The sequence below is a fragment of the Cryptomeria japonica genome, chromosome 6 (assembly GCF_030272615.1).
Source record: "Cryptomeria japonica chromosome 6, Sugi_1.0, whole genome shotgun sequence".
NCBI classification, from domain to species: Eukaryota; Viridiplantae; Streptophyta; class Pinopsida; order Cupressales; family Cupressaceae; genus Cryptomeria; species Cryptomeria japonica.
Genome location: NC_081410.1, coordinates 30312302 through 30600659, shown reverse-complemented (window position 1 = coordinate 30600659; position 288358 = coordinate 30312302). Strand labels below are relative to the sequence as shown.

Here is a 288358-nt window from a genome sequence, read left to right as displayed (position 1 = left end):
GAGTCGACCAATGCACGAATCAAGCGAAAAAGCAACAAAAAAATTTAAAAAATTATCAAAAAATCATTAGTAGGGTGAAAACATGGTAAACAAGCGCCTTGTGGCATAAAAAAATTTAAAAAAAACAAATCAAGAAAAATACGCAAAAAAAAAATCAAAAAAATCAAAAAGTGCAATAAAAACAGGTGGTGAAAATCTGGCAACGAGCGCTATTTGTGATAGAGCAGCTCCTCTATCTATTAATACCTATATCATATCTTTGGCTTCATTTGATCTAAGCCCATAGCCATCATAGAACACTAATACATGCAATTTTATCTCAGACATACGTACTGTACTCACTGTCCTTGATTATCTAAATAAGTTATCCAAATCATATCTCACCATGGCTTGGTGATCAGTGTACATATCCATATTGAAGTAGTATTGACAGCAAGGGGCACAATCCTCACCTCACTGGGGGCATTTCACCTTGTGGGTTTAGACACCAGACCAAACACAGTAAGACAACAAGGATCAAAACAACCAAAAATGAACATCGCAACATGAGAGCGCAACCACCAAGGATAGACATCAAGGACTTGAACTTATTTCAACTAAACAAAAGATCTATTTTCAAGATGTTTTATTTAACAAGAATGCACTTCAAATAGCATACATGCTTACTTATGGTTGTTGATTTTTTCTTATCATATCTCCTAAGAAACTCAAGGAAGTCTTAAAGACTAGAGCATCAAGGAAGGAATGTGATGTTTTATTTGTCTGTTGTTTGGGAGTGAAGCCTTCTACTATACAAATTTGTCTTACGACATGATCAAGAAACATATCACTGAGAACATTTTGGATTTGTATTGGACTACGGTTAACTCTTGTCTGTTTTACGCAAGCAACACTCAAGTCGTCTTGGTTCAATTATACCTCTACGTTGGTGCCTTCTTGCAATATCAACATCCATGTAAGCAACACTCAAGTCGTCTTGGTTCAATTATACCTCAACGCTTGTATCGTCTTGCAATATCAAAATCCATATAAGTTATACTTAGGTTGTTATGGTTCAATTATACCATGATGCTTGTATCAACTTTTAATAAATCAAGGCTCAATGATGAAATTAAAAAAAATGGGAAGCACTGGCAATTTGATCAAAATAGATGGCAACATTAGTAACGAGAGTGTATTTCATGTAGAGATCATATTAAGCTTTGCATTAGATTGCATTATCATTTTCATTTTCATATCATATTAAACTTTGCATTAGATTGCATTATCATTATCATTATCATTATCATTATTATTTCCATATCATATTAAGCTTTGCATTAGATTGCATTATCATTATCATATTCATATTAAGCATTGCATTAGTTTCATTTTCACATCATCTCATTTTCAAGATACGTCTCATATCATTATCATTCTCATTTTACATCTCATTTTCAAGATACACCTCACATATACTTATCATTATCATTATCATTTTTATTTTACATCTCATTTTCAAGATACATTTCACATCATTATCATATCCTAATCAAATTGCATTGGATTCATCATCATTATCATCTCATATCAAATTACATTCACATACATGAACATTACCATATCAAATTAAAAACATACAAAAAGAACAAAAATATGTTAAACACATTCACATATTTATCCATGTACATTCATGCATTGCATTTAACAACACAATAAAAAGGCATACATTCATCACATTTATAAATCATAAAACACATTAATTTGCATAATTATCAAAACATCTTAAGCATATCACCTTCAAAACATATAGATCATAGCATCACATCATCACACACATCACATAGGCAATCATCTGCATTATCAAAACAAAAGTCATATAGATCATAGCATCACATCATCACACACATCACATAGGTAATCATCTGCATTATCAAAGCAAAAGTCATATAGATCATATAGTTCATCAAAATAAAGGCATACATAACATGTAGAAGCATATCTAGTATCATATCATCATGCACATGTCTGACCCATGCTGATCTAAAGAAAAATTAAAGATATGTCAGAACAAATCATCAGTGAAAAAATAAATGTCTAAAGTCCCTGGATATTACATCAATAACAAAGTACATGAATCAAGAACATCAACATCAATGAATCAATGGGTATCATATCAAAGAGAACATCAAAATACAACAAATATACATATCAGAAACAAAACAATGATGTGTATATATATCATAGTACATTGTGGTACATCATCCAAATGCTCAAAAAATACAACAATGTATACATTATGCAATCAAAAATGGAAACCCTCATATGGAAGACTCTATGCATGGCTATCTCTGGAAGCAGTACCAAAACTAACTGCACCTACACCACCACTAGCAGGATCTCTCCTAGGACCCATGACACCCTCATTGGCTCCTCATCTCTGGGAGCCCCCGCACTGAGAACTAGTAGCATAGCTAGGGGCACATCGATCTAGGGGCATGGCCTGAAAGTATAAAGTCTTGTAGTATGTCACCCTGTCAGTCTGCTAAACCAGAGTCCTAATACTCTTAGCAGTGGTACCCTATGTCAAAGTCTGTTGTAGGGACTGGGCAAGCTCCTCTGCATGGCCCCGTCATTGTATATTTGTATCTCACTCAGTAGTCAACTAAGCAACCTGTGCCTGTAACTAAGCAATTTGTCCCTGATTCTGGATAAGCTAAGTCTACATTCCCTGTAGCTGAGATATCTAACCTTGTGCCTGTACCAAATGTGCCTGTAGACTCTCCACTAAGGACTGTAACTCTGCTATCTATGTCTGTTGCTGGTGTGAGAGCATTGTAATTTGAATCAAGGAAGGTCATGATGACTACGGGACATGTGTTGCTAATACCTGGGAGAAACTCACGTGTCCTCTACTTGGCGAGGGCATCTTTATCCTCCTCCATCATGCCAAAGGCTGGACATCCTCCTCCTCCTTCGCATCAAATCCCATGCCACCCAATCCTACCATTCCACCACCCAACTCCTCCAACTCCATCTCCTCATTAGATCCCTTGCCCTTACAGTTCTCCTCCTCATCCCCGCCTCCAACTGCTGCTAAATCCTCTAGCTATATAGGCCCTCCTCGACCTAGCATTTGTCGTCAACCACCACCCCTACCCCTCACCCCCTAGTTTTTGGATCCTCCTCCTCCTCCCCTCCTATCTCTGGCATCATCCCCACCACCATCCCCACCTTGGTCCAATTGTCTTATGCCTTAGCCTACTCCCCAATCTCCCCCTCGACCTCTCCTCCCTCTCTCTACACCTTGGCCTTGTTGGCCCCCACAACGTCCTCTATCACCACCACCATCATCATCATCTACCTCCTCTAGTGGTGGTATCGGTTCTCCTGGCCCTATGAATTGAGGGAAATGATGGCTTGTCAAAAATAGGGCATAATCCTGGTGCATGCCTGCATCGGTCACAGTTGGGCTTGTATCCCAAACAACAAAAGGAAGAGTGGAACTTTGAACGGGTTATGGAGTAATCTAATGGCAGACCCCACTCTTCTCTCTCCTTGTACACTCTCGCGTGCAAGGTTATCCCCCATGGCATCAACTGTGGCCAACCATATTGTTGATATACTCGCGACAAGAGGAATCTCTCCACTACATAGGGTGTCCGCCCAATCAGATATATGCTCTATAGAAAAATTAAAACCTCTATGGCATCCTTGGGCCAAGGATCACAATCCAAGTACGGGCGCCACACCACTGCATCCATGTCATCTAGAACACACCTCTGATACTCTAGCTTCCCGAGCATAGGATGAGAAGTTGTCTGTCTGTACATGTAGAGATATGGGTATCCAACTGGTCGAGATCTCTAAACAACGGGGTGCATAATAGCTATATGCTCCCATGCCTAAATCTAAAGCAATGAGCAACCTGCTGCTAGGCTAGACCCCTGATCCCTACCATATACTATTTGGTGTAACTCATGATACAGGTGGGCCAAAACACATATCCCCACGCATAGCGAGTCCCCTCTCGCACCATCCGTCAAAGCACACAGCTCCATCCAACTAATAACCCATGTGATCTCCTATCCGACAAAAGGATACCACCTACCAATCCAACTACAACTGAGGGGAGGAGGGCATATCTGTCCACCATATATTGCCAAGCCACTGAATATCCAACAATGTGGGGATCATCAAAATTCTCCCATAGTGCATCGGTCCCTCCAATCTCCTCAACATCATAGACTACTAGCTCTCAGATGACCGAAATTCGGAGAGTTCGATAAAAATCCTTAAGAGTGACTGTGATCTCTCCTGTCGATAAGTGAAAGGTGTTATGATAATTGTGCCATCACTCAGCTAAGGCCATCAGAAGTGCTATGTTCTTCTAGTAGGAAGGCATGTGTAGCAGGTGTATCAATCTGCAAGCCTCGAGCACCACTCGATCATCATCAGTTAATCATCCTCGCATGGAAAGTGTCTTTGGGTATCGCTCCCAAAAATGGATAACACCTACGTTCATCTATATCAACATATGAGTACCATATCATTTCCACCTATTCTAAGCAATCAAGCACCAAGATCTCAATAAAAAAGGGGCACCTATCAAAGTGACAACAGTCACAATATCACACAAAGAGTTCTGAATCAGACACTCTTGAAAACTAAGTGGGTTCAACTTAACCTATCTAGCGAAATCAAAGTCTCATATTGAAATCAAAGAATCATATCAAAATCAAAGTCTCATATCGAAATCAAAGTATCATATCAAAATCAAGTCCCATATCGAATCATTTTGACCCATATCGATAAGTTTGACCCATATCAAATCAGTTTGACCCATATCAAATCAATTTGACCCATATAGACAAAGTTTGACCCATATCAACAAGTTTGACCGATATCGACAAGTTTGACCCATACCGAATCAGTTTGACTTGATGAATAATGATGAACAATAGATAACCCAACCGGTACTGAGAGGGGGGTGAATCAGTACAGACAAAAACTTTCTCAACAACTTATCTAGTTAGAGCAATACCAATTGGTTATCACCATTACTAAACTTAACCATGGCAATACCGATTAAACACAGTAAGACATCAGATACCATAAACTGATAAGTTTGAACACTTCAAATATGATCAATACTTGATAACAACTTCACCCATAAACATATGCATTTGGTATACTATAAATACCATAACCTATTAACTTTGCATGCATAATCTTTCAACAAAATACTTCATAAACATCGCATGAAAAATGCATAACACATAACACACAGATTTTTCACATGGAAACCCAAATGAGAAAAACCACATTGGGGATGATTACCCACAAGCTTGTTTTTGAACTCTTTTGAAGCTCGCCCTGTTAGGAGCCTAGTCCGGTTAAAGATTTTACAATAAGGTTATGCTAAGAACCGATCCTATTAGAGATCACCCAGTTATATACCCTGTTAAAGGTTACCTCACTGGAGGATTTGAAGAACTCAATGATCTTGAGTTACTTGGTTACAAGTTTTACAATAAGCTTGTTAAAGCTACTCGGTAAAGGGTTCTCCATCTGTTGAAATGATTAGAAGACAACAGGAAAAACTACTAATCTGGTAACAACACTACATGCCAAGGCAGATCCTTTTCATTTCCTCTACTCTGCAATCACACTTCTGAAGTTTTCCTCTTACTGGTCTGGCAAGTATCTCATCACTCGGATACACACAACATTTGCCAACAACTTTACAATAACAAACATCATCAACCTTATAGACATCAGTCAGGTCGGTAGCATAAACCCTAAACCCTAAGCATCTTAGGTTTACAACACAGGCAGTCCATTCCTGACTGTCCAAACACATTACATAGAGTATTACAAATTCAAATAGATCACAAGACAATATGCATCATTTATTCATCACCCCATATGGGAATCAATAACCCATCACGCTTTCTTCTCATACCACTAAGAAGAATGATCATTCCCGAGTAGACTCCAAACGTAGATGATATTCTCATACCTCAATCCTTCACACGCAAAAGACTGATGCAGCACCTCGATCTCATTCACATCTCTTAGCTAACTCATCACAGAGTACCATTAGTTGCATCGCACAAGTTGGATCACCAAACCGATAACCATAGAGCTGAGACTACCAACCGGTAGTCACACTTAGTGAAACCCTAACACCGGTTCACTACATCTCTTCATGCCTCTTCATACCAGTTCACCAACTTCTTTCAATCTGCATACTGGTTCTCTTACACTTATTGACATCAATGACAAATACATTATCATAATATCAACATGTCGGTTCATCATATGCCAATGATATCAAACATGACCCATGTCAAAATCAAGTCCCATATCGAATCAATTTGACCCATATCAAAATTAAGTCCCATATCGGATCAATTTGACCCATATCAAAATCAAGTCCCATATTGAATCAATTTGACCCATATCGAATCAATTTGACCCATATCGACAAAGTTTGACCCATATCGACAGGTTTGACCCATATCGAATCAGTTTGACCCATATCGACAACTTTGACCCATATCAACAAAGTTTGACCTATATTGACAAGTTTGACCCATATCGAATCAGTTTGACCCATATCGAATCAGTTTGACCCATACCAAATCAGTTTGACCCATATCGAATCAATTTGACCCATATTGACAATCAGTTTGACTCATACCAACTATTGAACCATATTGATGCTTGACTCATATCAATAATCAACAATCAGGATCCATACCAACGTGACCCATATCGAATTCGAACCATATCGGCATTAGACTCATCTTGAACAATAACTCATACCAATCCTAGAATGACTTTTTGATATCTCGCATCTCAACAAACACAATCAATACATATCAACACACCGAAAAGGTGCAAAACATCACAACAAACCAAAAAATCTAATTTGCACATTTTAAAAAATTCAAAATTTTCAAAAAATTCAACATTGTTTCAAATGCACTAAAATAGTCAACAAATGCGGTAAAACGAATGCATTGTACAATATAATGAATGTGCTAAAAAATCAAACATATGCGATGTACAATCTAACGAATATGCTACTACATTAAACATATACATTACTATAGTTAATATATGTGCTAGGGGAAAATTTAAATGCACTACAAAAAAATGCAAATGCGTTAAAACATTCAAAAAAATAAAAAAACGGAAAAAACCCTATCGTATGAGCGCAAAACTTGAAAAATCTAACCTAAAAACATGAAAATCTAGCTAAAAATTCACAAAAGAGGGTTAGAAGAACGAACTCACTGGTGGGTCGTACTTCGTTGGTAGCTGGTAGCATTGAACTCGCTCAAATCGATGCTTGTGATAGGGGGGTCCATTTCTTCTCTCCTCTCCAAGCTCCACTCTCCAAATGCCAAGTGCACAAATGAGGTGGAAATGGGCCCTTGAGGGTTTATATAGCCCGTGCTTACGCAAGTGACTGTGGTGCCTCAGTGGACGTGTGTTGCATGTACACGCTATGCCCACCTAATCTCTTCATAATTTTAATCTATTCTTTTTAATAACATTTATCGACAGATAGCTATTGAAAAATTTAAAATTTCCAAAAATAAATTTCAAAAATTTACAATCGTCCAAAAATTTCAAAAATCATTGTACATCGCAATACTGCACCGAAAATCGTAATTTTTCTCAATTTATCTCCCAAGGGGGCATATCAACATCAATTCCATATCAATTCTATATCGACATCAGTTCTACCATCGAACCTCATATTGAATCAATTCTTCATATCGACAGTTTTGACGAGAACACCATATCAAGAATTTTGGCGACGTATCGAGCATTTTTCTTTGAATCAACATGTGGTCACATGTCGCTTCAAAGAGGGGCAAAATGTAGACACCTAAAACTTGCACAATTCATTTAATCATCATTTATTCATGTATTAATTAGACTAAGGTTTAATTAATATCCCTATTCTTGCAATCAACCTATTAATCAAATTAAAGATTTGATTAAAATCCTTTTCTTCTAGCCTAACCTATTAATTAAACTAAGGTTTGATTAAGTACCCTTTAGCCATTTAATTCAATAAATCTTATTTATTTAATTAAAACCCCCTTTTTTCCCTTTTAATTGAATTTACATTTGATTAAAATCCCTTTGCATTTAAATAAATCACTATTTATTTGTGAATAATCCCCCCACTTGCAAAATCCTACAAATGCAAGTTGCACCCCTTTTGGCTAAAATAAATCTTTTATTTTATCTAAAAATGCTTATTTCCCTCCACTTGCATTCTCCTACATTTTCCATTAGCATGCTAATATCTTTCTAGAACCCCTATAATCCCTCGTTAATTAGCCCAATTCTTTTAATCATGTCACATCCCTAATTTTGGGGGAGTCACTTCTCCAAATTTGGATGAAAGTCTTCTAAATGCATTTAAGACTTTACCTTTTTCAACAAGTTAACTTGTTGAGTCTTCCAAACTTTTAAGGCTCTTACAAAATCCTTGAAGGTTATCTAACTTTCAACAAGTTAACCTCCAAAATATTCAAAGAGCATTTAGTGCCTCTTACAAGACATCATCCTAGGCCATGATGGTTGTCCCTTTGACCATCCTTCAACTTTGCACAAGAGTTTACCTCTTGGACAGTAGCATGCTCCCTTGGATAATAACATTATCCAATGATGTCCCTTGAGGTTATCCCTAATGCTTACTTAGCATCTAATGCTTGCTTAGCATCCTCTCAAGCCATCTCAAGGTGGCATTTGTCAACTTGGTATTGGATTGAATCCCCTCATGGATTGATAACTTTCAATCCTAGCCCTTGTTAAGATTGCTCAATCTTGGCCATCCATTTCTCTATTTTTTCTATAAATAGAGCTTATTTCTTCAATCCATCATCTTGTGCATCAAACTTATAGTGATATTGCAGGTTATCAAGGAGCTCAATTTGTCATCTTCAAGCACTTAGATCATCTTAGTTACATGCTAGATTAGCTTTCATCATGTTGATAGTATCATGATAATCCCATTTTCATGCTACCTTAATTCATAGCCACTGTATATCAATTTCATAGAAATATCCAGTTGGTTTAATTAGCACACCTAAGATTTCAATTTGGAATAAATCTTAGTTTCATATCTTGCATTCCATTTGGCATTTCATATTTTCATATCATTTGATCATCTAGCTATGATTTTAGTTGCATTAATTTTGATCTTGGCATATCCTTCAATCTCATTCTTTAGGTTGACATCTAAAAGATCAAGTGCTCTTCCAAGTGAGAGTCACCTTGAATCTTGAAGATCCTTGGAGATAGAGGAACACGAGACGTGCTTGGGGTTCTTGATTTTGAAGCTAACTTAGTTTAGTTTCTATTTTGATTTCTAACTCTAACATAATGTTTCACGTGTGTGTTTGATGTTGTTTGATTCTCTTTTACAGATTCCACACTTTCTGAGTACACACATGCAATTAGAAAATGTGCGAGTCTAGGATAGTGTGGCTCTTCCTTATGGATACTAATCTAGTCTCACTCACATATCCATGTTTTATGGGATAAGGTATTGATTCAAGGTTAATCTACATGTTAGTCTAGGGTCACTTTTCCCATATCACGTTTTGGTGAACTTGACATATCTTACACTTGCAAATTATAACTTTCTTGTATTCTAGCATTTAATTAGTCTGTTATTAGTTTCATATTTTAGACTAGTTTGTAATTAGTTTCTTATGTCAATATTCTAATTGCACTTTTATTTTATTAAATAATGATATTCTCAAAGAAAAATTTAGCATGCTTTTATTTCTTGATTTAGCTTTAGTAGATGTTCCATGTTGTGCATTTGGTACCCCTTCTATAAATGATGATGAGGTGGATGTTTTTCCTTTTCCCAAATATTTCCCTCCTCATATGTATACTTTGACACAAGAGGATCATAACTTTGGCATTGATAACCCTCATCCTAAAATATTGATGAAGGGATATGCTCACTCCTCTCCTAAAAATTATCTTACCTATTAGGACATTTTGGTGTAAGAGGATGTCGTTCAATTTCCAAATAATATGTCGCCTTCCATTATTTTAACTATGAATGAAACATGGAAAGACATAGAAACTTTCTCATCTCCTAAAATTTGTCATACTCATAAGAATATTTTGATATGAGAGGACATAGTTGCCAACAAAACTTCTCATTTGGATATGAATTAGGCCAACAAATATTTGCATCCTCCAAAAATGATGTATCCTTCTTCATCCATTCATCATTTTTGTGCTTCACAATATGATTACACAACTTATTTTAGTGGGGTTTGTGATATTAGTCATCCTTCATTGAAGTTAGAAACACATTATCATGTTGGTTTTAATATACTTTATAAACAAGGATATAATGAACATGGTGTTGGGCATATAGAACAATAAATTAGGGTATCAATGGACCTTACACTATACTATTATATAGGTGTAGGGTTCCAACCTTCTTCTTTGCCTTTACATGTTTATCCATGACATCCTAGTATGTATAAAAATATTCTATCAAATGAGATACCTGAGTAATTCCTACTCCTTTTCCTTTATCCAAGGAAGACCAAACCTCACTAAGGCTCTTATAAGACCACTTGATTGCTCTTCCTCCAAAATTTTGTGAAGCTTGAAAATATATCCTCACAAATAAAAAAATTGTGCCTATCATTGCATGCTTTGTGACACTATTGCTAGTGTAAGGCCTTTAAGAGAGAAGTTTAAAAACTTCTTAGTGATAGTATCATTCACCTGAAAAGAGACATTGAGTTTATTTTTTGTCATTTCCCTATCATAATTGATTAACCCTTGTCTATTATATTTCTCCCCACTATGTAACACTAGTAACTCTTTTTGGGGGCTCATTCTTATTCATGGTGGTACCATTTTGAATGCAATCATACTTTATGCTTTGTATCAACATAATAGTCTATGGTGTACTTGTTATTGCCTATGTATTGTGGGGAAGGTTATTTATTGTTTAAGAGTTGTGTATCGTCATTCGGGGATCTCCTCTCCTTTCTTTGGGAGGAGTGTATCCTTAGTCAAGGATTCCCTTGCTTTAGTTTTTGGGAGGTATGTATCTCTGATGAGGATCCCTTTTGTTCATTTCGAGGCGTGTATCCCTAACAAAAATCCCCACCCCCTCATTGGAGATGTATCCTTGATAAGAATCTATTCTTTGTGTTAAAGGCATGTATCCCTAATGAGGATCTCATCCCTTTTTTGGAAGGTGTATTCTTAAGGAGAACCCCTAATCCTTGTTGGAAGGTGTATTCATGATGAGAATACCTTCCCCTTATTTGACGAAGTCACTAGTACATTTGAGCCTAATTTCCAACGGCTCATTGTCGGAAATCTAATGACAACACATCAGACTTCTGACAAATGTAACAGTCAAAAACTCATCGTCGGTCTTCCCGATGATGCCATTTGCATCAGAAGAATGAAAATGTTATGAACTCTTTCGACAGCTGCTATGTTTGCTCCTCCGGCCAAAAATGTCATCGGATTACGGTCAAAATTCCGACGCTCCCCCACTATCATGAATTGACGATTGTCCGACAAGGAAGTAACGTCGGACATACAACATCCTTGTCAGATTTTTCTTTAGTTGTCATCAAAATTCTGATGGTATCAGATGCTATGGGTCAAACGACTTGGCCATCGATGCATGAAAGCATTGAACGAGTTCTACTTTTAAAATTTGCATAAAACATTTTTAATTATTTGATTCAGTGTTATTTGCAAAAAAAGATTATCAATGATGTTTCCTATCTCCAATAATTGTCTAGGATCTTTCTGTCAAATAATATGTAACATCCTATGACTAAATATTTTCTTTACAAATGCTTATTTTATTTAATTATCATCTGAGCATGAATTATAATTTATAATTGTGCGGAAGTAGAAGATACAAGCTAAAGACTCATGCGCAAGTAAATTTCGTAAAATAAAGCAAGCAGGCATTATCTTGAATGACATGGAAAAAAGCTCATCAGCTGCCTAGAAGAGAGAAATTGGAGAAAAGCAGAGGAAAGTGTTAAAGGGTGATAGATACATAGAGAGTATGCAATACAAACAAACAATGTCTAGAGTGCGTGATGTAACATCTCTAATTTATGTTTGGAGGGACTAACTAGTTTTGGAGTTTCTGGGAAACCTATTGGGCCACGCTTGGAGGAAATCAATGTGTTCATGCAAGGACCACCTTTTTCCTATTATGAGAATGATGCTTTTGTACCGAAGGATATTTGGAAGGCAATATCCAAAAAATTCTATAGTGTGGACTTGAAGTACTTTTCAGCTTCCAGAAGACCAAGAGGTTATGTACACAATATCCCAATAGAAGGGTGATTTCAAGCATTACCTCTCCCCCCCATGACTATTCCGGAAGCACTTCCTCAGACAAAGGACTATTGGCCTCCATAGGATCAAAGAAAAAAATTGAAGCATAGATTCTAGACGATGTGGTGGTGTCCTTCGTGAAGAACTCTGCAATATAATTAAAAATTCACAAGGGAAACTGCAAGATAGTGAACAAAAATACATTCTTGAAAAGTGCAAAGAATGGAACTTCGTTTGGGTGGGGCTAGGTTAGGTGGATCTTCTAGAGGTTGACGAGATAAAAATTATATTAGGATTTGAAAAATATCACACTCGTGGAACTTCATGTGCGACTGATCGATTGCATTGTTTGGGTAATGCATTCCAAATATATACAGTTGCATACCATTTATATGTCTTGAAAACATTTTATCCTTATGGCATTCAATTAAAGTTCTTTCTCTATTTTCTGGTGATCTCTAGAGTAGAGGTTGCTTTGCATCGACCTGGGATACATTTAAGTTGTGTTGTATCTGCAGAATTACGTATCCTAGGTCGATGCAATGCAACCTCTGCTCCACCAATACCAAAAAATAGAGAAAGTACTTTAATTTAATGCCATCAAGATAAAATGATTTCAAGACAGATAAATGGTATGCAACAATATCTATTTGTAATGCATTACCCAAACAGCACAATCGATTAGTCGAACATGAAGTTCCACGAGTGTGATCTTTTTCAAATCCTAATATAATTTCTATCTCGTCAACCTCTAGAGGAGCCACCTGACCTGGCCCCACCCAAACCAAGTTCCATTCTTCACACTTTTTCAAGAATGTATTTATGTTCACTATCTTGCAGTTTCCCTCATGAATTTTCAATTATAGTGCAAAGTTCTTCATGAAGGACACCACCACATCGTCTAGAGTATGAAATTCAATTTTTTTCTTTGATCCCATGGAGGCCAATAGTCCTTTGTCTGAGGAAGTTCTTCCTAAATAGTTATGGGGGGGAGAGGTGATGCTTGAAATAGCCCTTCTATCAGGAGATTGTGTACATAACCTCTTGGTCTTCTGAAAGTCGAAAAGTACTTCAAGTCCACCAACTCTGGTTCCACACTAGAGAAATTTTTGGATATTGTCTTCCAAATATCCTTCAGTGCAAAAGCATCATTCTCATAAGAGAAAAAAGGTGGTCCTTGCATGAACACGTTGATTTCCTCCAAGCGTGGACCAATAGGTTTCCCAGGAATTCCAAAACCAGTTAGTCCCCGCGGACATAAATTAGAGACATCACATCACACACTCCAGACATTGTTTGTTTGTATTGCATACTCTCTATGTATTTATCACCCTTTAACACTTTCCTCTACCTTTCTCAAATTGCTCTCTTCTGGGTAGCTGATGAGCTTGTTTCCATGTCATTCAAGATAATGCCTGCTTGCTTTCTTTTACGAACTTTACTTGCACACACGTCTTCGGCTTGTATCTTCTGCTTCCACCTAGATATAAATTATAATTCATGCTTAGATGATAATTAAATAAAATAAGCATTTGTAAAGAAAAGATTTAGTCATTAGATGTTACACATTATCTGATGGAAAGATCCTAGATCCAATTCTTGGAGAAAGGAAACATCATTGATAATCTTTTTTTTCAAATAACACTGAATCAAATAAATTAAAAATGTTTCATGTAATTTTTAAAAGTAGAACTCATGCAATGCTTTCATGCACTGATGGCCAAGCCATCTGACCCACAACATTATCCATAACAGAACAAATCACCATAATAGGCTATTATAAAGTATCTATACAAAAATATGAAACAACATTAAATTACCATTACAAACCCATAAACCATAAAATAGTGAAAATAGATATAAATTTGTAAATGTCTCCCTACAAACACCACAACCATAACAAAAAAAATCATATATAGCAAGGGATAAATAAAAACTCAATAATTTCAAAACCTTGAATTCACTATACCACATTACAATCCACTAGGTATTCAACCTCTATGCCCGTCGTTTGAACACATTTTAAGCTATCCCGATTCCCGATGAGACTAGCGGGATAACTCGCATCGATCAACAAGAAGAGAAGTCATCGACTTATGTTATCTCAATGAGTACGAAAAAATCAATGACAACACAAAATCATATTTAAAACATCTCCCCCTTTGTCATTGATGGAAACACTCATGAAACCACCAAAACACCAATATATCTCTCTCCCTTTGACATCAAAGATAAGGACATCTCTTCATCATTGTACAAACTCCATCAATCTCTACAAAATTTCTTTCCCTATCTTCATCATCTCCCCCTTAGTGTATGAAGAAAATTGACAACCAAAATTGTGCTCCAAAAATCTTCTACTCATCTACATAAGTTTGTACAAAAACAAAAAAAATTCTTACCCACAAAAATAAGTAGCTTGCATGCCAGGGGGCATGATGCCCTTGCGAACGAACTTGAGTTGATACCAAGAGCTCTTCCTGATAGTTCTAATACTCAATGTAAGTATAGATCCAATAGCCAACAAGATGAGAGGGGGGGGGGGTGAATCATACAAAACTTAATCATCCATAAAAACATAAGATTCAACCTCGGTAACATATATATCAGTCATATAACCAAAACTGTAAAACATGCAAACTCAAAAGCATATGAACAATATAAACCTCATAACACCAGATTTAACATGGAAACCCAAATAGGGAAAAACCACTGTGGGATTTCGGACCCACTAAGAAATATACTCTTCTAGAGTATGCTCGGTTAAAAGCAAATCCTGTTAAAGATTACAAACACATTGCTAGATGTGACCTAGTTAAGCGATTTCCCTCAGATCTGTTAGGATCTTCACTTTGTTAGAAGTGACCTTGTTAAAGGATTTCAAACACTCAATAAGAATGTCACCTTGCTAGAGGATTTTACAAATAAGACTGTTAAGTCCACTCGGTTAAGAGATTTTCTGCTACTTCTCAAAATAATAGTAATAAAAATATGTCTGCAACTTCACATCTAAAAATGCTAAAGCAGATTCCTATTTGCTCAATACAATTTAGACATAGAACTAATCTTGTCTATCTATTGGGCATCTATACTCTGTTATTATAACAAGTCTTCAAGCTTCTGTGCTCGGTAATCACTATGTAGCATCCCTGTGCATACACTTGCCCGCATACATTGTTTATCAACAGTTTCCTATTTATAAACAATCTTCTAACCGCTTAATCTCCTTGATCACATTTCCCATGGTCAATCATAGCCATCAGATCTTCAATCTTGTCCAGGTTCAATGTATCCTTCGATCTGAAAACGTTTTACCCCACCTTGGAACTTGCATTTTCACCTTGGAACTTGTGTTAGGGTATTGCGGTTCAATCTGAGCTATAGATCTTCCTGCCGATCTTTCTTTACCATAGATTCTTTAACAATCTTCATACACGGCTTACCAATCATTTAATTCGCTCCAGCTCATCAGCTTCCTTCATTAAATATCGCATGTAAACATTTAATGTATTCTGTTATACCTCGGTTGTAACTCGGTAAATACTAAACTTCACTCGGTAGACATTTTGCCTTCATTAACCGATAGCGATAACCTTAGGGTTTACCGACTAGGTTCCTTAGGGTTTACCGACTAGGTTCTTTGCTCGGTAACATAGTATAGTATTAACCTTTCAAACAATAGCATATGTAGGATATCAAAACAATCTAAACATCATGATCTCATCATTGTCTAACTCGGTAATAGTTGCCCATTGAATAACTTATCCCCTTATTCATCATATTCTTTCTGTGTCTTTTACCGACATCTTTATACTCATCAAATCATACTTCTTAAGATATGGCAACATCATACTGAATTAGAAAATCAATTTCTTGACATCAATGACAAAATAATAATATTAAGATAGTAATCATCCTCAATCAGTTATATCCATAGTCATCATCAACCTTCTCAATATCCTTATTGAAATGCCAACAATCTCTCATTGTAATTGGAATGCCAACCTTCTTCTTGTCTGTTATAATGCAATATTGCCAACAATCTCCCCCTTTGGCATTGATGGCAAAACCAATTGGTTTGACTTTATTGATTCAGATTTAGATTGCTATGAAACTCTGAAATGCTGAAATGCTCTCCCCCATACATTAGACTTCTCCTATTTTCTCAGTCTTCTTTCCAATCTGTAGTCTGCTCTTCTTATGTATTCTCCCCCTTTGACAACAGTGCCAAAAAGAAAAGAACTAAAAACATAATTTGTTTTTGTAAGAAGTTATTTCCTGCTGTCGTGTATCAACTGAGTCTCGGTCAGAGCATTTGTCTTCAATTCCTATTCCCTATTTATTGTTTCCTGCACACCTTTAGGAAACCTCCTAAAGTGTGTAAATCAACATTAACTCCTAAAAGATATTCTGTAGAGTCATCGAATTGATGCTTTCACCGAACTCGGTCAGTGAATGGAAGATAGGGGTAAGACCCCTAACTGACTACTGAGATATTCAAAAGTGTCCTTTCGCAGTGGCTTGGTGAAGATATCTGCTATTTGCTCCTTTGTACTAACATATTCCAACACCACTTTCTTCTCTTGAACTTCTTCTCTAAGATAATGATATTTGATAGAGATGTGCTTTGTCTTAGAGTGCATAACAAAATTCTTTGAAATGTTAATGGCACTAGTGTTATCATAGAATATAGTTACTGGCTCGATAACTTACTCATTTATACCTTCCAACAGTTATTTGATCCATGCTATATTGGTGCAATTCAGTGCTACAACAACATATTCAGCTTCTACTGTTGACAGAGAAACACATCCTTGTTTCTTGCTAAGCCAACTCACTAGTCTTTCTCCTAAAAAGAAAGCTCCTCCACTTGTGCTTTTCTTGTCATCAATGTTGCTTGCCCAATCAGCATCAGCATAAACTTTTAAATCAAACTCATTTCCTTTCTGATATACTAAAAAATAATCTTCAGTGTCTTTAAGTATCTGAAAATTCTTTTGATTGTTGTCATGTGTGTTTCCTTAGGATCTGCAGAAAATCTTGCAACAATACCTACTGCATGTGCTATATCTGGGCTACTGTGAATAACATATTGCAACTTTCCAATCATAGATTGGTAAAGTGTCTCATCAACAGATACAAATTCATCATTCTTTGATAGTTTACGGTTGGTAGTCATAGGAGTACTTATTGGTTTTGAATCCTCCATTCCAAATTTCTTCAAGATTTCCTTTATGTACTTGGATTGGGTAATGAAAATCTCATCTTTCATTTGCAGTATCTGCAGACCTATAAAATATTTTATCTCATCGATTAATGACATCTCTGTAAGGAAGTTAAGTAGTGGAAACAACTTCCTACACTAACCTTGAGAGGAGGGTAATGCAAAACTTTTTCAGATCATTACAATAGTTACAGAAAATAGAAATAGATATAATAGCATTCATACCACAACACAGTGATTTACGTGGGGAAAACCCTTTCGGAAGAAAAACCCCACCCTCCAAAAGCAGCTCAATATTTTATTCAGCAATCAAAAACAGATTACAACATACTTGCAGAGCAAGCTCTTCGCAGGAGTACCACTAATCAGAGATTCAGAGGCAACTCAATAGCCATAAGACTCTTACACACAACCTCTATCTCACACACCTCATAAATAGGAGATACAATACAAAAAACCGTCAAACGGTATTACAAAACCATGGGCTAAAACCACCCAATAGGGTGTAGCCGACCTTATCTCCCTTCTATGACATGTTAAAGCACACATCAACACGTGTCGCTCCCTTTTACAGCTCATTTATGTATCCGATACAAATTATTTTTCCTATTTCAGGAGTACAAACTTCCGGAGGCCATAACTTGAGAACCGGGTGTCCGATTGACGAACCGTTTGAAGCGCTGGAAAGCTCGCGAAGTGCTCTATCACCTCGTAACCCGCTTTGCCGGTTATGGCCACTTTTCAGGGCGTTTCGGAGCCTCTAAAGTCCCCAAATTTAAGTTTAAACATTTTATTGCACCCCTCCAAGACGAAAACTTTAATATCTTCAAAACTAGCTGTGACCTTGCGACGCAACTTTACCGGAATGCTTATCTAGCCAACCAGAAGCTTCAGGGAGAGTTTCGCACCATTTCGTGCTCAAATGAAAACTTACTATAAATAGTAACCTCACATAAATGCAAGGTTGAGACACCATTTTTCCCAACAAATCTCCCACTTGTCGAACACCTTGCATGAGCGGAAGGGAATGTCAACACAATGAATCAATTGCTAGGGGCCATAAGGCCCATAGACTCTGAACACCATCTGAACTTCTCTGTGCTCACAGCCTTAGTTAAAGCATCTGCAACATTCATCAAAGTTTCCACCTTAACCAGCTTCACCCTACCATCTTCGACCATATCTCTAACAAAATGATACTGAACATCAATATGTTTGGTCCGGGCATGAAATGTCGGGTTCTTAGCTAGGCTAATTGCACTCTGACTGTCGCAGTAAATTGTCACTGTACCTTGTTTTATTCCAATATCCGAACACAGTCTCTTAAGCCAAATGGCCTCTTTACAAGCATGAGTAGCTGCCATATACTCTGCTTCAGTAGTGGATAAAGCAACCACAACCTGTCGCTTACTCATCCAACTAATTGCACCACCAAACAAAGTAAACACATAAGCACTGGTGGATCTTCTGCTATCAATATCACCTGCCCAATCTGAATCCACATAACCATGGATATCAAGGGAAGTCATGTCTCCAATTGAATTACCATGATAACACAAAGAATACTCTGAAGTACCCTTCAAATATCTGAAGACTCTTTTGACTGCATCCCAATGAACTCTACCAGGATTAGACATATATCTAGAAAGTACTCCCACTGCTTGGGCAATATCTGGTCTAGTACAGACCATAGCATACATCAAGCTTCCAACCGCACTCTGGTAAGGCACTCTGCTCATGTCTTCCATCTCTAATGGGGATGTAGGACAATCTGAAATAGATAGTTTCATTCCAACTGTAAAAGGAACACTCAATGGTCTACAATTCTGCATGTTGAACCTCTGTAACACTGAATTCACATACTTACTCTGGCCTAGCCATAACTTTCTGTTCACCCTATCTCTTCTAATTTCCATCCCAAGAATGTGCTTTGCTGCACCAAGATCTTTCATTTCAAATTTAGCAGCGAGCTGAGATTTCAGTTCTGAAATCATACCTTTCCCTTTGCCAATGAATAACATATCATCAACATACAATGCAATGAATAAGAAATGATCACCATAAGATTTATAATAAACACAGTGATCTGATTTAGAACGTTCAAATCCCAAACTCAACACATATGTATCAAATTTCTGGTACCACATCCTAGGACTTTGTTTGAGGCCATACAAAGATTTCTTCAATTTACAGACCAAATTACTTTTGCCTTTCACCACATAGTGCTCTGGCTGTGTCATATAAATATCTTCCTCCAAATCACCATGAAGGAAAGCAGTTTTCACATCCATTTGCTCAACCTCTAAATCATAAGCAGTAGCAATAGAAAGCAAAAATCTAATGGACGTCATTTTTGCAACAGGAGAAAATATCTCACCATAATCAACACCCTCAACCTGAGAGTAGCCTTTTGCAACCAACCTTGCTTTATACTTCTCAATGCTTCCATCTGAACCAATCTTTTTCTTGAACACCCATTTACAACCAACAGGTTTTCGTCCTTCAGGCAATGGTACAAGATCCCATGTATCATTCTTTTTCAAAGCTGCCATTTCTTCCTCCATAGCAATCTTCCAGGATTCTGCATCATTCATACCTAATGCTTCTACAGATTTCGGTTCATCCACACTAGTATTCAGAGCAAAAATACATCTCTAATCATCAGGTGAATACCTTTCAGGTGGTTGTCTATGTCTTGTAGACCTTCGAACAAGCTGAGTTGGAGGTTCTTCCTCTTCTTCTGAACATTCAGAGCTAGACAAGCTCTCCTCAAATTCTTGCCTATCTAGGGGTCTCGATTCAATTCTTTCAGGTGTAGAAGGAAGTTGAATCACATCTTCTTTTTTAGTCTGTTTTGGCTGCAATGTAACAGAAGGAGACTTAATTTCTCTAAAAATAACACTTCTACTGTAAATTACCTTTTGTGCAACAGGGTCCCAAAGCTTGTATCCTTTCACACCATAACTATACCTGATGAAGATACATTTCACAGCCTTGTTCTCTAACTTTGTTCGCTTCTCCTTTGGCACATGTGCATATGCCTCGCAACCAAAAACTCTAAGATGTCTCAATGAAGGCTTGTGACCTGACCATGCTTCCATAAGCGTTTTATCAACAAGAGCTGATGTAGGAGACCTGTTAATCAGGTAGCAAGCAGTGGCAACAGCTTCAGCCCAAAACTTTTGTTCGAGACCAGCACCACTCAACATACTCCTAGCCTTCTCCATCAGTGTCCTGTTCATTCTTTCTGCAACTCCATTCTGTTGTGGAGAATACGGAGTTGTCTTCTGCCTGTTAATTCCACAGTCTTTACAGAATCTATCAAAATCATTAGAGCAAAACTCACCACCATTATCAGTTCTCAAACATTTTATTTTCTTTCCAGTCTGCAACTCAACCATTGCTTTAAATTCTTTAAAACGACTAAAAACTTCAGATTTACTCTTTAGAAAATAAACCCATGTCCTTCTACTAAAATCATCAATAAATGAAACATAATATGTGGATTTTCCAATCGAAGAGACATCTACTGGACCAAACACATCAGAATGGATAAGATCCAAAACACCACAAGTTTTATGAGAACTCAAGTAAAACTGAACGCGGTTTTGTTTTCCATAAATGCAATGCTCACAGAAATCAAAGTCAAGGTTACAGTCATTCAAACCTTCAACAAGGTTTTTATTTTTCAAGGTCCTTAGACCCTTTTCTCCAATGTGGCCAAGTCTCTGGTGCCATAGCATAGTCTTCTCTGCAGGTAACTTTGCTTCAAACGAAAGAGCACCCTTAGGTACCCAAAAACCATTTCCATCTGCTGAAGGTGAAACCTTCAAATCTTCCAGTGAAGTATCCGCAGATTTACTTTTTACAGAAGTGCTATTACACTCAACAGTGTATGCTTCAAGCTTATACAAAGTGCCAAACCTGACACCTCTAGCAACTACCATAGCACCCTTAATCATCTTACATCCTGTTTCAAAAAAGACTACCTGCACACCTGCATCTATTAGTTTGCTCACAGATAACAGGTTTCGTTTTAATCCAAGGATATGCAGCACACCCTTAATCCCTTTTATTCTACCATCAGAAAACCTAATTCTAACTTTACCTCGACCAACAATGTCTAGAGGTGAATCATCACCCAAGTACACCTTACCTCCATTAAATCCTTCATATTCAGAAAACCAATTTCTATTGGAAGTCATATGAAAAGATGCACCTGAGTCAATTAGCCAGGCATCATTACCTGCATGAGTTGCCAAAGCCGCAATAAAGACATCGCCATCTTCCTTGTCGGACTCAGAATTAGAATCAAACTTTTTCTTTTTCTTCTTCTTTTCTTCTTTGCAGTCCTTACGGATGTGACCCGATTTACCACAATTCCAGCAAATGACTTTGGACTTTCCAGGAGATTTCGATCTCCCTTTGGATTTGGACTTGCCACGCTTCTCATTCTTCTTGCCTTTCTCTTTAGGTCTTCCACGAACGGTTAGGGCTTCCTTTGAACTGATGGATACCTTCCTTCGCATCTCTTCACCGAGTAGGGCACCCACCACATCTTCAGATTTCAAAACAACAGAAGTACTACCGATAGCCATAACAAGAGAATCCCATGAATCAGGCAAAGAGAAAAGCAAGATCTGACATTTTTCCTCCTCGTCCATCTTAACACCGACGGATACTAATTGAGCCACAATCATATTGAATGCTTCTAGGTGGTCTGCAATTCGTCCACCCTCTTCCATCTTCAAGGAATACAATTTCTTTCTTAAGAAAATTTGATTTAATAAAGATTTCACTTGATACATCTCACCAAGCTTAGTCCATAGCTTCTTTGCAGAGTTCTCTTCATGGACATTGATTAGAACAGAGTCTGCCAGGCACAGTCTGATTAGACCCTTGGCTTTTCGGTCCATAACATCATACTGAGCTGCCGCAGTAGGATCTGAGGGCCTTTGGACATTCGCATCAATAGCATCCCAAAGATCTCGATCTATTAGCAGATCTTCCATCTTCAGCTTCCACATCTCAAAATTACTTCCATTAAATTTCTCCACCTCTATTCTCCCTGACGAACTCGCCATCTGAATATTCCTGCAACAAGATCAAAAAGTGTCTTCTGCACAAGCTCCCACTCAAATCTGGATTAGTTCAAAAAACCCAACTGCCCACAATTGAAACCAAAGGTGATCAGGCTCTGATACCACTTGTAAGGAAGTTAAGTAGCGGAAACAACTTCCTACACTAACCTTGAGAGGAGGGTAATGCAAAACTTTTTCAGATCATTACAATAGTTATAGAAAATAGAAATAGATATAATAGCATTCATACCACAACACAGTGATTTACGTGGGGAAAACCCTTTCGGGAGAAAAACCCCACCCTCCAAAATCAGCTCAATATTTTATTCAGCAATCAAAACAGATTACAACATACTTGCAGAGCAAGCTCTTCGCAGGAGTACCACTAATCAGAGATTCAGAGGCAACTCAATAGCCATAAGACTCTTACACACAACCTCTATCTCACACACCTCATAAATAGGAGATACAATACAAGAAACCGTCAAACGGTATTACAAAACCATGGGCTAAAACCACCCAATAGGGTGTAGCCGACCTTATCTCCCTTCTATGACATGTTAAAGCACACATCAACACGTGTCGCTCCCTTTTACAGCTCATTTATGTATCCGATACAAATTATTTTTCCTATTTCAGGAGTACAAACTTCCGGAGGCCATAACTTGAGAACCGGGTGTCCGATTGACGAACCGTTTGAAGCGCTGGAAAGCTCGCGAAGTTCTCTATCACCTCATAACCCGCTTCGCCAGTTACGGCCACTTTTCAGGGCATTTCGGAGCCTCTAAAGTCCCCAAATTTAAGTTTAAACATTTTATTGCACCCCTCCAAGACGAAAACTTTAATATCTTCAAAACTAGCTGTGACCTTGCGACGCAACTTTACCGGAATGCTTATCTAGCCAACCAGAAGCTTCAGGGAGAGTTTCGCACCATTTCGTGCTCAAATGAAAACTTACTATAAATAGTAACCTCACATAAATGCAAGGTTGAGACACCATTTTTCCCAACAATCTCAAATTCTTTACTCATTTCATTTCCAAAGTTCTTTCATAGAGAGTCATTTCCACTAAAGATAATATCATCAACAAATATGCCTGAGATTAGTATTCCATTTTCATCATTCTTCATGTAAATATTTTTGTTCTCACTTGTTCTTATAAAACCAATTTTGATCAAATATGAGTGCAATCTCTCATACCATGCTCTAGGTGCTTGTTTCAAACCATATAAAGCTTTGTTCAATTTACATACCTGATCATTATTTTCTCCTTCAACAAATCCTTCAGGTTTTTCAATGAATACTTCTTCTTCTAATATACCATTCAGAAATGCAGATTTGACATCCATTTGATATACCTTGAAATTCTTGTAAGCAGCATATGCCAACAATGTTCTTACTCCTTCAAGTCTTGCCACAGGTGAAAAAGTCTCACCATAATCAATTCCTTCTTCTTGGGCATAACCTTTGCAAACTAGTCTTGCTTTATTTCGAATGACCTCACCCTTTTCATTTAGCTTGTTTCTAAAGATCCACTTTGTACCGATTACATTTTTGTCCTTTGGTCTTGGGACCAGTGTCCATGTGTCATTCTTCTTGATTTGATCAATCTCTTCTGTCATAGCATTTATCCAATCTTCACTATTAAATGCCTCTTTCACTATTCTCGGTTCAAATTCAGATATGAAACATGTGTTATGTGTCAATTTGTTCCTTGTCATCACTGGATCATCCTTATCTCCTATAATCTGACTTGGTGCATGATGTCTTCTGACATACTTGGCTAATACAGGCTCGGTAGGCTCTGTATGATCTTCTTCATCACTCAGTAACTGGATATTTTCTTCATTTTCTTCAACAGTTATCTCGGTAGGACTTCTCGGTTGCACATAGACAAATCCTTCATAATCTTCTGATTCTTTGGAGTTTCCTTAATCATTTCTTTCTGCAAATTCATCAATTTTCACATTTGCATTTTCTACTATTTTGTTAGATGATTTGATCAGACATTTAAATGCTTTGCTTCTAGAAGAATAACCTCAAAACATTCCTTCTTCACTTTTCTAATCAGATTTACCATTTCTATCATCTTTATGAACATAGCATCTACTCCCAAAGATATTAAAATAACTTACATTAGGTTTCTTGTCATACCAGATTTCATAAGGTGTCTTCAAAGTACCTTTCTTCAATTGAACTCGATTCAAGGTGTAAACAGTTGTGCTTATTGCTTCTCTCCAAAATGTTTGTGGAACTTTCTTTTCAATCATCAAGGTTCTGGCACAATCCACAATAGATCTATTCCTTCTCTCAGCTATCCCATTCTGCTGTGGAGTTCTCAGTACAGAGACTTGTCTTTTTATACCATGATCATTGCAAAATAAGTTGAACTCATTAGAAGTAAACTCTCCTCCTCTATCTGATCTGAGATATTTCAGTTGTCTTCTTGTTTCATTTTCAACTCTAGCCTTGTACCATTTAAACATTTGAAAAGCTTCTAATTTTTCTTTTAAAAACATTACTGACATCATCCTTGAGTAATCATCCACAAATAATATGAAATATTTATCACCATAATAACTCTGAACTTTCATAGGACCACAAAGATCAGTATGCACAAGATCTAAAATTCCCTTAGAAGTGTAGGACTTACTTGTATAGCTTGATATTGTCATCTTACCCATCTGGCATCCATGGCACATAGCATTCTCAGGTTTTTCAAGACTCGGTAGACCTCTTACTCAGTGCTTCTTACTTATTTTGATCAGATTATCAAAATTAACATGACAAAACCTTTTATGCCATAACCAGGTATCATCTATCCTTGCATATAGACATTTATTCCGAGTTGAGTCAAGATGAAATGTATTACCTCTTGTTTGTGTCCTGGTAGCAGCTAACTTTCCATGCTTGTCATGAACTTTGACAATTCCTTTTTCAAACTCTATTCAGTAACCTGTATTGTTTAGCTATGCTACACTCAACAAATTGTATTTAAAACCTTCAACCCAATAAACATCATTACATTTAGCATTGTCAAGAAGTGTTATGGATCCTTTACCTCTTACCGGACATGGTGCATCATTACCAAATCTTACATAGCCTCCATCATAATCATCTAAATTAATAAACTTGTGTTTATCACCTGTCATGTGATGTGAGCAACCACTATCTATGATCCAAGAATCATTAGTATTTATATGAGATATTAAAGCTTTTTCTTCATATCTTTCTTCATTTGATCGATCTTTAATAGCCACATAAACAACTTCCTCTGTATCAGTTTCATCTGATTTGTCATCATTAGATTCCTCGTCAGCTATTAGGCATGTCTTTTTATCTCTTCTCCTGAAGTCTTGGTGTCCTCTATAATGATTATCTTTCTGTCTATCATCTCGGTAATCTCTCTTTTCACTAGATTATTTGTTAGGACAGTTAGAAGCCATATGTCCTATCTTATCACAATTGAAACATTTTAAAGGTAGCTTTCCTTTATACTTACCTTTTCCTCTCGGTAGCCTTCTGGCTAATAGTGCTTCAAACTCTTCTTGCTTTCTGATTTCCTCGTACAGTTTGTGTACCTCCTCCATGTTTTTGCGAAATCTTTCACTTGCTCCACTATGATTCCCTTCATAGTACTTATACTTTCTATCATTGTAATCATCAGTTTCATCAATATGAAAAGAATTGAATGCATATTCAACTTTATTTACCGATGACCCACTGTTATCAAAGTTACTTAACTCAAATGCATGTAGCTTACCAATAGTAGCATCTAAAGAAACTGGCATATTGGGTACAAATCTCAATTCATTGATTGCAGAGACTCGGATTGCATAAGCAGGTAGAAGGGTTCTTAACAACTTACTTGTTACATCCTTTTCTTCAATAGTTCCTCTTGCTCCTTTGATTTGATTTACAATCTCCTTTAGTCTTGTACTATACTGGGTTATGTTCTCACCTTCATTCATCCTCATAGATTCAAGTTGTCCTCTTAAACTATCCACTTTTGCTCTTTGAACATGTTCATCTCCTCCATTTACTGATATGAGCTTAGTCCACATTGCCTTTGCATCATTGCAACCTTCTAGATCATTAAACTCTGAGTCAGTCAATGCAGATGTAATTTCAATCATTGCTTGAATATGTTCTTGCTTTGCCTTTATCTCTTCCATTGTTAATGGATAGGTGCTCGATGTAATAAAATCATTCTCCAAATAATAGACAACATATTCTCCAATTCCAGATAGATGTAGCTTCATCCTTTTCTGCCATGTAGAGAAACTTGACTTATTCAGCTTCGGTGCATCCCTCTTACACATCTTTGGATCTTTAGCTCAAATGCCTTTAAAATTTTCTTCCAGACTCCAAAGCTCTGATACCAATTGATAGTTCTGATACTTAATGTAAGTACAGATCCAATAGCCAACAAGATGAGAGGGGGGGGGGGGTGAATCATACAAACTTAATCATCCGTGGAAACCCAAATAGGGAAAAACCACTATGGGATTTCGGACCCACTAAGAAATATACTCTTCTAGAGTATGCTCGGTTAAAAGCAAATCTTGTTAAAGATTACAAACACATTGCTAGATGTGACCCGGTTAAGGGATTTCCCTCAGATCTGTTAGGATCTTCACTTTATTAGAAGTGACCTTGTTAAAGGATTTCAAACACTCAATAAGAATGTCACCTTGCTAGAGGATTTTACAAATAAGACTGTTAAGTCCACTCGGTTAAGAGATTTTCTACTCCTTCTCAAAATAACAGTAATAAAAATATGTCTGCAACTTCACATCTAAAAATGCTAAAGCAGATTCCTATTTGTTCAATACAATTTAGACATAGAACTAATCTTGTCTATCTTTTGGGCTTCCATACTCTGTTATTCTAACAAGTCTTCAAGCTTCTGTGCTCAGTAATCACTATGTAGCATCCCTGTGCATACACTTTCCCGCATACATTGTTTATCAACAGTTTCCTATTTATAAACAATCTTCCAACTGCTTAATCTCCATGATCACATTTCCCATGATCAATCATAGCCATCAGATCTTCAATCTTGTCCAGGTTCAATGTATCCTTCGATCTAAAAACATTTTACCCCGCCTTGGAACTTGCATTTTCACCTTGGAACTTGTGTTAGGGTATTGCGGTTCAATCTGAGCTGTAGATCTTCCTGTCGATCTTTCTTTACCATAGATTCTTTAACAATATTCATACACAGCTTACCAATCATTTAATTTGCTCGAGCTCATCAGCTTCCTTCATTAAATATCGCATGTAAACATTTAATGTATTCTGTTATACCTCAGTTGTAACTCAGTAAATACTAAACTTCACTCGGTAGACATTCTGCTTCATTAACCGATAGCGATAACCTTAGGGTTTACCGACTAGGTTCCTTAGGGTTTACCGACTAGGTTCTTTGCTCGGTAACATAGTATAGTATTAACCTTTCAAATAATAGCATATGTAGGATATCAAAACAATCTAAACATCATGATCTCATCATTGTCTAACTCGGTAATTGTTGCCCATTGAATAACTTATCCCCTTATTCATCATATTCTTTCTGTGTCTTTTACCGACATCTTTATACTCATCAAATCACACTTCTTAAGATATGGCAACATCATACTGAATTAGAAAATCAATTTCTTGACATCAATGACAAAATAATAATATTAAGACAGTAATCATCCTTAATCAGTTATATCCATAGTCATCAACAACCTTCTCAATATCCTTATTGAAATGCCAACAATCTCTCATTATAATTGGAATGCCAACCTTCTTCTTGTCTGTTATAATGCAATATTGCCAACACTTCCAATCTTCTTACGTAGAGGCCAAAATATTGTATTGACTTTAAATATTTAAAAGAATATCCTCTGCCTTCCTACAGTTATCTGAAACCTTCACCACCAAATCATGCTTCTAAGAGTCTTCAAACAGTCTCACCATGCACATCTAATCACCAAAACTTCTAGTCTTTTCTCTTTCACCTTCTTCTCTACATCCTTCAAAACTTTGGCTTCCAGTTTGAAAGCACGTTCCTTAAATCCATTAAGTATCAATTGTATTTTCTCTGCACTTGACAAAGACTCATCCAAAAATACTTCTAGAAGTCCTTCATGAAGGACTTTCACTGGATCATTAATAAGTTATGAGTCCTATATTTGAGACTTAATAAAATTCTTGTGAGTAGAATGGTGAAGTATATCACCCAAAAAATTCATATGCAAGGGAGACAATCACTTAAGGTCCATCTGATCTTGAGACATTGATGCCCACTTTAGCATGTCCCATCCGAAATATCCCCTAGGCATGTTTTGCTTCATGCCCACTTTGATTCTACTCACATTGTCTTGAAATCTACATTTCCAACTCCTTCCTCAACCTCTGTTCAATTTTAAGTCCTCATTAACAAGACTAGGACGCCTTAGGTGCCCTGGTACTTGTGATTGGGACCCAAAATAGGACCCCTCATTTCTTGCCTCATGTGTGTGAAAAAAATTAGCTTCATGTCAGTCGGCTCCAAAAATTCAAACACTTTATGTATGACTAGGTATAAAAGGAAGCCTACCCTGTCATTTGAAGGGGTTCAAGTGATCTCTTAATTATAAAATCAACTCAATTCCAAGTGAAGAAGCAATCAATAATTGAAGGAGAATTCAAGTTAAAGCACAACATTCATGATCAACATTCTGCATGGCATCCTAAGACCTTGTGTGAGGATCCAAGAAAGATTCATCAAGGTATCATGTTCAATTTCAATCATTTTTAGATTAGATCTATCCTTTCCCTCAAAAGGAAAACATTATACTTCAAAGTTAATTCACAACCCGAGGTTTGACCTAGGAAATCCCCCATCAACAAACCTATTTTCATCATTTTGTGTGTAGGAAATTGATTCAGAAGTTACGTGTGAAGAATTTGGCAAAGTAAATGATGACAATCAAACTCAAATTTTGATGGCATGAAAAGCAGAAGACTAGGCCAATTCACACCTCCTAGTCCCAATAATTTTTGACAAACTTTTGATAGTAGATTTTGTGTACCATCCTAATCCAAAAAGAATTCATTTTGTTTACATCCAACAGGTGGAGATCTGGTCGATCTGCATCTCCTAGTCCCAACAATTTTACTTGAACACTCTGTCACAAGAGAAGAGATATGACTTCTAGTTCTACTAAGGAGATGCTTACTATTAGTCATATGATAAGAGAAAAGAGAAGAAACATGAATACTGCTAGCTAAAAAGTTGTGTAATGTTGGGTGATTCATGCTACATCATGGATTTCATTGGCTAGCAAGTTGTGTTATGCTAGGTGATCCATGATAGAGAAGATTAACAAACAAAACCATTTGTTTGCAAGGCAATCCAAAAACTTTACTACAAAATGGTTGTTGTAGTGACACAAAACACAAACAACAATAACAACCAATACTTGAAAAGGTGTAAACAACAACAATGATCACACTAGTAATACATGCTATTCCAATTAACCTTTAACGAATCTAAAAAAACGATAACCATGCCCTAGGGGGCGCTATGTAACACAACACTTCTAGTTTGAGGATATAACATAAATGAATTAACACGAGAAAAAATGAGAGCTCATATGCCTCCCCTTAAGATGTCAACATACCTCTAGGTTGATATCTTAAGGTAGATACTGATCAAGGATAAGCACCTTCAACACCAAGAAGATACCCTTAATAAACATACATGCATTCCAAGCTAGGAAGAAAGATCCTTGTACGTGCTTCATTGCTATAAGAAAGGAAGAGATAGTTGTAAAAGAGATATTTTTCAACAAGTGTAAAGGGATCATTTTAAAGAGGGAGGAAGAGATCTTTTCCTAAAGATGTCTACCTCCAAAAATAGAGGAGATATTTAATAAAGATATCATCTTTTAAATTAAGAAATGGGTAGAAGATTAAGAATACAAACCTTCCATATTGCTAGGAAATGGTATCCTTGATGAAGGATTGCACACTTTCTATCACTAAGGAGAGATCGTTCATAAAATACATACTGTTTCAAGAAAGAAAGAGGTCCTAATCAAGGAACACACACATCCAAGTAAGGAGACAATTTGGATTGAGGACAATTCTATGCAAGAAAGGATATCAAGTTATAAAAGATAAAAATCAACAAAGTTAAAGTGGATCCTTAAAAAAGAGGAACAATTAACAACTATTATTCTTGCTCCACAATGTAGAGACAAGAAGAACTAGGCTATTACGTTGCCTCCCAAGTATGATTGCACATGAAATCGTAGTACCATGAATGTCAATGAGCCCCTAATAGGTAATTAAGCTACCAATGTCATATAGCAAGATAAAAACATAATAGGTTATAAATGTCATTTAGAAGGGATATGATGAGTGTATAACTCATTGTCACCTATTATTTAAATGTTACTAAAACTACAATAAGTTGATGAATTTTAATCTCCAAATCATGACATTCATTAGTGGAATAGTTGACAATGCTTGAAAAAAGGATTGTCCTAATTTTGTTTATGTTTTTTTCTTCAATTTTTCAAGGGGAGAGTAATAAAGTTGGCTTTAAGAAACTCATACAAAATTATCTCTTGTTGTGATTAAAATTTATTGGAAAAGTCATAGATATATTAGACAATGGGGGAGGGGATGTCAACAAAGGAGGAGGATAACAACCTAAATCTTCTTCAGAAAAATGTAATGTATATTTCTCATGAACCTCCACACTTCATTGCACACATCCTAAATCATGTCCATTGCATCCATGTTTATAATTAAATGTGGCATTTAAATCATGTCTAGAGGAGTGTGTTCATTCATATTTTCAAAGTTTAAAGATCCTCAACCATCATCAAGACATGTGTTGGAAGAAGAGGTTGGAATAGATTTAGAAGAAGCTTGAATAATTAACACATACAACTCTCTTGAGACTTCATATTTGGACAGAGGGACCTTATATCAAATTAAGGAAGGCACGAGAGTGATATATGTATTAGTGTAATTATTATACTTTTTGAATATTTATCCTTAGTATATATAATATTGGAAATAATATCTTATACTAATTAGGGAGTTGTAATTAGGATATTATCTTCCCATTTTTAGTTGTTGATCTCATTATTTAAGACAAATGATTTTCATCATTTTTAGATATGAAATAAGAGGAATTTGAGGTTGCATCATCATACACCCATTTTCTAAGGACTCTGCCAATTGTTTCACATAATGTCAGCAAGATAAACATTTTGATTTTGAGTCTAATTTGGTGTTAGATAATCATAATTTGATTGTATATGCATTCTTGGCTATCATTCTTTCACTTGCAACCAATTGTAGTTGTACATTTATGAGAAACATGTGATGGTTCACCTCTATACCAAACTGAAAACTTATGAGACAATAGACTGCATAACACGCAACAGTAACAAATAGCATAACACACATATTTGACATTGACTATTCCTTGTTTTTCAATCATCATTGGATAAGGGATATTACACGATCATACTAAATAGATTTCAAACCCCATAATTCGTATAGAGAACAACAAATTTGGACTCAAGAGCTTCTAGAGTAATTTTTGAGGTCAAATGAATCTATGAGCAATAGTTTAAACATGAATAGTGTTTATTTACACTATGAATATTATTTGATGTTGTGATTAATGTCCTAGGCATGGACAATGTTTTAGGTGTGAATAATGTTTTCAAGTATGAACAGGTTTTTTTGGTAATGAAGAGATTTTCTAGGGGCTATGAATATTGGTTTAAGCCTTGTGTAGTTTTTTCAGGCTTTTTTTGCTTGCCTAAAGGAATCATTTCATGCAAATAGACATCAGTTGGGAATACAATATCCAAATTTTAAAAAATAAATAGACATTGGAATGTTGATTCTATGATATAAAGCATCTTTAAAACATGTACCCTGGCAAATGCAGCTACAACATGTGACAAAATTCCTCTATTATTTATCCTATGATAGATGTTCATACCTTGTTCCAAAACTTCCAATTTCTCTGAGGTAGTCTGTCAAACAGTTGGCATGCCTTATCTCATCTCACACATTTTGCATACATGACTGCTAGGGAAATTACAACTACACCGACTAAATACAATTCCTGGATGTCCACGCCCTATTCTAAAGCTCCCATTTTCACACAGGCTGGGGGATGTTGACAAAGCTTTACACCTGCGCCCAGGCCAATAGAGAATCTTGTTGTGGTTCTGACCCCGCAGAGTCAAAACCTTATCGCTTTTGAACCAACTGACCTGCTTTGACTCATTCTAGTAGGAAGAATCAAGGGTCGGGAGTCGCATGGAAGTTTTCGGGGAGAGGGGCAGATACAAATATATAGATGGGTGACCGATACTAATGAATGAAAGAAGGGGAATGAAGCCTATTGGTCTTTAGCCCCCGGCAGCATGCCCTATTCCATGAGCCGACATTGCTCCCATTTTTGCACAGGTTGGGGGATGTTTACAGAGCTTTACACCTTCCCTATTCCATGAGCTGACATTGCTCCCATTTTTGCAAACCCTATTCAATGAGTCGACATTGCCTGGAGATGGCATTGATCAGTCAAAATGGTTCACGTGCCTCATCCAAAAGATGGAGTACACTTACTTTGGGTGAAAGTACATTGCTGGGGTGGCAATGTGAGAATGGGAAGAGGCCGCGAGAATAATGTTTGAAATGTCTTGGTCTTTTTTTTTTTAAGTAATGCCCACGGTCGTCAGAATTTCGACGAACGCGAGGACTTTTTGTAAAAAAGCACAAATTTCATTTTCAATTCCTTCTCTGTCGAAAATAGATATCGAATTATCGTCGAAATTCCAATGAATGCGGACAATTTTTTTAAAAAAAATCAAATTTGTTCACAATATACCTTCTCCGTCAGAATTTTAGGCCAAATGTATTAGTGAGTGTATCCATGATGACTACATCTCTCTTATCCTTAAAATTTATTAATATAGAAATATGATAACATTTTAAAGAGGGTGCATATGGACTCCCTTTTGTTGGATGTTTTCAATGGTATACCCCTTTGGTGATGGTGGTGTGCTACATAATGTCCCTTGATTCATGGTTATCAATCTATTTCTTTAAATTTTGATGGCCTGTGACTTACCTTGATCACCTAGAATAGAATGCCTTTCCAGTTTATGATCATTGTTTACCTTGAGGCATTCATGGTCTATGAATCATCCAAAATAACACACCTTTCTAGCCAATAACATTCATATGATTCATCTTTATCACCTAGTATAACATGGATTGCTAGATTGTGATCATTTTTATTGTTTATGTTGCTTGAGGCATTGGTGGTCTATATATTACTTTGCATAACACACCTTGTTGAGGTTCATAGGACTCTCCCTTATAACATAGCATAGTGTGGATTGTTAGTTGTGATACATGGATTGCCCAACTTGACATAACTTGTTGGCCAGTGGAATCCATGTTGTATACATGAATCACCCAACATAACACAACTTGTTGGTTAGTGGAATTTGTGTAGCTTGGAATGTCCTTAGATCCATGACATAACACAAATTACTAGTTTGTCGACCATGTAACCTCATATAATGGTGTTTTCTCTTGCCTCTTTATAAAATTTCACTTGGGTGATTGCAATAGAATTCTAGGGATGATACTTATTTATTGAGACAACCTTTCTATCAAGGCCTCTTCACCTAGTTGACTTGGAACCTTTGTTTGCCTCAATACTAACATTGTTGTATGCTTGCCTTTTCAATGTATGGTTCATGTTTAATCTATGTTTTCTTTGTGTCTTGTGCGTATGCTTCACGTCTAACATTTTTATTTGTGTTTTTTGCATGTTTACAATATGTTTTCTCTATTATATTTCATGATCATTTTATGTTTTGTGTGCTACGTTACTTTTATAAATGTGTATGTTGTACTTGCTTTGTGTTCTTTGTGTGTGACATTGTGGGTTGATAATATCCTAGTCTTGGAGGATTGCACATCCCTCAACTTATTATCATCTTATCTTGTAGGTGCCTTGCTCTTAGCTTATGTTTTCTTTATCGTGACTATGAGCATGAGGTCATATTTCCGCTAAAGTTGGGGCTAAATGTAGCATCATAAATTATTTAGACTAAAAATTTCATGCTTTATTAGTCACTTGATTTAGCGTGCTTTTCCCTAGTCCATTTTAAGACCATTTATGCTCTATAATCCTTAAAAATTTGCAATAATTCTACACTAAATTCTTCGTCAAACATAACATCCAAGACTAGGTCCTGTACTAAGAGCTTTGATACTTGGTTCTCCCTTTCAGAGGTCCCTTTTTGGGTGGACCTAGGTTCCTAGCACCATAGTCCCATAAAAAACGAATAAAAAATGGGGTGTTGTGAGTATTAGCCTTTGTCTTTGGTGATCTAGTATGAGCAATCTTTGCTTTTGATTGTTATTGTCAACCACCTAAAATAACCTTATGATCCCCACACAAAGAGTATCCTTTATCCTTCTTGAAATATAATCTAATCTAATGAAATTTAGAGCAATCATATAAGGAATAAGATATCAACCCATATATCTACATACCACAATAACTCAAGTATTGGTTCATATTTTCATTTATTTTTATCATTATATTATTGAACTAACACTTACACCCTACAGGGCTTTTGAAAGAGCGTTGCATGTCTGCCTTTATGTGGAGCTGATGGATTCGGTTTCATACTTAAGGTAATCTTTTTGTTTCAATATTTATCATTGATTTTGCCTCCATAATTATGAGGTCATGCACTATATCTCATCATTTCTATTGGGGAGATGGGAACACCAACATGGGGTTTGACTTAAACAAGCCTATATACAACACAACCCATTTTCCTTGGTTTTTGTATTTGTAGCTCCATAGCTGACAATGAGGAAGTTACAAACAAATAGAGAAGACACTAACAATAATTTTAGACTTCAAATCGTGAAAAACCCTAATACTATGGCTCTTATCACCCTTGTTCTACTAGTTTGACCCAAATTTTTAAGGAGGCAAGTGTGTAGAGATTTCCAATTTCATTTCAACCATCTCTCATGCCTTGTCACCTTTCAGACATGGGTGCCTAATGATTTTGTCTAGTATAGTCAACTCCAAATTTTAGTGATAGGTTCTTATTGTTTGTTTATTTCATGTTGTACTTGTTGTATATTGTCAAATTTAGCCATTTTGTCATTCTTAACGTAGCTAATTCACACACACACAACCAATCTCAATCACATGAAATCAACACAAGTGTGAGTTTAAGATAGTGTGATTGTTCCTTGTGGTTATAGTTTAATTAGGATTACAGTTAGCATTAGGGGTTAGTATTAGTTTTACTGTTTGTGTTGGTGTTAAATTAGCATTAGGATATAATTAAGGTTGTAGTACAATGCTTGCATTAGGGTATAATTAAGGTTGTAGTATAGTGCTTGCATTAGGGTTATATTTTAATTAGAGTTTAATTAGGGTGCAATCAGGGTTGGGGTTAATATCAGGGTAAATTTTAATTCAATTAGATTTAGCATTTAAGATTACTATTAGTGTCGAGGTTATCATTACTATTAAATAAGAGATAAGAAGAGAAAATTAGGGTTAGGGTTAAGTAGGGGTTCACTTAGAGTATAATTGGAAACAGGTTTACATATTGGGTTGAAATTAGAATGGGGGTAAGGGTAGGGTACAATTAAGTTTAATGTCAGGGTTAGGGCTTAATTATGATTCAAGTTAGGGTCTGTGTTTAATTAGGGTTTCAATTATGACATAATTAGGGTTATAGTTAGAGTTGAATTGGAGTTAGTTTTAGAAAAAGTATTAGTACTAAGGATAGGGTTTGTATTGTGATTAAGATTAGCGTTAGTAATAAATTTGGGTTTGAGTAAAATTAAGGTGAGGCTTAAAGTTCAATTACTATTAGTATTGGTATTAAGGTTAGTGCTAGGGTTAGGCTTAGGATTAGGGTTAGCGTTAGTGTTAAATTGGTGTTAGGGTACAATTAGGGTTATATTACAATCAGTGTTGGGGATAGATTTTTCAAGTCAATTAGGGTTGGAGCTATTATTAGGATAATGTTAGAGTTTAATTAGGGTTAGGGTTCAATTAACGTTGAGGTTAACATTAGGTTAATGTTTGAGTTTAATTAGGGTTAGGGTTATTGATAGTGTTAAATTAGGGTTAGACTAAATTAGAGCTAGTGTTAGAGTTTATGTAGTGTTCAATTAGGGTTATGATTAGTATTAGGATCAAGGTTAGGGTTAGGGCTCCATTAGAATAAAAATTACATATTGGGTTAAAATTAGAATTGGGGTTTAGGTTTTTACTTGACACCATCCCAAAGAGACACATTTACAAGTAGAGAATTCAAATCCTACAATAAATTCACAAGTATGGTTTAATTTAAATTCTACAGAGTTATCTATTTTTGGAATCGGTTGTAATCCTTTGTCTTACTCTCCCTAGAAAGGTCAGTCAAAATTGTATTGCCTCTCGTGTTTGCATTTTGACACATATCTTTTTAGACATGATTCATACATGGTTCTACTTTTAAATTTAATTTAGGATTGTTTGTAACACCATATTTTGTATTGGCATCGATATTGAATGCATTTACAAGAAACTAATAATAGTAATATAGTGTGTTTATGATCATGTGTTATTTAAGTTAATCATGCATATATGTATGTTTATTTAACTTTTTTCTTGATTATGATATTGCGCCCTATTGCAGGAGATTGTGTGTGATTCGGCTATGATATATGCACGAGTACATTTGATGTGGGTTGAGTGGGTATAGGTACTAGGAACTTTTCCACTTGGCTTTATAGGTCCAAGTTATTCCTTAACAATAGTTAAGAGGAGATGTCACATTGGCCATACCTATGTTACCTCACCCATCATACTTGAATACAAGTATGATTTCCCATTATTACATCCAACATTATACCCTAGGTACCATGATCAATAGTACATTAAAAACCATAATCCCCATGTGCAAGACTAGTAAAGAGTGTTTGAATATTTATTATTCAAGAAAATTGTTGTAAAAATAAATAAAAAATGAGTTTTATGACTTCATGACATAATTGTATAATTTAAATTAAAATGTGAAATATGAGTATTTGCCAATTGTGTGTTTTGGGAATTAAAGGTGAAATATATGCATCTATGAATTAAAAGAATACTTTTTGTTAATTTATTTAAAAAATATTAAAATGGGTTTTAGGTAAATAGGGAAAAAAGGGTTCATTTTTGCATTATGTCTTATTTTGGGAAGAAAATGGTGAGAGGAGAGAAACCCTACAACTACAAATCTGGTTTGATGATTGTGGGAGCTAGAGAGGAGGGAATTGTATGAGATTTGTTACATTAGGATAGGAATTTGAAGGAGTTTATATTACTATATGGAATTGTGCATTCATTGTGTGTGTGTGAAAAACTCTCCATTTAAATTTCTAACAAAACCCGAGGTAAAAATATCCATTTCTCTTTCAATTTGTTCATTTCTTGTTGCCATATGTTTGAAGAATGATAGATGGGTTGGGGAAGCCATTTCCATTGATTTAAATCTTGTATTGGGTAGAGTATTAATTTATTTGAATAATTTTTATAAAATTCGCCCATAAATACCCTCATGCTACCCAATTCACCATAGGGTGAGTGAAAATGCGTGTTTTATGTTAAAAGAGGGGTGTTGGGTGCAATGAAATAAGAATTCTATTCTTTTGTGATCTTCAAAATTTTGTGAATTTTAAGCTATTTTCGTGGAGTAGCTAGAAATTCCTCGTTTTTGTTAAAAATTAAAATTAGATCCATTTGGATTTAATCTGTCACAATATGGTTCAAGATTGAGAAAAGTGCAATGTCATGTGAAAAGTGAAATCATCAATGTGTATGCATTTTATTCCATGTTCATTTGGGAACTTGATGATCCTTGGACTTAGGTACTACACAGGGTTAAAAGAGTGGATTCCAACGTGACCCCGACCCAAAGTGGTTGAGCATGGTTATCGTGTGTGGAAGTTGATTAATAAAGTGAAAATAATGAAAACATGGGTAAATAAATTAACCAAGATAATGATTATCCCTTGCATGCCTGATTGCTTGCAAAGGCTTAGGATGTTTTGGGAAGAAAAAACCACTCTAGGAGTCATGGTACTTGTATGAGCAAATGTCCTCATTCAAACGAGGGTGTGTTCGATTCCATGTGATAGTTAATCATGTGCTTAGTGATGATACTCTCTAATTGTCTCTCTATCATATAATCCTAGTGTTGCATGAGTAGTACCTTAAAGATGTACTTTACCCTTCTATGTTGATGTTCCCTTAATTCATTTATAAAAAAATATGAATTATCCTTCAATTTTATTTTCTAAAAAATGAAAAAAAGCACTTTTATTTTTTATGCAATCATCCATAAGGGAAAAAGCAAAATGTTGTGTCACCCTTTGGGCTAATTGGTGTAGTCCATTCGAGCTTAGTTCAGCCGGACTGAGTTTGACCAAACTATTTCTTGTCACAGTGGCGCCCATTGACATGGCCGTGGCACCCATTGACATGGCTGTGAAGCCAAGATGACACCAAGAGTTCGACCAAACTTATTTAGAATAGTTCAAAATAGTTTGGCCGGCCTAAGTTTGACTGAATTGAGTTCGACCAAACTCGCCTATGTGTCAAGTGATGTGGCAACAAAATCACCATTTTGTCTACATTTCTAAAATTATTCACTTCTACTCTATTTTTCTTCAGGTAGAATATTTTTTTACAAAAATTAAAAAATATCCTTTTGTAGAGCTCAAAGTCAAGAATCTGGACATATAATTTTCTTAATGTTTTGATTAATTTAATTTTTTTTTTGTTGAAAAATTGCAAGTAGGTTTTTTAAGCTAAAAAAGAGGTTGATTTGAAATTTAAAAAATATATATTAAATGATGTTAAAAAAAAATTTAAAAGTATATTTTTCACTACATCAAATTTTTCATTTATTTTTTTTAGCATATATATATATATATATGTATATATATATATATACATATATATATATGTATATATATGTATATATATATATATATATATATATATATGTATATATGTATATATGTATATATATATATATGTATATATATATATATATATATATATATACATATGTACATATATATACATATATATATGTGTGTGTATATATATATATATATATATCCTCTATTTGAAAATTAAAATCATAAAAAAATAAGTTCATTTTCATTTTTTTGGTGACGCCAACTAGAACCCTTGATTTTCAACATTTTTCAGCAATGAAAATTTCGTCTTTGAATATATAAAAAAGTGTCAATTTTTTTTTTAAATAACAGACATAAATTTCATTAATATTTCTATATTTGATCAATTTACATCAGTTTGAAATTCAATTTAGAAATGTCACTTTTATGCAGTTGAATTAAATAGTTTTAGTTGTGTTGGCCACTTCCTTTATAAAAGGGTGACACAACATTGTGCTTTTACCCATTAAAAAAAATGGTCGACAAGGGGTTCTATCAAACGTTGACCATTCATTTAGGCCATGTTCTATTGAACATTATTGTTACAAAAAAAATTGTGCCCAACATGTTCGATAGAACATGGGTTCAATCGAACCCCCTTTGATCAAACATGCTTCTTATGCATCTTCCCCCCAATCTGTCCAAAATTCTATAGATTTTTGGCCTTGAAGCTCTGATTGAAGCCTCAAATGGAACTATCTTGACAAACACAAATGAGTGATAATAGTATTCAAAGTGAGCTTTCCAGTGACTATAATTTTAATATATATTGATTTTATTATTATTATTATTTTAGTTTAGGCTTTTTTTTTCCAAACGTCAACTTCTCTATTCAACGGTTATGTTAAAATAGTAAACTAATGGAAAACAATTCTGAAAAATATACACAATAGGTATTGAAGTCCTTTTTCCAACAAAAATAAATAAATTGAATTTTGATACATACACAACAAGTTACGAGTTACCAAATGAACCTATGTCTAAATTATAGTTAACTCAACTTCAAAACTTAATAAAATATGAAATACTGAACATAAATATATGAAACCAATTTCAAACATTAGATATTGATGTTAAAAAACTAAATTCTAAAGAATCACATTTTTATCTATTTTAGGAAAAAAAGTTATGTGTTACCGAGTGAGTATCACCCTTTAAAAATGTCGTTTACTCTTAAGAACTAGTTTTCAAGGGAAATAGAAATATGGATACAAATTGATTCCAAAAAAAATTTTAAAAAATATATTTAGAATCTACATACAAAATGTCACAAACCACTAGTTTACATCATCTACAAATTCCTTATGGTTTAGTGATAATAGGTGTTCGAATGTGATTTTTTTTAAAAATGTTTGTTTCATGTCAAAGTTGGCTAAAAGGTGTAACCCACTATTGTAGGATCAATTAAGCTTTTGGGGGTCATGGGTCAGGGATACACTATATCGCAAGTTCACACATAAGTGAACTTCATAAGGGTCAACCCCAATCCTTGAATTATGAAGCACTTCCACAAATTTTAACTATTAAAAGAAGTTTTTTGGGAGTGGGGGGTCAAGGTTGCACTATACATTGTTTGCACACTCTACAAACTCCACAAGGCATAAGCCTGAACCTCAAACCCAAGATACTTAGACATTTTCTTATCTTTTTTTACTGTGAAAATAATATTTGAGAGGTTTTGTTCTAACAACTAACTCATTCATTTTAAGCCAGAGTAAATATTCCTAAATATAGTTTAGGCAATTAGAACATCCAAATCTTGAGGATATATACACATGAACTTCAAATTCAAGATGCTAATATCAAAACACATAATTGGAACTAATCCATTGTCACTTGTTCAATTTACAAATGACTCTTCAAGAGAATTCTTAGAATTGCATGCTCCCATGATTGGAACTACTAGAATACATAAGAGAAATGATGATAGTCAGTGCCCAAAGAGCTGCTTATGGTTAATTGCCTCTGGTGGAGATCAAATATTTTAAGTGTATTGGTTTTTGAAGATTAGATGTCCACTCTTTAGAGTCCTTATAGTGTGTAAAATGTATAGTGAAACCATGACCCCCAAACCCCAAAACCACCTTCTCTATCAATAATATCCCTAAGTGTGTCAGGCATCATACATTGGATGTTCACTTTATAAATTCAATCTTTTGCTAAAAGTGGAAGGTGTATCCCCAATCCCTGACCATCGAAAGAATAATTTTTGGACTTGCACCCTGATAGGTTTTAAACATAGAGCAACAAGGCTTTTTTGTTCAAATTTGAACTTGGTAAGTCAAATCCCTAATCCTTGATGTAGACCTTTCAAACATCAAAGGTTCCATGTTTGTTCGACTTTGTATTTGGACCTTAGCATCACCATCTTCACTTATGTTCAATACTTAGTATGTTGAACCCTCAACTCTCAATCATTCTTCGAGCATTGGGCTTTCGACTTCCATTGTTCAAATTTCCTTCTTGTTTTGAACAAGGTAAGGTGTAGCCCCAACCCTTGGACCCCAATAGGAAATCTTATGTTTATCTTATTTGGAATTGAATTTTCCCTGACTTTGAAAGGTCACAACTCCTAGCTCGATGACAAAAATAGATCTTCCATACCTCATAAGAAAGAGATTGAATATATCTAAAAATTATTTTCTTTGAACCTTGCTTATAGGAATGGTTCTAAGAGATCGATGAAAGTTTTAACCCCAAATGCTGCTCTAGAGTGGACCCCAATAATGCAATTTTCTAAGACATATAAAATACCCAAAAAGTTATACCTTGAAAATAAATATCTCCTTAATGAAGGATCCTTCCTAGCCCATGACCCCAAGAGTTAAAGGGTGCCCCCATGCACTCTCTTAATGTTCCCTCATTGTTAAGATTTGTTTAAAAAGGATTAGTCTTCTGCAAACACCATCTTTACTTATACAACAATGAGGAATGTTCTCATAACTCAATCATCTTGGTATGGTAATCTTGTTTACTATTGTTATGCTTTATCTCCTTGTAAATGAGATTAATTACTCTTTTATCTTCTTTGATGTGATATGTTAATGTAAGTTTAAAAAAAAAATAAAGATATTGGTTCTGGACAATATAAAAAAAGAGTACAGAGGGAGTGAAAAACTATCTTGGAGTAGACTTGAGAGAAAATAGTTGTGTCCTTTTTAGCACACAAAATGAAAATATTATAGCACAAAATTTTAATATAAATTTTGAGTCATGCATGAATATCTTGGGCCTTAAAGAGGAAGAGGCGATAACCATCTTGTTAGAAAGAACCTCTATTGTAGAGTTAGAGTTGTAGGTAGAAAATAGGACCAGCCTTAAACCACACACACTAAGCAATAGATTAAGCTTAGAGAATGTTAGTCAATTCTGAGTGTTTAACACTTTTAAGTCTAGAAGTGTATTCTTATTGTGACCACATACATTAAGCAACATATTAAGCCTAGAAAATGTCAGTCAACTCCGATTGTTTAATACTTTTAAGCCTAGAAGTGTAAGCTTAATGTGTGTGGTTTAAGTTGTTCCTAGAGAATAGAGGTTTTTCTTTACAGTGTGCAAATAGACGTTCCTTCAAAAAGATGAGTCATGACATCATTGGGGTGGGTCACACATATTGTTTGTCAGACTTAAAAACTTTTGGTTGGCATCTCTTTAGTAAATATGACACAAATTTTTCACAATGAATTGCTGAGGTCGATGGCCTGGTATTCAGATTCAATAATGGTTTGAATGACATTTTCATTGTGGTGGAAAAATCTTTTGATTTTAAGGATCCAAAACACCGCACCACATTCATGCTTCTCTATATATACCTGGTGTCTATTATGTCTTGCCTCAAGGTTATTGAGTAGCTTGTAATTATAATAGCCATTTTTAGAGATCGCCTACATAGGGAAAGAAGTGAGTTGAATATTTACTTTTACATTGTTTCATTTTTGATTGGGTTTTAGAGGGAAGAGGATTTAGTAGTTGAGCATTTTGATTTCTCACTTCTCAAAATTGTACATGGAAATTTCAAATGACTTCCAAGCTTACCTATCAACTTCCTTGCTTATAACTAAGTTTTGAGGGCCACACCATCAAATATGATGCTACATCAACATGCTTTTTGTCAATGTGTCAAAAATAGCCCCCCCAAAAGGTGAGACCAATAGTCATGTATAAGGGCCCATCATACTCGTGTAACTAATGTGTCATCATGTGATTGGTTGCTTTTTACAACTAAGGGTATATTTCATTCAATTATGGGTATTAAAGTCACAACTATTGGTGCAATATTGTCAAAACATTGAACACTAAATCAACAATTATGGGTATTAAATCAACAACCACTACCACAACAATTGGGCTACACTAAACTACTGGGTCCTCTCCCCTAATTGGAGAACTTTGAACACTTGACTTGTTGTTTGTGGTATTAGGTTGAGGATCTACAATAGAAGGCTTTCATTGAAGAGATTGGAGATACAATTCGCATACATGATCTCTATGTGGATTTCTCTCAAAGAAAAGCAAGAAAAATGAAGAGATGGCTCTGGTGTAAGTGTAAGATGCACTTTATTATTGAAAAAGAAGTAATCAATCCACTTTACATATAACCCAGGGTAAAGTAACCAAACAATATAATTGGATTGTTTTAGCATCGAGTAATGATTTGAAATAAACGTAGAAGTTAAATTAAAAATAAAATTAAAATAATTAGAACTATAAAGTTTATATATGATTAAATGTCAATATGTAAAATAGAAATGATATAATAGTGCTTTAAGATTTTGAAACTTCTTGTCTATTTGTTTGGGTTACTTTGATGGGTGTGTAAGTGATTTGCATAAAAATCTAATCTAAGCTCATATATTTGAATTTTGATGTGTAGATCCAATCTATGCCAAACTATAATATCTACTTCTTGGTTGGAATAGGATTAGTTGTTAAATGGTCAAGGAATCTAACTCACATTCAAAGCTAATTAATAGTCTTGAGGAAATGCAAAAGAAATTAAGAATATATTTCTATTTCTATAATATATGAAAGATCCAAATTCATTATAATTTGTTGAAACCATAAACATTAAAGTATACCTATATTAACAAAAGAATAAAAACAATCTTATATTACACATAAACTATTTTTTCTGTTGTTTAACTTTATTAATTGATTAGGGTTGGTGTACAATTAGGTTTGAGGTTTAATTAGGATTAGGCTTCAACTAGGATTCATGTTAGGGCTATAGTTTAGTTAGGTTAGGGTTTAATTTAATTTATATGAAAATATTTGATTTAGGGTTAGGGCTATGATTTAGGTTAGTGCTAAGGGTTAGTTAGGGTTATGTCAAGGTTCAATTAGAGTAAGGGTTAAATTAAAGTTAGGGTTAGGATTAGGATTAGGATTTGAGTATGTATCTAGGGTTCAATCAGGGTTAGGTTAAATTACAATTAAGGTCATTATTCACTCGACCTGTTAGGGTTAGTGTTTAATTAAAGTTGAATTTAGGTTAGGGTTAGGGTTAGTGTTGTGATTATGTAAGACTTTAATTACAATTAGGGTTAGGGTTAAATTAGGGTTATGGTATAAATATAGTTAGGGTTAGTAGTCATTCAGGGTTACACTTTAAGTAAGGTTCAAATAGGCTTCAACTAGGTAAGGGTTAGATTTTAATTAAGGTTATGATTTAATTATTATAAGGGTCAGGGCTAGGGTTCTAGTATTAGTGTTAGGGTTAGGGATCATTTTTAAGGTTAAGGTTAGTCTTAGTATTACACCAAGGTTAGGGAATAATTAGGGTTGCACTTAGATTTCAATTAGTGTTTAATTAGGGCTCAATTAGGATAAGTGTTATTGTTATTGTTATATTAGATTTAGGGTATAATTAAGGTTATAGTATAATTAGGGTTACAATTAGATTTTATTGACATTATCCCCAACCATGACCATAATCTTAATCGTAACGCTAACCTTAACCATATCCTTATCACTAACCTTGATTCTATCTCTAATTCTAACCTTAACATTATCCCCAATCCTAACATTGATCCTAACCCTAATCCTAATACTAATTCATATCTAACCCTAATCCTAATTTTATCTCTAACCTTAACCCTAATGTTCCCTAATTAACTATAAGCCTACTACTAACCCCAATCATATCGCTTACCCTAATTTTATCTCTAATAAGGGTAAGGGTTAGGGTTATAGTTCAATTAAGACTAGGATTAACATTAGGGTTAGGGTTCAAACACGGTTGGGGTTAGTATTATGGTTAAGGTTAGTCTTAGAATTACATTAGTGTTAGGGAATAATTAGGGTTATGGTTAAATTATGATTAGGGTTTGAAAAGCGTTAGTTAATATTGGATTAGGGTTAAGGTTTAAGATCAATGTTAAATTAGGATTAGGCTTAGTGCTAGATTAAGGTTCAATCAGGGGAAAATATTTGAGTTAGGGCTTAATTAGGGTTATGGTTATGATTTAATTTGGGTTATAGTTAAAAGTAGGGTTGCCATTAAAATTATGGTTAGAATTAGGACTATGGTCCATCCTATTTCTAACAATAACCCTAACCCTAGTTGTATTATAACTATAATATTATATTATTATTTTATATTAACATAATATTATTATATTAAATAATGTAATACTGTATGCCGATTGGGGCACTCATTGGGGCGTAGTGCCCCAATAAAGTCAGTTCATTGGTGAGGTGACCACCAAGGATCAAACCCCTACTGGTCCACTAAGCTTGTAGGTGTCTCACCTTTACTAGACTGATGTATTCATATGATCTGTGCCTTTGTTGGGCTTTAATGTGCTTGTAGGATATGTGCCTTTGTTGGGTAGTTATGCTCGTAGGCTGTGGGCCTTCAATGGGCTATTGAGCTTGTGGGTTTGAATAAGTGAAGTTTGTTAATGGGGAAAGATGACCTCCCAGAAGTGGCCTAAGTGGGAAGAGATCCTCCATAAGTGGTCTCTCTAGGCCCGAACGAGGCTAAAAACTCAGGTCTCTCCAAAAAAAAAGAGAAATAATATAATATTATATGAATTTAGTTAATTAATTTATTTTTCACATAAAAGTACAATAGACACCTCGAGAAGGATATCTCTCAACGTATATTATATGTATTATTAAATATATATATGTTAGTTATATTATATTAGAATCCTAAATATATCCTATAAGTTAGGCAGGGGGACATATTGGTGCACGCTAGATATAGTCCATGATGCCCCTAGAGGTTGAGGGTCAATCAAACCAATATTGCATGACCATTGATTCGTACTACATAGGTACATTAGATGCCCTCCTTTATCCACATGGTATTAGGGCAAACAAATGAGAAGGATTCACATGATGTTAGATCATTTCCATACAACTTGAATGACTTACCTAGACCCATACGAATTCCTATCAAATGGATCAGGGAAGTTACAAATATGATTCTATTAAAGTTAAATTAGGGTTAATATACTTTTAGATAAGTTGTTGGATTGCCAAGAACAAGTTCTCCTAACCATTCCACCTTAATAAATCAACAAATGACCTCGGGTGAATATTTATAGACAACATTTTGAATCTTATGCATAATCTAGACGCATATTTGATTTTCATATAAATATATTCTTTTTTAATATATAATATTTCTTTTACATTATTTTTTCAAAATATAAATATGCTAGTTAATAGATTGTAACTAGATTAACTATAGAAAATTTTTATGTCTAACTAATTATCAGCCTGCCCATCGAAGCAATTGATACCTTGTTCCTAAAATTTATATGCGCGGCTTTTTCTTCAGGACAAGTATTCCGAACTTCAGAGAATTTCTGTAACGTAGTTGAACTGTTGTTTCGTGAGAAGTAGAGCACTCTATGTACAATAGTATTTAGTTTTTTCTTTCCCTTCAAGACGCATTTAAAACAGAGAATGAATTGAACATCAAGAAATGAATTGTTATTGTGCAACAATGTATAAACTCCTCCAATTTTTTGCGACCTGCAAAACCCACAAATTTTATCCTATCTCGTTAACGTGTAAGAGAGAAATTCGGACCTCAAATCCCTGTAAAACCCTACAATTTTTCCACACCGGGATAAAACCTGTGGGCAGAGGCATTTCCTACATCTTCCATGCCTTAAAAGTTCAAAGCTCTGATAACAACTGTAGCGATGAGAATATTACAGCCCCACTAAGATTTGGTAGAGCATGGATTAACACAACAAGCGCAGGCTTTTTGCCCGAGGGCGAACAAGATAAAGTTAACGGCGGGGAGCCCGTTGTGTTTGCGAGGCATAAAAAGGCCAGGAAGATAAAGTCTATTTGGGTGTGTGAAAACTGTGGGGAAGAGTATGGGCAGTGGTGGGGTATGTGCCCTCATTGTAGGAAGGCTGATGTGCTGAGAAAGTTCAATGAAGCTCAGGTTGATGGTATGAGTTATGGAGGAGGAGCAGGGAGTAGAGTGGCTGAGGCAAAAGTTGCGAGTTATAGGGTTGTTCAAGCTGACAAAGGATGGCTGTCTTCCGCTTCATCTTCTTCTGTATCTGATTCGCAGCCAGAGTCTTTGTCCAATGTCAATAAAGGGCTCAGAGGAAAACAATTTCGGCTTCCTCTGTAAGCTTTTTCTTTTCTTACTACTTTCAGTGGCTTGTTGCAGTGTATTGCTTCAAGTACTTAAGTTGCCTTTATTTCAACGTATCTTTTTCTGTTTTATTCTTTTATCATGGTAGCAAGAACATTCCAAATCTTACAAAAATGCCATGAATCTGTTGGCTTCCTCGTAAGCTTTTCTGAAGTTCTTTTTAACTGCTTTATTTTTGTATAGTAGCAAAAACCTCCAAATTGCATGAAAAACCACTTTAATATTCACCTCGGCCACCTCGGCTGCAAGCTTTTTCCTATTTCTTTTTTAGTCCATTATAGTAGCAAAAAAGTCTCTAAATTTAAAAAAACAACTTCCTCTGTTTCTCTAATTCCTTTTTACTGCTCTATTCTTCATCATAGTAGCCAAAAACATCTAAATGGATAAAGAAATATTTTTATTGGTTTACTCTGTAAACTTTTCTCTATTTTATTTTTACCGCGTTAACTTTTTTTGATTGTAGAAAAAAACTCCAAATTGGACAACAAAAAATTTCGACTTCCTCTGTATTCTCTGCTCTAGTTCCTTTTTACTGTTTTACTTTTATTCTTTGTCGTAATAACGAAAAAAACACAAATTGAAATACGTTAGGCGTTTCTCTACTTCTTTGGACTTCTATTGTCTCTGAACTACTAGTGAATAACTCCCAAATTGAATCATTTGCTATAAACTTAATTTACCCTAAATTAAGAATTCTAGGTGAAGTACATTCTACACGCTGAGTCATGCTCTGGCAAGTGTGAGTTCACCACTGCACTTGGTCAAGACGTCAAAACCTAGGACATAAACATTGAATAATATATAAGGTACAATCCACTTATAGGTTTGACAATAAAAATCTTATAAAATCAAATTGGAGTCGTGCTTGCAAGTGACCTAAAAAGCTATCTTTAGCACCTAGTCGATATTGATTCATTCTCTCTAATCTAACTATATCTCAATAGAAAATTCTAGCTGATGGTATTCTTCATTCTTTAGCAGGTTCGAATTCACAGTTATTATCTTAGTTATGGCGTCAAAAGCTAGGAGTAGTAAATTTGAAGAAGGTAAATGGAGTTGGTCAGGTTTGAAGGTTCTTCTACTCTTGTTCACTTCCAGTTTTATAAGTGAGATCTATAATGTTGTTTTCCCCTAAATCAATTCTGCTTAGCTTGCTAGGCTATTCGCAAAACTTCAGCAATTGTTGTTCCTTGTGATCCATTCATTTAAGAGCTCCCTAGCCCTTTCATTCTTTTAGTATTTGTAATGTTTGCAGTCCAGTTTTTCCATACTTTCAGGATCAAATTCGTGAAACATTTAATGTTTGAATCATTTCCTTCAATTATCCATCTTTTATGAGTAGTCATTCCTTCAATAATCCATCTCTCAGAATTGTATTATGTGCTTGCGTATATAGCACTGGTTAAACTGAATTGCTTAGTGATGTCATTGAAGAGCCTTTGAGATTTTACTAAGTGCTACTTTGAATATAGAAGAGCATCTTGTAAAAAAAATGATTTCTGGTGTAGACTATTGAAAGCATTCACAAGAAGATGGCCCATGTATGAATCTCCCTACTGCAATAAGGCGACTTGTAAATCCAGCAGACTTGTGGGGAGGTTCCAGTGTAAAGATTGTAGGGTACATTGAGTGTAACTTATTGATTCCACCATACAAAATTTTCTGCTTCACTTGTTTTCAGAATCTGTATAATAAATTGCAACTAAATATATCGAACAGAAATTAACTAAAAGTCTTTGACCTGCATGCAGTATCTACTGGACAATATGATTAAAAATTTCTTAAGAGTGGGCTGGAAAATCTAAGAACTCACTTCAGCTCCTTTGCAAAGTTCTTGCCCAAAGAATTGTTGCTCTTGGTTTTCAAGCAAAGATTGTATATTTTCTACAGCCCTCAATAAACTGCTGTCAGTGGTAAGCTTCCCCGTGAAAACAAGGGGTTAGTCTCCTCCATGGGACCTCACCCTTAAAAGTAGCTTAAGGTTGACTCTCAGGCTAGCATCCTTCTTCGTTAAGGGTCCGTGCTGGGACTATTTTCTGTGAATTGGTTAATTTTTAGACATGTAGAAAATTAGATTTTACATTAGCAAGTTTTCCAAAATTTACAAGAGATTGGCAGAGGTTTCCATATAATATATACATAAATTGATTATAGCTCCAGATTTTTACAAGTATAAAACTACGATTTCTCAAAGGGCATTGTGGAAACACAACTACTTAACTGCATTAAAATTTATTTGACGTTGATAATTACTGGAAGACTAAGGAGGCAAAGGCATGCCATGCACTAAAAGTACGGACATTTTAGAGGTTCTTAGTCCTTTGTGGGTCCCTTTTCCTCGTGATTGTTACAAATGTACATGAGTTAAAATTCATCAAATAAATGGCTGTCCATGGAAATCTGTTATTCAAGAGCTTGCTTGATACATGGTTGAAAATCTTAAGAGGTGCTTGGTGTTTTGTGGGTCCCTTTTCCTCATGATTATTACAAATGTACATGAGGTAAATCATCATAGAAATGTTTTTTCAAGGAAATTGGTTACTGAAGAGCTTGCTTGATACATGATTGAAAATCCTACAAAATATTATCTCATCAAAGAAATGGTTGTTCAAGGAAATTGGTTACCGAAGAGTTTGTTTGTTACATAATTGAAGGTCCCACCATAGTATATATATATATATATATATATATATATAGACACACACACGCACATGATGTAGGCTATTCAATGAATGGGCACACACGCACACACACACATGATGTAGGCTATTCAATGAATGGTTGAATTTTTTTTTTTGGTTCTTCTCCTAAAAATAGTAGTTGTTAAATGCCCTCTTTGAGAAGAATAGATGAACACAACTCTTGTAGAATGGAATATTATCAATGTCATTGGGACCCTTCACTTGACTGCATGGGTCTCGGTCCAGTTCGAACTGGGTCTGGGTTTGGGGCCGGTTCATTGTGGGTTTGGGTAAGTCCTGCCCACAGACTGTGGGTTTTGTCCTACTGAACCTCGAAATGTATTTCCCTCAACAATTTGCCATTGGCCAAACTTGGCCTGAATTTGGGTGTTTTTTTTTTAATTATTTTTTTGGCAAAATGTCAATTTCAACCCCCCAACCCTAATTCGACCATTGAAAACAACAAAAAGTTAAAATCTATTTCATTTATGTTTCAATAGAATGAAAAGCAAAAACATTTTGCTCCATTGCTGAACTTTCATTTTCGCTTGCCATTGCACAAAGAGAGTTGAAGATTGATAGTTGCATGCCTGAAGCTGGTTCTTATGCTATTCCTACGCATGTCTATGTGTTGATTTGTTCTCAAAGACATTCTAGAGGAAGATTTCAACAAAAGTAGTAGGTTTTTTTTTGTCTTTTTTCTAAGTTTTCCTTACATTTTTATATACAAATTGAAATGAACTCTCTAGTTTTGTTTTGTTTTCTTATTTTGGTTTGTGGCTTTGTGCCTGTAAAGGTTGGAAAATTAGGGTTAGGGTTAAATTAAGATAAAAAACCACTAAATGATCTAATTAACCATTACATTTGGAAGGAGAGAGAACCTAATAGATCTAGACTCAAAAGACTGAGATTCTAATCAAATTCCAGCCTTTTTGGTCAAGGCTTTCTCCTTCCTAAATTGAATTGATTTGCCTATTTGATAATTAGGGCAAAATAACAGAAATAGTAAGCTACAAATCTCGCACGGAGCCACTGACCTGATTTTGAGCAAAATTAGCTGTTTGGAATCTGCTCTCGGAAGTTTGGCTTGATTTTTTGGGACTAGGTAGTATCAATTCGCCATGGTCCTTTGAATTTTTTGCGTTGAAAGATGAACCTGTTTGTCTCTATGAACTCTATTGATCCTCCCAAGTGCAACTCTATACCTATTTCTTGCACACAGAAAGAAAGAGAAATATGTTGGGAATAGGGGTTTGCCTTAGGTCAAACCTTGGTTTTGGAATTAATTATGAAATTGACTTGACAAATGTAAATGAAAGACTGTAGTAAAATGCTTTCCTTTTGAGGGAAAGGCTGAAGATGCTTGAGACACTAATGATATACCTTAATGAAGTTTTGTTTGACCTTCACAAAGGAATTAGGGTTTCATGTATGTTGTCCTCATAAAACATAGATCATGGATGTCATCTTCAATGTTTGAAATTTGACTTCACTTCTGCTCCAATGTTTGATGAAAGACTAATTGCTTGCTCACTTGAATTTGCTAGAGTGTAATTGAGATCTTGAATGAGGTTACTTAGGTTAAAATGAGAGGGGTATACCTCCTTTTATACTTGCTTGTGGAAAAACAAATTGAATTTTTGACATAAGCCGACACAGAATCTAGGTCCCCACTAAAATTATGGGACCGTTATGAGGCCCCAAATTGGGCCCTTTTTGAGAGGACTATCGCATTGGGCGCCATGGTCTTGATTTAGGACTATGGCGTTGGACGCCATGGTCTTGATTTAGGACTAGGGCGCCCAACGCCATGGTCTTAGAAATCAAGGCTCCAGGTTTGGGGAGAGACTGTAGAGATAGTGAAAAAGCATTTTTGATAGGTTATGTGAGCAAAATCAGCACTTCAGTCAAGCCTTGGAAGTCGAAGTGCTAACGTGAAGTCCAAGTGAGGACAAAATTGTAGGTGAGTACAATTTAGGACACTACAGTGCCTATCCATGTTGTTTATATAATTACTTGTGTTAGACATTAAAATGACAAGTGCTTCTAGCTCTGGGAGCCAACCTCGCTTTAAAACAGACCCACACTCTTCCCTTTGGAAATATGTGGAAATGGTACAACAACTTCCAGGTGGAGGAGGTTTCACTTGGATTTGTCCTTATTGCAAAGCACAATATAACAGCTCATACAATTGAGTGAAAGCACATTACCCCACTATAAGGCATCAAATTTTGTCTTGGCAAGCCAAAAGGTAAAGGCCTTCTTACAAGGGAACAAGTATCGGCATATATTGAAGAGCAAGCGAAAGTAGACTAAGCGGTAGGGAAAGTAGCTATAGGTGCTATTACTCATCCTTTGCTAAAGACTAAGAATGGATGGAAGGCCTCTTCATCACTTTCCAATCTTGAAGCTACATAGGGCCATCCATTCTTGTCTATATGTGAAGAACAACTTATGACACTTAAAAGAGCAAAGGGATCGTTGGAAATGACATTTCACAACGAGTGTAGAGAGATTGCTGAGCAAGACATAGCTAGATGTAGCCATGCTAATGGATTGGCATTTAATGTTGTTCAGTCACCTCATTGGCCAAAAATGATGAGATGAGTTAATGAGGCTCCAAAGGGGTTCAAGGGCTCGGGTTATGAGAAGGTGCGTACTGTTGATGTGTTTTTTATGCACAATCAAACACAAAATAAAATACCAAGGTTTCTTATCCTCTCTTGAATAAAGTCTCTCAAATGCTATGTTTCGTGATCAAATGAGTCAACTCCAAGGTTTATGTTGTTAGGTCTTGACTCGTGGATAAGCTCAATGGTTGATGTGATTGTTGGTAATCTAAGGGGACTTACATTGAATACTTGAATGCTGAACGTTTGGATATTGTTGGAACTTAGATTCTAATTACTTGCTTAAAAAATAAAATAGCAAAAGAGATAAGGTTTATTAGAGATTCTAATCTAATCCTAAGAATTCAGGAACAATGAACAATTGGGTGAACTTCAACCAAGCTCTGCTTCGCCATCAACGAACAACTCCACAAAGCTAGTGCGATCTTCTAGGGAAAGCGGGTGATGTTCAAATCACTATCAACAACAAGGATACCATCAAGGCGATGCATATCAAGGTATGAATAGCAATTGAAGTTAAGCTCATTTAACGATTCCAGTTGACCACACAAGGAAAACTTACAATCGGCAAATTGCTAGTGGTATGGATAAGTGAATTTCACCATTGATCATTCACAATTCCTATCATTCATCTAATTGACATGAAAATGAATTGAGAAGTAGAGACCCAACTTGTTGAAATGACACATTAATTCACCATAGCTTCAATGAAATCATATGCTCTTTACAACAAGATTTTGGCAACAATCTTTGCCTTCTCCTAATCTAACTTCTATTCTAATTGCTAACTATTTTTTTATTTTTCTACTATTGCTGTCTTGCTATTATTCTATTAACTCTTTACAAATGAGATATTTGAGCCTTTTATAGTGCTCTCAATACAATTCAATGGCTCAGATTGATTCACAATCAATGCCCAAGATTACATGATAGAAATCCTAATTGGGATTTGTTACAACAACTCACTTTGGCCAATGAGAAAATTACAATGAATTGGACATATGCCCATTTTGATTTCTAACCAATGAGAGAATAGGTTAGGTACATAAAATAGCATTTGAGAGACTTTATTCAAGAGAGGATAAGATACCTTGGTATTTTATTCTGTGTTTAATTGTGCATAAAAAACACATCAACACGTACTACCTTATTGGATAGAAAGACTCCTTGAAGCCCATCAAGGATTTATGGGTCGAAATAGGGGTGTCCATCATATCTAATGGATGGAAAGATGCAAGAAATCGCCCATTGATCAGTGTTATTGTAGTGTCCTCTAAAAGGGCAATGTTTTTGATAGGAGTGGATTGTGAAGGGTAGGTGAAGGACGGTCCATTTATTGCTAACATTCTTTGCCAAGCTGTTGAAGAAGTTGGCTCTCAAAATGCTGTTCAAGTTGTGACTGACAATGCCAAAAATTGTAGGGTTGCTGGGTTATTGGTTGAGGAGCGCTATTCACACATTTTTTGGATACGTGCTGTCCACTCACTCATTCTATTGCTGCAAAAAATTGGCAACAAAGTTGACTGGATCATATAGGTGTATGTTGATGTTGATGAGATCCAAATCTTCATCACCGACCATCATATGTCACAAGGCTTTTTAGACAATTCTTGAGATTGGAGTTGTTGAAGATAAGTTAAATAATGAATATGTTTTACTTTAGTAAACTTTTTAATTTAATTTTAATTTTGAAATTGGCTGGTGAGATCCATTTTGCCTCCAATACCATTGTGTTGAGATGACTTGTGAAGTTTCGTGAGGCACTAACTAGCATGATAATCAGCCCTAATTGGAGCAAATGGAGGCATTCTAGCATTGCAAGGGCAGCTAACATTGGGACAATGATACTAGATGACATTTGGTGGATCGTGCTGAGTACCTCCTGAGATTCACTAAGCCTATATTGAGCATGATCCCTTATACTAACATGGATAGGCCTTGTTTGGGTGAGGTGTATGATGGCATCGACTCAATGATTGAGAAGATGAAAGTCATCATAAATGAAAAAGAGCAAGATCCCGAAGAAACATTCTTCAAAGAACTACAACAAATCATGGTGGAGAGATGGAACAAAATGACCACTCCATTGCATCTTCTTGCCTTTGAATTGAGTCCCAAGTATTGTAGTCAACATCTCCTTATCGGCACAAGAGTTGGCCCATATAGAGATCTTGAAGTTGCTTAAGGGTACAAGGCAGCACCTCACAGACCCTTTCACCGTGACATATGACCTGCAGTGAGGGTCGAATTTATGAGTTTTGTAAGCACAAATGATTGTGGTCTTGATGCTCTTTGGGACAAGTATAGGGTTGATGCTCATAGTTGGTGGTACTTCCATGGAGAATCATACCAGAACCTACAACCTCTTGCAATCAAAATTTTATTGCAAGTAAGTTCTTAGTTTTATAAAAAAAATCCTTCTATCTTGCTTTTAAGTTTATTGTTTTATTTATATTTTAATTTTATTTATAACTCTGAATTCTCTAATTTCAAAATCTTGATAGGTTGCTAGTTCATCTTCATCCGAGAGGAATTGTAGCACATTTTCCTTCAGCAATGGACTACACTCCAAAAAGGCGAAGGACTTACTGTTTGTGCATTCAAAGTTGCGGCTCCTCACACATAGAAAATTCTTACACATAAGGGGAGGCAAAGCAGCAAGATATTGATCCAGAGCATGCTGAGCTGGATGCTTCAGTTTCCCACCTTGCTGCACTTGGAGTTGATGATGACTATGAGCCATCTAGTGATAATGAGATCGAGAATGCTAGTGCCAGTGCCAGTGGCACTATTGTGGTTCTTCTAATTTACCAACATATGGACGATGATGATATTTTTGATGACCCATATGATATTGATCAGTGATGGCTGATTGTTGACACTTGACATTATTATTTTTGAACCAAAACATTACTAGGTAGTGTATTTTGCTCTGTTATTTGAACTAAAATTTTAATATATATCATGACAATTGAGTTTTGACTATTAATATGGTGGTGTATTTTGCCATGTTACTTGACTATTAGCATAGTGGTGTATTTTGAACTTAATTACTGCTGCATATATGTATATATTTTTTATTTTTATATGTTTTTGTATGGATGAGCCCAAAACGAACCCAACCCCCCAAAAACATTTTACCCGAACCTGTGAACTGAACCCTGGAACTTGAACCTGAGACTAAACCGGAATTGGCAGCCTTAAATATTATAAATGAGTTTCATGGGCTTAGGGGAAAAGAAGAGTTACCAGAAGCTTGTTTTATTTTGTTTTCTTTTGCCTCTTCTATTGTCTTAGTTCTTCTTCCAAATTGGTTTACCCTCTTTGTCACATCTTGTAATAACTTCACCAATACACCCATAGCCATAGCCACAGCTCTCCTCTGAGCAATCCAAAACTCTCCTCAACAACAGCTAATGTGTTCCATAAATTCTTTACCCTCAACATCTTTGAATGCTTTTGAAGAGTGCAGTAAGGTTTGATAGGGAAAAAAGTTCAGCATCGGTTTGCTTGTAAATGAATATACTTTCTTTAGGTCTGTTTCTATGGTTGGGAGGGATGTCTTCCACTGATCTGCATGTTTCACTGGCCTTGACAATTCATTTCAAGTCTCAGAATTTTATTTTGCTTTGGTGAGCTGGTTGTTTTTCTTGTTCTTATTTCTTTGTTACAAGGTGATAGCTCTATTTGTGATAATCTTTCTGATCGTGCTATCTGAATTTATCCTGAATGATGTTGGGAAGGTAGGTATTGCTATTTTTTAGTAATTACAAGTGTGTAAATGGGTTGTTGGCCAAGTGGTTAAATTCTGTTTTTTGTTCTTTTCTGTGGAGGACTGCATTCATTGGTTATATTGAATTGCGCTTTTCAATGATTGTGCATTTGAGAAAAAAATGTTCAATTTGCAGGGAAGGAAATTTTGGCATGGAAGTGGCACGGGTGTTGGGTGGTGGCTTAGTACTTGGTACGTTATTATAAATATTTTATTTGATGGATGTTATTTCCCAGGCTTCTGTTGTCATAGGAAATATTAGGAAGGTTAAAATGGAAAAATAAAAATTTATGGAGATGTTTTAGACTATGTTACCTAGGGTGAATCTGAATGAAACCTGAAAAAAAACTTCTCTTTTCAATAGAACAGATTTTTATGACCCCAAAACTTGTGTTTTTAATCACAGTTAAGCCTTTTCAATTTCTGTCTGATATTTTTTTTTTCCTAAATTGTATTTTAGCTCTGTAAATTTTCTTCTCATAAATGTTTATGAAAGGTTTTGTCTAGTCATAAACATGTTTTGAACATACGAATTCTGAGCAATATCTGTGATACATTGCCCCCCCATACACTCTGAACCTGTTTTTTATACATGCCGTGTGAATGGATAATTTAATCTGCAGTTGCACGTTAGGTTCCATTCTGCTATTCATTCAATGATGATGCAACTTGATATGCACTGTCAGAGGACATAAAGATCTGACAATATACTTGAAAGACAGCTATACTTAGGCCTCTATGCAGGAAATACAGCAGAAAACAGAACAGATACTGGTCTACATATGGTTGTTTAGCTTTTCCTTGATCCTATTTGTTCTGGGTGGTTTACATCTATTTGTGGTTTTTGATTTCTTTGTAATATTGGATACATGGTAGTCATTTTTCCTCAAATGTTCATTTTGAGCTACTCATGGCTAATTGTAATCTCTAAAGGCTGCGCTTTTATAATTGTATTCGCCTTCAACATATTGGTTTCTTATTTTACTAATATATTTATTCATTAAATTTATTGTAATGGCCTCAGGGTTCCCAATTTTGATCCTAAACAAAATCTGGCAGAAAGAAATATTTGTTTGGAACTGCACACTGCACTGTGAGCATTGTAACATTTAGTTCACTGTTATATTAGATTTCACCAGCATATAACGAATAATGTAATGTCCCCTACTAGGAGTAAGCCTGTTTCCCATAATTAAACCATATGTCACCACATTTATCATGCCTTTAATCTGATTATTGAAACTAGAGAACAATTAATTATTCATAATACAATCAATAATTATTATATTTAGGCCCCATCCTTATTTCTTTCCTAATCATCAACCCTAACGGAGGATGGGGAAGTACTTGTCATAGGGTGCTTGGAAACCAATCTTCAAGTAGGCTCCCTCAAGGTTTCAGGACTCCGTCCTTGGGCTTACCTACCTTGTAAGGTATTACTTTGCCTTTCCCTAACAAAACCAACCTATCCTTATGAGGGGCAATAGCGAATGGTTAAGGAATGGGCCGTTAATATAATAGTCCTTCATATACTATGAATGAATATAAAATAAGTATGACAGTCCTACATATTGAATAAAAGGGGTAAAAACTTTATTTGAAAATCAGAGACAAGAAGTACAAAGAGATCCAGAGCCCCAAAGCTCCAGGAAAGAACCACCAAACCATCCCTAGATCATCCAACTTCATACCCAACCATGTCCTCAGTAAAAATCTTCTACAAGTCCTGACAGTAATCTCCAGAGAGATGCTCCCAACCGTCAACTTTCCAATCACTACCATGTTCCAAGGCCCACTTGGCCAAACAATCAGCAGCTCTATTCCATTCACAGGGGATGTGGATGAAAGAGACCTGTTCCATTAAAGAACTAATTTGGAGAATTTGCTGAACAATCTTTGCCAACTGGCAATGAATCCCGCTCACCTTCTGCTCCGTCAACAAGTTAACAACAATTTGTGAGTCCGATTCACAAATCACCTTCCTTCAACCCAGTTCCCAAGCACGTTCAAGGGCATAGAGAATCGCCAATCCCTTCATAAAGTTATTAGATTGCCAACCTTTATGCACCGAAAAGAGGAAGACGACCTCCCCCATGCTATTCCTGCCAACACCACCAACTCCAGCAGGGCCTGGGTTACCCCTAGATGAGCCATCAGTGTTAATCTTGATAAACTCATCCTGAGGGGGTATCCACCTTCCCATCCTTTGCACCTTCTTCATGGCCCGTCTACCTCTGTTGACACAAGCTGAGGCCGGAGACAACTCCTGCAGACCAAGCCTACTCACAATATCAGTCTCATCCCTACCCAAAGGAAAATTGACCTCACATTTCGCTTCCACCGTCTCTCGGATCATTGCAATGATTCTATTCCAAACTTGCTGAACTCACAATCTGACCTCACGAAAGATTCTCCTGTTCCTCTCGAGCCATATCTACCACAGGATGAAGATGGGCCCAATATACCAGACAGTCTGAAGAAAGGAGGACAGGATAGGAGGTCTGCCTAAACTGCTCTAGAACTCCACCAGAGAATACGCGTGGATACAAAGATGCTTCCACACCCCCCACCAATAATGCCAAATAAGCCGAGAGAAGGGACATCTGAAGAACAGGTGTGAGGAATCTTCCTCCCCATTACCACACAAAACACAGATAGAGGGCCCCAGAAATCCCCGCTTGTGGATATTGTCCCAGGTTAGACATCTATTCAAAGCCAAAGTCCAAGCAAAGCAATTACACTTCGACCAAGACGCATTACTCCACACCTGTTTCCACCAGTTCACCTCTCTTCCCTCAAGTCTTCGGTACAACAATTCCTGGTATCCACTAGCCATCGTAAACACGCCCTTAGGATTGGGAGACCAAGCCAGCCCATCCCTACCCTTGAGGGAGCTACAATGTCTACTCGCCAAAATGCCCTGCAGCTCTGCACACTCTTCCTCCATCCCAGCAACCGGCCACTCATCAGGAGACTTCCACCTCTCCAACTCCAGACGTCCACACCTATAAACAGCCTTGAAGTCACTCACCCTTGACCATCCAGCCTCCAAAAACCTCTGGCACAGATTCCCAAGGTTAAGGAATTGATCAAGAATGGGAGGGTAGCCATCCCAAGAGTCGTTCCACAAAAGGACCTCTTCCCCCCTCTTGCAAATCCAAAAGAGTCTTGCCTTAATGAGAGAAGCCCCCCTCTTGAGAGTATTCCAGATCGAAGAGCCCTTTCCCTCAAGCTGATATCTAGGGATTTCCTCCATCAGGACAATTTGTTGGCCAAAATCTTGGCCCAACCCTGATCCTGCTCCACACACCACCTCCAATACAATTTAGTTGCCAAAGCCTCCCCAAAAGGAATAGACTACCTTAAACCAAGCCCCCCTGACTGCTTCGGGCTACAAACCAAGTCCCAATTGATAAGACTCCATTTTGAAGAGGAAAGATTGCCTGCCCATAAGAATTGCCTAGCCAGAGAGTCCAGACCCTTCAAGAACCACTTAGGAGCCACATGAAGCATACATCGATAGATCGGAAGATCCTGAATCACCGACTGAATCAATTGAACCCTCCCAACAAAGGATAGCCATCTATAAGTCCAATGTTCAACTTTCGAACGAAATTTATCTAAGATACCCTGCCAAGACTCTCTAGGAGGGTTACCAGGAGAGATAGGGATACCCAAATAAATCAACGACAAGGAGCCAACTTGGAATCTCAAGATAAGAGCAATCCTCCATTGAATAGCTTCAGGAGTGTTGAAAAAGAGGATAGAAGATTTATCCTCATTGATTAGCTGGCCTGATGCCGCAAGATAAACATCCAAGACCATACGCAGATTATTAGCTTCTTTGATCCGAGCAAACCCCATAAGAGCCGTGTCATCCACAAACTGCAGATGAGACTGCGGCTGCAAGTCATTACCCCATTTCCAACCTTGAATAATCCCCATACCCACATTATGCTTAATCAGCCTCCCCAAACCCTCAACTAGAAGAATGAAAAGATAAGGGGAGAGGGGGTCTTCTTGACGGAGACCCCTAGACGCACCAAACAGCTCAGTATGATCTCCATTGATGAGCACAAAGAAAGAAGTAGTCGTAACACAACTCATAACCCACTGAATCTACTCATCAGCAAAACCAAACTCCTTGAGGATCTTCTGAAGGAAGGACCATCGAACTTTGTCGTACGCCTTAGCCATGTCCAGCTTGATAAACTTAGCTTTTTCCTTGGAGGTTGCCATAGAATGAATGGTCTCCGTGGCAATGACCACCCCATCCAAAATTTGATGCCCTTCCACAAACCCACTCTACTCCTCAGAGATAACATTCCCCAGGCACTTCTTCAATCTATCTGCTATCAGCTTAGAGATGATCTTATAAATCACATTGCAGAGAGAGATGGGGCGGAACTGGCCTAACCGGTTAGCCCCCTCACACTTGGGGATAAGAGCAATGAAAGTCGCATTCAACGCCCTAAGCATCTGCTTATTCCTCTGGGACTCCTGCACCACCTCTAGTAAATCCAGCTTGACAACATCCCAGAATTCTTGAAAGAATTCTACTGGGAACCCATTTGGTCCAGGAGCTTTTCCTTTCCTCACGTGGAAGACAATCCTCTCAAGCTCTTCCAACAAAATAGGACACAAAAGCTGCTCGTTCATCTCCCCCGTGACAAGAGAAGGAATGCAAGCGAGAACCTTGTTCTCCTCCCCTATTTCCCCCTGCGAGTCCTCCCTGAAAAGGGACTGGAAATACTGAGACGCCTCCCTAGATATCTCCTGCAAGGATAAGCACTGTTCGCCTCTGTCATTAACTAGAACCGGGATGGAGTTTCCATGCCTTCTAGCTTTCACTGAATTGAAGAAGAAAGCAGTGTTCTTGTCCCCCTCCTTCAGCCAATCAATACGAGCTCTTTGCTTCCAGTAAATTTCTTCCCTAAGCTCCCATTCCTCAACCACCTTGACGGCCCTATCTTCCTCCTTGAGCAAGTCCTCAGACAAACCTTGCTCTTTGATTTCGCTGGTGATCCCATTCAGCACAATTAGAGCAGCTTTTTTGGCATGAAAAATGTTCCCGAAGCCCTATCGGTTCCACTGTTTGAGCTGAAACTTAACAAATTGTAGCTGCTTGGCAAAAGAGTACATGGCAGTGCCAAAGGTCGGCCTCCCTTTCCTCCACCACTCCTCTACCAGAGCCTGCAAAGAAGGATCCCGAAGCCACATCAGTTGGAATTTAAATGAAGGTGAGCGAGCAACCTGAGCCGAAGAAGAAACCAGCTTGATGGGCCAGTGATCTGACCCTCTCCAGTCAAGAATCTCCGAATTGGTGGACCACCCCCCGTCAATCCAAAAATTAGAAAGCAGGAAACGATCCAACCTCTCTGCAATCCAATACTCTCCCACCCTCCTATTGTTCCAGGTGAACAAGCCATTACCAGGTTTAATGTCAACAAGTTGCAGCAAGGAAATATTATCCTGAAAAAGGAAAGAAGAGGGTTCCAACGGCATCACCCCCCCCTTCTTCTCGCTTAGCTCTAGGATGGTATTGAAGTCTCCTGCCATAATCCAAGGATGAAAAGGGGCCAGCCTTCGCATACAGGAAATATGAGACTATAATATTTGCTTCCCCTAAAGATCAAGTAGGGGCATAGATGTTAGAAAACAAAATGAATTCTCCAGTCTCGAAACTAGAGATAACCCCGGATAACGAAGATTGAGAGGCCACCCACTAGACCGGGCAAAACTTTAAGGGGTTCCAAAGACAGGCCACCCCTCCAGAGGAACCAGCTGCCCCAACACACTGACACTCTCCTCGAGCCCACAGCGTCGGCACTAGACCCATCATACTCTCCACTATAAGTTTAGTTTCTTGCAGAAATAAGACATCAGGCGAATGATTCCTAATCAACTCCCGAACAACTTTTTGTCTGGGGCCGCTGTTCAAGCCCCTCACATTCCATGAAAGCACAATCATTTTGGAGGATTGGAAAAGTGAGAATCCAAAGTCTTTACCGACCTTGACTCAACCAAATTCTCCCCCATCAATTTGATCTTGTCCAAATCCTTCTTTCTGCCAACCTTTGAGCTCTTCTTTGACGCACTTTTCTTAATATCTTTTTGATGCAAACCCAGATGAGCGGGGGTCTTATTGCTTTTGGCCCCAGCCGGTTCCAGTTTCAAAGCTATCGAAGATCCCTCCCCCTCAACCAAATTCACCTCAATTCTAGAAGTGAGTCCCAACTGAACCCCTACTGGTCAATCCATCTCCATTTGCTGGCTTCCAACCACTAGCAGGGCCTGGATAGGGTCCTCTAGTGCTCTTTCCGGAGCCCCCCCTAACGCACCTTGATCTAGTGGGGTTAACCCTCGATTAACTTCTTGATGGCAAAGGTCATCTAAGGTCTCAAATTTGTTATAGGTATCCTCCTCCTTTCTCATCTGTAAAGGCCTCTTTTGTCCTCGGTTCCTGTTCTTTGTCTTAATTGGGACAAAACCATCAGTTCCCCCAACCTCAACTGACATAACAACTATCCCTTTTTCAGCCCTATCTTGGGCTCGGTTCCAACTACTGAGGTTGGCGCACCATCGGTTTATATCTAGGACACTTACGTTGTAAATGATCATACTCATGACATAGACGGCATCGAAAAGGTAAAGTCTCATAATCTAACTGCTGAACCCAAGAATAAGAGCCTGCACACATATCTATAGCATCTGACAAAGGTTTACTAAGATCAATTTCAACACAAATACGCGCAAAGGTCATTACCTTCTCCCCAGGGTTTGTGTAGAGGATCCCACTGGCTTCCCAAGCAGAGCGGCCAGCATCCGAAGCACATCTTCTCGGTAACATTCCACAGGAAAACGTGGTAAACGGACCCACACAGGAACCCTATTCGGGAGTTCCTCCGAGGGGTTAAACCCCGCATGCCAAGGTTTGATGAACAACCCCACCTGGTTGTAAAAATACGGACCACCTTCGAAGACCCTATTGTGATCCTCCATGCAGTTAAAGGTAACCATGAAGTAGTTATTTGCCAACAGCATAATCTCCATTTCCTCCTCCGAAGCCCAAGTCCTTAGCGCCTAGTTTTCCAAGAACTGCAAAGAAACCCTCATTCCCAAAAACTTGCAATATAGCGAGTGTTTGGAAAAATATTCGACGTCTTCCGCTATCATCTCAAGAGGAATAACCAGTTTTGGCCTCTCGCTGCATCTCTCCAAGCAACCATTAATCTTCGAAATATGAGAGCTATCGGCACTACTAGACCCTGAGTCTGAGGATAAAAGGTTATTATTGAAAGTCTTCATGCTCTGTGATGGGGGTTTTGAGCCCACTGCGGCACGAAAATCCATGATTGGCTGAGCCCTTCGAGGCCTTCCTCGCTAATACTTGCCATAAAGCTTGAGGCGGATGACACCCTAAACCCCAAAGGGGCCTGAAAGGTTTAAAAAAACCCCAAAATGCCACCCCTCCCAACACACCCGGGATGGAGGTCCACACGTGGCCCCCAACCCTGCTGGAACCTGCTGCCTGCGTGGAAAGGCGGCTGAGCCGCGCAGCCCGAAACCTCGCGCAGCCCACCGCTCCTCTCCCCTTCCCCATTTGCTGCTCCCCGCATTGCCCTGGCACCCCCGCTCTGCGCAAACCCTTCCGCGCACCCTGGACACTCTGCAACCACCCCCAATCACGAGCTAGGGCGATGCCCTAGCTCGGCCCTCTACACCTCATGCCCGTACGACATCATTCCTCATTAATTTCAAATGGTGATGAATTAATTATTGTCGACTGTCCTACATATTGCAGTCTATATTAATATTACTATTAAATTCTGCATAAGAACATTATCAGGCTTCATATTATCAAGCATACATATTAAGCACATTCCCATGCATACCACGAAGAACAAGGATGCCACTGCCTGTAACTTAATAACAGTTCTGATCTGATCTGATCGATGGTGATCTCCCTGGATGCTTTTAATATCTTTCCTTTTTTTCTCTCAATTTGAGGGAGAGGTCACACCTCTTCATCATGTATGCCCTTTGGCAAGAGACACACCCTTTCACCATTAGCACCCTTTGAAAGAGTGCAACTCGTCATTATTTCTGCCCTTTGAAAGGAACACAACCTTTCAGAATCAGATCTGCACTTTTGATTCCCAGATTGTCCCCGCTTCAAATGAGTTCTCTTCTCCGTTTTATACCTCATATTTGGGAGAGTCGCAACTTATCATTTCATGCGTTTTGACCATTCATTAACTTTAATCAATTTTTTTTATTATACTCTTTTATATTTTAATTTAGTTTTAATTTTTATACTATTGTATTTTAATTTTATCGCTATTAAATTATATTTCAAAGTGGGGACATTATAGTCCACCCCACCCAAGATTGCTTGTCCTTGAGCAATGATCATGGAGTTTTCAAAATGTTCTCCATCAGCTTATTCTTCTATTGAAATACCTTTTATAAAATCTTCAGTTTAGTTCAGATTTCCTTGTATCCTTTATCTTCTTTAATGTTTGCACATTGATTCTATTTCATTTACTCTTGCTGAATCTTCTTTTATATCTGCATTAGACTACTTCAATAAAGCTGCAGTCTTCTGCTTATTGAAGGGTTTCGGTATATAAGACTTCTATATTTTAACTCACATCATACTACTTATTTACTTCTTCACAAGTCTGCAATGATCTTCATAGAATCCTCCCTTTGAGACTGGTGTATGAGTTTTATCCGACTTATTCATTTTCTTCTTCATTTTCAATCCATATATATATATATATTCCAAGATATGCATTTTCCTTCTAAAAAAGATATGCCTCTTCACATCTAATAGATATATCCAAATGGGTCACAATCCTTCAAGAACAAATTATTTCTTTTTATAATTATCATAAATTGCACCTCTTAATAATAATTACGAAACAAACCACTGCATATTTGTGGCTATAATGAATTGGTGCCCCCTATTATTTTGAGTCGCACCTTTGGATGATGATGGGCCTTTAACTATAATTAACTTGTTTTATAAACTGTGGTAACTAACCGTGGTTTGTTGGCCAGCATCCGCTGCAAACTAAGTCTTTGCATACCACTTTGAATTGCATCTTGTTTGTTGTTGCTTCCGTTATTTGTGTGATCGCTGCTCTTTAACTCTTCTTGATCACTGTAATCTGGTCGAGCATATCAATTTGACTAATGAACTATTGTTTATATTCTAGTCGCTGCAGTCTGAGTAAAAATATGAACTCACTGTTTACATTATTCTTCCATGTGTAATCGTTGCAAGCTAATCATGTTTCCCATCTTTAACAATGGTAATCCAATATCCTTCTACCACTAATAAGGTCTTAATATGGGGTCGCTTATCTTCCATATTAAATCACTGTAGACCATCACAAAATGATTCCCAATATGAAATGGCTTTGCAAACACCAATGGAATAAATATGTTGGAAACACATCGGGTATGAACCAATCATGGAGCATACACACAAAAACACAAAGCATACTCATGGATTTATGCAAACACGGAGCATATGCATAAAAACATGAAGCATACATATTAATATATGGAACACAGAACATACATGTGAATACACGTATTGTTAGATTCCTTCTCGTTGACTAGAATGATTCATTGATTCATCTTTATTTTGCAGGATGGCAGGATCAAGGTTTGGATACCAATTGTAATGTCCCCTACTAGGAGTAAGCCTGTTTCCATAATTAAGCCATATATCACCACACTTATCATGCCTTTAATCCGATTATTGAAACTAGAAAACAATCAATTATTCATAATACAATCAATAATTATTATATTTAGGCCCCATCCTTACTTCTTTCCTAATCATCAACCCTAACGGAGGATGGTGAATTATTTGTCATAGGGTGCTTGGAACCCAATCTACAAGTAGGCTCCCTCAAGGTTTCAGGACTTCGCCCATATCCCATCTTGGGCTCACCTATCTTGTGAGGTATTACTCTGCCTCTCCCTAACAAAACTAACCTATCCTCATGAGGGGCAATATCGAATGATTAAGGAATGGGCCATTAATATAATAGTCTTTCATGTACTATGAATGTATATGAAATTAAGTATGACTGTCATACATATTGCAGTCTATATTAATATTACTATTAAATTCTGCATAAGAACATTATCAGGCTTCATATATTAAGCACATCCCCATGCGTACCGCCAAGAAGAAGGATGCTACTGCCTGTAACTTAATAACAGTTCTGATCTGATCTGATCGATGGTGATCTCTCTGGATGCTTTGATTCCTTTTCTTTATATCTGTCAATGTGAGGGAGAGGTCACACCTCTTCATCATGTATGCCCTTTGGCAAGAGACACAACCTTTCACAGTCAGATCTGCACTTCTTATTTAAATCAGATCCACACTTCTTATTTAAATCAGATCTGCACTTTTGATTCCCAAATTATCCCCCATTGAAATGAGTTAACTTCTCCCTTTTATACTTTATATTTGGGGGAGTCACAACTTATCATTTCATAATTATATTTTAGTTATAATCTTTTATATTTTAATTTAATTTAATTTTTATTCTTTTGTATTTTAATTTTTTATTATTTTCTATTTATTATCAAATAATATTTCAAAGTGGGGACATTACAAATAACAACCTGAGGTTTCCACAATTTATTTGCAAATATGCTAAGGGCAGTTACAATTAAATCAAAATCTGAACTTAAATGTAAAGCTTTCACTATTGGAGACAAGCTCACAATGGAGAGGATGAACCCCTTGATGCGATCAGATATAATATTCTGCAAAATCTGATCTATATTAATCCATGGGAGAGATCAGGGCACACAGGAGTGCAAAGGCCTGAAGAAGCAGGAATTTCGCCTTACCAAACCTTTCAAAAGGTATCATATTGCATGAGACATTTCCTCAAAATCAAATTGAACTAATTGCAAGGATTGCAGAAGCTGATATCAACAACATGCAGGTAATTATCAAATAGTTGTAAATGATGATTTTCAAAATTTTGCAAAACCCTTTTCCAAAATTTGTAATTTAGTTCTCTTCACTCAAAAACAAGGAAATGTTCAGAAATCTAGCACGCTGAGTCAGATTCTCCATCGTTGGTTCTAACTTAAACACATGAAGTAGAAATATCATAAAATGTGCAAGATTAACGACAGATCCTAAAATAACATGAAATATAAAAACACTAGAATCTAAACTCCAGTCTAACTGATCAAAAGTGGTAACCAATGTCTCTGGAAATAAAGCTTTGTGTTTTGATGCCATTTGTAGTCATGAAGTCCTCCATTGTGAATGCTCTGTCCTGTCTCAGCAATCTGCTTGGCTATTGAATGTAACTTGCTTGCATCAATTGCATAATTATTAGTACTTCTTAATGATATTAAATAATATTTTTATTTATTTAAATTATCCTTTCTTTAAATTTATTTAATTGGTCCCACTCCCTCTATTAATTAAATGAATTTTTATTTATTTAATTAATTCATTAGCTTTTTCCTTTCATGACACTTGTCATTTATCTCTTGATTTTATCTTAAGCACCTTTCTAATATTTTATCCTTCTCCCTACCTACCCTTTAATCCTAGTACCATTTATCCTTTCACCTCTTAATCCTATCCCTTCATTTTCTAAGGTGTTCTCTATATAAGATGATTCCTTCATCCTTTCATAACCCTAATCCAACAGCCTAATTAATCCAGCAATCTAACTAATTAGCGATCAATCAATCTTGATGCGATCAAGCGACTTCACAACCACAATCTGTTTTTTGTTGAGCTCTTGTAAACACATAAAATCTGAGAGCAATCATATCAAACAAGATCAATGGAGATAGGAAACAATGGAGATCAAACCCTACCAAACATCTGAATGGTATAATCTTTTTATTTTGTTGAGATTTACATGTTTTAGGTTCTTCATTGGTGTATGGTGGATTCTTGATTGTAGAACTAGGGTTTATGTGGTTGGATCTTTGTTGGTTTTACCATAGTTTTAATCATTCCAAATTTCACCGCACAGAGTAATATTTGCTAAGTACTTGTCATACTTGACAACTCTCATTACTTTGGTCCTAGTTGCAACCATTTATACAGTCCCAAGAAACTAGCTTTATACTAATTACCACATTCACAACTCTATTCCTAACTGGGTGCCATACAACTCAAGTTCCAATCTCTATAGGATGTTTTCTCCTTGTGTAAAGGATAAGCTTACCTTGTAGTATGGTTATGGGTTATGATGTTCAGTAAGTGGCTATAAGGTATTATTGAACTTGTGGCAGCTGTTGTGGATATGCATTATTAGAGGTTTGCTGTTGTTATGAGGTTTCTGACACTTGTCTGTATGTTTCTGAATCAAATGATTTGTTTATTTTTTCTCAGGATCTTTGGTTCTCGTTGGTGGTGATCCTGGTGTTGGAAAAAGCACACTTCTATTGCAGGTGATATACTTTTTGGCTTTTTCTGAACTTATGAAAGTAGAAACAATAGAAGATGAAATATTCTGCTGCTCCTTTTTTCATTTGTTTCTTTTTGAATTTGCTATTTGCGACTGGATATGAGATGTCTGCACTAGGCCTTATATAGTGTGAATTTGCTGATATTTTCAACTTGCTTTGTGTTACTTAGAATTGTTGGCCTTGTGATCTGCATTATGTTGCATGGTATGATATTCTCAATATGCCATGTGTTATGTACAATTTTTAGTGTTTTAATTGCAGTAGAATGACATAGATGCAAAATACGTATCATTTTTGTTAGAATAGGAAAGATGGGCAGTTAGTTCTAAATATGGCAGCCATAACAAGCATGGACTCTACAAGTTTTCATTTCCTTTGGATTTGTTGGTTTTCAACCTTCTAATTTATTTTTTCAATGTATCACAGATTGGTGCTTTGCTTGCTGAAGGTTGTGAGGTTTATACTCCAGCTCCAGTGCTATATGTATCAGGTGAAGAGGTTAGTATTGTTATGAAATTCCATTCTTGTCGCTGGCATGCCTTATTTCGAAATTGAATGACAATCGTTTTGTTGAAGGTTGATGTTTTTGGGAGTAGGCAATTATGAAACTATATCCTGTATATATTCTGACTGCAGATGGAGCAGAATGAGCAAAGATTTTATTAATGAAGCTGAAATATATAACAGAGTAGGTGGTGCAGGAGCACCTAAGGGTTGAAATGCCCTTCAGCAATTTTGGCTTGTGAGACCTTCCAGTGGTCATGTATATACATAAGGATTGGCTCTAGTCCATTGGTTTAGTGGTTTGTTTGCAGTTTTTGAAGTTTTCCTTATTGGCAAGACCTAACCCGATCGGTAAGTCTTACCCCAATGAGGTCGCCAGAGTTGGAGTAGTTGTATCGGGTATTGGTAGGAGTGGTTCACACTTACCCCGATGACCCGATAAGAAAGCATAGGGGTGGAGTGGAGCCATCAGGTATCGGGTAGAGATTGTTCTTGCTACAGCGATGATCCGATGAGCCATCGGGTATCGACAGGAGTTGTTGCACGCTACTCCGATGACCCGATGGGAGTTATCGAGTATCGGGTATCGGGGAGAGTGGTTTTATGCTATCCCGCGGACCCGACAGGAAAGTGCTAGTCGAGGAGAGAGTTATCGGGTATTGAGAGGAGTGTTTTCTTGTTACCCCGATGACTCGATAACAAGGCACAAGCGGAGGAGGTAGACATTGATGACATCGACCATCGGGCTAACATGTCTGAAGTCTTCCTGATGACCCGATGAAACCACCTTCTTGATCGGTTAACAAGTGAGCAAGTCCGGAAGGATCGGACGATTGTTGCTATACCGCTATGGCAAGTTGCACGAAGTTTATCTTCCGCGACTTGGCGACCATGGTGGGACCCAACGAAAAAGAAGAGCATTCCGGGCGGTTAGAGAGGCCATGCTAAGGTGGCAGGACAGAGACCCCGAAGCCAATCAGGGGGTGCCACGTGAGCAAGATCGGACGATTAGGCTAACATGTTTGGAGGAGTCTCGATGACCCGATGGAAACACCTAGGAAGCGGAGGAAAGCATCGGCTATCGGACGAAGGGATTTCTTGCTATCCCGACGCTCGATGGAAAAAGCACGAGTGGTGGAAACTGTCATCGGTCATTGGAAGTAAAGTTTTGAAGACTTCTCGATGACCCGATAGGAAGTGCGGAGCGCAAAAAGTCGACATCGGCTATCGGACGAAGGGATTTCTTGCTATCCTGATGCCCGAAGGGAAAAGTGCAAACTTCGCAACGGGCATCGGAAGCCAGGTTCTAAGGCTACGCCGATGACCATTATGAAATTGTTTTTCAGTTTGTAGCCGTCTGTTTTTCACGACGGATGGAATGTTTAAAAGACCCAATGGGCATTTGTAAAAGGTTGGATGTTGGATGGTAGAATACTATAGGAAATACATACAGTCTGTTTTTTGGTTTTCTATCACTGTGTTTTGTACTGTCTTGTTTTGTTAAGTTTTTCATTACAGTTTTGTAATTTAAGTTTCCTTTTTGTTGTTTGTTTCGTTGTTTTGAATTCACAGTGTAAATATGGCTCTGTCTCGAACCTCCACCGTGGCATCCATGCGGCCATTGGAGTTCTTCAAGAAGAGCCAAAAATGTACAGTAAGAGTAGAGTAGTAGTAGGGGGAAACCATGAAATGGTAATCGCCATTTCTACATACTGAGCCTAGGCGAGCTTGGTGATAGTCCGGCTAGGTTTCAGTAATTTGAAGGAGATAACTTGCAGGGGAAGGAATCTGCTGAGAACTGGAAGAAGATCCAGAAGGCTGTACGCTTGAAACTTAGACATTGTGTAACCGAAAGGAGTGTATTTGCCAAACCAAACAGGATGGGTGGTTTTGAGAGAACACATGCGTGTGTGTGCTGCACCCCTGCAAGGATATAGTGAGCAAGCTTACTTTGTGAGCTTGAGGAAGGTGAGATAAGCAAACAAATGGTAGGGAAGCCCTTAGAAGTCTAAAGGGATAGACTTGGAACCCGGGAAGGGATAGAAGCAACCATCAAAGAATTCTAATTGATGGTAAACTAGGTAGCCTCCCTATCAGTAGGTTGATTGATTGGCAACTGATTATTCAACCATTTGACTAACTGACTTCATTATTATTGCTTAATATTTTGCATGTGCCTATTTAGTGCAGTCCCGAATCAGGTACCCACAACAGGTAACCAACTCAGGCAGGTGTAAAAACAAAAAGAGTAGTACAATCTTATTTCTCAATTTTGAATCACAACTTTGCTCCCAGGAATACATTGTCTAATAGTCCAATGAGGACAAATCCTTGAATAAAAATTAAGGAGTGACAACTTATGGCTGAACAGCCACAAATCTGATTACCATCAGATAAGACTTGCAGGCCTCATTGGTTCCTCCAGGTTTTTTCCTTTACCAGAACGTTCACAAATTTTCCCCATCACTGGCAGTCCTACCTCTCACTCCAGTATTATCGTCCACTTTTAAAATCATCCCGTTTCCATTTAATTGCTAACTTTGCTGTCTTTGAAAACCACGATCTGGTATCATAACTTTTTGAGCCAAAATCAGACCCACATTAGAGACTGTTGTCAGAATCAAAGCTGGTAGGATCATATCAAGAATGTCAAATAAATGCAAAACATGATGCCGACTCACTTAGGAATGGGAATAGGTGCATAAAAACTAAACATTTTAAACTTAATTGCCCAGATAAGAAAAAGGTGTGAATATTACCGGCCCACAACTCAATATTAAATGGAATCAAACTGTTTAGCTGTTGCCAGCTAATAAAACAGTAAGCAAACGGAATAAATAGAAATAAGCTAAGCTGCTGGTTTGGGTTCGAAGAACAGGTATGCTGGTACAATAAAATTTTGAAAAGGGGTTTGGGTAAGCATGTATTAAGATTAGCATGTCACATAGCATCATATGAACAACAAAACCAAAATAAAATTGTAATCATAGCATCATGATCATACCATAATAGCATCATATACATCAAGTTTAATATCAAAGTGATAAAATATTCAAGTATCATTGTTTCAACTTTCAACAATTTAAAGTTTAATCATCAAATGGATTCTCTAATTCATTATCCTCGTTCTCCTCCTCTCCTCATCCTCCTCATCATTGACATTGACATTAGATGAACCAATGCCAATGCCACTTGCACTTGCACTTGCACTATAAATTTGCTTGCTATCCAAGTCATCAAATGCAACAAGCTGTGTAAAATTCCTTACAAGGACTTACTACCAATAGATAAGTTTGCCCAGATTATATAGAAATATAGCATTGAAGGGAGCAGATTGATTATTGAAACACATATGGATTCCGTTTAATCCTATATCCCTTGCCACCTCAAATTAACAGAATTCAATATATCCCTTGCCACCTTAAATTAACAGAATTCAATTCATTGACATAGTATTTATTGACATTAATTTGCAATAATACAGGATTATATGAAGCACTTGTTAGTTGGCAGAAGCATTCGAGTGGCTGTCATCTGTCTAGTGGTCTTTGGGTCCCATGGGTTTTGATCATAGGTGCGCATAACTTCTGAATTTCGCAGATGTCGCCACCATCATAATGCCCATCGCTACATAGGCCAGTACTGTTCACGAGATTTCTTGGAGATGATGAATCGGTTGTCGAAGTCTGCCCGGCTTCTTATGCGATGACCCTTAGCAGCTTGCGTGGCATCTGGACCTCCTTTTGCCCGTCTTCAACTGATAATCATACTACAAAACACCAGCTTGTGATGGATCCCTCACGCCTTCCAAACTTGCTGCGGTCAAATCCCGTCTGCAGTTAACGCTGTTCTTTTACCTGATATAGGGTTAATGTGTTCGGTGAATGTGGACTCCGTTTAAAAGTGCGGAAAATGTATTCACGCCGCTACATGGAATTCGCAGACCCGAAACTACTCCTCCCGACGCCGTTTAACTCTTTCACCTCTGCAATTATCATCTAATGCTCATGCCAGTAGATTCCCCTTTGGTTTTCCAACTGCTTCCAATAGGCCAGTAATGGCTAGTGAAAGGAATTGTACACAATCGTTGATACCCCATGGATATACAACCTTTATTTGCAGGTTTCTCTTTTTATAAAATAATTGCCCCTTCTCCTTATTTGCTAACATTATTTAAAGGATCAAAAACGGGTGTAAATCCCGTAGGAAACCAATTCCCGTAAGCTTAAATAGCAATTAAGCAAGGTACTAATATTCAACTTAAAACTTTCTTTAATCGTTATTGAAAATTAAAGAATCCTTATTATAATATAAAGAATTCTTATTATAATATATTAGTCAATATTAACACTAATATATAATAAAGAAAGTTTACTTTATTCATATTTGATATCAAATAATATTAATCTGCCGGGGACATCACAAGCTGAGAAGCGAAAGCATCCAAATCAGTATGCTCTGGCTCTATATCCCACATCTTCATTTCCCTTTGGCTGTAGCCACGTTGCTTGTGTGAAAGAAGACGTAGGTTGGAATGCACATTACTAAATTCTCTGCTCTTTTTGATTGCAATCTATTGCGCTTTATTGAGTGGATGAAAGAGTATGTGCTCCAATTTCTTTCTGAAGTAGATGAACTAGCAACCTATGAAGACAAAGTAAACAATTAAAGTTATAAATTTATAAAAATTAAAATTAAAAATTACTAGCAACCTATGAAGACAAAGTAAGTATAAATAAACTTGTGATAAATTTTAATTAATTAAACTTACTCGTGATAAAACTTTGACAGCAAGGGGTTGTAGGTTTTGGAAGCATGTGCCATGGAAGTACCACCAACTCTGAGCATCCTTCTTGGATCTATGACAAAGAGCATCAACACTTAGACCATTTCCATTTGCAAATTCTATGAACTCATTTGTAATAATATCTCATAAATCATCATCAAGATAGAGTCTAAGGAATGCTGCCTTGTACGCATTAGACACTTATAGATCTCTTCATGGTGCAATCCTTTTTGGTTTATCAAGAAATTGATTGCTATAGTACTTTGGTGTCAAAGCATGGGCAAGAAGATGCAAAGGAGTGGTCATCTTATTCCACCTTTCTACAACAATTGCTTCCACTTGTTTGAAGAATTTCTCCTCGGGGTCCTTCTCTCTTGCATTTATAATGCACTTCATTTTTTCAAGCATTGAGTCAATGCCATCATAAATCTCACCAATGCAAGGCCTATCCATGTCGGTATAGCGAATCTTGCTCATAATGGGCTCAGTGAAACTAAGGAGATATGTCACAAGATCCCACCATGATTCATTCAATATCCGTTCCCTAATTTTTGCTGCCCTCTCACTGCTAGTTTGTTTCCATATTTTCCAATTTGTGTTGATCACCATATTGCAAAGTGCCACTTTAATTTTCACAAGTCAGCTCAAGACGATTGTGTTTGATGCAAAATGGGTCTCAGCAACCTATAAAAAAAATTAATGCCAAAATGATTAAAAAATAAAGCCAAACTTTAAAGAAGAATACACAATATAGCTTACACAATGATATTATGAACATTGAAAATTTAAAAAATTAGAAAACGTAAAATTAAATCACTATTTTAGTTACCTTCAATAGCTCCAAATTCGAAAAGGATCTAAAAATCCCTTGAGACATGTGGTGGTTTGTGATGAACATTTGGATGTCCTCAGCCTCTGCATACACATCTTTGATCCATTTAATTTTTTTCCCAATCTTTTGTAGCATAAGATTGAGTGAATGGACCGCACAAGGTGTCCAAAAGATGTGATCATAGCGTTCCTCAACCAACAAACCAGTAGCTCTACAATTTTTTGCGTTGTTTATAATGACTTGGACAACATTGTGGGGTCCCACTGACTCAATGGCGGAGATGAGAATATGTGCAATAAATTGGCCATCTTTTACTTGGCCCTCACAATCCACAACTTTCAAAATCATTGCCCCTTTAGAGGACACCGCTATGACATTGATTGAGAGATGATTTTTAGAATCTTTCCACCCATCTGAAATAATTGATACACCTGTCTCAGCCCATCTCTTATGGGTTTCAATGCATCTTCAACCCCCTTCACCTCTCTTTCCAATAAGGTTCCACATACCTTTTCATAACCTGTGCCCTTATACACTCTTGGAGCTTCATTAATGCTTCTCAACATTTGCTTCCAATATGGGGAGCAAACAACATTGAAAGCCAACCCTGTTGCATAAATGCACCTTGCTACATCTTGGTCGACAATGTCTCAACTCTCATTTTGAAATGCGGTTTCTAAAGGCCCCTTTGTTTTTTTGCGTGTCAAGGGTGCTTCACTTTGAGGTTTAGTTGTGGAAAAGAAGGGGTAGTTTTCAACTACAACATTGGGATTAGATGGGGGTTGCATTCCCTTTGTTTTTTTGGTGCGGTTTGATTCAATCTGCCGACTTTTCTCTCTTCTGCTGCCGCATGCTCCTTAATATATTTCATCACTGTCTCATCTGGTTTATGTTTACCATCTTTTCCAAGGCATTTTTTGATGCCTCTTCTTGGTATTCCACACAAATGGCCTACCACCTGAAAATATGAACTATTACGTTCTACACCACATTCTTGGCATCTCCAACGGAATCCACCACCTCCTGGAAGCGGTCTTATAATGTCAACATACTTCCATAGGGGAGAATTTGGATCATTTCTTTGTTTTGATATTGATCGTTCATTTGTGCCACTGGAGGAAGAGGTAGATGCCATTCTAGTTCCTATGGCAAGAAATAATATGAACACACTCAAAACAAAAACAAAATAATGAAAAACAATTAATGTTTCATGTTTAACAATTTGTGAAACAAAAATAGTTGAAAAAAATGTTAAAAAACCTACCTCTTTCAAGCAATGGGAGCTTGCAAATGTGTGGAAATGATGCTGCAAGACTTGTTGAAGCTTCAAACTTCAGTGTTCAATTCCTATTTGATCGGTATCGAGGGGTCAAGGGGGCGAATTGCAACTTAGGAAATAAATTGCCACAAGAAAAAGCTAGTTGCCAGTCTGGGTACGAGAATTGGAACCTAGTATGGCGGTACAATGAATTTTTTTTCCCTTGGGTATGGGCATGGGAAATATGTGTGTATGTGTGTGTGAGAGAGAGAGAGAGAGAGAGAGAGAGAGAGAGAGAGAGAGAGAGAGAGAGAGGTCAAATTACAATCCACGTTCTTCATCGGAAGCATCAAGGTCAACATCAACATTCGTTTCGATTTCATTTGAACTACAATCAATTCGATTGCCACTCCCACTAGCTGTGTCATGTGTAGAAGCTGCCTCATCTATAGAGACCTTGGCAAGCTGTGCAATTGTAGTGTCTAAATCAGTACACTCAGGGGTTATTGTATTCAGGTTTCTTATGTGACAAGAGATGAAGGTTGAAGTGGATGAAGGAGAATGTACTCCAATTTTGCTCAGCTAAAGAAGAACTTGTAACTTGTTGAGTTTGCATACAACATTTAGTATTTAAGTTTATAATTCAATAATCAAAACTTAAAAGTTAAAACATATATTATAAAATTATATTATTGAAAAATATAATATATAACATAATAGCATTGAACGATAAACAAGAAAAAAATAAATAAAAGATACATATGTGGGAGAGAATTTTGATTGCAAGAGGTTGCAAGAAAATGCAGCTTTGACCATGTAGATACCATCGATCATCAACGCTTATCCTATATTTCTCTAGAAGAGCGGGAACATCATGTTTTTTGGAAGCTATGAATTGGCCAAGCCGTGCTCAAGACAATATTGGATTTCTTCATTTGTATATATCTTTCTAAATGCATATTTATAGCCAACAACAACCTCCCGATCTCTATACGGTGGTGTCCTCCTCAACAATGATACCTCTTTGCTATAATTCTTTGGTGATAGAACAAATGCTAAGAGATGTAAGGGGGTGGTTGTCTTGTTCCAACGATTAACGATAATCTTTTGTACAGTTTTGAAAAATGTTTCCATTGGGTTATGTTCCTTTGCTTCTATTATTGCTATTATTCTCCACCACGGAGTTCATGCCATCATAAATTTCATCAAAACATGGGTGATCGGTATCAACATACTTTATCATGCATATGATGGGCTCAATGAAATTCAAAACATATTGTACAAGAGTACAACACTCATCATCTAGGATCAATGCTTTTACTTTTTGGGCTCTTTCTGTGCTTGACTACCTCCAAACACTTCACAAGCTATTGATGACCATAGAGCTCAAGGCCTCTCACATCTTCACAAGTCATCGTAAGGCAATTGTGTGAGATCCAAATTGTGTTTCGGCAACATAACATGGTATAAGAACTTACATGTCACATATCAATTTAATTAAAAAAGAAAATAAAAAAATAAAAATAATAATAATAAATATATATATATATATATATATTAAAAAATAAAATTTAAACTACCTTCAACAATTATAACTTGTAGAAGGTCTTGAATATGGCAGCTTGTTACATATGATGATTAGACACAAACATTTGAGTCTCTATGGCCTTTGTGTAGACTTATTCTATACATTCAATTTGTGTGCTAATCTTTTGCAATGTCAAATTGAGTGAGTGGACTGCACACGGTGTCCAAAAAATTTGATCGTATGTGGCCTCCATTATAGTCCCAACTGGCCTACAATTTTCAGCGTTGTTCGTTATAACTTGGACACAATTTTCAAGCCCCACCATTTCAATGGATTGTATGAGGATATTGGCAATGAAATTTTCATCTTTTATGTACGTCTCACAAAACATAGCCTTCAAAAGCATCACCCCTTTATGGGATATTGCTATAACATATATCAATGGTCAATTTTTGTAATCTTTCCATCCATGAGAAATGATGAACACATTTCTTTTGGGCCATGTATCCTTGATCGCTCTCAATAATGCCTCTACTAAAGCTTCCTCCTTTGCCAATAAGGTGGTTTGCACCTTTATTTACCCATGACTAACATAACTAGGTGTATTGCAAAGGGTATTCACCATATCCTGCCAACAAGGTGATTTAACAATGTTGAAAGGAAGCCCATTGCCATAAATGCAACAAGCAATGCTCCGATTTGCAACCTCTCTCACTTCATTTTTTTAAGTCCTTATCCAATGCTCCTTGTTTTTGTGAATTAAAACATTCTCTTTTTTAGATGATGGTGGCATTGGCATGAAAGGATGTAGGCCAGTTGGTTGTTTGAAGCCCCTATGTAATGTCCTCACTTCTTTAGTTACCATCCGGATACATCGATTTTCCTAATATCCATAACCACAGGCAAGTCCATAGTGTAGGGGGATGATTGGCTAGCCAAAGGGGACTAGTACTTAGACAAATTTTGCTTTGGTGGGCCATTTATAATAAAACTTTATAATATTAACTTATAAAGTTACTTTTTCCAAATTTAGAAAAAGTAAATAAAAGTGACTTATAAGTTACTTTATATTTTACTTTATATTAAAAGTTCCTTGCACATTTTCCTAGGAGACTTTTAATAATAAAAAAGTGGTGAAATGTTCATGATGAAGATCCCTCAAGATGGCACCACTTTTTGGAGGAGAAAGATTCCAAAGAATTTTTAAAAGATGCCTACAAGAGGTTCAATTTGGTTAAGAAGGCATAGAACGTCCATTTTGGGCATTCTTGGTTTTGGAAAATTTGAAGAAATTCTATGTTGCAGGTCTGCAACGATTTTGCAGAGGGCTGGAGCAAGATTGAAGACGAAATCCTTCAATCTTTTGATGACAGGACGAAACCCCTTCATCATTCATCAATCGATTTTGGCACAAAAGGTTAATTTTGGGCTTCAAGGGTTCAAATCAGGCATTTGAAGGATAGCAGCAGCATCATAAGGGTTCGAAGATCAGATCTGAGCAATTAGAAGACTTATTTTGGAGAAATTATTGCAGATTAAGGTCAACCATACTTCTCCCAGCTTAACCGTACACTCCTAGCTCGCCTGAGAAATCATAGAAAATAAATTGGAGGGTTTACAGCTGGTTCTTTTGTGCAAAATTCATTGTCAGCATTAGGAATAAGGGAATAAATCATTCTTTCAGGCTTGTGACAACTTTGGAGGGAGATATGAGCAAATTAGTGGGGAAAATTGACCAATTTCAGTGAAGTATCTTGGGGGCCTGAGGGAAACAGCAGCAGTTTCATCTCTTTGTGCAATATTTGTTTTTGGTAATTATTATTTAGAAGAATAAAACTTCAAGGAGCAGTTAGAACACCTTGGAAGTTCTTTTAGCAGCATCTGGACTCAATTAAGTCAATAAAGAAGCTCTCCAGGCAAGGCGTTGGACTCCTGGTAGGCCAATTTTGGCATGTCCTTGTTGAATTTCATTATTTATTGACATTGGTTAATTGCTGTTAATAAATCAGACAATCTGAAAATTTATTTCTAGTCAATAGTTTATGTTTTCTCCTTGCTATTCATTTGCATTACCAAATTCCCAAGGCATATATTAGAAAAAATACAAAAAAGCATAAAACTTAAAAAAAACAAACATATAAAACCAAATCTCCTACTGCTGGCCAAAGAAATCAGAATCAGAAAATTAAATCAGATTGCTTCAATCAGTACTTAGCATCTTTCACACTAGGATGTTTTTATGAGATTTTCGTGGCAATAGGATATGCAAGAGGCTTTGATCTATTACTTCTCATCTTGACTTCCTCTTGTTCTTTTACATAACCCAATATTCGTTCCTTTGACAACCCTTTTCTATTTGGTCTTGGACGATCTTTTATTCCTTATAAAGGGATGACACATTTACGAGCACAAACTTATATTGAGAGGGGGGACTGAATTAGTATAAAACAAACTTTTTACTTATATAAAATTTAACAACCACAATAATAGCAAACACACAAGATCCACACAACTAAGAACAAAATATTTATGCAATGTCCCCCTCTTTAAATGGTATTTAATAATAAATATTAATAATAAATATTAATAATAAATTAAATTAAAAAATAATATATTAAAATTTAATTTAGTTTAATGATTCGTTAAAGGGTGAAATGAAGAGTTGTGACTCCCTCAAGCATGAGATATTAAAGGGAGATCGTTTCATTTGAGAAGGACATACAAGGATCATTCATCCAGTAATAGTTAAGGAGGAAAGAATGGAGCATATGAATCAAGGAAGGATTAATAGAAAGGAACGGGTAGAAAATAAGGAAGTGACTATTTCAAAGGGCATTAATTATGAAAGGTTGTACTCTTTCAAAGGGGTGTGTTGTGGTTTTTCCACAACATGCCCCATCTTAATCAAGCTAAATTTAGGACCCCTTTTATTCAATTGGTTCGTTGAATGCTTAAAACTCTGCAACCAATAGCGCATTTTCGTGCTTGCAAAAGCTTGCACACTCTCGTGAACACACACCATCTTGACAATTGGCATGTTTTTGTGCCAAGGCAGATTGCAAAATTTCGTGCCCTTGTTAAATTTAAGCCCTGCTTCTGTGCCTGTAACGTGGTGCGTTTGCACACTTTTTGGAGGGGTTAGTGGTTTTCACGACTTAAAACTTGCATCGTTTTGCCACGTGTCCTCCCTTTGGTCAACCTTGCCCCTAATACTCCGATTTGACTCCTCCTTGTGCTTTAACCGTTGCACCTTTTGTGTGCTGACCCTGCAAATGTCACGAAGTGTGGAACCAAGTTGTGATGAAGCCCGTGGAAGCTATATCGGTTTGATCCCAGCTAAAACTATTGCGGAAGCCCTTTGTTATGCACAAAGACCTTTTGCGAAGCACATTTGATGTTCAATATAAAGGGAATTCTGATTTGTGATGCTAATGATTGTTTAAATGTGTAGGAGAGCGGAATAGTACAAGTGATTTTATCCTGCAATGAATGATGATCATTATCCTAATGATTTGGAATATTTTATCTGCAGGAGTTGGGGAAGGTGATGAAATGAAGTGACCATATAGAGTTCAAGGCGGATTGATGTAAAGAAGAAAAAAACTGTCTTGCGAATTCTATAAGTGTGGAATTACCATTGGATCCCTTGTCAAAAAAAGTTTAAGTGGAGCATCAGATGGAAATTCAAAGGAAAAACGCTAGGTATCTTCGAGGCTGTAATCATGTGTAGAAGAAGGATTCCTCCTAGACCAAGGAATGGAACACAAATGAAGATTCCTCACTACTTCATTTTGTTACAGGTAGTCACGATGCCCGTACATAAGGCCTAATTAATCATGCAAATGGGGAAGGCGTCGCGGTATTCAAAATTCATTATTTTTTCTCTGCCAACCTAACCATTTCTTGGAGAAGTGGGGAGTGGTGGCCGTTCCTCTTGATCATTGTTTGAGTCATTGGTGTTGAGCTTGGCTTTGCCTTTGATTGTTTTGAGGTTTTTGTTGGCCTTACCTTTTAAAAGCAATCCCTTTTCTTGTTTAGTCTGAATTGAGTTATTATTGAAAAACTTGTAATGAACCAGCAAATAAAACTTTGATGATGTTTTGTGGTTTATCTTGTTCTTAGAGTGCTCATTCCAACAGTGAAAGCAATTTTAGATACTGACACATTAGATATTTGCATCCCGAGTCAATTCATGTGTGTTTCATGATTTGTGAAGTAGATGTGAATGTCGATTTAATTTTACAGTGCTAATATGAAGATCTTTTGAATTTTTCCTTTGAAGCTTGCATCCCTTTTCCTCAAGCTGTGAAATTATTCTGGCAAAAGGCTAAGTGGGTTTTAGGGAGTTTGTCTACACAAATGTTTGTTCTATCAAGAGTTAAATCTTTTCCTTTAGCTTCCTTTGTAGTCCTTTCTCTCTTCTCTATTCCTATTCCCTTGCCTTTTGATGTTTATTTGAAGTTAAGAAGTACTATAAGCACATAATTGAAAATCTGATTTAGAAGTTTCAAATTATTGAAGGCTTAGAATTCTTAAATTTGTAGAAAACCATTACACCCCATTTGTCCCTTGTGGGTTACCAACGAATGAACATCAATGTTTTTGAGTTATCTAACATGTTCATGACCCGACTTTTACGAACCTTGGAATAAATGCTTTTTGGCTAATAAAATACATTTATCTTTCAAGAGAGATAATGATAGTTGGTGTATTCTAAATCTGTGTTGATTGGTGTGTCAAAACCACTCGATCAATAGGGTGGTAATTGTGGAAGGTTGTGACTCTTGCAAAGGGCAAACATGATGAAGATGTGTGACTTATCACTCACAATGGATGATATAAAGGGAAGAAGGTTTCATTTGAGGAGGACATGCAAGGGAGAACAATTTGGAAAATAAGTTATTATTAGCAAAAGACAACAATGGAGGGTGGTGACTCAGTTCTTATGAAAGGTGGTGACCCTTTCACCAATAAAGTATTAGGGATAAATCATTCCAAGCATTCAAGGATCACTGTTCAATTATCACTCATGAATCCATGATAACAAATTCTTTATTCATTCATCAATAATCAATCCCTCAAGAAATAAAGCAAACAATCAATTAGCAAGATCAAGCAAACAATCATCAATTCATCTTGGGATCAAGAAAACAAACAACTCAGTAATCAAGTGTCACTCTATCAAATCAACATTCATTCAATCATCATCCACCAGTATGTCAAACTAGCATTCATTACATCGTCACTCATCAATCATCTTATCAACAATCACTCAATCATCACCCACCAATATGGCAATATCTCAAATTATCACTCACCAATACGACAATACCTCAAATAATCAAATCAATGGAATTTATTCAATCAATCAATCAATCATTGAACCATCAAGTTTGACTTGGAAAAAATAATTCAAAATAAAATACAATCTATAATCTGAAAGTAATTGATATGCAAATATTATTGTATTTATTTATTCATCTTCAAGTCTTATTTGATTAAATTGCCAATCCATCAAGAAATATAGGATTAGTAATTATTTGCCTAATCTTTATCAACAATTATGTCTGGAATCAATGTAAAATGTTTGATAGGAATACTGGTCTTTACTAATCAAGCATGCCAACTCCAAGATGGATGGATTGGAGGTCTTGCCATACTTGTGGGTCTAGGGTCTGAATGACTTGGAGGCTCATTTTGTGCCCTTGGTCTTGGTTGAGGGGGATAGTCTCCCGATGTTCTATCAAGCTTTTCCATTGGATCCTAATGTGATTGACTATGGGAATAAGCTATGAAATGGATATTAATGATTTTAGGATACTATGATTTTAATAGAGATTATTTGTAGACGACCATAGATTCTCGATATTAATGCTTTGATGTTAATTAATATTGTTTATAAGACCTAAATAAGGATCTTATCTAAATTGGCATTTTGATTATGTAATTTCTTATAGAATTCTATTTGTAAATAAATTGCATTTGTTGGAATTATTATTTTTTGGCAAAAATTAGGTATATCCCAAACGGGGACATTACAATTTATAAGGAAACCCTTTCAAGGAGAAACCATAGAGGATTGCTTGGACCTATTGTCCAAATCCAACGACAACAAAATTAAAATGATCTTACAATATTTGCAAGCCTCAACCATTGGAGACAACAATCCCACTTTTAGAATTTGCAAGCACCAACGGTCCAACCTATTGAAGACACCAATCCCCACAGCTGATCGCCAACTCAACAAGAGACACCAATCTCTTCTTTTAGGAGTGTTGTCCATGTTTTAACCTAACCAATTTTAAACTTCTTCTCTTGCTTTTCAAATATCATATGACACTGAGACCTAAAATCCTCATGCCAACTAAACGCTTGAAACAAGTTACCTATCTTTTTAGTCATGGTCTTGGACGCCCCTACATGGTTTTTCTCATTGAATCAAGAAAACAATTAAATTTGGAGATCTATTAGGTGTGATATAGAATCCTTCTATAAGGGTGTTCTTGGCATCATCAAAGATATTGTGGCAAATTTTTGTGTCAGGATGCATTATTATTTGGAGAATTTAAAAATTCCAATATCTTGCAAAGCAGTTTACGAAAATAGTTAAAACATGGACACTGGATACTTGAAGCAAAAATAAGTGATGGGTTTTACTTGAGAGTTGTTAATCATCTATTAGCTAAATTTTCATGGAAAAACGAGTCTTTGGTTAAGAGTTGTCAAATTTCCAAATTCTCGTTAAAGTTGTCGTCATTTAATTTCTAAGTCTTAATCAAAGCTCAAATACTTTAAAAATCCTCCAAATAACTTTTTTTGGTTTCAAAAATAAATTGTTTCTGAAATTTAAAAAGGTTAGAAAACTTGTCAAAACTTGATAAGGTCGTGACAACCTTGTCGGAACTTGATTAGGTTGTCACAACCACTAAATTTCTTGATAGCAAGTTTTTAAGCAAAGAGAAATTTGAAAAACAGGGGTTTTGTAAAGTTTTACAAATTTCATTGGAGCATGATGTAGTTGTGAAAACCACTTGATTAGCCGATACTCTATTTATATCCTGTGTAAAGGAGGGCGAAGATAGAGCTTTAAAAGTCATCGACACTTTTCATTGGTTTTATAATTGGCTTCAGAGCCCAAAAAGTGTTTAAAACTTTTGCTTTATGCCGACAACATGGATAGGGCATGTGAACTGTTTTGAAGCAAAGTTTTTTTATTTAGCAACGCTAAGATTATAGGAGCTAAATGAATCTACTCACTATGCACATGCAAATATTTACAGGGAAGAAAAGAACCTCATAGACTTGTACATCATATTGCTTAGGTTTTCAAGTTTAATTTCAAAGACCACACCCTAGCATTGAGACTTTAAATAATCTCATGCAAGGGAGAAAGTTGAGTACATGAAGAAATTACTTGATGTTGTGAGTGAATTGGAACGATTAAACCAGAGGTGCAACAACAATTTGTTGAATTGAACAAGAGATATTCAAGACCCACTAATGAAGAGGAAAGCAGTGATTCTTCTTTAGAGTGGCTCTAAATGAACTTCTAGAGATGGGCTACATAAGACCTCGTACAAGTCCCTTGCATTCTCACTAGTACTTGTAAAAAACAAGGATGGTGCTATGCAAATATATATTGATTATAGGGCACTGATTAAGAAGACCATCAAGAATAGCTATCTTTTGCAGCAAAAAATTGGAGGTCCCTTGCAGCAATCTTCTTGCACTCCCAAGCTGCCTTCACCAATTGGACTGCCTCCATGAGGTCCTTCTATGTGGTCTCCAACTACCGAGACAATGTAGCTAGATGGGTCTCTGCCTCTTTTAGCTGTGTATCTCGCTCCGCAGTGGCCATCAACAATTGCTCTAATTTAACTTCTAAGGCCACTCTCCATTCCTTCTCTACTTTGGTAAGGCACTCTTGCTGTATCAACTCTTCCATTGCGGTTAGTCTGCCTGCCTTTGCCTCAACTGTCGAGTGGGTTGTCTTTTGCAACTCTTAAAAAATAGCACGAAATGTGCTCTCCATTCTCCGTAGGCTACCTAGTACTCCACTTGGTCCTTCGCCAACATTCGGCTGATGCCAAAACTCCATTTCAGGCATCTCAGTATCTAGCCACCCCTGGGCTCTAAAATGCTGCCTAAACTCCACTTTGCATCTGCTCCACATAAATGTTAGGAGTCTCTTTGCCTCAGCTGGCATTAGGCCTATGTTGACCCACTTCGCTAGTTCAACCATCTCTTGAGTGACCGCAACAATATCATCCATCTTTAAGAGGTACCCCTGAATGGTACCAAGGGCATCTTGTGGGCTGAGTTTTGAAACTTGAAGGTGTCCTTCATGTGTCGCTTGTCTACTAGATGTCATAGCTATCACCTCCACCTCTTGCTTGGATACATTCCCCTCACCACGAGATGTGCACTCTCCTCAATCTCGATCACATCCCTACCTTGTTGGTCCTCCTACGTAGTATCTCTGTCTTGGGCTTTTAGGGATCCTTCTGCATGTTGCTCCACATGGATGCCCAAAGTAAGGCTTGGTGTCAGTGGCGGGATGTCTGTAGTACCCACATCAAATCTACTTAGAAAATTGTCAAGCCTGGCATCAACATCCCCTACTGCCTCTTCTGTTGCTCCTTGACCGCAAGTGTATCCCTTTGGGTGCGACAGTCTCACATACCATCCCTTCGGCTGCAATGGCATTCTTATGTACATTGGATCTTGTAATTGATGTGCCAATCCCTTTTGGAGGTCTGTGAGGTTATAGCAGAATACCCATAGGAGTTGCTTGGCCGTGTGGTTTGGAGATACACACTTGGTTCGCTGCCACCAAACGTGTTGTAGGGGACATCATGGCTGGTGCAAATAGCAGCCGAAACGTGTTGTAGGGGACATCAGGATGAAAGCTCACACAATGTGATCCAAAACGTTGATGCAAAAAAGCTCACACAATCAAATCCAGAAGCTCATATTTATCATACTTAGTTCATTGGAAGAACCTACTTGGGTGGGATTAGAAGTCTTGGAGCATCCTGATTTCCATTGCTTGAGAGTAAGAATTTTATTTTGGTGGTGGGGGGTGGGGGACTTGTAATGACCCCTTTTCAATGAATTCCTATCTAGGAACCATAGCCATTTCTCTTTTTTTTTTGTGAGCTATGTGTGATGTTACCTAGTTTCTTGGTGCCTAAATTTTCTTACTATGGAAGTTTCTATGTTCAATCTTCTGTGTGTGAGCTAGTTCTTGGGATTTCATTCTTTGCCATTTGGACATACCTTTTTGCAAAAAATTGCTCCTTTTCTTACCTCTATTAGAGTTTTGGACTTTGCCATCTTGACCTATCTTTTGCTCAGACCTCAACTTCTTGACCCTCGACCTATGGCATGAGTCATGTGGTTTTCTCGATCATTGAACTCCTACATTCCTACTTTTTCCTCTACTCTTGCCACCTGCCCCCTATACAACCTAAATTGTCATTAATGGCCATTTTTTAAGCTGCAATCTCTCTAGAAGCGATTTTCTTGCCTAGGGAACCGTTGTTTATATTTTTGCTGTGGATTCATATGTATGCGTGACATAGAAAGAGGGAGATGATGATGCTTCATTAATTGCGATGGTGGCATCCTTAGTGATCAATGATTCTTTCCTAGATTATTAGGTGTTATTTTGGCCAGGAGCTCATATTGATTGTTGTTTTCAATTTTATGAATAGGTAAACATGTTTAGCGATGAAACCATTGTATTCTACACAAAAACCCTAGCTAAATATTGCTTTGAGCATGTGTTCAAGTTGTCATATTTGAGGATGAAAACCTTTTGGTTTGTAGGGAACCAAAGGATGAAATTCCTTTGGTTTTAATGATTTAGAGGACAAAAACACTTTGACTTGGTCAAATGATCTCATTGGGAGGTCGTGAGAAAGCTTCATGTTTATGGATCTCATCTGAATCACATCTATATAACATACAATTAATTATAAGCTTTCATAGAGCAATTTCAATGTTGTTGGTTGTTGTTGCAGTCAATGTACTTGCTGCTATTGCAGTTGTCTGTTTCTATTATCACCGACTTGTACTTGGATGTAATCTTAGACACCATTACCAACCAAAAAATTCTATAATTGATTTCTCTTTGATATTGTAAGTTCTTTAATTGATATTTCTCTTTGATATTGTAATGCCCCCTTGTCGAATAGGATTGAAGTATAAATAATAACAATAAAATTAAAATACAAAAGAATAAAAACATGAAAATTAAATTAAAATATAAAGCAATATAATTAAAATTTAATAAGTTAATGAATGGTCAAAAGTGATGAATTGAAAAGTTGTGACTCCCTCAAACATGAGATATAAAAGGGAGAAGAGAAGTTCATTTGAGGGGGAATAAATTGGGAATCAGAAGTGCAGATTTGATTGTGAAAGGTTGCATACCTTTCAAAGGGCAGAAATAATGAAGAGTTGCACTCTTTCAAAGGGTGCTAATGGTGAAAGGGTGTGTCTCTTGCCAAAGGGCATACATGATGAAGAGGTGTGACCTCTCCTTCACATTGAGAGATATAAAGGAAAGGAATCAAAAGTAACTAGTGACATCACCATCGATCAGATCAGATCAGAACTGTTATTAAGTTACATGCAGTAACATCCTTGTTCTTGGTGGTATGCATGGGGATGTGCTTAATATGTATGCTTAATATATGAAGCCTGATAATGTTCTTATGCATAACTTAATAGTAATATTAATATAGAGTGCAATATGTATCACAGTCATACTTAATTTCATATACATTCATAGTACATGAAAGACCAATATATTAAACAGTCTAGTCCTTAATCTTTCACTAAACGTCTTTGGAAGGATAGGTCGGTTTGTGTAGGGATAGGTGGAGTAATTCCATCCTAAAATAGGTGAGCCCCAAGAGGTGGTATTGATGGGTATTTATGAAACCATTGGGCCTACTTGTGGAGGTGGTTTCCAAGCACCCTATGATAGTAATTCCCCGTCGTCCATTAGGGTTAGGTAAGTAGTAAGGATGGGCCTAACATATTAACTATTGATTGTATTATGAATAAATTGAATAATCAATTGCTCTGTAGTTTAATAATCTGATTTAAAGCATAAAAATGTATGCTAATTTATTTTAATCATTGAGAAACAGGCAGCCTCCTAGTAGGGGACATTACAATACTATTATTATTCTAATTAGAATTGAGAGTTTTTTATCATATTGGGTTAAAAATATTTAAAGCCGCAGTAATTTGCTATGTTACCCGGAAATGCATCCCCAGGTCAAAATCCCCTGCCCCCATACTGGGGATGTTTCAGAGATGACCCACGGATGTCCTCTCCTCCCTACCCGTCCCCAAAAATTGCAATTTCCCATGAAATGTCTTGGAAGCTTGTGGAAGACAGTGATTCTCAAAGGGGACGTCCCCCCGTCCCCCAGACAGTTGGGGACGTCTGTGGCAATCCCCTAAGCTTCCTCGTCCCAGCACATTTAAAAATTAAAAAAGACTCAAATGCTTTAAATTTTTTTTTAATTTCTTTTTGTGGACCCCCACAGCTTAGCAATACTGCATAAGTGTTTGATAAACTTCACACACATTTAACTACATATGTCAGTTCTAACTACAACAAGAAGTTTGACAAACACTGGAGATAGGTGCTGCAATTGATCTCTGCAGCAAGCACAACTCAATTTCACAAACACCTGAAACTTGGTAATGCATATGAAAGCAATTATAGCTCTGCAACTCTGGATTTTTAACTGATATGAAGGGCAAACATGTCTAAATCACTGCCAAAAGCACTTAGAAATAATGAATAGCAGCCTGTTAATATATTTCACAAACACTTAGAACTTGGTAGTGTGTAAAAAAGTGGTTGCAGGTCTGCAATATCAGACAGGTCTGATGTTTGCAGGTCAAAACAGCTACAGAATTCATCAAACTCCTTACAAAAACAGCAACATACATCACCAGCACCACCAAACAGCGACAAAGGGGCCAAGAAATGTAGGGAGTCATACACAGCATTAATTTCCCCTATATTTATATAGCTGTCCCCAAAATTGGCAAAAAAAAATTGCCGTCTCGAAAACCAGTCCTGACGTCCCCTGCTGTCCCCATTCCCAATAAATTGGGGTAACATAGGTATTTTATCCAAGTTACTCATTAGGGTTTTAAAAGTAATATTTTGGTTTTTTTTCAAATCTGTTTAAAAATAATTTAATCAACATTTTATTTCCTCAAAATAATGGTTAGGGTACTTGCAGGCTTGCCGTCTACCATTTTGAATTTCTTTGGCGAGGTGTTGGCATGCTTCATCAGAGTCACAAAATATATGATTTTTAAAATGCTACACTTCTTGTTGAAGACAATAATTTAGAAGCTCAAAATCTATCACGTCAATTAATTGTTTGAGATCATGGTTTGTTTCAGCTTTGAGTGATGACAAGATTATTGACATACACAATCAAAATTACAGTCTTCCTCATTACTCTTTAAGGTAGAGACTAGGATTACATGGATTTCTGCGAAAGATGCTTATTCATGTTGATGTACTGAGGTTTGGGAAGCTCCTTTAGTTTGTAGAGAAATTTTATGAGCTTGAAACAAATCAGTATGCACATTACAACCAAGTTAACTTGCTCACAAGTATTTGCCCTTGAAAGAGACATGTCAAAAACTACATTTGGCTTCGTATATTTCATGGTGTTGAAATAGCATGGTTATTTTTTGCACATGTGAGGGTGATGATGGAGGTTGTTTTGATTGAAACAAATCTGCATCATTTGCTTGTTTGTGCTCATGGTCTTCAAATTTGTCTTTTGCACCCTCAAATATTTTGGGTGTTTGACTTAGTGTAGTAGTCAATGAGGAAAGTGTGTGCAAGTGCTCTTCTCATCAAAGATAACATCATTGCTGATGCACATCTTTTTTGGGGCTCGATCCATGAGTCAATGCCATTTCAAATCTTAGTTGTGTCCAAGAAACATGCACTTAATGGACTTCTAGTCCAACTTATTTCTTTGCACCTCAGAGATGTGCACAAATGTTGTATGTCCAAATACCTAAAATGTGTAACAAAGGGTTTTTTACTAGTCCAATCTTTTTTAGGAGTTATTCTATGAAGCACATTTTGTATGCATTGTTTAATAAAGACATTGCTGTGTGAATCATTTATGTTTAAAAGTCAGGAACTAGATTGTGTCTTTCAACATGTTGTGTGCTATGCTGATGCTGGTACAATTATGCCTTTTGAAACATTATTTTTGAAGTGGTCTGGTTTCTTTGAATTTCATGCTCCTTTAGATATTCTAACTACTTGTTGCTAGTGAATTACCCTCCTTGATTTGAATGGATTCCTTTGAGAGGGTGACTAATTGGCCTTACAACAAGGGCTTGAAACTCTTTGAATTTTACAAATACTTGATCTATGCTAGTCAAGCAATATACGCACATTTTTTTAGTGTGATCATCAAAAAAGAGTTGAACTGTTGGGAATTATTATGACTAGATGTCATTGGCCTGCACAAATTGATATGAATTGGGTCCAAAGGAGCATGGGCTGTTCAACATCATGAAAGGGAGCCCTATGTTGTTTCCTAATAGCACACTCAAGCAAAGATTTTTAGTTTTCGTGACGGGGGATGTCCTTGCACCATCTCATATCTAGCCAAAGCAACAAAATAACCAATATTGAGACGACAAAGTTGTATATGGTAGAGTGTTGCGGATGAACATGCCTTTATTGTTAGTGTTTGATTTGCATATGCAACATCGACAAATTGAAACATTTTTTTAACTACTAAGGCATGGGCATCAACTTCGAGACTTTAGGACTTGTCTTGAATAGAACAGAACTTCTCACTGTCCCGAGGATCAAGGTCAATGTTGAATTAATAAACTTATTGACAAATAGCTCTTTGTGAGTCTTGAAGCATACAAAACTCTCACAAGTCTATATTTTTGGGTTCATAGTGGTAGAGAAATATTGCCAATGCCCTGTTAGCTGCTTCATTTCCTAATGAGACTTGTCCAGTTGAACTTGAAGCAATCAAGTTGACAAACCACTCTTTTGTAATGGTTGCATGTTTGGACGCACAGAAATCTACATACCACATGGATTGATGTGAAGAGGGTACTTATGTCTCTGCAGCATACAACAGCCCTCATCAAGTCACCTGTTGAAGCAACATTCCCTTGTTGCTTTTGGGATTTCTTTTTCTTGGCCTTATGATTATTCTACTATTGCTTCATTGGCTAGACTCTTCATTTGCCAAGGAATTATTTTTGAAGAGTACTCCCTTTTTTTCCATAAATGGGACACTTCATTGGTGCAGACCGAGTGTCCTTTTTTCGCTTGGGTGGAGTGCTTTGACATTCAGGTTTCTTTCCTTATTGTTATGCGAGAGATTGATTGTCTTTGGTGTTAGCCACCTCATCTTGAATTTCTTCTTTCTGCTGAAATATATTCAACAATTTTTTGAATGTAGGCTTTGTGCTAGCCACATTTAGCCAGTTTATTCACACTTGAAGGAAGGGGTAGTGCTCTCAAGGCAGTTGATACAAGAGAGTCACTTAAAATTGTTTCTCCTAATGCTTGGTGCGATGTTCTTACTTAGCTACTTTCTTCAAGAATTCTTCTAATTTTTCACCTCATTGCATCTTCAAGCCAAGTAATTGATTTTGGAGGGGAATAATTTGGTTTTAATTCTTTGCTTCAGATACAGTTTTCAATCTATCCCATGCTAATTTTGCAGATTTGGCTGTGCTAATATGAGGTTGTACACCTGTGACACAAAAAGTACAATGAGTGTCCTTATGAAACCTCTGCTGCTCATTGGCATCTGTTGCAAGCATTGTGATAGTGCCACTCACAATATTTCACAGTTCCTCAAACTCCAGTTGTGTTTGGAGCAAAGTTGCATGGACACGGATACGGTATCGGATATGGATACACCTATTTTTTAAGATCCCCAATATGGATACAGCTGGACACGTCATTCATAAAAAACACATACACATATATTTAACACAATTTTCTAAGTTATTCGAGGGGATTTTCATTACTTCAAAAGCAATATAGACACATAATTGCTACATAAATAATGATAAGTAGATTTAACATTTTACAATATGCAAAAATAGAAGAGTTGCATTGGAAGATAACCCCCAAAAATGGGTCACTAAAATAGAAAAACATTTCATTTGTCTTTCTCATTTGGTGTAGGTTTTGTTAATACCATTTTTTCTTTTTAAAATGCATTAACGAAGTTTTTTAAAATTAAATTTAGGAAGATTTACATCAATTTTGTTTAAAAATCAAATCACATTAGTATTTAGCATGGCTGGAAATCAAGTATTTTTGGGCATGCGTGTGTACAATATTCGACATCTATCTGGGCTGTATCGGATAAGTAGCCGTTTCAGAAACGGGAACGGATATGGGGAAACGTGTTCCCGGGGAGGGCAAAGGAGTTTCCGGCAACTCTGGTTTGGAGTTTGGTTTTTTAGATTGAATAATTATTATTCTCGCAACATTTGAGAACTCAAAAGCATTATCTTAAGAGCATTTGAAGCCATTTTTGTTGATTACGAGGGTTCCTTATCTCTGCAAATATGTTCCCCTTTCTTATACCTGCCTGAATGATATATTGAGCCTCTCGCTATACTGAACCGTTTTAAATATCCTCCTTTTATTTGAAAGAAGATGATCCTTTCTATATACCTAGTGGTATGTGAAAAGGGCTTTTAGGCATGTGAAAGTAGGATGGTACGTGGTACCTCAAGAGTATGTGAAAGGGATAGCTTCCGTGATACTTTGTGATGACATGCTAATGGTTTTATGGGCTAATGATAGTGCATAAATGAATGGGAAATGGAGTGGAAATTTGCAAAGAATTTAATCTTTATTTCTTTATGTCGATTTATAGGGTTGATGTCATATATGTTGTTGCAGATTTGTTAGGCATTTTATGCAGTTATTCATCACGATGGCTTTTTTTGTAAGTGTGAATTAGATGCATCGCATATGCTGAATGTTTGTTATCTGTTGTAACAAAAGATCATGGCTTACTTTATTATTTTTAAAATGCTCAAAATTTTTCTTCTTGTATATCTAACAAAATTAATATAGATATTTTCTATATTCGATATATATTCTATGCACTTATATTTGATTTTACATTTATATCAAGTTTAAAGCTTCCGATAGCTGAATATCTATATACATTGTTAATAAACAAAAATGAATTTGACTAATCTGCCACTTTATAGGCACAAAGGGTAAGATTAAAAATGTTTGAAAAGGCTTATGCAATTTTAATTTCTTTGCGGTCATGACACACGTAGGAGAGTGATCACACCACTTGACAGGCACCAAGGGTAAGATTAAAAACCTTTGAAAAGACTCATACTGTTCTAACTTCTTTGCGGTCATGCCACACTTTGGAGACTGATCACACCACTTGGCAGGCACCAACGGTAAGATTGAAAACCTTTGAAAAGACTCATACTGTTTCAATTTCTTTGCCACCATGTTACACCACACCTAGGATATAGAACACACCTTTCATCATCATATTCCTATTGATGAATGAGTAATGCTAGTTTCTACTAGCATGATGGATTTTTTGATGGGTTGCAACTTTTACTGCTTCGCATAGTGTTCATTAGGCCTTGAGGTAGATTTTAATCAGTGTTCCACGGGGACGCGTCCCCCCCCTTTTTGGGCGCATCCCCCCGTTAGAAACGTTTCAGGTCCACATCCTCTGCCGTCCTGCCACCGCCACCCAAGCGCCACGTCTCCGCATCCTCGCGTCTCCCAGGGAGATGTGGAGACGTGGAGACGTCTCCTCGGGAGACGTCTGGGCGTCTCCCAGAGAGACATGGAGACACCTCCACGTCTCCTTGGGAGACGTTTGGGCGCCTCCCCGTCCTTTGAGAGACGTGCAGACGTCTCTCCAGGGACGGGTAGACACCCATACGTCTCCTTTCGCCCCCACGTATATGCAATGTTTAAAATAAAATTTAAAAAAAAAGTGACTTTTTAAGTTTTTTGAGGGTTAAGGGGTAACTCTAATTGGACGTGGGCCAATAGAAAAATAACACCCGACGCCTTTAGAAAATAATAAAAGTATTTTTGGCCTTGTGGGGCGCTGCCCCTCGACCCCGCCTTGTATCGCGAAAGGGGCACTGCCCCTTGACCCCAACTTGGGGGCGTTGCCCCCAAAACCCCGTTGAAAAATATAGGGGGAAACCGCGCCGATAGAAGTAGGGAAATTCTAATCTCCGAGTTTGATTAGGCTCCATATAACAACACAACTTAGAAATCTTGGTATTTAGATTTAGTATTTCAAATTTCCTAGTCTCATTTGAAATGTAATTCTTATACTGTAATACTATCATACATCTTTTCAAAACTAGTTTTTCAAGTACTATATGTTTATGTATAACTATATCAGCACCACCACCCTGCCACCTCCCACCTTGGTCCCCCCGCCGTCCCCAAACTTAGGCCCTTGGTCCCCCCGTCTCGGAGACGCGTCCCCCCGTCCCCAATGCCCGTGGAACACTGACTTTAATTGGCTTTTGGCAACATGACAGACAAAAAACTACATGGATTCTAGGTGTTTGCTCTTGTCTATGAGAATTTGGCCATCTACTATGCAGTAGACTAGTAGTTGTCTCACTCTTAGTTTAGTAACTCTAAAGTACTGATCGACCATATGAGGAAAGTGGAAGGATTTTTTTTTCTTAGCCCACGACCACCATTTCATTCTTTGTACCATTATTGGAGCCTCTACTATCTTTCTCCATCTATGCTTCATGGAGTTATGGCGATGGGGACTAGGGGACAGCAATTCATGTTTCCGGTACGAGTGTACTTTTGGGCCAATTTTTAGTGGATGACTATTAAAAAAATAGGGAAATTTTAAAAAATATAGAGAAATTCCAAATATTCATATCATAACATTGATAAAGCATTCATCATAGACTTTATAGAACCTTTGTGAGCGTGGATAATTGAATAGGAATCATGGGTATTTTACTATTTTTGCTTAATGAAAATGGTATTTCTTGCCAACTATGACTTAACTTATACTCAATAGTATAATTAACATTGAATATAGCATGCTCGATGGAAGTCCTTGTATGCTAAACAAGTTGTCCACTGTATGAAACAAGATAATCCTTGATTGTGGCTTTGATTGTGAAGATGTAGAGATTTGCACGAGGGGATATGTATTTTGCAGATTTCCTGATCATGAATAATCATTGGTGTAATACTTGGTTAGACTTATAATTTGATGGGGGTTTGGAGGCAAAACCCCCAATGGGGTCAAGGGCCAGTGCTGCTTGTGACAGTATATTGGAAATGCAGATGAAGAGCAATGAGCAAATATTTTATTAATGGAGCAGAAATATGGAGAAGAGATGGTTGGTTAGTCGATAACTAACTATTCAACCATCTGACTAACTGACAACATAATTAAACAATAATGACCCATTCTTGTTTAATATTATGTGTATTCCTATTGTAAGGAATTAATATTAATTATATTTTCTAACAGTATGTGCCACTGATTTGACTAATAAATCACTTTTGGTATTTGTTTGTATTCATGATTTTCATTCCTTCATTTATTTTCTAATGGATGGGTATCTATCATAATGTTTAATATTTTGCTTCAGCAGCAAATCCTATGCATGTCTGTTGCTTGCATATTTTGAGTAGCGCTTGTAAACTCATTCTTCTCATTTCTGGCATACTCTTTCATACCCGGGCAGAGTGTGGAGCAAATAGGGAGCAGAGGTGCTCGGATGAACATAGAAAGCAATCAGCTTCACCTGTATTCAAGTACTGATATTGAGGTAAAGCATAACTTAAATTACATTTTCTGCTCAATTTTTTTTTTCGTACTACTTATAACATCTTTGTTTAGCAATTGTAGGTTATTCAATGTGAATATTTCACACATTTAGTAGAGTTATGAGTTTATTGAATATGGATAATTAGAGTTACTTTTAGATAAGAAATTGTTAATCATTGTGACACTATCAATTTTGTCACATAAACATGAAATTCCTGTATCTAAACTATTTTCCTTTTTTGTCCTATTCATGCCTAGTTAAGTCTACGTGGGTATATCTTCTAGATGTCTTTGGTCATGTGAATATGACACTTGTTAGGATAGTTGTTGCATGGACAGATGGGGTTCTCACCTACCCTAATTGCCTTCTTCTCATAGACAAGGGTCTCTATGTGCATTTTTATTATCATGGTTGTATTATTATTGGCAACATATTATTTCTTTTTTGCTTCTTTCTCTTGTGGAAGGTTCTTTGGTGTTGTAGATGATTCCTGTTCATGTGAAATATCTTTTGCCAACTAACATATTAGCATGAGATATTTTCTGTCATCTATATAATCAAGTATTGTCATTGATATGTCATGGTTTGACACTAAGTCCAACCCAGATCATGAAGATTTGAAATATTTTTCAGAGCAATAATCCTTTTTCAATGAACAGCATGAATGGGTAACAAAGCTGCTTGCATATGGTTGAGAAATCCTATGTAAGAAGGTCTAGTAAATGTGATGCGTTAAAGGAAAAAAATGATAAGGTTATCTTTTGCGCCATGCCTATACTTAAGGCAGATTGAGTTGAAGTGTAAGACTTGAATGATAAGAGGATTATTTTATTCATCAACTCTTTAAAGAACTAAAACCAACTCCAATCTTATCATTTAATGACAAGGACAAGTTCTTTTTAGTTGACCTCTTAATTGAAAAATCAGAGTTTATTAGAACTGTGTACATCACATATTGGAGGATATTCAAGTGTTACTGAAACATATCATTGAACCAAGAAGGATTTCTTTTGAAATGAATTGAAGTGCATTTTACAAAAATATTTTGCACAATGGTCAAGAGGTCAGCTGAGTAAAGGTAAGATAATCAAGGATCCACAAAGTATCACAGATTCACCTATGGATAATGTTGGGAAAAAATCTCTATGCATTTCATCATTAGACCATCAAAATGATAAATTGTGAATATGATAATTCTAGTTGTGGAATTACTCACTAAACGTTCTGTCTTTTGTGGATTATCTTAACTGATTTTTAGCTAGTATTGTAAGATAAATGTTCATTTGTGTGCAAACTAGCCCACAAATTGTCTGACCATCCCCACTTTGATGACAAAAAGGATATTATAGCAAATATTTTGAAGAATACTTTTGATGCATCACTTGTGATGAGCAATCACAATCACACAACCTGCTTCCATTGGAAAAATGGTGGTATAACATATTACATTTCACAACTCGACTAAGATAACTCCATTTGAAGCTCCTTATTACTGTTCTCCCCTACTACCAGTTGTTTGTGAGGATTTTCCAAATTACAGATGGTAAATGATTACTTGCAACATTAAAAGAATGCTCTTGGATTCCCAAGGATTTTCATTTTCTTTTATGACCCAAAATAGGGTGAAGCAAGCATGGTTTCCGTTGGCAACATAATTGTATTACACCACCTTTCATACCTGAGCAAAAATGATTTCATTTTAAACTTCCCATTCGTAGCCTTTATCATCGACCACTTCTTGTTTGCATTTGTATTCTAGTGTAGGTATTAAATAATTACCTTCAACATAAATGCAATGTTCTTAAATTTTCCATTAAAATTGGTATGACTCAAAATAGAATGAAACAAGAAGTGTGTCGGCAGCAAAGTGAGAGGCATTTGAGAATGATAATTGGGCATTCCTTCAACTTTAACATTGCAATCGGATGTCTCTCTGATGAAGTGAATGAAATAAAATGGATTTCAAATTTTATGGCCCTTGTGAAATTCTACCCAAGGCTGATAAAACCACTTACAAATGGAGGTAGCCACCTCTTCAAGGATCCACTGTGTTTTCCATGTATTGTGCTTAAGATGTTATTGGAGTTGCAATTTTATTCCCGACATTCTGTAACTTACTGAAGAATGAAATATAATTTTGGAACACAAATTTATTGGTCAAAGATAGTTAATTTACACAGTAGAGCTCTCTCTAAATATTGGATAAAATGGAAAAACCCACATACGGAAGACACTATTTGGGATATTCAATCTGTAGTTTTCCCTATATTTGTTTGCATTCAATTGGAGTTGGGCTGTTATTATGAATATTTGTTCTGTATTGGATTAGTTTTCTGCTGCTGTTTAGAATATTTTTGTATTTTGCTATGTAATAATATGATATCATTAGACATGGTAGATTTTTCTTTTTAGTGCAAAGAATGTTGATTGAACAATCCTACAAGTTGGTCTAGTTCTTTCTGGTGATGCTTAAAGATTCCTTTGTGTTGTGTTACAAGCTATGTTGCATCAAGTTTTTGGGATGCGATGGTAGGGGACAACAAGGGATAGCAAAGGGATCAACTATATCAAAAATAGAGAAAATTCAAAAATTATAGGGAAGTTTCAAATATCCACATTATAACATTGATAAGGTATTCATCACATACATTATAGATCCTTTAGTACACAACATCATAGTTGAATTGAGAGTTCACATGAGAACCACGTAAATCAACGAATGTAAAAAAATAATTGCTTTTATAATTCATTGTTGATTTAGATATGACATATTAATATTATATAAAATTTAAAAATGTAACAAAATGCCCAAAGGCTACAAGTTCCAACTACAAAATGACATAAAACATAGAAAGTATCTTGTTGTGTCTAATTGGCATAAGCTACCATTGCATCAAGATTGGAATCTAACTTGAAGTCATTGCCACCATAAGGGGCTACCTCATCCAATGTAATTTCAAGTAATCCTTGTTGTGCCACCTCAACAATTTGGGTGGTGTATTTGGGATCAATATCTCATCGTATACTCCAGTCCATTGATCTTGAAGTCACAAGCCACTATGCACAATCACCAACTTCTTTGCTTGTTTAGAGGTAAGACCATTCCTCTTGATAGATTGGATGAAGTTGATGTGGATGAATTCCTCCTCGCAATAGAAAAATTGGCAACTTGTGTGAGGAGGGAAATGTTAAGTATTTTCAACTTTGGTGTGGCATGTCCACCATCCAATAGGGTCAATTTGAGCCAATTTAGCTCTATCTGTCGTCACCTTTGATTTGCTAAATGTTGGACCATGAAGATTTGTAAAGGCAAGTCATTCTAATTGAATTATACATCTTTGGAAGGGCCTTAATTAACTTCTCTTTCACCTCTTTGTCATCACAAGGAGGCAATCTCGTTGTCTTTGGTGCATACCATTTGGGATTTACAGTCCCTATTACAAATTGTTTGCTTCATCCACCCAAACATGCTATCAAATGTCTCATAAACCATTTCAAGACTAGGAGAGTTCGTATCAACATATTTAATGATATCTACAATAAGTGAGATGAAAAATCAACCACATTTGCAAACAGAAATTTCAATAAGAACAATTCAATCAAATGACAAGTTTGAAAATTAGAAACAATAAAACCGACAATTTATTGAAAGTCAATATTTTCTTACGATCACGAGTCACCATCAAATATCTTTTGTTGGATAGTTTTTCCTTAAAAAGTGTTTGGAGTAGGCCATCTACTCCACTTTGAATTCACAATCATCAGCTATAGAGACTCCTTCACATCAAGCATCCTCTCTAACAAAATGAAATAATTAGAATACCCAGAGAAACGAGACTCGCCCAAAATCGCCCAAACTCGGAGAGTTCGGGTCCGAGTCAGGCCAAACAAGTCCCAGGGGCTCGGACTCGGACTCGGACTTGGCCGAGTCTGGAGAGTAAACTCGCCAGACTCGTCGAGTTGGCGATTTTGGCCCAAAATCGCCAAACTCGGCGAGTCCCGAGCCCTGGACTCGGCCGGCGTGGGCATACTTTAAAACACAAAAAAAAATTAGTTTGCAAAGTTTTTTTAAATCCGTTTTTTTATGTTAATTGTCTTCTAGCCCTAAAAGTGACTTTCATTTCATTCACTTGCAAAAAAAGGAAGAGTAAAGTGAGTTGGGAAGAAAAACAAGGGTGCATAGAAGAAAAACCAGCAAGGAGGAAGCTCAAGTTTTCTTCAATTTGTCACATTGGAGCTGCATTGTGTTTCAATTTGGTGCATCAAGCGTTGGATAGGAAGAGTTTGCAGCTCATTTCAAGCTTGTTGTAAGAGGTAAGATTGTTTTTTTTAACATTATTTTGTTTCTTATATGCAAAAATTCCATTTTCTATTCATTTATTTTGAAAGTTTTACATTTTCTTGTATGCAAGATCTTTTGTATGTTTGTAATTTGTATGTAGCATGTAGTATGTAGTTGTACTATGTAGGGTTGTATGTAGGGTTTGTAAATTTTTTTTAAAAAAATTGTAGGGTTTGACAAACCCTACAATTTTTTTAAAAAAAAATTTACAAACCCTACTTTAGTTTTTTTGAATGTATGTATTAATTTTATTTTGTATTTGTAATGTTTTATTGCGGCAAACTTCACTTTATTATTTGCCTCAACTTCAACTTTCACAAAACTATCCTAAAATGTCTACTTCAACTTCTAGACCCCCCATGAGAAAGGACCCTGCTTGGAAATATCATGAGGATTTTCCAGGGCAAGGAAAGGGGCAAACAAAATGTATGTTTTGCAAAACAATATTCCATGGAGGTATATATAGACTGAAATACCATATTGCTGGTGTGTGTGGACATGATGCCGAACCATGCCTAAAAGCAGTCTCTGAGGCCATACATTATTGTTATGTAATGGTTGAGGAGATTGAAAGAAAAAAGAAACAAAAGGAGGATCGAGCGGCCATTGGGAGAGAGACAGTTTTAGGAAGAGGGACACAGTTAGGTTGTGTTGGAGGCCCTTCTTCTTTACCTCCATATCGTCCCACTCAGTTTGCTACTGTTGGTGCTTCCGTTTTTGCTTCTGCTTCTATAAGTGGCAGTGCCACCGCCACTTCTCATGCTCCTACCACTAGTAGTTGTAGTGGGAATGTTACCATTGGACCTAGGATTCGTAAATCTAGGTTAGATTCCTTCTTTGTGCCTCGCACTACTCCTGGGTCCCAACCGTCGCTTGAGGGGATGGGTTGAAACAAGGAGGTCCATGATGCTGCTAAAATGGCAATTGGCAGGTTTTGGAGCTACAGCTGTATTCCATTCTTTGTAGCCAGGTGAATGTTTTACTAACTTTTATGTTTGATAACTTTGATTGTTTTAATTTTTATACTTAACTTATCTCATTGAGTTTCTTTGCGACAGGTCTCCTTATTGGCAACAAATGGTTGATGCCATTACCATATGCGGGGCGGGGTTCAAAGCCCCTAGTGAGAGTGATTTGAGGGGACCCATTTTGTCTCAAATGGTGGATGATGTGAAAAAGGATTTAGATGAACAACCCCACATATGGAGCACTAAAGGTTGCACCATCATGACTGATGGTTGGACGGATAGGAGAAATAGAACTCTTCTTAATTATCTTGTTTCTTCCGCAGGTGATTGATTAATTTTAGTTTCATATAGTCTTTAATTTTTTATTTTTTATCTAATGGTTTATTGAATGATCATTGACCTAGCTTTATTTTTTTATTTTAGGGGGCACCGTTTTCATCAAGTCCATTGATGCCTCCGCCCATTGCAAGAATGCCACCTACCTATGTGAGCAGATAGAGGAGGTGATTGAAGATGTGGGTGAGGAGAACGTGGTACAGGTGGTGACCGACAATGCAGCAAATTATGTTGCTGCGGGTAAACTTTTGATTACAAACTAATTTTGTTTGCAAATTAATTACTATCTTGTATTTTGTACCTCCATTAATTACAATTTACAATGCAACAAATTATGTTGCTGCAGGTAGACTATTGATGGAGAGGCACCCATCTATAGTTTGGACTCCATGTGCTGCTCATTGCATTGACCTCATGTTGGAGGATATTGGAAAAATCCCATGGGTCAAGAGATGTGTAGAAAGGGCAAGAAATGTCTGCAAATTTGTATATAATCATTCATGGGTGTTGGCTCTTATGAGACAATACACAGAGCAGAAGGAGTTGCATCGTCCAGGAATCACAAGATTTGCCACAAACTTCCTCACATTGTAGTCCATGCTTAGGTCTAAGCCTGCCTTGAGACGTATGATTGTTGGTGAGGAGTGGTCTTCCTCATCCTATGCTACCACCCCTGCAGGGATAGAGATGGCAGACTGCATTTTTGATGAGCAAGGCTTTTGGGTCCCTTGTGATGAGATAGTGAAGGTAATTTTTTTATAAATTCTACAATTTAGCTTCATGTTTTATAAGTTATTATATGTATTCTCTTATTTGCTCATTTTTCTAAATTACACAATATTTTCAATTTTGCAGTTTGTTAAGCCCTTGGTGGTTTTGTTGCGAGTTGCGGATGGAGATAAGCCCGCAATGGGCTCTATATATGAGGGCATGGATAGGGCGAAGGAGGCCATCAAATTCGTCTATGGAGCAGATGAGAGCAAGTATGGTCCCATTTGGGAGATCATTGATAGGAGATGGCATCATCAGCTACATAGGCCCATCCATGCGGCAGCCTATTATCTGAATCTGGCATTCCGTTTTATCCCTTCTTTCAAGGCTGATGCGGAGGTCCTTAATGGGCTATATGCAATCATGGAGAAGGTGGGACCTGCTGGTACTTCTCAGATAGACCTTTTTCGAGAGCTACAGATGTTCTCAGATGCACAAGGGGAGACCTTCTCTCGTCCTGTCGCCAAAGACGGTAGGACAACTATGATGCCAGGTAAAAATAAATTGTTAGGCTTAATTTTAGTTTTATTCAATACTATATTGTAACTTTTTAAATGAGTTCACGAGTGAGACTGATTTTATTTATTTTTCTCATTTCAAACTTAGATCATTGGTGGAACTTTTTTGGCCCAGAGACACCAAATGTTCAAAAGTTGGCCATTCGTATCTTGAGCCAACCATGTAGCGCATCAGGTTGTGAGCGCAATTGGAGTATGTTTGAGCACATACACTCCAAGAGGCACAATAGATTATCTGTGGAGAAGATGAATGATCTCATCTTTGTTCACTACAACCTCCGCCTGAGAATGAGAAAGAATGCAACAGTTGACATGTCTCCTATCATTCTAGATGAGGTTGATCTTGAAGCAGAGTGGGCCAATGAGAATCAAACAGCTCCTGGGACTCCTGTAGCTGTATTTAGTGATGATGACATTGATTGGATCGACCAGGTAGATATAGAGGCTGAGGCTGGAGCCATGGCAGAGGAGGAGCAGAGAACACGAGCAGAGACAGGAAATAATGAGACTTGGAGTGACACAGCTGTTCCTGATGTTGGTGAGCATGACACAGCTGTTCCTGATGTTGGTGAGCATGGCATGGTGTCACAGGGAGCAACTATGGCTGCTGAATCATCCAGGACCTACTTTAAACGCCTTCGTAGGGGGCCAGGGCGAGAGGGTGCACGGCCATCTCAGCCATAGGCTTGTACACTTGTAGTTGTATTTGGTTTTACTATTTACCTTTGGTATTTGTATGAAACATTTGATGATGATCATATGATGACATGGATTTTTTATTCCATGAGTTTTGTAATATTGTATACATTTGACAATATTATATATCTATGTTTCTTATTTTCTTCAGCTACAATTTGCGTTTATGCTTATGTGATTGATGTATACTTGTGTATGTAATCAAATGAGCCAAGTTTAATGATGTTTTTGTGTCTTTAAGGTGTATTCAATAAAGGGTGTCTGAAACAAGTTTTAAATCTTTAAAAATCTCTAAATTTCTTGAGTTTTTCACTTTCCCGAGTCCAGCCGAGTCTGACGCCGAGTCTTGAGTCCGAGTCCGAGTCGGCATTGCCGAGTCCGAGTCGAGTCCGAGTCCCGTTTCTTTGAGAATACCTAGTTTCTACAAGTTTTAGAAATTTGCTTTTTGAAATGTTTTTGAAGAGAGCAAGTGATGTGCGCTGGTTGCAAATAAACATTTGAATGTCTCTATCTTCTGCAACAACTTGCTGCATCCAATCTATCTTCCCTATATCTTGAAATGCATTCTTCAACATGTGAACACAACATGGAATCCAAAAGAAGTGCTTGAAAGCTTTCTCCACCATCATGCTAGCTAATTTGCACATACATTTTAAATCGGGGACCATCTGTACGACATTTGAGGCCTCAAACCTCCTCTATGACACATGTCAAAATGTTGAATTGGAAGTCTACATCCTTGTGTTCCCTGAACAATAAATAACTCTACAAAAGAAAATAAGAGTGAGCTCCACATGTGATTATGATGTTGATCAGTGGACGATGTCTAATATCAGTCCATCCATCCATGAAAATAGAGATGCCCGTCTTTATCCCAAGTTTGCCTTATGTCCTTTATTACCAAACTCACCTTAGAATATTCTTTATCAAGGAGAGTAGCACATAGTTTATGATCTGCAAGGGGATTGAATGAGGGACCAATGAAAACTACATCTTTTAATATTTGTTTAAGATGAAGGCTTGGGATTTGGATGATATGCATGTATGATGGGTTGAGTTACTTGAGTTTGACTCAAGGAATTTGGAACTGAGACTTTCCTATAGTGGCAAAGAAAGGTAATATTATTTGGGAGATTTACAAATAAAATTTTTCTGCTAAGAGTAAATGATTAGATTAAGTGATTAATTGGTTGCATGAGTAGCATGAAATTTTGGGAAGACATCATTCTGTATTTGTTGAGTAGTGGCAATTATTTGCAGGTAGGTGCATATGGCCTGAGCCAAAGATCAGTTGATGAATTGGATTCATTGGTAGGCATTGCAAGTGATGCTTTGCAACATTTTTTAGTTTTACTAAATGAAGAACAGAGAAATGACTATGCACATCAGTATCACTTGACAGAATGAGCAGCTTAAGCAACACAAGTGCTCTAAGTCGAAACACAAAGCAAGGCTCTTGAGTTGATTTGCAGTTGGAATAGCTGACTAACAAATTGAATGAGGCAGAAATGTGATCAGGATTGAATAATACACGAGTGGAAAATGTGAGGAAACACTCAAGAATTAAAGATACCATATGACGCTGCTTCAAGACATGGATGGCAGGATGCCCCCAACAGATGCATATGACACTCAAAGGCCCTTCAGATGATGTGATGTCCATGATGGTGGAAGGATTTAAAACATAAGGACTTGAAACAGAAAAGAATGCTGGAATATAATATTTTTATTTTCTTTTTTAACTGAGACTTGGACTGATCCATGTGGCAGTTTGGAATACCTCCCCTAAAAACAGGCACTTCCAGTCGTGATCCCTGTTGAAGTCTCAGTTTCTTTAATAATGCTCAGAATCCAAAACTGTAGGATGCATCAGAAAGCTTAAGGTTTCTCTTATTCAATCCTCTGCGCTTTGTCATGTAAGATTTTCAGAAACTGAAATTTATGTTAACACTTAAAACGTAAAAGAACCTCAACAATGCAAAATGCAAATGTCTTAAAATGGTTAAATTTTCAGAAACTGAAATTTTTTGTTTTGATGGTTTTCCTGTCATATAGGTTCCCCTATGTTCTTGTGGAAAGCTTATTGTATGGCTTATCAGATTCTAAGTTGAATAGCTTCAAATTTTATTTTAAGACAGTTCTTTTTCCTTCAAAATTTATTGATGAAGGGATTGCCATCCAAATTTCAAATCAGAGTAAATCACACTTCGATTTTAATAAATACTAACTTACATTGTTGAGAACTTCAATAAGACATTATGTTCTGTACGATTCAGTGTGTTATCTGCCAGGTTGATGGTAATATTGCAATCAAATATTTAAAATTTTTCAATGTATTTGTGTAATGAATTTATGTTTAATGTAATTGATGATATTTATTGGTGAATGCAATGGATGATATTTATGGTCAAATTTTCCCTGCAGCTATTTAGGTTTTTACTTTTTAATGATGTTTTAACCGTGCAGAAGAAAAACTATAAAATTTGTATTTTTTTTGATAAACCTTGTACTCTCTCTCTCTCTCTCTCTCTCTCTCTCTGCTAACACAAAAACAGAGTTTATGTGTGCACATGACCCCTTGCATGTGCATGCTTGTGTGTGAGAGAATCATAAAATCCTACCTTGTTTTCATTTCCGAGTTTATTTATTATCCTTGTGGTCCCTTGTTAGAATTTGTTTCTAGCATGTTTAAAAATCTCTAAACTGTGAGTTGTTTTTTGTATGTTCAGAAACTCTTGTTATGATTCTTCCAATCACGTGCATAACTGTGGGTGCATGAATATGGGAGGGCATGCCATGTGTGCGTGTTTGGAAGAATTATAACATCCCACTGGGTTTTCATTTCTGAGTTTTTGTATATCATTTGTGGTTGTTTCTTGTAGTTTTGTTCTTGGCATGTTTAAAAATTAATAAATAGTGAGTTATTTTTTTATGCTCGGTAATATTTATGAAACCAGCCTTTTTGTCTATAATATAAATTGTTGCTTTCCTTGTTATGCTTATTCTTCTTGTTTTTTTATTTTTATTCCTTAAGAATGTATGATAGAATATGTGCATTTTATTCACTAGGATATCCATAGATATTTAAATGTATAAATTTCACCTTTTCTATCTGTAGGATATTTTGGATAAGGTTCAGAAGCTCCGCCCAAGGGCTGTGATTGTGGATTCGATCCAGACTGTGTACCTTAGAGAAATAACAGGGAGTGCGGGTAGTGTTTCTCAGGTTTTCTTATCTCACCTTACTTCCTTTTAATTCAAAATCTAACATTGTAGGTAATGCATTTATGTTGAACTGCTTATGGTAGTTATGTGAAATTTTTATATGAGAACAAATACAACTCTGAAAAGTTAGTCCCTTTTGTTGAGATATTAACCTTCTTGAAGATCATTGCAGACAGAAGAAATAATTTTCATTATAAGTGAGATAGTTGTACAAAAGGTTGCACCTATTTTCCAGGATTCAAAGCATATCACTTACCTACTTATCCTCCCCTTTATTGTGTAGCTGTCCCATGGAGGGGGGCCTTTCCTAAAATATTTCAGCGGGTTCTGCTGAGAAATTTTAGGAGCATTTCACAAAACATTTGCCCGATGGATTTTATAGAAGAAATGGCACCCCCTTAGAAAAATTGCATGCCAATATCTTTTTAAATTTTTGTTGCTTGTTATGTGTTGCATGATGAGTTTAAAACTTTTTGAGGTTTTTGTTTATCATTTTTTAACTTTTGGATTTTCGTTTGGAGATGTTTTGATTTAAGGTTTTTTAAAACCGAGATGTCTAGAGATGTAATAAGGACATCTTTTGTGATTGGAGACATCTTTGTACTCATCTTTAATATGGGACACATGTACAAATATTCAAAATGCATCCCATGAAGTGATATGCATGTCTCCTTGCTACTATCGTTTACAAACTTATTGAGTAATTGTGTTGTTTACTTTATAAGTTTGTAACATTTATCTTAATTAACCTTGAGATCTCGTTTGTGCTCTTGGAAAATGCATCATAAAAAATGGTCTTTACAACATTCTCTTTTAGTTGAAAACTTGGAGACTTCGTCACTTGGTGCTGACTATTATTTTCTTAAGAGTTTGTAATGCTTTGCAATGTGATGAAGTTAGGGGTGAAATGGGTGACACACAATCACACATGATCCTTTACTTTGGTAATGTTTCCTTCCCCTTATTCCTTCTCGTTCAACTCTCTAGGAAATAGATTCTAGTTCGCTTGGTAATTTCCCCCCACCTTGAACTTAGGTTCCCACTTGGAGATCAATCATGTGTGTGGTTGGGTGGGCGGCGAACTACAATTCTCACTTGATGCCCCCTTGGAATAGGAGCCCTATGAATGCACATTTTATTATTCAATAGGATTGATAAATGTCGGAAGATATAGTTTCTATCCTCCTAATATCCCACTAGTATGATCCGCACCCTATTGTAGTTTTTAGTTGGTGTTTTCTCTTCATCCCCCATTTTTAGCCATCCTAGTTTTTCAAATCCTCAAGTAGAAGTTTGGTGCAATTGAGGGCACATCTCTAAAAACTAGTAGGTGCCTTTCCCCAAGAAGTGTTTCTATAGCTACACATGTTTCTACATTGTTGTACACAACTTGAACATAATTATTTTATTTGCGTTGTTCCACTTCCATCTATTATGCATTAAATATATTTTCACAGTCTCTTTTTTTACCATAGTAATGTTGAATAGACACCTTGACTTTAATACATTACCTCCAATAGATAGCCCATTGAGGTTTATTGCGCTTTCACCAAGCACATAGCCTTGACCAAAGGTTCTATTGCTTAAATTAAAGTAATACGAATTTGAAATTAAAATTAATATAAAATTGAACAATAAACAAATAAGAGTAAAAACTTTGAGAATTTAATATTTGTAAATTTTTTCAAACTTAGTAATGGATTTGGTTACTTTACAAAGTCATAAGCTTAGTTTAAAATTACTTTGAGGATCTTGTTTGTGGTCTTGGTAAACACAAAGATGATAATAAAAAAATGGTTTTTTGTTTCACTACTTTTTAATGTCATGAATTTGGTTGTGTATCACATGACTCTCAATCAAACGAGATTCTTAAAATTGTTGTGCTCTCTCATCAAGTTAAGCACAGAAGTGTTGTTGCAAATGTATTTGGTGATATTTGTTTCCTATTTTACTATATTTCAGACCCATCTATGTTTGCCTACGTCCTCAAGCAAAAGAACAATGCAATATGTGGCACATGAGGAGGAAAATGGTAGGTTGCCTTACTCAAGAAGTTTCCTTGCTACAATGAGTGGGAATTGTTTTTTTAAGATAATATTATCGTTGAGAAGTGATATAGAACACAATATTTTAATGTTCTAATAGATACCAAGATAAAATATTACAATAATGAACACCTCCTTATATAGAGTTCAGAGGATGAAACCAAAAATAGTAAACTCACTTAAGTCAGTAAGGTGACTTTATTACAAAAAGACGCTTTCTAATAATTATTTAATATTTTTGGAATGCCCCTCCAAAGGCTTGTTGGATTGAAAACAAAAACAAGCATAAGCATATAATAATAAAAATGCCATAAACCATGAATTCAACATTCTTGAAAAGCTTTACTTGGAAATTAGACCATACACTAGGTAGAACTCCATCAAGTTACCTCAATCCCCCGTAAAAGTGTAGCTCTTGAGATGAATTCTTGAGTTCCCGGATTACCACTTCCTCGAACTCTTGAATCATTTATCTTCAGAACCATGGGACAACAATTTATGCTGGGCCATAATTGCAAAGCTCCATCAAGTTGTCTCCTAACCCTCATAAGGTTATGATTCCCAAGATGCACAAACTCCCATGCTATTTGCGTAACCATTTATTCTAATCTTTATCTATATTGGATTCCTTCTGGTCTTTAAAGTGTGGGCTTCGTGCAATTCATCTTTCATCTTTGCATAGTAATATTTCAAGGCACACTTGGCAACGTCTTTGGAGAACCTTGAACATGGCAACAGCTTTAAGAAGTCCCTCAACACATTTTACTTCATGTTACCGATAAGCAAAGTGCATGGCTGTCTAACCTTTTGAGTCTACTCCATCTTTGTTTGTATTAAGTAAGAGGACATTGAATGCAATTATTAGAGTGAACATTACTATTACCCTCATTGTAAAAGTAATATTCCTTAGATGTGTGCATCTTCTTTCTTTCGATATGAGTTCATGAGCCCTATTATGTTGTTAGGTTAATTCTGCACCTTAAGCATATGCAACAAAGTGGTCCTCCCCACATTGTTTAGAGCCAAGGAAAATATCATGTCATCCTCCCATAGGCCCAATGTGGTCCACTCAAAGTATCAAACAAAAACATTGTAAACCTCTTCTCAAATCCTAACACATATTTCCAACAAGCTGCCTTGAAATTTGTGCCCTATTTGAACATTCACACAAACCCTAGCTGCTGGTTTGGAAATGCTAGACGTAGATTCAAAACTAAATTAGCTGCAAAAGCAGCTCAAGAAAACTTGGAAACCTTAGCTGTCATTTTGTTTAGAAATCCTCAATTAATTTTTTTTGTAGAAACCTTGATTAAAATCAGAAAACCCTAGTTGATTGCTCAAAAACATTTGTTTGTCGTGTTTTATGTGCCCTAGCCATTAGGAAGAGCAAACATATAGAAATTCTATACGCGAATGGCAGATGGTAAAAAGCTAGCTGCAGATTGTGGAAAATATATTCAAATAAACCCTAGTCGCTGGTTACATATGCCTGAGTGTCAAAACCCTAGTTGTGGGTTGTAAAAGACTAGAAAACAGATGAAAATCTGTGTTAAGAAATCTCATGAATTTGATAAAACTTGCTATTTAGTTTTCCTTGGCCATGAATGTTTTTAAAAATATTAGTGTTGGCATTTTTAGTAGATCAAGGGCCATTAGTTTGTTTAAAAAATCTGCTGTGTTTTTGATACAAAATACCATTGTGATTTTTCATCAAAATAATCATGCTTTAAACTTTCTTGGCCATGATCGATCAAGAATAGAGGAGTGGTTATCATTATAAAAACCTATACAAAAATGCAGAAAATTGGGTCACGATCTGTATAAAGAAATGGTCTGCAATGTTTCTTGCAAAAGCCCTAGCAATTAGTTTGCGAAGATGAAACCCCATTTCATGTAATTCCCTACTCTGATACCACTATGAGAAACAAATAGAACACGATATTTTAATATCCTAATATATAGTAGGATATATTATTACAATGATGAGCACCTCCTTATATGGAGTTCAGAGGATGAAACTAAAAATGGTAAACTCACTCAAGTCATTGAGGTGATTTTGTTACCAAAGTAAGCCTTATCTTCTAATATTTATATGATTCTATTAAGGGATTGTTGTGACCTTTTTCCACACATTGCCCCATTGCAAATGGGGACCCCGTTTTTCTTGCTTGGGTGTCTAGTTGTTCTAGGGTTTTGTTGGTTTGGCAGTAATTGTGATCTGCAGACTATTTTGCTTTCAAAAGTTTGTGTATTGAGCTAGCTAAGGTGTGAGGTTGTCAAGATTGCAAGGTAAAGTCAAGAGCATAATATTGACAATTTTGTCAAATGTTGTTCATATTTTTAATTGTTTTGCTAGAGTTGTCAAATTTTTGTCATGTTGCAAGGTTGCCAGGAAGGAGTTAAGGGGAGAAAGTTAGGAAATTTCTTTATAGGGTTTGATTTTTGGAGGATAATAATTTTGAGGGAAATAAAATCTTCCTTGTAAACATTGAATATCTCTTGTGCGTTTTAACCTTGAACGATTTTTCGAATGAAAATTAAGTCTTCATCATTTTGAGCGCTGTAAATCCTAGCAATTTTAAGGGACGATTTTCAGAAGTTAAGTTTGAAATCCTTGATTAAGCGGCTAAACAAGGAAGTGGGAGAAAATTAACCTCCATAAACATGGAAGAGGGTTTGCATTTACCTCCCTAAACGAGGAAGTTAGTCAACCGCAAAAGAGTGAAAGATAGCAAGTATAAGAGATCAATCAACCTTCAAGATCAAAGAAGAGGAAAATTAACGTTCTAGAATGTGGAGGGAGATGCGAATCAGAAGTTCACAAACTAGGAAGGAGTGTGTGAATTTATCCTTAAAAATGCGGAAGCTCTCCTCAAAATACAAGCAACATCAAGTGATTTGCCAACCTCAACAACATGAAATTCCTACTTAAAGTGCATCACATTGCATAACCACTTCATGCCTAATCACTCATAGAAGTAAGTTAATTTAACAAGGCAAAGGGAGGGTGCAGATCAAGCTCCCTAAACAAAGAAGTAAATTTCAAATTTTGAAAAAACATGTATCGCTTTATGTAAGTTTAACTTCCAAAATGTGGAAGGGGTGCAAAGCAACCTCTAAAAACAAGGAAACAAAATCATCCTCCCAAGGAAGAAGATCGCTCTTGTGCAAACTTAACCTCTACAAATATGGAAGGTGGGGTGCAAATCAACCTTCACAAATGTGGAAGGTAATCAAATTAACCCCTTCAATAAAGAATTGAAGTACAAACCACATGGAGATAGGGCTGACTTTGCAAGGCAAGATGAAAAGGTACGAATTTCAAGTGCAAAGCAAAAATAAGGAGATGTAGTTGGATCGAGGAAGAAGAAAATTAACCTCTACAAATGCGGGCAGGGTGCAAATTAACCCTCACAAACATGGAAGCAAAACACAAGGGGTAAGAGAAAATGGAAATTATTGAGCACTCCCTTTGAACATGGAATCAAACGAGTGGAAGTGGCCGATTTTGTAAGCAAAAGAAGGAAGGTGATTTTATTGAACGAATAAAAGAAAACAATTCCAAGTAATTCTTACTTGGGAAGGGTTAAGAGATGCAAATTTAATTGCAAATAAAAATGTTTGTTCTAAGGCAAAGTCAGACTTGTTGGGCTAGGTTTTATGCCTATAAGATGGAGAAAGATGCGCTAGTCATCCACAATCAAATTCAAACCTGCCTGATCAAAGTCGCATCAAGTAAGGGCATTCAAATTCGCACAAAGAAGGAAAATAAAATTTCTTAGCCAGCAACAACAATTGAAATTTATCGAAACTTTCAAGCATTCAAAGGTCAGGTTGATAAGGCAAAATTGGAAAGAAAATCACATATGGAGAAGAAGAAGGCTGATCGTAAGATTAAGCCTAATCATCTTTTACTGAATAAGAGAAGCAATCGAAGTTAGGAAGCATAATTCAGACATTCTGATTTAGGATCAGAATTATGTAATGCATGTTTTAGGATTGTCATTCAAAATGTTCATTCTGATTTTTTAAAGAGTTAAATTAAAAATGCATGAGCAAAAATCAGGACTTAAACATTTCTGGAATAAATAACTTAGAAATATTTCCATTCATATTCAAATCAATATTTTGACTTTGAGTTTTGTACAAGAACATGTTTGGAGGAGGTGCAAGGAAAGATCAAATGAAGACAGTGCTTAAAGGTTTCTTCCCGAAGTTTCTAATTTCATCAAGGTGGAGGAAAGTTGGAGATGCCAACTTGGAGCAATTGGATCTACTCAAGCTTAAAAAGAGGATGTTCGGTACCGGAGATCAAATGCCACCCACCTTGGCAAACGACATGGTCAAGAACAAAATTTATGAAGCCACCGGTTTTCCACCAGTAGTTCAATGCAATGTGTTAATGGTTGAATGCACAAGGCATTATAATCCCCAAGCAAGGACAATAGTGGCACCTAATGGAATGGTTCTCACATTCCTTTTCGAAGAAGCAATTAGAGAGACATTTGGTATTCGTTGTTATGATGGGATGGTGGACACGACTAAGCAAGAATTATCAATGTTCTTTGAGAAGGCATCTCAAAGATGTATGTATTACTTCGGATTGGATGAGTGAACTGTAAGGACCATCATCCAAGCTACCAAAGAAGCTCGTGTGCATTGATTTTAAGGAGGAATATAGTGATATGGTGTTCATGCTAAACAAAATCATGGGAAGTCCACAAGGAGCAATGTTTGAGACATGGATGTTTTGCTTTGTAGAAAAGATCTCTGTAGGTTTGAATATGATAAATTGTGCTAAGCTGATTAGTGACAACCTAGACATACAGTTGAGAAAATTTTAAATAACAAGAACATTCTACATGAGTTCCTATGTGGTATATGTTTTTGGCCAGGCATATAAAGTATAAAGGATTGATATGCAAGGGCGAAGTAGGAATTAAGAGAGGACAACTCAAGGTACATGATTGCTATCCCCAATTGCAACTACATGAGAAGGAACACTATAGAAAAGTCAACTATGCATTTTCAATGTATCTCATGCATCTATTACAAGGAGGAATGCACAAGAGTTTGTTGAAGGGAACTATGGCGTTGGTAGAGAAATATGGTTCGTGGTTCATCCAGTTTCCCACTTTCTCATACATTAGAATCTAGGGGTGTTCATACCATCCATACAAGCTTCCACGATACCCAACTGATAAGATGCCGCTACTTGAAGTGGTAAGGCAAGTATTTGAGTTTGATTTCATTCAAGAGGAGGAGCATAGGCCTGGGGTATCATTTCCTATTTCAATTGGCAAGATGGTAGAGATGTGTTATTCACCTCAAGTTGCTGAGAGTTAATTTAGAGTTGGAATTCTATCTACTTGGCATATACAAGGAAAGATCACACTTTGATCCTCATCATAAGATGCATACTATTGGAGGGAGGAGATAGAGACATAGAGTTGACATAAAGGATTATTGGGCAAACCTCACGAATGAATTCACAGTTAGGAGGAAGATGTGGTCTAGGATGTTAGTTGACTTCATCAAAAGGTATAATATCTTTTTAGTTCCCAATTAAGTAAAGGATAATGGAGAACGTGTGTTGCCCAAATATGAACAAGAAAAGGATAAACCTATCTTAGCGCCAACCTGGTCACAACCTGAGCTTACAGATATAAACACATTGATGAAGGATGTGCTAGATAATTCAAGGTGGTGGATTGATGAGCAAATCAACAAGTTAAGAAGTTAATCGATATAACTTATGGGAAGATGGATGAAGAAGACTCTTCCTGCAAAGAAGATGAGGCAATGAAAAGAAAGAAGAAACAAATAGCAAGGGAGAGGTCCAAGTCTCCAGGAAAAGAAAGAAGGTAGTCGAGAGTCCTCAAGATAGGAGTAATGCGGGAAAGGAAGTTGCTAGTATTGAGTCTCGACTTAAGGAATCAAGAACATGCAATACCCAATTAGCTACAAGTACTTCCTTAGTTAGAGATGTTTACCCTCTCGGGTGAATAGCTTAAAGCATACAGATACAACATGTAATGCAGAATAATAATGCCATAGATATCAGATCAAATATAAGAGATGTTATTCCATTCATAATCGTCATTCCCAAGTTACATTCGAAAGTATATAAAAATACCGAGGGGGTGCGAGCGCCAACCGTCGCACCACAACTGCCACCCCTCGGTTGCCAACTAACCAAGACAATTACAACTTAATTAACTAGTTTTATTTTCGTGTACAATATTTCCGCCAACATCATCCCCCCCAAAAGAAAAGTTGCCTCCAGGCAACTTACAACAAAATGGAGAATACATGGGGATTACATAACCCAAAATCAAAAAAACTAAGGGGGTGCAGAGGGCGTCCCTGATGAAGAAGGCATCGGTGATGGTGTAGCAGTGGATGCCAAGCGCCCATGGAGCTCATACACTTGCTCTGTCCTCCTCTTGAGATCCCGTTCCGCCACCATCTGCCACTCCATGGCAGTCTTTACCATATAGGCTGCCTCCAACACCTCCTTATCCTTCTTGTCCACACTCTCCAGTGCACTGACCAATCGAGTCTCCAACAGCTCTCTGGATGCCCTTTCCTCTTCCAACTGTATCAGCAAGGCAAACTTCTTTGCTACTAAAGTGTCCATCGTTGTCTGGGTCTGTGCCATGGTAGCCTCCAACATTTGAAACCTGGTAGTCAGCTCCTCCCGAGCTCTTACTGCTGCTACCTACAAGCCTCAACTGTCGTTGCTGTCTGTTGTGTCCTTCGAAGCTCAAGATAACCTTCGCGGAAGGTCTGCTCCACCTCTCGCAACAACGACTGCATCCGGGTCTTGCCAACCCCCTCAGTGAGGCTCCAAGCCTCCAGCATCGCTTGGTTCTCCATCTCAAGCCACCTGACACACTCAAAACACCTCTCAAACTCCTCTTTGCATCCGGTGCGGGCAAAGGTCAACAGCCCCTCAATCCGCTCAGCCATGGCAACATCCGCCTGGAGTGTGGTAGGTGACACATGCTACTGTGCTCTCAGAGTCATCTCGCCAATGAACTGTGCCAACTCTCCTGTACCCTGCTGTACTCCCACAGGCACCCCCTCCTCTTTGTACGAATTGGTTACTACAACTGCAGGGGGTGACGCAACCCTCTGAAGTGCCCTACTGCTCGGAGAACTCCCTTCCTCTAGATCAATGATATCCAAGGAATGCATGGTCCTGCCTGGAGATAGAGCGGCCTCTCCCACCGGTGCCACAGGTGTAAGCTGGTAACAGTTCAACCAGGCACTGAGGTCATCATGGAGAGCGCATGCTTCCGTCATTGCCTCTTGCATATAGCCTGGCAAACCTGGCACATCCGGCACATCATGCACCATGGAAGCCTCTGGCACATCGTGCACCATGGAAGCCTCTGCACTCCCCAAGGTCTCCACCCGCGGTGGTGTCATCGCGATCATCACTCGAGGCTGCCCAAAGCTAGGAACTGGCACTATGGTGACTACGCTCACTGTCCTAAATGACCGCGGTACCGCCAACTGACAAGTCTTCGGTAAGCAGGCTGGTGTAAAGTGGACTTGCACTCGTGATGCTAAAACTTACCCTTCTGTACCTGCCGGTTCCACTACCTCCTGTTCAGGCAACTGGTCGCTTCTTCTTCCTGCCAACTGGAAGCTCCCTCTGCTCACCTGGAATGTGTCTGCGGATTCCTCCTTGTCGCTATATGCATCCTCCTCTGCATTGGACTCTTCTGTGTCGGACTCCGTGTCGGACATGGCAGCCTTCTTTCTTTTTCTGCCAAGACGTGCCTCGGTGCCATGTGCCAAAACGTCCAAGTGCGACTAATAGAATATGGGCGGCTGGTCTGGTGCAGCACGCCCTTGCGGCTCCAATGGCTGTGAGCCCGGGGTGATCTGCGTGCAGACTGCATCGAGGAATAACCCAATGGCATGATGCGGCATGTAGAACTTCTTGTATTGCAGCATCATGAACTCGTCCATCCTATCCGCCAATAGTGATGCCCAATCATACACCACTCCATTGTGCAACCCATTCATCAATGCTATCTGTGCGATGGCTATGTCAGACGTGCGATTGACACTTGTCAGGCGACTCTTCACCACAGATAACAGGCATCACCATACTTCCTTGGCGAAAAATGTTTTCTTTACCCCTCAACTCTTGCCTGCACACTTGATTCGCCGAAGATGCTTGTCGTGCCAGACCTTCCGTCTTTGCTGAGTTGCCTTTGTGGCCCATTGTGCCATCATTCTTTTTTCGTCCAACTTGCTTAAGGCATACAGTCTCTCCCTCAGGCTCTCCATATCCCTGAGTCTGTTCTCTACTGCAATACGAAGGCTTGGCACCATGAATTCCGCTGGCACCACATCTTCCTGCCCATACATGAGTTGGAACGGAGTCTGGCCTGTGGTCACCTTGTAGGTTGTACGGTAGGCCCACAAGACCGAAGGTAACTTTTCTTCCCAATCTTCTCCCTCGACACCGCACGACTTGTATATCACACTCACAATAATCTTGTTGGTAGCCTCGGCCTGCCCATTGGCTCGCGGGTAATAGGGGCTAGACAATGAATGGAAAATCTTGAATTCCGTAGTAAGGAGTTTAATAACGTGATTCACAAAATGTCCACCCCTGTCGCTTGTCAACTGCATAGGGATCCCATATCGTGTAATAATTTGCTCGTAGATGAATCTTGTTGTACTTACAGCCGAGTTATCAGGTAGGGCCCGTGCTTCAACCCACTTCGTTAAATATTCAGTGGCTACCACAATGTAGCGACACCTCCTAGCGCGGCTCACCTTGAGCGGGCCGATAAAATCCAGCCCCCAGCATTCGAATAATTCTTGAGCATGTGAAGGGTTGAGGGGAATGAAATCCCTTTTCAGCGGCCTCCCCGCTCTCTGGCAGGTATCACAACCTACTACCCATTCCCTCGCATCATTATATAATGTGGGCCACCAGAGGATTGCTAGCAACACCTTCCTTGTCGTCGTGTCCGGTCCCATATGGCCTCCTGTGGGCCCCTCATGTGCTTCCCTCAAGATGCTTGGCACCTCTTCCTCCATCACACACCGACGTAACACCTCGTCGGGCCCCATCTTGTACAATAAACCATTAATCAGTTGGAATGTGCAGCTCCTCAACACAAGCTTTCTTCGCTCTCCCGGTGGCATGCCTTGGGGAATACAGAGGTGGAGAGATATTCCCCGATGGCAGTATACCATGTTGGTAGTAGTGTGATCTTGAATAGGTGGGCGTCTGGAAAGTCATCATTTACCCCTTCTGGTGGTTCTCCGGATTTGATTCGGGACAATTGGTCAGCAATGACATGGCTTTTGCCTGGCCGTACAATTATTGTGAACGTAAACTCCTGAAGCAGCAATAGCCATTTGCTTATCCTGCCTTGGATGATGGGTTTGTTTACCAGGTACTTCAAGGCCTGATGGTCGACATAGAAGGTGAAGGGTGTCACTAGGAGGTAGTGTCGAAATTTCTGTACGACATAGACCATCCCGAGGGCCTCCCTCTCGGTGGTACTGTAGTTCCTCTCGGCTTTCGACATCAACCTACTCGCAAAATAGATGGGGTGATCCAACCTGTGTGCCCCTTCCTGCGCTAGCGTAGCACCAATGGCATAGTTTGAGGCATCCACGTGTACGTGGAATTCTCGGTCCCAGTTTGGATAGGCCAAAATGGGTGCTGCCACCAATCTCGTCTTAAGTTCCTGGAATGCTTCCTTTTGTGCCAATTCCCATATGTATGGTTCACCCTTTCAAGTTAGTTTGTCGAGTGGAAATGAAAGTTGGGCAAAGTTCTTGATGAACTTCCGGTAGTAGCCAATGTGTCCCAAAAAGGACTTGACTCCTGTCACATCAATGGGCGACTCCATTTCCACAATTACTCGTACCTTATCTGGGTCAGTTTTCAATCCAGCTTTACAAACGATATGGCCCAGCAACTTCCCTTGTGGTACCATAAACCGACATTTCCGTGGATTTAAGGCGAGCCTGGCCCTTCGGCATTGCTCCATGCACTCTCTCAGTGCCACCAAGTGAGTGTCTTCGCTACTGAAAATCGACCAGTCATCCAAAAAGGCTTTAAAATTTCCTACCGACATCTTATCAAAGATGTGAAGAACTATCATTTGGAGGGTTGCAGGAGTGTTGCACAATCTGAAAGGCATCCGGTTGTACGCATAGACTCCATCTTCCACCACAAAGGTGGTCTTCAGCTTGTCCTCCTCGGCTATTGAAATTTGGTTGTACCCTGAGAAGCCGTCAAGAAATGAGTACATTTCATGGCCAGCTACCTCCTCCAGGATATTGTCTGTGAAGGGTATGGGAAATGGGTCCTTGATGGTGATTGCTTTGAGGCACCGAAAATCCACGCAGATGCGGATCTCGTTGGCCTCCTTTAGTGAAATCACAATCGGCGAGACCCACTCACTTGTCTCCACTCGAAATATGATGTCGGCCTCCAGCATCCATTCGATCTCCTCATTCACCTTGGCAGCATAGTTTTTGTTCATTCGGTACGGCCTCTTCCGTACCGGTTGAGCTCCTGGGACCAATGGTATTCGGTGGACACACATTTTTGGCCGAACCCCCTTCAGATCCTTGTAGGACCATGCAAATACGTTCTTGTATTCCAGGAAGTTTTTGAATGCTGCAGCCTTCAACATTGGGCTCCAATTGTCGCCTACCTAGATATTTCGGGGATTGGCAGTGTCTCCCAGTTTTGTTTTCTTCACAGTGGGGTCTTCGTACCGCATTGGCCTATCTTTCAAAAATTCGTATGCCGAGACATCATTTACTTTGGCGTCTCCCTCCTTGTACTCCGTGTATTTTGGCAGAAACTCCTCCTCGCCTGGCTCGTCCTCAATCTGTAGCATGTGACAAGTTGGATGAAACACTTCATAGTCTTCCATTTGCCAGTGGAAGAGTCCATTCAAAGAGGAAGTGTCATCTTTTGAACATCCGCCAAGTTCTAGTACTCCTTCCTTGTTCAGTTCCTTCTTGTCCTTACCTTCATAGGAGTCCCACTCCCATTTGGTTGAATCCTCCGAATCCGAGTCAGATGACGCCAGTTCCTTGCCGACAACCTGGGTCCTCAGATCAATGGTATACTTCTGCCACCCTTTCTCCATAGAAAGGGTGTTCTTTTTCCAATCATGGTTCACCTTTGCTGTGACCAACCACCCTCTGCCTAAGATGGCGTCGTATCCCTTCTTCTTGAGTGGGATTACCACAAAATCTAGTATGAAGGGTTGCGTGCCGATGGTGATCGGCTGGGCCATCAGGGTGCCGAGTGGCTTGATGCCGTGCTGGTCTGCACCTACCAAGTTGAACGTGGGTGGCCATAGTGTTGGCTTCCCGAGCTTCTTCCACGTATCCTCTGGTAGTACATTCACCCTCGAACCTCCGTCCACGATGGTGTCTTTGAGGATAGCCCCGAGAATTCCCATCTCTACTATAGCAGGATGCCGACCGCTATTTAAGGCCAACAACATTGGGTCAGCTGAGGGGTTGACCGGAACTTCCGCTCGTGTGGCACGCAAAGGTGTTTGCGCAGTGGTTTGTATGGAACTAAAAATGGCGGTTCTTAACTATGGCATTGTTTCCAGAAGGTCCTTTACCCTTATAGGTACTTCCATCCGTAGTATTTGCCCAATGATGTTATTTTCAGCTTTCATACGGGATGTTGTACTCACCCCCTCGTCGTTCCGTCGTTCAGCCGTCATCTCATGTTCGATATTGGCTTTTGCCTCTCATAGTCTCTCCTTCTCCATACGGGAGTCGGGATAAGTGGCCTTTTTCGTCTGAGCGTGGGTGATCGTGAGTACTTCTTTCTCACCGGTCTTCTCAGTCTTCTCAATGTTGGGGAGATTAACCCTTGACTTTGGGCAATTTGCATCCTCATGGTCGCCTGGCCCACACCATTGACAGAGGTGCTGAGGGGTGGCTTCCTTTGTGCAATCACGGGTGAAGTGCCCCCACTGATTGCAGGCCCTACACTGGATCATTGGCCGGCCCTTGGCGTCATACTGGATACAGTTTCTGTTATTGTTATTGTTGTTATTTCTTTCGCCGCCGCGTCTTTTATCCCGGTAACCTCCAGATGATGCCGTTGTGTTAGTTTGTTGGGCCGTACCTGCTGGTGCGGATGCTGTGGCCTACTCAGTGAACAACACCTGGTTCATTTGCGTACTTCGGGTCTTCATGTTGTATGGGCACTCCTTGGTGGAGTGTCCCATCACTTGGCAAATCTCGCAGAATGCCTTCTTCGGGCAAGTACCCTTCGTATGTCCCTCCTCTTTGCACTCAGTGCACCATATGTCCCCTTCGGTCCGACCAATGTTTCTCATTGTTTTGAATTCTCTCCTTATTTGCTCCATGTCTTTCTGGAGCGCTTGCACCTTTTTGCCAGCCTCGCCATCACTGCTGCTTTCCTCGGAAGAGTCATCATCCTCAGACGAGCTATCCTCCTTTTTTTTCTTCGATGTCTTGGTCTCGCTCTCGAGATCCATCGCTTTATTGTATGCGTCTTCGTACGATGTCGGTGGAACAATTTTCATCTTCTTGCGGAGGGAGTGTTTCAGTCCCTCCACGAACCATCTCTTTTTCAACCCATCCATTGGTTGACTCTCCATTTTCCCCAATAGTTCCTTCAGTCGCTGACTATAGGCTCGGACAGTCTCGTTCTTGTTCTGCTTTGTGCCATAGATTTCAGCGACTATTTCGTTGTCGTCTCTCAGGAGGCGGAACTCTATCCCGAACTCCTTCAGGTCGGGCCATGTGCCAACTTTGGCCTTATCCATATCTGAGTACCAGTCTATGGCCACTCCCCTTAAGGTTGCTGGGAATTGTGTTACCCATTCGTCTTGGTCGGCAACACTGTTCGCTGACCATATGGTTTCGCACGTGCAGCAACGGCGGACGGGATCTTCCTTCCTGTCGCCATTGAACTTCGGCAGTTTTTGTTTACTCGCCATTGATGGGGGTTGTCTCTACGGAGGTGGCTATGGTTGTGTCTGAGCCCCTGCGCCACTCCCTCCGGCTTCGGTGGTGTGTCCTGCGTGGGTGACTGGGGGTACGGTGTTTTGCCTGCCGTGTGTCGCACCTACAACGGTACGGTTGTCCTCCCCTTCGTTCTCACCCGCGCCCACTCCTGGCTCCCTTTGGTGATCCTCACTTTGTGGCGTAAGGGATAAGTTTCTAAACTGATCCTGAGTCTCTTCGACTAGATTCCTCCGTAACCTTGTTTCCTCCAGAAACACTTCGTGGCTTCTCACCCTATGGTGTTCTGGCGACGCGTAGAAATTTCCCTCAGCTTCTGCACCCTCCGTGACACCTCCTTGGTTCCCTTCGGGCCACCCTTCGGTAGGTCGTCCTCCGGCAAGTTGCCTCAGCCTCCGTCTATGTTTTACTTGCTATTCTAGAATCAAGGCCCTTTGTGCGGCCTCCCACTCGTCCGTTTCTGCTTTCTTATTTCTATCTTTGTTTAATAGGTTGGGCATTAATTGCCGTACATTTCCATAAATAACAACACATAAAACTAGAACACTTCTTTATTAATTCATTTCATCAGATACAACTTGTGTCAATATTATGACACCTTTATTTGAATATAGAATGTTCCTTTATCCCTATGGGATTCAGGGTTCAATTCCTTCTTGGCCTCGTGCCATCCCGCTCCGCTTCTCGACGATTGCTTTCTTCGTACTGTTGGAGGATTTGTTGGCATCGCTCTTCCTGAGCAATCTCCTCCAGGCGAGCTTGTTGTGCCAGCGATGCCTGTGCAAGCAACCGGGGGAGTGTTGTGACCATTTCACACATCGCCCCATCACAAATGGGGACCCCCTCTTTTTGCTTGTTTTTCGCTCGTTTTCGCTTTCGTTTTTAGGATTTTGTTAGTCAGTTGGTTGTCTGGATTTAGGGTCAAGCCTTAGGGTTTTAATTTCCGTCTTTTCAGGCCAGAATCCAGTCCTTTTTGTGAGCTTTTGGGCTTCCTTTTCTAGAATGCAAATTTTGAATGCAATAAATTTGCCAAAATGGTCTAAATTCTCAATTGGAATTTTGAATGTAGAGCTTAAATTTGTCTAAGTGTTGACCGTCAATGTGAATTTTTGTCCAATTGAATATTTTAACCAAATTTTGACTTTTTTGAATTTTGATCCTGGGCATTGGAATTGATTTGTTTTCACCTCGTGAAGTGTTAAAATGTGAAAAATCTTGTTATTTTGGCCTGTAGGAGCAAAATCGCTCCTGTCCCTCAGTGAAGGACGGGAGCTCATTTTCAAATACCTCATCATCCTTGCAGAGTCCAAACAAATTTTACGTTTGAAGTGATGGAGAAAGACGAGATCTTTCTATTGAATATAAATTGAAGATTTTCGTGAGCACAGAAAGGCCTCCAGGAGGAAAATCGCTCCTGTCCCTCAGTGAAGGACCGGAGCTACAATTCAAATTTCGCCTTGTCCTTGCAAGATTTCGAAAACTTAATGATTTGAGGACGTCCAAGGGAAGATGCTTTGCCAAATGAATATAATTTGAGATGCAAAAACGAAGGAGAATGACCTATATTGACCAAATCGCTCCTGTCCCTCTCCAAGGGACCAGGGCGAGGTACCTTGTAGCTCTCGTCCCTCTCCCAGGGACCAGAGCGATTTCCTTCATTTTGCAAAATCCAGACAAGGGTCAAGGCAAGTTTACGTTCAAAAACAAAGGAGAACATGAGATGAACGCATTGAATATAAATTGAAGATTTTTGGGACGTCCATAACAATGTCAAATGCCTAGTTCGCTCCTGTCCCTCAGGAAGGGACCAAAGCGATTTTTGGTATAATTGCTTTTCTTGCAAGGTTGCAGATGATGTCAGGGCATGGATGAATGGAGTAGAGCATGACAAATCCATTGAATATAAATTTGGAAGGTGACAAAGTGAAATGAAGGCCACAAGAGCAAGTTCGCTCCTGTCCCTCTTCAAGGGACCAGGGCGATACAATGGTTGTATTGCTTCTTGTTCATGTTTAAACCGATCCAAGTCAAGACGAAGGGTGGCAAAGACATTTTAGGGCATTTCCATCAAGCGCAAGGTTGTAAAGGTCATCACATGGAAGGAATGTGCACTCTAAGACCCATATCGCTCCTGTCCCTCTCCAAGGGACCAGAGCGATATTTCCATTAAGGCATCGATTTCAAAGGACAAGCAAATATTAAGTTACCAAGAGGACTTAAAGGACGTCATTTCACGCAATGAAGATAATTGCAAGTTGGTAAAAACAAGAACAAGCTCGCAATGATGAACTTCGCTCCTGTCCCTCTCCCAGAGACCAGAGCGATATTAGATATATTTGATCAATTCATGCAAGATTTACGTAAGGACAAGATTTCGTAAAGTCTTAGAGGGTCCACGGAAAGGTAGAAAGGTGATGCATGAAGATTTCAAACGTTAAATAATCACCAAAATGGACCTAGGGACCATATCGCTCCTGTCCCTCTTCAAGGGACCAGGGCGATTTGCTTTGGATCCCTTGTTTTGCTTCAAGATCAAGCTAAGTCAAGACGTCTTAAGATAGCATATGGTCCAAGGCATCATTTGAAGATAATTTGCAAGAGTGTTGAACGTCCAAACATCGCCAAATAATGTAAAAGCCTCACGTCGCTCCTGTCCTTTGGACAAGGACCAAGGCGATGCTATTAATAACACTCACGTTCCTTCAAGACCAAAGCTAGGCGAGGATAAGCAAGGTAAGGGACATCGTTGGAAAGACGTTGCAAAGGAGATCGAAGTTTAAAATCGCCAAGATCAAGAAAAAACATGGATCGCTCCTGTCCCTCTCCAAGGGACAAGGGCGATGATCTTTATAACATCAAAGGTGCCTTGTAAAAGCAATTGGGACGTACGTGGAATAGACAAGCAATGATATTATTCGCCTTACAATGGAAGTTCGAAGGTCAAAGATACAAGATGAACGTGAAGACATGGAGATCGCTCCTGTCCCTCTCCAAGGGACAAGGGCGATGTTAGGCAAAACACATGATATTCTTTGAAAATCACGTTAAGATAAGGACGCACAAGGTTTTAAATGACATTTGGAAGATGATACAAGGAAAGGATCGTACCAAAATGGAGAATTTCGAGCAAAAACCTTAGGATCGCTCCTGTCCCTCTCCAAGGGACCAGGGCGATAATGGTCATGAGATGCACTTGCTCGCACAAGAAAGAAATTCAAATTCGAAGGACCACCAGATGATCGATTTGGGACGTGGAAATGAAGGAGTTGAACGTTTAAAACGCAAGAATCAAGACCAAAATCATGGATCGCTCCTGTCCCTCTCCAAGGGACCAGAGCGATGAGGTACGTCCCTTTATTTTCATATTTTTGGCGCCAAATTAAACAATTCAAATTTCCTTAAATGCTAAATCGATTTAAAAATTGAAAATCCTATTTAAATTGGCATTTAATATGGCGTTGATCTTTATTAATTATTTTTTGCCTTTATTAAAATCGAAATTTGCAAATATAAAAAAACGCAAGGCATTAATAATTAATTATTTAATTAATGAAAAATCGATTTAAGCGCTCAATTAAGCAAGTCGGCCTTGTCATTTCATTGCAAATCATTTAAAAAATGGTTTTATTTTTATCAAGTCGGCCTAAGGGGTGAAGGATGAACGCGCTATATAAGGGGGGTAAAAACTATCATTTCTACATCATTTTTTTTACCTTTCTTCATGCGAATCAAGGAGAAGCGAATATAGTGCGAAGTGTGTTCGAAGGTGGTGCGAGTTTCATTCATCCAAGGGTGGCGCGCTTAGTTATCAAAGGGTGGTGCGAATCCAAACCAAAGGTGATGCGAAGTATATCATCAAGTATAGAGTGCGAATTACGTTGAAGACCAAGGCGAATTTGAAGATCCATTTGAAGACCACGCCAAAGTGCGAACTTGAAAGATCCATTTGAGACCACGTCCAAGGCAATAATTGAAGATCACGTTCTCTCCAGAGGTGGCGAAGTCAATTTTGAGGAGATCATATTGAAGATTACTTTATATCTCAAATTTTGCCTAGGCAAATTTTGTTTTTGCATTCTAGAGTTAGCTCTCTATCGAGTTATGGCGATTTAATTGTTATTGCTTTATTCATTTATCGTCATATTTCAAATTTTGAAATTTTGATTTTTGAATTTCTCTTGGCTCAATCGTTGTATTTTAGGAAATGATGACTCTAGAGACTTATCATGAGGTTTCCTAAAATTTATCTCTCTTATTTACGTTATTTATTGCAAAATCTATTTCTTATAATGGAATGTTGTATAGGTATGGCAACCCCAAAGGCGGGAGCATCCACCAGTCGCTCGGCTCTCATGAAAGAAGATCAGAAGACCGAAGAAGTGGAGACCAAGATCGTGTCGAAGTGGAGCAACATTGGAGATACCAACTTGGGGAACTTTAGCACGAAGAAGTTCCGAGAGGTCCCTTACATCGGCAAGCCATCACCTGTCGCCCGGAGAATAATAGAGAGTGGCATCATCAAGGCGGCCGGTTTTCCTCCAGCCATTCAGTGCCACGAGTTGATGATCGAGTGTGCCCGTCATTACAATCCACAGTCCAGGACAATTGTGTCCAACGAAGGAAACACTTTGGCGTACCTTTCAGAGGAAGCCATAAGTGAAGCCTTCCATCTTCCAGAGCACAGGGACATGATATACAAGAGCATTGAAGGAGCCAGATCAGTGTACGATGATGATCCAGATGCTTGCCTAAGCATAATCAACAAGAACTGGCTACTTAAGAGTCGTCCCCGTCTGAGCAAAGTACCGAACACACCACACAGGATTGATTTCCAGGAGAAGTACAGAGATTTGATTACCATGCTCAACAGAGTTACAGGAGCACCTCATGCCTTCTATTTTGAGAAATGGATGTTTTACTTCATCCAGGTGATTGTTCAAGGAAAGGGTACAATACATTGGGCTAGGATAATTAGCCATTGCTTAGACGTACAGTTGAGAAGACTCAGGGCTACTAAGTCCTTCCACATGAGTTCATACGTCATCTATGCCTTAATCAGGAGCATTGAGTACGCAGGACTACCTCACAGAGGAGTGATTGGTAGAGGACCCGGCGAGGTCAGAGTTTGTGAATCCTATACCTACTTGCATCATCCACCAGGGAAGAACTACAAGTTAATCAATGATACTTTCACGATGAACATCACAAGGACATTGCAAGGAGGGATTCACAACAGATTATCTCAGGATGCCCAGGAATTCATCAAGAGGTACGGTGCTTGGTTCATTCAGTTTCCCAAGTTCACTTACATTAGAGTGTATGGATGTTCTTTACCTCCATACATGTTGCCGAGGTACCCGACAGACAGAATTGTGTTACTTGAAGTAACAAGGCAGTTTGCAGCATATGTGAAGGCATTCAGACACAGACATCAGAATGGAGTTCAGGTACCTATTATTTTGGGTAATTCAGTTGAGGTATGTCCTAATGTCTTAGCCATGGATGATGCAGAGAAGGAGTTAGCCTTGTATCCTTTTTCATCTTTTGCTTGGAGGAATAGTTTTGATCCACTTGGACATTTAGAGAAGACGGTCGGTAGAAGATTTAGACATGAGCACCAGATTGAAGATTTTATGATGAATCTCCTAGATGATCTCGAAGTGAAACAAAAGATGCATTCTAGATTGCCTTTGGATTTCATCAGGAAATGTAAGATTTACAGAGTGGCCGACCAAGCTCAGGACAACGGCAGGCACATCCAATCTTCATATGATAGAGAAAGCAAAACAATAAGTTTGAATTGAAATGAGCCCGAGGCCGTGGATTTAGATGATTTGATGGCACCAGTCTTGTCTTGTACTCGCAGATGGGTAGACGTTCAGCATCAGAAGTTGAGAGAACAGGGCATAGCCATGTCTTTTACTTTGGAAGAGAAACCAGCCGAAGGTGGAGCCAGTGTTAGTGAAGGCAATCCTAATCCTAGGAATTCAGGTGAAGGTAACCTTCGATGTGCCAGTGAGGGCAATCTCCATTCGAGAGGTTCGAAGAGAATTGGAAAGGGAATAAGATTCTAGATGAAAGGTTGTTACAGATGACATGACATCTTATTTCTCATTGGTTGATACCTCCTAGATTTTTGTGCCAAATTTAATATTTGGCTATGTATTTAATGTTGTTCAGTAAAAAGGAGGTCATTTGTAACAAACCCTAATTAGGGTTTAGGTGTCATGATCTTGTCCATTGATTTATTTTCAATCTGGACCTTTCATTGTAACTGGGGATGCTATTTATACCCCCATTTTTCATTTCATTTGTAATAGAAAATAGTGAATAAGTGTGAGAGATAATAGTTGATGTAATAGAGAGATTAGAGTTAGAAGCAATTTTATTTTGTAGCAAGATTGAGTCTTGAAGAGAGAAATTCAAGCAATTGTTGTATATGATGACTTGGAAATCAATAAAATATTGAAGTTATGGTGTTTTGTTGCAAATTTCATAAGTTATCTTCATGGTTGTTGGATGTACTTGAATCACGCTCAATCGAAGTAGTTGTTAATTTGAAAGACTAAGTGTGAGATTTGATATTTGGTAGGATTCGCTATCCAAACCACTAGCTTCTTGCTGATTGTAGGAACGCCTTGCGTGGTCGATTGGAAAACATTTTGAATCCTTAACCTTCAAGCATTTTTCGCATCTAGGATATGTACCTTCATAGTAGTGTCCTTGGTCTTTGATGCATTGAACACCATTATTACCTTAGAAGATCGCACTAATTTCAATTGAGTTGTTATCTTATGGCAAAATTGAAGTTGGTTGAGTCTTGCCAAATCTCATTCATGCTAAGTCGTTCATAGGGTTAGGCTAGATTAGACTTACTTAAACCCTGTCCTTTTGCCATTTTTTGAAAGTTCCTTTTAGATTAGTAAAATCTTCGAGCCTTTGAATCCGTAAGACGCCTTGGAGGAAACAGCAAATCACATCATACCACTAAAAAAGCTTGTCCACACGTGGAGATCCCACTAAAAGAACCTTGGAGTCTACCTAACTGATCCTTTTTGCAGATCTTCAGCAGTTAGAGACTATTTTCTCAAGAGAGGATAAGATGCCTGTCGGTATTTTATTCTGTGTATGATTGTGTACAAAATACACGTCAACAGGGAGGTGGTTCATCAACCGATTTACTGCCGAGCTAACTTCTAGTGCTGTCCACACGACACTTGGTGGGATTTCAGCCTCCATGGCCTCTCGTCGAACATAGGTCTCGATGGCTACTTGGAGCAGTATTGAAAATTCCCTCGTCGCAATGTCTTCTCCGTTGTAGAGCTTTGTTTGCGCGTTGTCAGCCTTTGGGTTTATCTCACCAACAGGTAGGCCCATCGTGTCCGTGCGCCATCCGCTTCTTCCGTTCCCGAGTAGGTCTAGGCAACAACGCCAAATGTTTACCCTCTCGGGTGAATAGCTTAAAGCATACAGATACAACATGTAATGCAGAATAATAACGCCATAGATATCAGATCAAATATAAGAGAGATTATTCCATTCATAATCATCATTCCCAAGTTACATTCGAAAGTATATAAAGATACGGAGGGGGTGCGAGCGCCAACCGTCGTACCGCAACTGCCACCCCTTGGTTGCCAACTAACCAAGATAATTGCAACTTAATTAACTAGTTTTATTTTCGTGTACAATATTTCCGCCAACAAGGGAGTTGGAAACAAATCAAATATCCATAGAAGAGAACACCTTGCAAGAAGAATGAGTAGAGCAACAAATACTTTCAAAAGATCAGACATCACCAATTGAGAATCATCCTAAGGTAGAATAAACAATTATGATAGAAGATTTGGGAAGTCCTACTCTAAATACGAATAAAGAACAAGGTGAAGTCATCATTTCGGCCTTGAAAGGAATTAGTGGGGATAGTCGATTAGAAGATGGAATGGAGTTGTCTATTGTTCCTGATTGGTTAAAAGAGAGAATGAGTAAGAAGGTGGTTCAAGAAGTCCAACCCATTGAGAATATAGATGATTGCTTCCCAAGAATTGATAGAGCTAAAGAACAAAAGAAAGCAAAGAAGTTCTCTCACATCTCGAGAGGCAATTCAAGATCATGTACTTTACAAGTGGTAGTCCCCATGGTTGATAAACCACTAGAGGAAATCACTCCAATGGATTATGAGATTAAAACACTTAATTTTGGGCCAACAACGAAAGAGTAAGAATTTTAGGAGTTGGATGACACCATCACGACAATCCAACAAAGGCTTATCAAGATAAAAGAAAAGAAAGATAAATTGGAAGCAGAAAATATGAGATTGAAGGAATTCATACAATGGTTAACAAAACTGGTGAGACAAGAAGATGAAACATTCGTCCTGCCACCTTCTATTCCACAGGAGTTATTTGAAAGCCTTGAGGCCATCAGGAATTCAAATCAGGAAACGAGAAAGTGGATAGAGAACATTTCAAGGCAAGCATAGGAGTTTCTACAAGGGTTGGTATGAATGTGTGATGAGATAGCATTGTTCAAAGGGAGAATCCAAAGTATGGAAAACCAGTGGCAAGATTTTCCAATGGCACAAGAAATGATGATTTCTTGTCTTAGGGTATTGAGGGGGATTCGTCTGCAGACATTGATATAAGAAGGCGCAATTGAGGAAGGAAATATCTAGGATTTCCACCGTTGGTATAGTTTCTTAATGATGATAAAGACAAGACTTGATAGGGTGAAAGGAGAATGTGAAAAGATAGAGGAATCCATCAAGGGATATAATCAAAGATACTTGCGCCTTTGGAGGAGCTATTGCGTTAAGAAATGAGTGAATAAGATTTTGAATTTTGAAGAATTTGAAAGAGAAAGTGAAGGCCCTCTATTTTCAAGGGTTGGAGTATATCCAGGAAAGTCAGTTGAATAAGATCCTTTCGTTCATGATCGTCATGAATCACCTCTAGAAGAGGCAGGTGAAGTGGGAGAAGGCTTTCGAAGCAAGCACAGATCAGTTGGATGTGATAGACTTTATAATGTCCCCTAGCTGATTAACATAATTAATCTATCTCAATATACTAATATTGATCAATTGAGAGACTAAACATAAAGTCAGACAGTGATATTCTTCAATTTATTAGTTATTAACAAGTACTTATGTATTTTCCTCATTAGACGATTAATCTCGTTATTCCTCTTATTGACTATTTACTAAGAGTTCTTTCTAATTTTTATTGATCTAATATTATTATTTCTTTTGATCGAGCATCTTTATATATATATATTTATATTAGCAATTATTATGTATTTGCTTACTACCTTTTGTATAAATCCTTAATACTACCATTGCTTATTAATCATTAATATATATATATATATATATATATATATTGTGGCTGGTAAAGGCAGACAGATCTGACACATGTCAGATATGGTCTGCCACTGTTTGCAGTCCATATTAATATTGTTATTGAATTCTGCCTAAAGATATTGTCTGGCTCATATATTAAGCATTCATATGAAGCCCATCCCCATGCATACCACCAAGAGCAAGGATCAGACCGTTTATTATTTTAATTTCCAAGTATTACCAATGCAAAAGTACTTTAGTTAATCTGATTTCTTAATTATTACTGGCATAATTAATTGGCAGTATTTTCTGATATATATTTATTAACGCAGTGTCCCGGATTATGGTTTAATTGTTCTTCATAATATTATCATTATGTAATCTGCAGATAGTCATTAGCTGAGATACACCTTACTGATCATTACCACGGATTGTGATGTTTGATCCTCTCCTTGATGTGGTATGGTAATAATCTCTTCCTTCGGTTCGCTGATAAGTCCCAGATATTTTGTTCTGATGCTTCCTTTTCTCCCCGATCTTCCAATGTTATTTATACATTGGTGTCAATGTAGAAAGATGCATCATTTTATGATAGACGCACCTTTCCCAAGTGAAGTGATTACTACTAAGGAATCGGTCTTTGATTATATCAATTTATTGATGCTAAACAAGGTTCCCATCGGAATTCATGAGTTCACACTCTCTAGGCAATGTCATTATACCTCTTCAAAATATCTACAAATACATGTCTTGTTGTATATTCTATATACTGTTGTCTTGCTATGGTTATATGTATATTGATCCTTGTTAACGATAATGATTTGATGGTTGCTACTCTCTAAACCGTGACTCTATATGCTTGTCCAAAGTGAACTGTTACTACATAAATCTCAATGAATTAAATTACCAATATGGATGTTTTGTCTTTCAAGTGTAATCGGGTACTTAAGCAAGTGATACAAGCCAAAGGCAATTGCTTAGAATGAGCGGTCCAAGTTAGTAAAAGAGATTTATTCGATGGCATGAACGTATTTCATGAAACAAATGCACTATATGTTTTGTTATTGATAATTTTCTCAATTTCCGCTTACTTCCACTGATGAACTTTCAATATATTATGTGTCAAATATTAATCTAGATCTGCTAAGGTCCTCAGTGGAAAATGCTGGTCTTTACGTATTTGGTTATCAATGAAATTTAGACTCTTTTTCTTTATTTGTTTGCCACCTCTATTATCGCTACTATATTAATATTTTGATGAAGTGGACCATCAATAGTATAAGTCGACCATATAATATTAATTTAATGTTGCTTTATTCGGATTACTAATTTGTTAATCTTAATTAATATCATTAATGATTATTTCCTCCTTAACATATCTTTGATGACCGCTGCCTTATTGCATTATAATTGTTTGATAGTTATTATATAAACAATAATAAATAATAATCATATATAACAATAATCATAAATAATAATCATAACAAATAATAATAAACATTAATAATTATATATAATTATTTGATAATTATAATAATAATAATAATCATTTGTTGATAATTATTGTAGAAATAATAATAATAATTGCTTCATTTAAGATATATTATTATATGCATATATAATGATCAAGGAGGGGACATGACAGACTTGCAGCTTGATGCTTTGCCAAGTGTTGCCACAAGGGGAGCTTGAATTGAAAATGACCAAGTTCATTGCATATGGAACTAGGGAAAGAGATAAGGGAAACCGGATTCTAGAGGATAGTTTGTTAGATGATTAGGTGTCATCTAAATTTCCCATTGGTTCTTGCTCCTCGTGATTCGTGATGTGGAGAATATTTTATTTCATTGCATAATATTTAATTCTTTTTTTGTAAACCCTAATCAGGGCTTAGGTGGTTTGATCTTAGCCATTGATTTTGGATCAATCTTGGCCCTTCATTTGTAATAAGAGCTCTATATAAGCTAGTTCATTTCATTTGTACTTCATGAGAGATTTTGGAAAATTGTTACTTTGATGCTGCCAGAATTAATATAAGTCATTGAAGATTGGTGATTTTATATGATATTTTGGAGTATTTGAATGGTTCTTTACTTCTCAAGTTAAAATAAATTTGCTGAAAAGTTTCATAATTGCATGGAAGATATTGTTGATAACTGATGGTCAAACCTACAAGTTCATACCATTTATAATTTGTTGATTGCAAGTTATAGTGCATGGTTGGCATGAACTCATTATGTACTTAACTTTGATTGCTTATTTGTCATTAATTCGTAGTGCTTTTGGGATTAATATGTGTGTGGGTGATTCGAACATCATTCGTATTCCTTAGAAAATTTGCACCATCTTTGTGCAATTGTTTCTAATGGTGAAGCAAAGTGTGGGTTGGTTTCACTAAGTTGTCATCAATCTCTTGCATTGATTGTGTTAGAAGGAGATTCCTAAACCTTTACTTCTTTTGCATCTTATTTCAAAACCTTGTTAGAATTAGGATCAAGTGCCCATATTGCTAAATCATAAGTTAATCAAATTGTGGTGATTGCATTCCTAAAGTTAGTTTTCCTCAAGTTGATCAATCCTAGAGCAAAATGTAAGCCCCTTTGTGTAACCAGCAATATCACATCAAACTATTGAGTTATCCACATGTCAAGACCTGATAGTAGAAACCTTGGAGTCACCTCGTATGATCACATACTCTAGCATTCGAGAGGATTTTGTTCAAGAGAGGATAAAATACTTGGTATTTTATTCTGTGTATGAAGTGCATAAAAACACATCAACAGGTACTGCAACTTGAAATGCAAAATAAGAAACATAAAAAAGCATATGATAATGATGGCTTGCATAAACAACTGACATAAGGGGTGCAACATGCAAAAACCTTGAGAGCAAGACACCAAAACATAATACTAGACATGCAAGCAAACCGCATGATCAAGAGATGGTTGAAACATCCAACTTGCCACACAAGAATCTGATAGATCCTCCAAATGATGGTTGAAGGGCTTACCTGCCATCCATCACCAACCACAATAGCCAATTTCAATTTCACCTACGCACTGATAGTAGAATCCTCCATGCCAATGAACAACACCCCATTAATAATTTCAATCTCCTTAGCAACTCGCACCAACTTCCCTCTCTCAAGCTGTGAAAGGTTGTATACAATTGACTCTTTAAAAGTAACCTTCTAATGGGAGACCAACAAATGCTTGACCACTGCATTAATATCTTGGCAAAAAGTGTCGAGAGTTTCCATGTCAATTTTGACATCTTGCAACTTTGTATTAATTGTCTCTAGCTCAATAGCCTCAAGGCCTATATCCTAAGCCTTGTTCTCAACCTGGTCCGAACGTTCAGCTGCTTTTGCAGGATCATCATCAGTTATAGTGGTATTCTCAAGGATGGGAAGAAGCAACTCAATTTACCTGAAACCTCTTCTGTCAATACATCTTTAACCAGCTGCCTTGAGAAATTGACAATGATCATGGCATAGAACTGAAGGGAATCATTGTTTTCCAAATGTTCCTCGAGAATGCCGTTCACCTAATTGAGAAGGATGAAATTATAGCATCTAAATATCTTCTTTAAATGATGATCCAAAATGCGAAAGCAGTGTCTTCCAAGCCATAGATTACAAGCTACCAAGCACCTAAAAAACAGGACAACACACACTGCCTACAGCAATAGAGCTGCAAGCACAGAAGAATTCTAGCACAATCACAACACAGCCTTCATTGAAAGCATACAAGTCAATGAAAATATACAATCCATCAAAAGATATTAGCTCTTGTCAAACAGAATGAAACATTCAATAACAAATATTGCCCAACCTTCCACATCAAACAAAGACAAGACACATCATCATTAAAGGGCAGGAGTGAGGGATTAACCAATCATCTTGATTCAATACATCAAGCCTACCCCAATCCACAACATTAGAACTTTCTAAATGTTGAAAAGGGTGTCAGATCAAGACCTTTGATAGCCAACACGTCTGCCATCTTCTTTTGTGTATAAAAACAATGAAAAAATGAGATAGCCTCAAAATGCTGAGAAATACCAATTGTCTTCTCTAGGAGACTGTTGAGCCTCCAATTCAGTCAGTTCTCTTTCCTTCGACCATTAATAACATCCAAGGATTCCCCTTACACCACAAGGTTCTTGCAGCCCCTCCAAACAAGCAAACAAAACACGAGCAATGGCTTCTTCCCATTTCGTCTTCTTGTTGGTCTTATGAACCAACAAAAGGGAGCAGCCTTCAATAAAGACATAACACGAATTGCGTTTGAAAAAACCCACATCTGGTGGGCTCAGGTTACCATGAGATGCCCCATCAAAGTTCAATTTCCAAAAGTAGAGTAGAGGTGCTTTTCCAATTATCAAGTCCACCATTTGTCCTCTTCGCTATTAAGTTGTTAACCCATAAATGACATATGCTATGGCATTGTTGGTCACAACATGGATGATATTTTTGACACCCTTGCACGTTATTTCCTCCAACATAGAACAAAAAGAAATTAAAAAAAGATGTTTGCAGACACCATGAAAAGTGTTTTACAGCTTCCAGTTTGGAGGTCAATCAGGTTTCCTATTTGGTGGGAGTATAGAATAAAAATCTGTGCTGGCACATAGTTCTGTGCTCTGGTTGCAATAAGAAAGGTAGATTTAAATTTGGTGAGATATAAGAAGAGGAAAGCCAAATTGTATTTTACACATAAAAGCTTAGGGACATTTCTTTTTTAGTTGAGTAAATGGGGCAGAACACAGTTTTATGGACACGATGTGTGATAGAAACTCTTCTCTTTTCCATTACAAACTATCATTTACGATTAGATTCCAAGGATTGCAATTTGCAATGATGAGGGAAACTTCTTAAAGACACCGTAGGAACATGCATATAATTTACTGCAGAGAAAGAATCTCCCATTGTTTTTGAAAACGATTATCGGATCAGCATCAGGTGAACTTGATATACATGATGCAATCTTTGTTTTGTGATTGCCTTATCTGCATTCACGTTGGAAGCTACATTTCAAAATTATATTGAGGGATATAATACTTCCAAACAATTTAATACTTATATAATATTATCTATAAATGTTAGTTTTCTACTAATTCTTTTTCTACAATTATACAGTAGATGTTTATTTGAACAAGTGGAATTGTCTCATATTTTGATTTAAGTGTGCAATATTGTTTCTGATGATTTTTTGGGGATTTATTAGGTAAAAGAATGCGCAACAGCCCTGTTACGGTTTGCCAAGAGCACACATATCCCAATATTTTTGGTAAGTTTCATAGTTTAGTTTCTTTTTGGTGAGGTTGAGATTTATCAGAAAGTAGGAAGGATATTTTGCCTTTGAAGTTAAGTAGAATACTAGCTGATATTACAAAGAAGCTTTAGGGTTTAATACATACCTTGATGATATTATTCTGTGCAATGGTGGTTGGTTAAAATGGTGTGATATATTCCAGTAGATCTATATATCGGTTGCTATATCAATGAAGCCAAAAAATACAAACTAGAATACATAAATTATATCGAGTTGACAAAACTTTACCTATAAGATCACCCCAAGCATTTTTGCAGTAAATCTACTCAATGTTAACAATTTGTATCTGATGGCTACTTTTTTTATTGCGAATTTATTGCTTTCTTTGTATACAAATACTGATAATGTATTGCCAAGCAACTGTATTTGTATGTGAAAATACATATAGTACTTGAAAAATTAGTTATAAAAAGATGTGTAAGGAATAAGTATAAGAACTGTAAATGAAACCTTTCCTCACTATGTAAAGTTTACAATAATATACATTAAAAACATGAAAATGATTGCATTGAAAATTTGAAATTTGAAATTTGAACATCGAATATGGTGGGTTGTAATGTACTGTTTTAGGAACAATGCAATATAACCACAAAATGCAATGTTCTGATACCACTTGTAATATCCCCTTATGTTATTATTTACGAAATAGGGAACACTTTGTTAATCAATTGCAAGAGACTTCTTTCCTTTAAGTCTCAAAAAATACTTAGAATAATAATGATTGGAGTTACTTGATTGCAAGGATAATAGTTTATTATACCACTTTATAAATGATTGTCCTTATCAAATACAATTGATACCACTTATATTCAGATATTATATGATATATTGAAACAAATATCACTGCTATCTCCGATATAGCACTTAAATATATGCAAGGTGATCTTGAATTATATACATGCAACTAGAATCTGATTGGATGCTGCTTTCCGTGATCTAGCTTGAAGGAATATACAAATGAGATATCCAATCTGCAGAAATGAAGAGAGAATTCTGGTCTTTCTAATATGTCAGTGTGAATTATATTCTTTGAATCTCCTCCTTGGATTTATAGTGATAAGGCTATGAAGCTATGTCTGATATGGTAATGGTATTATGCTGATAATAATGTTCAATCACTAATAGTGATGAAGTTCGATTGCTGTCCCTGATTGGTGCTTGAAACACGTGCAATATATTGGTGCTGTTTCTGATATAAACTTTGAAGTATGCAACCTTTATGCCAATGGCAATGAATTCTCAAAAGAGCAGATCCGTTTAGGATATAAATAAGGAAACAAGACAAATTCAAAATATGTTGGATTAAATGAGTTTGATCTCCATCTTATACCTTGCACGATGGGAAAGGATGCATTTTGAGAGACATGTCTCTTCTCTCCATAATTAATTTGCATCTCATAACATAAATTGATCGATTTAATATGCAAATTGTGTCTCTTCAGGATTAAGGACTTTATATTAAGTCTTAACTAATAACTTTCATTAATGACTCCAATCACATATGTTCTCTGTCTTAGTTGATCTGCTTTGGTAGTTATTTCTTAATTGCTGTTGTCATTCAAGTTTCTGGTCAAGACTAATCACACATCGTATCATACTTGATGGTTTATTAGATATCTTCTTAGGCTAATCGTTACACATTAGTCTCTGACCATTCTAATTGTGCATCGATAATATGTCTTGATTTGATGTAGTGTCCTACTGATTACTTGTGTCTTCATGTATGATTGGTCTGTCATATGCAGTGATGATCGACCCTGAAGCAATCAGGTGCTTATCATGTTTCTCTTCATCAGATGTATGTGATTGATCAGCCTATTCAATAATGGTGGTCATCAATATGTTTTACTAACCGTGGGTGTATCGAATGAGTAGATCGCTGATTGTATTCTTTGGTTGATCCTCAATTGATCCTTTGTATGCACTGATACTATATTCTTCTCCAACTACTGCATAGTGACTATCGATATGATTGGTTATTGATCACTATGATGTTCTTCTCCCTGATATCGATATGTCTTCCATCTCTTTGGCATACTTCCATAATCAGATAGTAATGTCTTTATATACGATTGATCTACTCTATGCTTGCTATTTGGTCTATGTTGACTATCTGATTGGCTGAAGTGAAACATTGTAATGTCCCTACTAGTTAGAGATCACTATCCTGCAAAATAAATCGTTAGACTACCACAGGCATATAAATATATAACTAATCTGAATTGCAATCTAACTTTAAAATATTTAATTAATATAATCATAATTTTAATCTAATAAAAAGGATATGAATGCCATAAAAAAGTATGTCCTTAGGCGGCCGTGAAGCTCGTCTTCTTGGAACCCATCTTGGTTCCAAGCCCTCCAGGAAGTCGAAGGTGAATTCGACTCCTGTCTTGAATGTAATTCCTTACATCCAAGCCCTCCAGGAAATCAAAGGTTAATTCGATTCCTGTCTTGGGTGTAACCTCTTACACCCAAGCCATCCAAGGAAGACCATGTGTTCAATCCTTGCCTTGGGTGATGTATCCCAACACCCAAGTCCTCAGAGTGGACCGGCCAGATCCATCTCCTCTTGGTTGAACTTAGTCAACCGAGCCATACATATGCATATAGATGTTCAGTATATACTGCCCTAGGGATTATCATAATCCCTCCCTTAGACTAAGGGAGTTTCCTCCCTATAGCCTCCATCATGTGATAACATTTATAATATATTTTTGCCTTTTATTACTATTTTCCTATTCCATATTCCATATGTATATATTCCTGTTTTAACATGTATTTTCTACATATATTCCTTAAAAATGTTCATTAACTCATATTCACATATATTCCTACTAAGCATTGACATATATTCGTTAGCGTATGTTGGTACAAGTTCACTAACATACGCTTTATACTTATTCCTTAATACCTGAAATCCATTCATTGATGTGTTCATTAAAGCATTTATTATCATAAATATTATATATACATTAGTTATATTTATTACCTTCCTTCATTACCTATCTATTAGAATAATCATTCATTAACGTATTTATTATAATATTAATTATTTACAACCATTAATTATTTATATTATAATAGTAATTATTTACATCCATTAAAATATACAATAATTAACATTAACATATACCTTACCTATATTCAATGATATATATATATATATCATATTAACTAATTATATTCCTTAGTACCGGGTAATATTTTACCCCTTACCTGTTTGGTGCTCTCCGATTATTACCCTCCTCCCCTTCCCGTTTCCTCTTCATCATCTTTATATATGCCCTCACCTAACTCGTCATTAGTGGGATACATCTCTTCGCAAAGGGAGAATCGTACTTCTAATTTCTAACTGATTCGTATCTTTACTAATTATTATCGCTGGGTTACGATTGCTATTATATTTATGTTAAGCGTTGTCTTCCTTTGTTTCTGTTTATGTAACCGTTCTTTTCCTTAGTCACTGCATGCTTAATTTAATCAAAGTCTTGATTATTAATCCTTAAATGTCTTAATGCTCTGACCAGAATATGGATTGGTTTATTAATCATACAGCTGAAGGTTTTAACTAGTGATTTCCATCATAAACATGTGATCATCGATTACCATTTTGATCTTAGACTTTCTTAATATAGGTGTTGTCTTCATGTATGGTTTATTTAATGGATGGGAAGGCAGATAGATCTGACATGCATCAGATCTTGTCTGCCACTATATTGTTTTATATTGTTTATTAATGTTTTATTAGTCTTATTAGTTATTGTTGCCTTGTCAATATTCCATTATGATTACCATGTAAATAAGAATATTAATATTGTTTAATATTTAATGAATATGTATTGTTAATGTAAATGTGTGTAATAATCTATTTATTATGTTTATGTAATTTATTTTGATAGGACTATTATTAATAATAATGTTTAATAAATTCCAAATAATCATGCATTGGTAATTAATAATAATTAATAAATTTCAAATAATTATTTCAATTAGGCTTTATATATATAATGATCAGGGAGGGGACATGACACAAGGAGGGGGTCGTGACAAACATCCATTTGCTGATTGATATATTATATCTTGATGATACTCTTTACTCTTGGTAGGGTGGATTTATGTATGTGTAAGATGGTGATTAGCAAGGTCATCATATTTGACATTTGTGAGGTTGGTACAATGTATGCTCTTAAAGCCTTTATTCCTTGACGGGTGGATAACATATTAATTTTCTTGTTTTCCTTACATCCTATCTTCTATACTCCACTTGGTTCCTTGATAGTATGTGTAAGATTGTGATTAGCAAGGATATCATATTTGACATTTGCTCTTAGATGGTGATTAGCAAGGTCATCATAGTATGTGTACGACGTTTGCTCTTAAAGCCTTCATTCCTTGTTGAGTGGATAACATATTAACTTTCTTGTTTTCGTTACATCCTATCTTCTATACTCCACTTGGATCCTTTATAGGAAATCCTGAAGTCTTATGGAATAAGACTACTTTCCCATGTCTTCATGGTACTATTGCCATAAATATACAAGTAACTATTATTACTATGTACAATTGTTATTTTGTAACTTCTAACTAATGAAAAATGCTATCAAGGCTGCCACCCTTGATTGTATTATTGCTAATCATTATTAGGTCATTGATGGGGACATCACACGGGCAAAGTTTTGGATCTTTGCGAGCAAAGTGCAAACCAAGAATAAGTATTAAGAATTGCAAATGAAACTTTGGTATGCTAAGTGAAGTTTAAGGTTTTAAACTAATAATTAAATAAATTGATAGCGTGGAAATGATTGCATAAACAATGCGAATGGTGGGTGGAGGTTTGGGATCAAGAGGTAGTGCTCCTTGCAGGGGTCTTGATTATTTCTTTGACTACGAACATGCAAAGATTTGCAACCAAGGGATATGTATTATGCAGATTTTTATGATCATGATTCATCATTGGCCTATTACTTACTCAAATTTATAGTTTCATGGGGGTTTGGGGGCAACACTAAAATGAGGTTGTGGGTGGCACCCTTTTTGGGGTTCAAGGGTTGAGAGACAAAGATTTAGAGAGGCAGGTCTAGGTCCGGGGGAACAAAGAATATAGTGAGATAGAGAGAGGTAGAGAGAGGGGATAGAGGAAGAGTGATATGGAGAGATAGGTCTAGAGTTCAGGAGAGATAGAGTGAGTTAGACACAGAGAGAGAGAGAATGCTCATATTTGAAAATTTGTAAATCTTCTAAAATTTGAAATTTGCATTATAACTCCTAAAGACTTGAAACCACTCTCAAACATCCTGCCAATATATACATGAAATATAACTTAAAGTATAAGAAAGGAAAAAGACATTGAAATGCGACTTATACTAATGAAGAGAATGAGATTGAATTGAAGACAAGGATTCCATTTTCACAAAACTTTCATCATTTTTTGCTTAGGGACCGAGTTTTGAGTGCGGGCTATGTGAAACCTCTAGGTGTCCTCGAGACGGCCAAGGGGCTCTTGGGTGTCCCCGACAAGTCTCCGGTGTCCTAATGGCAATGGAGGGACAATGGGAGGGGGGAAGGGGGTGGGGGTGGGGGGGCATCGCTTCCCCGTCCTTGTGTCATGGAGACGTCCCCATCCCAAAAAATGCGGTTTTTTGGGGGGTGGGAAATATGTCCCCATGGTTCACTGGAAATCTTTGAAAGATAACTTGTAATAGGCATAGAACCAACATGAGTTGTACGCTGATCAGTATTGCATAGAGTATACTTTTGAGATTGGTGACATGGTATACTTGATTTTACAGCCCTACAGGTAGTCCACTATCAAGAAGAGTGGGTTAGAGAAGCTTAAGCCACAATTTTATGGTCCTTTTGGGATGTCCAAGCATGTTGGAGAAGTTGCTTATGAGCTGGAGTTACTGGAAAATAGTAGTGTACACAATGTTTTTCATGTATCATGCCTCAAAAAGGCATTGAGGCATGATGTGGTCCCTTCTTCGAAGTTGCTAGCATTGGATGAATAGGGGAAGCTGATTTTAATTCATGAGGCTATAATTGATTTTGATGAACCTACTCTAGGGAGGACTATGAAAGAGTATCTAATAAAGTGGAAGAACTTATTTGTCGAGGAGACAACATGAGACAGTGAGCAGATATCATAGCATCTTGATTTGCAATTGTTTGAGGACAAGCAATTTTGGAGAGGGAGGATTGTAGTATCCTCTTGCTAGGCTACTAACAACTTGATGATTGCTAGCCTATCCCATGGGTTCCCATAGGCTAATGTGGTTTGGCTAGGGAACTCCTCGAGTCTTGAGGTTTGCAATTCAACCTATATGGCCTTTCAAGGTGTTCCTATGAGTTTAGGCTATTAGAAGATTCACGATGACACTTTTTGGGGTGTTTTTAGACACTTTGTCAGTTATGGCTATTTTTAGCATGTCACAATTTCAATATTGATTTGCTCTTTTGGCAGTGGTTTCATCCTGGCATAGTTGGTTGTTGCATCAAATGCCGTTTGGTGATTATTTTAGTCTAGCTATTATTTAATGTTAAAATGCTAATGTCATAAAATTAAATAAAATATTTATCTTAGCATTTATTAAATATTAAAAGGGTGACATTATAAGTGGATGCCAAAGGGGACAATATGGAATTATTTAAAATTTAATTTAATGTTATAACTTAAAAGGGGTGTCCAAAGTGGAAAATATAAGGAATTTTTTTATAAAGTTTATATTTTCTTTTCCCGAGGAGGGCATGGGGTTTTGGAAGAACAAATAAAAGAAATTTAAGAGCTCATTTGGAATTTATGCTTCTAGTGTAATTTCAATAGTTCCAACCACTACTAGCTAAACTGCTGTTCTTACATGGGATGCAAGCAAACTATCTTCAATATTCATCAATGACACGCTAAACCATAAATTTTTTATATTCTCCACTGATTGAATAACTTGCATGCATGATTTCAATAGCCTGCGATACTCTACATAGAATGTCTTAACCATGAAGAATAAGATGACCTAAACAATTTATACAAAATGGATACATGGACATAACACAATGATAGACTACACTCATGCATCATCATAGACTTCACAATTTTAAAGATTAGTCAAGTGAATTTTTCGGAAACACTTCACAAATCTGCTGAATCCAAAGATCCCATTCCTTTTAATAGTGACAATACATGATTCGAGTTTGAGTTTGGCAACAATAAAATTCGGATGAAGTTCGGCAAGGGGAAAAAGTTAACTCTTTGAAAGCCTACACATTCCAAAAGGTTACAGCTTATTTGTTTGCTGAATCATATTTTGTCAACCACATTTTAGGTTGCGCGAAGGAGAAAACAACGCTTTAAACTTTTTAATATTGCATCACTTCTATTTATGATGACTAAGGAATATGTACGGCTCCCTTTTTAGGCCTCCAAAATGGTATGGTTGGGTAAAATCCAATTTGAATAATGTTATTATTTTTAATACATTTAGCCACTTCACACACAACACTATGATTTTTGTTTCTTCGTCACTTGCACACATATCACATACAAATTTGTAATTTGCTTGCAAATTGTTCGTTGCAAATCTTTGTAATTTTTTATAGATAAGTAGATTTATTCCAAACTCTTACTGTGCAAATATTCAGCCCAAATGTGAACTCCATTTGAATCCCACCTTTGAATCCTTTCTTGTAGACATTGTGACTTTGAATGGATCACATAATATTGGCTAGGGAGGAATCTTTCACCACAGAAATCGATGTTACCTTAGGGTTTCATCTAAGGCGGAAGAGATGAGCACCTTTCAACCTCATAGAGAAAATAGAGTAAAATGAAATATCCCGAGTGAGTTTCTTCTCTTCCAATTTCACTTTTATAAGCATATTTGGAACTTTCTGGAAATTATACTTTTCAAATCAGCTTTTTTTATAATATTTTTTTAGCTCGATAAAAGTGAGCTTATTGTATTATTCTTTTTCAAGCACTTAAGCCACTTAAAACTCACCTTTTGGGTAGATAATATAAGATTTCCTTGAATTCATCCTTTTGAGAACTTAAATATTAATGATTTAATATTTTAGTTATTTTTTTTGCAAATCCACCCAAAATTGCAAAAAATAGTAAAATAGCTCATGAATTTTGATTACGTCAACATACTTTGAAGCTCGTTGGAGGTTCAACTTAATTAAAATTGATATCCTCCAAAAATAGATTATCCTCCAAGAAATTTGGAATGCATTCAAAATGTTTAAGCTACCCTCGGAAAGAATTAATGGAGTCATCTTGATCCCTTGAACGCAACACATTATCTGAACTCCATTCTGAAAAGGTTGGCACTCAAGGATGTTGCAATGACCAAAAAAGGGGACATAGCATTTTGTTATTGTAATCCATTTGTAAATGATATAATTAGATTGTTCTCTTTCTTGATGGATTCTTTTTGAATGGGTTTTTCTAGGGTATATCCTGTGTTGTGGGTATTGTTTATCTGTTGAAATTGTTTGATTTTGTTTCCTATTTTGCAGATCTTTTATCTAAGATTTGGTTGCTTTTCCAATCATTCATATTATGCTATGTTTATGTCTGTATTGATTTGCATATCTGTTGTAAATAGTTATTGATATCTGTGACGAATGTTCTGTTTTCTTTTCTAGTTTGTTGTTTTATATTAAACGAAGAGCTATGTTTTATGTTAACAGGTTGGTCATGTGACAAAGACAGGAGATATAGCTGGGCCACGTATTTTAGAGCATATTGTGGATGTAGTTTTATACATGGAGGTCTATTTTTCTCTTAGATAGAATTGTTTTTCTCTACATGCACTCATGTTATACTTATATAATATAGTGAAGGAAATTAATTTAAAAAAAATGTATCAGGTAATTCCAAGTCTCTTTAGTATCCTTACATGCTCCCTGTTTAATGTTTAATGTTAATTACTGGATGTAGCCGGTCTTTGAAATTTTTTGTTATCTTTGATTTTGCAGGGAGATGGCTTATCATCAAATCGTCTTTTGAGAGCTGTCAAAAATCGTTTTGGGTCAATTGATGAGGTCTAATGTCTGTTCAATGTTTTCCTTAATTTGTATCATGGTGGTGATTGTTTTTGTATATTTCTATGTTGCATCATTAGTAGTTTATTTAGCTCTTGTTGATTTTGTAGAACCTATATTGCCTGCATATTCTAGTTACAAGTGTGAGGCATCTTGTAGTTTTAATACGTCAGAATTTTCTGTTTTCTTGAGAATTTTGAGTGAACTCTACTTTGTTGCAATGCAATCAAATATTTCTACTATAGATATTTAGAATATTACATATTTTATAGGTTCACTCAAAAAACTATCAAAGAGCATACTTATTCTACCATTAATTATAGCTTTCAAATAGTTACCAACTAATCACATATGAACACCATATAACTTCTACTAATATACATAGTTCTGAAATATTAATGTTGTTCATCATATCAAGGCACCATATCAGATTCAGCAATCTTGTGCCATTATGGGTGGTTCCATCTCCATGCTTGAGTAGGATTTCATTGGTCCTCTGAGGGAGGGAAGGAAATCTAGGCAAAAGTGATACCTGTTTTGATAAAGAATCTATCAGAACATTATTTCTTCTCAATTTCACAACAAAAAGTACTATTATGTGCTCAATCTTACAATATGGAGTTAATTTGTTTCAGCTTTTTAATTAAATGGCCAATATCTTGATACAATTCTACAAATTAATAAATTTTGAAAATAAACAATTCTGCTTGCCTTGAAGCAAAATGGTAAATGGCTTGAAACATTTCAACCACTCAATCGATCTGGAAAAACCGATCAGTTTGTTCCTGTTTTTGTAGTTAAATAGTCAAGGACTTAAGAGAGAAAGTTTGACATATTGTAATTTTTTTTTTTCACATATATGTAGTGGATACATGCATGCATATATTTGGTTATATTTAAAATGATGTTATTAAAGCCGATGGAAACTTGATATGTTTTTGCTGTTTACTATGGCATTGTGTGGCACAACTTACAAATGATATGTTAAGTTGAAGTTTGTCGAAATCTTATGCATAAATTTTACCCATTCTATTTTTCTTCAGTACCCATTTCACTCTAGTAAAAACATGCAACTACGACGAAAAGTGACAAGATTTGGAAAAGTATTTGTTTAAAATTTTAGTTGCTGGGATCTTAATCAGTTAAGGTGATTGTCACTTTCTTTTAGGAATCTTTTAGCTTTGTGTCAGTCAAGTCTGTAGGCCAAATGTGTCGATAATCTGCATATCACCAAAATCTGGTTTCTTCCATTTATGATCCATCTAATTATTTGAATTATTAAACAAGACATATGCCATGTATGCATTCAGCAGTGGTTTTCTGTGTGCAAAACAGGGGCTGTATTAAATACTTTTCCAGTGAACAAAATTATGAAAGAAGAATTATTTCAAAGTGGTGTTGATGTTAAATTTGAATTATGTCTTTTATGTATCTCAAATAAAAAATTACATTAATGTTGACAAGTGCCCAAAATAATTCACTGGGACTCAACAAGTACATATATTATGTATAGGTTCCCGATTTCTTTGTACAATGTGAATACTGTGAGGCTAGAATCTTTGATATGGACACTATTTTTTTTTAATGTACAGTAGCTAATATGTTATCTTGTGTTGGTTGGTTCTTTGATTTATATCAGATTGGAGTATTGGAAATGGCAAAGAATGGTTTGCAATCTGTCATGAATCCAAGTGAGCTTTACCTTACAGAATGGGACACCGATCAACATGTTTTAGCTGGATTAGCTATTTCTGTAATTATTGATGGCTCACGGCCATTTCTCATTGAAACTCAGGTAGTTTTGTTAAGTTCATATGCTGTGTATTACAGGAATTGAAATTGTAGCGAAATTGATATGGATTAGTTCTCTTTTAACACACTATACTCCTTTTTTTTTGTGTTATGGATATGTTTTCCTTTGTTTGCAGCAACGCAGTTCCATTTTCATGCACACATTTTGTTGCATTTTTTTCTCCAAGATGATGGAAGAAATGGTTCTAGTCTGATAATTTTTCAAATAGATTCCTCAACTCAGTGGAGTAAATGATACTAGAGAAATAAATATCAATGCCATATAGGATTTGCCCATCTATGTGGGTGAAGTTGCATATCATTCTCTTGGTTCAAAATGATTTTGCATATTGGACGTGAATAAGAAGAATACTGCATACATAGTAATTGATGGCCTTGTTGAACACACCAGATACTGAGAGGGGGGGTGAATCAGTATCTCCTTAAACTTTTCTGCAATAACTTTTAAAATTCAGATCTTTAACTAGTCAGCACCAATGAAGGATAAAGCAGTCAACACAAGTGCACAAGAGAACAACAAATATACGTGGAAAACCCCATAGGGGAAAACCCACAGTGAGAAAAGCTGCTTGAAGCTGCTGTTCAAATCCAGCCTCACAAATAATAACAAGATTTACGATCGATTTTATGGTCACACCAAAAGAAGCTCACTGCTCCTGGAAGCCCACTGGACTTACAAAGACTTGTTGAAGAGGTTCACTACTTCAAAGCAAGATACAATGAAGAAAACAACTTGAACAACACCTACCTTTGGCTCATTGCCTCCAGCACATAGTCACCATTTTAGCTACATTTGGCTCACTGCCTCTAGCATGCCATTTATTAGAATATTAAAATAATGTTAATTTTAGTATTAATGCTCAATAGTGTATATTCTATTTTAGTAAGATCTTCTACGATCTTCTCAGCAGTTTCTTATTAGAAACTTGCTATTCTTGTAAATACTCTTGTATTATTTATGAGCGTCTTGCTCATTCTGTAAATCAATCATTTCTTTGAAATCCATTGCGTGTCTCGCATTGTTTTATGGTATCAGAGCCTGAATAAAGAATTTGTGAATTTTTTTCCGAGATTTTTCGGGCCTTTTAGTTTTGTTGCAGATTTTCAAAAATTTTTTGTGTTCAAAAGTCCGTTTTGGACTGTGTTTATGCCGTGTAACGGGATTCTTCCTGTTTGCGTCTGTTTGGCGAGGGTTTTCGGCATTTTTCGGCGCGGTATAGACCTGCCATTTTTTCTGCAACCTGCAACTTGGTCAAACCCGTGTTTTTTGACTTTTGGCTAGGGTTTTGACCCTCCAGATTCAGTCGAAATTTTTTTCTGAGTACAGATTCGTGGTGGGTTTTTTGAGATCTCAATTGGGTCGTCATTAGAATTTTCTGGGTGCCTCGATTTTCAAGCCAGCGGATCCAAATTCTGACAGCAGATTCCTTTTGGGTTTTTCGCAAGGATTTCTGGGTTGTCTTCGGATTTTTTTGGGTCAGGCAAAATTTTTTTCTTGAAATTCGTGCCAACCGTACTTCATTTTTGAAGTTTGTACCTGCATCTGCCTCTGTTTCTGCAGTGGGATTCAAAATTTTTGAATTCTGTGCCAGCGTCTCTTAGTTTTTTTTGGTTTTCAGTGCATTGGGAAACATGCAAATGGCTTCTCTAACCAACCTGATGTTAGAAGGTAGTCAACGCTTTAATGGCAACAATTACAACATCTAGAAACAACGTATGTTGATCATTTTCGAATATAGGCATCTTGACTAGCTTGTTTTGGGAAAAGAGCTTAGTCCTGGTACACCTGGTGCAGATCAAGATAAGTTTGATGAACGCAATCGGGAGGCAGTTATGCTTCTCAAACTCTCCGTGACTGATGATCAGTTACCGCAGATTCCTTCCGGCAAGACGGCTTCCGACATCTTGAAGCATCTGAAGGAATTGCATGAGACATCTGACAAGAGCCAAGCATTCTTTCTGAAGAATTAGTTGTTCTCCATCATGATGGACCAACGCATGTCCTTACAGGAACACCTCATGAGGATCAAGGACATTCGAGATCAGCTCGAAGCTATTGGTCGGACTATGGAGGAAGAAGACATGGTAGTAATCACTCTGAAAAGTCTTCCGAAATCGTATGAACACTTCATTGAGACCCTCAATATTACTTCAACTAATGTTGACCTGAAGTTTTTAGAATTGTGCACCAAACTTCTGCAGGAGGATCGCTGGAAACAACAGTTTGGTAGTAGTACTACGTCAGCCTCTTCGGAAAATGCCTTTACAGCGAAATCCTTTCACAAGGATAAAGGCAAATTTCAGTCCTCTCAGCCTTTTCAGTAGAAAGGCTCTTCTCAGACACAGGATGATGCTAAGAAGAAGAATGTGCAGTGCAATTACTATCACAAGTACGAACACATGAAGAAAGATTGCTGTCAGAGGCTCACTTCTAAACAAAAGAAGCAGGGAGGTTCACACCAGAAGGCGCATGTTGCTGAACATTCCAAGCAGAAGGAGTCTGCCTTTTATGCCTTTATGGCTAAGAGGTCTTCAGATCATGCCAGATCTTCTGCTTGGTACATCGACTTTGGTGCATCACATCACTTTTCTCATCGACGTGACTGGTTTACAGACTTCTCATCTTTCAGTGATTCCATTGTATTCGGCGGAGGTGAGGAGTATACAGTTGTTGGCAGAGGCACTGTTTAGATACAGTCTTGTGGCAGGAATCTCATCTTCCTGAATGTGTACTATGTTCCTGGTATGGAACTTAATCTGCTCTCTGTCAGTCAGATTATGAGGAATTCTCCTCAGCTAGATGTGGTGTTCAGTGCTCACAAGTGTTCCATCATTGATTGGGAGACTCGTCTTACTGTTGCTGTTGGTCTAGAGGATCATGGCCTATACAGGCTTCTTGACACTGGTGATTCTCCTGAAGTGGCTCTGGCAGCTTGTGTTTCCCCTCTCAGCACTTTGTGGCATCAGAGATATGGACATCTCAACATTCAGTATCTTTCTCAGCAATCTCTGGAGGGACTTGTTTCAAGGTTACCTGATATTCAGACTTAGCATCTTGGAGTAGTATGTGGCACCTATCAAGCTGAGAAACAGCATCGGACTTCATTCACACATGGAGAGTCTTGGCACACATCTAAGGTACTTCAATTACTTCATGCTGATATTTGTGGTCCTATGAATACATCTTTTGTTACTAGTTGCAAATACTTTTTGCTTATTGTAGATGATTTTAGTAGAAAGATGTGGGTGTACTTTCTTAAACACAAATTAGATGTATTTAGTATCTTTCAGAAGTTTAAGTCCTTAGTTGAAAAAGAGTCTGGATGTAGCATTGTTACTCTTAGGACATATAACGGGGGGGAATTTTGTTCTTCTACATTCTCCAACTTCTGTGATACCCATGGCATCAAACGCCAGTTGACTACACCCTACACTCCTCAGCAAAACAGTGTTGTCGAGCATCGCAATCGTACGGTTGTTGAGATGGCTCGCTCAATGTTACAACACAGGAGTGTTCCGAATAAGTATAGGGCTGAAGCAGTGTTTACTGTTGTCTACCTCCTTAACCGTTAACCTACTCAAGTTGTTTAGGGGAAGACTCCAGAAGAGGTTTGGTCTGGTCGGAAGCCTAAGATCAGCCACCTGAAGGTTTTTGGCTCTGTTGGCTATGTTTGGATTCCAGATGGTAAGCGCTCCAAGTTGGATTCCAAAAGTCAGAAACTCATGATGACAGGATACAGTGATCATCATAAGGCCTACAGACTGATAGATATAGACACTGAATGTCTTATCTTCAGTCGTGATGTTGTATTTGATGAAGACATAGGATTCTTTCAGTCCCCTTCTTCTGAGCAATGTTCTGAGGATCAGCCTCACAGTGTTCTTCTTCCATTAGGTTTTGCCTGATGGGAGGGATGATGCAGAATCCATTTTCGATGATGCACTACCTGAGTTCCCTTCGGAGAATAATCCTCCTATTGCTGCTCCTATTCCTGATCCTGAGCCTCTTCTAACTCCTCCAGATGTTAGCACTTCTACTCTCTGGCCTAAATGGTGGGCCAAGACCATTGGTGATCTCAGGGATACTAAGCTGATTGAGGGTAGAACCTCCCGTAATAAGAGGAAACAGCAGCATACAGTCAATTTTGCTCTCATGGCTAACATACACAGTGTTTTTGAGCCTCAGACATATTCAGAGGCTAAAGGTATACTTGAGTGGGAACAGGCTATGGAAGCTGAGTTTCAGAGTCTTCAGAAGAGTCACACTTGGCCCTTTCTGATCTTCCTTCAGGGAAGAAGCCCATTAGCTGCAAACGGGTGTACAAAGTAAAATACAAAGCTGATGGAACCCTAGACAAGTATAAGGCTCGTCTTGTTGCTCGTGGGTTCTCACAAAAAGAAGGCATTGACTACGAGGAGACTTTTGCTCCTACAGCCAAAATGAGTACCATACGGCTCGTTCTTGCCTTGGCAGCCCAGTTCAGTTGGAAAGTCCATCAAATGGACGTCAAGAGTGCTTTTCTGAATGGTGACTTACAGGAAGAAGTCTACATGACGCAAGCCCCAGGATTCAAGTTTGCTGGTCAAGAACAGAAGGTCTGTAGACTAGTCAAAGCACTCTATGGTCTGAAACAAGCTCCTCAAGCTTGGTACATGAAAATTGATAAGTACCTGACAGATCATGGTTTTCAGCAAAGTCCATCTGATGCAAACCTGTATATCAAGCATACTAGTAATGATGTTCTGTTTGTGGTTGTCTATGTGGATGACTTAATCATTACTGGCAGTTCAACACATTTGATCACTGGGGTCAAACAGGATTTGTGCCGCACCTTTGATATGACAGATTTGGGACTTCTACATTACTGCTTAGGAGTTGAAGTCTGGTAGACAAAGAACAGTATCCTTTTCTCTCAGTCCAAGTATGCCAGAAGTCTTGTGCATAGGTTCAGAATGCAGGATTGCAAACCTGCCTCTACTCCTATGGAACCCAGGCTCAAACTTTCAGCTCAGCCATCTTCACCAGTTGTGGATGAATCTTTGTTCATGCAACTAGTGGGCAGCCTCATCTATCTTACTTCCACTAGACCTGACATCAGTTTTGCAGTGAGCTACATTTCACGCTTCATGACAGCTCCCAAGGCTGATCATTGGATAGCAGCGAAGCGTGTGCTGCGTTATGTGAGTGGCACTCCTGATTATGGACTTCTGTACACTCGGAGTTCTGATCCTACACTCAGTGGTTACATAGATTCTGACTGGGCAGGTTCGGTTGATGACTGTAAATCTACAACAGGGTATGTGTTTAGTTTGGGATTTGGTGCTGTCACATGGACTAGTAAGAAGCAGCAGGCAGTGGCTCACTCCTTGACAAAAGCAGAGTATTGGGGAGCAGTTAAGGCATCTTGTGAGGCGGTTTGGCTTCGACGAATGCTTGCGGATATGCATGTCTCCCAGGCAGGTCCAACTCCCTTGTTCTGTGATAATCAGGGAGTGCTCAAACTTGCCAAGAATCCAGTCTTCCATGAAAGAACCAAGCATGTGGAAACTCATTGTCACTATATTCGACAGCTGGTTGAAGACGGATCTATCTAGTTACTGTATGTTCCTACCTCGGAGCAGCTAGAAGACATCTTCACCAAGCCCCTTGGTCCTGATAAATTTGTAAAATTCAGGGGGTCTATAGGTGTAGTTAATAGATTGAGCATTAAGGGAGGGTATTAGAATATTAAAATAATGTTAATTTTAGCATTAATGCTCAATAGTGTATATTCTATTTTAGTAAGATCTTCTACGATCTTCTCAGCAGTTTCTTATTAGAAACTTGCTATTCTTGTAAATACTCTTGTATTATTTATGAGCGTCTTGCTCATTCTGTAAATCAATCAATTCTTTGAAATCCATTGTGTGTCTCGCACTGTTTTACATTGATAATCCTATTAGAATAGTTAATTCTTTTAGTCAGTTACCTTTTTAGTGGTTCTATTAATGGTCATTTAGTTATATTTTTAGAGAGTTCTTTAGTTGGCTGTTATATTTTTAGAGACTTCGTGTTAGAACTAGCAGTTTCTATTTTTAGAGTTTGTTTTAGAGTCTGTTTAACTTGTGTGAACGGTTGGTCCCAATTTGGACAACCGCCTTGTAATTGTCTATAAAAGGCTTGTTATTCTTTCAATAAAGTACGCAGATTTTTATTTCAAGCATACTTCTGGTTCTTTCCATAATAGTTCGGTTCTTCGATTTTGCAACACCATTTTATTGTGATGTATAAGGAGTTGTCTTTTGTCTTATGATACCTACACTCTTACAAAACTCATCAAATTCTTTAGAGCAATATTCCCCTCCAGTATTTGATCTAATACTTTTATTTTCAATTCTGATTGGTTGTGTACCAAGACTTTAAATTCCTTAACTTAGTGAAAACTTCAGATTTTCTCTTCATGAAGTAAATCCATGTAAATTTGGATACATAACAAGTTTCTGCAATAGAATCATTAGCCATAGGACCAAACACATCTGTATGTATAATTTCTAATTTCTCTTTTGCTTTATTGCTTCCCAATAGAAAAGATGCTTTATTCTGTTTTCCAAACACACAATGCTCACAGAAATCAAAGTGCCCATTAGAATAAGATAAGTCGTCTAACAACTTTTTATTTATAATAGTTTTCAAAGCATTTTTACTTATATGGCCAAATCTATGATGCCACAGTATAAATGTATTTTCAGAGTTTTCAGGCACATAGGTGGACTTCCAAACCATAGTGGCATCAAGTTTAACTAGACTTCCCATTTGACTTCCCCTTGCTACCAGCAAGCTTCCTCTCACCAATCTGCAACCAAGCTTATCAAATCTTACATGCATTCCCATCTCATTCAACTTGGAAACTGAAATCAGATTTCTAGCTAATTCAGAAATATGAAAAGCGCCAGGGAGGATTTTAATCCTGCCATCATTGAAACACAACAATACCTTTCCCCATCCAACAATTGGATATGCAGTGTTGTCCCCAAGGTAGACATTAACTCCATCATAATTTTCATGTGGAAAACCATTCCGTATGAGGATTCATGTGATATGAGCATCTTGAGTCAACCAACCAGTGTTCATTAGCAATGACATTACAGGCAGAAAGTAAAACTTCATCACTCGTGTCTGGGGATTTTTTGTCGAGGAATCATATTGTTTGTTTTTATTTCTGCACTCCTTCACTCTGTTCTTCTTTCCAAGAGTCTTAGAACGACCTTTTGACTTGTCTTTAGGCCCTTGATCTCCTTTTGACCCTCTTTCTTGATGTCATTCTCCGTTAAACTAAGGATAAAAAGGTCTTGTAACTTGTTAATAAGAATTGTATTTTTCCTGAAACGGCCATTGGGACTCACCATCTTGTATTTCCCTGTAGCAGACAATGCTTCAGCCTGTCAGAAATTGTTCACCAATTCTATATTTTATGAGAACAAATTTCATTTCTCCATAAGATAATGTGATTATAAACTCATGTCTTTAGTAGACAACCCATAGAGGATGTCAGAAATGTGTCAGGTTTTGCTCCCTTAAATTTGCATTGAACATAATAATGCTACGTCAGATTTAGGGACTTGGGGGCTGCATTGACTAATATACCCTCGTAGCATTAGTTAATGAGCAGACATTATATCAAAAAGAACAGTGAATGTATAAAAGACCACAATTCCATATTAACAAAGGCATACTAAAAAAGTTAGCGATTATCAAATAAAAGGTTGTGAGTATATTTTCACGAGTGTAATGTCCCCACTTTGAAATACAATTTAATGATAAATGATAATAATAAAATTAAAATAAAAATATAAAAGAATACAATTAAATATTATTAAATTTTAATTAAGTCAATGAATGGTCAAAGCCATGAAATGAAAAGTTGCGAGTCCCTCAAACATCAGATATAAAAGGGAGAAGAGAACATCATTTGAGGGGATAATTTGGGGGGAATCAGAAGTGCAGATCTGATATAAATAAGAAGTGTAGATCTGAATGTGAAGGTTGTGTTCCTTGCAAAAGGAAGAAATAATGAAGAGTTGCACTCTTTCAAGGGGAGCTAATGGTGGAAAGGGTGTGTGTCTTGCCGAAGGGGCATACATGATGAAGAGGTGTGACCTCTCCCTCATATTGGAGGATATAAAGTGGAGAAATTTTCATTTGAGAAGGAAGGATCCATGGAACAGAACAAAATATCTGAAGCATTGGAAGCAGATTTAGGAGCAGACCTAAATCAGAATTATAAGAAAATCTGGAAGAATGATATGAAAATTATCATAGAGATCAGAACAAAAATACAAATCTGTGAACAATAATAAAGCAGGCATTGAAGGAAAAAAATAGGAAATATTAAATCAATAACCAGAGAATCAGACCTGATGGAATAGAAAGGATTCTCATACACACACACACATATATATCTGAGTATAGGCAGTAGATCAGACTGATATAAACAGCAGACCTGTGCATTTAAATAGGGAAACAACATTGAATTAAATCTGTTCAAATTACCACAACACACTGAAAATAGATAACCTGCAATAATTCTACAAATATATTGGGCAAGATTTAGTGTCCTACCAAAAGGGGACATTACAATGAGGCAGTGATTACTTATTAATAAGTAAATGGTTACTATTAAAGAACAATAATTTATATTAAATAACCGATTACATTGTGAAAGGCTGCAATACAAATGAAGAGTCACGATTCTTTGGAAAGGTATGGGTGGTGTCTCTTTCAAGATACAACTAAATGAAAGGGCATGGCTATTCTTTCCACCTTGGAGAATATAAAGGGTGGACGATCGAAGAAAAGAGATAAGGATTTGATCAAGCAAGAACTGGCAGTCTCAGCATTATTTAATCAAACAACAGCCTATATATTGGTCAAAGGATTTTTGTATGCTGTATAATGCATGACATTCTGATTAGGTTGAACTGTTATTTGCCTTACATTTGATATGAAATAGGAATACTCTATAGATAACACATTGCTACTGTTATATATATTTTTATCTACATTGTTATTCTTGCTACTATGTAGTCTATATGCATAATAGAATAGATATAATGATTCCTTTAAAACTTTCATCCAATTAACTGTTCAGTCATGCAGGGGAGATAGGGCACATGAGGAATGCAAGTAGCATAAGGGTCCATTCGAGTTGGGTAACTCCGAGTGGGGCTGCCGAATGGCGGGTGTCATGCTACGCTCCTGGGCTTAATAGACAAGCTTGAGTCGCCTTATTATGATCTGCCATGGTGCTTCATAATGTGGATAGGGGAAAGATTTAAGGGAATCCCACATGTACATTATGAATATTATATTGATGATTAAAATTCTACTTTTAACATTGTTGGATTATATGTTTGTTAGCGGTGCCAAATGTTTGCCCTCTTGGGTGAATAACTTAAAGTACATAGATAACGCAGAATAATAATGCCATAGATATCAGATGCAATATATCAGATGTTTTCCATTCATAATTGTGTGTTGCAAGTTACATTCCAAAGTATATAAAGATACCGAGGGGGTGCAAGTGCCAACCGTCGCACCGCAACGACCACCCCTCGGTTGCCAACTAACCAAAACAATTACACATAATTAACTAGTCTTATGTTCGTGTACAGTAATGCCGCTAACAATGTTTATGTAATGTCTCCACTTCGAAGTAGAATATAATAATAATAAAATTTAAATATTTTAAATTAAATTAAAATATAAAAGAATATAATAAAATATAATTAATTAAAATTTAATTAAGTTAATGAATGGTCAAAAGACATGGAAGGAAAATTTGTGACTTCCTCAACAATGAGATATAAAAGGGAGAAATGGACCTCATTTGAGAGGGGGATAATTTGGAAATGATAAGTGCACATTTGATTTAAATAAGAAGTGCACATCTGATTTAAATAAGAAGTGCAGACCTGATTATTAAAGGTTATGCCCCTTTCAAAGGGCAGAAATAATGAAGAGTTACACTCTTTCAAAAGGTGCTAATGGTGAAAGGGTGTGTCTCTTGCCAAAGGGCATGCATGATGAAGAGGTGTGACCTCTCCCTCACATTGAGAGATATAAAGGAAAGGAATCAAAGCATCCAGCAACATCACCATGGATTGGATCAGATAAGAACTGTTATTAACTTACAGGTAGTAGCATCTTTGTTCTTGGTAGCTATGTCACCACATTCGCTGAATTTTCAGCTTGAGATTCGAAATACGGCAAAATTTTAAAAAGCACATGAAATTCGTCGAATTTCACCTTAAATTCGTAGGAGAATGGGCAAAAAAAATTCCATCGATGGATGACCTCTTGACAGGTGCCATTTGGAGGTATAAGGGCCACTGCTGAAGTTTATGGGATCTGCAGGCAAACATGATGCTGGAAAGGCTGCCACTGGTAGGGTTTGTGCATAGCTATGTCCGGAAAGGTTGTTGTCGTTGCTTTTCAAAAAATAAATTGTAGTTGCCTTTACTCGTGGAAAAGGACATTATTAAATATATTATGTTATATATATTTAATATAAACTCTTCATTGCCTCTATTCATTGCCCTCAAATAAACTCTTCAAACTTCACAAAAGGACATTATTAAATATATTAAATATTTAGTATAATATAATTTTATTTTAATATATATTCAAAATTTAATATTTTAGAATATTTAATTTAGGTTTTTTAATTATTAACATATAAAATTAATTAAATTTAAATTAAATATTTAATTTAAATTAAACAAATTTAATATTATTATTTATATTATCTAAAAAACAAAGTTATATAAAGTGAATTTAATAACGGATTATTTTTCGAATTTTTTTCTCCTCTGGCATTTCATCGAACTGGACCCTGGTGACTTGGTATTTAATGATTATTAATTTAATTTATTTTTAATCTATTTATAATGATTTCAAATCTATTTTGCAATCTTAAACTATTTCAATAATTTATGAGATATATTACTTATATTTAAATAAAAAATTGATATAAGGTGAATTTGATGTCAATTTTTTTTTCTCAAATTTTTACCCTTACCGAACTTCATCTGAATTTAATGGTTGCCAAAATTGAATTCGAATTCGAACGCGGTGACTTAGCTTGGTGGTATGCATGGGGATGTGCTGTAATGTCCCCTACCTTATCTATTTAAATATACTAAAATTGATGGATTTTCTTCAATAAGTTATTAACAAGTGCTTGTCTATTTTCCTCATTAGCTGATTAATTTCATTATTCATAGTTCTTAATATAGATATCAAACCCTGCTACTACTTTAGTTTTAAGGGAGAAGGGTTTACATATGTTACCAAAGCGCTTAGAGACCAACTACAATAAGTTCCCTCAAAGTTTACAGATCCAAGCCCTTACCTATCTTGGGTCTATACCCTCAAGGCTTATTGGTCGTTGATCCCCACCCTATCTTGGGACTTAACCTATTGCTTGGATTTAGACTGCCCCTCTTTGGAACATCTCAATCCCATCTTCTTAAATACGGAAAGTAATAATATGATTTAGACTATAAGTATATATATTTCTTATGTATTATGAATATTTATATGAAATTAAGTATGACTATCATACATATTGCAGTCCATATTAGTATTACTATTAATTCTGCATAAGAACATTATTGGGCTTCATATATTAAGGATACTTATTAAACACATTCCCATGCGTACCACCAAGAACAAGGATGTTACTGCCTGTAACTTAATAACAGTTCTGATCTGATCTGATCCATGGTGCTCTTACTAGATGCTTTTGATTCCTTTCCTTTATATCTCTCAATGTAAGGGAGAGGTCACACCTCTTCATCATGTATGCCCTTTGGCAAGAGACACACCCTTTCACCATTCCCTTTGATAGAGTGCAACTCTTCATTATTTCTGCCCTGTGAAAGGGACACCACCTCTCATAATCAGATCTGCACTTTTTATTTAAATTAGATCTGCACTTCTCATTTCCAAATTATCCCCCCTCTCATATGAGGTTCTCTTCTCCCTTTTATATCTCATTGTTGAGGGAGTCACAACTTTTCCTTTCATGTCTTTTGACTTTTCATTAACTTAATTAATTTTTAATTAATCATATTTAATTATACTATTTTATATTTTAATTTTATTATTATCATTTATTATTAAATTTTATTTCAAAGTGGGGACATTACATGTGCTGAATATGTATGCTTAATATATGAAGCCTGATGATGTTGTTATGTAAAATTTAGTAGTAATATTAATATAGAGTCTAGACTGTAATATGTATGACAATCATACTTGATTTTATATTCATTCATAGTATATGAAAGACTATTATATTAATGGCCCATTCCTTAACCATTCGCTATTGCCCCTCATGAGGATAGGTTGGTTTCGTTAGGGAAAGGCAAAGTAATACCTCACAAGATAGGTAAGCCCAAGATGGGATATGGATGGAGTCCCGAAACCTTGAGGGAGGCTACTTGTAGATTGGTTTCCAAGCACCCTATGACAAGTAATTCCCCATCCTCCGTTAGGGTTGATGATTAGGAAAGAACTAAGGATGGAGCCTGTTGGGACTTCAAAAGTTTTGCATAATTTTGAGGACCCGGGTTCAAAATTTTGATTGTTGACTTTTAGAATTCCGTTTTTAGACTAACATGCTGAGCTATATTGCAATTTCGGCAGGTAACTAATCTAAAAACAACATGTTAGTCAAACATGAAGATGAAGAGAGCAAGCATGGGATATGCTACAGAGACAAGTAACTGTACTTGTATGACATAGGCAAGAAACCCTATGGCAAGAGACCCTTGTGTTATCAACCCCTTTGTATTATCTGGCCATCACGCTTAAACGGAAGAGCAACTTTCTTTTGTTTGTTCTTAGTAGCCTCGTTCTGCCCGATCCCTCAATCTCCAATAGTAGTCTCCACTCTTGCTTTGTTAACTTGTTGTCTATCGGCCCCTTTGTCACCTGATGGAAGTGTTGCCGCTTGCTTTTGTTGTTCTTAAAAGCCTTGTTCTTGCCGATTCTTTGACCTTCGATAGTTAGGCCCAATTCATACATATGACTGCAAGTATCCACATGGCAGTAGCAATGTGGTGTGCTTAGGCGGTTGTTTTACCAATAAAGTGTAATTCAATGCATTGTAGAAATAATAGACATGACAGAATACAACATGACAAAATATAAAGAAACTCAGATCTTCATTGATTCATAATAATGTCAGTACAATGACAATGACCATACTAACCCTGTCTCCATGACCAAGGACTCGCTAATATATAAAGGTGACTGGTTAGTTACCCGATGTCAACTATCGACAACTGACGAGTTAACTACCGTCATTAACTCTAATTACATTAAATGTCTTATTGCTTAATTACCTGACAACATCATCCCCCCCAAAAAGAAATGTCGTCTCCGGACGATAGACAACAAAATGGGAATGATATGCCTACAACAGATAACAACTACGAACCCCACAAAATAACAACTACACACAGACTTCTGAGGGGGTAAGGGAGGCGTCCCTGATGGTGAAGGGGTTGGGGCTGCTACTGCCAACTGCTCCCGAAGCTGTACCACCTGGTCGGTTCGGTATCGGAGGTCCTGCTCAGCCTGCAACTGCCTCTCTTGGGAACTCCTCACTCGAAACACTGCCTCCATCAATTCCTGATGCTTCGCCTCCAACTCGGCTGCCAGGGTAGCAACTCTCGATTTTGCTGAGGCTCTCTCATTTGACTGCACTGCCAACTCTGCCCTCACGACACTCAATTCTCCTCTCACGGTGGCAAGGATCTCATCTATACTCCTAGCATGGGTGCGCTGGTGCTCTAACTCTGTCTCCAATGCAGGGATGCGAGTGGCCAACTCCTTTTGAGCCCTATCCGCCCTAAGCTGAGTCTCTCGAAGCTCGAGATACCTATCTTGTACAACTTGCTCAATCCATCTGACCACAGACTGTGTTTGACTCCCTCCGGCCACCTCCTGGCTCGGCCACTCTGCTTGCATCTTTGGAAGATCAAGCGTCGGCCATCCATGCTGCTCAAAACACTGCTGAAATGCCACTGCTACTCCAGATGTAGCAAACGCAAGGAGTCTCCGCAAAGTGAGCTGTCCGACAGACTCCTCTACTGTTGAGGCAACCAGTAACTGAACCTCCTCCTCCATCCTGGCTAAGAACTGCACCATGGCAATAGGTCTCCCCTCTCCAATCTGTCCAACCTGATGCTGTTGCTGCGGTGATACCGCCCCTTCCTCCACCAGTGGTGTCTTTTTATCGCCCTGCTTTCTAGTGCCACTGTCCAAGTCGATAACCCCTGGAGGTGAAGGAATACAAGGGTAGGAAGGTGTGGGTGGTGCCTGTCTGCGTGGGGATGAAGGTAGAGCCGCATATCTATCTAGCCATGAATTGACATCATCCCCCGCCAACCTCTCCTCGACCGTCCTCTGGGCCTCCTCTGTCCTAGGTTCCATCAGGATGACGGGCATGCGTACTGGTGCACTCGCTGGTGTCGTCATCTTGGCTGTGATTGGCAATGGTTGGACTGGTGGAGGCCGAGGATGCATCTGACCAAACCCAGGTATGGGGATGGTAGAGATGGTACCCACTGTGACTCCAGATGATGCCAATGGTCCTCCCTCTCCTCCAATGGTCAAGAATGCTGGAGTAAATACCACCTGGCCGGTCCTGCTAGCTCCCCCTCCAGGCATTCCACGATGCCTCCTCGGTACACTTGCCAACGATACTATTTGAGTGGTGGGTGTCTCCTGCGGTGGTACTGGCTGCTCGGTCTGTGAAAGCTTGAAGGTGCTATCTTCCTCTGAATCATCCGACCCCTCACTTTCCTCCTCACTAGTGCTATGTCGTCCTGAATCCGTTTCACTGGCCGACACCACTACGTGGACCGGTCTCCTCCTCTTCCTGCTAGTCTGTCCCTCGGCGGTAGTCAAAATATCCAGCTCTGACCAATAAAATATAGCTGGCTTAAGGGAGTCGATGCTATCCCGCAGCTGCCATCCTCTACGGTGTGGTGGCACCTGTACTCGCACGGAATCTAAAAATAATCCGATAGCGTGATGTGACATATAAAATACTTTATGTTTCAGCATCATACAGTCGTGGGCTCTGTCTGACAGTAGACTGGCCCAATCATACACCGTGCCCTTTTTGAGTCCTGCCATCAATGCGATCATAGGTACTGCCGCGTCCGACGCTTTGCTGGCGCCAGTCAGCCTGCTTTGTACTACATCAAGTAAACATTGCCAGATGCCAGATTTTAAAAATGTCTTCCTCAAACCTCTTCCCTTCGGATCCAGGATGCGACTCCATTCTTCTGTAGTCAAGTTGTCCCTACACATTTCTTTTAATAGCTGGGTTCTTTCCTTGAACAACTTTGTTACCTTTTTGTCAATCTTTTTGCCCTTGTCAGGAATGCCAAATACTCTCTCAAAATCATCAGAGTTAAATGAAACAATGATGTCAGTGTGCTGGAAATTGAATGACGATGTGCGAAGTTCAGGATCATATGTTTTAATCATTTGTCGTAGGCAGGGTTCGAATTCCTTAATATTAAAAATGGGCATCTGAATAGCATCATGGACCTTAGCTTTTGTTAATTCAATTTTTACCTCAATATCTGATGGGCTCGTGGCATTTTCCCACCATTGCCTGCACACCGTTCCAACCAAACCCTCGAATAGAATTGTATCTGCGGTGACCTGCGTAACTCTTCCCTTTCCTGCATCCTGTGCAATTGCTTTGCCCTTGTCTTGGTCACCCATTGCTACAACAGGTTTCTTTCTGGCTTCCTTCTTGGTTTGCTCTTCTCTTTCTTGCAATTTCTTCCTCCAGTCTAGCTTTTTCAATCCCCTAGGTTCAGTCGCCATTAATCAAAATAAAATAAAAATTCCTTTTCTGGGGTTCGATTTGTAACTGTTTCGAGCCTTAATTGTCATTCGTTTTGTATGGATTTGCCTTGCTAATGTGGTACGGCTGATTTGATTGTACGGCTGCCACCTGACAATTTTCTAACTGGCAAGTAGCTGATTTGTCCGTACAGACGTCTTTATAACCCGACAATTTTCTAATTCATGCCATATAAAACACTTAATGAGAAAAAAAAATAACTTTAGCTTTTTTCTGTACATCCCCCCCACTTTATAACTCAATTCCGTATATTCGTACGACCCTTTCCATACGACCGTACCGATTTTTTAAAATAAAAAATCAATTCCGTACGTCTGTACGGCCTTTTCCGTACGATTGTATGGATTTTTTTAATATTTTTTTAAAATTTTTTATTTTATTTTATATTTTTAAATTTTTAAAAAAATTCTGTACCGTACGGCCGTACGAACCCACTGTATTGTTATTTCCGTATGACAACTTTTTTTATATTTTTTTAATTTTTTAATTTTCCGTTTTGTTTTTCCTACGGCACCGTACGGGGTCATACGGACCTACCGTACGGTCATTTCCATACGACCGCACTTACTTGTCCGCTTGGGCGGACCTCATCTCTTGCCTCCGTTGGTGATAGATTTTCAACTTGGAGCCATTTACAGCATCAGACACCTCCATCTCGTCCATCGTCCACAGCTTGATGGCTTCGTTCTCTCCAACTTCGCAAATCTTAAAGGGACCTAGCCATTTTACCCTGAACTTGCCTGGCTTAATTTCATTTCGACCATTAAACTTTAATACCAATTGCCTCAGGGTGAACTGCATCCTTCTTAAATGTTTGTCATGCCAGGCTTTCCGTCGTTGCTGAGTTGTCTCCGTCGCCCACTGTGCCATTGTCCGTCTTTCATCCAACTTATTCAAGGCGTATAGTCTCTCTCGGAGGCTTTCCATGTCGCCTAACCTGTTGTCAATGGCAATTCTGAGACTTGGCACCATGAATTCCACTGGCACCACAGCCTCTTGGCCGTACATTAATTGGAATGGTGTCTGCCTAGTGGTTACCTTGTAAGTTGTTCGGTACGCCTAAAGTACCAACGGTAGACGCTCCTCCCAGTCTTCCTTCTCAACCCCGCAGGACTTATAAATTACTGACACCATGATTTTGTTGGTCGCCTCAGCTTGGCCGTTTGCCCGAGGATAGTACGGACTTGATAGAGAATGGAAAATTTTGAATTCGGTTGTCAACAACTGGATAATGTGGTTTATGAAGTGCCCTCCTCTATCACTTGTCAACTGTATAGGTATTCCGTACCGGATGATAATCTGTTCATAAATGAATCTCGCCGTACTAACGACGGAGTTGTCTGCCAAGGCCCTCGCTTCGACCCATTTGGTCAAGTATTCGGTCGCCATGACAATGTATCTACATCGTTGGGCCCGACTTGGTTTCAATGGACCAATGAAGTCTAACCCCCATCTTTCGAACAACTCTTGAGCATTCGACGGGTTGAGTGGCATAAAATCCCTCTTTAACGGTTGTCTAGCGCGTTGACATGTATCACAACTTGTCACCCATTCTCTGGCGTCATTATGCACTGTCGGCCACCATAAGCCTGCTAGTAAGACTTTCCTTGCCGTTGTGTTCCGTCCCATGTGTCCTCTCGCGACCCCTTCATGTGCTTCTCTCAAGACTCTTGGGATTTCCTCTTCCAAGATGCATCGTCGTAGGATTTGGTCAGATCCCATCTTGTAGAGAAGGCCATTTATAAGTTGGAACGTTCTGCTTCTTAGTACAAGTTTTCGTCTTTCACCTGACGACATTTCCTTAGGAAATTTTGAAGTTGATAGGTATTTGCCCACACTCGTGTACCAGGTAGGAAGGACGGCAATGCGGAAGAGATGGGCGTCTGGAAAATCCTCGTTAACACCTTCGGCCGACTCTATAGACTTGATCCGTGATAGCTGGTCGGCGATGACATGGCTCTTGCTAGGTCTGACAATGATGTTGAATGTAAATTCTTAACAGCAACAACCATCGGCTAATCCACCCCTAGATGATTGGCTTGTTCACCAAGTACATCAACGCCTGGTGATCCACATAAAATGTGAATGGTGTCACCAATAGGTAATGTCGGAATTTCTGGACGAAGTATACCATCCCGAGGGCTTCTCTCCCCGTCGTGCTGTAATTCTTCTCTGCTTTTGACAAGAGTTGGCTTGCAAAATACATTGGGTGATCCAGCCCGTGGCTGCCAACCTGCGCCAGTGTGGCCCCTATGGCAAAGTTGGATGCATCGACATGTACATGGAACTCTTTGTCCCAGTCTTGATATGTCAGGATTGGCACACCTACCAACGGTGACTTTAACTCCTGGAAAGCCTCTTCTTGGGCCGTCCCCCAGATGTACGGCTCCCCCCTTCGTGTCAGCATATCAAGTGGGTATGATACTTGGGCAAAGTTATTAATAAACTGCCTATAATACCCAATGTGTCCAAGAAATGACTTGACGCCAGTGACATCGTCGGGGACCTCCATCTCCACAATGACCTGTACCTTGTCAGGGTCAGTGTTCAGTCCGACCTTGCAGACGATATGCCCTAGCAACTTGCCTTGAGGCACCATAAATCTGCATTTCTTGGGATTTAGGGCAAGGCGGGCTCGTCAACATCTTTCCATGCATTCGCCAAGTGCGGCGAGATGTGCCTCTTCCATGCTGTAAATGGACCAGTCGTCCAAGAATGCTTTGAAGTTGACTACGGACATTTTGTCGAAAATATGGAGGATTATCCGTTGGAAGGTAGCTGGTGCATTGCACAACCCAAATGGCATCCGGTTGTATGCATAGACACCATCTTCTACGACAAAGGTGGTCTTCAATTTGTCCTCCTTTGCAATGGAAATTTGATTATATCTAGAGAATCCATCCATAAATGAATAAATTTCATGGCCCGCTACTTCCTCGAGGATGGTCTCTGTGAATGGTATGGGAAATGGATCTTTAATTGTGACAGCAGTCAAACACCTGAAGTCTACACAGATTCTTATCTGATCGGCCTCCTTTTTCAAGGATATCACAATGGGTGATACCCATTCGCTGGTCTGGACCTTGAAGATGATTTTTGCTTCGAGCATGCGGTCAATTTCGTCATTTACCCTAGCGGCATAATTTTTGTTCATCTTGTATGGCCGCTTCCGTACAGGCACGGCTCCGGGAACCAGAGGGATCCCGTGTACACAAAGTTCTTGTGGTACCCCTTTGAGGTCTTTATACGTCCAGGCGAACACATTCTTGTACTCTGTGAAAATTTTGAACGCCGCCATCTTCAAGACCGGATTCTAGTCGTCGCTGACCAGAATTTTTTTCTGTTTTGAAGTTTCTCCAAGGTTTGTAATTTTAAGTGCGGATTCCTCGTACCTTATGGGCTTACTCTTGTTGAACTGGTGCGCTGGTGTGTCATCCACAGGGGCATCCCCTTCCTTGTATTGTCCGTACTCTGGCGGGAACTCGTTCTCGTCAGGTTCTTCTTCGATCTCCAGCACATTGCACTCGTACAATAATTCATAGTAAATGGAAGAGCCCTCTCAAAGAATCCATCTCGTCCTCAGAATAGGCTTGAATTCCTAAGATGCCTTCGTCATCTGGTTCCTTGCCATCCTTCCCTTCGTCCGTACCGTCGTCCCCGTCGAACTTTGACTTTGATGCCAACTCTTCACTAACCAGTTGGGTTTTGAGGTCAATGATATATCTTTTGCCGGCCTTTTCCATGGACAAGGTGTTCTTTTTCCAATTGTGGTTTGCTTTTGCCGCCACCAGCCAGCCTCTGCCAAGGATGGCATCATATCCCTTCTTCTTCAATGGGATGACCACAAAGTTCAAGACGAACGGCTGTGTTCCGATCGTTACTGGCTGCGCCATGAGTGTGCCAAGCGGCTTGATGCCATGTTGGTCTGCTCCCAATAAATTAAAGGTGGACGGCTAGAGAGTAGGTTTGCCCAATTTTTCCCATGTTTCCTCTGGCAAGACATTTACTCCTGACCCGCCATCGACAATGGTGTCGGTCAAGATGGTGCCCAGTATACCCATTTCCACCACTGCTGGGTGTCTACCATTGTTGATTGTTAGGGCTAATGGGTCTGCCGCCGTCTCGCCAAGGTTGTCCCTTCCATGTGTTGGTCGGCCGACTGGGGTTATCAGTATGGATTGTAGAAGTGCCGTCCGCAAGTGTGGCATACTTTCCAGGAGATCCTTCATTTTGATAGGTATCTTGACTTGTAGCAGTTGGTTTATAATATTTGTTTTTGCTTCAGAGCAAGAAGTACCTGCAAGCCCGTGTGCGTCTTTGTTCGTCGACATCTCCTTCTCCAGTTCCGCTCCTGCCTCCAGTGCCTTTTGTTTTTCTGTACGAGGATCTGGGTAAGTGGCCCGCTTTCGTCTTGGATCTTGTTATGGCGAGCACATCCTCCGTTTCTACATTCAACAAATTCACTCCAGATTTCGGACAGTTGCCATCGTCATGGTCCCCCGGACTGCACCACTTGCAAAGTTTTTGTGGCACTTCCTCCGCTATATAGTCCATGGCAAAATGCCCCCATTGGTTGAAAGCCCGACATTGTATCATCGGCCGCCCTTTAGCATTGTATTGGATTTGGCTTCTATTACTAGTATTATTATTATTGCCTCTTCCTCGCCTGTTGTTTCGATAGCCACCAGATGACGCGTTGTTGATCGTAGGCTGGGACGTGCCGGCTGGTGCAGAGGGTTCCGTAAAGAGAACCTGTTGGTTACGGGTCCTCATATTGTACGGACACTCCTTGGTAGGGTGTCCGACAATTTGACAAATATCACAAAATGCTTTCTTCGGACAAGACCCCTTGGTGTGTCCGTCGCTGCGGCAGTCCGTGCACCATAAATCCCCTTCGTCGGCTTTGCTTGTGCTTCCTTTGGTGGCCTTCATCTCTCTCATCATTCGCTCCATATCTTTCTGGAGAGCCCGTACCTTCCTATTAGACTCGTCATCACTGCTACTGCTTTTGTCAGAAGAGGAATCGTCGTCTGACGAGGATTTATTTTTCTTTTTCTTGGACGTCTTCTGCTCGCTTTCTAAATCCATTGCCCTATTATAGGCGTCGATATATGAAGAGGGAGGCACGATCTTCATTTTCTGTCTAAGAGATGTCTTCAAACCTTCCACGAACCATTGTTTTTTCAGTCCGTCTGCGGGCTGGTTCTCCATTTTTCGTAGCAGCTCTTTGAGCCGTCGGCTGTAGGTTCGAACTGTCTTGTTCTTCCTCTGTTTCGTGCCATAAATTTCGGCTACGATCTCATTATCGTCTCTTAGGAGACGAAACTCCGCTTGAAATTCCTTCTTCAAGTCAGGCCATGTGCTAATTTTAGCCTTCTCCGTATCGGAGAACCAGTCGATGGCCACGCCCCTTAGGGTTGCGGGAAACTGTGTTACCCACTCGTCCTGATCAGTAACACCATTCGCTCCCCAAATTGTTTCACAAGTGCGACAGTGGCGGACATGGTCTTCTTTCCCATCCCCATGGAACTTTGGAAGTTTTTGTTTTTGCGCCATGACTTGTCTTTTTACTACTGGTGGTTGCTGTCCTACTCCGGATGGGTTAGATCCTGTAAGAGGTGCTTGACCGTCGTGCCCCGGTGTCCCTCCGACACTCCTAGCAGCCTCGGTGTCTTCTCCCTCCCTTGCCTCCTCCCCACTCTGTGGAGTTTTCCTAGCCTCTGGTGTGCGTGGCAAGTCCCTCAAGTCCCTCAATTGAGTTTTAGTACACTCTATCCTGCGGCGGGTTTCCGCAAGTAACTCCTCCCGACTCCGTGGGTGGCTGTTGGCCTCACCGTCCCCTTTGGAGCGTTCCTCCTCCCTTCGCTTATACCTCCGTCGCCTTTCCGCTTGCTGTTCAAGGATCAAGGCACGTTGGGCTACTGCACATTCATCTATATAGTCTTGCTTATTTTTGTCTTTATTCAATGTATTGGGCATTAATTCCCGTACGACTTTATAAATAACGACATATAAAAAGTAGAACACTTTTATTCGTTCATCCTGTGGGATACAAGTCTATGTCAACAATATGACATAATTATTACAATGAGTGTTCTTTATTCTGCCCCGTATGGCTTAAGGTTCAAGTGTCCTGTCGCATGCCATCCTGTTGCGCTTCCCAACGACGGTTGTTTTCTTCATACAATAGGAGGATTTGTTGGCGTCGTTCTTCGCAAGCAATTTCCTCCAGGCGAGCCTACTGTGCGAGCAATCGGGGGAGGTGGTTCATCAACTGATTCACCGCAGGGCTAACTTCCAGTGCGATCCACACGGCACTTGTTGGAACTTCCGCCTCCGTGGCCTCTCTTCGGACGTAGGTTTCAATGGCCACTTGAAGTAGGATTGAAAATTCCCTTGTTGTAGTATCTTCTCCGTCGTAGAGCTCTGTTCGTGCGTCGTCCGCCTCAGGGTTAATCTCGCTTGCGGGTAGGCCCATCGCGTTCGTATGCCATCCGCTCCTTTTCCTGAGTTTGTCTAGGCAACGATGCCAAATGTTTTGCCAATAAAGTGTAATTCAATGCATTGCAAAAATAATAGACATGACAGAATATAAAGAAACTTAGATCTTCATTGATTCATAATAATGTCAGTACAATGACAATGACCATACTAACCCTGTCTCCATGACCAAGGACTTGCTAATATATAAAGGTGACCGGTGAGTTACCTGGTGTCAACTATCGACAACCAACGGGTTAACTGCTGTCATTAACTCTAATTACATTAAATGTCTTATAGCTTAATTACCTGACAATAGCGGTGACGTGTCAGGTGGGCCCCCACTCATGCTTCATAGTGCTTACGTGGCGTGGATTGGTTCTCCCGTTGTGTGGACCCCACAGTGGTGGGCCGACAGAAATTCCTTTCGGCATGACTTGCCCTTTCGGCAAGATGGATTTCTTCTTTCATCGCATCATGTGCTATGTCAAAATCCTCTCTTTCGATGTGACATCTTTGTGTCTTGCTGAAATGTGTTTGCTTTCTGGTGGTGTTACCTCTTGGTCTCAAGCCCACTTCATCTATGTGTTTGCATGTGTCTAGATGGCATGTGCTCATTGGTCCACTCAGGTGATGTCATGTGCTCATTGGTTCACTCAGGTGATGTCATGCTCATGTGGGACCTCCTTTATGTATTATCGAACCGTCGCGCGTAATTGGAAGACAGGAAGTTTTTTTTTTGTGTATTGTTTTCATTCCAAAGTTCCAAGTTCTTGCGACATCCCGATGCTCCGATAGTGGGCATTGTCGGTCCTCCTAGCTAGTCCTTTGGTTTCGGGCTCACTTCGCCTCGGTGTCCACTTGTATCTTGTTGGCGGTTGTTGATTGGTCTACTGTGGCAGTAATCTGTTTGTGTGGGGCCCTTGGTGATGTGGCTCTCTTTTTCAGTGAGACCATCCGTTTCGATATAACCTTGTTTGTCTTGTGAAGACCCTTTGTGCTACAATGATGTGTTCTTCAGCATAACAATGATGGAGTCTTAGTGACATGGGTAATCTTTTCGGTGTGACTTGGGGTTTCAGTATAGCTTAAGGTGCCTTGTCGATTTGTAGAGCTACACTGAAATGCAGGAGGCCAAAGGAGAGGCTTCCCTGCCATCTGACATAGATGGAAGCAGTTTTGATGCCATGGATGCTTGCGGATATGAGATTGATCCACATGGATGTTGGCTGAGTTTGACCAGATGATTTGGATGACGAATATGAAGACAAGTGGCTTCAAGGTGGTTAAATATGAGATCTGATATGTAGAGTTCGGTGCCTGAAGATGGCGGATCTTAAATGTGGGTATTTCTCCTATCCAATCTGAGTAGGTCGACAGAGGATGGAGAGTGCATTAATGGAAATCTTGTTGCAGATTGTTCTGTGGCTCGAGGTGATCTACAAAGGGGATCGGATCTTATGGGTAGGTGAAGGTTACTTAATTAAGGAATCTACTCTCGTGGATTGATCCAAGATGGTAGATTATGGAGTTAATAATGGTAGCTAATCTTGAAGTGGGACAGATTTTCTTCACGGCTCAAGAAGATTGTTGAGATGGCCCTGCCATCAGATTCACAGTGCTGGTGGTTGTCCTTGCAACCATTTGCATTAAATGCCTCCAGAAGGATTGTGCGCAGTAGAGTTTTTGTAATCTTAAGCTGTCAGATTTTGCCAAGTGTTCTTTTTGGCCTTGTAGCTTGTTTTGCTCTCTTGTCGATATAAAAGGGATTTCAAGGCCAAAAAGACGGATTCTGAAGATTTTCCAAATAGCATATAATAGGAGCCAAGGAACATAGAGAGAAAGCTTTTCCTCTCTGTAGGTGTCCATTGTTATGATATATGTATGCTTTTGAATATTAATGAGAGAAGATCATCTTCAGATTGTCTCATGCTTTGTGTTCACATGTTGTATTAATTTCTATGTTAATGACATATGAATTCGTCCTCTTCAAGTAGGAGTGTGTGATTTTGAATATGGGTCACTTTTAATGAAAGAGTTCAATTCTATTTTCAAGATCATTACAGTGTGTGTTGGATTGAAGTGTTAGTTAGTCTGTATGACTTTTTGAACAGGTTGTGCAAGTCATAACATGTTCAAAGATGTTCATTGAATATGTTGCATAGCAAGTGTTGATTGTTTGCAAATTGGACTCTATTCACCCGAAGTAGGCACTGGTCAGATTGACATTTCAGAATCATTCTAATTTCACCTTTTCTTTTTCTGCAGTAGGAGTAGTTGTTAGAATAGAGAACCAATCTCAATGCATGCATAAAAGATATAAACTGAGGTTGAAGCTAGAACCAAGAGTTTATCTATCTTTCCTTGGTATATTTTCATTGAGGTAATCTACTTTAGTAGGCAATGTCCGAGCATAAAGTTGTCATAGGCCATTAGGACATTGTGAGGTACACCCGCCTTGGTCTAGCAGAGCCAAAAGTGCAGGAGACTTCAGTTTTGCAACTGAATTTCGTTCGCTGGCCAAATCCAGTGTTGAACTTGTTGATGAGAAAGTGGCTAAATCTCTAGGGTTTGGGGACCTGTTGATTTGAGAACTAGCAGGGCCTAAATATAATAATTATTGATTGTATTATGAATAATTAATTGTTCTCCAGTTTCAATAATCAGATTAAAGGCATGATAAATGTGGCGATATATGGTTTAATTATGGGAAACAGGCTTACTCCTAGTAGGGGACATTACATTATTCATTAGATGCTGGTGAAATCTAATATAACAGTGAACTAAATGTTACAATGCTCACAGTGCAGTGTGCAGTTCCAAACAAATATTATTAAGTTACCATGGACTGGATCAGATCAGATCAGATCAGAACTAGATGTTACCATGGATTGGATCAGATCAGAACTGTTATTAAGTTACAGGCAGTAGCATCTTTGTTCTTGGTGGTATGCATGGGGATGTGCTGAATATGTATGCTTAATATGTGAAGCTTGATAATGTTGTTATGCAGAATTTAGTAGTAATATTAATATAGACTACAATATGTATGACAGCAATACTTAATTTCATGTATATTCATAATACATGAGAAGTTAGTCAACTAAATGTTACCATGGATTGGGTCAGATCAGAACTGTTATTAAGTTACAGGCAATGCCATCTTTGTTCTTGGTGGTATGCATGGGGATGTGCTGAATATGTATGCTTAATATATGAAGCCTGATAATTTTGTTATGCAGAATTTAGTAGTAATATTAATATAGACTACAATATGTATGACAACAATACTTACTTTCATATATATTCATAATACATGAGAAGTTAGTATACTTATAGTCTGAATCATGTTATTGTTGTCAGTATTTAAGAAGATGGAATTGAGTTGTTTCCAAGAGGGGCAGTCTAAATCCAGCCAATAGGATGATTCCCAAGATAGGGTAGGGATTAGGGTCCCGTAAACCTTGAGGGCATAGTCCCAAGATAGGGTAAGGGCTTGGATCTGTAAACTTTGAGGGAGCCTATTAAGTTTGGTATCTAAGCGCTTGGCAACATAGTCATCTCCTTCCTTAAAATTGGAGTAGTAACAAGGATTTAACTTTGCATTAAGAATTATGGATGATACAATCAATTATCTAATAAGAGAATTAGTTGCCTAGTATGGTGGATTGATAATTTATTCATGAATAATTGATAAATTATTTAAAAGTATGGAATATCACAGATTTGATTTATGTTAAGGAAAGACCTAAAAATAGAGTTGTCTCCTAATCAATTTAGTTTAAGTCACAAGTATATTGAAATAAATCAATTACTGTTATAACAGGCCTAAACTTAGTAGGGGACATTACAGTTTATTCATCTTTCATAATGATAACTAACCTAGTTGTAGGCTCTAAATCAATATATTAAGTTGACAATTTACATTTCCCAAAATAATCCATACCTCATTTGGGAATTCTAGGGCAAATTGGGTAAAGTCCCAATAGGGGACATTAGGTCTACCCTTGACATGGAGAGCATCGCTCGAGCTATCCATAGCTTTTCTCCTTATTTTGTGTGCCAACAAAGTTGCAACAAGGGCATCCATCTTTGAATCTTCGAGGTTAGCAGTGATAGCAAGAATGGAATTTTCTCAAGTGTCAGGTAAAGAATAAAGGAGCACAATGAATTTGTCTTCTTGCTCAACCTTAACATCTATTGATGCTAGTTGACTCAATCAAATCAAACAAATTTAAATGCTCAAAAATACATTCACCTTCTTTCATCTTAAGAGAAAACAATTTTCTTTGGGTATAGTTTATTAACAAGGGTTTTGGCTTGTGAATCTCACTGAAACGTTTTCACAAAGTAAATGCAGTCTTTTCTTCAGACACATTCTGGAGGACAGAATCTGCAAGACATAAATGGATAGTACCTCGTGCCTTTCTGTCCATCTTTTCCATATCGACTTGACTAGTTGCATCAGGTTTCTTTTCTTCTTTTGCAGCCACCCACTGATCTCTTTCTTCATGTATATCCTCCATTTTCAACTTCCGCATTTCATAGTTAGATCCATGAAACTTCTCAATGTCCAATCGAGATGCAGATTTAGCCATGACTCCAAATATAAATTTGCAAAACAAAACTCCCAGTGCAGCACCGAAAACCTTCACACTTGCACCCAATAAACAAAGCTGGCTAGGCTCTAATACTAGATGTTAGAAATGAAGGCAACTGCTGCAATATGGAAATTTGATATAACGTGCAAATCTACAATATTAACTTGTAGAAATGAATGGAAAACGATCCTAACTGCAAATTAAACGCACTACTCATAAGCCATAGACATAACATAGATTTGTTAGCAGTTTGTCATTGATGTCATTGGCAGTATCGTATTTGCAGAGGGTTTGACTTGTACTTCCGTCTGCAGGATGCACATACACAGAACTTTATGATGAATATTATGATACATATTAATTGGACAGTATAATGTTGATAAGAATATAAGAATATAATTGTTACTATCATTCTGTTTCTTTTTTCATGTTGATTATACCATGTCTGGAGTAGTTGAACAAAGGACCGTCTTGCCTTGGAACCAGAAATATGTGCTAATGATATTGCTGCTAAGTCCTTGGTTGTAAGTGTTTATAATACTTTTGTAAGAAGTCAGTTCGTGGAGGAGTTAAGAAGTCAGTTCATGTTGGTGATAACTTATAACTGTTCTTCAATCTAATCATCATCTCTTTAGAAACTGCATAAGGTGTTCGATTCATTTGTTTGTTTTGAACACTAGACAATAAAAGTTTGTTTTTATGCTTGTTTAGAAGAATCCGGTGATAACTGCATAATGTAGTTTGACACTTGACAACTACTTTCAACAAACTTTTCAACTGACATTGTTATTTAAAAAAGGAACAAAGCATCAATAAAAAGATGATATGTATTGTTGCTAAAAGTGTGAGAGAATATGTGAATTGTGAGGATGCAATTAATGACAGTATATTTCTGAGAATGAAAAAGTTCAGACATAGACAAATATATTAAGTCTGATGTTACAGAACAAAAATGTGTGAAAACCATTGCAGAGAAAGATAGAAGTCTGTGTTGTTCTATTAAAGAAATGCTGTCAGTTTGCTGCATGCAGTGTTGATGAATCAAAGAAGTACAGTTTCAAAACGTCTTCATAAACTTGGTGTTGTAGAAGCAGCATTGACATCATTTGCAGAGGAATAATACTGCAAGTGTGTATTTGATAATAGCAGATCATCACGTGCTGTAAGTATGCAGTAATAAAGACAGGTTACATAATATTGAGCATTCATAACATACATTGTATTTGATTAATTCGAAGCTTGAATAACAAAATGTATTTGATGAAGTTTTTCAAGTTTTTATAAACAGATTTACTGAAAGTTCCCGAGGAATACAGAGGTTATGAGGGTTCATATGCAGATTGGATTTGGATCAGCTCAAGTTATTTATTTTATTCAGTTTGTAATATTTCTGAAGGTTCACATTGTCTGGTTTTGAAAAGTTTTTATTTCAATATCTTCAGAATATGTAAAGCACAATGTTGCAGATTTGATTCATTTATATCTTACTTGCAATATCTTTTTGGTTGGTGCCATAAGGATTCTGAGTTGGTGATCAGATTGACAAGATTGTGGTTGTAAGAGTTGGTGGTCTTAGGGAGAAGGAATTTGGTGATTCCTTGGGTTGGTGCCCTAAAAAGGTTGTAAATCATTTTAATTGGGAGGCTGGATTAGGATGGTAGATCCTAACAGCATTTCTCACTGTCGTTTTCCCATCTTGGATTTGTACGTATCTTCTTGTTGTATTGGTTCTTTTGTGGGATGCATATTTTCTAATTTTAGTTTGATGCTTTCATTTGAAGATTCAGTTTAAGAGCTTTCAATAAGTTGGAAAAGAAGATCACGTTTTTTTTTACTACTGATTCACCCCCCTCTCTGTCAGTAGTAAACCTGTGTTCTACAAGATTTATGTGGATAAAACCCTTTCGAGTAAAAAACTCCACCACGAAAAGAGGGCAAATTTGTATCATACTTCAAAGAGACTATAATACATAAATATTTCCTTAATGTTGCATCGAATCTAGCAATATCTGTGTATGTGTAAAACATCTCATGCTGTCTCCACCTCAGGCCCTTAAGATATAGTCATGGGGGCTCAAAATACCACCATAAAACACTACCACAAGTCAAAACAAGGTTCCAAAATACTATAGTAAAATTCCATATGATCTCCTTACAAGCTTTTATAAGAATCCCTGAATAATAGGAGATACTCATACATGCGTTATAGACTATAAATAGGTTATGTAAGGATTCTTTGATGTGTATCATCATAATTGATTCTCACATCCAAAATGATACCCCCGATTTTAATCCTTACAGTTGTCATAGAATTCGTCATATCATCCTTAAAAATAGGCCAACTAATAATGGGCATCATTTGACAATTAATAACTTGTTTTTAAAGGTGCCGACATGTGGCAAAAGTGCCAACTCAAAAAACTCACACGCCTTATGATGGAGCACAAATATTTAATTTCATAAATGCCAAATAACCATGTAAAAATTTAAAATAATAATAATAAATAAATAACTCTAGAATTGCTAAGGTTGAGACCAAAGAAATGGGACTCGGACTCAGCTCGGACTCGGACTTGGGACTCGGCGTCAAACTCGGCTGGACTCGGGAAAGTGAAAAACTCAAGAAATTTAGAGATTTTTAAAGATTTAAAACTTGTTTCAGACACCCTTTATTGAATACACCTTAAAGACACAATAACATCATCAAACTCGGTTCATTTGATTACATACACAAGTATGCATCAATCACATAAGCATAAACTCAGATTGTAGTTGAAGAAAATAACAAACATAGATATATAAATATTGTCAAGTGTATACAATATTACAAAACTCATGGAATAAAAAATACATGTCATCATATGATCATCATCAAATGTTTCATACAAATATCAAAGGTAAATATAGCTACAAGCCTATGGCTCAGAGAAGCCTGCATGGCAACACCCTTCGGCCCCGGCCCCCTGTGAAGGCGTCTAAGGTAGGTCTTGGATGATTGGACAACCATGGCCGCTCCCCGTGACACCATGCCATGCTCACCAACATCAGGAACATCCGTGTCACTATCTGCCTCTGAATCTCCTGTCTGTGCTCGTGCTCTCTGCTCCTCCTTTGCCATGGCTACAGTCTTAGCCTCTATATCTACCTGGTCGATCCAATCGGTGTCAAAATCGGAGGTTAAATTTTCCCTACTTCTATCGACGCAGTTTCCCCCCATATTTTTTGACAGGGGTTTGGGGGCAGCACCCCCAAGGTGGGGTCAAGGGGTAGCGCCCCTTGCATGCTCCCTGTCGTGATACAGGGCGGGGTCGAGGGGCAGCGCCCCGCGAGGCCAAAAAAACTTATTATTTAATAAAGGCGTCGGGTGTTATTTTTCTATTGGTTGACATGTTGTAACCCTAATTTTTCTCATTCTCAGGCGGAGGTTGTAGTGAACAAAGACGAGACCATTCATTTTAAAAAAACTTTTTAAAATATTTTTTTTTGTCATTTTACTTAAGCTAGGCAGTAGCCGAGTTTGGGGCTCAGGACTTGCCGAGTTTGAGCCAAACTCACCAACTCGGCGAGTCCGGCGATTTTACTTGCCAGACTCGGACGAATCCGAGTCCGAGCCCCTAGGACTTGCCGAGCATGACTCGTCCTCGGACTCGCCAAGTCTGGGCGAGTTTGTGCAAGTCCTGTTTCTATGGTTGAGACACCTCAATTCCCAATAGTTGAGGAGGGATGATTGATGCCCCTTACAGGTGTATTCTTTTTCCTCGTCAAGTTTGATTGATCATGGAAGAAGTCGTGGAGTTTGGGAGGGATTTTTTTGTTTGTTGTAATATTAACTTTAGAAGCATCCATTTTCAACGTCACAATGGGAGATCCATGTTACAGCCCTTATACAACTCTATCTTGCAAGATAATGAATACTTCTTTTAACACAATATTAGAAAACAGTATTAAATTTATAAATTACCACGTAGATTATGAATTGAGCCAAGCTTATATTTAGTTTGTAGAGCTTGAGGATATTCATGTTACTAAATATGGCATATATGCTTTGGTCTAGAGCAGCAAGACGAAAATTTATTACAATGCTTCAAGTGTTGGTCATAATTACAAACTCATTAGTCAAGTTAATGGCATTGGCAGAGGCTGTTTGAAACTATGGGTGGATTCTGTTATGCAATAATAAACATGGGAAAAACTAAGCTAGCGTCTAGGTTGTTTAACTGTTAATGAGATCAAGTTGGGCAAAAAAAAAAACATCATGTTAGCATTGTTGAAATTTTTAAGCAATTCATGCAATTAGTCTAACCTTTAGTAAAATGATAAGACTAGAAGCTCTACATGTATTACTGGAAGACTAATATTTGGCATTAGTGTTAGAAACTTCACACGACTGACCACAAAGTATTTAAAATTTTATATATCTGCATTTCCATAATTTTTAATATAAAGGCTCGTGAGCTAAAGATATCTTATTTGCTTATTTTTGAGCATACTAGTTTTAGATTCATATTAACAAATGTAGAGCTTGATCTTTTACTACCATTCGTTTTTTAATGACAAGTAATACCATGTAATGTTGTAACAGGCATTATGTGCCACTGGTGTGTCACTTACAAGGCGCTATAATGGCCTCCATGAAAATCGAGCTGACATGATTATTGCGGCAAGTGCATTTTGGCTATTGATATCAAGTCCCTTAGCATGTTTATTTTCTTGCATTATTTGAATCATGCTTAGTTTTTAGTATTTTTCTTGATTCTTTTTTGATATGTTGACTGTGTTTAAATTTTATTGGTAAGATTAGAAGAAAACATCTGAAAGTTCTGGGCTATAATAAGTTTCTATCTATTGCATAGATTTGAGAGTTTTCATTTACATATTTTTCTTGTGCAGGTGCTTATAAAGCAAGTTGGCCTTAAGCTTCAAAATCAAGTAAAGTTTTGCAACCGATATCACTGGTTTATGTTCCTTGAAAGTTTTATGTTGACATTCAATCTTTTATTCTCTACATCCTATGCATTGAAGCAAATATCTTTCTTGGGAATTTCTTGGCATACCATAAGATAAAGACATTTGTAGTTTCTTGAGATATCATTAAGAAAATACATTGAAAACAAAAAAATGCAAATGAATGAGTGTGTGTGTGTGTGTGTGTGAGTGAGAGAGAGAGAGAGAGAGAGAGAGAGAGAGAGAGAGAGATTCTTTTTTAATTTAAGGCCTTCCCAATTGCACAGAGTAAGAGTTGATGGAAATATTGTCATTGATGTCAAATGCAATTGCTACCTGAAGCACAGTTGTATATTCAGACATACATACTAATAACCATGGAGTTTGATGAACATATTGATGTCAAAGTGATTTTATGGAGATTGATGAACATATTGATGTATAAGTGATTTCATGAAGATTGATAAACATATTGATGTATATTACGATATACCCACAGCAGATAAACACCATATACCTACAGCAGATAAAACACAGTAGATGAACACAGCAAGCAATCATACTGATGGAGTTTAAATTATATCTGACAGAATCTGCATATGTTAATATCACAGAGAACGTGTTAAGGAGAGAAGTATTTAGAAGATACATCGCTTGGAATAAATGTTTGTTAATTATAAACAAACAACGGTGTATTAAAGACAACGATTTTAAAGGAAGAACTATGCACAAAGGAAATGGATATTGATAAGTTTGCTTTTAGTGGAAGACAAATATTCATGGACCGTCGCTTCAAAGGTCTTAGCCGTGTTGATGTTTGTGAATAAAGCGCTAAGTAAAAAGGAGACGGGGATGTGTATTGAATCTAGTGATAGACAGAACAAATATTGAATAGTGATAATACTCAAATGATTAATATGTTTGGCATTTTTTTTTAGAAGACTAATATTGGCAATATGCAGTAGTACACAGCCATGTATGCAGTGATACACAGTAATATGCAATATGCAAGGAGCCTGTGAATATATATATATATATATATATATATATATATATATAATGGAAATCAAAACATGGATCGAATTTAGCAAACACCAGATCAGCGGTAATATCATTAGAAGTCGTATTTTTCTAATATCGGATGACAGAGAACTAAGACTCTTACAAATGACTCTTTAAGAGTCATAGACGGGAATATGGAACAAGGAGCAACATTGACCTTGAGAATACCTGATAATATAATAAAGATTAAATAAAGTAGTCTTTAATCGATAGTTATCAAAGGATATCATCACAACCTTTGGTTTCAAAAAGATGTAACCTTATGATTGGTTACGTGAAAGGTATATATATGATGTGTGTAAAACGATAGGAGGATGTGAGTGCATAGTGCTGGGTGTAAATATTGAAAAGATTTGAATAGAGGAGTTTGAGCAGATTATGCAGATTTAAAGATAATTTGGAAGAATTCCTTGGCCAGTCATAGAGAGGAATAAATGAAGTTTCAGCAGCTATCCAGAGGAAATTATTAGCAGATGTTGATACAGAGACAATAAAAGAATACGATCAGAAGAATCTGGTCTGTATAAATCTGATTGAAGATCATAAGAAATACGACTGTAACTGAATATACAGAAAGCAGATTTAGAGTGATCTTTAGATAGATTCTATGTAAATTGGGAAGCAAAAGAAATACAGAGAATATGTTTTTTTAAGAATAAAACAGTAGACTGAGTGTCTCATTTGTGAAAAACTACTATTGAGAATTTTTGAATGTATAAGAATAGTCTTTGTGAAAAGATAAGTTTAGGTAACTTATATATTGCAGTTTGTTGAGGAAATTATGATTAAGATTTAATCAGTTTATTTTGGTGAGTGAAGAGGGTAAAGGGTGAGCTTTATCCTTGTGAGTGGCAGCTCACTAAATTAGTGAAGGGGTTGGAGCCTCTTGTAGGTTGAAGCCTACGAATTGGAGTTAGGGAGTTAGAGCTTCCTATAGGTTGGAGCCTACAAAAAACAGTGAGAGGAGTTGGAGCTCCTTGTGGGAGGCTGCCCACAAAAAGAGGTTGTGTACCTCTAAACATTTTGTAAAAAGAAATTATTAAGTTATAATATATTGGTTCATCCCCCCCTCTCAGTATATTTGAGTACTCTTCAAGAGTGAGTGTAAACAAGAGTGTACATGAATTTTGAAATATGGATTTTTCTCATAAATTTTGAGATCAGTCAAGTATCAATACTGCTATCAAACTCCCATCCCCGTTTCCAATGGTGTTTTGGGTATGGAGGGATGGTAGGGGATATCCTTTGGCCATCCCCAAAAATGTACAAATCTTCAAACTATTTCCGAAACATGTTGCAGTACTAGGAAACCTGAGATGTCGCTCGACTGTTCTGATGGCAAGGCAAGTTCTTTATATTATTTTAAAAACTAAATCATTCATGGCATTAATAAAGACTGTTAAATATTTGATGACAGCATTTTAACAGCAGCCACAGTGGTATAACAGCAATAAAATTCATCATGACAGCAGCCACAGTGGTATAACAGCAATAAAATTAATCATGACAGCAGCCACAGTAGTATAACAGCAATATAATTAATAATTACAGCAGCTACAGTAGCATACCAGCAATAAATATATCATGATTTAGATTTATAGCTAATGATACAAGTTACTTTTACCCATTTTTATTTTCCAGCTCAAACAAGTGGAGCTGGATAAGTTTTATAGTTTTAAGGGTGCATGTCTATTATTTGAGTGTTTTGCCGAGAGATGCCATAAAATTAATCATGACAGCAGCCACAGTGGTATAACAGCAATAAAATTAATCATGACAGCAGCCACAGTGGTATAACAGCAATAAAATTAATCATGACAGCAGCCACAGTAGTATAACAGCAATATAATTAATAATTACAGCAGCTACAGTAGCATACCAGCAATAAATATATCATGATTTAGATTTATAGCTAATGATACAAGTTACTTTTACCCATTTTTATTTTCCAGCTCAAACAAGTGGAGCTGGTTAAGTTTTATAGTTTTAAGGGTGCATGTCTATTATTTGAGTGTTTTGCCGAGAGATGCCATAGAATGCCATAAAAGAACTTCAGATAAATGCAATTGTTCACAATCAAGAAGAACCATACAACATTGCATATTTTAAAAGGCATTTTTATTATTCATGAATGTCAAGTGAAATGCTCCCACACAAGCCGTGGGAATGACTACCATGATGCATTATTAAAGGAAATGATGCATATAGAAATGAAAGTATAAACAAAGACAAGGGATCCGTCATTGCCTTGTAATTGCAAACCCCCGCAGTTGAGCAGCTTCATCTCCAACTCCTCATAGAGGTCACCGTGTTACTCCAAATGTCTGCAAAGAGATGGGAGAAAATTGTGTTAAAGCTCGGGCTACCATATCCTTGCATATACATCATCATTACATGCACAATTTACTCCTATAATGCATTATATCAGTCTAACCATTATATGTATCAAATGGAAAACAAAGAACAAATCTGAAACTCATGGTTTTGTCTAACAAGTTTGTCCAATGTGCAGATACAGGCAAAGTTTTATTGCTGATTACTTCATTTAATACTACAACATGTGGAGTAAATGGGCTCCCACAAGGGTTGAGCTCAGCATGCTGCAAATGTGTTTGAAGGTGACTGGATTTTTATTGCTTCAGTATAACTCAATTAAGGAAAGGGTTCGTTATTCACAGTGGTGAATTAATGAGTCCACTGGTATAAATAACTAATCATTAACCAATGGAGTCACCCTGAAGCGAGAAGAACGCAATCACAGTCAAGACCCTTTAAACACATTTCCAAAGACAAAAGTGCAGTCTCAAGATAGCAGCCCCAACAAAAATACAGAGAGTGTTCAGTTACAGTTCTTAATGGCATATTCAGGCATCAAATAGTAGTGAGCTTTAGAACAAGGGTTTTAGCAGCCCTAGACATAGCAGTCAAGATGTGCTATATGCACCAGTTTTAGAGACATCAATGAAATAATGATAGTATCTTTATCAATGAGGGCCAAGGAAACCAGTGTTATTTAGTAGCAGTAGGTGTAAAGTCATTGATAACAAAAATGTATATAATCACAGCCAACATAAAGGAAGACAGTCATAGTGGAGTTGTGAGTCATTGAAATGGCAATTAAATCAAGCAGAGGATCGGTCCTAAAGCAATCAAGACAGTGAAAATGATAGTCTTAACGGCCATAAGAAATAGTCTCAATCTTTGTCAAGGATACCAGAGAACAAGTACAGATCTAACAAGCATCATAATATACAATGATAGCCATTTATAGTAGTGAGCCTTTGAAGACAATACTATAGTGCTTAAGGGAGTGAATACAAAGCTCATCAAATGACATTAAAAAGTAGCTACAACCCAGCTAGTATAAACCAAGGAAATGAAGTCAACAAAGTTGTCAAAAGCAGCCCGGTAGGTGTTGACAAAATATACAGTGAAAATACAGTCAAAATAGTGACAAAGGGTTTGAATGTGCCAAAAGAATATAGTGAAGTATAGAACTGAAACAAATACAACATCTGGAGATCAAAACATGATAGTCAAACACAACCTTGTTGATAGTGACTCTTTATCACAGTCAAAATCATAACTAGGCTTGTCTCAGTCAACAAAATCAAAGAAACTATTAAAACACTATGAACAGCAAATGATCCCAATACAAATACAGAGAAAAGCATGTGTGATTGCAGCCCATAGTGTCTAAGACAGCATAAATAGATCTTGCAGTCAAGAGAACAGTCCATGAGGTATTAGACAGTAAGAATGCATCAAGGTCACCACAATAAAGTTGGCGTTACAATCAGAATATACAGTCATAGCAACTTCAGAGATGGTAAAATCAGTCATATGGAGACATGAATCATAGTAGCTAAGGTTTCACACATTCGTATATGCCAATAGAGTCATATGGAGACATTAAAAGACACCATGAATTCAAGGTTTAACAAAACAGTTCCAATGAAGAATATATATCATTGTTTTAAGGGTTCAAAGCAATATATCAAAGCAAATTCAGTGTCAAGGTCTCAGCCCTTCGAGTGTTTATTCTCAGTAAATGAAAAAAAATGGAGGGCAGAAAGATTTCACATTTTTTTTTTGTCAAGAAGCGTTCAAGCCAAGTTTTTTGTATGGAAGTAAGGCTCACCTGAAGCCGCCAATAGTGAAGCTATCGCCTGCAAATAATTTCCAGAAAACTCATTTTTAACCCTCAAGATTCGAAACCCCATAGCGGCCTGATTTTCGGTTTCATCTTTTCCAGAATGCCTTCGAAATCTTTTAGAAACCGAAGCATGGTGGCCAAAGAGACAGATATTAGAACAAAATCAACAAAAATATGAAAAAACCAGTCATGGCCGTGGCCTATACAAAAGGAAACATGCAGAAATTCGTCTATTCCTTAGTTGAAAAAATGGAGGTCAAAATCTCAATTTTGATAGCAAAAGTAACTTACCAATGCAGAGGATTCTGCGTTTTCTTCCAGAAAAGCCTCCAAACCCTAGCTCGTGGCGACACTCAGCAACAGAGAAGACTGAAAGGTATCAAATGCCAAATGAAGAGGGAAATGAAGACTTTAGGGTTCTTTACCCTATATCATCAATGTTGGCTTTGGCGTTATTTTTTTGCCTCGATTTTATTAATTTCTTCCCCTCACAAATACCCCCTTGAGCTAGGGAGGTCGATGTTTTTAATTTTTGCATCCCTTTTGAATGCATAAGTTAATATTTATTGAGTGGTTTATGAATTATCACTTGATAATTGATCAATGTAAACGAAAATGTTTTTGATAATATATAAATCAGTTAATATTAAATAAATATTATCTTATGGAAATTAAAAGCATGGGTTCAGTAAATAAAATAAGAAAAAATATCTATTAAAGTGATCAATCAAATTATCACTCTATTAAATAACTTTCTTATTTTCATTTACAATTAATAAATGAAAGAATAAAATTGTTTATTAAAGTTATATTGATAAAGCACTTTATTAAATATATTTCTTATTACATTTATTAATATCTTGACTTAAAATGTGCAAATGAAATAAAAAAGATATTTATTAAAGTGATAATTTGTAAACCATTTTATTAGATATTTTTTCTTTTTTGCATTTATAAGGAAGTTAGAGATATTTTTTGCATTTATGAGGAATTGCAGGCCTGTTTAGAGATATTTAGGGGCAATTTAATGTGCAATTAAGAGCTTTTATGGTAGGAGATGGGGTGGCTTGACTTTTTTCTCAAGCCCATTCCCTTTTAGACTTGTTTTAGGCCTTGAATTGGAGGTTTTTCGAGTTTGCTCGACCAAGAGGAGGTGGGATTTGATTTTCATTGACTGCTTTTGGAAAGCATATATATCTTCAAGTCTTCATTATTTCAGGAGTTCTTACTTGTTCACTTGGTGCATATTGTAATTTTCTGAGTTCTTTTGCAGAAGTGGACCGTTGTGTAACCCATTTTTCAGAGTAACACAATGTAACACCTTTTAGTAGTAATAAGCAATTCATACCTTCCCATTTCTTCTAATATTGTGGGTTCTTAGTGTTAGTACAGATTCTTGTGATGTTTTTCTATGCTTGGAACTTCATTCCATGTTGGTACCTTTATGCAGAGTATAATTATTTGTCGGTTATAAGTTGTGTGTATGAAATAATCAGTCTTAGGTTGTGAGAAAGGGTATTTTCTCCTCTCAGGACAGTGATTTTTCAGCCTTCTTATGAACTACTAATGCAAAGATTATCATTTATTTGGTTGTGTAAAAGAGCCTTTTATTATTGGCTTTATTGTGTGTTATTTGTTTGTGTAATTTTAGATTATCATTTTGGTGCATCACCTTAGATTGGAGGTTTCATTTTTTATGTAATCCTTCTTACCCTTTTCTCTGCAAAAGCGTTAGTATAAGCAGTTATAGGTGATAACCAGCTAGGAGTCAGCCTTATTTGGAGATTCCCTCCAAATTTTAGGTTACCCACAACCATGGAGTGTTTCCATGTTCCTTTAAAGTACCAAGTTCTGCAACTTGGTGAGGGTGCATGTTTAGTCCTTACGGTGAGGTTGGTAAACTCACGAATATTCCACACGTACCAACAATCCATATAACAAGAACATTAACATATATTAAAGTATAAATAACAATTACAGAACAACTATGGCAGAATAATGATATCTTTATTGGATTCTCAAATATCCCAGTACAATACTCATTTGCTGAGGTTCCATCCATACATTATATAGACTCAATAGTTGGCCAAGTTGCCAATTGCCACTAACTACCAACTACCCCACGGGAACCTCTTGACAATTCATACATAACAAAACATAAACACCCAAACTAACTATAAACTAACATGTGTTATTGACCCCTAACATTAGCCCCCTCCAAAAGTAGTCGTACAACAAGAGTTGGAATAACAAAACAAAAGACTAAGATTGAGGAGGGCGATGAGGCGTCTCTATCGTGGTTGAAGAAGAAGGTTGTCACCTTGCGTGGAGTCTGAGGTTCTTCTTTGCAATTAGCTGCCGCTCCCGTGCCTTCTTGACCATGTGTGCAGCCTCCAATAGTTTTTTGTCCTTCTGCTCCATCTGTAGAGTGAGGTCGGCCACCTGTGTTGCCAGCGCCTGTGCCTCCTTTTCCCGCGTGCTGCAACGGGCCTCATAAGTGGTCACCTTTGTCTCCAGCTCAACCCTCAGGTTCTTATCTACTGCGGCTAACTTCGCACGCTTCTCCCCTTCCTTCTCCAATTTTGCTACGTACAAACACTGGGTTTGTTTCTTTATCTGACTCCGTCGCATTTGTAGGTAGACATTCTAGAACAATCCCTCCATACTGCGCAAGGTGGCTCCCAAGGTGTCCACTCCCTTCACCAGTTGCATGTGCGTCCACTCCTGTACCATCTTCGATGTACTACTGTCTGGCCACCCCTGCTGCTCAAAGTGGCGTGCAAACTCCTCTACACATCCGGAAGCTATGAAGTGGAACAACTTCTCAGTGTCAGCTGAGTTGGTGGCATCCATCTGTCCACTCAACTGTGCCATACCTCGTGCTATATCTGAGATCCCTTGTAGCTCCCCAAGGAATCGCTGGAGTGAGCTTGTTGGATCGCTAGGGTCTGGCGGGGTGAGGTGAAGACCTGCTGGTGGTCCTGGGTCTGGCGGGGTGAGGTGAAGACCTGCTGGTGGTCTTTCGGACCCGCTCTCCTCGACACCAATGATCTTTGTGTCATGTCTACCACCTCCAGTCGCTCTGTTCTGCCCCTCTGCAGACATCATCTCCTCCTGATCTGTGATAAGAGTGGTCCTCTATTGTGAGTGGGAAGGTGAGGTGTGAGTGCAAACTGTCCTAGCCACCCATCCAAAGATGCATCTATATCCTCGTCAGCCAGTGTGTCTAGTATTGCCAACTCCTCCAGACCATTGGTACATCCCCAAATTCATTTACCCCTACTGATACCGTACTTCTCTCAACTGCCATGGTCCCCTCCGTACTAGTACATGCCGTACTAGGACCTATCTCTTGTACGACTGTCGTTGGTGCAGCTTCCTCTGGTACAACTGCCTCCTGTACTGCTACGTCTGGACTATGCTGCACGTCCTTCTCTGCCACCGTACGGTCCATCATTCCTACGCCGCCTAGGTCACTACCCATATGGTTTGCTGGCCTATTGGTATGCTCTGCTGTTGGTACGGCTAGGCTAATCTGCGGTAGTGACACTCGTTGTTGTGTTGGAGGTTCCCCTTCATCAACTCTCTTGAACAACACTCCTATTGGTTTTACGTCGCCTATCGGGTTGGCCACTTTGAGTGCTTCCTGCGGTACCAAGTGCGTTGAAGGAGGTAATTTGGGGGGTGTGAATTTCACCCGCGTGCTTTTCCACTGTGCTCGTAGTCCTCCATGCTGCTCTTCCTCCCCTTTCTGTTGTTGTGATTCCGCTTCCTCTTCTTCTCCGATTGTGTGTGGTGCCATTCACAATGCTTCATCTCCACTCTCCTACTCCTCAGTTTCTTCAACCTCCTCATCGAAATCTTCCATGCTGCTATCCTCTTCAACCTCGACTGGTACGTCCAACTTCCTCCTCTTTGTTGGTTGTATGGTATCACCGAGAGTGTTCAGGTGGGCATAATAGTACATGGATGGTTTGTTGGGTTCCACCCTACCGCGTTGTTCAAAAGTACCCCACATCTGTGGAGGTACCTGTAAATGTACTGCATCCAGGAATAGACTGATGGTGTGGTGGCACATATAAAATGTTTTGTGCTCCAGTTTGAGGAAATCATGAATACTCTCAGTTAAAAGCTATCCCTAGTTGTAATCTTTGCCATACTTGATGCCATTCATCAACCCTATCATCCAAATGGCTATATCGGATGTGTGACTGGCCCTGTGAGTCTACTTTTCACCAAATCCATCAGCATCCTCCACTCTCGGTGCAATAAAAGAATGCTTCAATCCCCTACTCAGGTATACCAAATACCCTCTTGAAGTCCTCAACCTTGAAGGAAACCTGTACTATGCAGCCCTGGAATTGAATGGAGGCTCTTTCTTGGCTGTTTTTATCCAGACACCATGGTCCGCAACACCAGTTCAAAATCCTTGATATTGAATGTTGGCATCTGAATGGCATGGTCCACCTGCGCTTTTTTGAGAGAATCTTTTATGACATGGTCGGGAGGGGTTTCCTCCCACCAAGCACGACATTCATTGCCAGTCACACTCTCAAGGCCACATTTGCTGCAATAATTCCTTCCGAGTCCTTCTGTACTTTTGGTTTGATTTTCACCTTGTTGTTGCTGTTGGCTGGGTCTTTAGCAGTCATGATTGTGCTGTAATTTCTTTGCCTCACACTCTTGTCCGTTTTCCTGTGAAGTCCTTGATCGTTATTATAACTGTTTGAAATTTTGTCACACCAATTCGTATGGACCATCGTACTAGCTGCTGCCTCTCCACCTTATGGATTGATCCGTACACTTCCCTCTCTTGATCGTACAACCTCTTCAACTTTCGCAAACTCTATAGATAACTCTGTACGGATGGCACAAATTTTCCAACAAATGCTTTCAAATTTTATATGTACTTGTTCCCTGCATGTACAGACTTCTCTGCATCGACCTTCGTACGCTACCGTAAGGCCTTCTTTGTATTGCCGTACGACCTTTTGCCTCCTGTTCGTACAATCTACTACATGTGGCCTGGCCATACCGCCTCTCCCGATTTACTGTATGTGGGCTTTGGATGCTTTTTCCATATGAACTCTCTTGATGTCTTCTACCCATGCACTGTACGACTTCACCATACGACCTCGCTTGAGAGTTTGCGCGTGTGCATTGTATGATTTCACTGTTCGGCCTTGCCTGAGAGTCTGCGTGTGTGGACTGTACAGCTTTACTGTATGACCTCTCTTGAGTTTTTGCGTCTGTGCATTGTACTAACTTGCCGTATGCCATGCAATGGTCGCAGTACGGTTTACCTGCAACGTCGTGCAGATTGATTTGTCCGGTCTCCTCTACATCTGTACGTGCAATCCGTACGTTGTACGGATTCCACTCCCTTGCTGTCCCTGTTGGCCGTACAGTCCCTTCTGGACTCACTTCCTCTCTCTTGGTCCTTCCGTTGTCACAAGCAGGTTTTTGCCCGTGTGGTGTAAAAATGGGCTTCTCTAGGGTTTTTATAGTCATTTGCTCTTTTCAGGGTTAGGGTTAGGCTTAAATACTCCATTAACTTTTTATGAAATAATTGCCTTCTTATTAATTTTATCTTTCCCTTACTTATTTCCTTCACTTTTGCGTTACCTTTTAATTTTTTAATACTTAGTAACCCTGACCTTTTTATTTCTTCCCTATACTTTGCTTTTCCAACTTTTAATACCCCTTTTCTTAACAATTGTTTTAAACTTTCCACTTGACAATATTTCTTAAATGCAACTTTTCGTACCTTTAGTTTACTAAAGTGTCTCAAGGTTAGGTTACGTCGTTCAGCTCCCCCTTTTTGATCTATAAGGTATCTTATTGCCTTTGCAAACACTTTTGAATGATCTTTTCGCCCCCTTAGTTACCCGTTTGCTGTTTGGGTACTTGATTTTCTTCTTGCTCTTCCCTTGCCACTTGTTCTGATTTCTTTCCACGTTTCATTTGGTCCTTTGTCAGTGTCCTCGCCTTCTATGTTCCTCTTCACACCTGAGGGGGCATCCTGAGACCTTTACTTTATCTCCGAATCATGCAACCACATACATACGTGCAACATCCTCCTGTAGCATTTTTGTGCACAATACGTTCCCACGTACTCTAGGTCCCATATCTTGTCGACTAACGAAGTGGATCCCACCCCCTTATACTGCTCCGCAATGTAGCGACCTCCGTACTGTTGGTACCATGTTATTTTTTCTCTGTCAACCTCCGAAGGTCTTGCGGGGTTAGGGATCACTTGGTATAATGAGTTTGGTCCGACTTCCAATTTGCCTGGTTGGGAGGCGATGATGAACAAGTCTTCCATTTTCAACACCATCTTTAAACAAGGACCTAGAGTTGCCCCGTACTCCTCTAGGTCCAGTTCTTCCTCCAGGTCTACAGGTTCCTCCTCTTTATTTGCATTCTTGGCTTTCCTTCTGGTTTCAACTTCTTCATCGATATCATATGCTATGTACCCTTCTCAAAGACCCTCATATGGGGCCCACTTCTTCCAGTGACCTAAGATCTGCACCCACACAACAGGGTCCCCAAAATACGCATTTGTCTGGTGTTTGTGGATCTTGGGAACCACAACACCTTCCACCCGCTTCGACACAAGCCGTTCTTTCGTGCATGTAAGCGGATTAGCCCAATCTTCATCCCTTTAATAGGGGCTCTGCTTTCACCACCAGGTCTTCTTCCACTTCCCTATTCTGGCCGATGTTCCAATTTCCTTTTGTGGCGTATCCCAACATGTTGATCCCTATCACAGGTTTGTTTCGTTCTATGTAGACTTTCAGTTTCGAACCATTCACTAGGTCCCTGATTGGATTGTTATCCAAGGTGGATAGCTTCACCGCCTCGTTCTTGTCGACCTCTCTGATCTTATAGGGTTCGAGTCAACAAACTTTAAACTTCTCCAGCCGGAGTTCGTTTCAGTCGTTATACTTCAAAACCAATTGCGTCAGCCGGAAGTTGAGCTTCCGTAGGTGCTTGTCATGCCAGCACTTCCGCTGTTGTTGCGCTACCTCCATTGCCCATTGTGCCATTACCCTCTGTTCGTCCAGTTTGACTAGGCTATCGAGCCTTGCACTCAAGCTCTCTTCATCACCGTGTCTATTATCCACCACCATCCGTAGGCTTTGTACGGTGTACTCGGTAGGTACCACTGCCTCCTGTCCGTACATGAGCTGAAATGGGGTATGCCCTGTAGTGACCTTGTAGGTCGTGCGGTAAGCCCACAACACCACTGGCAGCCTTTCCTCCCAATCCTCCTCCTCCACCCCTCACGGCTTATAAATTATTGACACCAATAACTTGGTGGTTGCTTCTGCTTGTTCGTTAGCTCGGGGGTAGTACGGACTAGAGAGATTGTGAAAGATTTTGAACTCCATGGTCATGGTATGGATTACTTGGTTGACAAAATGCACTCCCCAATCACTTGTGATTTGAAGGGGTATCTCGTACCTAGTGACAATCTGTTCATACAAGAACCATGCCGTACTTAGAGGAGTGTTATCTGGTAGGGCTTTCGCTTCTGCCCACTTAGTGAGGTATTCTATAGCCACTACAATATATTTGCACCTATGCATACTGCTTGGCTTCAAGGGTCCCGCAAAGTCCAGACCCCATAGTTCAAATAGCTCTTGCGGCTGAGAGGGAAAGAGGGGCATGAAGTCCCGCTTGAGTGGTTTTCCTGCACGTTGGCAATCGTCACACCCGACCACCCACTCCCGAGCGTCAGTGTGTAGAGTTGGCCACCACAGACCGGCCAGAAGTATTTTCCTCGCAGTTGCATCTGGTCCCATGTGTCCCCTTGCTAACCTGTCATGTGCTTCCTTCAAGACACAGGGGATTTCCTCCTCCATGACACATCTTCTCAAGATTTGATCAGGTCCCATTTTATATGACATGCCATTGATCAGTTGGAAAGTCTTACTCTTCAGTGCTAGCTTCCGCCGTTCCCCCCGAGGCATCTCCTTTGGGAATGTGGAAGTAGAGAGGCATTGGCCGATCTTCTCGTACCACAATGGTAGTACTGCAATCTGGAACAAGTGTGCATCCAAAAAGTCCTCGTTCACCCCTTCGACCGACTCTCCTGACCTGATGCTTGACAGTTGATCGACTATCACATGGGACTTCCCTGGCCGGACAATAATGGTGAAGGTGAATTCTTGCAAGAGCAACAACCATCTACTTACCCGACCTTGGATGATTGGTTTATTTACCAAGTACATTAGTGCCTGATGGTCACGTAAAACGTGAACGGAGTAGCCAGCAGGTAGTGGCAAAAATTTTGAACTGCATACACCATCCCAAGTGCCTCCCTCTCCGTTGTGCTGTAGTTTTGTTTGACCCTTGACAAAAGTCAGCTGGCGAAAAAAATGGGGTGATCCAGTCCTTGCGTCCCCACTTGCACGAGGGTAGCACCAATGGCAAAGTTGGAGGCATCGACGTGTACGTGAAACTCTTTATTCCAATCCGGGTACACTAGTATCCGTGCACTCAATAGTCGATCCTTCACTTCCTTGAAGGCTCCTTCCTGCTCCGTATGCCATACGAACGACTCTCCCTTCCTTGTCATCTTGTCTAGGGGCCAGGAGACTTGTGCAAAGCCATTGATGAATCTTCGGTAGTAGTCAATGTGGCCTAAGAATGACTTCACCCCTGTTACATTCATCAGATCTCCATATTGATGATCACCCCTATCTTATCTGGGCCTGTCTTTAGTCCTTTGCAAACAATGTGGCCAAGGAGCTTTCCTTGCGGTACCATAAACCTACACTTCTTCGGGTTAAGGGCTAGCCTAGCTTTCCGACACCTCTCCATACATTCTCCGAGTCCCTTCAGATGAGTGTCCTGATCATTGAAAATAGACCAGTCATCCAAGAACGCCCTGAAGTTCCCTATAGACATTTTGTCAAAGATGTGCAAAATTATTCTTTGGAAGGTTGCCGGTGCATTACATAGCCCGAAGGGCATGCGATTGTAGGCGTACACCCCCTCTTCCACCACGAACGTAGTCTTTAGCTTATCTTCTTCCGCAATACTTATCTGATTGTATCCCGAGAACCCATCCAAAAATGTGTATATCTCGTGCCCAACTACTTCTTCTAAGATGCTGTCCGTGAGTGTGATTGGAAATGGGTCTTTGATTGTTACTGCGTTTAGGTACCTAAAGCCTACACATTTCCTTATTTGGTTAGCCTCCTTCTTGAGAGAAATGACTATTGGGGAGACCTAGTCACTTGTCTGCACCTTAAATATGATCCCAACCTCCAACATTTTGTTGATTTCCTCATTCACCTTGGCCGTGTAGTTCCTGTTCATTCTGTATGGTATCCTCTATACGGGTTGGGCTCCTCGTATGAGAGATATGCGATGTATGCACAGTTCCGAAGGTACCCCCTTCAAGTCCTTGTAGGTCCAGGCAAAGATGTCCTTGTACTCCAGGAATATCCTGAAGGCCGCCGCCTTCAGTACGGGGTTCCAATCATCCCCTACAAGTATCACCTGCGGGTCTTCGTCCTTTCCTAGATTGATTTTTTTCACATCCCTTTCCTCATGCTTGATAGGTTTATCTCGTTCAAACTGGTGGGCTGGTGTGTCATCCACCCATGCCATCCCTTCTTGGTACCTACCGTACTCCTGGGGAAATGACTGCTCTTTCGTACTGCCACTTGATTACCCAATCTCGCATATTTGCAGCTTGTGGCACTCCGGGTGGAAGACCTTGTAATCCTCCATCTGCCAATGGAAGAGTCCGTGCAATGAACTAGTTCCATCTTCAGAGCATCCGTCCAATTCCAGCACTCCTTCCTTGTTGAGTTCCCTCCCTCCTTTGTCTCTTTCAGAACCCCACTCCCATCTGTTTGAGTCCTCCGAGTCGGAGTCAGACGACACAAGCTCTTCACTGACGGCCCGGTTCGTCAGGTCAATCACATACTTATGGCCTTCACTCTAAAATGAGAGTGTATTCTTCTTCCAGTTATGATTGGCTCTAGCCATGATCAACCATCCCCTTTCGAGGAGGGCATCGTACGCTTTTCTCTCCATTGGAATGACTACAAAGTCCAGAAGGAATTGCTGTGTCCCGATCACCACCTTTTGTGCCATGAGAGTCCCGAGGGGTTTGATGCCATGCTGATCCGCATTGACGAGGTGGAATGTTGGTGGCTAGAGGGTAGGCTTGCCAAGACCCCTCCAAGTTTCTTCCGGTAGAACTTTGACTCCAGACCCGCTATCCACAATGGTGTTTGTGAGCTTCTGCCCCATTATCTCCATCTCTACCATGACAAGTTTTCGTCCAATGCTTATCGTGAGCAGGATAGGATCTATGGCATCCGTATCAGGTACCGTCACCAAAGCCGTACTAGATGATTTTGTTGTCGTTCGGTGTTCCTGGTCGGCGATGGTGTCACCTGCTGCATTTGTCAAGGCCATCGTCAATTGCGGCATGGTTTGTAGGAGGTCGGATACCCATACGGGTATAGTGGTCTATAACATCTGCTTAATGATAGTTTTTTCTGGTCCCGACCAAAGTGGGGTATTGGTAGCCGGGTGCAAGGCCATCTGTTCTTCTGCCATCGCACGTTCAATGTTTGGCTTGACTTCCTCGAGTCTTTCCTTCTCCGTGCAAGGGTCAAGATACTTGGCTTTCTTATTTTGCAATCTTGTGACTGCCAGTACACCTTCCTCCGGTTCCTTTACCTCCAACATATTCACCCCTTTTTGCTTTGGACACTGTGTGTCCTCGTGATTTCTCGGACCGCACCATTTGCAGAGCAAACTCCCCGCGTCATCTCCATTTTGACATTCCCGTGCAAAGTGATTGCATTTGTTGCATTTTCGGCATTGGATCATGGGTCGTCCTTTTGCGTCGTAGTGAATTCTACTCCTCGGTGTGTTATTGTTGGACTTGTTATCTCGCTGGTTGTTTCGGTACCCTCCAGAAGAGGCGTTCGAGTTTGATGCCGGCTTCGAAGGTGTTGCTGGCAGTGTGACTTGGTCGGGTTAGGCGTAGAGCACTTGAGTGCTTCGTGCTTTCAAGTTGTACGGACATTCCTTGATGGAATGGCCCATTACTTGGCAGATGTCACATAAGGCTTTTCGAGTGCAACTCCCCTTAGTGTGCCCTTCTGTCTTACAGTCGGTTCACCATAGTTCCTTTCCTTTCTTGCCATTTTCTTTGTCAGCCTTTAGTTCTTTCATCATCCTCATCATATCCCTTCGGAGTGCTCGTACGGTCTTGGATTTCCGTCGCTGTCTTCATCCATACTGTCACCATCACTCACCCGACGCTTCTTTCAGGATGTCTTAGTTTCACTCTCAATATCCATTGCGCGGTTGTATGCTTCGTCATACGAGGGCGGAGGGACCACCTCCATCTTCCGTTTGAGGGACGGTACCAATCCTTCAACAAACCATCTCTTCTTTAGGCCACCAGCCGACTGGTTCTCCATTTTGTTGAGCAGTTCCCTTAGCCTTCTGTTATAGGCCTGCACACTTTCACATTTTCCTTGCTTGGCATTTTAAATCTCTGCCACGATTTCATTGTCATTCGATAGGAGTTTAAACTCCTCTTGGAAAGCCTTCTTCAGGTTGTTCCATGATGTTTTGTACCGAGCATCCAGGTCCATATACCAAGCAATTGCTATTCCTCCTAGGGTGGCCGAAAATGCCTTCAACCAGTTGCTGTCACCGTGTGCCCACTGTGCGGTGGCACCCCGGGGTCATCGTGCGGTGGCACCCCGCACGCCATATATACCCCGCACCACCAAAGACAAACAGAAAGGAAAAATTTGCAAACCCCGCCAACAGTACGGAATAAGACAAATAGCGGAGGAAGGAGGAAAAAAATCGCAAGTCGTACACCGTATGCCAAGTACACCACACGCCACAGCCGTACATCGTATGTTGACATTTGGAAGGAAGGGCGCAACACGTGCAAGAAGGTAAAAAAACTATAAAAGAAGATTAAGGGAATTAATTGGGAATCAATGGACACAAACAGGAACAAGGTGGATTGGAGAAAACAGTTACAACTGTTCGAAGACAAGTTACAGGGAGGGCAAAGAACTTCAGAATCAAGTGCAGACATAGGCAAGCGAGTTTTGCCATCTGGTGTGCGTATTGCAAGCAACCTCGGGATGAGCAGCAATCAGAAAAGCAGGATGCATCGTCCAAAAACCCAGTCGACAAAGGACAAGGAAGAGGTAACAATGGACAATATTGTGTTCGAGGGTCTTAATGGAATAGACTGTAGGAATTGGTGGGTGAAGACACCTCATGATGACCCGATAAAGAAAAATCTTTGCTAGGCATAGGTACATTGGGCTGTCCAAATGCCAGTTTTCTGCATAAAAGATTTTGAGGTGGTTTTGCATGCCATGATTGGCAGCTATGATAGACACCGCCACCAGTCTGTATTTGACTATCAGCACCAGCGGTTAACTATTTCTTTCATGACAAGCGAGTTCAATAGGGTGTTTTGCATATCGGGGTTGAAAGGGTAAAAAATCGATACTTCACAAAAAATCACTCCAGAAAACCGTGCCACCTTGCTACGGTTGATGTTGTGGGATAACCTCACGCAGGGAGAAAAAGATAGCCTCAAAAGTGCAGGTAAGAGTAGGGGGGTCAAGAAAACATTTTTGGCTAAGGGAGTATGGTGATGCTTGTTGTCCGTAGTAAAGAATCGCCTTACAGGTGCCAGCCGCACCTTTGACATAGCTATTGCACAAATAGTGTTGATGAATAGGCTGCACAATGGGGTGGTGTATGATTGGGCATCACTGCTGGCGGATAAGATGGACGAGTTCATGACTCTATAGTACAAGAAATTTTACATGCCACATCACACCATTGGGTTATTTCTCGATGCAGTCCGCATGTAGATCACTCGAGGCTTAGCCATTGGAGCCACATGGTCGTGTTGCACCAGACTAGCCGCCTATATTCTACTCGTCGCACTTGGATGTCTTGGCACATGGCGCGGAGGCACGTCTGGGCACTAAAAGGAAGAAGCCCGCCATGTTAGAAACGAAGTCTGACACAGAAGAGTTGACGCAGAGGAGGATGTTGATAGTGGCAGGGAGGAATCCGTAGACACCTCCCAGGTGAACGGAGCGAGTTTTCGGTTGGCAGGACGAGGGAGTGACCAGTTGCCTGAAGAGGTAGTGGAATCGATAGGCACGGAAGGGTCTATTCTAGCATCGCACCAGGCTCGGGTCCACTTTACACCAACACACTTACCGAAGACTTGTTAGTTGGCGGTGCCACGGTCATTCGGGACAGTCAGCGTAGTCACCACGATGCCGGTACCTACCTTTGGGCAGCCTCGGGTGACGATAGCTATGACATCGCCGAGGGTCGAGACCACAACAGGGATTGACTCTGGAGTGGCCTTCGTTTAGCAGGATGGGTCGAGTATCTTGGTGAGTGCAGGGGCTTCCATGGAGCAGGATGTGTCGGGTGTGCCAGGTTATATGTAGGAGGTAATGATGGAGGCAAGCGCTCTCCATGATAACCTCAACGCCTGGTTGAGCCATTACCAGCTCACACCCGTGGCACCTGTAGGGGAGGCCACTCTATCTCCAGGTAGGGAGATGCATTCCTTAGATATCATTGATCTCGAGGAAGGGAGTTCTTCGAGCAATAGGGCGCTTTAGAGGGTTGCGTCACCCTCGACGGATGTAGTAACCAGTCCTTATAGAGAGGAGGGGGTGCCTGTGGGAGTACAACAAGGTACGGGAGAGTTTGAGTAGTTCATTGCCGAGATGACTCTAGGAGCACAACGGCTTGTGTCATCTGCTAGACTCCAGGAGGATGCCGCCATGGTCGAGCAGATGGAGAGGTTGTTGACCTTTGCTCACACTGGATGTAGAGAGGAGTTTGGGAGGTGTTTTGAGTCTGTCCGGTGGCCTGAGACGGAGCACCTGGGGATTCTGGAGGCTTGGCGCCTCACTGAGGGGGTTGGCAAGACCCAGATGCAGTCCTTGTTGAGAGAGGTGGAGCAGGCCTTTCGCGAAGGCTATCTTGAGCTCCGTAGGACACAACACATGGCATCCACAACTGAGGCCTTGCATGTAGCAGCAGTGACGGCTCGGGAGGAGCTGACTGCCAAGTTTCGGGAGGTTGAGGCTACCATGGCACAAACTCAAACATCGATGAACATTCTGGTAGCAAATAAGTCTGCCTTGGTTATGCAGCTGGAAGAGGAAAGGGCATCCAGAGAGCAGTTGGAGACTTGATTGGTTAGTGCATTGGAGAGCGTGGACAAGAAGAATAAGGAGGTGTTGGTGGCAGCCTATATGGTAAAGACTGCAATGGAGCAGCAGTTGGTGGCGAAACGGGATCTGAAGAGGACGGAGAAAGTGTATGAGCTGCGTGGGTGATTGGCGTCCGTTGCTACACCACCCCCGACGCCTTCTTCATTAGGGACGCCCTCTGCACCCCCTTAGTTTCTGATTTTGGGTTCTGTACTAAGCAGTATATTCCCCATTTTGTTGTAAGTAGTCTGGAGACGACCTTCCCCAGTGATTTGTTGTTTTGGGTTTCAGTTTTGCTTGTACATCATTCCCATTTTGGTTGTCTCTCGTCCAGAGACGACATTTCTTTTTGGGGGGGATGATGTTGTCGGGTAATTAAGCATTAAGGTAAATTGTGTTAGCATCGACAGTTAACCCATCGGTTGTCGGCAGTTGGCACCGTGTAACTTATCGACTCCTTTATATTGTATTTGTTTCCAGTCTTTGGACATGCTATTGTGGTCGAACATATTGCTATCATTGTATGTGCTGACTTATTATGAATCAATAAAACACTTGTGAGTTCCATATATTCTGTGTATTGTACTTCTGTCATTTATACAATGTCTTAACTTGACACCCATCGAGGAAAACACCAGTAATCTTGGTTGTCTTGGCCATTTGCCTCCCAAATGGTCACGTTACAATGTCGTACGGGATCCTTCGACCCGTTGCCCATGAATTTCAGAAGCTTTTGTTTCTCTGGAGTGTGTGCCATTGTTTTCATCTGGAGGGTTTTATGTAGCACTTGGAATTTATTATATGCCCAAAAGGTATTATGTGTTTGGAAGGTATCATACGCGTTTGACTTGGTGGGACCCTTGTCCTCAGGGCTTTGGTCACCCTCGTGCCTAAAGTCCCTCCTCAGGATTTTTGGGTTTGACCCTCCTATTTTGGTTTCCTCTGTCAAGGACAAATTCCTCATGCGGGATACTGTCGTTTTAAAAATATTGGCAATCTCTTCGTGCATATCCTGTACCGCCTCCTCCCCTTGTTCAGATACTTTGACAGGCTGCTCTGCGACTCGGCTTTGGAGCCTTCTTCACTCGATGTCGAGGGTGAGGTCTGGTCGGCGAGATCCTCCTCCGCTACGTCTGGAAGTGGCAGGTTTCTGGCGACCTCCTCCAACTCCTTCCACGTACACGGTGTTTGTCTCTCCCGACTACGACTCCAACTTCCGCTACGTTCCTCAGGGATGCTTGAGTTAGGAACTTCCCTTAGCCGTCGTCTCCGCTTGGCCTGTTCTTTTATGCAGAGGGATCTCTGTACGGTTCCCTCATCTACTCTCTCGGTGGTAGTGGTACGTCTGTCTTTGTTTGGTCGTTGGGGCATTAAGTGCTGAGGGTAAGGCGTCAGCTTGTATCCCTTTCCTCTTCCTCCCTATGGTTCTGCTCTTCGTACCTTTCGAGTACTTGTTGCCGGCGGAGTTCCCGTGTAGTTTCCTCTCTTCGGTCTTGGAGTGCAATCAGATTTCTGGCGAGCAACCTTGGAATACTTTCGAGCAGATCAAAGACGAGAGTGTTGACGGTGAGTTCACCATGTACCGTGCAGTCATAGACAGCTCTCTGCTGAGCCTCCCTCTGCACGTATTGCGTGACCAACACGTCCCAGAACTCTACCAAGTCCGCTATCAACTGATCCTCTCATGCCTCTTCCACGGTACTTTCTTTGTGTGTGTCACTGTCTATGACAATTAATTGCTGGTTGAATGGCCGGCCCATTAATTCCTTCCGTCTTCAGCCATAGTTATCTCCAGGTTCGTACAGGCAATGGTGCCAAAATGTTTAGTCTTTACGGCAAGGTTGGTAAACTCACAGATAAACAGAGATATTCCACACGTACCAACAATCCATATAACAAGAACATTAACATATATTAAAGCATAAATAACAATTACATAATAGTTATGGCAGAATAATGATATCTTTATTGGATTCTCAAATATGCCAGTACAATACTCGTTTGCTGAGGTTCCATCCATACATTATATAGACTTGACAGTTGGCCAAGTTGCCAACCGTCACTAACTACCAACTAGCCCACGGGAACCTCTTGGCAATTCATACATAACAAAAAATAAACACCCAAACTAACTATAAACTAACATGTGTCATTGACCCCTAACAATGCAATTTTAAGAGACAACAGTTACATAACAGTTGACACTAAATATATCATGATTCAGATTCAAATATTATTTATATGCTATTAGAGTCGGTTATTATTATTAGCTGAAAAAGAGATTAAAGGTGAAAAGGTCATGGTCTAGCATTGTGTGCTATTGTTTGAGAAGTGTATATATATATATTAGGTCTCAACTACCAATTTCCATAACTATCAATTCCAAGAGACTATTCTAAACACAAAATGGTAACTACAGTCTCCCTAACCTCTTCAAATACCTCTTAATTTTACAGTAATGATAAAAATTATACCTATCATTTTAGGAGAGCGATTTCTTGTCTTTATTTCGTTATTTGTGAAGCAGGATTCTTTGGGCCTGCCCCTCACTGATGGAGGTCATATATATTCAATTTTTAATTAACTATGAAGTCACTCTTTCAACTTAAATCCACTTAGAAGCCACAGTCAAAGTCCAAGAGTCACCACTTCGAATTCCACCTTTAGATGTCAATATGGGGATTTGAACTTGGATGTCCATCTTGAAAACTCTATGGCCTTGCCTTTTGAGCAAAGCCTCATTGATAAGCAATGTCATGTCTTAAGAATGTTTCAATTAATCATTTTGATCGACAATATTTCCTATAATTTTGACAGCAGTATTGATGCCCATATTAATTGATCATAGTATGAATAATGATGCTGCTAAACACCATAGCAATCAAGAATGATATATATCACAATAATGACAAGATGCCAACGATTTGTGATAATAAGAAGATTACTAATCGCAGAAGGATGGTTATAGCAAAAGACAATAATGATGACAACAATCTCAATTGGTGCGACATTAATAACAGCTTATATATAACAATGAAAATTCTGAAACAATTACCTTAATAATACAATCCATTGATAAGTAGAATGACACCAAGTTAATGACAGCCCTTACATTTGTGATGCAATAATAATGATAGCAAGTCAAAGGATACCATAATCATTTGACAATTTTGTCTGGTAATGAGTATGATTACAAATCATAAATAATGACATCAGTTTTCACCATGCTTAAAAGCAAAGGAAGAACCACTAATAACTAGAACAACAGTCATGTTCCCTATTTTACAGGATTTTCAAACATAATTATACCAAATGTCTTAACAATTGTAGATCACTATTGATAAGTAGTAGCTATTTTCCATAGAAAGTCAAGTTATAATATTGATATTAGGGTTCAGCTATGTAGATTTCGAGTCAAACTCATTGACCCATTTTCATGTTTAGTGGTTCACAAGAACCCATCTCCAATGATAATGAATGGTACACTTAGCACTCATTGCGTCTATGTGATTCTCACAGAGGTGAAGCATTGGGGCTTCCTTGCAGTACTCCAACTCAAACATGCTTAACCATGGAGTTTACCCCAAGGTTAAGAGTAGAGTTCCAAGATAAACTAGAGCTCGCCAGGACTCAGCGAGTCCCGACTCGGGAGACCTTGGGAGAGTCCCAGGGGCTTAGACTCGTGCTCATTCATGTCCTAGGTGAGTTCTGGCAAGTCTTGGGACTCAGGGACTCAGCTCAGGCCTGACGAGTCCTGATGCGTGCACTCAGCCGAAAGACAATTGGGAAAATGTTGATAAAAAAACACAAAATAAACTGTTTTATGTTTTTTTAAAATTTATATTTCCCCCCAACCCTAAAAGTGAGCTCATTTCATTGTATTTGCAAAATAGGAGGAGAAGAGTGAGTTGTGAGGAAAAACAAAAGTGCATTGTAGGGCAACTAGCAAGGAGGAAGACCAAAAATTCTTCAACATATCGCTTTGGAGCAGCGTAACACTTACATTTGGTGCATCAAGAGCTCCATACAAAGGATTGGAAAGAGTTTGCATTTCATTTGAAGTTTGTTCTAAGAGTTAAGATTCAATTTTTTTTTTTTTCCAAAACATTTCTGTTCATTTCCTTTCAAAGAAAGAGGAAACCTTACCTTTTCTTTTGAAACAAACCCCACATTTTTTCGAAAGAAACCCTACATTATTTTTTGGAAGAAAACATACAATTTTTTTTGTATAGATTTATATATGACAAAATGCACAAATGTTCATTTTTTTGTAATTGTCTTATTGCAGCAGTCTCGAGCTTTTGAAAACCATATTTTTGACAATCTCTAGTCCTAGAACAATCCCAAGTATAAAGGATCTAGCTTGGAAACATATTGGAAGTTTTCATGGTAAAAAAAAACAGGAGATGGTGAATGTAAATATCGCAAAACAATTTTTCATGGAGGCATAAATAGATTGTAATACCATCTTGCCCACATACGTGGCCATGATGTTGAACCATGCAAGAGAGCAATTGCTGAAGCTACTTGTGAGTGCCAAGTGCAACTAGAAACATTTGAAGCGTAAAAGGAGATGAAGAAGAGGTAAAGGGATGAGTTGGCAAGCATTGGTTGTGTTGGATAAGCATCTTCCATGCCTCTAGATTGTTCTAGTGTTAGTGCTATTGCTTTTGTTAGTGCTTTTGCTAGTGGTAGTTGGAGTATTAGCATTGACCCTAGAGTTCGTAAACCTAGGATGGATTCATATTTTGAGCCACACACTACTACTAGTTCTCAACCGTCGCTTGAGAGCATGTGTTGGGACAATGAGGTACATGATGCAGCTAGACATGCAATTGGCCAATTTTGGTACTATTGCACCATTCCATTCTTTGTAGCCATGCAGTTCTTTTTTATTTGATTGTTTTAAAATTGATAGTTTGCTTTGTCTAATGAATTTTTATTGGATATACAGATCTTATTTAATTTATTTGTGGCAAGTCTATTGGTAGAACATGGTTGGTACCATAACTATTTGTGAGGCAGGGTTCAAAGCCCTTTCTAAAATTGACTTAAGTAGCTCAATTTTGACTGAATCGGTGGCTGATGTAAAAGCCACACTAGAGGACCATTGTAAGATATGGAGCAAGAAGGGTTGCACCATCATGACCGAGGGTTGGACCAATAGGAGGAATATGATGCCCTTGAATTTCCTTGTTTCTTGTGCAGGTGATTGATCATTCTTCTTCCTTCAATGCATTGAATAATTTGAATTTGATTTAGTTATTAATATTTTTAATTTATGATTTATTGAATGATCATTGATTTTTCTTTATTTTCGAATTTCAGGTGGCACCATGTTCTTCAAGTCCAATGGTGCTTCCGCACAATAAAAAAATGCCACATTCCTATGTGAGGTTATAGAAGAAGTCATACTTGAGGTGGGTGAGGAAAATGTAGTTCAAGAGGTGACCGATAACACAACAAACTATGTTGTTGCTGGTAGACTTTTGATGGAGAGGCACCCAACTATATTTTTGTCTCTATGTGCCACCCATTGCCTTGTCCACATATTGGAGGATATATGCAAGCTTCCATGGATTAGGACGTGTAAATAAGGCAAAAAATAATTGGAAATTTATGTACAATCACGTATGGGTCCTTTGCCTAATGATGCAATACATGAGGCAGAAGGAGCTGGCTCATTCTAGAATCACATTACAATCCTTGATTTGATGAAAGGCAGGTTTGAGGCGTATGTTTGTTGGTGAGTGGACTTCCTCATCCTTTGCTACGACTGTTGCAGGGATTTATGTGATAGATTGCATATTTGATGAGCTAGGCTTTTGGGCCTCTTGTGCAGAGATTGTGAAGGTAAAATTTTTATAAATTCTACATCATGTTTTAATTTTTATTCATATTTTTCTTTTATTTACTTATTTTCATTCACACATAAGTTAACTGTTAATGTTTCACAATATTTTGCAGTCGATTGAGCCCTTGTGTGGTCTTCTACGAGTTGCTGATGGGGAGAAGTCCTCAATGAGCTACACATATGAGGGCATGGATAGGGCCAAGAGGCCATTAGATCCGTCTATGTAGGAGATGAGAGTAATTCTCGTCCATTTGGGAGATCACTAATAGGAGGTGGCACCTCCAACTTCACAAGCCCTTCTATGCAATCGCTTATTACCTCATTCCGACATTCCATATTCGTCTTGATTTCAAGGCGGATGAGGAGGTTCTTAATGGGCTCTGCTTAGTGATAGAGAGGATGTCGCCAGGTGATAGCAACACTATAATGCACGAAATGGAAACATCTTCTAACACAAAAGAGGAGGCCTTCTCTCCTCAAATTTGCAAAGATAGTTGGACAAAATTGCAGCCAGGGAAAAATATATTTTAAGGGCATAATTTAGTTTTATAACTTAGTCTTAACATTGGAAATGAGACTGATTTATTTTCTTTTTCTCATGTTAGGTAAATGGTGGCAAATGTTTGGTCCTAAAACACTAAATCTTTAGAGGACAGCCATTCACATTTTGAGCCAACCATGTAGTGCTTTTGGTTGTGAGCGCAATTAGAGTATGTTTGAGGACATACACTCCAAGAGGTGCAATAGACCGTCTGTGGAGAGGTTGAATGATCTAGTCTTTGTTCATTACAACCTTCGTCTTAGACAAAGATGTTTTGGAGCATGACTCCACCTTGATGACACTAGAGGAGGTCGATTTAGAATTTAAGTGGATCATTGAGGCTACAGATCCTGTCTTTAGCGACGAGGACTGTGATTGGGTTGGCCAGGTAGATAGAGATGCCAAGGTTGTAGCCATGGGAGAGGAGAAGGATAGAGCACGAGCAGACACAAGCACAACTAATGTTGGTGGGGGTGGCATGGACTCATGAGTAGAGACTATGATTGTTGAATCATCTAGGACCTACCTTAGACACCTTCGTAGGAGGGATGTAGGCTCCTTTGAGCCTTACACTTGTAGTTATTGTTTCGATATTTGTTAGAATTATTTGATGTGATGGATTTCATATTCCATGAGTTTTGTATACATTTGACAATATTTATATATCTAAGTTTTCTATTTCCTTCAGCTACAATTTGCCTTTACATTTATGTGATCGATGTATACTTGTGTGTGATCAAATTGTAGTGTCCCACCCTAGTGTGTGACACTATGAACTGCCTCTAAACCTTGGTCTAGTACTTATACACTGATTTTGTGTGTTTATAAGAGATTTTCAATGAATAAAGAACAATAGTAATAAGTACTTCTACTTCACAATGAAGAGATATGATAACTCAACCTTAGATAAACTATTACATTACTATCATAGATCTGATTACAAAAGTTTCAGGTCTGATGTAGAAATCAGACTGCAACTACTGGTGATTTTAATCTTAACTACTTAAAGTTTGAAAGTACAATTGGAAGGGAACATACCCGTTTGATAGCTCTAAGATAGGATATGAAACATAATCCTTTACAAGGCAAATAAGATAAAGAGAATGGACTGAAAGAGCTATTTGCAGGTCTGATTCGGAAGGTGTCAGCCACATAGGTCACGCAGAAAATGAGTTGCAGCAGCTACAAATCTGTCCTTAACATTCCAGCTCTTTTTCCAAGTGTAAAGTCTGTTTAAGGCACCCCAAAGTGTAGGAGTGTGCCTTCAAGTAACTAGGCGCTTGACCCTTGAAACCCTTCACTTCCAAGAATTAGTTCAGTTTGATTTTATTTCTAATTTGCTGTTGTAATCCTTAAACCCTTTGTAGTAAGGTGAAATACTTGTGCAAATTGCTGCAAATGGAAGAACTTTGTGTCCTAATGATTAGTTAGCATCAAAACAGCTACTCTGCCTCCAAATGTGGCCAAGAAAGGGATCAGCCAAACTAGCAAGCACCTCACTCAGAAATCTTATTCAAAATCTCAAAAAGCTTGAAAATTCTCAACAAAACTTCCTCTATCTTTATCAATGGTAAAAAATTTAAACAACCAATATCAAACAGCAAGGGTAATAGCTTTGCCTTGCTCCAAATATGCCCAATAAGGGGGTCAACTTAGCAAGCAAGGAGCTGACTTGGAAAACTCAGTAAATATATTCTAACTCCCTTAAATCTGCTGCAAACGTAGATAATATTGCTGGGGTAGACAAGTGATGCAGGAGCATCCCCGGTTCATAGCAATCTTGCATCAACCAAAAATATTTTCCTTTCTGTTTTTCTTTCTGTTTGCAGTTTCAGTTTTCCTTTCTGTTTGTCCCGGTTTTGGCTAACCGGATCCTGAGGAGTTGGATTCTACTTGAAGACTTGATCATCTTTCTTGCTTCCAGACCGCATCGCATTTGGATCATTTTCCGAAAAGATATTGCTATCGTTTTCCATGACAGTTTCTTGTTACTGTTTGGCAGTCCTTTGTTACGGGTTGCCTGGACCTATTTTGGTGATCTATCAGAACCCCTTTCGAAGCTTGCAGAGCCTTGGTTGTTGATTCCGATGTTCCTTGGCGTGTGGCCGACCTTTTCCCATGATCTACGTTTCATCCTTTGGATTTTCCGGAGGAATCTCTTGGTAGAGGCTGACCTTGTTATTTTACATGTTAGATTTTGTTCTTTGGGTTTTGATCCCTTTTGGGCCGACTGGATCCTTTAATGGATTTATATAATTGTAATTGCACATTAGAATGTAATTAATTAGAGAATTAAGTAGCTAGACTGTGCATAGAAGATAGATCTCATGATTCAAGGTCCCAGTTGTGACCTATTCTGTATGTTCTACCAGGCCTGTGAGCCTGTATGTTGTATCTTGGTTGTTACCGGTTGGTTGTAATTAATTTTCATGCAATAAAAGAATATGTTTTGCATTGCCTCCATCATATCTTTGTGTTTTCGTTGTGTTTACTCTTGCTGACCGGTGCAGATTGATCTTTTTGAGGTCCCTTCTCAGTGGTGACTACTTCAACAAGTCTTGATGTGTTCAAGATGAAGATACATAAGAAACCCTCTCTTTAGCTACCAATGAGCCAAAATAGGGGGCGAATTGGCACACAAACACCTCACTTCAGATTTCAACCAGCAACTCTTCAAAACTGAAAATCTTTGAAGCTCCAATGAAACCCTTGCTAAGAGTTTTCCCTTGCACACTCTTGGTTGATCTTTCGCAACTGCAAGTGTGTTTGCTAATGGAGATTTTCGTCTCCAAAAGAAGCTTAAGCCTCAAACTTGGTCCAACAAGCTCCTCTAAGGAAGCAAGGTGAAATAACAAAAATAACATAAATAACATAGCAAATAATTTCCAAATAACCCTTTTAATAGCCTCCAAAAGCTGCGCCCTAATTAGGGTTTTCAAGTGGGAGCCCACTTTATGTTTTAATATTGAGTTCAAATAAAATCTTTTAATCTTTCACTTACTTGCCTTTAAGACCCTTACCAAAGGCTCCACTTTTAGTATCTTGTATATTTGCCCTTTTTAATCCTTTTTCCCATTTATTGGAAAACTCACATTTATAACCTTTTTAAATATCCTTCCTCATTATTTCTTTTTCTCTCTCCTTCAAGCACACACTCTCTCATTAGATTCATGTATGCCTTTGAGGGTGTTATACTTGGATTTAATGTAGTTTTTAACTAGTGACCTGGAGGTAATAATATTGTCGACTGAATCAACAATTGTTTACTCTAAAGTGCCCTTCGAATTAGGAGAAAATAACCAATTGAATGTCCTTTGTCCGTCCTTACCAGTCTACGAGGACTTCGTTAATAAACTGATCCTAATTTGTTGACGTTAGCTAAGAAGGGGACATTACACAAATTAGCTTCTATTTGATCATACAATCACATTTATATTACATTTTACAATTTATTACTATTTTCCATTCCATAATCTACATTTACATGTTCCTAACTTAACATGTATTCCATAACGTATATTCAGGAAACATCCATTATCATATATTCACATTTATTTATTAACGCATATTCCTAACTATTCATTAATATGTATTCATTAACATATATTTTCACATATTCATTAACATATGTTAACACATATTCCTTAACATCTAAAAACCATTCATTAATATATATATTAAAATATTCATTACTTATATTCATTAACTTATATATTAAATATGCATTAATTACATTCATCAACATATATATTAAAATATTCATTCATTAACATATATATTAAAATATTTATTACTTATATTCATTAACATATATATTAAATATGCATTAATTAAATTCATTAACATATATATTAAATATTCATTCATTACTTACCTGTTCTTAATCCTGCAATAGTAGTTTCCAGACCTCTTTCTGTCTATGCCGTAGTCCTCTTTATCCCTTCCGCTGCCTTTTCTTTTTTTCCTTCTATGTGCTGCTGTGTCCTCCCTTATACCCCGTGAAGGGTTGTATCCCTCCACGGGTTCCCTTTTGCATGAAGGGATGCGATGGTAATTGCAGCCCACTGTCGCACCACTTCGTGGGGGGGGCGGGCGTGGGGGGGGGAGTAATTGTGGGGTGGGGCCTCCTTTGGTGTTTGGTATAGTTCGTGATTTATTCAACAACGTTGATTAGTAATAGTTTCCTTATTATGAAATATTGACATTTTAAATATATTCAATATTAAGTAATACCTTTCTTTATTATTATATATTAAATATATTACTAGTTTAATCATTTATTAATACTCTTGCTTTATTTTTTAATATTTTAAATACATTAACATTTTAATCATTTATAATAACCTTATTTAATTAATCCATATATTTATATTATTTAATAATTTTATATCAGGTGATACCGTAGGGGTTATCACAGAAATAGGTGATCAAAGCATTGGAAGAAAGATCATGGAATGCGTTTTAAATGCACACTGAAGGCACTTCCATTAAGGAACCTAATCTAGTTTAGGAGTAAAAACATTCATTTTGGAAGTAGACAATTGAGAGGAGATTGATGTTGCTAAAATAGGAGGCTTAAGAGGGGGCTTCATATTGAAAAGCTTGAAGGAAGCAAGACCAAGAGGTGGAGGGATGCCATAAAGAGTGAAAGCTCTTGTACATTGGTTTAAGGGGTGCTTCTCAATAGCTAGGGATTGTTTTTTATAACTATAATATTGTTACAATCATATTCTTATCTAAGACATATTATACACAATTCCAACCTTACAAATATTTTCATCGAGGTGACCGCAATATACATTCAATTTTTCAATATATAATTTCCTCCCATTGACTCAACAATCAATTGCATTTTAATAGTCAAGGTTTATTGATGGTTGGGTTGTAACATCATGGAAAAGTGGCCATGCTGATTAATGACATGGTCGTCCCTAGGATGGCATTGTTGGAGGTAGTATTTTATATTTTATATTGTATGGCTTGCCAAATAATATTTAAAGCATTCCAAGATAATGAAAATCTGTCTAATTTGCTTTTACAAGAACCTTGGCAGAACCGAGACTAGACCAAACTGGGTATGGTTCTGCCGAGTGTGATATTCCCCATATTGTGAAATAATAATTTATATCTTAATTATTTAATTATGAGTTCATTGATATGAATGAACCAGCCATGCCGTCCTGTAATATAAGAATAGCAGTTAAATTACTATTAAATTATTAATTAGTAAATAACTTAATATTAATTTGAATATGAATATTCGAGAGCATGTGGTTTACACACGAAGACTTCCTCCCCAACATACAAAAATGGTGGAAGGATAGTATCTTTGTAGGATCAAAATTGTATTGTCTGGTCTCTAAGCTGAAAGAGATTAAGCACAAGATATTAGATTCAAACAAAGAGAAATTTAAAAACATCTTTGAGGAAAAGTCAAGAATTTAGAATGAACTGGAAACAATAAACACTGATGTGATGCAAAATGGGATGGCCTTTGAAACATATGAAGCTAAGAAAAGGCTCCTATGTGAATATGAAGACATTCTGGCCAGAGAAGAGATATACTAGAAACAAAAATCTTGAGAATCATGGTTAGAAGATGGGGATCGAAACACCAAATTCTTTCACAACAGTGTTAAAATTAAAAGAGCAGCAAACAAAATCACCCAAATCACCAATGACAACGATCAGATCATAATGGATCAAGATCAGATTGCAAAAGATGCAATTATGCATTTTGAAAACATCCTTAACAATTGGGAACACTCAGATCTCCCCAACAATAGAATATTAACAAATAACATACCCAAACTGATAACAAAGGATGACAACAAAATGTTAAACTCCAAAATCACTCACGAAGAAGTTAAAACAACTCTGGCACAATTTCACGGAGACAAAGCCCCTAGTCTGGATGGCTTCCTTGCTAGTTTCTTCCAGAAATGTTGGCACATCTTAGGGGACGAGGTAACTAATGCCTTGGAATCCGCTTGCACTGCAGGGAGATTCCTAAACGAAATTAATAACACCTTTTTGGCCTTAATCCCAAATAAGGAGAACCCTTCAAAATGGGATGAGTTCAGACCCATTTCTCTATGCAACATGATCTACAAGCTACTAGCTAAAGTCATGGCTAATAGATTAAAAAAATTACTGCCTATCATAATATCAGAAGAACAAACAGGCTTTGTACCCAATAGATCAATTTTAGATGGGATTATTATTGTCCATGAAGCCATACACTCTTGCCAAATCCAGGGGCAGCCTAATATGCTGCTAAAATTAGACATTAAAATGGCTTATGACAAAATGGTCTGGTACTTCCTATGCAACTGCATGAAGGCCTTTGGCTTTAACAAACAATGGATAAATTGGATTTACTTCTGTATATCAAACTCTATCTTACTAAACGGGAAACCGGAAGGCTTCTTTGAAGCCTCCAGAGGACTCAGACAAGGGGATCCTTTATCCCCATTCTTATTTATAATAATGTTTGAAGCCCTTGACAGGAGTTTGGAGGCATCATGGAGGTCCAACAAACTGTCGAGAATTCAGATCACGAGTGGAGTAGACCCATGCACTAATCAACAGTTTGCGGACGACACAATAATTTTGGGAAAGGATAGCTAAAGGAAGCTAAGGAAATTAAAAACATATTACAGTCTTATGGGCTAACCTCAAGAGAGATGGTAAACAAAGAGAAATCTGAAATATTCTTCTTTAAAACGGAACCAGAGGAGGAATACAGGATAGCTTCGTATCTAGGATACAAAATAGGACATCTACCACTAACATATTTAGGGATGCCCCTAGACAAAGGCATTAGATCGAATAAACTTTGGGCCCCTTGATTGAAAAAGTAAGGAAGAAGCTGGCATCTTGGAAAGCCTTATGGTTGACAGTGGCAGGTAGATTAACCCTCATAAAAACAGTATTAGCAGCAATGCCTATCTATCTTCTATCTTGTATACCACTTCCAAAAGGGACACATAAAAAACTAACTCAAATAATGAGAGATTTCTACTGGAATGGTGTAGAAGATAAAAACAAAATGAAACTAATATCATGGGAAAAGATATGTTGTGGAAAGAGAGATGGAGGCATGGGAATAAGAAAAGTACTATGGCAAAATATGGCTTTAGGGGGAAAATTGGCATGGAGGATACATACACCGTCAGAAGCAAAATGGGCCAGAATCCTTAGGAGCAAATACATGTCACAAAATCAGAGAGGCAGTATTTAGGGAAACAAATCCTCCAAAGGGATCTAGAATCTAGAACTTTATAAGAGAAAGCCGGTCACTCATAGTGAACCATCTATCTTGGGATATTCATGCTGGCAGAACAACCTTGTTCTAAGAGGATTCCTGGGGTGGCTACCCCTCAATTGACAGTCCAATGAACACTACTGACAATAAAAACCAAATGAAATCTTTATGGGGGAACAATGTAAAGTATTATATGACACTGACACCCGAATCGACAATGGGATGGACATGGAAGAACATGTCCCCATTCTTAGTGGACAACAAAGACCAAGAATTGCTGCAAATTCTAGAGGGTAGAATAATAATACTCAGACCTGGGTCGGATGAGCTTATATGGTCAAAATCAAAGAATGGACAATACAACTGCAAAGATGGCTTTAGAACCATATATGAGGAGGCAAACATTAGCAAAGACTACACCCCTAACACAATTTATTGGGACAAATTTGGACTTCCAAAAGCTGGCTTCTATGCTTGGGTGGCATTTCAGGGGAAAGTACTCACTGTGGAACAATTTAAACTTAGAGGTTTTGAAGGGCCCTCAATTTGTGTCTTATGCAAGAAAGATGAGGAAACAAATGACCGCATATTCACAACCTGTAGCTACACACAAAGATGCTGGTATTGGCTGATGGCACAATTAGGTTGGTCAGGTGCCATCATCTCTCACCTAAAGGACTGGCTCAGATATTGGCCATTAATAAAAAAGAATAGCATCTTCCATAATCTATGGATATGGAGTTCAACAATAGTAATCTGGGAGGTTTGAAAGGAGAGAAACAAGAGAATCTTTCAGGAAAAAGAAATGAAGGCAGAAATCCTGATAGCAAAAATAGAAGCCTCCATCACAGAAACCTCCAATAATAGGAATATGATCATTCCACAACATGATAAGACATTTACAGAGTGGGATAACTATATTAGAAAGCGGTTGAAGGGGAGGATCAAAATTCCCCCTTTCTTTGGGAAAGGGAACAAAGATAAATCTGAGGATAGAAAAGCATGCAAATGGGTGCCCCTGGAGATTGGATGGTGCAAACTCAATTTTGATGGAGCATCCAGAGGCAATCTAGGGGAGGTAGGGGCAGGATGTATAATTCACTCACATGAAGGGATATGTATTGGATCGAGCTCCCGATATCTAGGACATGGCACAAACAATAAGGCAGAAATATTGAGCCTACTAGAAGGCCTAAACTTATGCAAACAATTAAAAATATCCAAATTAGAAATAGAAGGGGATTCGGCTATTATTGTTAATGCAATAAGCACCAGGACAATGACAAATTGGGAGCTAAGAAGCTTATTGGATAGAGCCCTATCGCTATTGGGAAGCTTCTCAAACTACACGATCAATCACATCTACAAGGAAGCAAACACATTGGCAGATAAGTTGGCCAATTTAGGGGCAGATGGAATAAACGGAACTACATCATCAACACATAGGCAGTCAGATATGGATACCCATACACAAACAGAAATTGAGACAAACTCCTAGTAACAATCCCAACACATTTACATGTAGAATGGAAGGTATATATAGGTTCATGCGCAAATAAAGATATACATGTTCGTATACAGGTGTATTTATATAATTATCTGTGTACATGTGCATATATGTGAGCAGAGGCATATATGGATGCACATATGCATATATAGCTATATATACAGGTATATACGGACATAGATATAGTTATAAGCGCATGCAATCGCATATATACCCATCAATAGTATCCTGAGAGCAGAGACTACTCCCTTCTATAGACACAAACGAACATAAACTAGGTATGGTGGCAGGCACCTAGGGTCTAAGGCAGATAAGAATGTGTCAAAATGGCATACAACTCATACACAAATATAAGCATACTCACACTCACATAGAGATATACATAAAAACCTAAAGATATAGACATATATATACTCAGAGGCAAAAGATCCAAAACACGGTCTGAATCCTTAGCAAAATGATGACACTAGATTATAAAACAAATTTCAAAACCGATACGACATGATAGAACTGAGATGACACCTTCTCAGATTTGACAGATACAAACATGCTCATCTGCATACATATAGCAGGATAAAATATATACTTACATGCATATATATGCACATATATACAAATATACAAGTATGAATATAGATATATATGCGTATATGCATATATATGTATATTTGTAGATATATGCATGAGTGCATATATGTATACATAGCCACATAAATATAAATTCATAAAGACATATACATACACGCATACTCGAGCATAGACAAAAATGGAAACGAACAAATATATACCTACATAGGAATATAGACATATTTGCCCACATATATATATATATATATATATATATATATATCCGTCTTGATGTAGTATATAAAAATGATGAAACACAACCAGAAATCATCATGATAATACTGCTCGATTGGTTGAGCAATCATGCACTGACAATGCTAGGGAGTAAGGCGAATCAATAATCATCACTCCCGCAGTCATACATTAGGACATTTTGGGGGAAGGGAATATGTCATAATTATCAGCAAGCAATCATACAACATAGTGAAAGTTAGATAGGTAAACTTCATGTGACTAGGCTGGCACAACCGGGGTCACAATTTGTAGTACCGATTTTACCAGTAGTCATAACTAGTATATCTTCGCATAGGCATAAATCACTTAGCTCTGCCTAAAATGGATTCCGATATTTGTCTCTGCCTCGAGAAGTGGGAAATGTCCTTCATCGGAGAAATCTCTAACAAGAGATGGTCGGTTATCCTGAAAACGGAGGATGATTTGGTTATACATGTGACCAAAAGGATTCTGAGTGATGATATAATCCTTTCAAAACATAGGAAAAGAGTTAACAGTAGCATCCCAGCAGGGTTTGCAGCGATTTTACTTACAATGGGGGAAGGAAAAGCAGTAACAGTCACATTATGCAGGTTGATTTTCAAAGAAGAATACTCGGATAACCTGGAAATGGCGATAAAATGTGTGGATGATAATCTACAAACACCTTACCTGGAAGATCACTCCAAAGTGGCGGAAGCCATTGATAAGGGGGAGGTGCTTAATGTAGAATTCAAAAGGGCTATTCTTAGTAATAAGGACCAGAGATTCTGTAGCCAAAGACAAACAGATATTGTAAGAAGCATTGCATTCCTTAAGCAATGGCTTGGAGTGGTCAAAGAACCGAAAGGAGAATGGTGGGTGAGTTATATGGTAGAAGAAGGATGGACACCGTTCTAGGTTGATAACCCCACCGAATCACAGGCCTTTGGTATGGAAGGTGCAGATGACAGGGAAGAAGATTAAGCTCCAGTTACATAGTTTTTTGCTATTACTATTATAATGAATCTTAGGCATAGACAGATATGATCTATAGTTAGCCCATGACACATGGTGAACTATTTATTTTCTTTGATATAATATGCACAATGAAGGGTAAGATACTCACTGTATGACAATATCAAAATATGGTTAAAACTATACTTAAATGAGGCATAAATCTTGATTATCACAGTAAGAATCTAAAGTGCAGGCTAGATAGGTTGTGGTAGTATCAACCCTTTGTTGACCAGTGCTTTCACTTCTGAGAATTATTGTAGACTGGGTAATCTTTCAAAGTAGGACCAACAATTTCTGATGTTGACCTATTTGGAAAGAAACCTAGTCTAGAATAACAACAGGGGAGAGTATACAGAAATAGTATTGGCTTAATTCTTCTCTTGACACTAACAGTTAATATAGTGGTTTTGCAAAAGAAGGTTTTGAAAATCTGTTGTGCAGGAGAAGGTTTTAAAATTTGTTTTGTAGGATAAGCAGACGGTGACTAATATGGCAACAGGGAACTTGGAAAGCTAGACAAAAATATACTATCCCATGTAAATCAAAGAGTCTCCATATGAAGGGCTTTTTGATAAGCCAGAATGTAGAACCTATAAAAGGTCAAATGTAATTTAAATGTTATTAGGTTGACTGGACCGATGGTTCCAGGCAAGGCCGAAGGTTTTCTCCTTTGCGCTCTTTCCTACCGGCGCCTGCATTGAGGGGAGATTGTAACATTCTTTATCAATAAAATACGGCTTAGGCCTTTTTACCGAGCAAAAAAAAAATATTAATTATATTTATTAATGAGTAAATTAATCCATTAATTAATTTTTATTAAATATTTATTTGATATGAAATGTTTAGTGGGGCCCAATCCTTTGAGGACCCCACGGTCACCTCCTTTCACATGGTAGGTGACTCCCTTTTGGCGTCGAATAAGGTATACCAAAGGGAGAGGAGAGTAGAGTAAAAGGGGGTATGCAGCAGGATGGAACGATAAGAAGAAAAAAAGATATAAAAAGAGAGGAAGGTTGTACTCCCTACAGTGGGATCGAAACCATTCCGACAGAGATAGGAAAAAGGAAAAATAAGAAAAGAACATGGAAAGAATTCTTTCAGAATTATTATTAAGTTATGGGCAGTCACATCCTTGTTTTGGGTGGTATGCATAGGGATACAATTAATATGTATGCTTAATATATGAAGCCGGTAATGTTCTTAGGCAGAATATAATAATATAAATAAAGATAATAATATAATAATTATAATTAATATAATATCTTTTCAAAACTGCTCTGCAGTTATATATAATAATAATATCTATAAATGAATATATACATATATATATATATATTTATTTATTTATTTATTTATTTTTTAATCAGACAAATATATATTAGAATATAAATCAGAAGAATTCTTAAAGTGAATATCAGATAAATAACAATATTATATTGTAAATCGGAAAGAGCTCATAAGGTAATAAACAGTAAGAATGATATGTTTATATACAATTCTTGTGACTATTGTCATTGTTTAAGAAGTTGGGAATTGAGATGTTTCCAAAGAGGGACAGTCTAAATCCAGACAATACGATGATTCCCAAGAGGGGGTGGGGATCAGTGTCCCGAGAACCTTGAGGGACAAGGTCCCAAGATAGGGTAAGGGCTTGGATCTGTAAACTTTGAGGGAACCTATTGTATTTGGTATCTAAGCGGTTTGGTAACATTCACATCCTTGCAACTGAAGTAGAAACAAAGTTTGACACTTGCATTAAGAATTATGGATGTATGCTAGATGGGCAAGTTACTTATTAATAAATTAATTGATTGAACTATGGAATATCACTGATTTGATTCATGTTAAGATATTTTTGTCTCCTAATTGATTTAGTTTAGGTCATAAGTATGTTGAGATAGATTAGTTATGGTTAAAACATGCCTAAACCTAGTAGGGGACATTACACCGAGGTTTGTGGATTCAGCCTTTTTATGTTTACGGGTTGTCAGGTGGACCGAGGGAGAATCTGCTTTGGACTTTTCAAAATATTGTTTGTATGAGAAAAGACACAAAATCAAATAAAAATATTAACAGCTTTGCTTAGTCTTAATCGAGGATGAGTGGCACAAGGCTGCTACACTGGAATTGCATAGTGCAGCTTCTTTTGGTTCTAATGAACTGTGTGATGATGTCGATTTTCCATTTGCGGTTGCACAAATTTAAATTGTTTTTTAACATTGAATTATCAGTTATACCCTATGTTATATTTTTAATTTTCTATCTGCTACCAAACTTAGAAGTTTGTTTTGCCGAACTGCTGAACCTGAACTGGCATCATAGATGAAAATGATAATAATGATATTTGTAAGGATTTAGTTCTTGGAAAATGTTAGAATAATCGACATTCTAGCCTAGAGAAACATTTTTTAGTTTTAAAGCTTTGGCTATGTTTTGTGCAGGCTGTATTTTTGAATGTTGTGGGAGGTGTTCGATTAACTGAACCTGCAGGTGACCTAGCAATTGCAGCTGGAATTTGCAGCAGGTACACTTTCTACCTGGTTTTTTGATTTATAACTCAAGGTAATTGCTTTATAAGCACACGTGGAAAAAACCTTTAATAGTTTTGGATGTCCTAACATATGCACTGACTTTTTTTTTTTTTTTGTTCATCATCAGTTTCTTGGAGATTGCTATTCCTACTGGAATTGCATTCATAGGGGAGATTGGTCTTGGTGGAGAACTTAGATCAGTATGTGGAACTTTCATTTTAATGTATAAAATTTCATGACATGTATTTCTGACATGCTTAACTTCTTCGCTTGAATAAGAAAACTACGATGCCCCCTAAATCCTGTACAAAGTGGAGTCTCTGATGCTAGTTTTTGTTTACAATGTCTTTCCAGCATTTGAAATAATTGTTTGATAAGTTCTGGTTGAGTGTTAGACTGGCCATGTTTTCCCATATTAGTGTGTTTGGGAGCTTCATCTCACTATAAGACAGAGTTGCCTGTATCTTGTAGATAAATATGATTATTTGATGACATAAATGATATATTTTATTGATCACATAATTATATCAAGTTGCATGGCAGTATAGTGAGGCCTTGAAGCTTCACACCAATCTCAATTCTCAGGGATTGAAACGAATCTCATAGTCAACAGACCAGTAACAGGAATCTACATGAACCAAATTCCGCTTGCACACCTGCTTGGAAGATCTTCAATGAGTATTACTCCTTTTCATTCCCAACTTAACCAGTATGTAAAGATAGCGTTTAGAATCATGTAATGTCCCCACTTTGAAATAGAATTTAATAATAAATAATAATAATAAAATTAAAATATTAAATATTAAATTAAAATATAAAAGAATATAATTAAATATAATTAAGTTAATGAATGATCAAAGGACATTGAATGAAAAGTTGTGACTCCCTCATACATGAGATTAAAAGGGAGAAGAGAATCTCATTTGAGGGGGGATAATTTGGGAATCAAAAGTGCAGATCTGATTTAAATAAGTAGTGCAGATCTGATTGTGAAAGGTTGTGTCCCTTTCAAAGGGCAGAAATAATGGAGAGCTGCACTCTTTCAAAGGGTGCTAGTGGTGAAAGGGTGTGTCTCTTGCCAAAGGGCATACATGATGAAGAGGTGTGACCTCTCCCTCACATTGAGAGATATAAAGGAAAGTTATCAAAGCATCTAGGGACATCAACAGGGAATAAAATCAGATCAGATCAGAACTGTTATTAAGTTACAGGCAGTAACATCCTTGTTCTTGGTGGTATGCATGTGGATGTGCTTAATATATGACGCCTGATAATATTCTTATGCAGGATTTTAATAGTAATATCAGTGCTACTTGGAAATGCGTTTCCGGTCTTAGGGCACCCGTTTTGGAAACGGAAACTGTTTCGGGTACTTGGGGATGACCGGAAACGTTTCCAAGTTGTCCTTGATCCCTGAAAATTTTCGAAAACCATCCTGGAAACTTGGAAACGGTCAACTATTTTTCCAAAGACCATTGACCATCCCCAGGACAATAAGGGACGACCAAGCCGTCCCCTAGGCGTCCCGCGGATAGGTAGCCATTTCCGATGCTAAGGGCAACTAAATTTTTATTTTTTTTTTATAAAAAAATAAAAAAATATCATTTTTCAGTTTCGAAAGCAATTAATTTTTTTTTTAGAAAATCTGGATCCCTGATTGCAGTGAGTAAATTTTATCGGACTTTTAAAATTAATTGCTTGTAAATTATTATATTATTTATTAATAATTAATAAATTATTAATAAATAGTAATTATAATAATAGTTTACAAGCGATTAATTTTTTAATTTTTCGCAAGTTTCGTTTTGTTTAATATTTTAGATAATATTGATATCATAGTATTATATCGATATCAATATGCATCATAGAGTAATTAGTAAATGATATCGGTATAGATTATATTTGTGTGTGGGAAGTGGGGGCGACAGAAACGTAAAAGTCTGATTCAAAAGGTCCACACACCAATGAGACTCTTGGTGCATGTTATAGGAACTATATTGAAATAGCTCAACTTCCCAAGGGGTGTCCCATTGTTCTCTCTCTCAGAGGATCCCTAAAGTCAATGCCTTTTTTCTCAGATCACCGAGCAAAGTGACTTAGGAATGACAACTCCAAGAACGAGTGATGTTTGATTATTATACATGAATGCATTCCTAAGGCATGTATGCTATTGAATCTATGATGATTAAGCTAGCATAAAGATGATGATAAGATTAGCTAATTATCCTAGCAATGATATACTAGTCTAACATGGATATTCTATGATATTAGAATGTTTCTAAATGCTTATTAAGATGATTTATCAAAGAGAGGCTAAAATGCTTAGTTAATTAGACTATAAGTTTGATGCATGAAAGATTATTGATTAGCAAAATGACTATAAGTTTGATGCATGAAAACTTCTATATCCAAATGTGAGAATGAGAGCTCTATTTATAGGGAAAATAGGGCAATTGATGGTCAAGATTGAATAATCTTAACAAGGGCCAAGATTGAAAGTTAATCAATTCATGTTCACAATTCTCACCAATGAAATAGTGACAATTGTAAACAAAAGGTTGCTTGACAGGAGATGAAAGAAGCATTAAATGCTTGAGAAGACATGAAGGTTGCCTTAGGAGGTAAGGGTTAAGGTTAGGTTAGGGTTATCCATTGGATAAAGCTTTTACCCGAGAGGTAAACTCTTGTGCAAGGGTTAAAGGGATAACCAAGGTTAAAGCCATGAATGCTTGATGAGACCCTTGGGTTAGATGAGGGTTGAGTTAGAGAGAAAGTCTTTGACCATGCAAGAAGGTTGAGTTAACCATTAATGGTTATGTAAGAGCTTTAAATGGTTTGGAAGACTTTGAGGGTTAACTTGTTGAGGACATAAAGCCTTTAATGGTTTTCAAAAACTTTGGAGGCTTTGAGAAGAGAAGTGACTTCTCTTTGCTCAGGAATGTGACAATATTTAGGAGATGGATTAGGCTAAATTGGAAGTGATTAGAAGAATCTAGAAAGGGTTAAAGAGGCAAGTGGGAGATGTAGGAAAATGCAAGTGGAGGGAAAAGGATTTTAATTAAAATAAAATTACTTTATTTAAATCAAATAGATGCAACTTGCATAAATACAAGTGGGGGATTTAAATAAATAAATTAGATTTATTTATTTGCAAGGATCAATTTAATTAAATGTGAGTTTAATGAAGGCAAGTGAATCTCCATATATATATAGCCGTCCCTTGCCATCCCCTGTTTAGAGAAAAAAAAAAGGTCCTGGAAACCAGTTTATCCATCCCCCCATCCCAGAAACTTGGGGTAACATAGAGTAATATTAATATAGACGACAACATGTATGACAGTGTGATAATGCTTTTCTATTACTAATTGTTCATATGAGGATTAAGTAAATTATATCATGGAGTTTGTAATACCTTTCAATCTCACCATCCAATTATGGAGGGAGAATACAAGGAAGCAAGAGCACTAAGCTCCAATAGGTAGGCCAACCTCGAGTGTGGGCCAAAAGGCCAAGTTGACGAGGTCCTTGGTGCTCTTGGGCTTGTTGGAAAGAGATAGACTCGAGGCACCTTGTGTGATTCTCTTTGAGCTACATATGAGGACAAGTGTAGGGAGAGAAAGTGTTGTTGAATCCTTCATATACACTTTGCAATATATTAAGAATGACAGATATATGTTCCATTATGACATAATGGAAATGTTGTCTAGGTTCCAGACTAAGCTTTAGTTGACATTAGTGTCCTTCTAGTGTTCTCTCTATGCACTAAAATTGTGATTCTAGGATAGAATACAAGATGGTCCCCTTAGGGAACATTACAAATCACATTACATATTCCCCAATGAATAGGGACAACGTCACGTGTATGAGTTGTAATTTACACCTGTCTTTTCTTATTTCGAAGGATAGTAATGCCTTGTATTTTGTTAGTGCCATAATATCATTTCTTGTTGGGAGTAATGCTCACTCTAATCGAGTCAAATTTGCAATTTATCTCCTTTGATGACTTAACCTTCTGCACACAAGGGAAAATTGATAGAAGACTCACTATGATGTTGTGTTGCTTTAAAGTTAACATTTTAAATCTGGCAGTACCATATGGGTTTACACTATGTTTCAGCCTTTGTACTTTTTGCAAGAATAAAGACTCATAAAAAAGGATTAATGTTGTTGCAAGATCTTATTAGGCTTGGTACAGTATGCAACTCGAACTACAAACTCAAAACTCTTGTGAAACATAGATAAAACAAAAGGAAAAAAGAAAATTTGTTCTTGGATGATACGAGATTGCTCTATTAGAATATTTAATTCTATGTTAGTCACCTATTTTTAGTTCCTTGGTTAATGGTCATTTACTTTTTTTATGTAATTAGCTTTTAAGCTTAATTTAGCTTTTACGCTCAATTTAGCGTTTAGCTCTTTAGTCTTCTACTTTAACGTTATGTTCTAATTATAGAACATTGTCTTGTAACCTTTGTATATACGTGTGTATATCGTTCAATGTAATTATCCGATTATTGAATCATTCATTCAATTTATTTTTCATGGTATCAGAGCATGAAAATTAAAAATTTCGCAAGTTTTTGTTATTCAAATTTTTCAAAGTTTTTATTGAAGAGATTTTTTTAAAACTTTTTTTTTTAAAAAAAAAAAGAGAAGGTTCTTTTTCTCTTCCTGGGCGGATTTTTTTTTTTCAGGTTGAAAATTTTCCTAGGGTTTTTGCAATTTTCGACTAGGGTTTTGACCCTTCAGTTCAAGTCGAAATTTTATTTTGGTTGCAGATTCTTGGTGGGTTTTTCAAGACCTCAACTGGGTTGATGTCAGATTTTTTGGATGCATCGTTTTCCATGCCTCGATTTTTGAGTCGTCAGATTTGCATTCTATTTTTAGATTCTTGGTGGGTTTTTCGAGAGATTTTTTAAGTTGGTCTCAGATTTTTTTTTGGGTGCCCCGTTTTTCGTGCCTCAAATTTTGTGTCAGCGAATTTGCCTTGGAATTTAAAAACAATTCACAATTTTTGCTAATTCTATGGACGTTGGGAATTTTGTTGTGTTCTGGGCATCATTTATGCTGTTTTAAGTTTGGAGAAAATTTTAATTTCTGGGTTTCTTCGAAACCTTGAAATTTGTGCCTTGGAATTCATGCCAGAATTCAACTATAGGGTTTCAGTTTTTTTAGCAGTTTCTTCTATTCTGATTTAAAAAAAGTAGATTCTTCTGTCTCTTTCTTTCACTCAGTTGACCTTGATCAACATCGATTTTTGTGATGGCATCATCAACCAACATCATGTTGGAACACAGTCAGAAGTTCAACGACTGCAACTACAACACCTGGAAACAACGTATGCTTACCATCTTTGAGTATCGTTGCCTTGATCAGCTTGTTTTGGGCAAGGAATCTTGTCCTACAACAACAGGTGATGATCAAGACAAACATGATGTGAAGAATCGAGAGGCTATCATGTTTATCAAACTCTTCATCACAGTCGATCGACTCCCACAATTGCCTTTTGTTTTGCCACAGATGGAAACTAGTGATGAACAATTTTAAAGGAAATCCTTTGATTGACCTACATCTAGTTTGGTAAATTTTAAAGACCAAAAGCAAATGTGATCACAACTAACACAAATGGATAATGATTGTTTATGCATGGGTTCAAGAGCATGACATAGTAATACAACAAAAGAGATCTGAGATCTTTTGAAGGGTCTTCATGAAACGTGCGACAAGAGCCGAGCTTTCTTTTTGAAGAATATGATGTTTTCTATCATGATGGATGAGAAGTCATCTATCCAGGCACATCTTACGAAGATCAAGGACATCCGTGATCAATTGGAAGCTATAAGCTGAACCATGGTAGAAGAGGATATGGTAGTTATCACGTTGAAAAGCCTTCCGAGATCCTATGAGCATTTCATTGATATGCTCAATATCTCCTCTACTAGTGTTGATTTGAAGTTTCTTGATCTCTGCAACAAGCTGCTACAACAAGATCGATGGAAGTAGCAGTTTGGAAGTAGCGCTAGTTCATCCACTGAACAAGCTTTCACAGTCTCAGCTTCGCGTAAGTACAAGGGTAAAGCTCCGTTCTTCCAGTAGAAAGGACAAGGTCAAGGTCAACCTCAACAGTCTTCCAAAAAGAAGAGCTTACAGTGTTCCTACTGTCATATATATGGCCATTTGGTGAAAGATTGCCGGAAATTGATAGCATCCCAGCAATCCAAACAGGGAGGGTCCAAGTAGAAAGCCAATTCTGCTACGCATCTTGATCAGAAGGAATTTGCCTTCTATGCGTTCATGGCCCAAACCTCCTTTGATGATGTTCAATCATCAGCCTGGTACATTGACTCTGGAGCCTCTCGACATTTCACACATCGTCAGAATTGGTTTACAGAGTACATGCCTTTCACTGATTCAGTGATCTTTGGTGGAGGCACCAAGTATACTGTTGTCGGCAAGGGCAATGTTCAGATTTCATCTGGTGGGAGGGATTTAATAATCCTCAATGCATACTTTGTACTTGGTATGAAGTGCAATCTACTGTCAGTCACTCAGATTATGCAGCATTCACCACAACTGGATGTCATCTTCGGGTTGCACAAGTGCAACATCGTTGACAGGGAGACTCGCACTACAGTTGTAGTTGGTATTGAGGATCATGGTCTTTATAGACTTGTTGATTCTACTGGTTCTCAGGAGCTCACCATGGCAACTAGGAGTACTTCCATCAACACTCTTTGACAACAATGATATGGGCATCTCAATGTCCACTATCTCTCTCAGTTGGTTTGAGACGATCTAGTCGCACGATTACTTGAGATTCAAACTCAGAATCATGGAGTTTGCGGAGTGTGTCAAGCTGGAAGGCAACATAGGACTCCTTTTTCAGATGGAGACGCTTGGAAAGCATCCAAGGTCTTGTAGCTCGTTCATGCGAACATCTGTGGTCCCATGAACACTCCATCAGTCATTGGATGCAGGTATTTTCTATTATTTGTTGATGATTTCAGCAAACGCATGCGGGTTTATTTTCTTAAGCAGAAATTAGAGGTGTTCACCATGTTTCAGATGTTTAAGGCCTTAGTGGAAAAAGAGTCTAGTTGTCAGATAGTCACTCTTCGGTTCGACAATGGAGGGGAATTTTGTTCTATAGAGTTCACCAACTTTTGTGCATCACGTGGCATTAAGCATCAGCTTACCATACCTTACACCCCACAGCAAAACGATGTTGTTGAGCGCAGGAACCGTACAATCATTGAGATGGCTCGGTCTATGTTGGAGCATAGAAATGTTCCAAAACACTTTTTGGGCGGAAGCGGTCTTCACTGCAGTCTACCTTCTGAACCGGTCTCCCACAAAGGCCGTTAAGAAGATGACTCCAGAGGAAGCTTGGTTTGGTAGGAAGCCCAAAATCAATCATTTGAAAGTTTTTGGCTCTACAGCTTATGTTTTGATTCCAGATGCCAAGCGCACCAAACTGGATCCAAAGAGTCAGAAATTGATGTTCACCGGCTACAGTGACAACCACAAGGCATATCGGCTGATTGATATAGACACTAATCACCTCATATTCAGTCGAGATGTAGTATTTGATGAAGAAAGAGGGCCTTTTCAGCCTTGCTCTCCTAATTTGAGCATTGAGGATCACCCTCCAAAGGCTGCAAGTATGGGTGTTCGACTTCCCTTAGGTCCACCTAATGGGAGGGATTCAGTTGACTCTAAAGTTGTGGGGTCTCCTAGGCATGACATTACACTCCCTGACTTCCCTCGGGATCTTCTAGATCCACATCCAGAGGAGCTTGCTCCACCCTTTAGATGCTGCTGTTTCACCGTAGCAATTTTTGATGAAGACTTTCTAAACAATTTAATGTAGGAATAATATAGATTTTTTAAGTCATTGTAGATTGTTTAAAGTTGTTGAAGTTGATAAAGTCAAAATTTATATTAAAAGTCTAGTCTTGAAGGATATAACCTGGTTCCTCTAGTAAAGGATGCACAATTGTATAAATGTATCTCACAGGAATTCAATGGGACATATCGATTGGCTTATAGCTGGCAATTGAATTAGCAACATTTTGTACATGGATGCATTCAAAGACTTTGATACTATGAAATTTGTTAACCATATAAATTGATAACACAGTTCAAAAGCAAATGGAGATGATAATGATAGAGAAAGTAGGGTTGTTGGACTTTTTGAGGATTTAAAAAAAATAAATCTAAGTTTGATCTACTCAAGCAAGTGGCTTAGAAAGCTCAAATATGTTATGTCTAGTATGCACTTCATTGAAGAGTATATGCAAATGTTGTAAGTGATTGGAGAACTGCTTCTAGCAAATTGGATTTAAATTAAGATTGAATTTCAATATGGTTTCCTAAACAAGACAAAGTTTGTAAAGGAATTGTATATGTTTCTTTGACCTTAATAGGAGAACGATTTTACATAGTTGTTTTGGTATGAATAAATTGGAGCTGCATTGTCGCCTTCCATTTTTTCCCACATTGTTCTCATTCCTTGTGAATATATTCGGTCCATAATCACACAAATACAGAATAGAATATATATTGAAATCGCAAGATAGACAACTTTAATGTCTTACATTCTTTTTCATTTATTCAAAATATACAAGAAATACAATGTTTCATAGAATCCTAATCTCCTTTCTTCTTCTCTCCCTTGTCTATTGTTACTGTTGTTGTCACGCACCCTCCACTCATCTCCCTTGATATTATATACCTAGTACATTATATTTCCTTGTTTTGACATGAATGATCGTTTTTTTAATTGTGCCACCACCCTCTTTGTGGCTAACCTTAGACTTGTGCCTTTTTTGTCTGAACTCTTGTTTGTGGCCATTCTGTTCATGGATGGCTTCGACATCATTTTCCTCTTGTTAAAAGAGTTGACCATGAGCTACCATTTATGTGAGGTGTCGGTCAACTTGGGGTATCATGCAAATTGTGCAACACAACCCTATTACGGGCACATCTTTGTGCCATTTTTGTTTTACAAGGTATTCTCTGTATTGCTTTCGGTGCATTTTCTTGAGTTTGAGGTCAAGTACTTGTTCTTTTTATTTGCATACTTGTTTTGGTATCTCATATCTCTAGTCTATCTTCCCTTCATCCTATTTTGCGCTTTTCTCATTCTCTTTGGTCATCTTTTCATAAGGAAATAAGTTTGTTACTTGGAATATTGGAAATATCCCAATTCCTTCAAGCAACTCTATTTCATACATATTCTTTACAAATTTGCGCAAAACTCTACATGGTGCTATTTTTTCCAGTTTAGTGTTGTGCTAATACGCTAACATTTGATGTCCAACTTGATGTTCTACCTCTTGCATTCCTTTATTTGTGTGCTTCTTATATTGTGCATTATTGTTCTCTAATTCTGCAAGTTTGCTCATGAACTTCTCACATATATTTTGTGAACTCTTCTCCTTCTACACTTTTCTTCTAATGTTTTGGATTGGGACTCCCATTAGGCTTCTTCCATAAATAATTTGGAATGTCTTTTTTATTCTACTCTGCTTTTCTAAATTTTTTAAGGCAAATTTACTTGTGCCAAGACTAAATTTCAATTTCTTGACCTTTCTTCCACTAGACATCTTAACCTATCACTCGACATATAAAGCTTAAACAAGGCCTTGAGGCTCCTATCAATCACCTTTGTCTACCTATCTATCAATGGGTGGTATGCTAAATTGTGCAACTTGGTGTTCAATTTCTTCCATGGGGCTCTCAAGAAATGTCCTATAATGTTCTCTAGTTTGATGCAATTGTGAGTGGTATACCATGAAGTGATACTACCTTGAAAAACAAGTAATCCACGTGAGTGGCATCACTAGTTTGTTGGGATGGTATGAAATGTGCCTTCTTCGAGAATTTGACAACCACCATGAAGATTGAGTCGTGGCCACCACATGAAATATCCCCTGTACTGAAATGACTGAAAACAAGGAATATTTAACTGTCTAAACTGCGTGTTATGCTGTTATGAAATTTGCGTGTTATGCTGACAGAGTTTTTCAGTCTGATATGAAGGTCTTCAAACATATACCTCTCATGAATTATCAACCATAAAGACTCCTAATATGATGGACAATCATCAAAGATGTATTTTTTATTAAATTAAAGAGTTTATGCTACTTTAGACACACTTACATACACCAACAGCTTGCTGTGATTTTGACAAACAGTTGGCATGGGACCTCAGACAAGCATGATATATGAATGCAACCTTATTTTCTTTCTTTTCATTCAAAGGGATTTTCCAATAAATCCATATGATGATAACACAATGTCCCAAGCTCAACTTATTATTGATTCATAATTTTTTGAGTACAAGACAGCCATGATTGCATACATAAATATCATTCAATACTCATTGAAAGACAACACCAAAATGAACCTGGTAGAGACGCCTTGATGCAAGGATGAAGAAGCAATTAATATTCTATTTGTTGAGCCCACATCATCATCAAATTGAAGTGTTTCCAAAATCACCATTGCTGTTCATGGTAGTCTGAGTGTGAATGAAGGATCAGCTGCAAGTCTTCAATGCTCTTCTCCAAAATGTTCGCCTTCCCTTCACAATTATAGCGCCATCTTTATTGATGATGCTTGATGCCAAAACAGTGAGATATGAACAAAATCGAGGGTTTAACCTGACTGCCATGATTTTGACTCAGACTGAAATGTATCACTGCTTCTTACACAAAAACAACTCCAAATTGTCTTGGAATGAATCGCCTAATCCCTTCAAAAATATTGCTGATCTTAGGATGAAGATTTAGTGACTTCTTGATGAGATCTGATCCAAATCGTGGGTTATGGGGTGAAATATGAACTTGTCTCAGACCTGCAAATTTACAACAGCAACTCACGAATCTTCTTCAAAATGTCCTCCAATAGAATTGCCTCACTACTCCATACAAAATCGATGCATTATGGGCCTCCAATCTGAAAATTCTGATAATAGCATGAACCCATCCACCGTGGAAATATAGCAAACTCGATAAGCACACTTAGGAAGACTGATTTGTCTCCCTCTCTCAACAGCAACCCCTTGGAAGGTCTTCCACTGCCTCAGTTATGCTATCTATGGGAGTTTTCGCTCCCAAAGACCAAAGTCTGCAGACACCTCTTGGTTCTACAAGATACAATCAAAATCAAAATCCAAATCGAAGCTGCCTTGAAGCTTCAACTTGATCTCCTTTAATACTTTTTCACCTCAACATCCAAAAGCTTCTAGAAGTGACTTTTATGAAATAATATTTAATTAGTCACTTTATTAAATTAATTAGTCAATTTTTCACCTCAACAACTAGATGATGGCATTGAGTAGCGTACCATACCTGAATGGTTGAAGGAAAGAATGAAGATGAAAGTAGTGGTAGAAGTACAACCAATAGATGATGTAGAGGAATTTTTAGCAATGATAAGCAATCCCGTGGAGAAGAAAAGGGCAAAGAAATTCTCTAAGATCATAAGGGATGATGCAAGGTCTCACACATTGTAGGCTGCTGTTCCAAAAGTGGATAAGGCAAAAGAAGACATCCTTCCCAAAGAATATGAGGTGAGAATGATTGGTTTAGGACCTACAACGAAAGAGCAAGAGTTTGAAAATCTGGATGATTCTATTAGTGTTATCAAGGAAAGATTAAGGAAAGAACTAGAGAAGAAGAATCAGTTGAGAGAGGAGAATCAGCAATTGAAAGAATACTTGAAAGACTTGATGAAGGCCATTGAGCAAGGGGATTAAACATTTGTTTCACTAGCATCACTTCCAAGAGAATTAGTTGAAAATTTTGAGGAAATGAGAATAACAACAAAAGAAGCAAAGGAATGGATCAAGAATATTAATGACAAAGCTACATGTTTGTGGAAGAATTGGTGCAAGTACATGGAAAAGTTGCTACATTCATGTATAGAATTCAGAGTGTTGTTTTCCCTGTAGGGTGTCAGGTTAAGACATTGCATAAATGATAGAAGTACAAAGAATATATGGAACTCCCAAGTTTTCTATTGATTCATAATAAGCCAGTACATACAATGATAGCAATATGTTCGACTACAATAGCGTGTCCAAAGACTGGAAACAGATACAATATAAAGGAGTCTGGTCAGTTACCCGGTGCCAATTGTCGACAATCGATGAGTTAATTGCCGATGCTAACACAATTTACCTTAATGCTTAATTACCCGACAACATCAACCCCCCCAAAAAGAAATGTCGTCTCCGAACGACAGACAATCAAAATGGGAATGATGCACATTTCTTTTAACAATTGCGTTTTCCATTCTTGGGACATCTTCATTGCATTTTGTCAATCTTTCTCCCTTTATCTGGGATGCCAAAAACCCTCTCGAAATCATCCAGAATGAAAGAAACTATGATATTTGTATGCTGAAACTTAAATGACGATGTATGCAACTTTGGATCATAGGTTTTGATCATAGTGCGCAAGCATGGTTGAAATTCCTTAATAGAAAAGATAGGCATTTGTACTGCGTCATGGACGCGTGCTTTGGCAAGGGCTTCTTTGACCTCAATATCAGCTGGGGTTAGGGTTGTTTCCCACCATTGTCTGCACGTACTACCAGTTAGTCCCTCAAACGACACAGTGTCTGGCGTGACTTTGTGCGTGCGTGCATCCTGCACTGTTTACCCTCTCGGGTGAATAACTTAAAGTACACAGATAAAGCACGTAATGTAGAATAATAATGCCATAGATATCAGATCAAATATAAGAGATTTTATTCCATTCATAATTGTTTTTCCGTCACAAGTTACATTCGGAAATATATAAAGATACCGAGGGGGTGCGAGCGCCAACCGCCGCACCACAACTGCCACCTCTTAGTTGCCACTAACCAAGACAATTACAACTTACAACTTAATTAACTAGTTTTATTTGCTTACAATATTGCCGCTAACATGCACCATGGCCTTCCCTCGGCTCGCATCCTGTTGGTCACCCATTGAATCCTTTTCGTGTTGTCCTCTCTGGGATTCTTGTAGCCTCCTTCGCCAATCTAATTTCTTCAACCTTCTAGTTGCCTGTTGCATCGACTGAATTTTGTTTCCTAGGGTTCAAATGCTAACCGTTCCCAGTGTCCTAATTGTCTTTCTTGCCAATTCTGGTATGGTTGTACAGTTGCCTTTGTGTGTACGACGTGGCAAATTTTGCTCTTGTACGGTTGTAGGATGTTTTGACTTCTTTCCCTGATTATGCTCACGTACTATGGTCGATTCTGCTCCTCATGTATAGTGCTGGATGTAATGGTGTATGGAATATGCACCTAGTAATCAAAACATCTGTCAATTCAAAACTGTACGAACCTTTCTTTTTCCTTGCAGATCGACTAATTTGCCATCGTACGACCCTTTTGCCTTCTTTTGACACCAATGACCGTACATAATTGTACGACTTTTTTCTCTTTCTTGGCGCTTGTGTCCGTACGGAACTGTACGAAATTGTTTCGTACTAAAATGCCTTAGTCAGTACAGTGTCCTTTTACAATTTCGTACGGAATTGTTTCGTACTAACAAGTAATTCCCTACTAAAACTAGTAATTCTGTACTAACAAGTAATTCCGTACTAAAACTAGTAATTCTGTACTAACAAGTAATTCCGTACTAAAACTAGTAATTTTGTCGGCCTGGGAATGCTTTCCGTCGACCCGGCAATGATTTCCATACGGAAATTTCCTTCTCACTAGCCCCAGTCCGTACGAAATTAAGACTGTTATTTTCCCCATTCCACGGGGACACGTCCCCCCGTCAGGGACGTCTCGAGGACAGGGGGATGGGGACGCAACGTCCCTCGCTGTCCCGCCACCGCCACCCAATCGCCGCCGGGACGTGGAGACGTCTCCCCGTCTCCGCGTCTCCCAGGGAGACGTGGAGACGTCTCCTCGGAGACGCCTGGGCGTCTCCCCATCCCTCGAGAAACGCCCAAGCGTCTCTTGAGGGACAGGGAGATGCCCAGGCGTCTCCCACGTCCCCGGAGACGCGGAGACGGGGAGACGTCTCCACGTCTCCCAGGGAGACGTGGAGACGTCTCCTCGGAGACGCCTGGGCGTCTCCCCATCCCTCGAGAAACGCCCAAGCGTCTCTTGAGGGACGGGGAGATGCCCAGGCGTCTCCCACGTCCCCACGCCTAAACAAACAAAAAAAGCAACATTTTAAAAAACATGTGCCTTTTGGGGGGATTAAGTGGTAACCCTAATTGGACGTGGGCCCCACCCAACCCCCCAAAACAACACAAAAGCATGTTTTTTTTAGATTTAACTCTCATTTTGGTAAACTGATTTTTTTTTCCAGCAAGCTAAAGAGGAGGAAAAACTTGAAGAAGACTGATTGAAGGGGTGAGAAAAGCTGATTGCAAGTGTGATAGGAGCTAGAAGAAGCAAGAAGAAGAGGAAGAAGAAGATTCTTCTACATTTTGGAGAGATTTTTCAAGCACAAGGTAGGGTTTTTCAACTTTTTCTTGTTTTTTTTTTGTTTTTTTTTGAATATTTTCTGATTTTCATTGTTCTATGTCATTTTTGGATTTTTTTTCCCTATTCATCTCAAGACTCAAAATGAGATTTGATGTTGAATCTTGAGGGCAAAATGATTCATCATTTTGCCCTCAAGATTCAACATCAAATCTCATTTTGAGATGAATAGGAAAAAAATTTAAAAATATATTGTTAAACTAGGCTGATTTTATTTTCATTTTGTGAAATGCAGTGTCAATTTCACAATGAGCTCCCAAGGCATGAGTGAAGATGACATGGAAATCCATTCTCATAGTGAGAATGATTCAGAATATGAACTTGAAAATGAGGGGGGTGACCATGGGGCTGATCCTGGAGCCCAATCTAGCTCTATGGCAAGTGCACCAGCTAGTACAGGTTGCCCTTCAGAGTTGTTGGCACCATATGCTAGGGGTCATTTTGATCCTAAGTCTCCTCTAAAACAGTTTGCTTCACGAATATCAGTACAAGGCATTGCATCACATTCAAGTGGGGGAACAAGGAAGTGGAAGTGCAATATTTGTGACACAGAGTGGTTTGGTAGCATTAGTAGGGTGAATGCACACTTTCTGTTTTGGAGAGGAAAAGGTGTGAAACATTGTAAGTTTTTGAAGGAAGCCAAAAATATACAGTACAAAATTGAGTTTAACAGGATTTGGGGGGTTCCAGATGACACAAATATTTCAATGCCTACTACTTTGTCTGCTAGGGCAGCACTTCATACTTCTCATGCTTCGCAGACGGGAGGAATGATGTTTGGATCTCCATCCACTTCCACTTCTACTGCTGCCAGGGCTGGGAAACGTAAGTTGCAGACAGCACAGAGCAACCCCATTACTGATATGTTTAATGTGCAGCTGAGAGATGAGATAGATGAATCCATTGACAATTTCTTCTTTGCCAATGGCATTCCATTTCATGTTACACGGTCTCCTTATTATAGGAAGATGATGGCTATGGTGGCCAAGGGAGGACCATCTTATGTGCCACCAGGGGAGACGAAAATGAGGACCTCGATCTTGGATAAAAGCTATTCCAAGATCAATATTTTGATGGAGAAGATGAAGGCATGTTGGGTGGCATCGGGGTGCATCATAGTTATGGATGGGTGGACGAACATTAGCCATCGTCCACTCATCAATGTCATGGTCACATGTGTAGAGGGCCCATACTTCCTTAGAGTAGTTGATTGTACAGGGCATCGTAAAGATGCTGATTTCCAGTTTTAGGTCCTCAGAGAGGCTATTGAGGAGGTTGGGCCACAAAAAGTGGTCCAAGTAGTGACAGATGCAGCCCATGTGTGTAGAGCAGCAGGGAGACTCGTTGAGGCAGCCTATAGACACATTTGGTGGACCCCATGTTGTGTGCATGCCATGAACAATGCACTCAAGGACATGGGGAAGATAGATTGGATTAGAGGAGTGGTCACCGATGCGAGAGATGTGCAGATGTTTATCTGCAACCACCACACTTCACATGCACTCTTCAGGACCTTCGCGAAGGAGGAGTTCTTGAAACCAGTTAAGACTAGATATGCATCCTATTTCATTCTCTTGGAGAGAATGATTGAGTTGCAAGAGGCATTGCAACTCATGGTTATGACTAATGAGTGGAATAGGTGGGCTGAGGCCAAGAAAGAGCAAGGGAGAAGGGTGAAGGAGATAGTGAAGAGTGATGTGTTTTGGACTGATGCGAAATACATTGTCTCTATCATTACTCCAGTATTCCAGGTGATCAGATATGGGGATGGGGATGCACCTAACCTTGGAGAGGTGTATGAGTGCATTGACTCTATGCTTGACCAGATGAGGGCTGCTGTGCGAGTGAAGGACCCCTCTTTAGCATTCTACAATGAGCAAATCCAGCCTATCATTCAGCATAGATGGGACAAGTTGAACACTCCTTTGCATATGGCTGCCTTTGCCTTGAATCCTAAGTGGTACAAGGCTAGACCGGGTAGACTGACACCGATTCAGGATGATGAGGTGAAGGCGAGTTTCTTTAAGTGCATAGAGAAGATGTTTGATTCCAGAGATGCCGACACAATGCGCACTGAGTGGGGAAGATTTGCCACTCTTAGAGGTTATTCAGATGCGGCAAAGATGGATATAGACAACATGGCACAGGGGGACCCACTTTTCTGGTGGAATTGTCATGGCCCGAAATCTTTGACCACCACTCTAGCCATCCGTCTGCTATCCCAGATTTCCAATTCTTCAGCTGCTGAGAGGAACTGGTCTACATATAGCTTCATCCACTCTCTTAAGAGGAACAAACTTACCTCTAAGAGAGCAGAGAAGCTTGTGGCTATACACAGTGCTTTGCGTCTCATTGACCGCAAGACACTTATGTACAAGGAGAGTCCAGCGGCGCGATGGGATGTAGAGCCAGAGGAGCCTTCACAGATTGATGAGGATGATCCTACCACTTCAGATGCAGGGCTAGTTGGTGTGAGCTTGAGGGACCTTGATCCTCATGAGTCCAGCAGTTCCAGTGAGGAGGAGTTCGCAGATGATTAGAGGCTTCCATTAGCTACAGTTTGAGTTTTCACTTTTTAGTTTTGTCATTTTGTATTCGACTCTAGTCTCTTTTGTAATGCTATTGCTACACGTATTTGTATTTGGCTACTCATTGTAATGATGAATCATGTAATCATCTTTATTATTATAGACTTTGCAATGGCATCAGATATTCGTATTTTCGTTTTCCTTTTTCGATATTCATATGATAGAAATGAGAAATCTCCAATTTGACAATTTCATTTGTCAAATTTTATTTACTTTTAGCAATTAGTTACGTATCACTAATCTAAGTAATCTTGGCATTTCCTATAGTTTCATTTGAAATCTAATTCTTATATTGTTATACTGTTATACATCTTTTCAAAACTAGTTTTTCAAGTACTATATGTATATGTATAAGTATATGAGCACCACCACCCTGCCACCCCCCCGCCGCCGTCTCGCCGCTGTCCCCCTGCTGTCCCCAAATTTAGACCCTTCCCATTTTAATATTTGCCAAAATTAAAAACATTGCTTGCAAATGAAATATCAAAATTTTTTTTTTTTCTCAAATTTTTCTAATTTTTTTCAAGTTTCACGGTCTGGGCGTTCCCGTCGTTCCTAGTACACCTTTAATTTCGAGTCATTGACTGCATCGGGTATTTCCTTGCCATCGAGCATCCACAGTTTAATGGCTCCGTTCGCGCCAACTTCGCGAACCTTAAATGGACCCAGCCACTTTACCTTGAACTTGCTATGCTTTATTTCATTGCGTCCGTTAAACTTCAGCATAAGTTGTCCGGGAGTAAATTGCAGTCTTCATAGGTGTTTGTCGTGCCACGTTTTCTGCCTCTGCTATGCTGTCTCCGTCGCCCACTGAGCCGTCATTCGTCGCTCATCCAATTTGTTCAAGGTGTACAACTGCTCTTGGAGACTCTCCATGTCGCCTAGTCTGTTGTCAATGGCGATCCGAAGACTCGGCACCATGAATTCCATTGGCACCACCGCTTCCTGCCCGAACATTAACTGGAAGGGGGTCTATCCTATGGTGACCTTATACATCGTCCGGTACGCCCACAGTACCGATGGTAAGCGTTCCTCCCAATCTTCCTTCTCCTCTCCGCAAGACTTGTAAATCACAGAGACGATTATTTTGTTTGTTACCTCGACTTTCCCATTCGCCCGAGGATAGTAGGGGCTTGATAAGGAGTGGAATATCTTGAAATCTGTCGTGAGCAACCGGATTATGTGGTTGACAAAATGTCCTCCCCGGTCACTCGTCAATTGGATTGGAATCCCGTACTGTGTAATGATTTGCTCGTAGATAAACCTTGCCGTACTGACGGTCGAATTGTTTGGTAGAGCCTGTGCCTCAACCCACTTGGGCAAGTATTCTATGGCCACCACGATGTATCTGCACCGTCGTGCTCGACTTGCCTTCAAAGGTCCAATGAAATCCAGCCCCCATCATTCAAACAGTCCTTGGGCATTGGATGGGTTGAGGGGCATAAAATCCCTCTTTAGCGGCCTCCCCGCCCGTTGGCACGTGTCACAACTCGTCACCCACTCCCAGGCGTCATTGTGCAGTGTCGGCCACCATAGCCCTACCAATAGAACTTTCTTGGCCGTGGTGTCAGGGCCCATGTGCCCTCCTGCCAGGCCTTCATGTGCTTCTAAAACACCTTGAATTTCTTCCTCCAGGACACATCGCTGTAGGACCTGGTCAGGTCCCATTTTATACAAAAGACCATTAATGAGCTGAAATGTCTTACTCCTTAGTACGAGCTTCCTTCGCTCCCTTGATGGCATCTCTCTAGGGAATTGTGATGTCGACAGGTATTCCTCGATGCTTGTGTACCAGGCAGGAAGAACGGCAATGCGGAATAAGTGGGCGTTCGGGAAGGCTTCATTTACTCCTTCCATCGGTCATCGGTTCCCCTGACTTGATTCTAGATAGCTGTTTGGCTATCACATGGCTTTTCCCAGGTCGTACAATAATGTTGAATGTAAACTCCTGCAGCAGCTATAGCAGCAGCAGCCATCAGTTGATTTCCCCTGAATGATTGGCTTATTCACCAGGTACATTAACGCCTGGTGGTCCACATAGAATGTGAATGGCGTGGCCAGTAAGTAAGGTCTAAACTTCTAGACGGAGTACACCATCCCCAAGGCTTCCCTCTCTGTTGTACTATAGTTTTTTTCCACCTTTGATAGGAGTCTGCTCGCGAAGTATACCGAGTGATCTAGCCTGCGATCGCCAACTTGCGCCAGTGTGGCCCCTATGGCAAAATTTGATGCATCAATGTGTACATGGAACTCTTTGTCCCAATTCGGATATATCAGGATTGGCGCACCTACCAACCGTGACTTCAGTTCTTGGAAGGCTTCTTGCTGAGCCGTCCCCCATGCGTACCGTTCACCTCTCCTCGTTAGCTTGTCCATAGGGCAGGATACTTGAGCAAAATTTTTGATAAACTGCCTGTAATACCTTGTGTCCTAGGAAGGATTTGACTCTTGTGACATCTACCGGTGCCTCCATTTCCACTATCACCCGAACCTTGTCCTGGTTAGTCTTGAGTCCAGCTTTACACATTGTGTCCTAACAACTTCCCTTGAGGCACCATGAATCTGCATTTTTTGGGATTGAGTGCTAGGCAGGCTCGTCTGCATCTCTCCATGCATTCGCCAAGTGTGGTCGGATGTGCATCCTGGGTACTATAGATGGACCAGTCGTCAAGGAACGCCTTGAAGTTCCCTACTGACATCTTGTCAAATATGTGAAGGATTATCCGTTAGAATGTCGCTGGCGTGTTGCATAACCCAAACGACATTCGGTTATACGCATACACGCCATCTTCCACTACAAAGGTCTTTTTTAATTTGTCCTCTTCGGCAATGGATATCTGGTTATACCCAAAAAATCCATCCATAAATGAATAAATTTCATGACCGACCACTTCCTCCAAGATGCTATCCGTAAATGGTATTGGAAACGGGTCCTTTATGGTGACCGCGTTAAGGCATCTGAAATCCACGCAGATTCGGATTTGGTTTGCCTCCTTTTTAAGGGATATCACTATGGGCGACACCCACTCGTTGGTCTATACTTTAAAAATAATCCCGGCTTCGAGCATACGCTCGATTTCATCATTCACTCTCACGGCATAGTTTTTATTCATTCTGTAGGCCCTCTTCGTTACAGATACGGCCCTAGGTACGAGTGGAATTTGGTGTACGCACAAAACTGGTGACACCCCTTGTAGGTCCTTGTACGTCCAGGCAAATACATCCTTGTATTCCATGAATATTTTAAACGTGACGGCTTTCAAGATTGGATTCCAGTCGTCGCCAACTAGGATGTTCCTTGACTCTGCTTCCGTGCCGAGGTTTGTAGGTTTTACGGACTCTTCGTACTGGATTGGTTTCGTCATGTCAAACCTATGTGCTGGTGCCTCATTGATAGGAGCATCCCCTTCTGTGTATTCCTCGTACGCTGGCGGAAATTCATTTTCGTCTGGCTCCTCGTCAACCTGCAACATGTTGCACCCATACAGCAGCTCGTAGTCTTCCATTTGCCAGTGGAAGAGCCCATTAAGGGAATCGGTCTCATCTTCCGAACATCCTTGGATTCCCAGGATGCCTCCCTCATCCGGTTCCCTTCTGTACTTTCCTTCGTCAACTTCGCCCTCGCTGTCCGATTCCGATTCTGACGCGAGTTCTTCACTCACGAGTTGTGTTTTCAGGTTGATAATAAATTTTCGCTCGACTTTCTCCATGGAGAATGTGTTACGCTTCTAGTTGTGATTTGCTCTGGCCGCCACCAACCACCCTCTGCCAAGAATGGTGTCGTATCCTTTCTTCGCGAGCAGAATCACCATGAAGTCAAGGACAAATGGTTGTGTCCCAATGGTCACTTGTTGCGCCATGAGTGTTCCAAGAGGTTTGATACCATGTTAATCCGCTCCCAGTAAGTTGAAGGTTGACGGCCACAGTGTCGGCTTGCCAAGCTTCTTCCAGGTTTCTTCCGGAAGCACATTCACTCCCGACCCGCCATCGACAATGGTGTCAGTCAAAATGTTGCCATGTATTCCCATTTCTACCACCGCCAGGTGCCGACCACTGTATAGTGTCAGGACCAATGGGTCTTGTTGACGTGTTTTTTATGACAGCGTCGAACATAGAATAAAGTTGCCTAACGGTCACTTCACTCTCTCTTGATCAAAGTACGATTGCATGCTAAGATTGCAAGAAGTTCAAACAATCGACTCCAAGGTTCCTTCGATGCGTGGACGTGACTCAGTTGGCTGATGTGATTGCTGGTAATCCAAGGGGCCTTACGTGTGCATCGTTCTTTCACTTCTTTGCTGTGGCTGGAACTCCATCATTGGATATGGCAATTCTGCGATGCTACTGCTTCGAATGTAATAAAATGAACTGAAAGTAAAAGGGAAAGGGTACAGAAGGATCTAAATCTATTCCTAAGGGTAGTGATAACAATGAATAGTGCTCTGGTGGACAAATTCCAAATAAACAAAGCTTTGCTTCGCCAAGATCAACTACAACTCCGCAAGAACCGATGCAAATTTCTGGGGATGTGTTGACGTGTATTTTGTACACCATCATACACATAATAAAATACCAAAAGGCATCTTATCCTCTCTTGAAAAAAGTCTCTAACTGCTGAAGATTCGCATGAAGGATCAGTTAGGATGACTCCAATGTTCTGGTTAGTAGGGTCTCTACGTGTGGACAAGCACCAGTGGTATGATGTGATTTGCTGTATCCTCAAGGGGTCTTACGCTCCGAAAGCTTGAAATTTTACTGAACTAAGAAGCTTTTCAAAAAAAAATAACAAAAGGATAGGGTTTTGAAAGAAGTCTAATCTAATCTAACCCTAAAAAATGACTTCATGTGGACAAGACTTGGCAAGATTCAACCAACTTCAATTTCGCCATAAAATAACAACTCAATTGAAATTGATGCGATCTTCTAAGGTAACAAAATGATTTTCAATGCATCAAAGATCAAAGACACTACCACGAAGGTACATATCCAAGATACAATAATGATTGAAATTTAAGTGATTCAGGTATTCTCCAGTCGACCACGCAAGGCGTTCCTACAATCAGCAAGAAGCTAGTGGTTTGGATTACGAATCCTACCAAAGATCAAGTCTCACACTATATCCCTCAAATTAACACACTACTTTGATTGAGCATGATTCAAGTAAATTGAACAACCATGAAGATAACCAAGAAAGTTGCAACAAAACACCATAATTTCAATATTTCATTGATTTCAAAGTCATCATGTACAACAATTGCTTGAATTCCTCTCATCAAACTCAATCTTGCTACAAAAGTAAAATTGCTTCTAAAGTCTAATCTCTCTAATCTCTTCACTATCTTTATTCTCTATTACATTACTATTCTATCTAGTTACAAATGAAATGGAAAATGAGGGTATAAATAGCATCCTCAATTACAATGTATGGTCCAGATTGAAAGTAGATCAACGGTCAAGATAATGACACCTAAACCCTAATTAGGGTTTGTTACAAATGGCCTCCTTTTTACTGAACAATATTAAATGCATAGCCAAATATTAAATTTGGCACAAAAACCTAGGAGACATAAACCAATGACAATTAAGGTGCCATGTCATCTATAACAACCTTTCATCTAGAATCTTATTCCCTTTCCAATGTTCCTTTTTAGCATATGCAATGAATTTGGATACGATTCCTTCGATCTCTGCAATTGGAATCTCGGGAAGATTCTTCATACTTTCTTCCAAATGGATGACCTGATCGAATGCATCTAGAAGAGCTGCGTCCCATGAAGATTCAAGTTCCTTTGTTCTTTCAATCAGGAGCATGGTGGCAAACATTTGATCATATTGCTCATCTGTGACATTAGCGTCCTTACAAAAGATGACCTTGATTCTATCCTCTAATTCCTGCATATCCACATCTGTCTCGACCTCGATCCTCCTGCCAAGAATGGTAGGAAGTACCTCAAATACTCTGTCCTGGATCGGATTGATCACCTCCTCCACTTGGCTACATCTAGTACTGATGTCCTCAAAGAAAACACTCTTCATATGGAGTAAGGTTGACCACTGAAGCAAACTGTGAGGTCCTCCATCCATGATCTTTTCCTGCGCTAAGACCTTCCTTGATGTGTGTCTAATTACTTTCAAGACAGGAATGATAACATCTTTGGTATGAGCAAATGTGGCTACTGTTATCATCAAATTGTGAATTATCTCAAGAACCTGGATAGCTTGATGAATAATTTTCATCATCTTTGTTACAAATTCTACGGCAACTATATGAGATTTATCCATCCAAGTACTCGTACGCTGGACCATATTCCTGAATCTTTCTGCCTCATTAATTGATTGAAGTGGAAGTGCCTGTACTGGTGATCTAACTGGATCCTGACGTCCCAAAGGTTCATTGAGATGACTGAAATATGTCCTCCATGCACCTCTCTCTCTCTCAAGCTTTCTATTCTTCTCCATTTCTTCTCTAAGCTTGTCTTTCAATGCCTCAAATGAATCGGTGGCATCATCTAGTGTCTGCTCTGCTGTGGATGGTCCTAGCTCAAAAGTCTGTATATCATATTCTTCTGCTAGGATCTCACCTTGATATTTGTCTACTGCCGGTGTAGCTATCTGTAGTTTTCTGGATCCAGTCTCATCTCGAATCATCTTGGACATCCTGGTAGCCTTCCTCTTCTCTGTTACTTCGTGAGAACGTCCAACAAGGCTTTCCAAATCAATTGCATTATCTTCGTCTTCTATCACGATCACCTTGGTTAATCTTTCCTTCAACCAATCTGGGATAGCTGATCTTGTCTCTTGAACTTGAATTTCCTTATGCACTACTTCTTCTTCTCTGGGAGGAGATGTTATTTCGTTGCCCTCCTTATCTTCATCTAACTCGTAATCTTGGAGAGATCCATCTGGTGACCCTTGCGATGCCTGTCCTTCCTCCTGCCTATCGTTCTGTACCATCGACTCCATGGATTCTTCCACTTGAAGTGTCCTCTTCTCTGGTCTAGAAGATGTACCGGATGAACGATCTCGGTTGGCTCCTTGCTTCCTCTTGGAAGATTCCTTCTTTTCTGATCTTTCTTTCCTCTTCGAACCTCTTGGATGGAGATTGCCCTCACTGGCACATCGAAGGTTACCTTCACCTGAATTTCTAGGATTAGGATTGCCTTCACTCACACTAGCTCCACCTTCGGCTGGTCTCTCTTCCAAAGTGAAAGTCATAGCAATGCCTTGCTCTCTCAACTTTTGATGCTGTACGTCAACCCATCTGCGAGTACAAGACAAGACTGGAGCCATCAAAGCATCTAAATCCACGACCTCGGGCTCATTCCAATCTAACCTTACTGATTTACTTTCTCGATCATAGGATGACTAGATATGTCTGCCACTGTCTTGTGCTTGGTCGGCCACTCTGTAAATCTTGCATTTCCTGATGAAATCCAAAGGCAATCTAGAATGCATTTTTCGTTTCACTTCAAGATCATCTAAGAGATTCATCATAAAATCTTCAATTTGGTACTCATGCTTAAACTTCCTACCGACTGTCTCTTCTAAATGTCCATGTGGATCAAAGCTTTCTCTCAAAGCAAAGGATGAAAAAGAATACAAGGCTAACTCCTTCTCTGCGTCATCCATGGCTAAAGCATTAGGACATACCTCAATTGAATTGCCCAAAATGATAGGTACTGGAACTCCATTCCCATGTCTGTGTCTGAATGCCTTCGCATATGCTGCCAACTGTCTTGTTACTTCAAGTAACACAATTCTGTCTGTCGGATATCTCGGCAACATGTATGGAGGTAAAGGACATCCATGCACTCTAATATAAGTGAACTTCGGAAACTGAATAAACCAAGCACCATACCTCTTCACCAATTCTTGTGCATCCTGAGATAATCTGTTGTGAATCCCACCTTGCAACGTCCTTGTGATGTTCATCGTGAAGGTATCATTAACTAACTTGTAGTTACTTCTTGGCAGATGATGCAAGTAGGCATAGGAATCACAAGCTCTGACCTCGCCGGGTCCTCTTCCAATCACTCTTCTGTGAGGTAGTCCTGCGTACTCAAAACTCCTAATCAAGGCATAGATGACATATGAACTCATGTGGAAGGACTTGGTAGCCTTGAGTCTCCTCAACTGTACGTCCAAGCAATGGCTAATCATTCTAGCCCAATGTATGGTACCTTTCCCTTGAATGATCACCTGGATGAAGTAGAACATCCACTTCTCAAAATAGAAGGCGTGAGGGGCTCCTGTAACTCGGTTGAGCATCGTGATCAAATCTCTGTACTCCTCCTGGAAATCAATCCTGTGCGGTGTGTTCGGAATCTTGCTCAGGCGAGGACGACTCTTGAGTAACCAGTTCTTGTTGATTATGCTTAGACAAGCATCTGGATCATCTTCGTACATTGACCTGGCTCTTTCAATACTCTTGTATATCATATCTCTGTGTTCTGGAAGATGGAAAGCTTCACTTATAGCTTCCTCTGAAAGATACGCCAAAGTGTTTCCTTCATTGGACACGATCGTTCTGGACTGTGGATCATAATGACGAGCACACTCGATCATCAACTCATGGCACTGAACAGCTGGAGGAAAGCCGGCCGCCTTAATGATGCCACTCTCGATTATTCTCCGGGCGACAGGTGATGGCTTGCCAATGTAAGGGACCTCTCGAAACTTCTTCGTGCTGAAGTTACCCAAGTTGGTATCTCCAATGTTGCTCCACTTTGACACGATCTTGGTCTCCACTTCTTCGGTCTTTTGATCTTCCTTCATGAGAGCTGAACGACTGGTGGATGCTCCCGCCTTCGGGGTCGCCATACCTACACAACATTTCATAATGAGAAACTAGATTTTGCAATATATAACATAGATTAGAGAGTAAATTTTAGGAAACCTCATGATAAGTCTTAGAGTTATCATTTCCTAAAAAACGATCGAGCTAGTTGGAATTCAAAATTTCAAAATTCAAAAAATTAAGCTATGACGATCAACGTTTAAAAATCAAAACAATAAAACCAAATCGCCATACCTTACTTGAGAACTAACTCTAGAATGCAAAATGAATAAAATCGCCTAGGCAAAATCGATATTAGATGGCTTCAACGTGATCTTCAAGCTAGCAACTTCGCCACCTTTTGGGATATCTTTGACGTCCTTGGCAAGTTCGCTCAAATGAAACTAAGGTTCGCACCCCTTAGATTAATGCTTAGCACCGCCTTGCTTGAAATGAAAGCTCGCACCTCTAACACACAATTCGCACTTCTCTCCTTGTCTTCCTCAAATTGCACTTGAATGTGGATGATAAAATGATAATGTGAAAATAACGATTCTCACCAACCTTTATAAGCGCTCACACCTCAATTACCACTAGGCCGACCTTGGTAAAATTAGGCAATTAAAAAAAAATGATATCTTAAATAAATAACAAGGCCGACTTCCATAAACCAAGCGCTCTAGTTGATTTTAAATTAATAATTAATAATTAATTATTAAATGCCATCGTTTTTAATTAATAAATTCAATTTTTTTTTACAAGGCAAAACAATTAATTAATATTTTGCGCTATATTAAATGCCATTTTAATTGAATCTTCAAACTTATCGAATTTTCTAGCATTTAAATAAATTCAAAAATGTTTGTTTAGCGCCAAAATTTAAAGATGAAAAATGCAAACCTCATCGCCCTGGTCCCTGACTGAGGGACAGGAGCGATCCATCAACTTGCTCTTGACTCTTGCAATTTTGACGTTCAAAGTCTCCATCCTTACGTTGGAATTGGCATTTTTGCTAAGGATTTTGAACTTGATTAACTTGTTTGTGTGAACGAGTGCCCTTTAAATGTGATATCGCCCTGGTCCCTTGGAGAGGGACAGGAGCGATCCTCATAGTTTCTCCTTGATCTTGCTTTTTAAATCTCAAATCTCCATCATAAGGCGAATAATAACGTTGTTTCTCTACTCCACACTTGTTTCACTTGACTTCTACAAGGCGCTTTAATGTTTGGAGGATCATCGCCCTGGTCCCTTGGAGAGGGACAGGAGCGATCCTTGTGCTCTAATCAAATTTCGTTGTATTTAACCTTTAATTTCTCATTCATTGCCTTCCAAATGGCGTCCTTGATCTTGCCTATCCTTGCCTTGTCTTGATTTTGAAGGAAAATGAATGATCCTATGCAAATCGCCCTGGTCCCTTGGTGAGGGACAGGAGCGATATTATCTCCTTAGCTCAATTGATAGTCCTTTTACGTTCGAAACCTTTGCATATCATTTTGTTAAGATGCCTTAGACCTTGTGCGACCTCGCAAAACCTTGACTTGGCATGAATTTGGCATGAATTGGCAAATATAGTGGATATTGCTCTGGTCCCTGCCTGAGGGACAGGAGCGATCTTCAATATTTTGTGCTTGTCTTTGCGTCCATCAACTTGCAATTGCTATCATTGTGTAAAATGAGGTTCTTTTGATTCCCTTGGACACTTAATACTTGGTAAACTTTCAAAATCTAGGCCATTATAGGAATTTCGCTCTGGTCCTTGCCTGAGGGACAGGAGCGAATTAGGTGTCTTGGTGTAATTCCTTCAACATAGGCGATTTTGGATACTTCGTTCTTTATTGAGATGCCTTTAAACATCCTCACCACCTTGTTCTTCGTCTTGGAGTGTCTTGAACTTGGAGGAACGGCAATATAACCATCATATCGCTCTGGTCCCTGACTGAGGGACAGGAGCGATCTTGCTCTTGTAGGCTTCATCTCACTTTGCTGACTTCAAAAATTATCTTCAATGGATTTGTTATGCTCCGTTTCACTCATCCATGCCTTGGAAATCGTTCAAATTTGGCAAGAAAATCATCTAAGACAAAAATTGCTCTGGTCCCTGACTGAGGGACAGGAGCGAACTTGGGCATTTGGGTCCCTTGTTGATGTTTTGTACTCTTTAATTTGTCTTCAACGGGTTCAATTCACCTCCTTTCTTGCCTTCAAACTTAAAACTTGCTTGATCTTTGCCCAGTACATGCCTTATGAAGGATTTCGCTCTGGTCCCTGAGAGAGGGACGGGAGCTACACTGAACTTCGCCCTGGTCCCTTCCTGAGGGACAGGAGCGATTTTTTCTTTTTGGTTCATTCTTCTTCATGACGGCACTCCAAGTTATATTCATTTGATAAAACACATCTCCTTGGACCTCTTCAAATCACCAAGTTGTTAAAATCCTGCAAGGACAAAGCAATATTTGATTTTAAGCTCCAGTCCTTCACTGAGGGACAGGAGCAATTTTTGCCCCTGGGGCACTTCCGTGTTCGTGAAATTCTTCAATTTATATTCAACGGAAAGATCACGCCTTTCTTTATCACTTCCATTTCGAAATTTGTCTTGATCTTGCAGAGACAGTAAGATTTTTGAAAACGAGCTCCGGTCCTTCACTGAGGGACAGGAGCGATTTTGCTCCTACAGGCCAAAATATCATGATTTCACAAGTTTAATCATTTCACAAGGCAAAAACAAATCATTCCCAATGCCCAGGATCAAAAAACTCAAAATTTGGTCAAAATTACTCAGTTGAATAAAATTCACATTTTCATCATCAACACTTAGACAAATTTAAGACTCTGCACTCAAAATTCCAATTGAAAATAGACCATTCTGGTGAATTCATTTCATTCAAAATTGCATTCTACAAAAAGAGGCTCAAAAAGCTCTCAAAACTGACTGGATTCTGGCCTGAAAAGACAGTAACGGAAACCCTAAGGCTTGACCCTAAATCCAGACAACTGACAAACTACCAAAACCCTAAAAAAACAAAGCGAAAGGCGAGCAAAAAACGAGCAAAAAGAGGGGGTCCCCATTTTAAATGGGGCGATGTGTGAAATGGTCACAACAGGATGCTAGAGGATTTTCAAATCGAGAAAGTACATTTGAATACCCAAAAACAGCGCAATCCAAACGACTATCCACAATCGAACTCAACACAAATTTAGGGGGCTCAGACTAACTTTACACTGCAACTTACAATCAGCAAGATGCAAAAAGTATGAACCATGGAAATTCATCAGACACCATTACATTCTCCATTGAAATCAAAGCACTTTACTATTTCTAATCTAAGCGAGGAAGGTGAAACCATACAAGCTTTGAAAAAATAATTGAAGTGGACACCATCAGAGAACAATGTTTCACTATTATTTTCTCAAAAAACTTATCGCAACAATTTCATACAAAGCTCCCTCTCTTTTAAATGAGGGGGTCACCCCTTTATATAGGCTTCAAGCCCTGGCTACATGCAAAACCCTAATTAGGGTTTTCCCAAAAGATTCTCCACACATGATGCAACAAGGTGGGAATCTCCAATTAATAACCCATCATGCCCATATACAATTAATTCAAAAGTACCCAAAATAGCATCCATTGCGCATTAAATGCACCACCTCCTTCAAATTCGCCCAACATGCATTGAATATTCATCCATGCAAAAATCACCCCATTATGTCATAAATGCTCCATCATTTCCACATGCGGCGGCTGCATGCAAAAGGAATCTGCCATAAATTCAACATGCAATGACCAGGTTGCCATTTGGTCAAATATTCCGGCAATGAATGTGCCACCATACTGCCATGCGTTCAATAGATCCTCGCCATGCAAATGGACTTTGCCATTGTATATCCGCTCCTGCACATCTGGAATTGTTGGAGAGGGAAAATTCGATTCAGGAAGAATTTTCTTGAAGTCTCCTCAACTTTCCTTGCTTGAAGAAGGTTTTTCATCAATTCTACACATTTCCTATTTTTTAGGAACTTTGCAATTCAAGTCCAGGAGGAAGAGAATTCTCCTACGAATCTGAACCTATAAAACTTTCTAAATCTGGAGGTCATTTGAGCCCTGAAAATGGATTTTTCAAATTCTTCCCCGGGGGGGGAAATTTCTTGTTCAGTCATCCCTGATTCCTTCCTTGCCTTAGAAATTTTATGTTCAATTCATCCTTGGGTGTATTTCTTCCTTGCCTTAGAAATTTTATGATTTCCAAGAACTATGTCCTGAAGGAAGAAATTTCAAACACTTAGTCAATTTTTTCACCTTTCCTGGAATTTTGTCCCAAAGGAGGGAATTTCCGACACTTAGCCAAATTTTCACCTTTCTTGGAATTTCTTCTTCTTGGGTGCAATTCTTCCTGGATAAAGGAATTCATCTTTTTGTGCGCTGTTCATTCTGGCACCCTCCAGAAGGCCGAGGCGGAAATTCCTCATGAGGAAGGAATTCATTGTTTTGTGAATTGTCCATGTCTCCTTTTCAACATCCCTATTTTTTAGGGATCCTCCTAAAATTTAGGAGCTAGGTACATTGGATGAAGAATTTCATCCCGATTCGGAATCTATAAAAATTTCCATATTTGGCTGGGATTTGATGTCTAAAAATAGCATAACTGAAAATTCGCCCGAGGGGAATTCTGCTTTTTATTCCTCATTGACTCCTTGGATTCCATGCCTTAGGCAAAATTTCAATTTTTTTAGCTCAGGTGAAATTTTACCATGCCAACGATTCATGAATTTTCCACTTGTGAATGCCTTCATGGATTCAGCGCCCCAGACCAGACCTGGGCGCATTTTGGCCCTGTCCATGGAGAGGCGGAATATTGCACTTGTGAATTACTTCTTGGTTTTAGCGCCCTAGCCCATACCTAGGCGCATTTTGGAGATGTCCATGGAGAGGCGGAAAATTGCACTTGTGAACTACTTCTTGGTTTTAGCGCCCTAGCCCATACCTGGGCGCATTTTGGAGATGTCCATGGAGAGGCGGAAAATTGCACTTGTGAATTACTTCTTGGTTTTAGCACCCTAGCCCATACCTGGGCGCATTTTGGAGATGTCCATGGAGAGGCAGAAAATCGCATTTGTGAATTACTTCTTGGTTTTAGCGCCCTAGCCCATACCTGGGCACATTTTGGAGATGTCCATGGAGAGGTGGATTTTTCCACTATTTCAGGCTCTTCGTCAGGATATATATATGAAATATAACATTTAAGTATAAGTGACTTATGCTTTAAGTTATATTTCATATATATTGTCAGGATGTTTGAGAGTGGTTTCAGGTCCATAGGAATCATAATGCAAATTCTGGATTTTGGAAGATCTTCCAAATTTCCAGACAGTCAAATTTCAGGCCATTTTCAGATCAGGATGACATTGGTGGATTGATGTGAATTTCTGGACTTGGATGATTTTGCATGCTTTCCTCTTTTGGAATAGGAGTTCCAAACTTAATCATTTTTGACCCAACTTGTCTACCTTCTGACTTTTCCGGATTTAGAAATGGTCTTCAAGAAAGTTCAGTCTTCAGCGTCTTCGGAGATATTCAGCTTTTAGTGTTTTCTTGTGAAGATCCTGCCAAAAATAGATTTTCCCAAATAGTAAGTGTTTCAAAATGTCAAGGTTTGGGCAAAATAGGTCAGAAAAACACTTACTAAAAATAGAACTTACTAAAAATAGTAAGTTTGGTTTTTGGCAAAATTAGACCAATCCGGGACTCAGTAAAATCCCTAAAAAATAGGAACTTTCTAAAAATAGAAAATTGCTCAGTTTTGGCTCAAATTTTACTGGGAGGTTCCTTGAAAGGTCCCGATTCTAGCTGCATGCTTAGTTTCTCCAAAACCCTAACAAAAACCCCTAAAATCTAGGACAGAAGGCAAAGCCCTTTCACAAAATGAGTCCTAGACCTAGCCGAATTCGCTCAAACAAAAAAGCAAATTAAACCCAAATGACCCCCAAACACTTGCAAAGCAGAGAGACTGATGAGACTGCTACGAAAAGACCCCAAAAACGCAAGCCAAAAGACCAGGAGGGCCTAAAAAGTAGAGGGTCCCCATTAGCAATGGGGTGATGTGTGGAAACGTCACAACAGGTCTCTTGGTGTTTCGCAAGGAACATCCGTATTCCGGGTCACTCGACTCTGTGGAGTTACTTGCACCGTACGGAGGAGTGTCGTACGTAATTGCGGCATCGTTTCCAGGAGGTCCTTCATCTTCACAGGTACTTCAATCTGCAATATTTGATTCAGGATATTTTCCTCAGCCTCAAAGTGGGAAGTACTTGTTGCTTGCTGAGTGTTCCCTTGTGCCAACATTTCCTTCGCCACTTCAGCCTTTGCCTCCAGCGCCCGTTGCTTCTCCATGCAAGGGTTTGGGTATGTGGCCTTCTTTGCCTATGACCGTGTGATTGCCAATATCCGTTCCTTCGTCCTATTAATGTTGAACAGGTTCACTCCAGACTTTGGGCAAGTTCCATCATCATGGTCTCCAGGCCCACACCATTTGCATAGTTTTTGTGGAGTTTCTTTTGAGGTGCATTCCTTGGCAAAGTGGCCCCATTGATTGCAGGCTCGGCATTGGATCATTGGCTATCCCTTTGCATCATACTGGATCCGGCTCCTATTATTACTGTTATTATTGGTCTTCCCCCCTCGCTGGTTGTTCCGGTATCCGCCAGATGATGCATTATTGTTGGCAATTTGTGAAGTTCCGGAGGCCGGTTGCAAAGTCCCTTGCATCTTCCATTGTTTTGTGAACCCATAGAGGTCTTTTCTTAGGGATTTCTTGGGGAGGAATTTGTACTTCATTGTCTTCTGAACACTCCCTCTGAATCTCAAGAGTGGGATCCTCTTCTATGTCTGAAGATGGAGCATAGATTTCTGACTCAATAGAGTATTTAGCCCTTTTGAAGGCTATGTCTTCTTCAAATATTACATCTTTACTAAGTTCAATATTGTTATGTCCAAGCACAAATATTCTGTAGGCTATAGAGGTTTCACTATATCCAACAAAGATTCCTTTTCTTCCAGAGGGTTCTAGTTTTGTTCTTTTCTCTTTAGGTATATGAAAGTAGATAGGGCATTCGAATATCCTAAAGTGAGTATTATCAGGTTTTATCCCTGTGAAAACTTTTTTAGGAGTTTTATCTTCAATGTGGGAGTGAGGACATCTTCAATGTGGGAGTGAGGACATCTATTTTGTATGTATACAACAGTGTTGGAGGCTTCTGCCCAAAGATGAGTTTCTAAGTTTTGATCAAGAATCATGGCTTTGGCTACTTCTACAATGGTTCTATTTTTCCTCTCAGCAACCCCATTTTGTTGGGGGTTGTAAGGGACAGTGAACTCCCTCTTAATCCCAGCTTCTTTACAAAATTCCCTAAAAATGTCTGAGGTATATTCCCTCCCATTGTCAGTCCTTAGGATTTTTATTTTCTTTTCGGAAGAGTTTCAGAGAGAGATTTGAATTCCTTAAATCTCTTGAGGATCTCTTCAAATTCTTTACATTTAAGAAAGTAGATCTAGGTCTTCCTGGAGAAGTCATCAATGAATATTACATAATAAAGGAATCCTCCTAATGACGGTACACACATTGGCGCACATAGGTCAGAGTGAACTAGTTCTAAAACATTGCTTGTTTTCCTAGAACTATTCTGAAAGGAACTCTTAGTATTTTTTCTTAGGGCACACCCCTTACATGTACCGGAATGGTATTGTTTTAACTTAGGCAAACCAATTACTAATTTTTCCATTGAACGTAAAGCACGGAAGTTTAAATGACCTAATCTTCTATGCCAAATTTCATTAGAATCTGCAATCTCATGAAGTAGGGCTAGGTTAGATTCAGTACATACCTTGTACAAATAGCCTTTTCTATGTCCTAGGGTTATAGCCTTCTCGATGGAAGAGTTTTGTGGCCATACTAAAACTTTACCATTCATGAAGGTTATTCTGTACCCATCATCTTCAAGTGCAGATATGGAGATTAAGTTCCTCTTGATGCCAGGAACGAATAGGACTCTAGTGAGTTGGAGAGACATGCCTGTTTTCAGCTTAATGGTGTAGGTACTGACGTCTTTCACTGGATGTGCAGAGTCATCACCAATGGTTACTTCTTCATCAGTTTCTTCTAACATGGAATCAAATAATTCTCTATACCCAGTGATGTGTCTTGAACACCCACTGTCAATGATCTAGGTGTTAGATTTATTGGATACTTGGCTAGAGATGGCATAGTAGAATACATGCTTCTCGGAGTCATATTCTTCCCTTTTCACCTTTGCAAATGTAGCTTGTTGTTTGATTCTATCCGGACATTTTGTTGCACAGTGTCCATATTGATCACACCTAAAGCACTAAATGTGAGAGTTGTCTTTCTTAGATGACCTTTTCTCATGTCGGTTCTTTCTCTTCTTGAAATGTTTCTTCTTGCTTTTCTTGTTGGAGTTGGTATTTAGAACATGGAGATCTTCATCTATGTTCTTTTGCTTGATCCCCTTCTTATTTAACCTTGACTTCTCTTGAAGACAATTTGCTCTTAGCCTATCAAATTTTGGATATTTAGCTCTTGCACTAATGCCTTGGATGAATGTTTCCCATGTACTAGGCAATCCATCTAGAGCAATGAGCGTTAGCTCTTTGCTTTGGATCTCATATCCAAGTGTTGCCAGTTCATCCTTTAGGGCTGATATCCGCATAAAGTATGCATTGATTGACTCTCCTTTGTTCATATTGATTTATTTCCCTTTTTAGAGCCAAGGTTCTACTTGCATTGTTTATCTCGAATGTACTTTCGAGTGCTTCGAACATATGGTAGGCAGTCTCATGCTTTGTTATTATTGGCATAATGTGATTTCTCACTCCATCGACTATGATCTTCATGGCTTTTTCATTTCCCTCAATCCATGTCAATTTGTCAGGTTCATTCTCTGGTTCTTTAGATTCAACTCTTACAAATGATTCAACTTTATTCTCTTTTAGAATCATCTTAATTCTGAACTTCCATGCTGAGAAATTATCGCCTCCTTCAAGTCTGTCCTCAAATCTGATAGTATTAGCCATGGAAAATGTGATGTTTATATCTTTGATTTGAACTTGTCAAATTTGAATGCCTTAGGTTCGATCAACGTGGCTCTGATACCATGTAAATGATATTCAAATTTATGTTCAAATCTAAGTTGTAGGAGGTTTGATATTATTTTACTGTTATTGACTGTTGTTTCTTATAATTCAGATTGCTGCAGATGACATTGATTAATTTCTATATATCTACAGCACTTCACACAGCATCGACTTATATGAGATGCCCATCGATCAAGGCATGCCTTGACCGGACATGTCTCTTGACATGCCCGATCAAGACATGTCTTGATCGGTTCATAGGCATCGCTTCAACAAAGTGCTTTATCGATAACTATCGGGTTTGAAACAAATGCTATTTAATGTTTGACAAACGATACCAAATCGGTTCACGTTGAATGCTATTATCATTAACAACCGATAACAAATCGGTTTACGTCAAATTGCTATTACATTAACAACCGATAACAAATCGGTATGATGGAATTAATACGATAACTATTTATAGTTATCATACGATAACATCAATCGATGCTATCATATGATAACTATGATAGTTATATAAATTCGATCTGTTCTATTGAAATCACAGCATATGAAATATGGGCAGGGCATGATTGATCACATTTGGTAATGATGTCCATATATCGAACTGTGCAATCTGATTGTGGAATGCATATAATCATGAAGTCTACCATTAGTTTGTGGTTATATCGATAAGGTAGATGATTGAATGAGAGATAAATGAAGTCTCTCATTCAATCATTTATCTTACCGAAGCTACTTAGTTTCAACACAAAGTGTTGTGCTATGCACACCCCTCCCCCTGTTTTTTGATGGGGAGCCCCACTTTTTTTGTGTAGCTTGTTGAGCTCGATAAAACCCCTGATATTGCTTCTAGAGGCCATCAAAGCCAATGAAAATAATAAGTTCGGTTGTTTTTCCAATGAATCTTTTTTTTTATTACTATTGTTTTTTGCCAATAAAGGTCCTTTAAAAGATCAAAACGCTTGAGTGCTAGAAAGAAAAGCATAAGGAAAGAATGAAATTTGAGTGTTTTAAGAAAAACGTATTTCATAATATCAACTCTGCCAACCATTGAAAATGATCCCGACAAAAGACATCGAAGCATATACCGAGAGGCGTTTAAAGGAGCTAAGTTAGTGTAATGTCCCCTACCTGATCTATTTCAATATATTAAAATTGATTGATATTCTTCAATTAGTTATTATCAAGTGCATATTTTCCTCATGAGATGATTAATTTCATTATTCATAGTTCTTAATATAGATATCAGACCTTTCTACTACTTCAGTTCTAAGGGAGAAGGGTATACGTATATTACCAAAGTGCTTAGAGACCAACTACAATAGGTTCCCTCAAAGTTTACAGATCCAAGCCCTTACCTATCTTGGGTCTATACCCTCAAGGCTTATGGGTCGCTGATCCCCACCCTATCTTGGGACTTAACCTATTGCTTGGATTTAGACTGCCCCTCTTTGGAACATCTCATTCCCATCTTAAATACGGATAGTAATAACGTGATTTAGACTATAAGTATAAATATTTCTTATGTATTATAAATATATACATGAAATCATGTATGACTCTCATACATATTGCAGTCCATATTAATATTACTATCAATTCTGCATAAGAACATTATTGGACTTCATATATTAAGCATACTTATTAAACAAATCCCATGCATACCATCAAGAACAAGGATGTTACTGCCTGTAACTTAATAACAGTTTTGATCTGATCTGATCCATGGTGCTGTTACTGGATGCTTTGATTCCTTTTTCTTTATATCTCTCATTGTGAGGGAGAGGTCATACCTCTTCATCATGTATGCCCTTTGGCAAGAGACATGCCCTTTCACCATTAACACCCTTTGAAAGTGTGCAACTATTCATTATTTCTGCCCTTTGAAAGGGAAACAACCTTTCACAATCAGACCTGCACTTCTTATTTAAATCAGGTCTGCACTTCTGATTTCCAAGTTATCCCCCTTCCAAATGAGGTTCTCTTCTCCCTTTTATATCTTATTGTTGAGGGAGTCACAACTTTTCCTTCCATGTCTTTTAACCATTCATTAACTTAATTAAATTTTAATTAATTATATTTAATTATATTCTTTATTTTATAATTTATTTTTTCATATTTTAATTTTATTATTATTATTTATTATTAAATTCCATTTCAAAGTGGGGGCATTACAGTTAGGTTGAGGCAAATGCGGGTGAGGTTCCTGTTTTTGAGCTCACGCATCCTTCTATTTCGCTGATTAAAATCTTGATAGAAGCCAACACTAAGAGTAGTAAAATTTTGCCTAAGGTAACGTTGAAAGCTCAATAAGAATCCCGGTGAACAGCTCATTCATAGAATTCGAAATGAGAATGAGTTTGGATGATTATAGGGTGAAGTGCTCTTGTCTTAGAGTCTTCAAAACATTGAACAAACCACCAAAAACACCAACCCTGCAAAGTGTTAAGAGTTTAAAAGGGGTCACGACAAAAAGAAAGAGATAAAGCGATTTGTATTTTGCCTTCTATTCGCCAATAGAAAGGCCGGCAAAAATTCCCCAAGGTGCTGGCAAAGTGATAAAACCAAAGGCAACTAAGATCAAGTTCATTTGTTGAAAGGCCAAAACCAAACCTCCGACATTACCTCACAAAGCCTCGTAACGCATCGCTTAAGGTCAAAATAAGTAATGTAAAGTTCAGACTTTTTGAAGTCTGAAGGTCTTTTTTTAGAAAACAAAAGAGATGCTTTATCGTGCTTCATAAGGTCAATAAAGATACCGAATTAAACTTGGCAAAACGGTTGAATGATTAAAATCGAAATCATCTTAGCCCCTATGATACTCGACAAACTTCCCAAAGGACAACGCTTAGAAAAGGAAAAAATGTGAAGGGCATAGTTTGTCAAGTATGGAGAAACAAAGTTCGTTAAAGTTCACTAAAGCCTCCAAATCACCAAGAAAATACTGAAAAGACTATTGGCATATGGAATGAACTTGGGCGAAAATGAGTCTTGTATTTGCCCCTCGTAAATGTCGAAAGGGTCAAGTTAAGTTGACCCAAATAAAAAATAAAGTTCACATGTTTTTAAATCCTATGCGTCGTCTTCACTTCGCCTAAAAAGGCCTGAAGAAAATATCGTGATTGCCTAAGTTGTAAAACAAGCTGAAATTTATAAGTAAGCTTAGGCATAAAAGTGAAATGAAGGCCTTGACTTCACCGAGCGATATACCAGAATTCTCAAAGACACTGAAAGGAGCCAATTAGAATAAAATTCAGATGGTTTGAAAACAAAACTCTTAAGAATCAAACGCTTTGCCATTTTTATGCCTCAAAGTTTGGACTCATTCCATGGGTGCAGAGAAAGGAGACGAATAGGCCATAAAAGCATATTTCTTTCAAGAGGAGGTGTGTTCCAGCCAAAATTCTTCCCGGCCATAATGTTTAGAGAGAGTTCAATGTTTTTGTTCAAATCCTTCATAGGACAAATGAAATATGAGATGATGATTAACCCTTGACTTGTTTGTCTACGTAGGGTGAATGGCATTGCATGGGGACCAGATTGCACCAAGAGGCGATAACATGACACTGGATTTAAAGGAAGGCTCTGCAGTACTACCAAGCCGAGGACAAAGCATGAAGATTAGGACCACTGCTTGCAACAAATTTCAGTCCAGAGCATAGAATCGAGATGGTGATCACGGAGTAGTGAAGAACGTACCACAGAATTAAGACCAATGTGATGTTTCAAGTCTCTAGAAGGCATCAATAGAGCTCAAAGAAATGCTATAGGAAGTATGTTGAATTAGAAATGCACAACTGGAAACAATGGAAAATCAGTTTGTTTGTAAAAAGCAAAATTGCTTTATTGTAACAAGACTACCTGTGGGCCCCATTTAATGCAATTTAAAACAAAGGGGGACACAGGTTAGTTATATCTTAGCTACCTGATTTGCAAAATTGGTTGGGAATAGTTGTAGGTAGCTGAGGTGATTGAAAAATGACAGTTGGGAAGTTACTAGGCATGGGCTAAAGCTGTCAAGCTTCTAGAAGGAAGATCACAGCCATCAGATGGATTAAATCTTGGCCTTCGGTTCAAAATGTTAAAATCTATAAAAGGCTAATGCCTCTCTCTTTGTAAAGGGTTAGATTTATAGAGGTTAGAAGTAGCAAATTAGGAGTAGAAATAGAATAGGATTGCTGAGCATAAATTGTTGTAATGGCAGTTGAAACAAATAAATAAATATTGAAGTATGGTGTTTGTCATTTTGTTTTCTTCTATTTGCATGGTTTCTCTTCATTTGATTAGTTAGAGTTCAATGATTTTAATGGTGAAGTGCGAAGGTATTTGATCTTATTTCAGGTTCATACCATTGGGGCCTTGCTGATTGTAGGTCTCCTTGTATGGTTAGTCTGAACCCAAAATTGTTCATAGTTCAACTGTAGGTGTTTGTCTCGGGTGGTGCCAGAATTGGGTGCTTGAATGTGTACCTATAGCCCGAAAATCCTTTATTCCCTTGGAGCTTGCACTATTCCTGTGGAGTTGTGAATATATCTTTGGCTAAGCAGGAATTAGTTTGTTGAAAATCTATCTATCCGCAACATCAATCATTACTTTCATTATCCTTAGGTTTTCTAAACCCTATCTCTTTTGCTTTTATTTTTCCCTGTTCGAGAATCAAAGCATCGCTAGATGCAAACTAGCTTGTTGCAATATTCGTAAGTCCCCTCATGTTTACCAGCAAAACACATCAAACTGCTGAGTTATCCAAAGCTGTCAAGATCTCACAGTGGGAACCTTGAGGTTATACCCTTTGATCATTCCGAACAGCATTAGGGATTTCTTTATTCAAGAGAGGGTAGGATACTTAGCATTCTATTCTATGTTGACAAAGGATTAGCGCATACTTTTCCCGCATCAACACAAAGGACTTAGGCTTTTAATAGAGTTTCAAGCTTTGGGCATTAGGAATGCTAAAGAAATGGTATCAGGAGATGGGAAAATCCAAAACTCCAACAAGATAAGACTTCGACAAAATTTTAACAAGGACTTAAAGTATGTTGTTGGGATCGGTAGGGAAGGTATATAGGTATGGACAATTCAGAAAGTCGGAAAGGCTGACAATCACATAGGATACCAAGGAAAACACTAGAAACAGCCCAGATTTAGTCTTTTTGTGGATTTTTGTATATTTGACACTTAGGGCACCCATTTAAGATGTCTTAGATCAATTACAAAAAGTGGGTCAAATATGACTAAGGCACACAAAATTGAAGGGACTCGAGCAAAAATGATATTTCAGATTTGAGTCTCAACATGGTGCACAACATGTAAAGGCTGATTTGTTTTGGTTTCAGGGTGTGTGGTGCTATATATGCCATTTAAGGCATTCCCTTATTATGAAAGGTGTTGTTTTTTGAAATAAAACCCTGCTGCATTCAATGTTTAGACAGATTAGTTTTAAAAACAAATGGAAATTTGGTGATATGCCAGCAGTTGTTATATCACCGCGATTTATCAATATTTATGTCAGCAGTGATTTGCCCTTGAGCAAGGTAAAGTTGCAATCATCATTCTTCATTCCTATTCAGTGAATTTGTTATCAATTGCTGTCAAAACTGACAATTTTTTTTTATATCAATTATCACTGAGTTTTTAGTATAGTAGGTTTTTGGATTGATACTCGTCAGTTTTCATTGATTTTCCTTTTCATTGATTTTCCCCAAAATTCTCGAAGTATGGCAGTTTGCAACTTTGCACGGTTGCTATATATGGAGGCATCTCATCAAAGTCAACATCAAATATACAGAGAAGTGATCAGTGTGGAGGTAAATTCAGAGTTGTATAAAATTCAGAGACAGAGACATCAGGTGCCTTGTTTGAATAAATCTTCGCCATTCTGTTCTTCATTCAATCTTCAATGATCCTCATCAGAATTTCCAGCAGTATTCATTAATTTTAAGTGACCTATACAAGTTGCTTTATCATATTGGTTTGTCTAGAGACCAACACTTTCATATGCAGTAAGGTTTTCATATGTCCAAGGTTTGTGTATTTCAAATTAGGGTTTGGTGTAAAACATATCAACACATAGAAGGTTTTCGGAATCAAGTTACCAATATCAGTGAATTTTCAAGAGCTTTAGGGTTTCGTTAGAGGATCCACCATGACTAGAATAGTAAAGCTCTGCCAGAACGTTTACCAAAGCTAATTGTGAAAAAAATATTTTTAGCGCATGCTATTTATAGCTTGTGCTATTTTTAGCTATTGATAGGAGAGATTCTGGTTTCCCTTGCTTCCTCGTAGGAGTGGCAATCTCCTAAAGAAATAATTGAGTACTTAAATTTACATTTTACTATGATAACCTTCTATGTTTGATGCTAGAATTTGAACTTTGGCAACCATTTTGTTCCAGATCGTTGTGAAGGTAGTTTAGTCCTTGCATAAACAATGTATTTTGTTCATGTGGATAAGGACAGCCCACTTGGATAAGTGCAATATCAGGATACTCGGCATATTGTGTGGAGTGAAAGCATGGAGTGAATTGACTTAAATTGATTTTGGGCAAGTTGGTTGAGATGCAGATAGAGGATATCTCCTAATTTCTATCGGGTGGTTGAGATGTGCAAGCAAAGACCTTCACATTCCGGATTAGGCTAAATAGGCTTTGGAATTTGTGCCACTTTGGGTTATTGGCACATGGTTTTGGAAACTAATAGTGGTTTCTAAGTGAGCATCTTGCCTATATAAACGAGCCTTGGGTGATTGGTTTGGGGATTCTTGGTCATGTTGATTTTGGAGCATTTGGAGACAAGTGCAGGATTCTTCAAGTGTTAGAAGATTGCTTTGTCTCCTAAAGATTGAAGCCTGAAGACTAATAGGAGATAATATTTGGAGTGTATTTTAACTGTTTTGTTGTTGATAATACATTGAGACTACTCTCTTGTTGCTGGGTTTTTCCCCTTCGTGGTTGTTTCCAAGGTATATCTTGTAATATTTCTTATTTTATATTCTAAATGTCTTTTCTGATAAAAATCTGGTGAATTAATATAGTTCTGTTTAATTAGCATAAGTTTCCTCATTGGACTAAGTAGGAAATTGTTGCAGTTCAATTCATCATTTTCTTGCCTGTTTTATAGGTGTAATTTCTTTGTTTAAATATCATATGCCTTGTTTCTAAATAAAAAATCTGCTTGCTTGATGCACCTTGGATTTGATTCATATTCTTACGTGAAGACACCAAGGTTTCAATCAATCAGAATGTTATATTGCAATCATAATTCATATTTGTACTTTCTTAAGGTTGATTGATCATTCTTAATAAGGTAAAACAATTATAGGAAGATGCTTTTAATTTAGTATTTCATGTTAATTGTTATACTCTTGATTCATTGACAAATTACGATGTGGGGAAGGTTACAGTTTCTATTGCCACGATCTTATACATGTTTTTTGGCTTCAAGAGGTTTAACTATATTTTCATTGTTTGTTGCTAGGTTGCAAGGATGAATATACGGGTAAATGAACTTGCAAAGTTAGGATTCAAAAAATGTATCATACCTAAATCATCTGCAAAGTCTATTACAGGTTTTGAATGGGAGGAAATGTCAATAATCAGCTGTAGCAATGTGAAGGAAATGATTGGGATAGTATTTCCACAAGTTGGTTCTCCAGATTTTCATAATCCAGCATTTGAAGATCTTGAAGCACCAGATGTTTAACACTCCATGAGACTAGTTTCATTTTGTGGTGCCCTATAATTGTTTTGACTAGAAAAGAGTGCAATCTATATCCATATTTTGAATTTCGAATCCGAGTTTAGCAATCCAGCTGTTTAACAGTGTTAATGTGTTTATCTGACCTAGGTTATACTAGCACCTGACACAGCATGCAGACTTGACTGAAGAGTCTGCTGAAAGGATTACATGCTGTAAATCATTATTAATGCTTCTCAGCAAAAGCTTTAGCCATGTCTTCTGATTTTTGAAATACCCATCAGGATGCTGTTGAGAAAGACGAAGTTGTGCTGCCTAACAAGCCTCAGTCATATTCTCCCTATCAGTGACAATAATGACTACAGAAGCGGGCTTTCTTAGGCAGTAATCAATGCTTAAGGGACATTCCGAGCACGACATAATGATTATTAATTTATTTACAATGTTACAGTCTTGTTCCAGTCTTATTATGTTATTATGTATAGGGCTTTTATGAAGTATGTATGTTTGTGGCAGCTGTGATGGCAACAGTTGTATTATAGGCAGTCATGTCTGCCTCGAGTTTTGTCATGTTGCTAAATTCAGCTGTGAAAGTATATAATGTATGGCAAGTAAGCTGACAAGAGCCTTAGTCAATGGATTTATGGTGATTGCCTAACCAATTTGTGGGTTTCGACGACAACTTTTCGGAAATCTGTAACACGTATGATGCATGTTAAATTATCTATTCAATTCAATGGGTGGGCCCCCAATAGAAAACCCTTGTTTTCCTTGTTAAGATAAATATTGAAAGAAGGTAAGAATGAAACTAAAACAAGGAATATTTCACTGTATTTTATCACAGCTTTATGAGTTTTACAACGTTTACGTTCAAAATAGTTACAAGCTGACCCAGAAAGCATTGCCACCTGATAAAAATAGAATGGTAACACATAAACTTGGCGACTTAATGGGGGCTTGCAGATTGGCAACGTTTTTCTTTTTATTTTGACATACTCCTGTATATCATAGGCTAAGTTAATGACATACTCCTGTGTATCTCCATGTCTTGGATGTTGATATATCTATACGCTAAAATGAGAATATTCATCTTCAGGTATGGTATTTACTGATGCATACACTCAGCACGAGTGGTGCTAGTTGCAAAGATTACATGTCTATAACCATTTGTGTTGATTCATAGACTCTTGGGAGGATAATCGAATACATTATATTCAATTTTTTAAGATAGCTGATTAATAACAAACATAACAGAACATAAAATATATAAGGTGTTAATGTCTATTTTCAATGCGTTTGGTAACAGAAAAAGACGATGGAGCAAAAATAGATAAACCTTCAATATTGGCTTGCAAAATAAAAAATCTTGCTAGATGTGTATTTTTACTTTAATTTTCTCGATAAAAAACAAGCCAGAAGTGATTTGTTTTCATTTCAGTCATGATTCTATGTATACTTTTTCATATAATAATAATGGGGCTAGTATAAACCCTTTACAAAAGGCCAGTTAATATAATTATTAGCTATAGCCGATCCTATTTAAACATTGGTACCGTGTTAGTGATTTTATATTCCATTGATATGATATATTTCTAGTGAATTTAGGTAGATAATTACAAATAAAAAATAAAATAAAAGAGTTACATGGTAGTTGAAGAGGAAGCTGTTGAACGCATGAAGATTGCTGAGAGATCAAGCGTTTCACATTAAAGTCTCAAATAAAGACGAGCATTGTAATAGAAGTTTGCATCCTCGGGTACTGGTACATAAGAGCCGTCGGGTTCAGAAGGAAGAGCCTGTTTCTTGACATTGATTGCACCGCCACTGGCCCCTGAGAGAGGCGAGTGCCATGGCCACAGAATTTACATGGATCGCTTTGCATCCAATCTCTCGTGGATCGAGAAGATAGTATATCGGTAAGAATGATTGCTTATACTTAATTAAGAATTTTAGATTAGATTTGAGCATTCAGTGTACTAAATTCTATTCATTTTAATTCAGACTGCCGAATGCCAGCGATGAGTTGTTGAACATGTCCTCTAAGCTATCATAATTATAAGGATAACCATGTCTTCTAGCTCTACGAAATCTTTCTCTGTTGATGAGCAGCCTTCATAAGTGAGCAATTGAAATATAGGTATGCTAGTAACCCACCCAATATAGTCTGATGGGCATGATTGAGTAGCAAGAATGTCATGTTACCAAAATGATGGCTTCTGTTCAAATATTTTGAGAACAATGGGCATAGGCATTGGGAAAATTGCTTGTGAATGTCCTACGGGACCAGGCCCATTTTTGTGTTTTACTCAGTGTTCCACGGGCGTTGGGGACGGGGGACCAAGGGCTTAAGTTTGGGGACGGCGGGGGGGTGGCGGGGTGGTGGTGTTGATATAGTTATACATATACATATAGTACTTGAAAAACTAGTTTTGAAAAAATGTATGACATTATTACAGTATAAGAATTACATTTTCAAATGAGAATAGGAAATTTGAAATACTAAATCTAAATACCAATTACCAAGATTTTTAAGTTGAGTTGTTATATGGAACGTAATCAAACTCGTAGGTTAGATTTTCCCTACTTTTATCGACGCGGCTTACCCCTATATTTTTCAATAGGGGTTTGGGGGCATCGCCACCAAGTTGGGGTCAAGGGGCAGTGCCCCTTGCGCATTCGAGGGGCAACGCCCTACGAGGCCAAAAATACTTTTATTATTTTCTAAAGGCGTTGGGTGTTATTTTTCTATTGGCCCACGTCCAATTAGAGTTACCCCTTAACCCCCAAAAAACTTAAAAAGTCACTTTAAAAAAAAAAATTAATTTTAAACATTGCATATACGTGGGGGCGACAGGAGAGGGAGACGTGTCTCAGCGGTGGTGGGACGGCGGGGGATGTCACGTCCTTGTCCCCTCGTCCCCCTGTCCCCTCGTCCCCCTGTCCCCTCGCCCCCCTGTCTCCGAGACGTTTCTTACGGGGAGACGTGGCCAAAAAGGGGGGGGATGCGTCCTCGTGGAACACCAACTTTACTAGCTGTGGAGGCTGAAATTAATCCCAACATTCATTTGATAACATTGATTGAGGGTTAGTGAATTTATATGCCATTTATATGATATACTTATATAGACTAATCAAATAGATAATGGGTGTTGTTGGGAGTAGTTGAATTAAGAGATATTTGTGCCATAAGACCTACATATAGTAGGAATACTAGGATCATACAATTTGTTTTTCTACTACTATTCTAGTTGGGTCACTATACGTTAGAAAACAGTTATGGGTATAACACTATAAGGGATTCTTGATTGAATTGACAAATGACCCTTGATTGTGAATGAAAAAATCCACCTATTATCTCATAATATAATAATATTCTATTTATTAGTTATAGTTAAAGATTTCTTTGACTAATTATTACGATAGTTATTTCTAAATTTTGGTCAAAATATAATGCAAATACAAAGAAATAAATAAATAAATAATTAAAATAATGTTCTTAAGATATATATCATCCATAAAATAGGGACTAAGGACTATAACAATTATTAACTAATTGGTTTAGAAAAAAATAAATATCATGCCAATACTTATTTAATAGTTTAAAAATGAAAGAATAACATTTGAAAATAATTACATGGAGAGGCATACTATACTCACATTATGGATTGACAAATATCTATCAATGAAAACTCTCATGATTAAAATTGATGTCTATTTGCAATTACTATTATTTTTCTTTTGTTTCTAATTTCACATTCCATGTAAGAGAAACAAAAAGCTAACAATAAAGAAAGTAGACAACATGAGTATGCTTTCTATTTAGAACATTAAATTTCAAATTGGATTTGATTTGTTTCTAATTTCTACAATTGGATTTGAAATTTCACAAAGGATTTGATTTATTTTTAATTTCCGACCTATAAAGTGGAAGTCATGGGCATGTTTCCATTTAAAACATTTTGTTATTTCATATTAGATTTTATTTGAACATAATGACTCAAACTTTCTATTTGCAAACATGATTTTAATAATTTTTGTCTTAATATTAATTATTATAATATAATAATAACCCAATATCAATTAAAATATAACAAAATAAATATTTTTTAATGGAACTGTAGACACTTAAAATTGTTTAGTCTAATTAAATAAATACTTTATTTATTTAATTACTTTAGCTTAATTTTTTTATTAACTAAATAAATTTATATTTATTTAATTAATTAATTTATCCTCTTCTAGCCTTATTTCTCATTTAAATAAATAAATTTATTTATTTAAATTACCCTTTTTCTAAATTAAATAAACACTCTTATTTATTTAATTGATCCCACTTCCTCTATTAATTAAATGAATCTTTATTTATTTAATTAATTCATTAGCCTTTTCTACCCATAACACATGTCATTCATCTCTTAATTTTTACACTATCTACCCTCTCATTATTTTATTATTTTTTTTATCTACCCTTTAATCATAGCTGACCATTTATTTTTTACACCTCTCAATCTTATCCTTCCATTTCAAATAGTGTCTTCTATATAAGACGATACTTCATTATCAACCTTAATCAATCTATGCATCCTGATCAATTGACTACACTCTTTCATATGCGATCAAGCCTATTTGCAACCACACTTTTGTTCTTTGTTGAGCTCTTGTGCACATAAAATCTGAGAGCAAATATATCAAGCAAGATCAATGGAGATATGAAGAATGGAGATCCAAACCTTATTGGACATGTGATGCTATAATATTTGTGATTTCATTTGATTTGCATTGTCTTAGGTAATCTTCATATGTTATGGTGGATCTTTGTTGTTGTTAGGCTAGGGTTTTGTGGTTGAATTTATTTAGTCTTTCAATATTGTTGTTATCCATTTTCATCGTATACATTTTGGCACGCCCAGGGGGAACCTTGTCCCATTTGTATTTAACATATTTTGTTGCAGATTTTGTGTTTTGAAGTTGCAGATCTGACATTTTCGACAACATTTTGATATTTTCACGTTTGCATGCTTTCGGATTGCGTTTTTGATTTTTTGCCGCGTCTATGACATCTGAAATTGCGTCTGCACCGTCGATAATATATTTTTTTGTAGATTCCGGGAAACGCGTCTGTGTTCACGCGTCTGCGTCTATGAATTCTTCAGGGGTGTCTACGTTCAGGAGCCGCGTTTGTGTTTTGGAACTGCGTCCGTGTCGGATCTAAGCGCGTCTGCAAAGTTATATAGCGTTTGTGTTTTTGATAACCGCGTCTGTGTGAGGTTGTTACATTTTGAGTTTCTTTGATTCGGTTTTTCGTCATTCGGATTTTCAGATCTGGTTTATTTTGAGCTAACATTTTCAGATCTAGCTAACGAAATTGGTGCAACTTGTCTTGAAAGCAAAATCGTTTTGTTGAAGGCCCCTATTTTCACAAAGTCTTTTGGATCTAAAATTTACCTAACTTGTGTGCTTGCAAGAAGGGGTGATCATTTGAAACAATCCAAACTATTAATAGATCTTTGTTGCAGGGCTTTGGCAAGGGTTTTTGATTTTTATTGTGTGCCTTGTTTTCATAGACTAGCAAACACTTCAATTGGTGCACTAAAATTGAACCATTGTCTTTTGTGTCTTGAGCAATAGGCTCTTTTTGTTTAATCTTTAGAGGGTCTGTCTCCCTGTGTGGTCATTAGGACTACTAGTGAGGAGAGAATGACCCAAGTGGTAGCGAAGAAAACGCATCTCTTCCGAACCACTATAAACAATTGTATCCATGGTGAAACCTATGGATAACGTGTGCTGATTAATTCATACCAACACTATGTCTCCCCATAAACCCGTTTGATCAAATTTATTTGATCATTTGTAGGGCGTAACCCCTACCGATTGGGAGCCTTCTGTATTTACAGAGCTGAAAGTGCTGCATGTATGGCCACATGAGTGGATGCTCTTACTAGCACCTTTTTGTTTTAGAAGCCAAAATCCTTCTAGTTGTTGGGGCAGGAGGTCAGACCTCTTGTAGCGGCCCACACACATACGGTTCTTAGTAGAGATACAAAGTTCGCCACGAGGAGTTTTTCGTGGGGACTGATGCTTGGCTGCCCTGAGAAGTGAGTGCCGAAGGTGGAGCGAGTGGGGTCAAGCATCTAAGTATTCACTTTGAATAGCGTAGCCTTGGGGGAAACTCTATGTGGGATCAACAACTATTGTCCTGGCCAACCATAAGAATTGTGCTTGACTTATTTTAAACATTCAAACATTCAGGACCAAACATCAAAACATTCTATCTTTTGTGTCTTCAAGTGTATGCAAAACAATTTTACATCAAACAAACACACTTTTCTTTGGAGTCATTTTGAGTCTAAACACTTGCAAACATTGAGTCTTAATCAACACTATGTCCTCTTGTCACGAAAAACAGTCAAACATTCAGATTTGGTCACAATAAGCAACTTCACAGATTGGAAAAATTGCACAAAGTTTGCAGAAATGCGTCTGTGTTCGACAAAATAGTGTTTGTGTCATCTAATCGCATCTGTGAAGGGCAGAAACACGTCTGTATCTTTTGAGCAACATTGCATTTACAACATCTCAGAAATGCGTATGTGTCTGACAGAATAGCGTCTGTGTCATTTAAGCGTGTCTGTGAAGTATACAGGCACGTCTGTGTTCAGGATTGAAAACTTTCATAATTCAGCAAATAAGAACAGTCAGTTTCAGACTTATTGAGCTTCCTAGGTTATCTCTCTGGGTTTTTCATCTAGCATTCAACCTATCTTTGGGTCTCACAAAGTCCATCATTGCTTTACACCTTACATTACATTCACATTTGTCTAAACTTGAGTCAAAAAGTCACTTGCTTGTCTTCATCATACTTTGTCAACACACTACATACAAAAACATTTTGCTAAGTGGTCCCTCATCTTTGGGTCTCATTTGGTCTTACTCAGAGTCATGGTCAACTTACCTCATCAAGAGAAACTATCATCTCTTTGGAAGCCACACCTACTCTACTACATACATACTTGGTCTTACACTTTGGACATTGCAAGTAAACTTCAGATTCATTTACATTCCATCCAAATCTTGGTCTTCCATAATCTTTCCATTTTCATCTAGTCTCTCACATCTTGGTCAATACCTAGTTCATGGTTGAAACCCGTTCCCAAATATCTAGGAGAGAAACTAAAGAGGCTCAAGAGTTTGCAAACATGAGTGTCTATGAGTATGACAATGGTATCTTTTTCAATTCTGATCATAACACATTACCTGACATGGATGCCTATAGAAACATTCCAAATGTTGAGAACATGGACACTACAAACAACAATGATACACACAATGACAATATGGACAACATTTCAATACATTCAACAGAAGTGGAAGACTCCATTATGGATCCCCGTTTCAATTGATTGGTTGAGGAAATAATGAGGAGGGATAGACAATATTTCTTACAAATGATGGCACAAAGTGGAGCCAAGATACCTCATGATTTTGACATGTCTCAAATAATGGAAAATCGACCTTTGCAACAACCTCATCCCAACATAGATCAAAGGAGGTCTAATAGTGGAGGCAATAGAGGACCACATATGGTGCCTGAATGATGGGATGGAGTATGGGATAAACTAGCCTAGCCTATGCTCTTGGATCCTTTCCTTGGATCACCAAGTGTTCTAACCACACCCTAGGGTCTTTAGGACTTCCCCTGCTTGTGGAATCCCCTGACCTTGTCCAATCCACCCACCAACAACTAGAAATTCTACTCCTAAGGTCTCCCCTACTCATGAGATTCAAGAACCCTTACTTAGGCTAATAAGGGTTTGGCTTGTACCACACCTTCTAAGGTCCTAGCAAGGATAGGACAGGTCTTATACAAGGTTTCCCATCCATTGAAGTGCTCCCAAGAGGTTTCAAACTTTCAACCCCTTACCGATTACACTATTTTGTCTTCTTCCTACAAAATAGGGCTATAAGGAAAGTGCCCAATTAGGCCTCCTATCTGGACTTTTAGGGCTCCCTCTTGCAAATGATGCATAAGCTTGTGAAACTTCCCAAAAGACCTGCTACTCATTTGGAAAGGGCTCAAGGATTTTTTTGGTTTTGGGCCTCCAAGTGTTCGTACACTGCCCTCGGTGAATTTTGGGGTTTTTAAGGGTTTTAAAGAGGGTTTTTAGGCCTGCCAGGGTCACAGTGTTGGTTTGTTGATTTCACCACCTTGTCTGGATTGGTGGAAGCTCCTCCTTCTCACCAATGGTGCTCCACTCACCCCTCTACAACTCCTCCAAAGGGTGCCTCCTCGTCTGTCCTTCCTTGCTCTCCTTGACCTCTGCAACTTCACCCCTTCCTAGTTGGGCACTGTCTAGTCTCGCCTAGGAGTGGGTCTTTGGTTGTCTTCCCTGCATCTTCAAGGGCCCTGCTTTCTCTGAAGTAATGTACAAGGTCTGTACTCCTATTCCCCATGGTTTCATGGTGATTCCATAATGGGGAAAGAAGTTAACAACCCATTTTCTCAAAACAGTCCAAAATTGGACAATGAGAAGGTAATTTACAAAATATTTACAAACACACCACACTTGCAAAACAAAACCTAATCTAAATGCTCAAAATGGAAGTATATACACCATACAAGACTCTCAACATAGTTTTGCTCGAAAATCAATCCATTAATGATATTTTCTTACTCCTTTTGTGCCGACTAACAACAAAATTGCAGTCACAGTCAAATCACTTTCCTTGGGCCGTACAACAACTGACATCCAACCCATTGTCTTAGGGTTTGCAACTAATTATACTACCCTTTCCTCAGTCAGTGTGCCCATATTAGGGTTGTCCACGCTAAACTTAAGATCTTGACCTACTACGTGGAAAAGTTGCTTGACAACTTTGAAAAGTTGTCATGCAACTTTTACAACTTTTGAGCAACTTTCTCAATGTTGCTTTTCTTGACTCCTAGACCCACATTGGGCTACCCTAAGGACACCACCATGCTAAGAAGGACCCTAATCACCTCAAAGGCACACATACCCTCTACTTTCAAGAAAAACTCAACTTGACTTATGACCCTAGGACCCAAGCTAGGACCAATGAGCACATGGCTCTTATTTTATATACAATGGCTTCTTAAAGAAGCAAGAACACAACGAAAGCAAATGGTGGGAGCCCTTTGAAGGGTGCTCCTGCACCATACTCCCCCTCTGCAACAAACTAAGGAACTAGGGGAGGGAGGAGAGCCGAATCAATGCCAAGCTTCTTGAACTTGCTTTCTTCAACCCAAGTAGCTTCAGGCACAGGTTGATCTTCCCACTTCACCAAGTGCTCCATGTAGACCTGGTTTCTAGTAGATTTCTTCACCCTTGACTCCAAGATCTCCTCTGCTATAGGCTGCTTCACTTGGGGTAAGACATTCATATCCAAGTCTTGCAGTACCTTGGCTTGATTCTCAATCTGCCCTACTATCTCACCCTTGAACATAATCAGATCAACAACATTGAAGACTGGTGAAATGGCTAAGTCTGAAGGAAGATCGACCTTGTAGGCATTCTCACCATATTTTGACAGAATTCTACAAGGTCCTACCCTCTTCATTTGCAGTTTAGTAGGCTTGCCACTTTGCATTCTAGCTTTGCTCAGATGGACCATCACATAGTCACCCACTTTGAACTGAACCTCCCTCCTTGTTTCATCCACTTTGGCCTTCAGTTTGTGAGTAGATTCTAGGATGGCTTTCTTGACCTGTTCTTGGACTTCCTTGATGGTTTGAGTGAAGTCCTCTGCTTGGCCACTCTTCATCTCCATGGAACCAAGTTCTCTGAGTTCACACACTCCCCTTGGATGTCTACCATAGACAACCTCAAAAGGACTTCTTCTAGTGGTCCTATTTACACTACCATTATATGCATACTCTGCTTGTGGAATGACTAGATCCCATGTCTGCCCATACTCCTTGGTTAGACACCTCAACAAGTTGCCTAACACCCTATTAATGACTTCAATTTGACCATCAGTTTGTGGATGGTAAGCCGAGGTAAATGAGAGATTAGTTCCTAGTCTCCTCCATAATGTTTGCCAAAAATGGCCCATGAACTTGCTGTCCCTATCTAAAACAATGCTTAAAGGAAGTCTATGAATCCTTACAATCTCCTTAAAGAAAAGATGTGCAATATAGCTAGCATCATGTGTAGTTCTACATGGAATGAAATGGCTCATCTTGGAAAATCTATCTACTACCACATAGATGCTATCCACACCTATGGCTCATCTTGGAAAGTCCATGCTTATACATTCCCAAGGCCTATTTGGGACCGGTAGTGGTTGATAGAGACCTGCATTACTTGATCCTCCTTTTGCCCTTTCACACACACCACATTGCTCCACATACCTCTTCACATCTCTTGGCAACTTGGGCCAATAGTAGTACCTCTGTACTAGATCTAAGGTTTTATTGATTCCAAAGTGTCCACTTAGACTACCATTGTGTTTTTCTTGGATGAGGTTTTCCCTCATGGATCCTCTAGGCACACATAACTGATTACCTTTGAACAAGAAACCATTTTGGAGAGTGTAATCTGCATACTCACCATGAAAGTGGTTCTCAAACTCCTTGCAAACCTTGTAGGTTGATGAGAAGTCTTCATCTCCTTCATAGAGGTCCTTGAAACCTTCTATTCCTACGCTCTGCAACTGTAACTCTTGAACTATCAACAACTTCCTGCTTAAAGCATCTGCCATCTTGTTGAGTTTCCCCTTTTTATGCTTGATGGTGAAGGTGAAGGATCGAAGGTATTCCATCCATTTCAAATGTCTATTGCTAAGCTTCTCTTGAGTGTTAATGTAACTCAAAGCCTGGTTATCTGTGAACACTACAAATTCCTTTGGGAGTAAGTAATGCCTCCATTTTTTGAGAGACTGAACTAGTGCATACAACTCTAAGTCATAGGCTGAGTACTTCTTCTTTGCTTCATTGAGCTTCTCACTGAAAAATGTCACAGGTCTTCCCTCTTGACTCAATACACTGCCTACTGCATTTCCACTTGCATCACACTCCAGTGTGAATAACTTGTCAAAAGTAGGTAAGAGTAGGATGGGTTTTGTGGCTACTTCTTGCTTCAATAATTGGAATGCTTTATCAGCCTGCTCAGTCCATTTGAACTTAGTTTTAAGGCCTCCTTTTATGGTGTCAAGTACTGGTGCACATATGCCATTGAAGTTCCTCGCAAACTTCCTATAGAATTAAGCTAAACCATGGAAACTCCTAACTTTAGTCCCTATTCTAGGGGCAGGAAAATTCAAGATTGCCTCCACTTTGCTTGGATCCATTTTCAAGGTTCCCTTAGACACCACAAATCCTAAGTAGACCAGCTCTTGCTTCAAGAAGTCACACTTCTCTAGGTTGATTGATAACTTCTCTTCATGCAACCTCTCTAAGACTAACCTCAAATGCTCAAGGTGCTCCTCTTTGGTTCTGCTATAGATGAGAATTTCATCTAGGTACACCACCAAAAACCTGCCTGTGAAGTCCTTTAACACCTCATTCATCAACCTCATGAAGGTGCTTGGGGCATTGGTGAGTCCAAATGGCATCACAAGCCATTCATACAACCCTTCTATGGTCTTGAAAGCAGTCTTCCACTCATCTCCCTCCTTAATTCTAATCTGGTGATAACCACTTTTAAGGTCTAACTTGGTAAAATACATAGCACCTTCTAAACAGTCCATCAAATCCTCTATTCTAGGAATAGGAAACCTATACCTTATGGTGATCCTATTGATTGCCCTTGAATCAGTGCAAAGTCTCCACTTGCCTCCCTTCTTTGACGCTAGCACTATCGGGACTGCACATGGGCTAATGCTCTTCTTGATCAGTCCTTGTTCCAATAACTCCTGCACTTGCCTCGCCACCTCCTTGTTTTGGTCAGGTGTGAGCTTATATGTAGCTTTGTTAGGTAGGGATGCACCGGGAACAAAGTCTATTTGATGGCTTATAGACCTTCTTGGTGGGAGTGTTGCAGGTGCTCCATCACTCACTATGTCCTTATGCTCTTGCAACATTTGCTTCACCTCCTTAGGTACCTCTGTGTGCAACTTGTCTTCCTCCTCCTTTGGCTTCACAAAGATGGCACACCTCACTATCTCCTCCTCATGTAGCAAGTGTAGGAACTCTTTACCGGTAGCCAATAAGACATTGGGTGTTCTTGAGGTTCCCTCTTCATTCTCTGTCAAAGACTGAATCTTAAAGGTCTTACTATCCTTCTTGAAGGAAATGGAATTCTCCTCTCCATCATAGATCACCTTCCTATCAAATTGCCAGGGTCTACCTAGTAATAGGTGACAAGCATCCATGGGTAACACATCACAAAGGATCTTATCCTTGTATCCTCCAATAGAAAACTCTACCCAAGTCTGTTCATTGACTAGCACACTTTGCTCTTGATTCAACCATGTCACCTTGTAAGGGTTAGTGTGGGGTATCCTTGTGAGTTTCAACTTCTTGGCTGCCTCCTCTGATATTATGTTATCAGTTGACCCTGAATCTACTATCACCTTGCAAACTTTACCAAGGATCTTGCATCTCACCCTAAACAATGCTCTCCTATGCTTACATTCATTCTTAACCGACTGTCTTATCAAGACCCTATTGAACATTAGATTTTCTCCAATCTCTGATTCAATATGGTCCACCTCAGGCGTCTTTCTGCTTGATGTGTCTTCATGTGCATAAGCAACCCTCTTTCCACGGTTTGATGAGGTAGGCTTGTCAGGGAATCTATAGGCCTGGTTTCCCAATTGACCACAATTGTAACATTTCATAGTTGCAAAGTAGGAGTTACCCCTGCCGGTACCTCTACCCCTACTTGGACCTCTTGTGCACCTCTTCCTCTTGAATGGCCCCCTTTGAGATTGGTTTCATTGCTATGTTCAATCAACTTGGATTCTCCTTGGTTCCTTTTCTCATTTGCCTTGCTTTGGTAACCACCTCGGTGATTCATTTGATCTCTACCTCTGCCTCTACCCCTGTTATTAGAGTCTCCTTTTCTTTTGTTCCTCTCTTCCACCTTGGCAGCAAGCTGGTGACATTTTTGGATAGTGGTAAGAGTCCATAAGCTTATCTCCTCTTGAATGTTCCACTTTAGGCTGCTTAGATACCTAGCCACCTTGATAGATTCATCTTCTTAGACTTTGGATCTAAGACAAAGCTTTTGAAATTCTTCGGTGTAGGAGGTCACATCAAGATCTTTTTGCTTCAATCCCTGTCTCTTCTTATGAAGTTGGACTTCATAATCCTCTGGTAAGTAGTTCTCCTTGATCTTACACACCATTGCCTTCCAATTGGCAATAGGCAGCTTCCCCATGCTAACTCTATCTTCTTGCAGATACTTCCATCATGTCAATGTTGCTCCCCTTAGTCTTGATTTGACAACCTTAACCTTCTGAGCTTCTGTCACTCCTTCACACTCAAAGTGGTTCTCCATACCCTCAATCCATTCCATGACAATGTCAATGTCCATTCTTTCACTGAAATGTGGCAATCCTTCAAAAGGTTTGGTGTTCAAAGCTTTAATAGCTTTTACAAAAGGTTCTTCATTGAACAAGGGATCTGGTTCAGGTATAATGTCATCTATGTCAATGGTTTTCTTGCCTTTATCCTTGGTGTCCTCACCCCAAGGTCCATGTGTCCTCTGATCCACCACTTCTTGTAGCTTGTCCCTTATCTCACTCATAGCTTCTTCAAGGAGTCTATTCTTCTCCTTCTGCTCTTCTACCTCCCTAGTCAACTCTGTATTAGTGACCATTCTGCTCTCCCCTACTGATTCACCAGAATACAGAGACATGCACGGTCCACCAAGTCTTTAACTTGCTCTGATACCAATCTGATGGGATGGGGTATGGGATAGACTAGCCTAGCCTATGCTCTTGGATCCTTTCCTTGGATCACTAGGTGTTCTAACCACACCCTAGTGTCTTTAGGACTTCCCTTGCTTGTGGAATCCCCTGACCTTGCCCAATCCACCCACCAACAACTAGAAATTCTACTCCTAAGGTCTCACCTACTCATGAGATTCAAGAACCCTTACTTAGGCTAATAAGGGTTTGGCTTGTACCACACCTTCTGAGGTCCTAGCAAGGATAGGACAAGTATTATACAAGGTTTCCCATCCATTCAAGTGCCCCCAAGTGGTTTCAAACTTTCAACCCCTTACTGATTACACTATTTTGTCTTCTTCCTACAAAATAGGGCTACAAGGAAAGTGCCCAATTAGGCCTCCTATCTAGACTTTTAGGGCTCTCTCTTGCAAACGATGCATAAGCTTGTGAAACTTCCCAAAAAACTTGCTACTCATTTGGCAAGGGCTCAAGGATTTTTCTGGTTTTGGGCCTCCAAGTGTCTGTACACCGCCCTTGGTGAATTTTGAGGTTTTTAAGGGTTTTAAAGAGGGTTTTTAGGCCTGCCAGGGTCATAGTTTTGGTTTGTTGATTTCACCACCTTGTCTAGATTGGTGGAAGCCTCTCCTTCTCACCAATGGTGATCCACTCACCCCTCTACAACTCCTCCAAAGGGTGCCTCCTCCTCTGTCCTTCCTTGCTTTCCTAGACCTCTGCAACTTCACCCCTTCCTAGTCGGGCACTGTCTAGTCTCACCTAGGAGTGGGTCTTTGGTTGGCTTCCCTGCATCTTCAAGGGCACTGCTTGCTCTGAAGTAATGTACAGGGTCTGTACTCCCATTTCCCATGGTTTCATGGTGATTCCACAATGGGGAAAGGAGTTAACAACCCATTTTCTCAAAACAGTCCAAAATTGGACAGTGAGAAGGTAATTTACAAAATATTTACAAACACACCACACTTGCAAAACAAAACCTAATCTAAATGCTCAAAATGGAATTATATACACCATACAAGACTCTCAACACATTTTTTCTCGAAAATCAATCCATTAATGATCTTTTCTTACTCCTTTTGTGCCGACTGGCAACAAAATTGTAGTCACAATCAAGTCACTTTCCTTGGGCCATACAACAACTGACATCCAACCCATTGTCTTAGGGTTTGCAACTACTTATACTACCCTTTCCTCGGTCTATGTGCCCATATTAGGGTTGTCCATGCTAAACTTAAGATCTTGACCTACTAGGTGGAAAAGTTGCTTAACAACTTTGAAAAGTTGTCATGCAACTTTGCAACTTTTGAGCAACTTTCTCAATGTTGCTTTTCTCGACTCCTAGACCCACATTGGGCTACCCTAAGGACACCACCATGCTAAGAAGGACCCTAATCACCTCAAAGGCACACATACCCTCTACTTTCAAGAAAAACTCAACTTGACTTATGACCCTAGGACCCAAGCTAGGACCAATGAGCACATGGCTCTTATTTTATATACAATGGCTTCTTAAAGAAGCAAGAACACAACGAAAGCAAATGGTGGGAGCCCTTTGAAGGGTGCTCCTGCACCACTGAATCACCATCATCTTTGTTTCAAGAACCAGAGGTCCCATACACACATGGTTAAGCATATGATACTCACCTTCGCAGACCATTATGGAAGTCTTATGCAGAAAAATATGCTCAATCACATACCAATGCTAAGGATCAACCACCAAAACAATTGGATATTCAAAGGCATGCTCAAAATTTGGACACAAGGAAACCCCACATCAAATTTGGGGGCAACACACTAGAACAAACTCATGACATGCCTATAGAGTATGGTATACAAGGACAAAGCAGATATTCTGCTCCTCATCGTGACTCCATACCAAGTGGTCCATATACGCAACATCATTATAGACCTCCTCCATATGAACATGTATATGATCAATATCATCCATATATGCAACATGCGCCTCCTCCACCTGGTGGTTCAGGCATGGGGTACGGTCCAAGAAGTCGATCTCCACCTAAGAACAATTTGGAACAGCAAATCAAGGATTTACAAAAGAAAATGGAGGACATAAATACATCGAAGCCAACATACACAATGAGAGACATATGTCCTTATCCATTTGACAAGAGCATTCCAATGCCTCCATTTCCTACATAGTTTGTGACACCTAAGTTTGATAAATATAGAGGAAAATGGGATCCTAAGGCACATATAAGACAATTTTTCACAGCTTGCATTGAGGTAGCAGCAAAAGAGACATATTTGATGAGATTATTCCCACAGAGCTTAGGTGATCAAGCTATGGAATGGTTCTCCCAACTCCCACCCGGAATTAAGTCATGGGGTGACTTAGCAGAGGCATTTATCCAACATTTCTCATACAACATAGAGACAGACATATCAATCACCACCTTGTGCAACACCAAGCAAAGGGATGGAGAGTCTTTTTCATCATTTTTACAAAGATGGAGAAATCTAGCCAGCAGATGCTCTTGTGAAATTCCACAAAAACAAATGGTAGAGATGTTCACCCAGAATGTTAACAAGGACTTTGGTTATGACCTAAGAAAAGATTGTTTGTCCACCTTCAAGGATGTCATTGAAAACAACTTAGCAACAAAGAAGGTCCTAATTGAGCAAAGCATTGTCAAAATATTCAAAGAAAACAAAGAGGACTACAAAAGAAAAGACAAGCCAAGATTTTGGAATAAAAACAAGAACACAGTCAATGATGGTGTTGTTGATGCCAATATAGTGTGACCCAAAATCATTTTTTCTGGATCAAGTTCTACAAACAATCAAGTGAATACTCAAACAACTTCCAAATCACGAAGGAAGTACACCCCATTGGAAGAACCACTTGAGTCCATTTTCAAAAAGCTAGTGGCAAACAAGATAATCACAATTCCAAATTTTCCTCCATATGAGCCAAAGGTCAAACCAAATTGGTGGAATGACGATGAGCATTGTGAATTTCATAAGAGCAAAGGACATAAAATAGGAAATTGCCATCGAATGAAGAACATCATACAAGATCTTATTGATATAGGTGACATCGAGATTGAGGGACACTCATCCAATCAAGAACATGAAATGTTTAAAGAACCATTCCCAAAGCATGACAAGGGAAAAACTAAAGCCACAGATGACCAGACAACTATACCAGAGCATCCTACAACTATGATTCAACTGTCAATCATATTTCGATGGACAATTATGTCTCTACCATTATCATCAAGGACAAAACACTTAAGAATTCTACCCAAATACCTAAAATTATCCTAAAAGGCATTGGATCTTCTTCCAAACCTACCTCTGAATGTAATGTTACAACTCGTCGAGGTAAATTTACTTTGCAAGGTACTCCAGCTAAAAACACCGCTTCCTCATCAACCAAACCTGAGTATGACCTTGTAGAACAGTTAGGGAAGACACCCGCGCTTATCTCCATCCTTGAGCTCTTACACATTTCCAGTGCACAAAGCCATTCTTGACAAAACTTTGAGAGACACTACTGTCCCCATTGATCTGAACGTGGACCAGTTTCAAGCCATGGTGGGATACCTTTCCATTCCACACTCCATTACATTCACAGAAGCTGACGACGCCTCCGTGAGCCAACCACATAATGCACCTTTACACATTGAAGCCTTCCTACACAAACATCGAATAAAACGAGTTCTGATAGATGGAGGAGCTGGTCTCAATATATGTACTTTGAACACAATAATATAATTGGGATATTTAGATAAAATTGTGAATGCTACAAACAAAATTACCATCAAGGCATATGATGATAAAGAGTGTTCATCCAAAGGCACAATCACCTTACCTCTCAGAGTTGGGCTAGTTACAAAGGATGTGGTTTGTCAAGTCCTAGACCTTGATCTCACATACAACATATTGCTAGGACGTCCATGGATTCATGAGATGAGCACAGTACCATCTACATATCATCGATATATCAAGTTCCCACACAATGGAGTTGAAGTGACCATCAAAACAAATCTCAAACCCATAACCTCAATGGCAGCTCGGTCCTCAAATGTCAGCTCCGGTCGTAACCTCTGAGTCGATGAGAATCTCTCTCATGACTCCAACATAGGCAAGTACTCCTGCAATCAAGCAAATCAATCATGTCAGTCAAAGTAGCATTCACTGTTCATCACAAAATGCTGCTTATTATCCTAAGTGCTTATATTTATCATATGATACTCTATCCAAGTGACACTCACTGTTCATCACAAAGTGTTGCTTCTATTCTAGTGACACTCACTATTCATCACAAAGTGTTGCTATTTTATCCTAGTGGTACTCCTTGTTCATCACAAAGTACTACATGTTTTTACACTCACTGTTCATCACAAAGTGCTGCTCATATTTTACAGTCACTGTTCATCACAAAGTGCTGCTCATATTTTGCACTCACTGTTCATCACAAAGTACTCTGTCTTGGTACTCACTGTTCATCACAAAGTGCCTCGACCTGCTACCCTAGTCTTCCCTAGAGGACTTGCTTGAGTGTATCCTCTTAGCAACTTATCCAATCGACAGTGTATGTTCATTACAGAACTGTCGATTTGACCTAGAAGACACAAACGCGCCTTCATAACATAAATGCGCTTACATATTGCACAAACATGCCTGCTCTGCACAGACACGCTTGAAATACACAGACGTGCCCACATAGCATAAACGTGCCTGCACAACATAGACGTGCTCACATTTTGCACAAACGCTTTTTTCGGCACAGACGCGCCTGACACAAACACAGATGTGCCTAGCCAACCTAGACGCGCCTGGCACCAATGCAGACGAGCCTCGATGTTTTTTTGACATTACCTAAAAGTGCATTTATTGCACTACCTAAGATGCATTAATGACAACATTTATTATGACAAAGTACAAGGAGGTTTTGTGGTACTTACCATCTCTCCTGTATCTGCTAGCCTTTGAAATCGGCAAACGTGATCGAATCTGTACACCAATGCTATCACTGCTGACTGTCGTTGCTCAATTCTCTCTCTGCACTTTGATCTCTTGGATGTGTGGATGACAATGAGGATGTTTTCCCCTTGTGGTCTATCTTATAGCCTGCCTTAGCCCTAGCCCTAGCCCTCGTTTCCCGAGTCAGTCTTCTTTATCCCGTGACTCTATCACTCTATCCTATCTAGCTAGTCCATTCTAGCCTTTCTTTCTTATTGAGAGATTGTTTGCGATCTTTTCAGACATATTCATCCAAACTCTCGAGGGGGCATATCATTCCCATCTTGGGGCAAATTTGTATCAATTCATCTTATCTTCTTTGAAACAACGTGACAAGCTGCATTGTCTCAAAGAGGGGCAAAATGTAGACACCTAAAATTGGCCAGTTTAATTAAATAAATACTTTATTTATTTAATTACTTTAGCCTAATTCTTCTATTAATTAAATAAATTTTTATTTATTTAATTAATTCATTTATCCTCTTCTAGCCTTATTTCTCATTTAAATAAATACATTTATTTATTTAAATTACCCTTTTTCTAAATTAATTAAATACTCTTATTTATTTAATTGATCCCACTTCCTCTATTAATTAAATGAATCTTTATTTATTTAATTAATTCATTAGCCTTTTCTACCCATGACACATGTCATTCATCTCTTAATTCCTACACTACCTACCCTCTCATTATTTTATTATTTCTTCTACCTACCCTTTAATCATAGCCGACCATTTATCTTTTACACCTCTCAATCTTATCCCTCCATTTCATATAGTGTCTTCTATATAAGAGGATACTTCCTTCATTATCAACCCTAATCAATCTATGCATCCTGATCAATTGACTACACTCTTTCATATGCGATCAAGCCTACTTGCAACCACACTTCCGTTCTTTATTGAGCTCTTGTGCACATAAAATATGAAAGCAAATATATCAAGCAAGATCAATGGAGATAGGAAAAATGGAGATCCAAACCCTATTGGACATGTGATGGTATAATCTTTGTGATTTCATTTGATTTGCATTGTCTTAGGTAATCTTCATATGTTATGGTGGATCTTTGTTGTTGTTAGGCTAGGGTTGAATTCATTTAGTCTTTCAATATTGTTGTTATCCATTTTCACCATATATAGGAACAATGAACAAATAAAATATCTATTTTAATAATTATATCTATCCATATTTTTTCACATAATTTTTCTAATCCTCATCATTTAAATGAAAAGTCAAGGCAAGAGTGTTGTTTTCTTCTTATCCAATTAGAAATGAGACTACCTTACATCGCATCTTTTTTTACCTACAAGGCTTCAGATTCAACCGACAAGTCTCCATTGATTTTCAAACGAATTCTTACTCCAACATATTGAGAAAATCATGACCTAGTATTATGCAAATGCAACAATTTTTTTCAAGTTGTAGTTGGTATTTTCCATCTCAAATTAATTTTGTAAGTGCGAAGATGGCTATCAGATACTATGTACTCTCTATGTCTTTTCATTTTATGATGGATCTGATGTAGTCTTTGTTTGGTTAATTTTGTTAATAGTTGTCTCTGTCATTTTCTATAGAGTTTGTGGTTAACTCTCGGTCTTTGGATGATGGTGGCACGCAATTCGAAATCAAGGAACTCATTAAGGAATGAAGCATTCAAGTATAGTAAGTTAAATAATACTTTCAACTATAATTCTTCAAAGAATTTGAGGATGGCGAAGGTTGTTTTGATATGAGAGGGATTGTGGAACTTAGGTCCGTTGCATTCACGAGCCATAAAATGTAATAATTTGGAGATAATTCAAAGGAGATGGTAAATAATACTCTCAATATGTCTCAATAATATCTTCCAAATTTGTTACTACCTATTTCAAGAGAGGGTATTGAGCCAATTGATCCCAATGTGTAGATGTCTCCAAAATGCATGTGCATAGATAAGGGGTGATTACCAAAGCGATGATAATACATTTTCTTTCCTAAATTCATTCTTCAACCCATAGGTTGTGTCATCCCTTTAAAATCTTTCCATATTTTTTTACTTATTTCATATGTAATTCTCCTATATGGATCGATGAAGTATAAATATAATTTTAGGTTTCAAATATAATACTACATTTTTGTGAATGAACATTAAAGTTGAACTTTATTTAATTGGAATTGAAGAGTTTTTAAACTTCAGTGAATACTTAATCAAATAATTTAATGCTTTCATAAGTGTTAATATTCTTTTTCTTTTGAGAGGGTTTTCTTACCATTTTGATTATTAATCCACAAGAAAATAATTCTTGATAGTTTTTAACAATGAATCTAGTGATTTATTTATATTTATGAATGCCAAACATTTTGAAAATTGACATCTCTTAGCGTAAATTACATAATTTAAAAAAAATATAGGTATGCTAGTTTTAGTTTACTCTAATACTAGAGAGTAATTTTGATCATTTTGCATTGAAAATGAAGAATTTGTTTAAAGTTTAAAGTATCCATTTGAAGATGGATCAAATTAAAGCTTTGGACAATCTCAAGTTAGATCTAAATATTGCATGATTAAATATCAAAATATTTCATACTTGCATATATGTGCCAAACCATGATATATTGAGTTTGTCGAAAGATGAAAGGGTGCTTAATGTTTTTTCTATTATTGATATGAAAAGTAAGAAATAAACTTGAAAAGAGCTTCAAAAATTACTCAAACATGTGCATAACTATATATGATATCTAGAGTTATCCTTTAGAGAGTCCATTAGGATTATTAATATCCACACGTAAAGGAAGAGGCTTGTGGAGCACTTTGAACAATAGTAGCACAATCGGTGCATCTAGTGACTCTAACTCACAAGTGAAAGTATGTATATAGAAAAAAATGAAGATTATAATGGCTCTCAGGAAATATTTTGGCAAATGGTCTTGATTAAAAAAAGGCTAGTTTTATGGATTTCAAGACAATTGTTTTTAATTAAAAGGTAAATAGATTTTGACATGCTCTTAAACAACGGGGGTGTCACTAGTTGGGCAATATCATTTCACGTGCATTCATATTAGGGGGTTTAATATCCCAAAAATGAGAGAACAATATATTGCTTATCAGTGAAAATAGGAGGGTTTTTAATTAGGGCTATGAAAAAACTGTAATACTTGGCAAAAATAAGGGGCTTTTAATTTAGGTTGTGTATTGGGAGGGGGTGGAAAAAATAATTCCAAGGCAATATTTTTTGAAAATAGTGGGGATTCTTTAGTATGCCATGAATGCACATGATATAACCTAGGTTCACTAACTGAAGCCCCTGTGCCTAAACCTAGTCACATCAAAATGTTAGCATAAAAATAACTAATATCTAATGAGACAAATAATTATATTATAATGAATAGGTTTTGAAAAGGTTTGGACTATTTTCACTATGTTCTTAGAAATTGGTAATTGATACTTATAGCATATTCCAAACATTTCATGATCATTATTTTAATTATATACTGTTTGTGTTGAAAACAAGGTAAAAAAAGATTGCAGTTTTAACTAATATGAATAAAAATTTAAAAAATACATTACCAAATCTTAAATAATAAAGTGATTACACCTTTGGATATAATATACAAAATCAACAACTAAATGAGACACCAGATTTATGTGGAGAAACCCCTTTAGGGAAAAACTCCACTAAAGAAAGAGGGCAAGTATATTATTAATCATAAAAAGAGAGATAGCTATACACTTCACTTCTCCAACCAAACCCAACAACACCTAGATACTTGCAAATAACTCATTAAAAATATATTATAAAATAGATCAAACGACTCCAACATGGGTGCCTAACCCATAATTACTCAAAATTTTGGCTTCCTGGATGCTTTGTAACTCCCTAATGACTCTTTGGATCACCCAATGAACAACCTTTCACCTTCCAATATCAACTAAATAATGACTCTTCTTATCCCAATGTGGATGCCTAAAGGAAGGTAGTTTGTTCGTTTTGGCTTATCCTTAATACCGTTTCATATTCACCTCTTGAAAATGCAATTACTATTATCCATAAAGTACAAATTTTAAATATTTTTTTCTCATGTCTTAGGGAACACTTTCCAAAGAACATGGAGAAACATGACTGAAATAGGATAAGGTTAATGCCATCTTATCCTAACATTCTCCCGTATGAAATCATACATAGCAATTGCATCCAAGATATCCATAAAATAATAAAATTAAGTCGAATGATCAAGGCCCATGGCCTTCTTGCACCAAGAGATTTTTTTTCTAGTCACTAGCTTCATAAGAGAATCTAGTGCATCCTATAAAGTGTCAAAATTCTCTAACAATCCCTTACCATTCTTTACCATTTCTTGCACAAAGTGATACTAAACATTAACATGCTTAGTATGATCATGATACATGGGATTCTTGGCCAAACAAATAACACTCTGACTATAACATCGAATCCTCACAATCCTATAATCAAAACCAATACCAATATCATGTTTTTGTAACCATATCGCCTCCTTAGAGGCATGTGTAGTATCCATATACTCTACTTCAGTGGTGGACAAATAAATTGTGGGTTGCATCTTTCTCATCCAATTCATTACTTCTTTAAACAAAGTAAAAACATAGGCACTAGTCGACCTCTGACTATCCAAGTCACCTGCCCAATTTACATCAACAAATCCCTATATGTCCAATGCATTAACGACATCATCAATACCATGATAAAGAAAATATTAATTAGAATTACCTCAAAAATTTCTAAAAATCCTCTTAACAAAAGTCCAATGCTCTCAATCAAGATTAGACATAAACCTGCTTAGAACTCCCATTGCTTAGGCTATATTTGGTATAGTGCAAACCATTGCATACATCAAAATCCCAAAAATACTAGCATAAGGGACCTTAGACATATCATCAAAATAATCATCAAAACATCGACACATGTCTAGACATCTTAGTACCAACATAAAAAGGAACACTAATTAGCTTAAAATCATGCATATTAAACCTCTACAAAATAGCATCAACATACTTACTCTATCTTAGCCAAATGTTTTTGTGAACTTGATCTTTGTTGATCTTCATCTCAAGAATATATATTTTAGAGCCCAATTCGATCATATGAAATGTGCCAAAAATATAAACCTTGAGTTCTCTAATAAACAACATGTCATCAACATAGACAATGATTAGTATATGATCATCAATAACCTTAATATAAACAAAATGATCCTCATCACTCCTTATATAACCCAAATTCAATACAAAATCATAGAAATTCTGGTACCATATCCTAGGTGGCTATTTCAAAGCATACAAATATCTCTTTAACATACAAACACATTTTTCTTTCCCATTGAAATAGTAATTGTCAAGGTATTGCATATAAATCTCCTCCTCAAGATCCCCATGGAGTAAAGAAATTTTAACATCCAATTACACTATCTCAAAATGACAAGTAGAAGCAATAAACAATAGGAATCTAATAGAAGCCAATTTAACAATAGGAGAGAAAATTTCACCAAAATTAACTTCATCTCTCTATAGTAGCCCTTAGTCACAATCTAGTGTTGTACTACTCTAATTGACCATCTACTCCAAACATATTTTTCAATACCCATTTGCATCCAATGAGTTTCCTTCCTTGGGTCAAAATACCAAGATTTTAGGTATCGCATCCATCCAAGACCATGATCTCCTCTTGCATGGCTTATATCTAAGCCTAACTTTCCTTTGAAAATGGAGCCTCCTTGAAAGATAGAGGTTCATTGTCAATATTCACGAAGCAAGTACACAACAAAAATATAGTAGTCTATACATATAAATTGATTTTTGTTGCCTTATGGACCTCTTCAAGATAGGAATAACGAGTTTTACTTATTCATTTCTCTGTGTGATCTCATACATGATCTAAACTATTTGAACCCTATTCTTCTTCTCTGTCCTTAGATCCATCTAACTGTTATTCCACATGTGCAGCTATTGGAAGTATGTGTTGTTGTGGTTGTCATTGATATCAAACTTGTTGTTATGGATAGTTGTTGGTTCAAAAAGTCTATGGTGCAGAGATATTTTGTTGTAGTGGTGTTGCAGCTATTCTATTGGTTGTTCCAGAAGTGTTTGGGTCCTATAAGTGTTACTGATGTTTCTTGGTGTTGTTATCTTCTTTAGTTGTGTTTTTGGTATTATGGACATGTGAGTTTTATGGTCTAGAAACATCTTTGTGTTCTCTGTATGTTGTGGTATATTTCATAGCCAGTTGTAATATTTTGTGTTAATCATACCTTTTGGTCTAGGTATGATTTGTGGAAGAATTTGATGTGTTAAGGGTCTCACCGTAGCGTGTGTGTTGGCAACAATAATGAAGGAAAATTGAGAGGGGGGGTGAATCAGTTTTCACTGGATTATCAAACTTAACCTTAAAAGGAAAACTGATAAACTGTAGTAATAACAAAGATAAGCAAATTGATAGCACAACACACAACACCAAGATTTTAATGTGGAAAACCTGGTTAAGGGAAAAACCACAGTGGGAACCTACCCACAATAAGATGATACTCTGCAATAGTATGTGTAAATATTATAATGGGGAATACACCTGCATTCATTCTCATTGCCTATAGCTCACTGCTCAAAATATAATAACCCAGAAGGTTACAA

At 38.2% G+C, this 288358-nt stretch overlaps 2 protein-coding genes and 1 long non-coding RNA gene across 4 annotated transcripts; all 3 read left to right on the top strand.

The window, feature by feature from the left end:
- The first annotated feature begins 47445 nt into the window (after nt 1-47445).
- On the top strand, nt 47446-263668 carry LOC131069990 (uncharacterized). 2 transcript variants are annotated; one of them, XM_058005539.2, is made up of 15 exons: nt 47447-48333; nt 57581-57636; nt 69851-69909; nt 70354-70425; nt 97634-97717; nt 108467-108574; nt 138204-138266; nt 147000-147080; nt 147288-147353; nt 148993-149148; nt 180764-180841; nt 181072-181110; nt 220063-220145; nt 220280-220352; nt 262645-263667. In XM_058005539.2, the coding sequence occupies exons 1-15, from the start codon at nt 47669-47671 to the stop codon at nt 262867-262869; spliced, it is 1908 nt and encodes a 635-aa protein (XP_057861522.2). In that variant the 5' UTR covers nt 47447-47668; the 3' UTR covers nt 262870-263667. The 2 variants fall into 2 exon arrangements, with proteins under 2 accessions (XP_059063086.1, XP_057861522.2); XM_059207103.1 differs by lacking the exon at nt 97634-97717 and having other exon boundaries at nt 47446-48333; nt 262645-263668.
- Nucleotides 102598-105416, top strand: LOC131069989 (uncharacterized). Its single transcript, XM_059207104.1, has 6 exons — nt 102598-103029; nt 103118-103350; nt 103451-103603; nt 103710-104110; nt 104219-104627; nt 104741-105416. The coding sequence occupies exons 4-6, from the start codon at nt 103961-103963 to the stop codon at nt 105334-105336; spliced, it is 1155 nt and encodes a 384-aa protein (XP_059063087.1). The 5' UTR covers nt 102598-103029; nt 103118-103350; nt 103451-103603; nt 103710-103960; the 3' UTR covers nt 105337-105416.
- LOC131069991 (uncharacterized) lies at nt 205599-206976 on the top strand. The gene is made up of 3 exons (XR_009112257.2): nt 205599-205821; nt 205942-206466; nt 206581-206976. It is a non-coding gene; the product is annotated as an uncharacterized LOC131069991 (long non-coding RNA).
- Nucleotides 263669-288358: the final 24690 nt, after the last annotated feature.

What these genes read in the sequence shown, in the direction of transcription:
- LOC131069989 (XM_059207104.1), top strand. Translation starts at nt 103,961, where the DNA reads ATGCTTAGGTCTAAGCCTGCCTTGAGACGTATGATTGTTGGTGAGGAG. An exon ending in CTTGTGATGAGATAGTGAAG is followed by an intron (nt 104,111 to 104,218) that starts GTAATTTTTTTA and finishes TCAATTTTGCAG; the next exon opens with TTTGTTAAGCCCTTGGTGGT. An exon ending in TAGGACAACTATGATGCCAG is followed by an intron (nt 104,628 to 104,740) that starts GTAAAAATAAAT and finishes TTTCAAACTTAG; the next exon opens with ATCATTGGTGGAACTTTTTT.
- LOC131069990 (XM_058005539.2), top strand. Translation starts at nt 47,669, where the DNA reads ATGAATTGTTATTGTGCAACAATGTATAAACTCCTCCAATTTTTTGCG. An exon ending in GGGTGGTGGCTTAGTACTTG is followed by an intron (nt 57,637 to 69,850) that starts GTACGTTATTAT and finishes ATTTTTTCTCAG; the next exon opens with GATCTTTGGTTCTCGTTGGT. An exon ending in GAGCTGACATGATTATTGCG is followed by an intron (nt 180,842 to 181,071) that starts GCAAGTGCATTT and finishes TTTCTTGTGCAG; the next exon opens with GTGCTTATAAAGCAAGTTGG.